Below are 257,171 nucleotides of genomic sequence, written 5' to 3'. Positions count from 1 at the left end.
CGCCCTGCCCTTGGTACGCTGCTGTATCTACCCTTCCGGAAAACACTAAAAACCCATCTATTTAAGCAAGCCTATCCAAATGACCCAGACTAATCTTATGAACCATCCACCCAACACATACCTAGAAGACGACTTTGCTCCAGACTATATCTCCCACCTTTCTCCCTTCCACATTAACTATCTCTACCTATTTATCTCTTTTTTTATTCTATTTATTATATTATATTGTTATATTGTACCTCCCATTACTATGTAAGCCGCATTGAGCCTGCTTTAAGTGGGAAAGCGTGGGATACAAATGTAATAATAATAATAACAGTTTGGGTCCTTATACCAAGCTGCGTTAAAAAAAAAGCCCTGTGGTAGCGATGGGGGCCCTTTTTACAACAGCTGGTAAAAAGGCCAAAAGATGGCATGGCCAAGCGGTGAGATATCACTTACCTCATTTAATGCCACCCACTCAGGTGGAATTAAGGGCTCCTGCGCTAACTTGGCGGTAACCGGGTAGCACGCGGTGCTGCTTGATTAGCGCCACACTGGAAAATAGCTCGCCAAGTGGCACGTGCCAGGGATGGAACTACCACAGGCACCACTCTGTAAAAGGGCCCCATAATTGGGGGAGCTGCTTGATGGACTAACGCAATTATACCGGTCAACACTGGCAATTAAGGAGGAGGGGTAGTGGTTAGAGCCAAGGAAGGTAGGGTTCAAATACTACATACAGTGGGGGAAATAAGTATTTGATCCCTTGCTGATTTTGTAAGTTTGCCCACTGACAAAGACATGAGCAGCCCATAATTGAAGGGTAGGTTATTGGTAACAGTGAGAGATAGCACATCACAAATTAAATCCGGAAAATCACATTGTGGAAAGTATATGAATTTATTTGCATTCTGCAGAGGGAAATAAGTATTTAATCCCTCTGGCAAACAAGACCTAATACTTGGTGGCAAAACCCTTGTTGGCAAGCACAGCGGTCAGACGTCTTCTGTAGTTGATGATGAGGTTTGCACACATGTCAGGAGGAATTTTGGTCCACTCCTCTTTGCAGATCATCTCTAAATCATTAAGAGTTCTGGGCTGTCGCTTGGCAACTCGCAGCTTCAGCTCCCTCCATAAGTTTTCAATGGGATTAAGGTCTGGTGACTGGCTAGGCCACTCCATGACCCTAATGTGCTTCTTCCTGAGCCACTCCTTTGTTGCCTTGGCTGTATGTTTTGGGTCATTGTCGTGCTGGAAGACCCAGCCACGACCCATTTTTAAGGCCCTGGCGGAGGGAAGGAGGTTGTCACTCAGAATTGTACGGTACATGGCCCCATCCATTCTCCCATTGATGCGATGAAGTAGTCCTGTGCCCTTAGCAGAGAAACACCCCCAAAACATAACATTTCCACCTCCATGCTTGACAGTGGGGACGGTGTTCTTTGGGTCATAGGCAGCATTTCTCTTCCTCCAAACACGGCGAGTTGAGTTCATGCCAAAGAGCTCAATTTTTGTCTCATCTGACCACAGCACCTTCTCCCAATCACTCTCGGCATCATCCAGGTGTTCACTGGCAAACTTCAGACGGGCCGTCACATGTGCCTTCCGGAGCAGGGGGACCTTGCGGGCACTGCAGGATTGCAATCCGTTATGTCGTAATGTGTTACCAATGGTTTTCGTGGTGACAGTGGTCCCAGCTGCCTTGAGATCATTGACAAGTTCCCCCCTTGTAGTTGTAGGCTGATTTCTAACCTTCCTCATGATCAAGGATACCCCACGAGGTGAGATTTTGCGTGGAGCCCCAGATCTTTGTCGATTGACAGTCATTTTGTACTTCTTCCATTTTCTTACTATGGCACCAACAGTTGTCTCCTTCTCGCCCAGCGTCTTACTGATGGTTTTGTAGCCCATTCCAGCCTTGTGCAGGTGTATGATCTTGTCCCTGACATCCTTAGACAGCTCCTTGCTCTTGGCCATTTTGTAGAGGTTAGAGTCTGACTGATTCACTGAGTCTGTGGACAGGTGTCTTTCATACAGGTGACCATTGCCGACAGCTGTCTGTCATGCAGGTAACGAGTTGATTTGGAGCATCTACCTGGTCTGTAGGGGCCAGATCTCTTACTGGTTGGTGGGGGATCAAATACTTATTTCCCTCTGCAGAATGCAAATAAATTCATATACTTTCCACAATGTGATTTTCCGGATTTAATTTGTGATGTGCTATCTCTCACTGTTACCAATAACCTACCCTTCAATTATGGGCTGCTCATGTCTTTGTCAGTGGGCAAACTTACAAAATCAGCAAGGGATCAAATACTTATTTCCCCCACTGTAAGTAAATAAGTATTGCCACACTGGGACAGACCAAAGGTCCATCAAGCCCAGCATCCTGTTGCCAACAGTGGCTAATCCAGGTCAAAAATACCTGGCAAGATCCCAAAAAAGTTCAATACATCTTATTTATTTATTTTATTTATTTGTTGCATTTGTATCCCACATTTTCCCACCTATTTGCACACTCAATGTGGCTTACATAGTACCGTTGGGCTTTTGCCCAGTTAGTTGATAACAAATACAAGGTTGTATAGTGGTCGAATGAGGTATACGTGGAGGGTCGGAAAGGATGAAGGTTGTGTGTTGTCCAGTGCGCTCATTAGGCATGCTATGCTTTGGGTGAAGGGTTTACGTAGGGTCGTTGGGGTAGGCCTTTTTGAAGAGGTTGGTTTTTAGTGATTTCCTGAAGTTCAGGTGGTCATGGATTGTTTTCACAGCTTTTGGGAGGCCATTCCATAGTTGTGCACTTACAGTATGTAGGAGAAGCCGGATGCGTAAGTTGTTTTGTATTTCAATCCTTTGCAATTTGGGTAGTATAGGTTTAGGTATGATCTAGCAGAACCGAATCTGTTTCTTGTTGGTAGATCTATGAGGTCTATCATGTATCCTGGGACTACACCATATATGATTTTGTGGACTAGAGTGCAGATTTTGAAGATGATCCGTTCTTTGATTATACAGCTTATCCCAGAAATAAGCAGTGGATTTTCCCCAAGTCCATTTTAATAATGGTCTACGAACTTTTCCTTTAGGAAGCTGTCCAAACCTTTTTAAAACCCTGCTAAGCTAACCTCAATTACCACATTCTCTGGCAACAAATTGCAGAGTTTAATTACACATTGAGTGAAGAAACATTTTCTCTGATTTGTTTTAAATTTACTACTTTGTAGCTTCATCTCATGCTGTACAAGTTACCTTATCCTCCATTGCCTCAAGTACAACTGTAAGTCCTCTGGGAAGAGGGATGAAAAAAGTGTGAGCTAAATCTCCATATATAAATACATTTCCAGATTTTATATATATTATTACGTTGTAGGGTCTTTCTGTGTCAACAGAGAAAGTTTTTTAAAATGCTGTTACGTAACAGCTTTATTGTTGTAGAAAGGATTAAAATACTGCAAATATGGTTTTCATTCTTTCTTTTGTGATAGCCTGAGTATATCTGTACCTTTTCAGTTCCATTTGGCCATTTTAATGACTTGGAAACTCACCTGAAAATAATTTCCTTTGAGCCACATTAGAGTCTAAGCACAGAGTGGGTTCCATCTGTGTGATGGGAGCTAGTAACTACACAATAATTATAAAAATGTGGCACATCGACCGCTCCTGCGGGCTCGGCTGTGAATGAGGACAACTGATAGTCACAGTGCCAGCTCTGTGATTGCTTGGGCTCCCACACGATTTAAGACTAGATTGGGTGCCTTTCCAAAGTAGAATTTAAAAGGCGAGAGAAATGCAACTATAGAGGGTTTATAATCTAGCACAGGGGTGGGCAACCCTCGGTCCTCAAGGCAGTAGCGTAGCTATGGGTGGGCCTGGGTGGGCACAGGCCCACCCAGCTGCAGCACCACACTGCTCTCTTCCCCCCTTTCCTTTGCGGCGTCCTGGCATCTGCACTCTGGTTTCTGAAACCCTTCCCTCCCCAGTGTTGGTACAGGTGTCCTCGGCGCCTGCTGCAATTCATTTTTGCTGCTTGCACCGGCCCTGCAGGCATCCATCTGCCATGTTCTGCCAGAGAGGAAACAGGCAATAATGTCAGCGAGGGCAGGACATGGCAGATGGAAGCCTGTGGAGCCGCATAGGCTCCGAGGATGCCTGTACTGACATTGGGGAGGGACGGAATTCAGAGACAGCAGCGCAGATGCTGGGGCGCCGCAGAGGAGAGGGAGAAGATGTTGGGTAGGGGGAAAAGAACCCCTCTTATGTTCTTAAAAATATCTCCAGGAAGTTATTTGTGGTGTGGGGGGGGGGGGGGGGGGGCATGCGCATGAAAGGACACATCCAATTTACCTCTGGGCCCATCCAAAATACTGAGTCTGGCAATGCCTCTGCCTCAAGGGCAGCAACCCAGTCAGGTTTTCAGGATCTCCCCAATGAAAAAATCTGAGATCTATTTTCACATAACGGAGGCAGTGCATACAAATAGATCTCATTCATATTCATTGGGAAAATCCTGAAAACCTGAATGGGTTGTAGCCCTTGAGGACCGAGGTTGCCCACCTTTGCTCTAGCAGGTCAGTATTCAGCCACCAAGGTCAGAGTTGTTTTAAATACCAGTCAGGGCAGCTAGATAAAACATGGATATTCAGCACCATTGTCTGGTTACTGAGTGGCACTGAATAGCCAGGTAGAGCAGCAAGTGCCAGATAGAAAAAAAAATTCCCAGTCCAATCCGCACCCAAAAGGAGCCCAAAAATAACCCAAGCTGTCTGAGGAGGAGCAGCAGGGGAAAGTTGCTCTTCTCTTGCTGAAATCCCACTCCCATGTGGTCACTGCTCTGCTCGCCGCTGCTGCTGCTGCCTCTCGCAGAGCTGATGATGAGTCATTGGCTGATGACCTCATCACCCACCTCACCCTCCTATTGGTTGAATTTGGAACCAGAATGAGGTTTGAGAATGCACCAAGCCTCATTCCAACACCAAATTCGACCAAAAGGAGAAGGAGACGGAAACAGCCCCCCAAAAATGCAACCAGTAACCACCCGCAGACAACTTATTAAAGGAGCCCAATTGTAGCGGAGTTGGTAACTTTGATCCAGAGAGTGGTGATATTAAAATTGCTATCCAGCTAAATTTAGCATAGCAAATTTTCTGGTCTAACTTTATCCAGGTGATTATCTGTATAGTGGTCTGAATACTGCTACCCAGCTCTGTTCCTGCCCTACTTATGCCCCACCCCAGCACTACCTGGATATCCACTGATTATCCATGATGAGCACCAGCTAAGCCGTTTATCCAGATAACATTAGTTATTGTGCAGATAAATGGCTTTCAACATTGACCTATAAGTTTTGTACCTGAAGCAATGGAGGGTTAAGTGGTTTACCCATGGTCTGTCAGTAGAAGAAGCAGGATTTGAACCCTGACATTCCTGGTTCTTAACTTGCTGCTCTAAGCAGTTCCATATTAATCACATTTCTTCACTGTGTCCAGGGGCGGGGGAGGGGGAGTGTAACAAATGGAATTTAGCACCCCAGGGGGTCTTTTACTAAGGCGTGCTCAGTTTTTAGTGTGTGCTAAAATTGGGCACACGCTAAACGTTAGAGATGCCCATAGGAATGCATTGGCATCTCCAACGTTTAGCGCGTGCTCAATTTTAGCATGTGCTAAAAAACGTGAGCACACCCAAGTAAAACCGAGCTTCTCTGGGTCCCTAACACAAGTGGATACATACCTGACATCAAAATCCCTTTTGGGAAGTATGAACTCCCCCTCAAATCACAAGTCAGGAACCTTGGAATACAGTTAGATTCAACATTTACTCTGATTCCCTAAATGTAAGCAACCTAAAAGAGCTGCTTCTACTATTTGCGACAGCTACGCTGACTCTCTCCTTACATCGAGAATGTAAATCTTATCCCAGTTGTGCACACCATGATAACATTAAGACTGGATTACTCCCCTCTGAAGGGACACCACCTTGCAAGTGGTGGAGGGGCTTCCGTGTTTCAATGACTCAGAGGGCTATGCTGTAGGGTTACCCATATCAGACAGGCTTCTGAGGAGAAACCAGACAAAGAGTGTCCCAATCTGGAGGATCCAAGATGGCGTTGGGGGAGGATGTACGCTAGTTGAGTTCCCGTTTTACACCAGAATGCCTGAAGAAGAAGGCGCGCTCCCCAGAGAATGGGGAAGAGAAAAGGCAAAGCCGTGGTGCTGTCCTCCTCGAACACGGTTGGGGTTCCCACCACTTCTCAGTCTATTTTGGAGAGATTCGGGGTCATAACGTCGGGGATATCGGTTCTTGCTTCGGGGAACAGCAAGGCTTTATTGCCGAATCTCAATGGAGGGAGTGACTTTGAGTCCCCCTGTTGGCACGACCCCTCCAAGACCCGGAAATAGTAATGCTTCCCTATGGAGGTCAATAATGGAAACGCCCGAAGTGGGTTAGGATTTTCATGTGACCCGAGGAGGTCCTGGTGCAGCATCGACTCCGGATAATAAACCAACTGGGGGATTGGAGAGTGAGCTCTTCCCCCCGAAGATATCTGGAGCAGTTTCTGTGGAGAAATTGGACTTGGTGAAGCCAATAATGTCATAAAGGACATACTATAGGAACTGCAGCAGAATGTGAATAACTGTTTTCTTCAGATGTTTAAAATTTTTCACTATGTGAGTTAAAGAATTTATATTAATACTTATCTAACAAAGTGGAAGTCCAAGATATAAAAAGAGACTTTGATTACGGAAATGGCTTCTCTATGAAAATTAGATAATTTGGTAATGAAGAATAGTTATTTTTCTTGTAAAAACTGGAATTTCTGGAGAACCAATTAAGGGAAAATAACTTGAGAATGATAAATTTACTTATAATATCCTATATATTAGTTACTGAATTTTTGAATAAATATTTCTCTGATACTTTGCTAATACCTTCTGATAGCCACCTTTTGGTGACTAAAATTATATTTCCTTTAAAATCTTCTTTCAGAGAAAAGAGATGTGTTTAACTGACATTTTGGAAAATTCAGAAGTTATAGATAGAGTTATATTATTAGTGACTTTCGTCTTTGATTAGATAGGAACGTTTTGAAATTGTATTTCCGATATATGGTTGATAGTTTTTTGGGTTCAAAGATGAATATATTTCCTGACACATCAAGGGAATCGCAGACTGGGAGGTGTGAAGTCTTGGCTTTTCAGCCAGGAATCATTGCCCCAGGTGGGACCTTCCTAGCACGATTCCCTTGTAAGTGTTTTATTTTCCTTATTACTTATTTGTTTGAACCTAAGAAATTATAGAGTTTGTGGAAACAGATGAAGAATCCTCTGCAGCAACTTCCTTCAGTTACCACTGTACCGGCTGCAATAACCGATTAACCTTCCTCCTGTTGCAGGAATTGATGCATTAATTTATGATACTTCAGGAGTCAGACAGCACACCAGAATGAGAGAGAAATCTTCTTTATTTGCCAGCAAACAAAGTAGAACATCAGCATTAAGTCTCTTCTTCTCTTTCTCAGCTCTCTTTGTCTCTCTCTCAGCTCTCTGTGTCTTTGTGGCTTCTGTCTCAGCTGCTTCTCTTCTTATGCTGTCTTCTCCTTCTTCTGTCTGTTCCTTCTGTCCTTCTCTTTCTTCTGAGCTCCTTCTGACGTAACCTGCTTCTTCTCCCACTTAAATACAGTTCTATCTAGCCTAGCCTAGCCCCCTTACTCTCCAATTGGTTAAGGAATAGATTGATTACCTTGCCTCAACCAATCAGTTCTATACAAATATCAGTTACATAGGTTCCAGACATCCTAAACTGACCTGTGACCTGGGGCCCCTTACACCAGACATTTGGGCTCCAGTCTCTTACATGTTATTATGATTGATTTCTCATATTCCTAGTACTAACTGCTAACTAAACTCTGGCATTCATTAAAGGGGTCAAGGGCCAATCTTACTTAATAGCATACATATCAGGTTATTACTTTCAAGACCATTTCTACATTTTACCTATAATTAATCAAGGAGAAGAGAGCTGACTAGTCCTGACCTTTTTCACCTATCAGCTTCCTTCACAGAACTAGCTAAGACCACAGAAAACTCAAAACACATGTTGGCCTCTTCACTGCAGACAAAGAGTAATACAGAATTTAACAGACATTCTACAAAGACACAAAACTTATTAATTTACACAGAATACAGCATATTCTAAAGTAAGCATCCTTATAAGACATATTCTACATACTTATAATGGTCTCTATCTATATCTAAGCTATCTCCTTATAACAAAATCTACATATCAAGAACTTCTGAAATTATTTCAGCTTTAAACTACAGTATGTCATATGTCTGGCTCATTCCTTTATTCATTCATAATAATTTACAGCTGTGCCAGCATTTAGCAATCCATCACTCACAAGGGTGAAAGAAATTCCTGTCTCTGACCTTTTTAACCTTTTGCTCGGCAAGCTAGACATTGAAATAATATGAACCATCTGGCATTTCTTCACTTTAGTTGCAAGGTAAAAAGTTAGAATTCAAACTTCAAGCTTTTAATATCATTTCTTATGTATATAATTTCTCAGAGTTAACACTTTCTTTGCCCATGGCTGCCTCACTCCCTCAGAAAATGTGAAGTGTAAGATTAACCATTTTGAGTTTTTCTTATTTTCTTTAAGAATGTTTTCCTGATCTTGGATCTTCCAATTGAGGACAATTATGTAAATATATATTGTTGAGAGAAAATGTTTTCCTTTTTATATTAATTTCTGTATTTCCTTACATTTATGTGATATATGTGAATGTAATTAAGTAAAATGATAAATAAAATTAAAAAAAAGAAAAAAAAAAGACTGGATTACTGCAATGCACTATACAATGGTGTGACTACAAAGGGCCTGCACCAGCTCCAGTTGATTCAGAATGCAGCAGCAAGACTCATAGAAGGTTGCAAGCGAGGTGACCACATCACACCATTTTTGCAAAAACTTCATTGGCTACCAGTACAATACAGGGCTAAATTTAAAACTCTATGCCTGATCTTCAAGGCCCTGAAAGGAAATGGCCCCGAGTATCTAAATAATAGGACGATCCTCCACACACCACCAAGGACACTAAAGGCTCTCCCAAGGACTTTCACTAACTACACCCTCTCCAAAAGACATTACACGATGTGATACCCGCAAGTGAACCTTCTCTGGAGTATCCCCCACACTCTGGAATGCATTGCCTGAATGGCTCCGCTTAACACAAGAGTACCTCTACTTCAGGAAGCAGGTGAAAGCTTTGCTCTTCAACCAAGCCTTTAATGGAAGAAGTAACTAACTTGTTAGTCTCACTCACACACACAAGGATTGACTTGGGCTGCACATACTGCAGCAGGACATGTTTATCCACTCCTACCCTAGCTGAGATAATATTTAACCATCTCTCTGACCTCACATCCAACTTTCTTCAAATCAATCACCTTACTTTCTAATTCTTCCTACTTTCTTACTCACCTATATGTTACTACTTTGCCTTACCCCTCACTACCATTTATAATGTTCTATTACGTATTGTGTTGACATTTCAAGTAGTATACCAACATACTTTGTATTGTTGCTCGAATATTTTTACTGCTCTAATTGCCTACTGCTCATGTTTGATCTATTCTTACTGTACACCGCCTTTAGTGAATTCCTTCAAAAAGGTGGTAAATAAATCCTAATAAATAAATAAAATAAATAATAGGGGGTCCCAATGATTTTGAGAAGTTGGTTCCTGTGCCAAAATCCCATTAACAGGTTCAGGGGTTGCAGTAGAGTCATGCACAGATGGCTGAGCGCAAGTTATACTGCAAAATTAAAACTGCTTGATGCAATAAGCTATTGAGATGTTATTAGAGCTTGCACACTATTCAGGGGAAGCCTGCCAGACACATACAATGGTTCTGTGAGGAAGACGGCTCACTGTTCACATGTCCAAAGAAAACAAAAGTGCTAGCACACCTACAGCCAGATGCTCAAAACTCCGGCTCTGTAAGAAACAGTGCCAGAGTTTTACCGCCACATCAGCTCCGAGGAATTATTTTCTCATGCTCAACGCTTATAGCATGCAAATGATATGCATGCTATTAGCTTTGAGGGAGGATGGTGCCTGGTGCATCGGGGTGGGGGGGGGGGGGGGAAGAGGAGGAAGAAGTGCAGACAGTGTTTACAGGAGTCCAGAGGTGGGCATGATACTATAAATGCCAATGGTGCTGAGTCATTACAAACCGCTCTTCTCTTGAGATTTCACAGAACTGAGGAGAGAGGTCCCCTTTTACCACAGCTGGCAAGTAAAGCACTAGCCACGTGGCCATTTCGGGAGGGGGGATGCCCTTACCACCACCCACTGAGGTGGTGGTAAGGGCTCCCGCTTTAACCCGGCAGTAACCGGGCAGTGCACGGCACTGCCCGATTACAGCCGGGTACACTCTGGTGCTACAAAAATACATTTTTATAGCGCTGGATATGACGGTGCACTAGGGTTCGGAAGTACCATCAGGCTGCTGTGGTACTTCCTGTATAGTAAGCCCACATAGAGTTTACTGCCGCTTAGTAAAAAGAGCCCTGGGTGATACTGTATTTTTAATGATGAGGTGATTTTTGTGAAATTCTTAGTTTTATCAAATTGTATTTTATTTATTTAGATTTTGCTCACACATTTTTCAGTAGTAGCTCAAGGTGAGTTACATTCACATACACTGGATATGTCTCTGTCCCAGGAGGGCTCACAGTAGAGAGCTGCACGGCTTCCGTCCCCGAGGGAATCCCGCGGAACCCGCGGGATTCCCGCAGGGACGGAGGCAGTTCCTGCGGGGTTCCCGCGGGGATGGAAGCTGTTCTGCGGGGTTCCCGCGGGGACGGAGTCAGTTCCTGCGGGGTTCCCGCGGGGATGGAACCAGTTCTGTGGGCTTCCCGTGGAATTGTAAGCTCCACCTGCACCAGCCTCTCATCTACCGAATGCCAATTTCTTTGAGTGCTGTCTCCTCCTCCTCCTCCTCTTCCTCCTTGCTTTAACAGCATAAATGTGGAAAGTCTTCCATTAAGGAGGTGGTAGAGTCACAAATGATGACGGAATTCAAAAAGGCATGGGATGAACACAGAGGATCTCTAATTAGAAAATGGAAGTTATAAAAACCTAACCTTAAATGGCTGCATGTGTGTGGATGTGTCAAGTGACGCTTAGATGGCGACTCTGGCTGTGATGAACTAGAGCTGATACCTGGCAGACTTGTATGGTCTGTGTCTCATACATGGCAATCTGGTGTAGGATGGGCTGGAAAGGGCTTAGACAGCAACTTCAGTGGCTGGAACATGAGGACAGTGCTGGACAGACTTTTATGGTCTGTGTCCCACAAATGAGAACATGAATAGGCTGGAATGGGCTTCGATGGCAACTCCAGCAGTTGGAACATAAGGATGGGGCCAGATAGACTTCTGTGGTCTTTGTTCCAGAAACACGAAAGAAAGACAATAATCAAGTATATAATATCACACTCGTTGATTTAATGATGAATTGATCATGAGTGTTACTATTGGGCAGAGTGGATGGACCGTTCAGGTCTATTTGCTGTCACTTACTATGTTACTATTAATCCTCTTTGCTCCCAGGCTGGTGCACAGACCTCAGCTCTGACACAGGCACGAGAATCAGATGTCACCTGACCTACTGGCGCGTGCATGTGGCGACCTTTCAGGACACACTGCCAGTGAATCAGAGACAAATCTTACATGTGCGCACCAGAGTGTTCCAAGTTCCAACTTCCGTTCCTTCCTTGCCTACAGTGCTGTGGCTCAAATCCAGAGAGAGACTGAGGGAGCTGACTGGAACTTTCTTTTATGTACTATTAAATTCTTACGGGGATGGGCGGGGATGGGTTAAATTCTTGCGGGGACGGGTGGGGACGGGTTGGGATGGTTTACATTTTTGCGGGGATGGGTGGGGATGGGTAAGATTCCAGTGGGGATGGGTGGGGACGGGTAAGATTCCAGCGGGGACGGGCGGGGATGGGTAAGATTTCTGTCCCCGTGCAACTCTCTAGCTCACAGTCTAAGTTTGTACCTGAGGCAATGGAGGGTTAAGTGACTTGCCCAAGATCACAAGGAGCAGCAGTGGGATTTGAACTAGCCACCTCTGGCTTGCAAGACCAGTGCTCTAACCATTAGGCCACTCCTCCACATTTTAATTTTCATTTCTAGAATCATATGTTCTGTATGAATTGTGTTTGTTTTTGTTTTGTGTTATGTATGGGTTTTTTTTTTTTTTGTAACCTGTTCTGAGCTCTGTTGGGAGGACAGGCTAATTATTGAAATAAATAAACACATCTGATTCCGTTGTTCAGCCTTGGAAAAATTTCTTGCACGTACAATTTTTGCAAGGCTGATATTTATGTACAGAACAGGTGCAGATGTGTGCTGGCACTTTCATCTTTGTTTGGACATGTGCACATGAGCTGCTGCCTCCTGTCTAACTGTTAATGTTCTTTAAGCATGATGCAAATTGTTTTTACCAAAGGAACAGCTAACACAGGAGTTTATTTCCCATACCGCGGCTGTCCTTTTCGACAGGATTGCTTGGCTCAGAAGTTTTTTTTCCTATTCATTCTCAGAGGCATTGGACATTTATACATCTTGTACAATTTACAACTAAACTCTGACCCCTGAGGCAGTGTCGGGTCATCTGTCAATAAAATACTCCTGTTGTCCCAGCCTTGAAGGCCCAGTGTTGCTGCTTTTTTTGTTTGTAATGTAATCATCTTAACCAACCCTTCTACACTGCCTTGGACTTGGTGTAAAATTTCACGCTTTCTTCATGTGGTAAAAGCTGCTGTTTCTTTCTGTGCATTGCATAGGAATACTTAATGGCTTCATTACCATGCATTTTAATGCAGTGTGCGCCCATGTGTACTGCGTGAGTTAACTCATGCACTTAACCCCTTTCTGCATTGTGCGGCCAGTAACATGTTTGTACCAGGGGCATAGCCAGATCTTGTGGTAGGAGGGGGCCAGAGCCCGAGGTGGGGTGGGGGGGGGCACATTTTGGTCTGCCACCGCCTCTCCACCATGCCGCTCCCCACCCACTGCTGCAGCAAATGCCTTGGCTGGCGGGGGTCCCCAAGCCCCGCCAGCTGAACCCTTGTCCAGCGCTGGTCTCTGGCACCGCCACGTTGCCTGCCCTGCTCTCTCTTCCCCTTACATCCTGCACGCGCCTCTTAGTGAAATTGAGCTAATCAAGAAATGTATTGTTTCGTCCAAAAGGTATCATCTTATTTTCTTTTCCATGTTTTATTTTGTTTTATTTCTATTGATTAGCTCATGGTAGAAATCATGGTGTCTTGGCTTTTACTGCCTGCTGATTTCTACCACAAGTTAAAAACGCTACTGGGGCTTAGTAAAAGACCCCCTAGGAGAGATGGGGGCCAAAATATCTGATGAAGAAAGTAGGCTGGTATAACCCATGTTTAGAGAATGAGAAGTTTTTGGAAATCTTTGGGTTGAAAGTAGCTTGTTCAGCAGCAGCAGGTGCGTAGACCTTCTCTGCTGGTATTCTTAGGTTATAGAATAAGCTTCCTCAAGCCCTGTGGCAATTATCAACACTGTTCACATTCTAGAAATAATTGGGGGGAAATGATGGAAGGGTGATGCAAAGAGGGAGAGTGCAGGGGTGCTGGAAGAGTGAGGGGAGGGGATAGATGAAAGTGCAACGGGGAGGACAGTAAGGAGAGTGTGAGCATGTGGGGGCCAGAGTGAAAAGCCGAATGCAAGCATGTAGAGAGTTCAAGGAGGGATGGAAGGGGAATGCAAGGGGGGGGGGGGGGGGGGGGGGGGGGGGAAAGGGTTGAGCATGTGGGAGACTGGCTTGGTGGGTTTTTAAAGGTATTTGAGTGGTATGTGAAGAAGGAGCTTGGGAGTTGCACATTTTCTCCCTGGTGACTGCATTGCGTCTAATTTCAGGCAATGTTGCTGATCTACTGTTTACATTCTGCCCATCCTAGGGAAATAAGCAAACATGTTCTGGCTGGAGCTGAAAGCAGCCTTTTGACACAGCAGAGCACAAGGTATCGATGAAGATTATAGTAGAGAGCAAAGATGAATCTTTTCTTTCTGAGTTGACAATAAAAAAAAAAGCACTTTGTTCCTGAAAGCAGTACTTCCAACAATTGGGATTTTTCTCTATGCAGAGTGATATTTCAAACGTCTTGCCTAATGGTTAAGTCCGCCCTGCTGATTACATGACAAGCCTCTGTGATCAAACGTTTCATTGTAATTACTGCAGGAATGTGTAAAATGAGCCCAACAATCTCATTTTTTAAAATTTTGGACGGAGCAGTTTTGTACTTCCAGCTCATGTTGGAACCTGGGCTGAGATGTGCCATCATTTATTTACTATGTTTTTAACAAATTTATAAACTGCAATCCCAATCAAAGATTGCTCAATGCGGTGGCCAAAAATAAAATAAAAAACAAGCTACATAAAACATAATGAAATAAAAGAAATAAAACATATGAATATGTAGACAATAAATCACATTGGGTCTCTTTTACTAAACTGCCCTAGTGATTCCCGGTGCGGCAGCCCATTGGAAAAAAAAGGGGGTTGGGACTTTCTGTGGTTACAATCAAAGCAGTTTACATATTATATACCAGGGCTGCCGAGAGGGGGGCAGGGGGGACAAAATTCCCTGGGCCTGGACCTCCAAAGGGGGCCCAGTGCCGCAGTCCCCGGTCTCACCTGCCCACCCTTGGCTCAGTCGACAGCCCCTCTTCATCTGCCACCGGGCCCCCTGCATTCAAATCGATTCGGCAGCACCTCACCTCCGTGTGAAAGCGCAGTGGCAGATTGCCTCCCTTCAGGCCTTCCCTCCCTGTGTTCCGCCCTCGTCTGATGCAACTTCCTGTTTCCATGAGGGTGGGACACAGGGAGGGAAGGCCTGAAGGGAGGTGATCTGCCACTGCACTTTCACATGGAGGTGAGGCGTTGCCGAAACAAATTGAATGCAGGGGGCCCGGTAGTGGATGGAGAGGGGCTGTCGACTGAGCTGAGGGCGGGCGGGTGAGACCGGGGACTGCGGCGCCGGACGGCCTGAGTAGCGATGGGGGGGGGGGGGGGGGGGCAGCGGTGGGGCCCCGGATCTGGCCCAGTCTCTCGGTGGCCCTGTTATATACAGGTACTTATTTTGTACCTGGGGCAATGGAGGGTTAAGTGACTTCCCCAGAGTCACAAGGAGCTGCAGTGGGAATTGAACCCAGTTCCCCAGGGTCTTATTAGGCTGCTGCACTAAGCACTAGGCTACTCCTCCACTCTAAAAGGGAAAGGGGTTGGGCTCCATCACATCTGCTGTGTGGGAATCGCTAGCGTGGTTTTAGTAAAAGAGGCCCATAATCAGCACTAAAACAACAGCAATGAAAATATCAGAAATCCTCACAAGGTATCAGGGAAAAACATCATGAGCCTCTGCAAGATCCCCAGTCTTAGCTAACCCAGCAGCAGAAAATATGATTTTGGGATCAAACTGGGGACCTTCTACAAGAACTAATGAGCCAGCTTGCCACACAAGGGTCCATGCAGAAATCAACTGTGGGCTTAGCCATGGGGTTACCGCGGGTTGTGAGCAATGCAGAGAGGTCTTGTGTGCGGGTGTTAATTCGCATGGAAGGCATAGCAACATGTTGTATTAAAATGTATACTGATGAGCAAGTTTAGATATTCCATGCAATGCAGAGAGTATGCTGCTCACTTTTGATGCTGGCACAATGTGAGAATTTTTTCACTAGGGTCTGGGGTGGTTTTGTGGAGAGGATTTCTTGTCAATCTCTCAAATGTAGTTGCTGGTTTTGTCTTGTTTTATTCATTTATTTGTTACATTTGTATCCCACATTTTCCCACCTATTTGCAGGCTCAATGTGGCTTACATAGTACCGTAAAGGTGTTCGCCAATTCCGGTATAAACAGTTACACAGTGATGTTGTGGTAGAATGAGGTTCATGTGGAACAGACATATTAGAGAATCGTATAGAGGAAGAGTTACGTTATGGCCATTACGTGCTTTGGTTTCATAGTGTTGCAGGGTTCAGGCATTTAAGTTGGGTCGGTAGGGTATGCCTTTTTGAACAGGTAAGTTTTTAGTGATTTCCGGAAGTTTAGGTGGTTATACATTGTTTTCACGGCTTTTGGTATTTCGTCCCATAGTTGTGTGCTTATGAAGGAAAAGCTGGATGCATGAGTTGATTTGTATTTGAGTCCTTTGCAGCTTGGGTAGTGGAGGTTTAGATATGTTCGTGTTGATCCGGTTGTATTTCTGATTGGTAGGTTGATGAGGTCTCTCATGTATCCCAGGGCCTCGCTGTAGATAAGTTTATGAACCAGTGTGCAGATTTTGAAAGCAATACGTTCTTTGATTGGGAGCCGGTGCAATTTTTCTCGGAGGGGTTTGGCGTTTTTGAATTGCGTTTTTCCAAATATAAGTCTGGCTGCCGTGTTTTGAGTGGTCTGAAGTTTCTTTATAATTTGTTCTTTGCATCCTGCATAAATTCCGTTGCAGTAGTCTATATGGCTTAGAACCATTGATTGTATCAGGTTGCGAAATGTTTCCCTCAGGAAGAATGGTTTCACGTGTTTGAGTTTCCACATTGAGTGGAACATTTTCTTTGTAAACTGAAGCCCCTATAAGTTTTAAAGGAAGATGGAAAAAAAAAACCCACGTGCATGTGTTGGAACAAAACCTAAAGGGAAAGCACACATTGGCGCTTGTCCTTCTGTGTCTAAATATGAGCCTTGCAAACATTTTGGCCAAAATTTTATATATGATGCTGAAAAATTGGCACTGAACAAAGTAAGCGCTAAGCACTATTCTATAAACGGTGCTCCAAGTTGGACGTCATTTATAGAATAGCGCCAAACACTGGGATCTGTGCTTAGAAGATTTACGCCAACTGAAATCTGGTGTAAATCAGTGGCGTAGCCACAGGTGGGCCAGGGCCCACCCACTTAGGGCGCAGGCCCATCCAACAGTAGCACACATTTAGTGGTAGTTGGTAGGGATCCCAAGCTTCACCAGCTGAAGGCTTCCCACTGATGGTAATGAAAAGGCTACTCTCCACGATACCGGCACCTGCACATTCTCAGTTTTCAGCGCATGCCTGTAGCAGACTGCCAAAGTGGAAAGAAGCGTTTTCCCGCCAGCTGAGATATATTTTTGGGTGTGGGGATGGGGGGAAACACTTGGTGCCCACACAAAATCTGTTTTCTGGCTACGCCCCTGGTGTAAATCCCCATGCCTAAATTAGGCGTAGATCAGGCGTATTCTGTAACATTGAGCACAAATTCTTGGAATGCCCTGACCTGCCAATGCCTCTCCCATGGCCACATCCCTTTGCAAATCCGTATACTAGAATTTATGTGCACATCATTAGAGAATATGCCTAGCAAGATGCGTGCATAAATTCTAATTGTTGCCAATTAACGTTGATAATTAACAGTTCGCATCCAATTATTGGCGCAAATTGGTTTGATATTCAATTAGAATGCATGCAGAAAGTGGGCACACGCCCAGCTTTCCATGTGCAATTTTGAGCGCCATATATAAAATCTGGAGGTTTATGTGAAAGCAGTTTTTGCAAGGCTCATATTTAGGTGCAGAAGAAGCGCCGATGGGTGATGACACTTTCAGTTTTTCTTTGGACAAGCACACAAGAAACTGCGCTTACTATGAAACCTTGTGCGCATGCATCCAGCATACTTCCCCCACATTTAGGGGCCCTTTTACAAAGCCATGGGAGGGCTAACACATGGGTAGCACACTCCAAATCAGCACTATCGCTGGGGTAGCACATGCACCCAGCAGTAATTTTGAGTTTGGCGTGTGCTGAACCCCATGGTAGAAAATATTTTTCTATTTTCTACTGGGGCGGGGAGGGGTGTTCCCTGCAGTGTTCAGCAGCATGGCCAGGTTGGCGCACACTTCATGGTTATCATGCGGGTAGCACATGAGCCCTTACCACTAGGTCAATGGCTGGCGGTAAGGGCTCAGTCATTTTTGTGAACGCCATTTCCTGGCCCATGGCCTTTTCCCCAGCCACGGTAAAAAGTGGCCCAGCACACACCCAAAAGACACGGCCACACTACCGCAGGCCACATTTTGTAAAAGGACCCCTTACTACAGGTTTTCTGCACATAAAATTTGCATGCAATTAGCTTCTTGCATGCAGTGGTATTACGCTCATGGTAGAAGCCATGTGCTTAGACATCCGTTCATGGCTTTTCCGCAAGCCTTTCTGCATCGGCCTCACAGTGTCTTATAGATATATTGAAGCATATACAGTGATACCTCGGTTTCGTCGATAATCCATCTGAAAACAATCAGTGAAAACCGAGACAACGAGAAACAACGCCACACTGAGCAGGAGAATGAGTGGGTCGCCCTTTGTTTTTGCAAAATTAGCAGCAAGGTCATGTGGGCACGCAGACGAAATCCAAGGCAACCGACAAAATCAGAGACAAATTTTTTGTGGAAAAAATCGACGAAAACCGAAACCAACGATAACCGAAGTCAACAATAACCGAAGTCAACGAAAACCGAAGTATAATCCTTTGAGCAAGGATGTTCTAGGTCCCCTCCCCCCTCAGGTGAAGGGAATGTGGTTTGAAGGAGCCAGTGCCTTAATGTCTTTCTGCAGGGGGGGGGGGGGGGGGGGAGATTACAGTACAATGAGGCACATTTTTGTTGTAAACAACAGGCCTGGGGGAGTGGAGGGAAGAGTTACTAACAGAATTGCAGTGATCTAACTGCTTAATACCAGGTTCTGGCCAAAATAGCTTTATAACTTGATTTTGACTGACATAAAAGTGTTTCTCCTAACTTTTATAGAGAGATGCTGCTTATACATTCCTGTTCTCAAACACATTTCAACACAGGATTAAAAGCAGGCACTACCCTCTGCTCCCGAGTGGATTTTATGTTTTAAGAGGAGAACTTACTGGGCTGTTTGGAAACACCACACTTTCTTCTGTGGACAACAAAGTCTCAGGGGTCCTTTTACTAAGGTGGACCAAAAAATGGCCTGCTCTGGTGTAGACGCATGTATTGGACTCACGCAGGTCCATTTTTCAGCGCACCTGTAAAAAAGGCCTCTTTTTTGGGGCCAAAAATGGGTGTGTGGCAAAATGAAAATTGGCGAGTATCCATTTTGGGCCTGAGACCTTACCGCCACCCATTGACTTAGCAGTAAGGTCTCACGCATTAACTGGGCAGTAACTGTCAGCATATTTACAATGCCGATTACTGCCCGGTTAGCACCACGCACCAGAAATTTTCCGGTGCACGTAAAAAATGAAATTATCTCCCGGGCCACGCGGTTGCCAGGTGGTAGTTCACAAATTGATGCACGTAGGACAGGCATGCATACCTATGCGACTTAGTAAAAAGGGCCCCTCAGTAACCCATGACCTCTACAGTTGGAGTCACCACCTAGAATAAAGATTTTGGAGTTACTGTGGAGAATAGGTTGAGAACTTCTGCTCAGTGTGCAGTAGTAATAAAAGCAAATAGAACATTAGGAATTATTTAAAAAGAAATGTAGCATAAAGAATAGAATATCATAATGTCTTTGGATAAGCATGACAGCATTGTGAACATTGTGTCACCCCCCTATCAGAAAAGGTGTATCAAAATTGGAAAAGGTACAGAGAAGAGTGACAGAAATGACAAAGGGGGTGAAATGAAGAAATGCTGAACTTGTTAGGACTCTTCAGCTTGGAGAAAAGAGATAAGGGATAGGACTGAGGTTTATAACATCATGAATGGAGTGGAATAGGTCAGTATGGACTAGGGAACACTCCAGGATTGAAAGTAGCAGATTGAAAACAGATCAGAGAAAGGATTTTGTTCACTCAATGAACAATCACACTGTGGAATTTGTTGCCTGAGGATGTGGTCAAGCTATGTAGCATAGCTGGTTTTAAAAGTGGTTCTCAGAGGAAAAATCCATAAACATTTAGAGGTAAATATTCAACCACCGGCAGTCAGCATTTTCTTGCCTATGGCTTTATGCTGGATATTCAATGCCAGGCACAGAGGTGGTAGGGCTACCGTGCGTGTAGCGTGTGCCAAATTGACACTACCACCTGATTAGCGTGCCCTCCCGTGGTAATTTTGAAGTTGGTGCATGCTATTTCCCGCAGTAGAAAATATTTTTATATTTTCTACCGCAGGTGGTGTTCCTGTCGGTAATTGGCAGCGTGGCCACATTGGCGTACGCTGCTTGAGTACCACGTGCGTAGCACGTAAGCCCTTACCACTAGGTCAGTGGGTGGTGGAAAGGGCTCAGACAGTAAATAGCCGCGCTCTACTTTTAATTTTAGTGCATGGCCATTTACTGCCCCATTAAAAAAAAATGCCTTTATTCCCAGCTGTGGTAAAAAATGACCCAGCATGTGCCAAAAGCACACATCCACATTACCGCAGGTCACTTTTTACTGCGGCTTAGTAAAAGGACCCCTGAATATCCGGACATACACAGCCAGCTAAAACGTAGCCAGTTAAGGGGCCCTTTTATCAAACGGTGGTAAAAGGGGCCCTGCAGAGGTGTCAGCACATGGGTTTGCTATGTGCCGAGGCCCCCTTTTACTGCCACTGTACAAAAAAAAAAAGGAAATGGCCAAGTGATAAGTTACAATACTCAATAACTGCGCCACCAGCTAATGTGGGAAAGATAACCAATCGATAATAGCACCAATCGTTTCCTACTCAAAATTTAACAGAACACTAAAAACCTCAGCGGTGCACCTTGCCAATGATTTTACATTAAAGCAAGGATTCTCTGCACCCACCTCGTCGTGGATGATCAAGTAGTTCAATAGCCAATTGGTTGCAGATTTCTCTTAACTTCAGCTCCGATGATCCATTTACTTAAATAGAGATTCTTAAGCATTTCAAAGTATATATATTTTTCAAAATCCACTTATCTCCAGCAGAGCATTTGTCAGACGGGGGATGTATCGTCCAACACGATCATGTTTCGCTCCTAGGGCTGTTTCAAAGACCACCCCCTCAGAAAATCAGTAGCGCCAGCTTAGCTCCTGCATATCAGGTCTTCCCTGCCAATTGGCAATTTAACTACTTGAGAACTGATGAAGAGGTGGTGCAGAGAAACCTTGCATCATTGGCAAGGTGCACGGCTGAGGTTTCTCTTAAATTTTGAGTGGGAAAAGATTGGTGCTATTACATGTGATAAGTTAAACACTTGCCACACGGTCATTTCCTGGGGCCTTACCACCTCCTTTGTAGGAGATGGGGAGTGGCTCCGGTACAGAAGCAGAGCCAGGTTGAAGGCGCGGGGGGAGCGAGAGCGGACATCTGCCGGCGCAAAATTTTAAATGCAACACGTTGAGTAAAAAATAGGTGCCGGTGCCAGCAGAAGTCCATTTGGGGGAGTGGCTGCTCCCCTGGCGCCCCCCCCAGCTACGCCACTGCTATGGTGGTAACCCGGTGGTAACTGGGCAGCATGCTAATTGCTACATGCCATTAGCCAGAACTACTGCCAGGCTCCTGAGCGAGCCCAGTGGTAGGGCCGATTTGGCGCATGTTGCTGCAGCGGTACGGCTACTGCCCCGCTATTGCCGCTTCATAAAAGGGCCCCAAAGTGTAATATTCAGCACCTAACCAAATAAGGTGGAACAACATATAGGGCCATGTTTTACGCGGTTCTATTTATGTGGTTATCTTAGCCGGTTAAATGCTGAATATCGACACTTAACTGGCTGACTCCATCCTTGGAATGTCCACAAAATAGCCAATTTTGGCTTGGGCACCAACCGGGCATTTTTAGCGGGTTAAATGTATGTCCTGTTATTCCCAGACAAGTGATATAAATGACCAGGAGCTGTTTCTGGCTGTTTAAATCACTTTGAATAGCGATCCCCTATTAGCCAAGTAGACCTTGGAAAGCTACTGCTAATCTAGGGGGGGGGGGGGGGCACAAGAAATCAATCTATTCTTTGGGATCTGCTGTGCATTTTATAGAGACACAGATTGGCTACTGCTGGAGATAGGATGCTGAACTCGATGGTCCTCTGGTTTGACTCAGCATAGCATGAGTAAGTAGTTTCTTGAGATAACATACACCAGACGTTTCTTGTTCTCCACTCCTTCTCCCCACCCTTGGTGGTTCTCTTACTTCAGCTGGGTCCCAGCAGAAGACATGGTGCTCCATGAAGGTATTGTATAGAGTAGTGTGGTAGCCATGTTAGTCCACTTTAAAGGTAATAAATCTTGTTGGTCATTAGATCCAAGTGAATGGAGAGGATCCTTCCTGTACCCCAGTGTGCCAGTAAGATCATTTCATAACCTGATACTACTTGTGACAGAGATGCCAAACAGAAGGCCTGTGAGCTGATTACAGCCTGACCAGCACCTTCATCTGGTCTTCAGTGGAGCTATTGGACTCAGCCCAAGTGTCCTGAAGGAGTCCAGCTGCAGGATAGATTTTCCAGTATCCCATAGGACGTGAGGGGGAGGACTATTAAGTATATCCTATCCCAAATACTGAGAAGTCCAGTTCTGTTAGTGAGAGATCAAACACTCCCCCCCCCCCCCCCCCCCACTATGCATTCCAAGTACCCAAGGGCTGACACAGAAAGCCTTGAAGTTAGGGCCGCCGAGAGACTGAGCCGGGCCCAGGGCATAATCGTCATCGCCGCTGCCGCTGCCGCTGCCCCCCTCCCTCCCTTCCACCCAAATTACCCTGGATGGCCCCACCAGCAGCAGGCAGCGTGGCTCCTTCCTCTGCCCAGCATTGCCTGCCCCTGCGGCTGTTTTCCTCAGGTCACACATGCTCAGTCTCAAAACTGAGCATGCGTGGCCTGAGGGCCCAGCAGCTGCTAGGCAGGCAATGCAAGGGAGGCCTGGCGCTGGAGTTCTCTCTCTCCTGTTCCTGTCAGGATGTGATCACCTGGGTCCCATCAGGAGCAGGAGAGAGAGAGAGAGACCCCTTCGCTGGGTCCCCCTAGAGGCCCGGGCCTGGGGAATTTTGCCCCCCCCTGCCCCCCTCTCTGTGGCTATGCTTGAAGTAGAGCCCTCTCTGTGCACAGTCTACTGTGAAATTAGTGACCAAACAATACCATGGCATGCTGTAAGCAATGAACATGCAAATTACTGGCATGTTAAAAATGGGGCAGTAATCTGTAGTTCATTGCAAAATATCCCTATTCTTGTCAGTGTGTGAGCAGTGACTGATTCATGCACTGACAGGTAGGGTGACATTAAAAAAAAAAAAGACATGGGCAAAAAAGCCAAACAAACCAAAAAACATTTAGCATTAGCTTCCCAACTGATGCCCTGAAACCCCCCCCCCCCAATCCTATCTGATCCCCTTCCCCCAATTTATAACACAATTCCTTGGTGTCTAGTGCACTCCATTCTCCTAATCCCTCCCTTAGCAGCCCCCCCCAGGCATATATTTAAAGAGGTAGGAGCCTCTCCTGCCCAGTTAAACCCTTTTCAATATCGACCCCCTTATTAAATAAATGTATTGTAAGATACCACAGCATCGGCTACACATTTATTATTTATTTATTTTAAAAACCTTAGATCTTGTGAGGTCCACAGTTCTCAGCAGGTTACAAAAAAAAAAGACAAATAAAATTAAAAACTCATGACAACACTCCAATTCACCTTACAATTGTTCAAATGCTTTCTGAAATATTTTCTACCCAACCACTTTGTGCCTTAAAAAATGTTGTCTTGCATCTGTAGTGCAGAGTTCTGAGCGCCCTTCTGTCCCCAGTGAAAACTGAAATTAGGTGGAGAAGAGGGCTCATATCTATTATTGGCCTAACATCAACATTATCTAGTGTTGATGTAGCCTAGCTGTTGAGACCACATACAGTAGATCTCAAGAAGGGGCCTTTGTGGTCTGAGAAGCTTATAATAATTCTTTGAATAATCCTTCACAAGATGTAAAGAATCCTGAATTGAAAGACAAAAGGGAAAGGTTGCAGGGCAGGGATGAGTCAGTCAGTTAAGCTCAGTGAAGTAGAAATCAGCCATGAATGCCTGCTAAAGGGAACAGCAGAACTTTCCTCACAAATACAATGGGCAGTCATTAACCCCCTCCTAAAAGAAATAATTGAACTGTTTTAGGCCCATGAACCCTCAGCAGATCCTTGTTTGTTCTCTGGGAGGGTCTTATACAGTTGATCATTTTGTCAAGTCCTTCTGGAATCAAAGCAAACTGACAAATAGGCTCTAAGAGGAATTTTTCCATGCCACCACAACCCCACCCTGAGGGGGATTTTCATGCCTGCAACTGAGCCAGGTCCTGCACACAGAAACCCACTTAAAGCATTGTTCAGAAGTTTGGGGCTCAGTGGTACTGACAGATGACCTGTTCTGATACATCACAATAAGAGGCTGATGCTCAAAACTCCGGAGAAATAGCGCTGGCACACCACGGCAGAACAAACCCCTAATGTTCAACGCTAATGGTATACAAATATAGGCGTGCTGTTAGCGTTGAGCATTATGGAGTTAAGAGGGGAGGATTGTGCCTGAGGCATGTGTAGAGGAGTTCTCTGTTGCCGGAACCTAGCTGCTGGGATAGCTCAGCCCTCTCCATACCTTTCCCAGGCCCTCAAGTGCAGAACTGCTCCATAAACCTTGGTTCTACAGTCCAACTCTGGACCTCCAGCAGACCTGGAGTGTCATGAGCACTTCTGGGTTCACGGCCTGCTTTGGCTCTGCTCCTCTTGCTGGTGAGTCACTGCCTCCTGAGCCTCATCCCGAGTCCCTGCCTGCGTCCTAAGTCCCTGCCTGAAGTCCCGAGCCTGTGGAGACACTTTAATGCCAGCTCCGAGCTGGCGCAGGGTGTCTCGTGGTCTGTGGCATTCCTTGGTTGGCTGCCACCTGGGGCGGATCACTGCTGCGCACCTCCCCCCCTGGGTACAGCATCGCCCATCCCCTCTGGGTATAGCACGACACCCCCCGGGTGCAGCGTCCCCTCCAACACATCAGCGCCCCCCCGGTGCATCACCTCCAAGCCCTCCCCCTGGGTTCATTCTTCTTACCTGCTGGGATGCTGGGAGCAGCTGCTCGGCTGTTGGCTCCGCTGGTTCCCTGCTCCCTCTGCCCCGGAACAGGAAGTAACAGCAGAGGCAGCAGGGATCCAGTGAAGCTGAGAGTCATGTGGCCGCTCCCTGCACCCCTCCTGCAGTGTGTACCCGGGGAAGACTGCCCCCACCGCCCCGCCCTCTGTACACCACTGCTCGTGGTAAGGGCGTCCTTGTTCTGCACACTGTTCTTTGATCATAGGAGAGGAATAGGAAATGAGCTCATCAGCATCCTTTTGACTAGATTAGCACACTCATTGCACTGTTCTTTGGTGCGCTCATTAGTTCCTGCACTCTGAGCCTTTGAACATTCCGCGGTAGTAAATGCGGGCGCTAGTCTGGCGCTAAAGGCCTCTAGTGCCTATGTTTACTTCCGCTTACATACCAAAACCAGTCCACAGAGCAACAGCATCTAACATATAGCTTACAAACAAAAACTGGCTTATAACAAGCTAATATTGACCAGTGAAAAGTTTTTATTATGCGTGCTCATATATTACCAAAGGACACAGACCAAAACAGTCTAAACTTAGTCCCAATGCTTTTAATCATTGCACACAATTTTCCAATATTTTTCAGTAGAACCTCATCAAACTTCCACCCATCATGATTAAATGCTTGTATAAAACAGAAGCACTTAGCTTTTACAATCCTCCTGGGTCTCGACATGGACCATGTTGAGCAATGGAGCTGTCTGAAGGGAACCCACTTAAACAAGGCTCTGGCGACATTTATTTTTCTCAGAAACATATTAGACTATACATCTCATTATTTTGTACTGGAATGACCCACATTTAAGCATCGGCCTCTAAGGGGCCCTTTACAAAGGCTGACCTGCGGTAGTGTAGATGCATGTTTTGGGCGTGCGCAGAATCATTTTCAGCGTACCTGTAAAAAATGCCTTTTTAAAATTTTTGCTGGAAAGGGATGTGCGGCAAAATGAAAATTGCCACGCTTCCATTTTGGGTCTGAGACCTAACTGCCAGCCATTGACCTAGCGGTAAAGACTCACGCGGTAATCAGGCGGTAATGACCTATGTGCATCAAATAGCACTTGGTGTGCGCCCAATATGCGCGTCCGAAAAATTTCAGATGCGCGTTTCGGATTCACCAAAAATGAAATTACCACAAGAGCCATGCGGTAGCCGAGCGGTAACTCCCTTTTGGCGCACATTGGGCGGCCCCCTAATGCCTTACCAATAGACAAGAAGGTAGCTAGTACTGCCACACATTTCCCCCCCAAAAAAATTTTAGTCTTAGTCTTAGCTTCTCCTACTCTTTTCAGAGCATTGGGCAGCTAGCAATTTTCAGTCCTGGTTTTGTGCAATGATTTGTGCTTCATCCCAGGTGATTCCCACTGTCTCTAGGTCCCGCTTGAAAGTGCTTCAGAATGTTGTTCGAGATCAACAAATCACAAGTCTAGGGGCCCGATGCTCAAAACGCAAGAACAGCGCTGAAAACTAGCCCCCCAATGCCCAAAGCAAATGGGATACAAATTTTATGCACCCTAGTAAAGCAAAAGCAAAGTAGAGGAACATGAGTGATGCATGTACACAAGAATTGCGCTTGCCGCGAAACTCCTGTGCGCATGCACCAGGCAAAACAGGAAGTGCAAGAGCACATTGGAACCCTTTCCCCTCTTCCAAATTTCTGCAGTTTAAATCCCCTAAAATGCTCACACTAAAACGCAGGAAAACTGGCACCAATGTTCGGCCTCATCTCCGGCTTTGCTCAGACTAGTACTACAGGCTGCTCCTTTCTCCTTTCATAAGAAGCCAAAAACTGGCAATTGAATGTGAAAAATGCAGAAGAAACCCTCTCCTCAAAACTCAAAAGTCATCCTTGAAATAATGGTGAGTTTTTTGGCGTTAAGGCCAGCGTTAGTTTTTGGGCTGTCTTCTGAGCATTGGAGTGAATGCATAATCACCCTGATCTGAAGCCATTTCAATACAATTAAATACAATTTGTGCTGATCTTCAGGGCACAGATTAGCATGCGCGCTTGGAGGGTTTTGTGCGTGCTGCACACGTTAACATGCATGCAGTTCCATCGCTAATTGCTCCTACCACCGGCATTTCATTTTGGGCATCTGGGCCTAGGTATAAGGTTGCGGCAGCCATTTTGAAATGGGAGCAGCGATGGGCAGGAGCAAGTGGGCAGCGCTGCTGCCCTTTCTCCATTAGACCACCAGGTATAAGAAAGGTAGGCCTGGGGAGGGGAGGGTATATGTGGTAGGGAGGGGGTCACCGTTGGGGCCCCATTCTCTTTTGGTAGGGAGAGGGGATCATAGGCAGGGTAATGCCTTGATGTTTTTCAGGGGAGAGGGGAGACAAGGGATGCTCCGATGCTCTTTCAGAGGGGGGAAAGGGAGGTAGAGGTCATTGGAAGCAGGGGGTGCTCCAATGCTCCTTGCTGGTGAGGGGAGTGAGGGGGAACCAGAATCAGGGGCAGGGAGGTTGGATCTGTCCAGATATACTTATGCAGGTCCTAGACAATATTCTGTGTGTCTTCTGTGGGTGCCCAGTTGAATATCGTCTGGAAGCCACATAAGTTCCAACGGTAATGATATGTCTGGTATTACCCAGATATTCAATACCTGTGCACAGATATGACTTGCCATTGAATATCTGGGCTTAATTCAGTCCGCAGCTGTAAATGGCTTAAAAACTGGTGACTCCTGTGGGCTGAATATTACCCTCATTGAATTCAAAAATGGACCAAATCAGATCAGGGGTTCCATAGATATAAGCTGCCCCATAAATGGCCCAATGCATTTCCATGGGAGGCAGAGTTCCAGCTTCTGTAAAATAGCATGCAGTGAAACATAACAATTAAGGAATTCATCCTTTCAAATTGCCTGTCCCTGTTCTCTACTTTTGATCAAGTTATATATAAAGAGAAATTAGCTCTAGGTAGATCAACCATATAATAACGGCATGAACTGGAAATATATAGATTGTATATCATCAATATTTAAAATCTTGGAGGAAAAGACCTCACAATGTCCAACAATTGTTGCACAGGGCTGTATAAACTTCAATCACTAGACAAAAGAACCTCTAATAATTTTATCATGCAAATCTCTTTATAAAATTCTTTTAAAATTTTAATCTGACAATTTTTCAGTTCAAAAAGACACCTTTGTGCCCACCGGAAAATGTTTTGTTATATTACTGCCTTGAATACAATTCTCGTCTTACATGTTGGACATACCATGTTTTAACATGTGCTCATTAATTGCACATTCTCAATACACATAAACGTGTTACTGCTTGGGGGTCAGGGGAGAGAAATGAAGCCCTCCCCCAAAATGCCCCAACTGGCACTGAATATGGTTGGTGCCTACATAACTGCTAGCTTCTCCCCCACTCCACCCACAGGCACAGACTGTCCCAGCACTAACCAGCTAGAACTGTGGAACAGAGGCGTAGCCAGACTCAGTATTTTAGATGGGCCCAGAGGTAACTTGGATGGGCCCTTCCACCCCCCTCGAAATATCTTCACGGAGATATTTTTTAAAATACAGATTTTTTTCACCTACCCCGCATCTCTTCTCCGCGGCATCTGTGTTTCTGTCTCTGAACCCCGTCTTTCCCCGATGTATCATACAGGCATCCTTGACACCTGCAGCGATTTATTCTTGCTGCTTGTGCTGGCCCTGCAGTCTTCCATCTCCTGCGTGCCCATATCCCACCTTCACCGATGTCGTTGCCTGTTTCCTGTCTATCGGGACATGGCAGATGGAAGTCTGTGGTGCTGGCACAAGCAGCGAGAATGAATTGCTGCAGGCGCTGAAGATGCCTGTGTGGTACACTGGGGAAGAAGGGGTTCAGAGACAGAAGCTCAGATGCTGGGATGCCGCAGAGGAAAGAGGGGAGAGAGCAGTGTGGTGCTGCTGCTGGGTGGGCCTCAGCCGCGAATGGGTGGGCCTGTGCCCACCCATAGCTACGCCACTGCTGTGGAAGTCAGATCCAATATCTGTGGCACTGCCCAGCTAAGTACTTATGAATAACGGTGGCCAGCCCACTCAGCATGACTTAAGCCTCCTTAAACCATGCTGAATATTGACCCCACTGGATTTGGGATTTATTACATTTTTTTTTTTTCAAATCTGAGCTAAGGTGAGCTACATATTCAGGTACACAAATTATTTCCCTGCCCAAATGGGCTCAAAATACACAATGGAATACAAAGTAATTTGTGGAAAGTCACAAAGTTTCAGAGGGGGAAGCAACATACAAAATAACTTGTGGAAAGTCACAAAGTTTCAAAGGGGGAAAAAGCATTTGAATCCTGGCTTCAGATTCACAGTCCTCTATTTATTTATTCCTCCACTCCCTAGTATTAGAGTTCTATTCCTTTTTGAATAACTTCATAGACTTCCTATCTAAAGATGCACTCGCTCGTATAACAATTCCCTTTTGAAATACACACCTTGATTCCAACATAGTTTAATGTTTTTCTTCTTTATATGTCCTTCCTTAGGCCTCTGCTGAAGTGTAACAATGGTAATTATGCTGTAAGCCTCTGCTGCCCTCTAGTGATCAAACAGAAACATTTCCAGAAGGATTTATCCTATCCAATAATATGTAATTTGGTTCCTCTCAGGAAGCAATCTCTAAATGGGTTAATTTTGTGCATAACCTTCTACCAATACTCAAACACAGCTTACAGGCAGTCCATAAGTTAATAATTAACCACTCAAATGCAAGTGACTACACACGGAAGCGAGTACAGCATACTCTGAAACACAGTCGGTTATTCCGCGGACCCTGAGGAAGAAGGCGAAACTTGGGCCGAAGTCGGGCCGTGGATGGGGTTTATAAGACTGTATACAAATATAAGACTGCTCAGGAATTTTCACGGCAGCAAGCTAAGTAACCCTTAAGACTTTGTATTTTGAATTTGGCAAAAGCCGTATGGGTCACTTAGTAGAGGTTTTTGAGCCTGTGATGAACGGGCAGTGCTCCCTAAAGTTGAATAACACAAGGAGTATTTGCTCAGTTTGAGGCTTTTCCTCTATTTAAGAATTATATCACAAAAGACACAACATTGGAAATAGGGGTCACTTGCATTTGAGTGGTTAATTTTGTGCATACCATGACAGTAATGAACATCACTGCTAAGTCAGGACATGTGTCTATACAAACAGTGTAGTGGCCTCTCCTCCTTGATAGATTTACATACCCTGCCTCAGGTTTCACCTCACTGCATGATGGCCAATTATTTATTTCCCCAGTCTCTCAAACTCAACTAGACTCAACTCGTCAAAATACATTTTTCTTTGTCACACCTTCACTCTGAAATATACTTCCCTTGGCCCTCTGTTTAGAGTCCTCTTTCACAAAATATAAAGCTGCACTTAAAACCTGTCATTTTAATCAGGCTATCCTAACCAGGAGTGTATTGTCTTGTCTCTGTTATTTGACACTTATCCTCCCCCTCCTCTTTCACCCTCCCTTCCTCTGCCTGATCTCACTTAGTGTAGTCCATATCTCTGCTCTCTAGCTTATTATTTGATGGTGTTCTTTTCCATGTTTTATTTTATTTCTATTGATTACCTGTTTTTGATTAATTTATTCTGTTGTAAACCACTGTGCTATATTTTCTAGGAAAAGCAATATATCAAATGCAATAAACCATAAACCATCAAACTGCTTTTAGTACTGACTCTACCTGCAACAGCATAGACTTTGTGGTAGACAGTGCTATATAGTAACTAAAGTAATTAGTTACTTTACTTAAGTACAGTAATAGTAGAGTTGCCTGTGTTTGTTGAATTGGTTACTGGTGTACAGCCAAACAGAACGGTGAAGAGCTTGGTGACTTTGAAGTGGCGATGAAGCTGAAGCTGGTTGCAATTCTTGGTGAACAGACATATGCCTCTACCACAACAGACTGCCAGACATCCAATGGAAAATTTTACATTATTGGGGTGATTGTCCATTGGATCAATAGTCTTTAGAAAGGAAGCTTGCTTGTCTGGTTTTAAGATTGAAGGGTTCCCACACATGACATTCTTGCATCAGTACTTGAAGATATTCAAGCAGAGTTTGCCATCAGATGAAAAATTCTTAGAACACGACAATGATTCCAACTTTGTAAAAGCTTTCTCTATAATTGGACAGCATGACAGTGATAACAAAGATGAAAGTGTTGGATTAGACAGTACTACTTCTAATGCAGATTAGCTTAATGAGTACATGGAATGGGAAGAATAACATAACATCAGTATAGTATTAAGAACAGAACTATTTTGAGATAGAGCATTTTTAATTGTAGAGTGAGCATAATTTACATGTATTAGTTTGTATTGTTATGGTATATTGTTTTTTATTTTGTTTACTTCTTTTATGTATGTTTGTTTGCCACCAAGCAGTTTCAGATTGCGCGGGTTATAAATATTTTAAATAAATAAATGACAATGATAAAGTATTCTTTGCTGTAAGGAAGTCAAGGGGCTCATTGTCAAAATAAAAAAAAACATCCAAAAAATGTCATAAAGTGGCAGAAGGATGTTTTTGTCTCAAAAATGTCGAAGTTGTGATTTTCAACACCCCGATTTTAGACATTTTGCTCCACCATTCAAATTTCAAGGGGGTATGTTTTAGGTGAGACACGAGTGGCACAAAAAGATAATTGTTTTTATGCAATAATGAAATAAAATGAAAACGTCTAGGGTCAAAATTAAGACTTCTTTTGGCTAGACCTGTTTCAGTCACAAGTGACCAAAAGGTGCCTAAAATGACTAGATGACCACTGGAAGGATTAAGGCATAAATCCCCTTACTCCACCAGTGGTCATCCTAAAGATGTGAAAGAAACAGTATATACCAGCCTCTATGACAGCTTTAGATGTTATGGCCAGTCCTATTCAGGGTCAGTTTTAGACATAGAGGGGCCCAGGACAGAAATTAAGGAGGGGGGCCCTGGGATTATACTACTCCGTACATCACCCAAATGCTGTAAAACACTTCGACATGACCTTACCCATTACCTTCTAATTAATTCCTCTTTTACTACAATTCACTACCAACTGTACCCAACTCTATGTAACGATCATACCAAATTCACATCCTGTAAGCCACATTGAGCCTGCAAAAAGGTGGGATGTGGGGTACAAATGCAATAAATAAATAAATAAATAAATAAAATCCCCCTCCCCCAATGTGCCCACCTGCATTGCTACTACATGGTCTGGGCATTTCTTCCCCTTCTCTCCACCACAGTTTGTCTCCTCCTCCCTTATGATCTTGTTTAAAATATTTATTTCCCTTCTCAGAGGGGCCCCAGCGCAGCAGCATCCTCACAAGCTGTCTCCAGCAGTCCCGAAGTTTTCCCTCTCTGCCGCCTGCAATCCGCCCAGGTGGAAACAGGAAATTGCGTCACAGGGGGTGGATCACAGCAGCTGCAGGCAGCTTGTGAGAACGGCTGCCACACTGGGTTCACTCAGAAGGGAAATCATTTTTTAAACAAGATCAGGATGGGAAGAGATGGACTATGATGCAGAGAAGGGGAAGAGATGTCTGTTTCACAGGGCCCCCAGGCAACTGCCCTGTTTGCCTCCTCCTAACGCTGGCCCTGGTCCTATTAGAGCAGCAAGCAGCCCTGGAGTAGCTTAGTGGTTGGTGCAGTGGACTGCAGAGAAGGGGACCCAGGCCTATATTCCACTCTTGTTACACTTGTGGTGGAATGTGTGAGCCCTCCAAAACCCACAAAAAACCTATTGTACCTAAATATAGACAACACCTGAAGGGATAAGGGCTACTGTAGTGGTGTACAGTGGGGTACAGTAGATTTCTGGTGGGTTTTGGAGGGCTCACCATACTATATAAGGGAACAACAGTGAGATGCTTATAGTTTATTAACATTTGCTATACTGCTTAAACTGAAATCAGAACAAAACGGTTTCTAAATCTAAAATACATCAGGAAAGGAACTCCATTAATCATAGGAAAGAAAACACACACTACCACAGAACAGACCAGAAGAAAAATAAAATTCAATGGGTCAGTGTCAGACAGTCCCCGAAGTTATTCAGGAACACCAAACACATCTTTAAATAGCCAAATTTTAAGATCCTCCTTGAAACTTTTAATTGATAAGTTTGCACGTAAAGTTAATGGTAAGTTGTTCCAAGTAAAAGGTGCCAAAATAAATAAATAAAATAAAAATGAAAAAAGCTGCACGTTAGGTAGATTCATACTTTGTGGATTTTGGATTTCGAACAACAAGTCAATGTGTACCTGGGACCTTTTATGTGAAGTCCACTGCAGTGCCCACTAGGGTGCCCCACTGCTCTGCTGGGATGTCTGTGTAGCCAGTCTACTAAGAATACTGCCCCCATCCATCACAATGGCTTATTTTTGTGCATATTTCCCTTGGATGTTTTTTCAAAAAATGTACAAAATTGGATTTACACACCACATTGAAAATGCCCCTCCATGTGATTCAACCAGATTCCCTTGATCAATACTTGCAGACCCAGTCAAAAGGCATCAGCAATATTGCAGCCCGGTCTGATTTGAAGGAACATTTTATCAGACTGAACAATCCACTTCCTGCTAGTGCAATTGTTGAACACCTTTCTACCTGTGCTGGGTTAATGACTTACAAGCACACTCACATGAGTGACAGTTATTTTCAAAATTTAGTTTTACTAAAAGCAAAGTGAATTGAATTATAGAGCAATAACTTGGGATAAAAATGTTAATAATAGTTACATTCATTGTAGTTGCAGTACTTTTACTTTTTACTCAAAACGCATTATCAGGCTTATTTTCGAAAGTGATCGCCGGTGATCTTCCGACATAAACGGGAGATGGCTGGCGATCTCGCAAAAGCGGCGAAATTGGTATAATCGAAAGCTGCTTTTTTGACACCATCGCTGCTTTCCCGTCGCCGTGCCAGTGAAAGTTCAAGAGGGCATGTCGGCGACGAAGCGAAGGCAGGACATGGGCGTGGCTACCAGATGGCCAGCTTTTGCGGATAATGGAAAAATAAAAAGGCGGCGTTAATCAGTATTTCGCCGCTTTTACTTGGTCCTTTTATTTTCACGACCAAGCCTCAAAAAGGTGCCCGAACTGACCAGATGACCACCGGAGGGAATGGGGGATGACCTCCCCGTACTCCCCCAGTGGTCACCAACCCCCTCCCACACTAAAACAATAAAAATAAAAACCTTTTTTGCCAGCCTCTATGCCAGCCTCAAATGTCATACCCAGCTCCCTGACAGCAGTATGCAGGTCCCTGGAACAGTTTATGTTGGTTGCAGTGGACTTCAGGCAGGTGGACCCACGCCACCCCCCCACCTGTTACACTTGTCGTGGTTAAGTGTTGAGCCCTCCAAACCCCCCCAAAACCCACTCTACCCACATGTAGGTGCCCCCTTCACCCATATGGACTATGGTAGTGGTGCAAAGTTGTGGGGAGTGGGTTTTGGGGGCTCAGCACCCAAGGGAAGGGAGCTATGCACCTGGGAGGTATTTGTATATATATTTTTTTATTTTTAGAAGTGCCCCCTAGGGTGCCCGGTTGGTGTCCTGCCATGTGAGGAAGACCAGTGCACTACAAATGCTGGCTCCTCTCACGACCAAATGCCTTGGATGTCGCCGGGTTGGAGATCGTTGGCATTTTTTTCCATTATCGCTGAAAAACAAAACCGGCCATCTCAAACTCGGCGAACTCTGGCATTTGGCCGGGCTAAACCGTATTATTGAAAAAAAAGATGGCCTGCCATCTTTTTCGATAATAAGGTTCCGGCCAGCAGTAGCGCCGCCGCCGGCGACGTTCGATTATGCCCCTCTATATTAGTCAATAACTTTTTCTACTTTCACTTAAGTAAATTTTTTAATGTGTTCTTCACTGTACTTCTACTTTTACTAAAGTATTAAATTATATATTTTTACTTTGAACAATACTGGTGGTAGCAGTTGTGTACTTCTGCTGGTTAAGTCCAGAAGATGGCTTGGGAAAGTGCTGCTGAAGCTCCTTCCAATTACAAAGAAATTAATGAGAAACTGTCTTTTACACAGCAACAGTGATAATACTCCATGGGGAAGGAGAGAGAAAATGAGTGTGTTTGATGAATTATATATCTTTTGTTATTACTAAATGAAAAGCATACCACAGATACTTAAAACAAGTTTAGTAGAAGCAAGTTTATAAAGTGCAGCATCACTGTACATGATTGGAATTTACCCAAAGTAAAAGAATTTATTTTTGTTACATTTGTACCCTGCGCTTTCCCACTCATGGCAGGCTCAATGCGGCGGGTAATGGAGGGTTAAGTGACTTGCCCAGAGTCACAAGGAGCTGCCTGTGCAGGGAATTGAACTCAGTTCCTCAGTTCCCCAGGACCAAAGTCCACCATCCTAACTACTAGGCCACTCCTCCACTCCATTGCAACTGAGTAGACTATATGGAATTTTTCTGCCGTCATTTACTATGTTACTAAATAACCTTCTTAAGAAGTCCTCATGTGCAGCCTAGAACCAAAGAGTATTATAAAAAGAATCCCCCAATCAGCACCGGCATTAGGGGGGGGGGGGGGTAAACAGGGTAGCTGCCCTGGGCCCCACAGTTCCAGGGGAATGCATTTCCCGCCTCTCCACCCCTGTCCGGCGTCTCACTCGCCTTCCCATTCTAGGCAGAGGGTTTCCGGCACGGGAGCGATTGAAACACGCTGCCTTCGGTAAAATTCAGCCTCCTCGGCACTCTTCCTCTGCCACTGCGGTCCGCCCAAGTGGAAACAGGAAGTAGTTGTGTCAGAGATGGGGCGGACCGTGGTGGCACAGAAAGAGTGCCGAGGAGGCCGAATTTTGATAAAGGCATGGTCTTTCAATCGCTCCCATGCTGGAAACCCTCTGCCTAGAAAAAAAAACATTTTTAAGTTAGACTGGGAAGGTGAGGGAGACGCCGGACCGGGGTGGAGAGAAAGGGAAGACATGTGGCCCACGGGGTCACCCTGGAGCAGCTGTTTTTAAAAGTAAACTGGAAGGGGAGGGTTCAAAGAGAGGGGAAGATGATGGAATAAGGGTGATGAGGAAAGGTGAAAGGGAAGAAATAATGGGCTTGGAAACAGAAGAGAGGGAGAGAGATGGACAGTAGCATGAAGGGAGGCACGAGAAAGGGTAGAGAAGTTGGACCTGAGGTGTAGAGGGAGGGGGATAGAGATAGTGGATGGGAGGGCAGTTGGGAAGAGGCCTGGGGGTGGTGTGGAGGGAGGGAGAGATACTAGATGGGAGGGTAGTTCTGGAGAAAGGGATAGTGTACCCGGGGTGGTGGGGAAGGAAGGAGAGATGCTGAATCGGAGGGCATTCCAGAAGAAAGAAAAAGAAGCTGGAACTGGGGATGGGAGTGAGGGAAGAGAGAGGGAGAAATGTTGAGTCTGGGGTTGAAAGGAGGGATAGATGCTGAACAACAGGATGGAGGGAGGAAAGAGGTGCTACATCAAGGGGAGAGGGGAAGAAGAACAGAAAAGAGTAGCATTTGCCAAATCGACACTACCATCGGGGTAGCACGTGTGCCCAGTGGTAATTCCGAGTTTGGCACGTGCTGAATCCTGTAGTAGAAAATATTTTTCCATTTTCTACCACGGGGGTGTGTGTGTGTGTGTTCCCGGCGGTAATCGGCCATGTTGGCACTCGCTGCATGGTTACCGCACGGGTAGCGCTTAAGCCCTTACCGCTAAGCCAATAGTAATGGGAAGGGCTTAGGCCATAAATAGGAGCTTGCTAGTTTTAATTTTTGTACACACCCATTTCCTGGGCCATTAAAAATTGGCCTTTTCCCCAGCCGTGGTAAAAAGAGGCCCAGTGCGTGCACAAAAGACGCGCCCATAGTACTGCAGATCACTTCTTACTGCGGCTTTGTAAAAGGACCCCTAGGTTAGCTTATACACCTACAGCAACAGGACCACCATATACAGTATATAGCTCATACAGAATTTTGGGAGTAACATAAAGAGAAAGCTTCCTCACAGTGTGTGACAGAAAAGTAAGAGATAGCAAGGCAGCTCCCTCCAAAATAGAATCCACGGATTGTAGGGAATGGACCGATCCCTCTTCCCAGCATGGGGCAGGTAGAATATAGGCTATATGGCAGGGGTGTAGCCAGACTTCGGCGGGAGGGGGAGAGGTCCAGAGCCCGAGGTGAGGGGGCACATTTTAGCCCCCCCTGGCGCCGCTGACCCCCCCTGCCATTGCCGACGCCCCTGCCACCACCAACTTTGCCCCCCCTGCCGACGACCCTCTCGACCCCCTCTCCCACCACCAACCTGCCGTCGCCTACCTTTGCTGGCAGGGGACCCCAACCCCCGCCAGCTGAGGTCCTCTTCTTCTCGCAAAAGGCTTTCTTCTGTTTCTGATGTCCTGCATGTTGTACGTGCACAACGTCAGACTCACAGAACGAAGCCTTGCAGATCAGCTGATCTGAAAGGCTTCATTCTGTGAGTCTGACGTCCTGCACGTTGTACGTGCAGGACATCAGAAATAGAAGGAAGCCTTTTGCGAGAAGAAGAGGACCTCAGCTGGCAGGGGTTGGGGTCCCCCGCCAGCAAAGGTAGGCGACAGTGGGTTGGCGGTGGGAGGGGGGGGTCGAGAGGGTCGTCGGCAGGGGGGTCCAGGGTCAAATCTACAGGGGCCCAGGCCCCCCTGACCCCACGTAGCTATGCCACTGCTATATGGAGAGTGCATACTAACTGCACTGTAGTGGAGTGTATGAGCACCTTTTGTAATTTGCACTTAGGAAAGAAAATACATAACACACAGAGCATAGGCATTACAACAACAACGATTCTCTATTGCAAGTTATGTCCTACAGAGACTGAACGGCTGGCTAGCTTCAGTAACACAGCAACAGGCCCTGCTGGGAGACTTAAGGGAGACTGATGATCCACCTTCTGCTCTGTAGCCATCGCTAGTTGCACTTGTGCTGCATCATTGCCTGCACCTACGGGAGGGAAAAGAAATGCTGCTTTAAGGGTATGGAACTATTGCAGGATGTGGTCAGGCCCAGCCCTCCAGTCCAGACCCCACTTAGCTCTTCTACAGCAGAAATCCCAAAAGTGCTTATTCAGTATGTCCCCATTTAAAGGCCAGATATACTTTTTAAGACTCTCCTTACAGTTTAAACCATTACAGTTCTTCCTGAGCTTCATTAGGCACCTGAGATGTTTATGGTGTCTTATTTGTCCAGATGTGGCTCATACTAACAGCTGATATGGCTTATGCTGCTATACTACTACTTAACATTTCTAAAGCGCTACTAGGGTTACGCAGCGCAGTACAATTTAACAAAGAAGGACAGTCCCTGCTCATAGGAGCTTACAATCTAAAGGACAAAATGTGTAGTCAATCAAGTTGGGGCAGCAGTCTAGATTTCTTAAATAGAGGTGACATGGTTAGGTGCCGAAGGCGACATTGAAGAGGTGGGCTTTGAGCAAGGATTTGAAGATGGGCAGGGAGGGGGCTTGACATATGGGCTCAGGAAGTTTATTCCAAGCATACGGTGAGGCGAGGCAGAAAGGGCGGAGCCTGGAGTTGGCGGTGGCGGAGAAGGGTACTGAGAGGACGGACTTGTCCTGTGAGCGGAGGTTTCGGGTAGGAGCGTAAGGGGAGATGAGGGCAGAGAGGTAATGAGGGGCTGCAGATCGAGTACATTTGTAGGTTAGCAGGAGAAGTTTGAATTGTATGTAGTACCTGATCGGAAGCCAGTGAAGTGACTTGAGGAGAGGGGTGATATGAGTATATCGGCCTAGGCGGAAGATAAGACGCGCAGCAGAGTTCTGAATGGATTGAAGGGGGTATAGATGGTTAAGTGGGAGGCCAGTGAGGAGTAGATTGCAGTAGTCAAGGTGGGAGGTGATGAGAGAGTGGATGAGAGTTCGGGTGGTGTGTTCAGAGAGGAAAGGGCGAATTTTGCTGATGTTATAGAGAAAGAAGCGACAGGTCTTGGCTGTCTGCTGGATATGCGCAGAAAAGGAGAGGGAGGAGTCGAAGATGACTCCGAGGTTGCGGGCAGATGAGACGGGGAGGATGAGGGTGTTATCGACTGAAATAGAGAGTGGAGGGAGAGAAGTGGGTTTGGGTGGAAAGATAATAAGCTCAGTCTTGGCCATGTTCAGGAGCCTTAAAATATTCCCTGTATCAGTCTCTTTGCTGGCATGAATGATGGAATTTTGAGTGAAGTACTTAGGACATAATTTTAAAATTAAGGGCAGCATTCTAATGATGAATAACTAAAGAGTTTAGATGCCTAGTGCACCCTCTTCTGCAGACAATCTGTATGTACATGCTTACTTTTAGGCAGCATGAATGCAAGGAAATGGCACTATTTCAGCATTTATGTGGGTAACTGACGTCTACAAAATCCTGAATAGTAGAAAAGTGCATGCTATGATTTGATGGAATGTACTTTGCCAGGGTTTGTGAATATGGTTGGTGCACAAATACATATGTAAATTATAACACTTTATAACTGATATGTTTTCTGGCTAATACCATAAGCCTTGTGTTAGTGATCGTGTCTTAAATGTAAGCATACTTTCTTCCACTTGAGCTAGTATTCTATCAATAAAAAGTAGGCACCTATTCTTTCTTTATAGAATAGGCTTGAAATAGGTGCCTGCTTACCCTCTTTTACTTCCCTAGGTGTCACATTATAGAATTGCCCACATTGTTCTTTAACATGTCAGAAACCTATGTGCAATCACAACTGGGAAGGGTAACTTAGCAGCAAACGTTTGGTATTTAGGGGCCGATTATCAAAAGTTGCCGTTAAAAACCATGTGAATCTAGATCCACGGTTGAAGTTAACAATTTTGAAATAATGGGCAATGCTCAAAGGAAATCGCATGCAAATGAGCTGCATGCAATTTCAGCAAGCAGCTCAGTAGGGAAAGCACCTAGTGCATGCGTAGAATAGTCATTCGCTAAACGTCGATGTTGTACGCATGCCTAAGAAAAAAAAAAGCTACAACCGTGTCATTGCTTTGCGTCATACGTGTCCACTGGAAAAGCGTCATAGAGTTCCATGACAACTTTCACGCCCCAGGGAGTTTACTGTTTATATGTACATGTATGAAAGCCATGTGAAGCTTTTTTTCCAGCTGCGGGTGTCGTGGTTCCATGACAATTTTCACAGTGCTGTTACGTGTGGGAAACACACACATTAACAATATATAGCCTTGTGATAATTTATTTTACCTTAAGTTCTTTTAAATTAGTTTTTCGGAAGACCTCAGTCATCAGAGTTATGGGGCACTATATTAGTTTTAGCCGCCACTCCTCCAATCCTCATTGGTCTCCTTGATTTTGTATTTTGTTAATTTTTAAATTTTTGTTAGTTCAAAAATTTAAAGATTAACAAAATACAACATCAAGGAGACCAATGAGGATTGGAAGAGTGGCGGCTAAAACTAATATAGTGCCCCATAACTCTGATGACTGAGGTCTTCCGAAAAATTAAAGAACTTAAGGTAAAATAAATTATCACAAGGCTATATATTATTAATGTTAAGTACCATTGGGTCTTGTGAGCCTGGGGAAAGTTGGAAACACACACATGGCATATTTAACACACACGTGCAAATACTATTAAAACATGATAGCAGACTTCTCCGCTGAGAAGTCGTCATCATGCTACAACAGCTCCAGACCTCCTAGAAAATTCTGCATGTTAAAAGTAGGTACTCCTTTCTGTGGATTGCTTAGAAATGGCTGTGCATCATTCAGAATGCTCATTTTAATACTAATCAGCTAGTTGTAATACATTTGCATAGGATTATTGTTGCATTACTCGCCGAATAATGTGAACACTACATCGGACGTTGCTAGTACGGTAAGCTTTGTGCATTGGCCCCTTAGTGTCTACACAGAAATAGGAAGACTACCTTTACTTTGATGGGTAGTGTGAGACACAGGGCAATACAGTAGCTTTCTCAGTGTCACAGAGAGGTGGTGCCAGAGAAGAGACTGGAACTCAGGTCCTAGGAATTCAATACTCTAACCACAAGACTCCTTTGGTGAACAAACAGAATGTGCTCATTTTACACCTTGCTAAGTCTCTCATATTTTTTGTTTTAAAGGCACCTTGGCACTTTTAAATCCTGTTGTGACTGTTGTTAAACTAAGCTATGACCCGACCAACATTGAGGAACTTATATTGGGGGGGGGGGGGGGGGGGGGGGTAGGGACAGGATTACTACAGTGTGTGGGGCAGTTGTTCTGATTCCCTTCCCTTCCCTTTTCAAAGGCCCAGCCTGTATAGAGAGTACTGAGAGCAAGCAGGGAAATTGCAGTGGCATAAGCCACAGGGTCACTAATGGCTGCAGTGCTCCTGGTTCTAATGGCCACCACTTCTTCCTTCTATCAGTGTGCTTCCTCTTCAGAAGATGCTGCCCTAGCAGTGGCAGAGGCAGAACTACAGCTATTAGAGACTCTGTGGTTTGGACTGGCACTACTCTCATGAGCCAAGAGAGTTTGGAAAGAATGGAGGGTATGGTTAGAAGAGCACGGAAGGAAAAATGCCCTCTGGTACTATGTAAGCCACACTGAGCCTACAAATAGGTGGGAAAATGTGGGATACAAATGTAACAAATAAATAAATAAAATGGGCGGAAGAGCTGAAAGCTAAGCGGATAAGAAACAGAGGTAAAGAGGGGGAGGGTTTGTCAGGGTGAGGGAAGGAGAGATGCTGGATCCAGGGTGGGGTGGGGGGGGGGGTAGGAGCAGCAAGGGGAAGGGATGAGAGAGAGGGGAGAAGCTGGACATGGGGAGGGACAGGGACACAAGGCAGCAACTAAATCAGCATGAAGGCATTGGAGGAAGTGGCAATGGTGGCGGCAGCAGATTGAGAAGAAGGTAGAGGAAGTGGGAGACTGTGAGAGGGGGAATGGAGAAAGCTGATGTTAGGCCTTGGGGAAGAAGCAAGCAAGCAGGAGTCAGGCCTGAAGATGTCTTGGCTGCTAGTGTTTTTACTTGTTTTATTATGTATTTATTTTTGTACTCCACCTTGGGTAAAGGTGGATTAGAAATAATAAATGTAAACCTAAATCATGTGGTCAGGCCTGGGAGGCTGCTGGAGTCAAGGAGTAGGGAGAGAGGCCAGTGCGGGGAAGAGAGACAGAAAAACAGAGCGGTCAAGAGGGCACAGTAGGGTAAAAGTTGATTCTGAGTAGTTGTCCAATGATTAGAACAGCAGGCTGAGAACCAGGGACGCTTGGTTCAAATCCCACTGCAGCTCCTTGTGATCTTGGGCAAGTCAGTTAGCTTTTCACTTCCTCAGGTACAACCTCAGATTGTAAGTCCTCTGGGGCAGAAAGAGAAATTAAATCTTATTTGCTAATCTTCTTTCCCACAATAGTCCAGTTGCATGGGTATATACTCTCCTGCCAGCAGATGGTTCAATGCCTTCTCCCAATATAGGGTCAGTCACGTACAGTCCACAACCAGTCAGTATTTCTTTAACAAAAGAATTAAGGAATTTATTCCTCATAAGAGGCAAGAAAGAAAGAACCAACAAAACCTGAACCCAGATAATTTTATCAATCTGTAGCCCAAGGGCGGGAGACTAACAAGATGACTTCCACCTCATTCCTTGCCCCCAGAACAAACTCTTACATAACTGACACTGATCAAACACAGGAGGGTTCTAAACTGGTCTGGAAGGATTGAAGGAAAAAGAAAATTAGAAGGTAAGTACTAACTTCTTCCTCATTGTCCTTCCAACCCCATACAGACACATATAACAAAGTAGTACCTAGTGAAAGAGGACCCTGGCGACGTCTGTTCTTAGAACTGTAACTTCAAAGGCCTTATTTTGATGTTCCTGGATGTCCAACCTATAATGACACACATAGGTATGCAGTGATGACCACATGGTCGCCGGTTAGCCGGTTATGTTATGCTCAGGATGCCAGCTGCACCTTTGTTGAATGTGCCTTCAGGATTGCAGGCATCAGATGACACTGGACAATGTACGCTGAAACTATGGCTTCTTTAATCCATTGCGCTATTGTTGCCATAGAGGCTGCTTCTCCCTTCTTGGCTCCTCTGACCAACACAGACAGTTAAAATGTTGAAAATATTCAGTTCTCTTCAAATAATATTACAAGGTTCTCCGAACATGTAAATGATGCAAGTGTCTCAAGTCTTCTGAATTTCCTGCTTCTCTGAACACTGGAATTGTAATTGTCCAGTTTATATTAAAAGGAGAAACCACCTTAGGTAAAAACAAAGGTGCTGGACGTAGTACCACCTTATTCCAAGACATTACTAGGAAGGGTTCCTGAGAAGAGAGGGCTTGCAACTCCGAAATTCTTCTAACTGAGCAAATGGCCACAAGAAACACCATCTTCAGTGTGAGATCTTTGATGGACGCCTGTCTGAAAGGCTCAAAGGGTATCTGCTCCAGCACTGACAACATGGTTCACGGATCAATTTATTTGATACTAGTAAAAAAGGCCCGTTTCTGACACAAATGAAACGGGCGCTAGCAAGGTTTTCCTTGGAGTGTGTATGTTTGAGAGAGTGTATGTGAGAGTGACTGTGTGTGAGAGAGAGAGTGAATGTGCAAGTGTGTGTGTGTGTGTGTGTGTGAGAGAGAGAGAGAGAGAGAGTCTGGGTGCGAGTGTGTCTGTGAGAGAGTGTGTGTGTGAGAATGAGTGTGTACAAGTGCGTATGTGAGACAGTGTGAGAGAAAGTGTGTTTCACACAGATACAGTGTGTGTGAGACACAGACTCTGTGAGACTGAGTGTATGAGACCAAGAGAGTGTGTGAGTGACTTTGTGACACATAGAGAGTGAATGTGATACAGTGTGAGACATAGAGTGTGTGAGCGACAGTGTGTGTGAGAGAGAGAAAGACACGGACTGTGTGAGAGAGAGAGTGTGTGTGTGTGTGTGACAGAGATACCTCCCCCCCCTCTCTGGTGTCAGGCCCCCCCCCCTCTCTCTCTGGTGTCTGAGTGTTACTGTGCAGGACACTGAGCTCTGGCTGTGCTTCAAGGAACTGACCAATCCTATTTAATAGAATGCACCTCCAACATTCTGAAGCCGAGAAACCTCGTGTGGTTGGTCACTTCTGCTTGTGACGAACCCGGAAGTATGTGATGTCAATTCAGGAGATGGATACAGAGAGCAGGAATGCCTCAGCCATGCAGTCAGCTTCAGAATGTTGGAGGTGCATTTTATTATATAGGATATCACTTATATAAGTAAAAGTCTAAGTGGTTTACAATGATAAAATCACTACATATTTTTAACAAAGGTGGATAAACTTTGGCCTGAGGGTTACATTAAGAGCCCTGACTGGGTGGGGGGATGGGAATCTTAAGTGTTCAGAACCCAGGGTGGAACCACCAATCTCCAGGGAGGTCTCAAATACTTTCCTTTCAAGAACCAAGACATACCTGGATGACCTACCAAGAGACGACTTTGAACCAGCCCTCTGTAATATGCCTCCTCAGGGAGGCCAAGATCAAACATTTGTCCTTCAAAGTCCATTCCATCTGTCTATTCACTCCTTAGAGTATCAGTCATATATCGACCCCCTGATAAGTCCCTTTCTTCCTTTCTCACTGACTTGGAAGCCTGGTTTTCCTTCTTTCTTGAACCTTCATCTCCTTCCCTCATTCTTGGGGATTTTAACATTCATGCTAATTATCCCTCTGACTCTTATGCTTCTCAGTTTCTCGCTTTAACATCCTCTTTCAGTCTTCAACTGTGCTCCACTGCCTCTACTCACCAGAATGGGAACTGTCTTGATCTTATCTTCTTGTCCAACTGCTCACTCTCCAGTTTCTGCACCTCAGCTCTTCCCCTCTCTGACCATCATCTGATAACTTTCACACTTAAACACCCTCCCCCCCAGTCCTGTCCAATCTCTAATATATTTAGGAAGCTTCAGACTATTGACCATCCTACTCTGTCCTCCAGTGTTTCAAATCTCTTCTTAACCACTATGTTATTCAAGTCTGTCAATGAGGCTGTCTCTTCCTATAATACTACTCTTTCCTCTGCTCTGGATACTCTCGTTACTCCCATTCTCTGTTCTGTAAGGCATACCAAACCCCAGCCCTGGCTGACCTCTAGAATCTGCTACCTATGAAGAGGGGACCCTGACTGGCCTCTTATCGTCTCATTTCACGCTGGCACCAGCACCACAGTGTTAAATAGCGGGCCACCACAACATCCATTTTGTAGGTTATTTTTCAGTGTGGTGGCGGTAGAGTGGCTAGTGTCATCGTACATTACTTAATAGTACAGGCTAAGGAGAGAGAGTAGCAGCTGCGGGCAGCACAGCAGTAGAGAGAGGACTGAGGACGGAGTCGGAAGTTGAGACTCGGCAGGAGGACCCAGCGAGAGGAGCGTGAGCCCAGAGAAACATGAGGTACACTCAGACATTGTGAAGACCAGGGTAAGTTGTCCCCGCAGCCCTGCCCCCCCCCCCCAACAGCCAGCTTGTGCAGCATATGGATGTACACAGAGGAAGTATTATTGGTTTCATTGGTTAGAACAGTAATTAGTTCATTTGGAGGGGCTGGTTATATGGACTCCCTGAGTCCCTGCAGAGGTGTTTTCACCTAGTAAAGGGCCACCAAAAAACAAAGACATCATATGAGTTCACGTCCTCAACAATCAGACTTACATTACTATTTATAATTTAAAAAAAAATTAATTAGGTTGAGACCTGGCCTGGGAACATTTAACATCTTCTTTTCCTATGCCTACATGAAAAGAAAAAGATGGCATGTGGGAACTTGCTCCTTTTGTTTTGTGGGAATGCAGTGGTATATTATAAAAATGCATTTGCCTTTTTTATTATTACTATTTCACGGACAGGTAATGAAGGAAGGGCTTCCTTCATGCAGAAGTTCAGAGAGTCAGTCTAAATATGGCAACATTGTCCAGTTTATAAGTTTTATTCTGGCACCTTTGTAAGTGGGGCAGGGAGGGAGTTTAGAGGGGAGGGGATGTTTGTGAAAGGGGAGGAGGGAGGGAAGATGGGAGGATGTATCTTCTATTTTTGATTTATAAATGACAGATCAGAATATTGTTCCTTTTTATACTGTAATAAAAAGATTTAAATATAAAATCAACTGGTTGAGGATTCTGTAGATGGGGACAGAGTTCGTGGGGATGAGGCCGTGGGAATGGGGCGGGGCCAGAGATAGCGTCCATGGGGCCAGGGCAGGGTCAGAGACGGTGTGTCTATGGGGAAGGGATGGGGACAAGTACGCGGGGACAGGGACAAACTTTGTCCCCGTGTCATTCTCTACCCTGCACTAATTTTCAGCTTTAGACACCTAGCTTATATGCTCCTAAATCTATTGCAGGCTTTAATTTAGGTTCCTGAGTTTTAGGTGCTTAAATTTAGGTACATTTGCAATTAAGAAATCAATAATCAGCATGGTTTAACCAAGAAGAAAAGGCTCCTACCTGGTTAAACTACAGTGGTGGAAATAAGTATTTGATCCCTTGCTGATTTTGTAAGTTTGCCCACTGACAAAGACATGAGCAGCCCATAATTGAAGGGTAGGTTATTGGTAACAGTGAGAGATAGCACATCACAAATTAAATCCGGAAAATCACATTGTGGAAAGTATATGAATTTATTTGCATTCTGCAGAGGGAAATAAGTATTTAATCCCTCTGGCAAACAAGACCTAATACTTGGTGGCAAAACCCTTGTTGGCAAGCACAGCGGTCAGACGTCTTCTGTAGTTGATGATGAGGTTTGCACACATGTCAGGAGGAATTTTGGTCCACTCCTCTTTGCAGATCATCTCTAAATCATTAAGAGTTCTGGGCTGTCGCTTGGCAACTCGCAGCTTCAGCTCCCTCCATAAGTTTTCAATGGGATTAAGGTCTGGTGACTGGCTAGGCCACTCCATGACCCTAATGTGCTTCTTCCTGAGCCACTCCTTTGTTGCCTTGGCTGTATGTTTTGGGTCATTGTCGTGCTGGAAGACCCAGCCACGACCCATTTTTAAGGCCCTGGCGGAGGGAAGGAGGTTGTCACTCAGAATTGTACGGTACATGGCCCCATCCATTCTCCCATTGATGCGGTGAAGTAGTCCTGTGCCCTTAGCAGAGAAACACCCCCAAAACATAACATTTCCACCTCCATGCTTGACAGTGGGGACGGTGTTCTTTGGGTCATAGGCAGCATTTCTCTTCCTCCAAACACGGCGAGTTGAGTTCATGCCAAAGAGCTCAATTTTTGTCTCATCTGACCACAGCACCTTCTCCCAATCACTCTCGGCATCATCCAGGTGTTCACTGGCAAACTTCAGACGGGCCGTCACATGTGCCTTCCGGAGCAGGGGGACCTTGCGGGCACTGCAGGATTGCAATCCGTTATGTCGTAATGTGTTACCAATGGTTTTCGTGGTGACAGTGGTCCCAGCTGCCTTGAGATCATTGACAAGTTCCCCCCTTGTAGTTGTAGGCTGATTTCTAACCTTCCTCATGATCAAGGATACCCCACGAGGTGAGATTTTGCGTGGAGCCCCAGATCTTTGTCGATTGACAGTCATTTTGTACTTCTTCCATTTTCTTACTATGGCACCAACAGTTGTCTCCTTCTCGCCCAGCGTCTTACTGATGGTTTTGTAGCCCATTCCAGCCTTGTGCAGGTGTATGATCTTGTCCCTGACATCCTTAGACAGCTCCTTGCTCTTGGCCATTTTGTAGAGGTTAGAGTCTGACTGATTCACTGAGTCTGTGGACAGGTGTCTTTCATACAGGTGACCATTGCCGACAGCTGTCTGTCATGCAGGTAACGAGTTGATTTGGAGCATCTACCTGGTCTGTAGGGGCCAGATCTCTTACTGGTTGGTGGGGGATCAAATACTTATTTCCCTCTGCAGAATGCAAATAAATTCATATACTTTCCACAATGTGATTTTCCGGATTTAATTTGTGATGTGCTATCTCTCACTGTTACCAATAACCTACCCTTCAATTATGGGCTGCTCATGTCTTTGTCAGTGGGCAAACTTACAAAATCAGCAAGGGACCAAATACTTATTTCCACCACTGTATGTTGACTGGGCCAGCAGCAAATATTCAGTAGCACTTACAGAGAGTACCAATGAATATTTGCTCTGCCACCATGGCACTCTCCAGCTGGTGAGAGTAATTGGGGCAGAGCCAGTAGTTTTCTGTGCACCACCAATATTTAGTGGCAGTACCCAAATAACTATCTGGTTAATTTAGAACAGACTTTTTGCTGCCCAGCTGAGTAGAGATCCAAATACCGCCAGGCAGTACCCGGGTAACTCCCGGTGGCCACCCCATACCCAAGTATTCAATACCGGTACCCGGATAGGGGCTAGCAATAAATATATGACTCTAATTCAGCTGGTGGCAGCCAATATTTAACAAAAGAAAGCTGATTGCTGCTGGCTAAATACTGCTCCCCAAATTTCTGAATTTGGCCGAAGTGGTGTAGTAGTCGTGCTTTAAAGGTAATAAATAGAAATAAAACAACACAAAGAAAATAAGATGATACCTGATTATTGGACTAACTTAAAACAAAGATTTGGGTTCCTATAACATTATAAACCATACAATTATACTGCTTTGTTACCCTCTGATCAGCAATTCATTTCTCCCTGTTTCTCACCCAACCGCCCCCCCTCCCACCTTTTCCCATGAAACCGTCATTGGAATGATTTTATGTTTCACTTATATATTCTGATATTTGTCAACATTTGCTCATTTCTGATTTGAAGAAGGCGGCACTGCCTTAGAAAGCTAATAAAAAATGTACTATGTTAGTCCAATAAAGCGAAGATACTTACCTTTATAGCAGGTATTCTCCGAAGACAGCAGACTTTATATTTTCACAAGTGGGTGATGCTGACCTGCGTCGCCCAGTCCGGGACTTAAAAGCATAAGCAGAGCTTTGTGGAGCACGAGACATGCCCCACTGCACATGTGTAAGTGCCTTCCCTCCTCGTATGAGAATGCAGTCTCATCAGTTTTATACTACAGCAAAAAAGTAAAAATAATAAAGCAGACAACTCCAAGGGGAGGTGGGAAGGACTGTGAGAATATAAAGCCTGCTGTCCTCAGAGAATACCTGCTACAGGTAAGTATTTTCACTTTCTCCGAGGACAAGCAGGCTTATGTATTCTCACAAGCGGGGAATCTCTAGCATCCAGGCTCACCAAAAACAACAAACAATGGTCAATAGGGCCTCGCAACGGCGAGGACATAACACAGATTAACCTGAAACTATATACAATCTGAATGAGAGTGCAGCCTGGAACAGAATAAAACGGGTCCAGGAGGGTGGAGTTGGATTCTAGACCCCAAACAGATTCTGCAACATTGTCTGCCCGAACTGACTGTCGAGTCAGGTATCCTGTTCAAGGCAGTAGTGTTATGTGAATGTGTGTACTGAAGACCACGTCGCAGCCTTGCAAATTTCTTCAATGGAGGCTGACCTCAAGTGGGATACTTACGCAGCCATGACTCTGACATTATGAGTCATGACATGACCCTCTAGGGCCAGCCCAGCCTGGGCATAAGTGAAGGAAATGCAATCTGCCAGCCAATTAGAAATGGTGTGTTTCCCAAGGCGACCCCCATCCTGTTGGGATCAAAAGAAACAAAAAGTTGCGTGGATTGTCTGTGGGGCTCGGTCCACTCCATGTAGTAGGCCAATGCTCTCTTGCAATCCAAGGTGTACAAGCTGCTTTCGCTAGGATGGGCATGAGGTCGGGGAGAAAATGTTGGCAAGATAATCGACTGGTTCAGATGAAATTCAGACACCACCTTCGGCAGGAACTTAGGGTGAGTGCAGAGGACTACTCTGCTATAATGAAACTTAGTATAAGGTGCATCCACCACTAAGGCCTGAAGTTCACTGACTCTACGAGATGAAATAACAGCCACCAAGAAAACGACCTTCCAGGTCAAGTACTTCAGATGGCAGTAGTGTTATGTGGGTGAGAACGATTTTGAGATCCCATGACACTGGTGGAGGTTTGACAGGGGGCTTTGACAAAAGCAAACCTCTCACAAAGCGAACAACTAGAGGCTGTCCAGAGATGGGCTTACCTTCTACACATTGATAAGCTCTAATTGCTCTACGGTGAACCCTTATGGAGTTGGTCTTGAGACCAGACTCTGATAGGTGTAAAAGGTAGTCAAGCAGGGTCTGTGTAGGGCAAATAAGGGGATCTAGGGAATTGCTCTCACATCACATTGCAAACCTCCTCCATTTGAAAGAATTACACCTATTAGTGGAGTCTTTCCTGCAAGCCAGCAAGACCTGGGAGACACCCTCCGAAAGACCCAAGGATGCGAATTCTAGGCTCTCAGCATCCAAGCTGTGAGAGCCAGAGACTGGATGTTGGGATGTAGAAGAGACCCCTCATTTTGCGTGATGAGGGCCGGAAAACACTCCAATCTTCACGGTTCTTTGAAGGATAACTTCAGAAGTAGAGGAAACAATATCTGTTGCAGCCATTATGGCGCAATCAGAATCATGGTTCCACGGTCTTGCTTGAGTTTTAACAAAGTCTTCCTCATTAGAGGTATGGGAGGATATGCATACAGAAGACCTGTCCTCCAATTGAGGAAAAAGGCATCTGACGCTAGTCTGTTGTAGGCCTGAAGCCTGGAATAGAACTGAGGGACCTTGTGGTTTACCTGAGTGGCAAAAAGATCCACTGAGGGGGTGCTCCACGCTTAGATCTTGCAGGCTATGCCCATTTTGAGAGACCACACATGTGGCTGCATTATCCTGCTCAGTCTGTCGGGCCAGGGTATTGTTTTTTTTCACTGCAAGATAAGTGGCTCGAAGGAACATGCCATGTTGGCGAGCCCAGTGCCACATCCGGATGGCCTCCTGACCGATGTCGAGGAAGTGCTGGCTTGGGTGGCAGTTGACACCAGAGCAGCTTGTGGTATTGGTGTCGGAGGCTGCACCGCAGGCTGAGGGCCAAGCGGGGCTGCAACAGTAAGCAGTGTAGGTGCAAGCACCCCCCATGCACATTGTTGCATTAGGCCATCCAGCAGCTCAGGGAGCAAGGCCTGGATGCACTCATCGAGGGCCGACATCGCAAAAAATTGGGGTGCCGGTTCAGGCACAGGTTGCAGAGCTGCCGGGGTCGCAACAGGAGCTGGGTCTTGGCTGCTGGGAGATTGACGCATCGGCACCTCCTGGATGGAGGGGGAGCGGACCTCCTGGCATTGATGTATCTTGGGTGCCAAATCCTTCGATGCCCCAGAGCTTCCGGCACCATGTGTTGAGGATAATCGATGGCGATGCTTCTTGACCTTCATCTGAAGCATGTCACTGAGGCTCCTCGATGCCAACATGGACGACATTGAATCCACACGCTGTCTCGGGGTCAGGTCCTATGATGAACAGTTCCGGGGGCCCTGCACAACAGGATGCCTCGAGGCAGGTGGAGACCCACTTGATGCTTCACTGCTCCCAGTGTCTAAAGGTCCAGCAGCAGCCATGTTTACCGATGCTCCTGATGCCAGTGCGATGCTCGCTGATGCCTCCAAACTCGATGCCGATGTCGAGGAACCGGCTCCAAAAATCCTCTCTCTCATTGGGCCACTCTGGAAACCTGGGTCCTCTTCTTCATGCAAAGACAGAGAACACAGTTAGTGGGGCTATGGTCGGGCCAAAGACACTGATGACATCAAGAATGGGTGTCCTTCCCAGAGATCGCCTGATTGCACCAGGTACAGCGCTTAAAGCCACTGGGAACCTTTGTGGACATGGAAGGAAAAACTTCCTTCGCTAAATTAAACCAAGTGACAGTGCCTGAAAAAGGGGCGAGGCACGGCAAAAAATGAAGGGAAAAATCCCATCCAAAGTCAAGGTCTACAAGCGGCCGAACAATGATGAAAAACAAAGGAAATTTAATCTGGGCAAAGGAAACTAAAAAATATAAGGGAAAGACAAAAAAGAGGGTTCCACAACTGGGAATACAATTTAAGGAAGAAAAAATTGCCAAAAGGCACAAAAAAGATCTTTAGGACCAAGCAATGTGAGGAGACGGTAAAAAAACACACCCTCTCCTTACCGTGGTAGTAAAAGAACTGAGGAGACCGTGTTCTCGTGGCAGGCAGGAAAGCACTTGCGCGTGCACGGTTCACGCTCCACAAAGCTCTGCTTATGCTTTTCTTAAGTCCCGGACCGGACAACACAGGTTGGCGTCACCTACTTGTAAGAATACATAAGCCTGCTTGTCCTCTAAGAAAAAGGTATCATCTTATTTTCCTTTTTTTGTTTTATTTCTATTTATTATCATTAAATTTGGTCAAAAATCTGTCTATAATTTGATTCCTATAATTTAGGAATCTACTTGAGACATTGCACATGTTTTGAAAACTCATCCCTCGTTCCCCTGAAGCTCAAATTGGTTCACCTCCTGTCTCATCAGTGCTTTTTTCAACTTAATTGACAAAGCTGAATGCTTTGAGAATGTCAGTTCTCCCCTAACTGACAAACCAACAGAATCTCTTCTTTACCTGCAGTAGCATGAACTCCAGAGGATCATCTGGCTTCTCAAATACGAGGTTCTCTGTGATTTCCTAACAGAGCCATAGCAAAAGAGAGAGATACAGAAAAATAAGGTTTTCTAACTACTTGGAATGATATTTTGGATACATTTTGTATGTTTCATAGCAAGAGCAGACTATGGTACCATTATAAAGCGAAGATACTTACCTGTAGCAGGTATTCTCTGAGAACAGCAGCCTGATCATTCTCACAAGTGAGTCGACAATCCGCTTCGGCCCGGGAACCAGCATTATGCATAGCAAAACAGAAAAAAGTTTTGCTAGAGCATTCTGGCGTGCATGCAGCGCTGCACCATTCATGCGCAGAGTGCCTTCCCGCCCGCCAGTTAATTCCAAAAGCATAAATGAAAGAAAAGAAACAACTCCAAGGAGAGGTGGGCGGGATTGTGAAAATGATCAGCCTGCTGTCCTCGGAGAATACCTGCTACAGGAAAGTATCTTCGCTTTCTCCAAGGACAAGCAGGCTGAATTATTCTCACAAGTGGGGTATCCCTAGCATCCAGGCTCACCCAACACAATAAACACTGGTCAACTGGGCCTCACAACGGCGAGGACATAGCATAGATTAACCTGAAACTATATACAAACTACCTGAGAGTGCAGCCTGGAACAGAACAAAACGGGCCTAGGAGGATGGAGTTGGATTCTAAACTCCAAAGAGATTCTGCAACCCTGATTGCCTGAACCGGCTGTCGTGCCGGGTATCCTGCTCAAGGCAGTAATGAGATGTGAATGTGTGGACTGAAGACCACGTCGCAGCTTTGCAAGTTTCTTCAACGGAGGCTGACTTCAAGTGAGCCACCGATGCAGCCATGGCTCTGACATTATGAGCCGTGACATGACCCGCTGGAGTCAGCCATGTGGCCCAACAATCTCAATATCTGCCGAGCTGTGACCTGCTGTGAGATCCGAACCTTGGACGTGAGGGACAGAAGATTATCTGCACGCGTCTCTGGAAGATAGACTCGAACTGTCTGTGTGTCGAGCAGGGATCCTATGAATTCCAATTGTTGGACGGGGAGGAGATGGGACTTGGGGTAGTTTATTACGAATCCTAGTAGCTCGAGCACCTGAATAGTTTTCTGCATGGACTCCCGAGTACCTTCCTCCGAGGTGCTCTTCACCAGTCAATCGTCAAGATAAGGGAACACATGCACTCCCAGTCTATGTAGTGACGCTGCAACTACCGCTAAACATGTGCTAAAAACCCTGGGAACTGACATGAGGCCAAAAGGCAGTACCCGGTACTGAAAATGATGTGTTCCCAGCTAAAATCGAAGATACTTCCTGTGAGCTGGAAGTATTGGAATGTGGGTTTATGCATCCTTCAAGTCCAGAAAGCATAGTCAATTGTTTCTCTGAATCGTGGGAATAAGGGTGCCCAGGAAACCATCCTGAACTTTTCTCGGACCTGAAATTTGTTCAGGGCCCCTCAGGTCTAGCATGGGACGCATCCCCCCTGTTTTTTTCTGCACAAGGAAGCACCTGGAATAGAATCCCTACCCTTCTTCCCCTGGTGGAATGGGTTCAACAGTATGGGCCTTTTGAAGGGCGGAAAGTTCCTCTGCAAGTGCCTGCTTGTGTTGAGAGCTGAAGAAATGAGCTCTCAGTGGGCAATTTGGAGGTTTGGATTCCAGATTGAGGGTGTATCCTAACCGGACTATTTCAGGAACCCACTGGTCGGAGGTTATGAGAGGCCACATTTGGTGAAAAAAATTTAACCTCCCTCCAATCGGTAAGTTGTCCGGCACGGACACTTTTATGGAGGCTATGATCTGCTGGAGACAGTCAAAAGCCCATCCCTTGCTTTTGCTGGGGAGCAGGAGGGCCTTAGGCGCACGCTGTTGATGAGAATGAGCGCGCTGGAAAGTAGCCTGAGAAGGCTGGCAAGTCACCGGGGCATACCTATGCCTAGAGAATACATAAGAAGTACTCCGGGACTCACTAAAATTCCTCCTAGATAAGGAAGTGGTCACAGGAAGGCATCCGGCGGGAGAGAGAAGACATCTTGATCTGGTCAATCAGTTCCTCAACCTTCTCTCCAAAAAGATTATCCTCCCACCATGGAGCATCTGCCATTCTCTGCTGGACTGAATGGTCTAGGTCAGAGACACATAGCCATGAGAGTCTGCACATCGCTATACCCTGGGCAGAGATTCTGGATGCCACGTCAAAAGTGTTGTAAGTGCCCCTGGCCAAGAACTTGCGACATGCCTTCTGCTGCTTGACCAGCTGGCGAAAAGGCTTGTCGTGCTCTGGAGGGAGTGCATCAACCAAGTCAGACAGCTACCTCACCAAGTTCGGCAAGTAGATGCTCATGAAGAGCTGGTATGATTGAATATGGGCGATGAGCATTGCAGCCTGATACATTTTCCTCCCAAAAGAGACCAAGATCCTAGCTTCTCTGCCCGCGGGAGCAGAAGCATAGTCCCTAGTACTCTTGGCTCTCTTGAAAGCCGCATCCACCACCATGGAGTTGTGGGATAACTGAAACCTCACCAACACAGGTTCCCCGTGGATCCGATACTGGGTGTCAATTTTCTTGTGGACCACAGCAGTGGCGATCCTTGGTCGGCTGCCACCTAGGGCGGATTGCCGCTGCGCACCCCCCACTCAACCGGGTGCAGCGGCATCCGTCCGTCCCTCGGGTGCATTCTTACCTGCTGGGAGCAGCCCGCGCGGCTGTCGGTTCCGCTGGTTCCCTGCTCCCTCGGCCCTGGAACAGGAAGTAACCTGTTCCGGGGCAGAGGGAGCAGGGAACCAGCGGAGCTGAAAGTCACACGGCTGTTTTCTGCACCACTCCAGCGGCGTACACCCGGGGCTGACCGTCCCCACCATCCCGCCCTCGATACGCCACTGGACCACAGGGACAGACAGAGGGGATGCCCAGTTCCGCATGAGTCCCAAAGGACTCATCGGAGGAAAAGTGCCTGGGATCCCTCAAGCACTCCTCCTTTGTGTCAGACAACAATTCCCTCAGAGATGTCCGAGACCATGCCCGCCTCGACTTCGAGAACCCATGGCTTTGAGAACAGAGTTGAGGAGTTGGTTCTTGCCTCGACTCCGACGAAGCTTCCTCCACTGACGTTGAAGGAGAACTAGCCTGGGTGGCAGTCGACACTGGAACCGCATGCGGCACTGGTGTCTGCACAGCGTGCTGGAGGCCAGGTGGGGCCGCACTGGAAGGCATGGTAGGCGCAGGCACCCCTGATGCCAATGCACATTGCTGCATAAAGGCCTCTAAAAGCTCTGGGAGCAAAGTCTGGAGTCGCTTGTTGAGAGCCGCCATTGGTAAAGGCTGCGGGGCTGGTGCAGGCTCAGGCTGCCGAATCGCCTGGGATGCAGGAGTAGGGTCTTGACTGCTGGGAGACAGGCGCGCTGGCACCTCTTGAATGGAGGGGGAGCGCTCTTCCAGGTGCTGATGCTTCTCGGGAGCTGGCTCCCCCGATGTCCTGGAGCTCCTGGCACCATGCGTCGAAGGAGATCGGTGTCGGTGCTTCTTGGCCTTCACTCGATGCACCTCACCAAGACTCTTTGGTGCCGAAGGACAACGTGGAATCCTTACAAAGCCTCGGAGTCGGGTCCAATGATAGTTGGTCCCAGGGGGCCTGCACAGTAGGAGGCCTCGAGACAGGTGGAGACCCACTTGATACCTCACTGCTCCCACTGAGTCATGGTCTCTGAGAAACCATCCCTACCTCCACTCCCGATGTCGATGCCTCCCTCAATGCCGACGTAGACTCCGCCGACCTTGATGCCGAAGGACCGGACCAGGCTCCAAAACGTTCTTCTCTCTCGGGCAATTTGTATCCTCTTCGTCATACGAAGGCAGAGGGCACGACTCTCCGGGCTATGGTCGGGCCCAAGGCACTGGATACACCAAGAATGGGTATCTGTGGCTGAGTACAGCGTTTGAAGCCACTGGGAGTCTTTGATGACATGGGAGGGAAGACCGCTCTAGCTAAATAAAAAAAATGCAATTGTACTTAGGAGAAAAGCACAAAAAAAGGAGAAGACCCGGCCGAGCAGGCCTAAGGACGGCTGCGACTAAAAAGAAAGGAAACTTAAATGCAGGTCTAAAACTAAGAAAATAAAGGGTTTAAAAAAAATTTTTTAAAACAAACTAAAGGAGAAGAAAAGGCGAAAATGCCAACAAAAAAGAACGAAAAAGGCACTAAAGGCTTTTTTCCCCGGTGAAAAAAGGAGCCAGAGAAACCACTGCCGCTCCTCATGTGGTGGTCGGGAAGGCACTCTGTGAATGCGCGGTGCAGCACTGCACGTGCGCCAGAAGGCTCTAGCAAAACTTTTTTCTTATTTATTTGTTATGCATAATGCTAGTTACCGGGCTGACGCGGATCGTCAACCCACTTGTGAGAATAACTCAGCCTGCTTGTCCTCAGAGAATGAAAATGAAACTGCTAAATATTTATTTCTGGTGTTGTGATGAATAATTTGAATCTGGAAAATCTCCATGGCTAGGAATCATGAATTACTGTATTAGGTTGCTCTGGATACCCCAGATCAGGGGTTTGACTCATTGAAGAGTGATTTGCCTTGATTTTCTCTGGATTCTGGGACTGTACTGACTATTGGAGAGCACTAGGTTCTGAAGAAAAATCCTGTAAACTTCTAACCTCACTCCAAAGAAAGAAAGTGCATTTGATTGAGGGTTCACCCCCTTCTCCACACACAGCAATACTGCAGAGTGAAAAAAGCTCATTCGGGGATATTTCTCTAAAATGCGTACCAACATTAGGAACTAAGGGGTCCTTTTACTAAGCCACGGCAAAAAGTGGCCTGTGGTAGTGTGGGCACATGTTTTTGGCGTGTGCCGGGCCAGTTTTTACCATGTCTGGGGAAAAGGGCTTTTTTTCAATGGGCCGGGAAGAGAGCCAGTGGGAAGACTGAAACCAGTGCGTGCCTATTTACTGCCTGAGCCCTTAACGCCACCTATTGATCTAGTGGTAAGGGCTCACGCACTACACATTCAGTGACCGGTCAGCATGTGCCAACTGCCAATTAATGCCAGAAACACAGTACATGGTAGGAAATAAAATAATTTGTCCCGGCGGTATGGGCACACGCCAAATCTGAAATTACCGCCAGGGGGGGCGCACAAGCCTGGCAGTAGTCTTGTTTTGCCATGCGCTGCACATGCATAGAACCTACCGCATCTTTGTAAAAGGGCCCCTAACAACACAATATTCAAAGGACTTTTGCTTCTAAATTGGCCTCTTTGAAAATTTACTGCGGCTGAGTGCATTATTTTATGTTCAAAATTCCACTAAACTCCTACATAAAAAGTTGGTGGCAACAGGGTTGGATTTATGGTGGAGAAAAAAGTTACGAGCTTAGCACTGATGTTCAGTTTATAAATTAGGCTAATAAATCTAGGCAAATGAATGGCAGGTCTGTATTTATAAACATAGGGCCCAATATTCTGCCAGCAGCGATCGCATTTTGCTGACTGCCGCTGGCGTTAAACACATAAATTCAATGCCAGGCCATGTCCGGGCTCTGACATTGAAGCTGGAAAACCATAGCCAGTTAAGCGCGATATTCAGCACTTACTATGTTTTACTGCATAAGGATAGGACCAGTGCTTTTTTTGTGCCGGTACGTGCCGGTACGGTGTACCGGCACCTTTTTCCTGAGGTCCTGCTCCCACGCTCCATTGAAATATGATTACCCGGTCACGATTCTCCTCTCTCCCCCTGCCCTCCCCTCCATGTCCAGCATGTCCCCTCTCTCCACTGCCCTCCCCTCTCCAAGTCGCGGCGAACCGGTCCGGAAGTGAAGGCAGCAGTGAGGCAGGCACGCAGCAGGCAGGTTCATCTCCTCTCGCGTCGCTTCCCTCTTAGCGCATCCTGCCTTTGAGGGTGGGACGCGCTGAGAGGGAAGCAACGTGAGAGGAGACGAACCTGCCTGCTGCGTGCCTGCCTCACTGCTGCCTTCACTTCTGGACCGATTTGCCGCGACTTGGAGAGGGGAGTGGCAGGGGGGAGAGAAGACATGCTGGACATGGGCAGGGGAAGGCAGGGGAGAGAGGAGAATTGCTAAGCATGGACGGCAGGGGAGGGGAGGGCAGAGAGAACAGCTGGACATGGAAGGGAGGGCAGGGGAAGGGAGAGAGAATCGCTGGACATGGAGGGAAGGGCAGGGGAGAGAGGAGAATCGCTGGACATGGAGGGGAGGGCAGGGGGAGAGGAGAGACATGCTGGACATGGGCAGGGGAGAGAGGACGGAGAATTGCTGGGCATGGATGAGGGGAGGGCAGGGGAGGGAGGCGACATGCTGGGCATGGAGGGCAGGGGAATGGGAGAGAGAATCGTTGGACATGGAGAGGAGGGCAGGGAAGAGAGGAGACTCGCTGGACATGGAGGGGAGGGCGGGGGAGAGGAGACATGCTGGACATGGGCAGGGGAGGGCGGAGAATCACTGGGCATGGGTGGATGGAGGAGAGGGCACGGAGAGAGAAGAAATTCTGGACATGGATGGAGGGGAGGGAAGAGTGAGGAAGAAGAGGAAAAGGAAGAGAGGAGAAAAACTGCACATGGATGAAGAAAATAGGCAGAAGCTGGATCCACTGGACAGTCAAGTCTGCGGAGTAGGACCCAGCTTTTACTTATGGATGTAGGTCAAGAAATGAAGAAGAAAGGCGGAAAGTAAAGAAATAAATGGAAAGGAAGCCCTGGAAACGGAGTTAAGAGGACAGATAACAGCAGAATCGGATACTGGGCCAGCATGATCAGAAAAACAGTCACCAGACAACAAAGGTAGAAAAATTCATTTTATTTTCATTTTAGTATCTGGAATATGTCCAATTTGAGAATTTGCATCTGCTGTTACAGGTCCAGTATTCCACTGGGGATACTGGACCTGTAACAGCTTACAGAAATGATTTATAATGAATAAAAATCACATTATTTTTTTCTCCTATACTAGTGTAATATTTTCAATGTTGTCTGTTATATGCGCAATGGCTGGTATAAGGGGTGTGGCTAATATGGGTGTGGCTATAAGAGGGGTGGGTCCATATGTGGTGACCCCGCCCACAAAAAAAGCACTGGATAGGACTGACTTTTATGCGGTCCTATTTATGCAGTTAACCTGGCCAGCCAAGTGCTGAATATAGGTACTTAACCAGCCAGGTGCCACTCCACTCGTGGAACGACCCCAAAATAGACAGTTTTCATTTTAGCGTTAACCAGTTACTTTCAGCGGCATTAACCAGTTAGCACCGAATAGCCGACTTAACCAGCCAGGACCAGTTTCTGGTTGGTTAAATCACTTTGATTATCATCCTCATAACTTTAAGCTCCTAAATTAAGCTAAATTTTCAGCTGAAAAGTTAGCATTCTAAGATTGGCTGAAAATAGGGCACAAATTTAGGAGCTTAACTTAGACATAAATTTAGGAGCTCAGCTTTTTTTTTTTTTTTTAATATTGATCTGTAAAGAGCAATTCTACAACAGGGTGCCTTATAGTTATATGCCATTTGCAAGTGTAAAATTATAGAATACTAGCATTTCGATTATGCCCCTGTTATTTTTAAAATATTACATGGCTATGCTCCTGAGTATTTGTTAGCTTTGATTACTATTCCTTGTCAGACTACTACTATACAACTACATAATTCTTTGCTTCTACATCTGCCATCTCCGAGGTTAATAAGGTATAAAAGAGTTTTTCAAACCTCACTTTCCTTTATAGGGGTTCAAATTTTGGAATGACCTCTGTTATTCTTAGACTATCTGTTAGCTTTCTGAAATTTAGAAAAGTACTTAAAAACTTGGTTGTTTGAGAAATTTCTGAAATTGCTAATAAGGCTTGGTTCTGCATTTTCTATTTTAAGGTTGGGTTTTGCTAATTTAATGTAATTACCATACACTTTAAATGTGACTTATGTCAGATATAGTTTCCAAGGTGTATTATTAAGATCTGTATCTTCCTTAGGTATGCCTGTGATGTTGTATTGATGTAAACTGCATAGAACTAATTTTGGTTACTGCGGTATAGAACGGTATAGTATGTGTACACGTATGTGTGAAAATGCCAAAATTCCAGCTACTCGCTGTTCTATAAAAGGTGCCTAAAAAATTTTTGCACACTTAGTAGATGAGTGTACACGTGGGTGGATTGCACAGGTATGAATACATAATGTATGTGTGTTTTTCAGCAATTTAGGCACATGCGCTTACATTAGTCTTACAGCATAAATTATATGCACATATCTAAGCTGATACACTAGTATTCCATAAAGGAAAGTAGGCACCTATTTCCCTTTTTAGAACAGGTGCCACATAGGCAATCTTTAGATACCTGAATATAGGCACACTGTTACAGAATTTCCCTAAAAAAAAAAAAGAAAAAATATAGTCCTCTCTATCTTCCGTGGAAAAACTAAGTTACTCACTTGTAGCAGGTGTTCTCCGAGGACAGCAGGTCAGGTATTCTCACAAGTGGGCGATGTCATCCGATGGAGACTGGTGCGGATGCAGGTCCCTCAGTCAGGTAATATAGCTAAATGAATACAACTCCTAGGGGAGGTGGGAGGGTATATGAGAATACCAGGCCTGCTGTCCTTGACATCTGCTACAGGTGAGTAACTTTGTTTTCTCCAAAGACAAGGAGGCACAGTAGTATTTTCACATGTGGGAATCCCTAGCTACCAGGCTCACTGAAAAACAACTATGCTAAGACAATATGAACTAAAAACATCGAGGCCTCAAAGTCAATTAACCTGAAACTATATACATACTAGTTGTGAAGGTGCAGCCTGGAACATAACAAAATTGTCCTAGGAGAGTGGAGTTGGATTCTAGACACCAAACAGACTCTGCAGGACTGTCTGACCAAATCAGCTGTCATGCATCCTGCTCAAGGCAGTAGAGAGATATAAATGTGTGGACTGATGACCATGTTGCAGCCTTGCAAATCTCCTCTATGGAAAATGATGTCAAGAGGCTACTGACATAGCCTTCAAGAGATGGGCTTACCTCCTACACGGAGATGGTAAGCATTAATTGCACTGAGATGAAACCTTACAGAGTTGTTTTTTTTTAAACCAGACTCAGAGAGGTGTAGGAGGTATTCAAGCAGTTGTTGTGTAAAACTAGTAAGAGGATCTAGGGCCTTGTCCTCACATCAGATGGCAAACCTCTTCCACTTAAAACGAATAACACCTCTTAGTGGAGTCTTTCCTTGCTGTGAGGGCCAGAGACTGGAGGTTGGGATGCAGAAGGGATCCATCGTTCTGCGTGATGAGGGTTGGAAAACACTCCAATCCTCATGGTTCTTCAGAGGACAACTCCAGAAGAGGAAACCAGATTTGCCTCGACCAATAGAGGTGATTAGAATCATGGTTACCCGATCTTGCTTGAGTTTCAGCAAAGTCTTCTCTATGAGAGGTATTGGAAGACACACATACAGAAAACCTGTCCCACAATGTAAGAGAAAGGCATCTGACACTAGTCTGCCATGTGACCTGAGCCTGAAACATAAATAGGGGCTTTGTTGTTGAGGTAAGTGGCAAAAAGATCCACTGAGGGGGTGCCCATATTGAGAGACCACTCATGAGGTTGTATTACCCTGCTTAGTCTGTCCCCTAAGCTGTTGTTCTTTCCCGCTAGGTATGTGGCTTGCAGGACCATCCTGTGAAGAAGGGCCCACTGCAACATTCCTATCACTTCTTGACACAAAGGGTAGGAGCCGTACCCCCATGCTTGTTCAAACAGTACACTGCAACCTGATTGCCCATTTGGATGAGGATAATTTGGTTCTGTAACCAATCTCTAAAAGCCTTTAAAGCATTCCAAATGGCCCTCAGCTCAAGGAGGTTGGATATGGAGAGCTGTTTCCTAAGCAGACCACATCCCTTGGGCATGAAGCCCATTGACATGAGCTCCCCATCCCAGTTTGCATGCATCTGTTGTCAACCCATTCTGAGGAGGCGGAATTTAGAATGGTGGTCCCACAGTCAAATTCAACTGAATTGTTCACCAGAGAAGGGAATGACCCTACTCTGGAGGGACCTGGATGCCATCCACTAGATTCCCAGCTGCCTGAGTCCACTGGGAAGTTGGGTCCACTGGGCCTCTCTCAAATGGAGAAGTGCCATGGGAGTGACATGCACTGTGTGACCAAGTGGCATAACAATCTCAACATCTGCTGCACTGTGATCTGCCTGCAGCTTCAGACTTGCGAGGTGATTGCTACCAAGGCATCTGCTTTCACTTGGGGAAAAGCCTGAGCTTGCACTGTATCAAACAGAGCTCCTATGTACTCCAATTGCTGAACTGGAAGAAGGTAGTACTTGGGATAGTTTGTGACAAATCATAGTAGCTCCAGCTCCCAAATAGTTCTCTGCATTGACTCTTGTGCTCCCTCTTGTGATGTGCTCTTGACAAGTTAATCATTCAGATAGTGAAACTCATAAACTCCCAGTCTGCATAGCAATGCTGCAACTACCGCTAGACATTTGGTGAATATCCTGGGAGCTGATGTGAGGCCAAAAAGCAGAAACACAATACTGATAGTGGTGTTTCCCTACTTGGAATTTGAGATACTTCCTGTGACTGGGAAGTATTCGTATGTGGGTATAGGCATCCTTCAAGTCCAGAGAGCACAGCCAATCTTTTTCCTGAATCAGGGGAAGGAAGGTGCCCAGGGATATCATCTTTAACTTTTCAATGACCAGGAATTTGTTCAGGGCCCTTAGGTCTAGGATGGGATAGAATTCTCCCGTTTTCTTGGGCACAAGGAAGTACTTGGAATAGAATCCCTTCCCTTCTTCCCTGGTGGCAAAGGTTTGATCACATTGGCCTGTAGAAGGGTGGAAATTTCTTCTACAAGTACCTGCTTGTGTGGAGAGCTGAGGTAAGATGATGTCGGGGGCAATTTTGTGGTTGATACCAATAAAGTGTGTAACTGAGACCATCTATTTGAAGAACCCACTGGTCGGAGGTTAGAAGGGGCCACCTTTGATGGAAAACACTGAGTCTCCTTCCTACCAATAGGTCATCTGGGATGGTTACTTTGACTGCAGTTATGCTCTCCTGGAGCTGGTCAAAAGCTCATCCCTTGCTCTGACAGGGGATCCGGCTGGGGCTTCTGAGGGCGGGACTGACAAGGGCAAGAATGCTGGGGGACTGGGGCTGCTGGGCAGAGCGAGAAGGTGGCAGAACCTATGCCTTTGAGAGCAGTAGGTCCGTCGTCTAGGTCCACTCAAAAATCCCATACTAGAGGATGATGCAGCTGGAACCTGCAGAAAGGGGTGACTGGATGGTGTCAGTGTGCTTCTTGATGAGGTAAGCAACCTCCTCTACTTGTCCCCCAAAAGATTATTTCCTCAGCAAGGTGCGTCCACTAATCTCTCCTGAACTGATGGTTCTAGGTCAGAGACATACAGCCATGAGAGTCTGAACATCTCCACACTCAAGGTGGAGAGTCTGAATGCAAAATCAAAAGTATTGTACGTGCCCTTGACCAGTTCCAGCTGCTTACCAGCCAATTGGCAAAGCTCAGCGGCATGCTCCTGAGGGAAAGAATCTGCGAGACTAAGAGTACTGTGTATGCAGCAAAGAATTCAAGTAGATGCTTGTATAGGGTTGGTAGGATGGATGCAGGCAATGAGGGGGAGGGGAATGGGACTTGGTATACTGCCTTTCTGTGGTTTTTGCAACTACATTCAAAGAGGGCAATGGAGGGTTAAGTGACTTGCCCAGAGTCACATGGAGATGCAGTGGGAATTGAACCCAGTTCCCCAGGATCAAAGTTCAGTGCACTAACCACTAGGCTACTACTCCTCTACTCCAAATAAGCATCAAGGCCTGATAAACCTTCCTCCCAAATGCGTCTAGTGTCCGAGTCTTTCTACCTGGGGGAGCCAAGGCATGAGTTCTGGAACTCCTGCTTCGTTTGAGGGTGGATTTGACTACCAGAGAGTGGTGAGGAAGCTGAGCCCTCTCAAATCTTGAAGCCTTTTGGTTACAGTACTGCATATCCACATTCTTAGCTGCGATCTGCACTGACAGGGAAGATTCCCAATTCTTCGTCAGTGCATCTTTAAGGATAGGGTGTAATGGAATCATGACCCCTTCCTTAGGAGGTGACTCATAATCCAGGACAGATAACATCTCTGCCCTGGGTTCAACCTCTGTCTTCAACTTAAATGGAATGGTCAGAAAGGACCCCATAAGATTCCTCCTCTGAGGGTCTTCTTCTGAGTCCAATGAGTGGTTCCAATCAGATTCCTTGCAGTACTCAGAATAGAATGAGCCTGTGCCTGCACCTGCTCAGTGGGACCACACCAATGCCCCAAAGGGTGCCGGGATACTACCCCACCCTCAGATTTCGGGGATGCTTCTTCCCCCAATGTTGAGAGCAGTACTGCATGGGTTGTCCATAGATGTTGACACCTGTCAGGGCGCCAGCATCGAAGACTGCTCCACAGGCAAGGAAGGAGCCTTAGAAGGAAGCAGGGGCTGAGCTGCATCTGGCGCAAGGGCCCTCAATGACTGAGTGGGGTGCAGCTGTTGCATCTTTGCCAGCGCCTCCCTGAGCATGGCTCAGTACCGCTCATCGAAGGTACGCATCGTCAAAGGCTGGGACAGCCTCAGAAGAAGCCAGTGCACCGGCACCTTCACTAAGAAGGGGGAGCGCTCCTCTTGGTGCCGGTGCTTTTCGGGTACTGACAATGGCAATGCCCCAGGCACCATGCGTCGGACAGATGCTTGGGCTTCTTGGACTTCCCCCGATGCTGAGCACTGTGGTCCTTTGGTGCCGATGAGAACGATGTTGAACCTGTACGCATCCTCGGTTCCGCGGCTGACTATCAGTGCACGATGTCGAGGGAGGTGGAGACTTCCTCAATGCCTGTGCACTCCCAGAGGTAGAGGATGTCTGGGCAGCCATCGACATTGATGCTTCTAGTGTCAATGTCAATGGATCGGCCTTTGAAGAGCCAAAAGGTCTCTCCTGCCAGACCTGATGTGCCCTCTGTGTCCTCAACAGCATTTATAAACAGATAGAACAAGAGTTAGGTCTAACTGCAGTGGACTTCATAAAATGCTCCCAAGGTACATAGCTCCCTTACCTTGTGTGCTGAGCCCCCCCAAAACCGACTCCCCACAATTGTACATCACTACCATAACCCTTACGGGTGAAGGGGGGCACCTATATGTGGGTACAGTGGGTTTCTGGTGAGTTTTGGAGGGCTCGCTGTTTCCTTCACAAATGTAACAGGTGGGGGGGGGGGGGGGTATGGGCCTGGGTCCACCTGTCTGAAGTGCACTGCACCCACTAAAACTGCTCCAGGGACCTGCATGCGCTGTCATGAACCTGAGCACATCTGAGGCTGGCATGAAATATTTTTAAAGATGTTTTTTGAGGGTGGGAGGGGGTTAATGACCACTGAGGGAGTAACGAGAGGTCATATCCGATTCCCTCCGGTGGTCATCTGGTCATTTCTGGCAACGTTTTGTGCCTTATTCATAAAAAAACAGGTCTGGGTGAAAACGTCCAAGTTTTACTTTAGGACGTTCTTGCTTATTTCGATTTTGGCTCAAGGATGTCCAAGTCTAAGGCATGCCCAAGTCCCGCCTTCGCCACGCCTCCGACACGCCCCCTTGAAATTTGGACGTCCTTGTGACAGACTGCAGTTGGAGACGTCCAAAATCGGGTTTTGATTATACCGATTTGGACGTCCATGTTCCGATTTATGTTGAAAGATGGATGTCCATCTCTTTCGAAAATGAGCCTGTTAGCCAGTTAAGAGCGATATTCAGCACTGAACCGGCTAAGGGTTACTGTATAAAGATAGGACTGACTTTTATGATGTCCTATTTTTGTGGTTAACCTGGTCGGCCAAGTGCTGACTCTATCTCCAGAACACTCCACAAATATGTGGTTTTCAGTCCGGCGCTATCCGGTTATTTTCAGCAACACTAACTAGTTGTGCTGCTGAAAATTGGCTGTTAGCCCCGAACAGGTGGTTTAACCCCCCTGGAGTCATTTCCGGCCAGTTAAATCGTTTTGAATATCGACCCCCATCACATCTGTCTTTGAAGAGGTCACTACAGAGGCTCAGGGTGTATCACCTGGAAAATCTGCAGAATGTTATGTTTTTCCATGTAATTGAGTGAGTGTTCAAATGGGTCCTCATGGCGCAGATCCACTTCACGTTGTGAAAGCAGTAGCTCATCCATTTCTGTGATCAGGACATTTCTGCGTGCCATCTGAATGGAAAATAAAGAAACAAGGAAATGAAAGAAAAGAGCCCAGCGTTATCTTCCTTTTCAAACCCAGAAGGGTCCTGTAAAACAGAAACACAGGGGATTCATATAACTGACCTATTTCATGGAAAGTGGCCACTGTTTATGAATTCACAATGTCATTGTTATTGTGAATTATTTGCTGCAAAGCCCAATCCACAAAATAGGCTTTGTGGCAATGGTGTTATCACGTGCTAAGTGTTAGTAAATAGGGCTCCTGACTCATTATTTGGAAAGGAAGGCTAAAAATTTAAACTTAGTATTCTTATGAGGCATTCTGTAAATTCATTACAACAGAAAATGCCTCTGAGTCCTTCAGAACTCATTTTTCAGCAACATCAGGAGCACCTAACCTCCCTTTTCATCACATCTGTGACTGACTGCCTCCCCCAACCAGCAATCTTTCATCTTTTGATAATTACCTTTTCACACAATCCACATTAAGGTGGGAAATATGTTTCCCTTCAAGGTCTATGCATATTCGCAAATCACAGCTAAAGGAAACAAAGTGTGCAGACAGCCTTACTTCAAAGCAGGACAGACAGCAAGCACATTAATAAAAGAACTGCAATACCCAGACTACAGTTTCTAATAATGATTCTAATAGTTAAATTTCAAATACAGCACTTAGTCTGAAGTCACTGAACCAGACTCTGATAACAAGATTCACAAATTAACATTAACAGTAGGGAGCGGTGAGTCCTGGAAGGCTGTATGTAAATGGAGAACAGTTCCTTTGCCTTCAGAAGGTCATATGGAGTACAGCATGCTTTACTCACAAGCTCATGTTCAGTCCAATAAAAATTTGCCAAGAAAACAATTTTTTTCCAGGACTAAAAGAGCTCTTTCTCCATGTTCCCTCTTAGTTGTTATTTTCCAAAACTATCCAGGGGACCCCTGGCCAATTGGGTTGTCAAGATTGATGTTCAAGAAGTCAAAATATGATAGAGCAACTCCACTACTCATAATACTACACTGGCTTACGATCAAGGCCAGACTATTTTTCAAAACCAGCACAATAACCTTCAAAATATTGTTTGGTATGTCACTGGACTACTACTACTACTTATCATTTCTATAGCGCTACTAGACGTACGCAGCGCTGTACACTTGAACATGAAGAGACAGTCCCTACTCGACAGAGCTTACAATCTAATTAGGACAGACAAACAGGACAAACAAGAGATAAGGGAATATTTAAGGTGAGGATGATAAAATAAGGGTTCTGAACAAGTGAATAAGGGTTAGGAGTTAAAAGCAGCATCAAAAAGGTGAGCTTTTAGCTTAGATTTGAAGACGGCCAGAGATGGAGCTTGACGTACCGGCTCAGGAAGTCTATTCCAAGCATATGGTGCAGCAAGATAAAAGGAACGGAGTCTGGAGTTAGCGGTGGAGGAGAAGGGTGCAGATAAGAGAGATTTACCCACTGAACGGAGTTCCCGGGGAGGAATGTAGGGAGAGTTGAGAGTGGAGAGGTACTGAGGAGCTGCAGAGTGAATGCACTTATAGGTCAATAAGAGGTGTTTGAACTGTATGCGGAAACGGATAGGAAGCCAGTGAAGTAACTTGAGCAGAGGGCTAATATGAGCATAACGACCCTGGCGGAATATTAGTCGTGCAGCAGAATTTTGAACAGATTGAAGAGGAGAGAGATGGCTAAGTGGGAGATCTGTGAGAAGCAAGTTGCAATAGTCTAAGCGAGAGGTGATAAGAGCGTGGATGAGGGTTCTGGTAGTGTGCTCAGAAAGGAAAGGGCGAATTTTGCTGATATTATAGAGAAAGAAATGACAGGTTTTAGCAGTCTGTTGAATATGTGCAGAGAAGGAGAGGGAGGAGTCGAAGATGACTCCAAGGTTACGAGCTGATGAGACAGGAAGGATGAGAGTGTTATCCACAGAAATAGAAAATGGGGGAGGAGGAGAGGTTGGTTTAGGGGGAAAGATAAGAAGCTCAGTCTTGATCATGTTAAGTTTGAGATGGCACTGAGACATTCAGGCAGCAATGTCAGACAGGCAGGCTGATACTTTGCTAGACATGATCAAATTATCACCAAGAAATGCAAACCCAAGAACCAGATGTCACCTATTACTTCACCTGCCTCACTGCAAAAATATACAAGTCCACTTATTTTTTTTTTGTTACATTTGTACCCCGCGCTTTCCCACTCATGGCAGGCTCAATCAATGCGGCCTACATGGGGCAATGGAGGGTTAAGTGACTTGCCCAGAATCACAAGGAGCTGCCTGTAGCTACCTGGGCTCAAAATGATGGAACTCAATTTCCATAGCCATAAGAAGCATCACAAACTACCTGCAGTTCAGAAAAGACCTAAAGACCTATCTCCTCAGGAAAGTCTATGAGTAAAATATGTACTAATCATTCTGGATCAACAATACACAACACAACCTCTAACTGTAACACATCTTTTCATTTAAGATATGAACTAAGATATATCTTTTCAAGAAACCCAATTACTATTCCATATGCACCAATAGTTATTTTGCCAACCACTGTAAAACACAGCATCATACAACCTTGTAAATGTAATTGAATCAATGTAATCTCTAACAACTGTTAAATGTAAGCCACATTGAACCAAAACTCGTTTTTGGATACTTGCGGGATACAAGTATGAAGAAATAAATAAATATACATGAACATGCATGAGATAGATTTACATACAGTGTCTCTGTTACATACAAATCTCATGAATATTCATTACAGGTAGCTCAAAAACCTGATTGGTTGGGAACAATACCCCCAAGCTACATTGGACCCACCAACTATCAACTGGGCATGCTCCAACCATCTTATAGTTTGAACTATGTGAGGCTGGTATATCCTTTGAGACTATAGAGCACCTTGTGGTTCAAATTGCAAAATGACGCGAGTGGGTCCTAAAATTAGGTGGGTGTTGGTGTAACCTTGCATATCTTAGACACAGGTCTGCTTTTATCTATGGGCAAAAGGGGCAGTTGCTCTAGGTCCAGCATAAGAAGGGACCCATAGGTAAATTCTGCTTGGAATACAAGACTGCCAGTGCTGAATTTCCCACTCTTAAAAAAAACTTTCCTCTGTGTCTTCTGATGCAGATTAGAGATTCAAATTTTGTATGTGCCCCATAGCTCTACTTCTGATTTAGTTCCAAAAGGAATATGGGCTGCCGGTCCAGTGTTCCTATTCAGGGCATTTTTTGAGCTGGAATGCGGCAATACATAGTACCGGCATCTTTTTCTTGGCTGCATTTTTGACTGCTTCACTTTCTCTTTATCCAGCATCTCTTCCTCACTCCCTTCACACCACCCATCTATCATTGTTTCTCTGTTCTTTTCTCTGCCCGTCCACTTCCCTTTTTCTTCAACGGCAGTGTTGAAGAAGTGAAACTAACAGGCAGCAGGGGACCTTTCACGGTCTGTACCCTTGCTCAGCTGCTAGTCCCGCCCCTGACACACACTTCCTATGTCGATAGGGGTGGGAATGATGCTGGATATAGAAGTGAGAGAATGATGGACAAAAGGAAGAGGAAGGGGGTTTATGAACATGCCATGAAAAAGAGATGGGAGATACTGTACATAAATGGTAGGGAGAGGACAGGAAGAGAGGAGGAAAAGCTGTACATGGATGGAGGGGAGGGGAAGAGAAGAGAGAGGGTAAAGGCTGCACATTGATGGAGTGAAGGGGAAGAGAGAGGGAAAATACAATATATGGATGAAGGTGAGGGGAAGGGGAGAGGGAAAATGCAGTATATGGATGAAGGTGAAGGGAAGAGAGAGGGGAAAAGTTGCACATTGACGGAGTGAAGGGGAAGAGAAGAAAGAGGGAAAATGCAGTATATGGATGAAGGTGAGGGGAAGGGAAGCGAGTGGGGGAAGGCTGCACATGGATGGAGGGGAAGGGAAAATGCTGTACATGGATGGAATGGAGGGGAAAAGAGAGGAAAAAATGCTGCACATGGATGGGGTGAAGAGAAGGAAAGATGGGAAAGGCTGCACATAAATGGAGTGGAGGGGAAGAGGAGGGAAAATACTGTATATGATGGAGGTGAAGAGGGAGGAAAAAAGGCTGCACATGGATGGATGTGAGGGGAAGGGAAGGGAGAGGGGGAATGCTGCACATGGATGGAGATGTGTGGAAGGGAAGAGAAACTACCTCAAGCCACAATACAGCAAGGCTTATGAATCAAGAAGATAAGTACACAGCTGGGAGTGGGGCAGGAGTATGCAGTTCAATGAGAAAATATAAAATAAAAAGAAATAAAAGTACTGTGATAAGTATGAGGCTGTCCTCCCGGGGTAGGCCACTAGAGGGCGCTAGTAGGAGGATAGGTGGAGATTGCTAGGACCGGGGAGAGCCCTGGGATGTCCACAGGTGTAGGAGGTTATGGGCTGGGTCCTGTGTAGCTAATTAACCCCTTTATACCCCACCTGAGTTGTGAAAGGAAGAGAGGAAGCTGGCAGCAGAAGAAGAGAGATCCCCCTGGAAGATACGGGCTAACCCTATGGACTTGTGGTGGACTGTATGTCCAAAGGAGATCAGCAGGCTGAAAATCCTGGGGTAAGAAGTCCCTAAAGCATTAGTGTTTGACTGTGTGTCCTCAGTACTTATAGGAACTGTGTGTTCAGTGAAAGGACTGTGTGTCCAAAGAAGAAAGGACTGGGTGTCCAGAACTGTGTATTCAAAGAAGGGGGGCTGTGTGTCCAGAACTGTGTGTTCAAAGAGGGGACTGTGTGTCCAAAGAAGAAAGGACTGTGTGTCCAAAGTACTGAGAGAAGCAGGCTGCAAAGCCTGGGGTTGAGAGTCCCCAAAGTATGGATGTAGTATTGAGCCCATGTATCTGTGTGGGGAGGCTCAGTGTGAAGATCTATGAAAGCATAAAGTATTAAGCTAGAAGAAGTGTGCCCTTGGGCTGGAATAAAGAGTTGCCTGAGAAATATGCAGTTGTTGAGACCTGTTTGATTTGCTTAGTGGGAACTAGGTCACCCTGAGCGGGAAGGGGTAGCACACTAATCTGCGTATAATCTGCATATTGAGAACCAGGTCACCCTGAGTGAAGAGGGTGATATCACAGTACAAAGAATTGGTATAAAATGTAATAGGTTAGATTTCTAGGTAACAATTTGGAAGATATTCCTCTCACATTGTGGGTGTTTTGAGCAGCGAGTTGTCTAATTAACCTTTGTTTTTTCTCCTTAAGGAGTTTTTTTACATTGGTTGGTAGTGCTCCCATTACAATAAAATAAAAGGAAAAAGGACCAATGATAGGTACATAGCTCCAACAACAAAGCGGTGGCGCTCTTAAAAGAAAAAGCAAGTATTCTATATTGAATAGCCACGCTTGGCAGTTTTGAGGTCCTGGGTTGATAATTAATGTTCAACATTCACACGCTGTGAGATGAATATTCTATTGTCATCTGGTATATGTATAGAAAGAGAGATAGTTAACCAGTGGTCCCCAACAGAATAAATTTGAATCAAAAGTATATTAAGGGGGAGAACGGCACAAGTATGGGACAGCGGGAAACGATTTACATCAGACGAAAGGACTCTGGAATTCATTACCGGAGAACGTGGTACGGGCGGTTAGCTTGACGGAGTTTAAAAAGGGGTTAGATAGATTCCTAAAGGACAAGTCCATAGACCGCTATTAAATGGACTTGGAAAAATTCCGCATTTTTAGGTATAACTTGTCTGGAATGTTTTTACGTTTGGGGAGCGTGCCAGGTGCCCTTGACCTGGATTGGCCACTGTCGGTGACAGGATGCTGGGCTAGATGGACCTTTGGTCTTTCCCAGTATGGCACTACTTATGTACTTATGTACTTATAAGCCCCAGCTCTGTCCCAATTAGGAGCAGACAGCATGTCTGATGCCACCTGGACACAACTACTGTCAGACTTTAAAGACCATGTATGATATGAACTGCATAGCGCGACATTAGTGGATTATTGTAAGCAAGAAATCATACCCAGGGGCTTGAGAATGACTAAAGCCCCCAAACTGTTCCCAGAAGATGAGCAGTTTGTAGAACAGTGGAACAGCATATTGAACCAATGTTCGCTGGACCTGATGCTATTGTTGATACAGACAGTGCAGAAAAAGTTGGCACAAGATAAACCACTTTTGGAAGAACATTGTCAGATTTTGAAACAGCAAAAGAGGAATTTGATACAAAACTGGATAAATTTACTAAAGAAATGAAAAGCAGTAAATGCAAGAAATTACAGAGGGATCAAAAAGACTACAATTGGCAACGCCCCAAACGCGAACCACAGGAGGCGAATAGACAAGCAAAAAAAGTAGGTTTCGCTTTATCAACAGAGTCTTCGAGTGGGAAAGAAGAAGAATTAGGTGGATCTAAAACAGAGGGGCGGACATATACAAGAAAGTACAGAACCAAAGGATCGAGAAGATCAAGAGGACACGGCCCTCAGACATACAGAGGCCCCAATACCCAGACCAGAAGGGAAGATTCACTATAGTGAATCTGTCAAACTACCAAGTTAACGCAGATCAAAAATCTGTACTTCAAAAAGGATTATCTTTTTTCCTACAAGGAACCAACCATCAGCCGCTTCAATTCTGGACGGATTTTGAAAAATTTATTAGGGTGCTACAATTAATTTTTTTTTTTTTTTTTCTATAGCATTTAAATCTTTATTAATAAATTCAATTTTCACTACAAAGTGTAAATATGCAATCGGCATTATTTTACAAATGAAATTCAAAATACAATTAAGTAATAGAAAGAAAAATTCTTAGCAGCCTATTTGTCCACAAACAAAGAAATTGGGTTCCAAGAATTCAAAAATTCTAAGAGAAATTAAAGAATATTTTAGCGGTTGCTACCTCGGGTTGTCGACCCTAGCCTGCTTTTTAGGGAGGGCATACAACATTCACATCGGCTCTAGCATCAAGAAATTCTTTAAACTGTTTTGGGTCTACAAACTGAAACTGTTTACCCTCAAGCAATACATTACAGATACAAGGAAATCGTAATACAAAGTTTACTCCCAGTGCCAACGCTCTAGGGCGCTGCTCCAAAAAAGCCCTGCGCCTTACTTGTGTGGGCCTCGAGAGATCTGGAAAAATTCGAACCTTTGAGCCCAAAAACAAGTTTTCTAAATGTCTTAAGGAAAGTCTTAAAACAGCATTGCGATCAGGCTCCAGTACAAAAGTGACCAGCATAGTTGACCTCTGTGTAATTATTTCCAGTGAACTTTCCAGGAAGGAAGTAAGATTCATTCCATCCCCCACTACTGGGGGGTTTTCCATCAGTCCCCTTCGGGTTCCAGATATAATAGGCTCGTGTAATGGGAGGTAGTGAGTCTTTATCCATTCCAAGAATGTCAACCATATATTTTTTCACCATTTCCATAGGAGAAATTAAAGGAGATTTGGGGAAATTTAGAAACCTAAGGTTAAGTTTCCTAACCTGGTTCTCCAGGTATTCCATTCGCTTGTGCATGAAATTATTATCTTTAACCAATGCAGTTTCCAAATTCCCCATTTCTTGAAGCTCAGTATTCACTTTATCTAATTTCAAGGATTGCTGTGCAGTCACTTGCGCTTGGAGCAACGCAGCTTCAGACAAAACTTTAATATCACCAGTGTTTTCTTTCAATGTGTTCTGCATAGAAACCTGAATGCCATAAACCATGTCCCACAGTGACTCAAGTGTCACTATTGCTGGTCTAACCACGCCACTAGAGACTGGGAGAGATTGAGGTTGAGCCTCTGCTCGAGATAATTTTGAAACAATGTCTTGAGGTAGTACCTGTAAAGCTGATTGAATTAGCTGCTCTCGTTCATGAGATCCACTCTCTGTAGCTGCAGACCTTCCCTCAAGCAGGTTCGGTTGAGCCACTTCGGCTTCCGTTGCTGTTCGGGCTGCAAACAACTCTCTCCCCGGCTGAGGCGGAGCAATACGATCCACAGGGCTCAGGGAAGCCCCGTTAGGACTCTCAATCGACGGCGATGCTTCGAGAGTTGCAGTGGGGGTCGAAGTTCCCCGAGGCCCCGGTTGTTGCTTTGAAAATTGCAAGGTCATCTGCTTCAACGTTGGGATGGTCTCAGGAACCGAGGGATGTTCCTTAACCTTTCCCCTCCGCTTCCCCATCCGGAAAAACGAGGCGGCAGAAGCACCAACGGAGTTGAAAACCTAAGCTACCTCAGGAGCAAACACAGGTGCGTCCGCTTACAGCGCCATCTTGGAACTCTACAATTAAAAATGTATTTTGCAAATCAACCAGACAAACTAAGGTCTTTTTCTAATTGTGGAAACAAAAGTACATGGATTCCACCAGGTCCGGTGGATCCAGCTATTAATATTTTCCGCCAACGGTTCTGAGAGAAATTGAGCAGATGGAACAAACTGGGGGACATCATAGGAAGAATTTGTCTAGGGAGCAGTATAAAGCACTACAACAGTTGGAACAGGAACTGTCCATTGTCATTCGTCACATGGGTAAAGGAGGTGCAATAGTGATCTTATCAAAAGAGTATTATATGGAAGAAATTTATAGTCAACTCCAAGATAAAGCAACGTATAGAGAATTAGAAGGTGACCTCTCGATAGACATATTTGATAGCTAGCTTTACAAACAGAAACTAACCAGGGTTTTTGATGTCAAGGAAGAGTGCATTTCTTTGTCATGTGCAAGCGACAATACCAATTCTATATACGGTTCCAAAGATACATAAGAATATGGAAAAACCTCCAGGGAGACCGATAGTATCAGCACGTTAATTCCATATCTGAACGGATCTGTCAATATGTGGATGTTTTCCTGCGCCCTTTGGTGGAATTGATCCCTTCCTATATAAAAGACTCCACACATTTCTTAAATCAGCTGGCAAGGCAGACCATCACTAACACAATGATTCTGGCAACGTTGGATATGTGTTCATTATACACCTCAATACCCCAGAAAGAAGCTCTGGAAGTGACACAGAATGCGCTGGACTCCAGAAAAAGACCGTGGCAGATCCCCACGGGGTTCCTCCAACAATTAATTGAGATAGCACTAACTAATAATTTTTTCCTGTTTGATGACCGTCTCTATTTGCAAACATCAGTCATAGCTATGGGGGCAACTTTTACCCCTCCATAGCGAATTTGTTTATAGCACATATAGAAAAGCAGCATGTGTATACGTCTTCCAAATTCCACAAAATAGCTTATTGGGGTCGCTACATCGATGACATATTTGTGCTATGGGATGGGCCGATAAAAGAATTGGATCAGTTTGTAGAAGAACTGAATCAGTGCCATCCCACAATGAAATTTGAGTACAAGGCACATTTGAATTGTGTGAATTTTTTGGATATATGGATCCATAAGGAGGGTCAATGGATCTACACAGAAATTTACACAAAACCGACTGACAGTAATTGATAGTATGCACCCCAAACATTTAGTTACCAGTCTTCCGTTTTCACAATTCTTAAGATATAGGATAATATGTGACTCCACTCAAACTAATTGTACAAAATCTGAAGATTTAAAGAGTAAATTTATTGAAAGGGGTTACCCCCCTAGAATGGTCAAACAGGCTCAAAAGGAGCATGGTTTAATGACAGAGACTGGCTATTGAGCCCAAGAAATAGAGAGAAAGAATCCAAGATCAACTACATTCTGAAATATACTAAACAATCAGAAAAAATATCAGCGATTATTAAAAAACATTGAAGGGTACTACAAACACATGAGGTGTTCAAAGAACAGAAGTTAATGGTATCATATACTAGGAATACCAGTACACAGGATACAATATGTAAATTAGACATATGGAGAAAGTGGGAGACGACTAAGAGATATCACAGCAAATGTGGAAAGTGTTGCATATCTCTCTATATAAAACGCACCTCCAACGTTCTAATGAAGCCTCACTTTCCCAACGTTCCAAAAGTGAGGTGGCTGAGACCGATTTTCCTCCATGAGTGTCTGCCCCGCCCACGCGTCAAACGTGATGACGTCGGGGCGGAGCACTGACACTCCTCCAACAGGGAGGAGTGACAGCAGGCACTGACAATCATCCAATAGGGAGGAGTAACAGCAGGTCACAAGGACGCATTCACAGCGCAAGCCGGCCCACTGACGAGGGGCGCTCCATCGCAACAGCCACAGAAACAGATGGCAGGCGCATGCCGGCAGTGCAGGACCCCTGTTCAGCCTGTTGTGTGTTCAGCAGTTCGCCATGTGACACGCCCCCCCCCACACACCCACCACCATCTTCTCAACTAAACAACTGCCCCCCGCACAACATGACACTCGTGATGCCACAATAAAACTGCCTACAACGGACACCTCCATCAGATGAAGCATCCACCCTCAGCCCCGCCCCCCTGCACAGAACGACACCCACAGTCCACCCTCAAGACAACCCGCATCTAATCCTGCGATCTGTTAAAGTAACACGCCCCCCCACACAACACCATCTTCTTGCCTGCAACGGATCCCTCCGGTTTCAAGATGAAACATCCGCCCTCAGCCCCGCCCCCGCACAGAACGACACCCACAGTCCACCCTCAAGACAACCCGCATCTAATCCTGCGATCCATTAAAGTAACACGCCACCCCCCCAACACAACACCATCTTCTTGTCTGCAACGGATCCCTCTGGTTTCATCAAAACTACAACTGCCTACAAAGAGCCCACCTCAGTGCCCTGCTGAATTCAGGTTGCTGTCTCCAACTGACACGCATACACTCACCCCCTACCGCCCCCCCCCCAAAAATAAACATCTAATATGGACACTCAGCATCACTCACTCACACCCATACACACAGCCAAACTCCCCCCCCCTCCCACATCAACATACACACACTGCCATGGACAGACAGCATCTCCCTTGCACACTCACAGACCACACTCCCTCCCCCAACCCCCAAGTGAAACATTACAAACAAACATCTCTCACTCACACACACCCACAGACCCCCCCCCCCAAAAAAAACAAGCAAACAAACAAACAAACAACCAAACAGAACAACCCTACCCTAACACACAAACACACTCCCCCAAAATGGCACACAAAACTGCTCATGCTACTCACACAGTACATAACAAAACAATTCGATCAGCCAACCCACAACCCTTCTTCCACTACAGGGCTCATGAAAGAGAACTAATTGTCCCCCATACAAACAGTCTCACACAAACACCCACTAACAACTGTGCCATGCTTCCCCCCCCCCCCCCAACATCTCTCTCTCTCACTCACACACAGACTGCCCTCCTCCAATACCTCAGAATACACAAACTGTAGGAAAGAGAGGGCCTGCCAGTGGACAGGAGGGAGGGAGGAAGGGACCCACAAAAACACTGCAACTGTACACAAGGGAGGATCATGCAGCTGCGAGGCAAGGAGGGAAGGGGAATCTGGATACTGGAAGGGACACCATGAAATAGCCGAACCTAGAAGGCATGGAGGAAGGGCGACACAGACACTCGGAGGGAGGGACATAGCTCGCAAAACTTTGCTGGGGGGACGTCCTGAATTCAGATTCCTGTCTCCCACTGACATGCACAGACTCACCCCCTACCACACAAAAAACAAAAAAAAAACCATCTAATATGGACACTCTGCTTCACTCACCCACACCCATACACACAGCCAAACTCCCCCCCCCCCACCAACATACACACACTGCCATGCACAGACAGCATCTCTCTTACACAGTCACAGACACACACTCCCTCCCCCACCCCCCAAGTGAAACACTACAAACCAACTACAAACCAACATCTCTCTCTCACACCCATCCACAACCCCTCCCCCCCCCAAAAAAAACACATACACTCATACAGAACAAACCTACCCTACCCCACAACGGTATCTCACACCCACACTGAATCACTCTCTCTCTCACACAGCCTCACTGTCTCTCTGTCTGTGACACACTCACAATCAATCGACATTCTGTCTTTTTCTCTCCCACACACTAACTTGGCCACCACACTACCCTACCCCACAACGGTATCTCACACCCACACTGAATCACTCTCTCTCTCACACAGCCTCGCTGTCTCTTTGTCTGTGACACACACACTCACACACAAACACACAATCGACATTCTGTCTTTCTCTCTCCCACACACTAACACGGCCACCACACACAGTCTCTCTCTCTCACACAGTCTCAGATACACTCTGTCACACACACACTCACACATCCACTCTCTCTCACACACAGTCACTATCAAACACACTATCAAACATACACACTCGAAGGAAAACCTTGCTAGCGCCCGTTTCATTTCTTACAGAAACGGGCCTTTTTACTAGTGTCCTAATATAACAGAAGGCACAACACTGACATGGCAGCATGGCCAGCAGCAAATAGAAATGAAGGGTAAAACAAATTGTGACTCTACAAATGTCATATATGCATGCAGATGTCCTTGTAGCAAAATCTATATAGGGCATACATCTCAAAAATTTAAAACGAGAGTAATAGAACATAAACATGGTATCACAAATAAGAAATCAGAAGCACCAATGGCCCAACATTGTGTAGACAAAGGACACACATTTGATCAATTGGGCTTTATGATAATAGACTAGTGAAAAAGGCCCATTTCTGACAGAAATGAAACGGGCGCTAGCAAGGTTTTCCTCGGAGTGTGTATGTTTGAGAGAGTGTGTGTGAGACTGACTGTGTGAGAGAGAGTGAATGTGCGAGTGTGTGTGTGTGACAGAGAGAGAGTGAGACTGGGTGTGAGTGTGTCCGTGAGAGAGAGAGAGTGTGTGTGTGAGAATCAGAGTGTGTGCCAGGGGCCCCTTCCTGCTCCGTCCCAGTTCCAGGGTCCCCCCTCCATCCCTCCCTCCGAGTTCCAGGGTCATCCCCCCCTCCGAGTTCCAGAGTCATCCCCCCTCCCTCCGAGTTCTAGGGTCCCTTCCAGTTTCAGGGTCCCCCCCACCCTCCCTCAGAGTTTCAGGGTCCCCACCCTCCCAGTTCCAGGGTCACCTTCCCTTCCTCCCTCCCAGTTCCATAGTTCCCCTACCAGTTCCAGGGTCCCCCCTACCAGTTCAAGGGTCGCTTCCCCTCCCTCCCAGTTCCATGGTCCTGTCCCCTACCTTCCTCCTTCCCTCTGAGGTGCTTGGTGGGGGGGGGGGGGGGGGGGTTGCTATTTGCTGTCAACCTAAGGAGACACTGCTTCTGGTGTCCAGCAGCTAAATCCTGTCATGACCCACAGGCAGCTGGAGGTCCCTCATACTGTTTCAGTGACACACATTGGCAGGCAACGGCGGGGCTGACGCAGCCACGGGCACCCTGGATAAACTTTGTATTGTTGACAAATGATGTGAAAATACAGATTTTAAAATTGCTGTTTCTACCAGGTAGAATCATTTTTAAAGCTGTTTTAGTGATATTTAATTTAGATTTCATGATATTCACATGTACAGATGGGTAGCTTTCAAATAAATTAAAAAGGTGTGCAGTAAGAAAACAAAAACAAAAACCTTTTGTCCTTTACCTGTTAAGGCGCAGTTTATCCAGTAGAAACCGCTTTAGACGTATTTCAGATTTAAGAAGAAAAAAAAAACCGACAATGTGGACACCCCGGAGGGAGTGGAAAACATGAAAAAGGATCTGAAACAGCTAGAAGAATGGTCTAAGGTTTGGCAATTAAAATTCAATGCGAAGAAATGCAAAGTGATGCACTTAGGGAGTAGAAATCCAAGAGAGGCGTATGTGTTAGGCGGTGAGAGTCTGCTAGGCACAGATGGGGACAGGGATCTTGGGGTGATAGTATCTGAGGATCTGAAGGCGATGAAACAGTGTGACAAGGCGGTGGCCGTAGCTAGAAGGTTGCTAGGCTGTATAGAGAGAGGTGTGACCAGCAGAAGAAAAGAGGTGTTGATGCCCCTGTACAATTCATTGGTGAGGCCCCACCTGGAGTATTGTGTTCAGTTTTGGAGGCCGTATCTTGCTAAGGATGTAAAAAGAATTGAAGCGGTGCAAAGAAAAGCTACGAGGATGGTAAGGGATTTGCGTTACAAGACGTATGAGGAGAGACTTGCGGACCTGAACATGTATACCCTGGAGGAAAGAAGAAACAGGGGTGATATGATACAGACGTTCAAATATTTGAAAGGTATTAATCCGCAAACAAACCTTTTCCGGAGATGGGAAGGCGGTAGAACGAGAGGGCATGAAATGAGATTGAAGGGGGGCAGACTCAAGAAGAATGTCAGGAAGTATTTTTTCACGGAGAGGGTGGTGGTTGCTTGGCATGCCCTCCGCGGGAGGTGGTGGAGATGAAAACAGTAACGGAATTCAAACATGCGTGGGATAAACATAAAGGAATCCTGTGCAGAAGGAAGGGATCCTCAGGAACTTAGCCTAGAATGGGTGGCAGAGCTGGTGGTTGGGAGGCGGGACTAGTGTTGGGCAGACTTATACGGTCTGTGCTGGGGCTGGTGGTTGGGAGGCGGGACTAGTGCTGGGCAGACTTATACGGTCTGTGCCAGAGCCGGTGGTGGGAGGCAAGGATAGTGCTGGGCAGACTTATACGGTCTGTGCCAGAGCTGGTGGTGGGAGGCGGGACTGGTAGTTGGGAGGCGGGGATAGTGCTGGGCAGACTTATAGGGTCTGTGCCAGAGCTGGTGGTTGGGAGGCGGGGTTGGTGGTTGGGAGGCGGGGATAGGGCTGGCCAGACTTATACGGTCTGTGCACTGAAGAGGACAGTACAAATAAAAAAGTAGCACATATGAATTTATCTTCTTGGGCAGACTGGATGGACCGTGCAGGTCTTTTTCTGCCGTCATCTACTATGTTTACTATATGTTTACTATGTTTAGCAGCTCCTAGGTGTGCTTGGTTTTGAGTGTATGGGAATGACGGCTGTGTTGGGGAGTGGAAACAGAGATTAACCAATGGCCTTCCTTGCTTACAGTGTAGTTGATTGGGTCACTTCCACTCGTGTGTAGCAATTGTCCTGCTGCATGGTCAGAGTCGGAGAGGAGAGGGGGTGCGGCGGAACGGTGAGTGAGCGGCTGCGGGAGGGTGGTTGAGGGGGACTGTGGGCAGGGGGACGGGGTGCATCGACAATTTTGTTTGGTTTTGAGTGTATGGGAATGACGGCTGCGTTAGGGAGTGGAAACAGAGATTAACCAATGGGCTCCGCCCTAACGTCATCATGTTTGATGTGAGGGCGGGGCAGACACTCATGGGATCTACACAACTACAAATTTAGAACGTTGAAATGTTGGAGGCTTCATTAGAACGTTGGGGTTGTGAATTATGTCTGGATGGGGCGTGGCTGAGGGCGGGTCTATGAGTGAGAGTGAGTGTTGCTGACAGCCTAGCCTACCAACAGTACAGGGCTTCAGTGTTTTCCTGCCACAGAGTGAGCTTCAGAACGTTGGAGGTGAGAATTATTTATATAGATAAGATACAACAGGGCAAGAGAGGAGGGGATATTAAAAAATATTTGTGGCAAAAAGAACAAAGACTTATTTTCCAACATAAAAGAACAATACCGAATGGCCTGAATAAAAATGTAGGGTGGAAGGCATTTTATTGAGGGATATTGGCCCTTTAAAAAACCCCACTGATGGGATTGGCCATTGATTTGGGCAGCGTCTGTTTAAATACTGCAGCCATCTTGGAGCGGGAAATCGCATTAGTAGAAACATTCTTCCTGAAGCAGCAATAATATTTGCGAAACAAGACGTTCTTGTAGAAGAAAAAGCAGAAGAAGGAGATTAGGAAGCAAGACGTTAAACAAGATTAGAGGAGTAAAGACTGAACAGCATCGTGAGAACGAACCAACTGGTTGGAAGGACTGAATAGTGGTGAGAAGAGAAAATACCTCAAGCCACAATACAGCAAGGCTTATGAGCCGAGAAGATAAGTACACAGCTGGGAGTGGGGCAGGAGTATGCAGTTCAATGAGAAAATATAAAATAAAAAGAAATAAAAGTACAAAGAATTGGTATAAAATGTAATAGGTTAGATTTCTAGGTAACAATTTGGAAGATATTCCTCTCACATTGTGGGTGTTTTGAGCAGCGAGTTGTCTAATTAACCTTTGTTTTTTCTCCTTAAGGAGTTTTTTTACATTGGTTGGTAGTGCTCCTGTTACAATAAAAATAAAAAGGACCGTTGATAGGTACATAGCTCCAATAACAAAGCAGTGGCACTCTTAAAAGAAAGAGCAAGTATTCTATATTGAATAGCCAGGCTTGGCAGTTTTGAGGTCCTGGGTTGATAATTAATGTTCAACATTCACACGCTGAGAGACGAATATTCTATTGCCATCTGGTATATGTATAGAAAGAGAGATAGTTAACCAGTGGTCCCCAACAGAATAAGTTTGAACAATCAATATTATAAAAGTGTGCAATGTAAAAAGTAGACACACCAACCCCCTCAACTTGGCACATATGTTATAGAATAATAGCACCAGAGGCACCAGTAATTGGCAGTTATCCCTAAGCATATTAGCCGCGCCTAGATTTAGGCGCAGTATACAGAATATGCTTAGTTGATATTCCAGCACCTAAAACTACGTGCGTCCATTTACACCAACAAAAATGTGGTGTAAATCCCTGCACGTAAATTTACGCACTCTAGGCAATATTCTATAATTACGTGTGTAAATTTTGGAACACCCATTTCCCTGTCCATAGAATTTAGGCACAGGGTATGATACATACCTGTAGCAGTTGTTCTCCGAGGACAGCAGGCTGATTGTTCTCACGACTGGGTTGACGTCCGCGGCAGCCCCCACCAACCGGAAGAAGCTTCGCGGGACGGTCGGCACGCAGGGCACGCCCACCGCGCATGCGCGGCCGTCTTCCCGCCCGTGCGCGACCGCTCCCGCCAGTTGAATGACTAGCAAAAGATGAAACACACAACTCCAAAGGGGAGGAGGGAGGGTAGGTGAGAACAATCAGCCTGCTGTCCTCGGAGAACAACTGCTACAGGTATGTATCATACCCTTTCTCCGAGGACAAGCAGGCTGCTTGTTCTCACGACTGGGGTATCCCTAGCTCTCAGGCTCACTCAAAACAAGAACCCAGGTCAATTGAACCTCGCAACGGCGAGGGAACAACAGAAATTGACCTACGAAGAACAACTAACTGAGAGTGCAGCCTGACCAGAATAAATTCGGGTCCTGGAGGGTGGAGTTGGATTTACACCCCAAACAGATTCTGCAGCACCGACTGCCCGAACCGACTGTCGCGTCGGGTATCCTGCTGGAGGCAGTAATGAGATGTGAATGTGTGGACAGATGACCACGTCGCAGCCTTGCAGATCTCTTCAATAGTGGCTGACTTCAAGTGGGCCACCGACGCTGCCATGGCTCTGACACTATGAGCCGTGACATGACCCTCAAGAGTCAGCCCAGCCTGGGCGTAAGTGAAGGAAATGCAGTCTGCTAGCCAATTGGAGATGGTGCGTTTCCCGACAGCGACCCCTAGCCTGTTAGGGTCGAAAGAAATAAACAATTGGGCGGACTGTCTGTTGGGCTGTGTCCGCTCCAAGTAGAAGGCCAATGCTCTCTTGCAGTCCAATGTGTGCAACTGACGTTCAGCAGGGCGGGTATGCGGCCTGGGGAAGAATGTTGGCAAGACAATTGACTGGTTAAGATGGAACTCCGACACCACCTTCGGCAGGAACTTTGGGTGGGTGCGGAGCACTACTCTGTTGTGATGAAATTTGGTATATGGAGCATGAGCTACCAGGGCTTGAAGCTCACTGACCCTACGAGCTGAAGTAACTGCCACCAAGAAAATGACCTTCCAGGTCAAGTACTTCAGATGGCAGGTATTCAGTGGCTCAAAAGGAGGTTTCATCAGCTGGGTGAGGACGACGTTGAGATCCCATGACACAGTAGGAGGCTTGATAGGGGGCTTTGACAAAAGCAAACCTCTCATGAATCGAACGACTAAAGGCTCTCCAGAGATGGCTTTACCTTCCACACGATAATGGTAAGCACTAATCGCACTAAGGTGATTCCTTACTGAGTTGGTCTTGAGGCCAGACTCTGATAAGTGCAGAAGGTATTCAAGCAGGTTCTGTGCAGGGCAAGAACGAGGTTCTAGGGCCTTGCTCTCACACCAAACGACAAACCTCCTCCACTTGAAAAAGTAACTCTTTTTAGTGGAATCCTTCCTAGAGGCAAGCAAGACCCGGGAGACACCCTCAGACAGACCCAACGCAGCGAAGTCTACGCCCTCAACATCCAGGCCGTGAGAGCCAGGGATTGAAGGTTGGGGTGCAGCAACGCTCCGTCGTTCTGCGAAATGAGAGTCGGAAAACACTCCAATCTCCACGGTTCTTCGGAGGACAACTCCAGAAGAAGAGGGAACCAGATCTGACGGGGCCAAAAGGGCGCTATCAGAATCATGGTGCCGCGGTCTTGCTTGAGCTTCAGTAAGGTCTTCCCCACCAAAGGTATGGGAGGATAAGCATACAGGAGGCCGGTCCCCCAATGAAGGAGAAAGGCATCTGACGCTAGCCTGCCGTGTGTCTGAAGCCTGGAACAGAACAGAGGCAGCTTGTGGTTGGTCTGAGAGGCGAAAAGATCCACCGAGGGGGTGCCCCACTCTCGGAAGATCTTGCGTACCACTCTGGAATGGAGCGACCACTCGTGCGGTTGCATGACTCTGCTCAGTCTGTCGGCCAGACTGTTGTTTACGCCTGCCAGGTACGTGGCTTGGAGAAGCATGCCGAAGCGACACGCCCAACGCCACATACCGACGGCTTCCTGACACAGGGGGCGAGATCCGGTGCCCCCCTGCTTGTTGACGTAATACATTGCAACCTGATTGTCTGTCCGAATTTGGATAATTTGGCAGGACAGCCGATCTCTGAAAGCCTTCAGTGCGTTCCAGATCACTCGGAGCTCCAGGAGGTTGATCTGCAGATCCTTTTCCTGGAGGGACCACAGACCCTGGGTGTGAAGCCCATCGACATGGGCTCCCCACCCCAGGCGGGATGCATCCGTCGTCAGCACTTTCGTGGGCTGCGGAATTTGGAATGGACGTCCCAGGGTCAAATTGGTCCGTATGGTCCACCAGAGCAGTGAAGTGCGGCAACTGGTGGAGAGGCGGATGACATCCTCTAGATTCCCGGTGGCTTGGAACCACTGGGAAGCTAGGGTCCATTGAGCAGATCTCATGTGAAGACGAGCCATGGGAGTCACATGAACTGTGGAGGCCATATGACCCAGAAGTCTCAACATCTGCCGAGCTGTGATCTGCTGAGACGCTCTGGTCTGCGAAGCCAGGGCCAAGAGATTGGTGGCCCTCGCTTCGGGAAGGTAGGCCTGAACCGTCTGGGAATTCAGCAGCGCTCCTATGAATTCCAGAGACTGAGTTGGCTGGAGATGGGACTTTGGGTAATTTATCACAAACCCCAGCAGCTCCAGAAGTTGAATAGTGCACTGCATGGACCGGAGGGCTCCTGCCTTCGAGGTGTTCTTGACCAGCCAATCGTCGAGATATGGGAACACGTGCACTCCCAGCTTGCGTAGGTAGGCCGCTACCACCACGAGGCACTTTGTAAACACTCGTGGGGCAGAGGCGAGCCCAAAGGGCAGCACACAATACTGAAAGTGCCGTGCGCCCAGGCGGAATCTGAGATACTGTCTGTGAGCTGGCAGTATCGGGATGTGAGTGTATGCGTCCTTCAAATCCAGGGAACATAGCCAATCGTTTTATCTGAATCATTGGCAGAAGGGTGCCCAAGGAAAGCATCCTGAACTTTTCTTTGACCAGGAATTTGTTCAGGCCTCTCAGGTCTAGGATGGGACGCATCCCCCCTGTTTTCTTTTCCACAAGGAAGTACCTGGAATAGAATCCCTGCCCTTCCTGCCCGGGTGGTACGGGCTCGACCGCATTGGCGCTGAGAAGGGCGGAGAGTTCCTCTGCAAGTACCTGCTTGTGATGGGAGCTGAAAGACTGAGCTCCCGGAGGACAATTTGGAGGCAGGGAGGTCAAATTCAGGGCGTATCCGCACCGCACTATTTGGAGAACCCACTGGTCGGAGGTTATGAGAGGCCACCTTTGGTGAAAGAATTTTAACCTCCCTCCGACCGGCAGGTCGTCCGGTACGGACACTTGTAGGGCGGCTATGTTCCCGTGGATCCAGTCAAAAGCCCGTCCCCGGCTTTTGCTGTGGAGGCGCAGGGGGCTGCTTAGGCGCACGCTGTTGACGGGAACGAGCGCGCTGGGGCTGTCCCTGTGCCTGACGAGGCCTTCGGGCCGGCTGGTTGTACCTACGCTTCGCAAAAGAATAGGGTGCAGCCTGCCGAGCCCGGGAAAAACGCCCCGCCCGCGGGGGCGGGTGCTGAAGGCGCCCGGTGGGAGAGCTTGTCGAGAGCGGTTTCCCGCTGATGCAGTTGGTCAACCATCTGCTCGACCTTCTCGCCAAAAATATTATCCCCCCGGCAAGGGACGTCAGCCAGTCTCTGCTGGGTGCGGTTGTCCAGGTCAGAGGCACGCAGCCATGAGAGCCTGCGCATCACTATACCTTGGGCCGCAGCACGAGATGCCACGTCACAGGTGTCAAAAATCCCCCTGGACAGGAACTTTCTGCACGCCTTCAGCTGCCTGACCACCTCCTGATATGGCCTGGACTGCTCCGGCGGGAGCTTATCGACCAGGTCCGCCAGCTGTTGCACATTGGTCCGCATGTGGATGCTCATATAGAGCAGGTAAGATTGGATGCGGGTCACGAGCATGGAGGATTGGTAGGCCTTCCTCCCAAATGAGTCCAGAGTGCGAGACTCCCGCCCCGGGGGCGCCGAGGCGGTATCCCCTCGAACTCCGTGCCCTCTTGAGAGCAGAATCCACGACCGCTGAGTCATGGGGCAACTGGGGCCGCATGAGCTCTGGGTCAGAGTGGATCCTGTACTGGGACTCTGCTTTCTTGGGAATGGTGGGGTTAGTTAGTGGTCGCACCCAGTTCCGAAGCAGCGTCTCCTTCAGGACATTGTGCAGCGGTACCGTGGAGGACTCTCTAGGTGGTGATGGATAGTCGAGGACCTCGAGCATCTCGGCCCTCGGCTCTTCCACAGAGACCACGGGAAAGGGAATGCTTATAGACATATCCCGCACAAAGGAGGCAAAGGAGAGACTCTCAGGAGGTGAGAGCTTCCTCTCCGGTGACGGCGTGGGGTCCGAGGGAAGGCCCGTAGACTCCTCTGAGGAGAAATATCTCGGGTCTTCCTCTTCCCCCCACGAGTCCTCATCCTCGGTATCGGACATTAGCTCATGTAGCTGAGTCCGGTACCGGGCCCGGCTCGACGTCGAGGCACCGAGGTCTCGGTGTCGTCGAGCGGTGGACTCCCGTGCCGGCGGGGACGGAGCTCCCTCCATCGACGTCGACGGGGACTCCACCTGCGTGGCGGTCGAGACCGGCACCGCAAGCGGCGGCGGTGTCGACAGCCCCGGCGCCGGGCTAGAGCTCGCCGGCGCCACAGTCATCGGCGCCGGGGGCGCAAGCACCCCCGACGCCGGCACAGCCTGGCGCATCAGCCCTTCCAGGATCCCCGGAAGGATGGCTCTGAGGCACTCGTCCAGGCCCGCTGCCGGGAAAGGCGGTGGGGCCGGTAAGGGTGTCGGTGCCAGAAGCTGCTGGGGGCCAGGAGACGGCACCGAGGTGCCGGAACCCCGACGCGTCGGTACCCTCCACCACCGACGGAGATCTCTCCTCTCTGCGATGACGCTTCGGCGTCGACTCCCCTTCAGGGTGCACCGAGGGCTCCCGGTGACGGCGCTTCTTATCTTTTTTCCGGTGCACGTCACCGGCGCCGGAGGGCATGGAGGAGGAGGAGGTCGATCCCCCTCGGTCTCGAGGTACCGGGTCCGACAGGGTTCGGTCCCGTGGCTCACGAGCTGAGGGAGTGACCGGGGCCGACAGCCCACGCGGCCTCTCAACCCCACTCTCACCGGCGGACCGGCGGGCCGACGGGACCTGTTCTCCTGGGGTCGCTGCCATCGGTGCCGATGTCTCGGGCATCGATACCGGTACCGAAGATCCGGCCTTCGATACCGATGCCGTCGAGGTCGACGTCGAGGGGCCGGCGCAAGTTCCAAAAAGACGGTCCCGCAGAACTTGCCTCGCAACCTGAGTCCGTTTCCGGAGACCGAGACACAGCGCGCACGACTTGAGATTGTGCTCCGGCCCGAGGCACTGGAGGCACCAAGCGTGGGTGTCGGTCTGCGAGATCGGCCGGCCGCAGCGACCACACTTTTTAAATCCACTCGGGACCTTCGAGGACATCGACGGAAAAATCGCGTCGGCGAAGTCAAAGTCGGCAATGGTGGCTAAAATCACACCACGAAAAAACTAGCCGACCGAGCGGCCACTAGGCCGCAACGAGGCGTCCCCGCTGGAAGCGAGGGAAAAGGGGAGCGCGTGCTCCACACGCGCGAGAATCTTTTTTTTTTTTTTTTTTTTTTTTTTTACAATACGAAGAAAGAAAGAAAGAAAGAGGAACCGAACGGGTCAAAGCAACGATCCGCGTAAACGCGGTCGAAAAATCCGGCGGCTGAACGGAGAGAGAGGCAATTGCACAACTCTCTCCAGTCGCGGAAAAAAAGTAACTGGCGGGAGCGGTCGCGCACGGGCGGGAAGACGGCCGCGCATGCGCGGTGGGCGTGCCCTGCGTGCCGACCGTCCCGCGAAGCTTCTTCCGGTTGGTGGGGGCTGCCGCGGACGTCAACCCAGTCGTGAGAACAAGCAGCCTGCTTGTCCTCGGAGAAAGTATGTTACAGAATATGCTTAGGGATGTGTGCACATAAATTCTAATTATTGCCAATTAGTGCTCATTATTGCTTGTTAAGTGCTGTTATGAACGCTGATTAGCTTAAGCCAATTAAGTTATGCACATTGTTATGGAATACGCTTAGATTTCAGCACGGATCTCTAGGCACGCTATATAGAATCCGTGGGTTTGTGCATAACTGTGAGGGGGCATACATGTGGGTGGAGCACGGGTCAGCCATGGGCATGTCGCCAAGTGATGCATGCAACTAATAGAATACTATTAGTTGTATGTGTTGCATGACACTTAGGTGCACCAACTTATACTAGCCATTGACCTGTCACAAGTGGGTGTGTCCACATTTTGACAGGTCAATACGGCTTTGTACTAGCATTCTATAACAGCTTAGACACACCTAAGTGCCATTATAGAATTGGTTCTGAGCGTGCACCACTGTGGTGCCCAATAGGTGCCAACATTTCAAAATTATTGGGGGTGCCAAACCAAATGCAAATTGCCCTTCCCTATCCATAATGAAGAAGTCTGCTCAATATTGGGGGTGCTCAGCACCCACAGAGTTAGCTCTTATGGTGGTGCCTACATCTTGGCACCAAGTTATAGAATTGTCCCCCAAAAGACTATGAGGCATATTTTCAAAGCACTTAGCATTCCAAAGTTCCAAGATGTAGGCACCACCATAAGAGATAACTCTGTGGGTGCTGAGCACCCCCAATATTGAGCAGACTTCTTCATTATGCCATTTTTCAGGCAATTAAAAAGTTGTGAATAAAAGTGGCCTAATGGTTAGTGCAGTGGGTTGCAGACCTAGGGAAGAGTTTTCCTTTGAAAATTGGAATTCACTCCATTTTAAAAACTGACCCTTGCTCTAATGCAAAGACACTCTAATAATTTAAGTATGGCCTATTAAGCACTTAGGGGGTCTTTTACAAAGGCACGGTAGCGTTTTTAGCGCACACTAATGATTAGCATGCGCTAAACGCTAGAGATGCCCATAGAAATATATGTCAAAATACTAGTGGCGGTACTCTACCACAAATATGTATATACACATCCAACCAAATGGTAGAAATGAAGTCAACTGGTCACCAAATAAATGTGATAAGGGGGAGTCTCATACAGTCACCATGGCAAGTAGGTTATCACCAATCTGATATGCCTGATCAACATTACAATTATAATCATAGACGGCCCCCTGCCATCCAATTTTTATATATTTTTAATTACTTATAGTGTCCTTTTTACTTCTTTTGTATCATTTACTGTAGTGGAGATATTAGACACTTATCTGTGTGCATGTCCTCAAGCCATTCCAGGAATCCTTACTATCCCGACAGGTGCCTGTTTTGCTCTTAAGCTTTGTCAAGGGACAGTCGGTCTCTCCTCCTACTACTGCTGATCGCCCACTGGAAGTGGAGGAGAGACCAACTGTCCCTTGACAAAGCATAAGAGCGAAACAGGCACCTGTCGGGATAGTAAGGATTCCTGGAATGGCTTGAGGACATGCACACAGATAAGTGTCTAATATCTCCACTACAGTAAATGAGAAAATTCCTACTGAGAGTACGTTGGTCACATTATTGAATAAGGTGAAATTTAAAGATTGATACAGAGACTGATTCAATATGGTGTCACGATAGGACTTGGGAAATGCACTCGGAGAAGAATTTTTCCTTAAAAAAAAGTTTTTCGGACATATAACAAAATTTAACTTGCTATGGGAGCGCTATCGCACATGGAGAGGACACAATGGGATAGATCTTGATGCGCCCCACTTGATTGTTCCTAGACTCTGAAAGCGAATAATTGACCACAATACGACTAACCTTCACTAATGAGTAAGAGTTTCTCATGTTAGGTAGAGGGGTAGGGAGGGAGGAGGGAATTTGTTCACTTTCCTGTTATTGGTTATGGAAGTTATATATATGTGTCATATGATTGTGCCATGACAAGTGTTATATATTGTTATTCAAAAATTTCAATAAATATAATTAAAAAAAAAAAAAAAAAGTTTTTCTTCCGTTAATATGCCTATGAGGAAAGGTAAAGTTAGATGGGGTTTCTCCCTACCCTCGACAGAACTTACCCGACGGCAACCTCCGATTACAGACTTCACGGTCCCAGTGACATCACAGGGCATTCCGTTGCCCGAAGCAGAGAGGAGCTCGGGCCTGGAGAGTGAAGTTTCACTCAGCCCCAGAGGTCCACGTTTGGTTCGCGAGGCAGGAGGCAGTGTCGACGGAAGTCCCGCCCAGTAGCGAGTGCGGAGCGGAGCAGCGTGGAGGGGAGAACTCCATCGGCGGTTTGGAAACGCCTCACCTTGAGAGAACTCCGGAAGAACCGAGCCAAACTTCCACTCCCAAGCGCAGCAGTGGAAATTTCTCTGAGCAAACTTCCGCTGTGCAACAAATGGCTGAAGCACAGCCAGTTCCAGAGCTCCAACTGCAGCCCTTGGAGAAACCAACGACGGTGACGTTAGATTTCCTTTGGGGTGCAATGGAATCTTTGCATAAGGTATGCCTGAGTTTTGTTAAGACTTCTAATGCAAACACGATAAAAATGGACTGCTTACAATCAGAATTAGCCTCCCAAGTGCCAAGTTTAAAACAAGTAGAACATTCTGTGACTCAAATAAACTACTCCAGAATGCTGATCTGGTACACAGAAAAATTGAAAACTTAGAGAATGGGGCAAGAAGTTTAAATTTAAGAATTTTGAATTTTCCTTTTCTTAAATTTACCCCTTTGAGAGACTCATTTAATAAGTTTCTTAAAGAAGTTTTTAAGTATTCTGAAGATAATTCACCCCCCCCCCATTCAAAAATTGTATATGTTGCTTAATCGTGGTTTAAAATCAAAGGAACCAGGTTCTAGAGACTCTAGATGTTTCTGCTCTATTGGAACAGTCACAAGAAGATATTGAATATAGATCTACTTTACTGGTGTCTTTTGTTTTCCTTATGGATAAAGAGGCTTTATTGAGACAATACTTAAGACAAACTTCTTCTGTTATATATATGGGCGAGAATATTCAGATTTTTCTGGATGTATTCAGAACCACGCAAGAAAGGAGGAAGAAATTTCTTCTTTTACGACAAGAGACAATACAATTGGGGGCTAAATTTCAGTTAAGATTTCCGTGTAAATGTGTTGTATTTTTTGAAAATAAGACATACCATTTTTTCGATCCAATGCAACTTAGATCCTTTTTAAATGCGAGAGTTCCAAAACCCCCTTAGGTATCTAACATAGGACTTGATGTATGAGATGTAACATTCTTGACGCCTTATTTTCCTAAAATATATGTTTCTTTGTGAGATATCCATCCTCTATATAAGGTATATGTATATTCAGTCTCCCACAATAGAGGACTATGTAATAAGGAAATTATTTTCTTTTTATGGATTTTCTTATATTTCTTGACAAAGTTCAGCTTTGGTTAAGTAAATTGGAAAAGATATAAATAAAGAATTAAAAAAAAGATTGATACAAAAGAAGTAAAAAGGACACTATATGATTATAATTGTCACGTTGATCAGGCATATCAGTTTGGTGATAACCTACTTGCCTTGGTGACTGTATGAGACTCTCCCTTATCACATTTATTTGGTGACCAGTTGACTTCATTTCTACCATTTGGCTGGTTGTGTATATACACAGGAATATATGGGCATCTCTAGTGTTTAGCGCACCCTTATTTTTAGCGTGCACTAAAAACACTAGCACACTTTTGTAGAAGGCCCACTAAGGCAGACAGATATTCAATAGTGACTATAGCTGTGTTTTCCATAAGATATCAAGATATACAATTTCCAGCTAATCAGAGAAGAAAGCAAGACTATTTCTGTGATTTATTTAAACTTACTATAATTATTCGCTTATATGCTGATAGTACTCTAAGCAAGGTCAACCAAAAATGAATGTATAGTAGACACCATAAACAAACATAGCATAAACTGCAGAGCAAATAAACAGCAGCATATCCTCCAAATAGGCAAAACCACATAAAAAAACAAATATAACCATGTACTGTACAGAACATCACTAAATCAATCTGCACTAATTTCTGAGTAATGTTGACTTTTCCAAAGAATATAATTTAAGGATGCAATTTAATCAAGAAGTGCATGATCCTTTCAATTTTACTCCTAATAAAAATGGCTTAATAAAACTGTGTTCAGAACCCAAAACTCTAGTCCCTCTAGCCAAGTGGTTCTTAAATTGTTTTCTTCACAACATACCTGAACAACAGTACTCACGTGATTAATATACTGCACACTACAATGACCATCTTAAGTATACAAAAATCTTTATCATTATTTTACAGTGAAAAGTGATGCAATAGAAAGATAAAATATTCTTAATAGAATTTATTTTACAAGCTGATATTGAAGTGGAAATGTTTTGCATAGGACAGCTAGGTAATTTTGGGTCTGCCGAACATGGAGCCTTTTGCAACATGGGCTAAGGATTCTAGGAAATACATGTGTATTTCCTGGTATGTTTCAGCAGCAATAGCCATTTCATAAAAAATACATTCAAAAATGGGGCAGCACCATTCAGGGCTTTACATGTGTAAGTAACAAGCTTGCAGTCTGCACACTTATTTGCTGCCATATATATGTGTAGGCACTGGACTCTTCAAAACTACACCTACAAGAGGAGCCAGTTAAGGAGACAAGAAATAACTGATTTATTTACTAGCCGATAAGCCCATTAAAACGGGCGCGATTTGTGTTTTGCAAAATGTAATAATTCTCACATCCATCCATCCATGTCCAGCAAACCTCTTCTCTCCCCTGCCCTCCCCTCCCCCAATCCGTCCAGCAACTCTGCTCTCTCCCCTGCCCTCCCCCCCATGTCCAGCAGCCCTCCTGTATCCCCTGGCCTCCCCCCGTCCACCAACCATCCTGACTCCCCTGCCCCCCCCATATCCAGCAAACCTCCTCTTTCCCTTGGCCTCCCCCCCCGTCCACCAACCCTGCTCTATCCCATGCCCTCCCCCTATGTCCAGCAACCCTCCTCGCTCCCCTGCCCAGCAACCCTCCTCTCTCCCCTGCCCTCCTCTTCCCTCCATTGATCCATGTCCAGCAACCCTGCTCTCTCCCCTGCCCTCCCCACCATGTCCAGCAGTCCTCCTGTCTCCCCTGGCCTCACCCCATCCACCGACCCTGCTCTCTCCCCTGCCCTCCCCCCATGACCAGCAACCCTCCTCTCTGACCTACTCTCTCCCCATGTCCAGCAACCCTCCTCTCCCCCCCTGCCCTCCCCCCATGCCCAGCTACCCTCCTCGCCGCCGCTCCCTCCCCCCTCCGTGCCAGGTCCCCTGCACTGACATGAGAGCACCTCTCACCTCCGTGTGAAAGCACTGCAGGCAGCAGCAGATCGCTCTGCTGCTGCATGCAGTGCTTCCACATGGAGGTGAGAGGCGCTGTCATGTCAGTGCAGGGGGCCCGATATGGAGGGGGGCGGGAGTGGCGGTGGCGACGACGTCAGGGATGGGGGGGGGGTGGAGGTTGGTGCGCCGGCGATGTTGCTTTGTCTCCAGGCTCCAGCGGCAGCGTCCGTTTCCCTCTCTGTTCCGCCCTCTGACATCATCATGTCTAGACGTGAGGGCGGGACAGAGAGGGAAGTCTCTACTGCGCATTTGCGGGTGAGTCGGTCACTTGTCATTCATATGTTTGATTTTGAGGTGGTGTTAAGACACCATCGAGTCAAGCACAATTGTTCCCTCAATCACTGGTGAAGACCCCAGGTCTAAACATGTAGATAGCTGCCATTTACGTGTGCCTTGGAACAGATGTAAATGCTAAGAGGAAAAGTTTTAAAAATATACGTGTAATTCCTTTTATAAAATGGGAAATACGTGGCTTTTTTTAATCACTTGGAACATGCTTTCTTTGAATCTGTGCATCCTATGTCAATTCTTTGGGTAAATAGTGGCATTCTAAAATCACCAGTTACATGTGTGTACAATCAACATATGTAAATGCTGGTAGTTACACAGAATTGTTATATAAGGCTTCTAAAATGACCTCCTTAATAACTTCAGGCCTCTCTTACTTCATCAGTGAGAAATCTGGGACTGATGTGTGGCATACCAGTTCTGACCTCACCTAATATAGATTTTATATACAGAAATCATAGGACGTTTCTCCTTACAACTCACCACATACACACAAAAAAGTTAAAATTCAGGAACGGTAATACAAAATCCTTCCTCTCCTGGACACTTTGGGGATAATTTTATAAAGTATTTTCCACCTGTAAAGCATGATTTACACACAGAAAATGGGTATTATAAAATTGCATGGGGGAAAATGGGTGTAAAAGGTAGCAGCAGAGCAACATTGTGCCTACTTTTACTCAATTATACACATAGGCATGGGTGTAGTTTGGGCACAGAACGCTCACAAATATTTGTTCCTACCTCAACATAGATATACATTTACACACTACAGGGGATAGTTCTGAAAGTCTATTTTATAAAGATATTGGCGCCCATGTTACCTTTCTAAAATATGCTTAAAGTAGGCATCATTTTGGAAATATTTAGAAGTGCACCGTTATAAAATTAACCGCTGCAAGGATAATTTTATAACCTGCCACATAAGTGGATGAACCAATGTATGAAAAAAAAACAGACAGCAATTTTATAACGGGGAACTATACACGTATTTTCTCTTGTAAAATCACTGTTTTTGTTGTATGTGCAACCTGCAGCAAAGGCATAACACACATTTGTGTCTGCTCCAAAACAGGTGTAAATATATATGTGCATATTTGCCACTTAGATGTGTAATGTATGCTTTTGTTTTTCTAAAGTACACATGTAAAACCAAACTTACGCCAAGTACGGCCCCTGGAACATCTACTTTAAATACGTAAAATGTATGTGTAATATCACTCCCTGCATATGCTTATAAAACTGTCCAAAGATAAACATGCATAAAAATAGGTATGTAGAACTCATAGGAGGCAATTCTACAATAGGTTGCCATAATTAGGTGCCAAATTTCCGCAGGCTAACCCCCCCATTCTATAAAGATCGCCAAAAATTGCATGCACTTTGTAGACACTTAGGAGTCCTTTTACTAAGCTGCGGGAAAAATGGCCCTGCGGTAGCGGCGGGGACCGTTTTTCCCATGAGCCAGGGCCCTTTTTATCGCAGATGGTAAAATGTAAAAAAAAAAAAAAAGGCCACACGGTAAGATAACTCATTGTGTTGGCGGTATGGGCTCCAGCGGTAACTTGGCGGTACATGGGCAGCGCATGACGAAGAAAAAGAATTTTCCGTAGCACAGGAAATGGCGCATGCTCCAGCCAGAACTACCGCTGGTGCCCGCGTTGGGCTGGCGGTAGTTCTGTTTTACTGCTCCTTTGTAAAAGACCCCTACAGAGACACTTAGTAGAGAGACCCTTCCAAAATAATAGTAGTGGTTACATGACTTCTAACCTTGACAAAGGAGAGGAGAAAAGAAAAAAAAAAGCCCTGAAAGAATTTACTTGTACTATATCTAATAGGAGTATCAAAGCTCCAAATGCAGAAAAGAAGTTGCACAAAAGACAAATGAAAGAAACCAATTACATGTCCTGAGTATACTAAAAACTTCACTCAGCTTTCAGAGTTAAAAAGACACCAAGGGACCCTTTTACTAAGCTGCGGTAAAAGGGGCCCTGCGAAAGTGGTTGCGGCCAAGGCCTCTCTTACTGCAGTGGGTAAAAAGGCCGAAAAAAAGAAATGGCTGTATGGTAAGTTTGCACTTGCTGTGTGGCCATTTTGTTGGGGAAGGGCTCCCACACTATCCTAGTGGCAACCATGCAGCGATTACTGCCAGGTAACCCTCTGCAGAAATATTTTTTAAATATTTCCACTAGTGAAGGAAATAGCATGAGCTGGGGGTGGAAGTACTGCCGGCACCCACATTGGGCCGGTGGAAACCCTTTAGTAAAAGGGCCCCCAAAATAAGCCACACTGGAGAGAAACCATTTACATGTACTGAGTGTAATAAAAGATTCTCTCAGCTTTCACATCTAAAAATTCACCAAACTATCCACACAGAAGAAAAACCATTTAGATGTATTACATGTAATAAAATCTTCACTCAACTGCCAAATTTAAAAAGACACAAAATGGTCCACACGGGAGTGAAACCATTTACAAGTCCTGAGTATCATAAAAGCTTTTCTTACCTATCAGAGCTAAAAAGACATGAAACGATCCATTAGCAAAATCCGTCCCTTCATCTCTGAGCACTCTATCAGAACCCTTATCCACACTCTTATCACCTCTCGCCTAGATTATTGCAACCTGCTTCTCACTGGCCTCCCACTTAGCCATCTCTCTTCTCTTCAATCAATCCAAAACTCTGCTGCACGACTCATTTCCCGCCAAAGTCGCTATGCCCACATTAGCCCTCTCCTCAAGTCACTTCACTGGCTCCCTATCCATTTCCGTATTCAATTCAAACTTCTCCTATTGACCTATAAGTGCATTCACTCTGCCGTTCCCCAGTACCTCTCCACTCATGACTCCCCCTACGTCCCCCCTCGAGTACTCCGTTCTGTAGATAAATCTCTCTTATCTGTCCCTTTCTCCTCTACTGCTAATTCAAGACTCAGTTTCTTTTATCTCGCTGCACCTCACGCCTGGAATAGACTTCCCAAGCCTGTACGCCTAGCCCTGTCTTTGGCTGTTTTCAAGTCCAGACTCAAAACCCACCTCTATACCACTGCTTTTGACTCCTAACTCATTTGCCCTGTCCTTTATCCTCACCTCTTTATTCCCTTACCCTTAATTGTTCTGTCTGTTTACCTGTCTTATCTAGATTGTAAGCTCTTTGAGCAGGGACTGTCTTTGTGTATGGTGTACAGCGCTGCATATGCCTTGTAGCGCTATAGAAATGATAAGTAGTAGTAGGTACAATATAGATTGTGAGCCCGTTAGAGACAGTGCAAAGTACCTGTAATAGAAATTGTAAACTGAATAGTCGCCTCAGGGATCATTTGCGGTATATCAAGTGCTGAAAATAAATAAAGGCACGTTCCCAATTTGTGAGTGCAATTTAATAGAATGAACAATTATTGGCACTAATTAGATTTAATTGGAGATTACGCATGTAAAGTTAGAAGCGGCATCTGAAACCTAAAATTTACATGCAGCCTAAAGTAGGGGATTGGAAATTGGAGGTTTATAGGCGTTTCAAGTCAGATTTTGAGTTACACTCGTAATTATAGAAAAATGGTGCCCTGCATGTAAATTCAGGTGTGGGCATTTGCACCACATTTTTGTTAGTGCAAATGGAAGTACATAAATTAATGCACAACCTGTCTGCTTAAGCATTTATTCTATAAACCACACCAAATTTTAGGCATGGCTTACAGAATAATGCTTACGCAAGTTTTTTTTCTGCGCCAATTTTTTAGGTACAAAAACCAAAGCAGAACAGTAGTCCAGGAAAATCTTTATTGAAATAGACCTGACGTGGCCACGGTTCACCAAATAGGCTGCATAAGGGGTTTTACAACACACTATTAAATTAAACATACATACAGAATCAATATAAAATTATAAAAAATTATAAGAAAAGAATTTTAAAAAAGGCAAATTGTAAATGCCTGGTCTGCTTTGGTTTTTGTCCCTTGCTGTGGACTTGAAGAACCTCTTTTGGTGTTACATATCCATTTTTTAGGTGCCATTTATAGAATTTAGCTGTAATGGCATTTATACCAAAAAACAATTCAATCACCATAACTGATGTAACAAACTACAGACCAGTAGCCTACATTCCTTTGATGATAAAGGCGATGGAAGGAATAGTAGCAGCACAAACTATGGACTACCTTTCACATTTCTCCTTACTACACAAATTGCAATCAGGTTTCAGACCATGCTATAGCACCAAGACTGTACTTACTACCCTAGTATCAAATCTCAGAAAAAAGTTACCATAGGGTCTAAGATCTTAATAATGCAGTTCGATATGTCTAGCACATACGATATAGTAGATCATAATATCCTACTAATGGATTCATTTTCGAAAGAGAAGGACACCCATCTTTCGACATAAATCGGAAAATTGACGTCCTTCTCACAGAAACGTCCAAATCGGTATAATCAAAAGCTGATTTTGGACATCCCCAACTGCACTCCGTCTCACAGATGGCCAAAGTTCAAGGGGGCATGTTGGAGGCGTAGCGAAGGCGGGACTTGGGCGTGCCTAACACCTGGACGTCCTTGACCCATAATTGAAAAAAAGAAGGACGTCCCTGACGAGCACTTGGATGTTTTCACCTGGACCTATTTTTCTTACGACTAAGGCACAAAAAGGTGCCCGAAATGACCAGATGACCACCGAAGAGAATCGGGGATGACCTCCCGTTAATCCCCTAGTGTTCATTAACCCCCTCCCACCCTCAAAAAATCTGTAAAAATATGTCGTGCAAGCCTCAGATGTCATGCTCAGGTCCGTGACAGCAGTATGCCGGTCCCTGGAGCAGTTTTAGTGGGTGAGTGCACTTCAGACAGACAGACCCAGTACCATCCCCCCCCCCATCGGTTACGTTTGTGGAGGAAACAGCAAGCCCTCCAAGACCCACCACAAACCCACTGTACCCACATCTAGGTGCCCCCTCTCACCCATAAGGGCTATGGTAGTGGTGTACAATTGGGGGTAGTGGGTTTTGGGGGGCTCAGCACACAAGGTAAGGGAGCTAGGTTCCTGGGAGCATTTTATGAAGTCCACTGCAGTGCCCTCTACGGTGCCCGGTTGGTGTCCTGGCATGTCAGGAGGACCAGTGCACTACAAATGCTGGCTCCTCCCATGACCAAATGACTTGCATTTGGTCGTTTCTGAAATGGACGTCTTTGATTTCGAAAATCGTTGAAAATCAGAAACGTCCATGTCTAGGGACGGCGAAATTTAAGGATTTGGATGTCCCTGACGGTATTTTTGAAATGAAAGATGGACGTCCATCTTGTTTCGAAAATATGGGTTTCTCCACCCCTGGATTGGGACGTTTTGCAAGGACGTCCAAATTGAAACATGGACGTCCCTTTCGAAAATGCCCCTCCACACATACTAGACAACTTTGGAATATGTTGGCACAGTCCACAAATAGTTTCAAGGATTCCTGAAATCAAGATCTTACAAAGTGAAAATGAAAGGAACCTTATCCTCTCCTTGGTCAGCGGACTGTGGAGTCCCTCAGGGCTCTTCACTATCGCCCATACTGTTTAATGTAATGATGGCACCCACTAGGTAACAGACTAGAAACAGCAGGATTCAAAACATTCATATATGCTGACAATGTTACCATATATATAACCTTCAAAAAGGACATTCAAGACATCTTACAAAGGCAAAACTTGGCTTAAATTTGATGGAAACCTGGGCCTCAGAATCGAAACTAAAGCTAAATAAAGAAAAAACTAAATTCATGGTCATTACCAATCTATTTGACCAAAACGACTACAACAGTTTAACAATTGACAACACTTCATTTCCCATTGACAATAATCTGAAACTTCTAGGTATAATTATAGACAAACATTTAACATTTGATACTCAAGTTTCCTCAGTAATCACAAAATATTTCAGGTCTCTTTTTAACCAAAAAGGAACAGACCCTATTTCTCATCAGAAACATTTACACTATTGGTACAATCATTAACATTATCCCAGTTCGAATATTGTCATGCCATATATGCTGGCTGTAAGGATTAGCTGTTAAAAAAAAACTCCAAACCGCTTAAAACACTGCAGCCAGGTTCATATACAAATTCTTTCATTTTGAAAGTGCCTCCTAATGAAATTATACTGGCTTCCCATCAAAGAAAGAATCATCTTCAAATTATGTACCTTTATCTTTCAAATCCTAATTGGCACAGCTCCAGACTATATGTTTCCATTAATAAACTTATCCCAAATTGCAAAAAAGTCTACAAAACTGTCCACTCAGCAGAATTCACTTACCTACGAACCAAATGGTGGAACGCTTTACCACCCAAAATAAGAAATATACAGGAATATACTAGAGTCCGCAAAATCCTCAAATCGTTCCTATTCAAACAAACCCTCATAAAGAACAATCATATCTCAAACAACTAATTATTACTTGAATTGGTTATTACTCTATTTACCATTAACCTTCTCTTTTATGTACAATTTCTCGTTCATAATATTATCAATAGAAATCAAACAAAATAAAACATGGAAAAGAAAATAAGATGATACCTTTTTTATTGGACATAACTTAATACATTCATAATACATAATTCATAATACGTTCATAATAGATTTTCTAAATGTTAAACATCCATAGCTATCCCAGTATGTTTATGATACTGTATTGTAAAATTGGATTCTTACAATAAATTACTTTCTTATGCATTATTCTTTGTTATGTATCCTATACTGTTTATTGTAAGCCACATTGAACTCAAACTTGTTTGGGATAATGTAGGATATACATGTCACAAATAAATAAATAAATGTTGGGCAGACTGGATGGACTGTTCAAGTCTTTATCTGCCGTCATTTCATTTACTAAATAAATTTATATGTGGTCACTTACAGTTTTCTATAGCCTGCCCATGTAAATGTCAGCCATGACTATGACACATCCATGCCCCTCCTCCATGAACACCTCCCTTACAATTACGCTCTAAGCCATTTTAGCATGTAGTTACATAATAGCAGTTAGGCGCAGTACCGCCATTTAGGATTTGATATACAACTGTTCTGTGGTGCAACCAAAGCGGTTTACATATTATATACAGGCACCTTCTCTGTCCCTAGTGGGTTCACAATCTAAGTTCTGTACCTGAGGTAATGGAGGGTTAGATGACGCAAATGCACAAAAGCTGAACCATGCAAATGGGGCTTAACTTTAGGTGACCTGTTATGGAATGATGGGAGATAGTGCTACTTTTACATGATGCATGGGCAGGAAAGGCAGCCAGGCACCTATGTGTCTATGCTAGCTAGGTGCGCCACTGTAAAATTATTGCAATAAAGCCAGTCAGGACTTATGAAGCCAATTTGCTATATCATAATAGCACCAACTGTCACAATTCAAACAACAACCAGGTCAATATTCAGCTGGGGTGGTCAGAATGTTTTTAAAATGCTGGATGCTGCGGTTATTTTATTTTATTTATATATATAACTTTATATACCGCCTTCCTGGAGAAGTCTATTTGCACAGTACCTGATACTCAATATCTGGATTCAGTGCTGACTGCCAGCGCTATCTAAATAGCGACAATATTCAGCTCACTATCTGGATAAAGTTAGGACAGCTTTTTTGCTATTCTAACATTATCTGGTGGAAGACTGAACATCTCCGCTAATCAGATAACCATGAACACTGCCTCAGCTCCGCCCAAGAAATACCCCAGTATTATCCAGATAGTGCTGAGATGGTCTGTAAAGATATTCAGTAGCCTGGATAGCACTGCTGAATATCTGCAGATAGGGCTGACAAAGACATCTATTCACATAACAGCAGCCGTTATCCAGATAAATGATTTTGAATATTGCCCCGGAAATTCTTACTACGAATGACAACCTTCAAAACACCTCCTATTGGAAAATCTGAATAGGCCAAACTGCTTCAGATCCCTACACATAAACTACATGCTAGGTAGCAGAATCCTTTTTATTTTTTTGATCACACACACAGAGCACAGACTGATCCACACTCAGTACAAAAATATGCAGACAACAACTGAAACAGAATCCCAGAGAAATTAAACTCTCTGTAAACTGTGTAATTCTAGAAAAGAGGACAAATGCTTTTCTGCCTATATTAATCAAAATACAAAGAAATTTAAAAATGTACATTCTCAAAGTTGACATATTCCAATTTCTGAAAACTGAAACTTAAGTCCCTTTTTACTAACTTGTCTTGTTTTGGGCATTTTATTTCCTAATCTGGGTGCTCTGGGTCAGGGCTATTGCAAAGGACGTGTAAACAGGATTACCATCCTAAGTGCCAAACCAAGGAAGCAGTGAGTTTATAAGCTTGAAAGCGAAGAGGGATCCCACCAGCTGAAGACATCCACAGTCCACCAAAACCCTTTCAGAAAACCGTGATAATCAGCAGCCCATTCTGAGCCACCAACGTTGGTATCCTGGGCATGCTCAGTTCTCGTATATACTCAGTTCATGCCTGGGATGCCTGTGAAAGGTGCTCAGAGTGCTGCCACTGCCACCATGGTTATCTGAGAGGGGTCCAGTTGGATGCAAAGGTCTTCGGCTGGCAGGGTTTGAAGATCCCCACCAGCTAAGGTATTTAATTTTTAAAACTAACAGAGGTGGGGGAGAGGCAGGGAAGATTGGGGGTGGGGATAAGGAAGGGGAGTGGGGGGTGGAGGGCAGGAGAGAAGGGGAACTTGTCCCTACCTATACCCTAAAATCATCTTCTGGCTATGCCACTGCTATATGTATAGATTATACATTTGACTCAGATGTGGAAAACCAGGTATATCTTGAGCTGCTTAAGCCAAACATACAAGCTCTCTAATACTGGCGCTATATTTTATATATAGAAGCCACGATATTCGGATATTCTATGTATATGTATAATTATATGTAATTCATACTTGCAAATTTGGCAGCGCTAACTATGCATATACTACCATGTCTAGATTAGATATTTCCAATTATTTTCAAGGGGCCCAATATTCAAAATGACTTAAACGGTTAGGAGAGGCTCCTGGACATTTAAATCATCTGTTCAGGGCTGACTGGGCATTTTCAACAGCTCTTAACTGGACAATACCACTGATGATGCCTGGTTAGCACCCAAGCCGAAAGTGGCTATTCTGAGGGCATTCATTCTGGGGGCAAAGTCTGCACTTAGCCAGTTTAAGTGCTGATTTTCAGCATTTAACTGCAAAAATAGGACCACATAAAATGCAGTCCCATCTTTATGTGATTCTTCATAACTGGTTAAATGCTGAATATCACACTTATCCAGCTATGTTTTTGCTGGCACTATATACCCGGAAATTCAATGCCGGAGCCCAGACATGGACCAACATTGACTTTCCAGGTATAATGCTGGCAGTGGTCAGCAAATGCTGATCACTGCTCGCTGAATATAGGGCCTAAGATGTTTTACTGAAAACTGATACAAAAGCTCCCATTCGCCTAGTAACTAACCAATCACAGAGTCCCCACACTCCTACTCAACTTCTGAATGTCCACTTAATCCCAAAGTCTCTGTTCTCCCCAAGCCCCCTCCTAATCCTATAAGAAATTTTTTAGGGGGGGCATGGGGGAGGGGCACTTGCCACTGTATCAGATTCATTCTCTTTCTCATACCACCCCTTCCCCCAGGATCAACCCCCCCCCCCCCAACTAGGTCACCATCCCATTCTTTTCTCCTTCACTTCTTCTCCTCCAACAATTCTCTCCATAGAACTCATTTTTTAAAAATCTAACGAACAGATCGGAGCTAGCAGAAAGAGGAGGATGCCTCAGGCCTTTTCTTCCTCCGCAGCTGGAAGCAATGGGAATCAAGGCTCCAGGGGAGGGAGCAGGACATCACATTTCTGGGCCAGGCTGTTAGCAGCAGCAGAAATTATGGTTGGGGGGAATAGTGGGAGCTAAGTGCATCATTTCTAACTTGGACATGCTGATTGATGGGGCTTGGTAGGGGAAGGGGAGGAAGCAGTAATGGGAATTTCAAGAACCCAGTTTCCTGTACTACACTCTTCTCAGTCAGTAGGCATATGTAGATATTATAGAGGCTGTGGGCTTACCATCTATGTCAAATTTTAGGTGATGCACCATGGCGTCACATCATCCCAGAGGAGAGCTAGCCCTAGCCCAACACCCTTAACTTTTTAAGGGATCACAAATGTCCACGCAAGCCTGCTAGCAGAAAGGTTCTATATTTTGTAACAGAGCAGTGCAGAATAAGATTACCCCTTTCCAGGGCTTTTTTGAGGCGGTACTTGGGGGTACTGAGTACCGGCACCTTTTCCGTTGTCTGCTAAAATTGACCCATGGACCCCAAATTTTAATGAAAGATCTTAGGCTCTACACACCAATTCTGCCTTGTCATAGAATCTGTGACTGGTTGCAGGGGGCCTGGCTATTGTGGGGTGGTTCCATTAGATCACCCCAACCCTGAAGGGTGGCCTGCATTTGAGTACCGGCACCTTTTTCACTAGAAAAAATGCACTGCCCCTTTCACAAGCCACAGCCAAGAATGGTAAATGTCACAGAAAGTGAAAGAGTTTGTAGATACCATACAAGCTAAATTGTCACCAGTGCAAAATGACACTTGAGCCTTCCGATGAAAGGCTCTCTATCCATTATTTCTGCATCTACATTTTATTCATATGTGAATATTTACCTCCTCTTCAGACTCCTCTGGGGAACCTGGAGAAAAAAGATCTTCATCTTCTGTTTCATCCGAAGAGGAAAATACCTGACAATAGAACAGAAAATTTACAGAGGCAAAAAAGGGAAAAAGCAGGGGATAGATAAGAGGCAGAACCAACCAATACACGGCATAGGCCCACCAAGCAAGAATTCCTAATTTCACCCATTCTCTCATTTAGAATGGCTTGTCCATTCTTTCTATACCTTGAAACATCCCACCTAAAGATGTCCGTGCAGCCGATACTCACCTCCTGTAACATGGATGTAGAACTGGAGCCTCTGTCAACTACCTTGTTCAAACATCTAACTACCTGAGAAAAGAAAAAAAAGTGGTAAAGTATATGCTAGTAGCATTGTAAATAGGAATGTTCCCCTGGGTGGATAGGAGGGTGTGTGTGTGTCTGGGATTGCATACGTGGTACTTAGTGAGGAACAATGTGTAAGTGGGGTATATGTATACATGTGATTTGGTTGTGCATAGGAGGGGTGCATATGTTCTTTATGTGTGTGTACGTAAGTGCAGGTGATCAGGATGGTACATGTGTAGATCATGTAGTGTTATATTTGAATTGTTTGTGTCAAATAGTCTCTAGTTCCCCTTTCCCCAGTCTCTTCGTAACACCCATTAACCCCCTCTTGCCTTTTATTCACCCCTCGCCCCTGAACTCACTCCCCCAAGCCCCCTATAGTCATTCCACCTCCTTCTGCACCCTTTTCCCTTGCAGTCATTCTCATTCACTCCACAGTAAGTCTTCTTCCCAACTCCACCTACACTCTCCTCTTACCCCTTGCAATCATTCCCCATTCCCTTCCCCTTCACTGTGATTCCCTCTCCCTAGTGTAGTCACTCTCCCTTACATTTACTCCTCGATAACCCTCCTCTCACCTTGGATCCTTATGCACAGTACTAAAGTGCAAACTGACTTTGCAAAAGTGCACTTCAAGTGAAAAGCAGCTGGGAAACATGCAAAAAATGCCACAGTTCATCCGTTGTAGGTTATTTTTTTTGCATGAAATGCACTTTTGCAAAATCACTTTGCAAAAGCATATTCACAGTAGTACACTTTCATGTGAAGTTCCCTTCGCGTGAAAGTCTATGTAAATCTTGCATTAATGAACTGTTGCAAAGCAAAATCATGCAAAAGCAGCTCATCAATGCACAAAAATTCAAAAATTTGCAGTGAAAGCTCTCAAATGCCCATTTTCAAAGAAAAATTAACTACAACTTAAGAGATGTAGTTATTTTTCTAAGAGCTGTCTAAAATTTAGTTTCTTTTGTGTGATGATAACATAAAGTTAAAGGGCCCCCCGCTTTTGGCTCAGGCCTCCTCCACAACTGGAGTACCCTTTTACTGGCTGGCCGGAACTGCCCCAGTGCTCTCTGCAGGGAAGATCAGTGGCCTCCCTTCCTGCCGCCAACATTGGCACTCATTGCACACGCTCAGTTCGTGCATTAACTGAGCATACACAATGAGTGCTGATGTTGACGACAGGAAGGGAAGTCGCCGACTTCTTCTTTGCAGAGACAGCGCTGGGGCAGTTCCGGCCATGGATCTCATTAGCTGGCAGGGATTGGGCATCCCCACCTGCAAAGGTAAGAAATGCAGCAGTGGCTGTGGGTGGGGGAGAGGAAATGTTTTGCCCTCCCCCAATCCACCCCTGGCCTTGCCCCAGAAATCCAATGCTGGCTATGCACTTGCTCTCCCCAAGCACAGTATCGGGCTAAAATATTTTAACCCTCCTCGAAGTTCTGTCCCTTACCTAAATAAAACTGAGGGTCAACTGAGGGTCAACAGATTTTCTCCCCCTCCATGGCACCCCAAATCATTAAAAGGGTCCAGAAGCTCTGCCTCTCCCCCCATGACCCCACATAGCTGAGCCAGCAGAAGCCTTCTTCCACCTGAAGCATGGCAGTTGGTGGCGTTTTTCCTAGGCTGCCCCTTGCATGCTCGGTTTCAATGAAACTGAGCATACACAAGAGAGGCACACCCTCACTCATGCTAGGTTTTTGCACATGCGCAGGGAGTGGACCTACCTCACACATGCTCAGTTTCACAAAAACTAAGCATAAGTGGAGGGTGCAGCCAACTGCCAGGCATTGGGTGGAGAAGGGCTTCTGCTGGTTGGCTTGGGGATCCCCTCCAAAGCAGCAGACAGCACAATTTTGGAGGGGGGGGGGGGAATGCGGGGGCAGATCCTGAGGCCATCCTGTGGCTATGCCACTGCTTTGGAAGTAATAAAAATATACTTGACAAAGATCTAGGCTTCCTAACACATTATGAAGCTCATTTTCAAAGCACATGCAACTTTGTAAGTCTATGTGCTTTGAAAATGAGCACCTTTATGTCATAAAATTTTACCGATTGTCACCTTCTGATCACTCATCAACCTCCACTTCCCATCCCACTTTCCCCTTCACAGCAGTATTGTCATCTTTTGTTCATTCTTTTCTGCTTTTATTTATTAATCTTTATTCAGTGTATTCAAGTAGAGTAACATGGCAACCACACTACTCTATTAAAGAATGTGAGGAGAGTCCATCATCGGACATCACCAAATTCAGAAATATTAGCCCATCTTTTTCTACTTTCTAGTTTTGACTATCTTCCCCTAGTATAGTTAACATCTACATGTCTGTTTATTCTGCACCTTCATTCCCCTCTCATCCCCTCCCCCCGCCCCAACACATGAGAATGCTGGTACTCACCTCCCTTAGTAGGGACTTTGTAGTAAAGTTGCATCCATCCACTATTTTTTCCATTGATCTAACTACCTGAGATGCAACAAGAAAAGAATGTTTATCTAGAAGAACTAAGTTCTATGCAAGGCTCCCCCTCCCCCAACCTTGTTTCCTGCAGCAGTTTTCTAACTTCAGTGGTGCCTCAACGTGTATGTACATATAAGGTGAAATCTATTCATACCAGTGGCGTAGCCACAGGTGGGCCTGAGTGGGCAGGGGCCTACCCACTTAGGGCTCAGGCCCACCCAATAGTAGCAGACATTTAGCAGTAGCTGGTGGGGTTCCCAAGCTCTGCCAGCTGAAGACTTCCCCCTGATGGTTACAAAAACGTTATTCTCCACAATACTGGCACCTGTGCATGCTCAGTTTTCAGCGTATGCGTGCTGCAGACTGCCAAGGTGGAAAGAAGCGTTTTTCCACCAGCTGTTTTGGGGGGGGGGGGGGGGGAAACACTTGGTGCCCACCCAATTCTTGCCTAGGCCCACCCAAAATCTGTTGTCTGGCTACGCCTCTGATTCATACCTGTTAAATTTCCTTTCTCTGAGGACAAGCAGGCCATTATATTCTCACATGTGGGTGATGTCATTTGATGGAGCCTGGTGCAGACACTGACTAGCAAGTTCAAGAATTCTAGCAGTATCTCACCACTCATGCGCTAGCGCCTTCTTGCCTGAAGCGCAAGCTCGGGTCCCTCAGTCTTAGTTTTTCTGTGAGCTGTGAGGACTTGTCACAGTGTTCTCCTCACAGCATATATTTTTTGTCCTTCACAGTGCCTTCCTGTGTGGCTCTTTTTGCCTTCCTCTAGTATTTTCTTAGTAATTTCTCTTTTCTTTAAATTTCCTTTTATTTTTAGTAGTTTTTTGGCACTTCACGTTTCCTTTTATTTTTGTAACCTGCTAGGCCCATTTTATACCGGAGCACTGAACTCAGTGTGGATACTGCCCCTTTCTCAGTTCAAAATTGAGGAGTTGAATATGGCTGTGATTCTTTTCTCAATGTCTCAGAAGACCCTCAGTGTCTTCAAAAGGTACGCCCCCAATGTAATTGGGTGATTTCTGTGATGGACCCATACTCTGGTTGAATCGGGTGCCTTGAGCCTAACCATGAGCTTGATTCTTGTTCTCTCTGTTTAAAAATACAGCCGAGGACACAGAGGGTGTGGCAGGATCAACAGGAGAAACTTCTTGGCTCCTCAAAGACCAGTGCATTGACATCATCACTGGAAGCATTGACCTTGATAGCTGCCAAGGCTTCAACATCTACTGGGAGTGCGCCAGCATCGAGAAGGTCTCCACCTCTCTCGACGTTGGGCGCTGAGAGGAGGCCCCAGGACCGGCCAGCATTGGACCCGACACCGAGGGTACATACGGGTTCAATGTTGTCTTCGTCAGTACCAAAGGACCACGATGCCGAGCACTGGGGGAAGCCCAAGAATCAGTCCTATTTGATGTACGGTGAGCATTGTGGCATTGGCATCACCAATACCCGAGAAGTGCCGGCACCGAGAAGAGTACTCCCCTCATTGGAAGAGGTGCTGGTGCCCGAGCCTCCGAGCAGCTATGTCCCCGCTACAGGTTCGACACCAATGCCTTCTAAGGTTGCCTATCTACCGGCTCCCCCGTCATTGTTGATGCCTACCTTTGATGAGCGGTTCCGAACTGCTCAGGGAGGAGCTTGGGCAGATGCTGCAGTAGCAGTCCACTCAGGCATTGAATGCACTTGCGTCAGTTGCGGATCAGCCCCAGCTTCTCCCTTAGGCTCTTTCTATGTCTGTGCAGACATGTTCGGTGCTGGTGCCTCGATGGGTGTTGAGGTAAACATCGATGCATATGGTGCTACTCTCAACGTTGGGAGAAGACGTTTCCTCAGAGTCGGAGGGTAGGGCTGTACCTCAGTGCTCTTCAGGGCATCAACATGGTTCCACTGAGCCGAGGCAGACACAGACTCTCTCAGCCCACTCTGAGTATGATGAAGAGTCTGACTGTTAGCGCTCATAGAGGAAGACCCACATTACTTCTCAGAGGAGGAGTCATAAGGCATTCCCTCTGATCCCTCCCTGCCTCAAAAGAGATGAAGATTCTCCACCTGAGGGTCTCTCTTTTACTGGTTTTTTGAGGGAGATGGCTTCTGCCATCTCATTTAAGTTAGAAATGGGGAAGATCCCAGGGCAGAAATGTTAACTGTGCTGGACTATGAGTCTCCCTAAGGAAGTGGTCATGGTATCATTGCACCCTATCCTTAAAGAGGCACTGATGAAGTACTGGGAACTTCCCCTCTCAGTGCAGGTGGCACCAAAGAAGATGGATACGCAGTATCAAATCCAAAAGGCTCTCAGATCAAGAAAGCTCAATTGCTATGCCATTCTTTGGTGGTCAAATCCACCCTCAAATGACCTAGGAGTTCCATGCCTCAGTGCTCCCAGGTAGGGAAGTTCAGACACTAGACTTGTTTGGGAAGATAACATTTCAGGCCTCAATGCTCACTGCCCGAATCCAGTTCTACCAACTCTACATGAGCCTGTACTTGCAGTACACTCAGTCTGGCAGAATCTTGTTCACAGGAGCAGGCTGCTGAGCTTTGCCAGTTGGTTAATAAGGAGCTGGAGTGTCAAAAATATCTGGCAAGAAGGGCTTATGACTGCTGATGTGGCATCCAGACTTTTTGTCATAGGTGTGGGCTTGCACAGACTCTCATGGCTGTGTGTTTCTGACCTGGAACTGGTAATTCAGGAGAGATTAGCTAATGTTCTGTGCCGAGGGGACAACTTGTTTGTAGATAAAGAGGGGCATAATCGAACAGGACACCCAACTTTTCCTGAGGGCGTCCTCGCGAAGGGGCGGGCAAACCCGTATTATCGAAACAAGATGAGCATCCATCTTTCGTTTCGATAATGCGGTCGGGGATGCCCAAATCTCAACATTTAGGTCGACCTTAGAGATGGTCGACATAAATGTTGAGATGGTCGTCCCCGGTTTTCGGCAATAATGGAAACCGAGGACGCCCATCTCAAAAACGACCAAAACCAACTCATTTGGTCGTGGGAGGAGCCAGCATTCGTAGTGCACTGGTCCCCCTGATATGCCAGGACACCAACCGGGCAACCTAGGGGGCACTGCAGTGGACTAACTGATGCACTACCTGAATGGAAAAAGCCCTTCCCTTACCGATCCCTTAGCGATTTGGAAAGGAACGGGCATGCATGAAACAAATTGCATGCAAATGAGCTGCTCGCTGTTAGCTCATTTGCACATGATTTCCTTCCTAAGGAGGGGAAGCCAGTGCAGAGCAGCTAAGAGTTATGCGTGGCTGCTCTGCGCCTGCCAAAGACGGCTTCATATATGCAGACCAAGCTGTGTGTATAATAGCCGCCTACAACCTTAAAAAAACACAAGTCCAGGTGAAAACATCCAAGTGCTCGGTCAGGGACGTCTTTTTTTTTTTTTTTTGAGTATGGGTGAAGGACATCCAAGTGTTAGGTGCCTGTGCTATGCCTCCGTCCCTGCAATGGGCAGTTGAGGACGTCCAAAATGTGGATGTTTCTGTGAGAAGGACGTCCATGCCTTTGCTAAGCCTCTGACACCCCCTTTATTTATTTATTTGGATCACAAGTAGCAGCAGTGGGATTTGAACTGGCCACCTCTGGATTGCAAGACCAGTGCTCTAACCACTAGGCCACTCCTCCACTCCACTCTCTTGAAATTTGGCCGTCCCTGTGTGGGGGGGGGGGGGGGCAGTTCAGGACGTCCAAAATGTTTGAAAGAAGGACGTCCACGCCTTCGCTATGCCTCCGCTGACACACACACACACCTCCTCCCCCAGGGACCTGCATACTGCTGTGATGGACCTGAGTATGATATTTGAGGCTGGCAAAAAAAGTTTTAAAAGTTTTTTTCAGGGTGGGAGGGGGGTTAGTCACCACTGGGGGAGTCAGGGGAGGTCATACCCGATTCCCTTCGGTGGTCATCTGGTCAGTTCGGGCACCTTTTTAAGGCTTGGTCGTAACAAAAAATGGACCAAGTAAAGTCAGCCAAGTGCTTGTCAGGGACGCCCTTCTTTTTTCCATTATCGCTCGAGGACGCCCATCTGTTAGGCACGCCCCAGTCCCGCCTTTGCTACGCCTCCAACACGCACCCAGAAACTTTGGTCATCCCTGCGATGGGAAGCAGTTGGGGACGCCCAAAATCGGCTTTCGATTATGCCGATTTGGGCGACCCTGAGAGAAGGACGCCAATCTCCCAATTTGTGTCAAAAGATGGGTGCCCTTCTCTTTTGAAAATAAGCCTGAATGTGGAAGAGGTTGCTGAACTCATAAAGAAACACACAGATACCATCCAAACTGTGTCTCTGTACCCTCCAGGTGCACTCTCCACCTCCTGGAGGTTTACCAGTGGGCGTAGGTTGCGATCCTAGAACTCTCAAAGGTGTAGGTTTCTGCTACTTTCCCGCTCTGCCCAGCAGTCCCAAGGCCAGCGTCCCCAGCCTTGCCAACCCCATACTCAGAAGTCCCAACCGGCACCGTAGTAAAAGCCAGGGGCGAGCTTTTCACTGGTTCCAGAGAACATAGCCACACTATAAGTAACCATCCTAGATGGCCTTCTGGTGGGGAGAGGCTGAACTGTTACCATCACAGGTGGCCCCATGTAACCTCCAACTTGTGGGTTCTTCAAATTGTTCATTTTGGTTACACTCTCCACTGATGGCACAAAACAGCAAATTGCCCAACGAGAGCATCATCACTTAGCTCTCAGCACAAGCAGGTACTTGTAGAGAAAATCACCACTCTTCTTCAGGCCAATGCGTTCGAGCCCATTCCACCAGAGGAAGAAGGAAAGGGATTTAACTCCAGGTACTTCCTTGTGCCCAAAAAACGGGGAGATTTCATCCCATCCTAGACCTAAGGGGCCTGAACAAACTCCTGGTCAAAGAAAAGTTCAGGATGATTTCCCTGGGCACTCTTCTCTGTATGATTCAGGCAAATGACTGGTTATGCTCTCTGGACCTAAAGGATGCCTACACACATATTTCGATACTTCCTAATCACAGGAAGTATCTCAGATTTTGCATAGGAAAATATCAGTACCACGTTCTGTTCTTTGGCCTTGTGTCAGTTCCTAAGGTATTCATCAAATGTCTAGCAGAAGTAGTGAAATTTCTGCACAGGCTGGAAGTCTATGTGTTTCCCTATCCTCACAATTAGCTAGGCAAGAGCACATTGTAGAAGGGGGCAACAGAGTCAATGCGCCTAACTATTCAGGTGGTGGAGTTACTAGGGTTCGTTATAACTACCCTAAATCCCACCTTCTCCCAGTATAGTGATTGGAGTACTTAGAAGCCCTGCTAGATACACTGCCCACTCAGTCGGACTTTTCTTCCAGAAGCCTGAGCAGAGACCTTATCAATGCTCGGCTCACACTTCTGAGCCAGCAAGCAAGTTACAGCTTGGCAAATGTTGAGATTGATGGGCCACATGGCCTCAACAGTGCATGCCATTCCCATGGCACGTCTCCACTTGCGAGCCCAGTGGACCCTAACTTCCCAGTGGTCTCAAGCGGCTGGAAACCTAGCAGATGTCATCCAGATCCCTCTAAGGTTGACTCATGCCTTTCTCTGGTGGACAAATTGGCCAAATTTGACTGTGGGACTACCATTCCAAATTCCATCTCCTCAGAAGGTGATAACAATGGATGCATCAAACCTGGGATGGGGAGATCATGTAGATGGGCTTCACATCCAAGGGACTTGATCTGCTCAGGAAACAGACCTTCATATCAATCTCCTTGAGCTGAGGGCCATTTGGAATGCTCTAAAGACTTTCAGAGATCAGCTGCAAAGCCAAATTCTTCTCGTCCAAATGGACAACCAGGTTGCAATGTTTTATGTAAACAAGCAGTACAGGATACTACCACTTGTGTCAGGAGGCAGTGGGGATGTGGCAGTGGGCCCTCCTTCATGGGATGGACCTCCGAGCCACATACTATCCAGGAAAAGACAACTGCCTGGCAGACAGACTGAGCAGGGTTTTGCAATCACAAGAGTGGTCTCTCAATATGAGCATAGCCCGCAAGATCTTCCAAGATGGGGCACCCTCTTGGTGAATCTTTTTGTCACTCATCTCAACAACAAAGTCCCCCAGTTCTGATCCAGGCTCAGATCACATAGCAGACTTCCACTGGATGCATTTCTCCAGTGTATCCGCCAATACCTCTTATGGAGAAGACTTTCAGAATCTTTATGCGTATCCTCCAATACCTGTTATGGAAAAGACTTTGAGAAACTCAAGCAGGACCGGGGAACTATGATTTCTATCGCATTCTACTGGCCGAGATAGATCTGGTTCCTTCTTCTTCTGGAGTTATCCTCCGAAGATCCAAGGAGATTGGGCAGTTTTATTTATTTATTTATTTGACAGATTTATATCCCGCTCCATCCACGGTTCTGGGCAGGTTACAGAGAACATACATAATTGATAAAATGACCATACAATTAACATTACAATTACACTAACAATAAAATTAAAAAATAACACAAAAAAACTAATCACCCTCCTCACGCAGAATGAGGGGTCTCTTCTGCATTCCAATCTCCAATCCCTGGCCCTCATGGCTTGGATGTTGAGAGCATAGAATTTGAAACCTTGGGCTTGCTGGAAGGTGTCCCTTGCATCTTGCTGGCTTCCAGAAAAAATTCCATTAGGAGATGTTACTCTTTTAAATGGAGGAGAGGTTTGTTGTCTGGTGTGAGGGCGAGGCCTTAGATCTCCTCATTTGTCCAACACAAAAACTGCTTAAATACAAAGTTGGTTTTCAAATGGTAAGGGTTCATCTCAGTACAATTACAGCTTATCATCACTGTGTGGGAGGTAATCCCATCTCTGTACAGCCTCGATTTTTCACTTCATGAGAGGTTTGCTATTGACATAGCCCCCAGCCAAACCTCCAACTATGTCATGGGATCTCAGCATTGTCCTCACCAAGCTGATGAAGAATCCTATTCCTGTCATCTGCAGAGTCTGACTTGGAAAGTTGTGGTGGTCACTTCAGCTCGCAATCAGTGAGCTTCAAACCATAGTAGCTGACCCACCTTACATTAAATTTCACCACAATAGAGTAGTTCTCCGCATGCACCCTAAGTTCCTTCCTAAGGTAGTGTTGGAGTCCTGTTTTAATCAGTCAATCATCTTGCCAACATTTTCCCCAAAACCACATGTCCATCCTGGCAAGAGTGTACTGCATATGTTAGACTGCAAGTGAGCCTTAACCTTCTATCTGGAGTGGATTAAAGCCTAGTCCACCCAGTTTTTTTTTTTTTAACCTAAACAGGATGGGGGTATCCACCGGCAAACACAATTTCATTTATACCTAGGCTGGGTTGACTCTGGAAGGTCATGTCAAGGCTCACAATGTCAGAGCCATGGCTGTGTTGGTAGCCCACTTGAGCTCAGCCTCCATAGAGAAGATTTGGTCAACTGCCCACACATTCACATCTCACTACTGCCTTGAGCACGATACCTGATGCGACAGCTGGTTCAGTAAGACATTCCTGCAGAATTTGTTCAGTGTCTAGAATCCAATTCCACCCCCCTAGGCCCAGTTTTGTTCTGTTTCAGGCTGTACTTCCACAACTAGCACACAAATTGTTTCAGGTAGATTGAGTATAGGCCTCAACATTTTGAGTCCTAGCATTTTGGTTTCGGTGAGCCTGGTAGCTAGGGATTTCCACATGTGAGAATACAATAGCCTATTTGTCCTTGGAGAAAGCAAAGTTATTCACCTGTAGCAGGTGTTCTCCAAGAACAGCAGGCCAAGTATTCTCACATACCCTTCCACCTCCCCTTGGAGTTGCATTCTTTAGCTTTTTAAAATGACTAAGGGACCCGAGCTTGTGCATCAGACAGGACGTAACCAGCGCATGCATGGTGCGACGCTGCTAGAAAATTCTTGAACTTGTTAGTCAGCATCCATACTGGGCTCCAATGCATGACGTCACCTATATGTGAGAATACTTGGCTTGCTTTCCTTAAGTCCTGCTAGACCAGTCTAGACAAACAGGTTATCACTCCTTCCCACTAGCAGATTGAGGCTGAGATGCTGAATTATTCAAATGCCATTACTAGAATAAGGTCTGGTGCAGCTTAGAATTCTCTAGTATGCCAATACCAAAGTAGAACCATTGCATCTTCTGACATAACATCAGATCTTAAATTAGCATAAACTATGTATACAAATAGGGAGGAAGCAGGCAAAGCACAAAAAAAAAATATCCTGTATGCTATAGTCTTCCAGGGTGGGTTCTGGACTGGTCTAGCAGGACTCAAAAAAGAGGAAATTAATAGGTATGAATAAATTTCACCTTCCTTGTCATCTCTGCTAGAACAGTCCAGACAAACGGGACATACAAAAGTAATACCTGGGAGAGAGAAGACAAGGCCCTCTGAACCTCTATTTTGCCAAAGGCTGCACTGCCTCTGCCCAGAATGTTGATATTATAATGTCTTACAAAAGAATGAAGTGACAACCACATCACTGCCTTACAGTTATCCTCCAGAGCGATTACTCCAGCCTCTGCACAAGAAGCTACCTGCATCTAAGTGGAATGAAACCTCAGGTTCTCCAGTTCCACCTTTCTGTGGATGATATAGGCCACCTTAATTCAGTGTGATATTGAGAACTTGAAGGTTGCATGCTCTTTGTCTTGTGCCTGAAAGAGAACAGCCTGTCAGAGAAGCGGAAGGAATTAGTTACCTCCAAATACTGGAGCAAGAGCAACTAGACATCCAGCTTATGAAGCTTCCTAGCTGAACCTGGCAGTCTGTAGTTTGGAAATGCCAGTAGGATAACTACCTGATTCATATGGAATGAAGAGATTACCTTGTGAAAGAATGATGGTACTGTTTGAGGCGAGACCACTTCATCTGAAAAGGATAAGGAAGAGTCCCTACAGGGCAAGGTCTGCAATTCAGTCATCCTCTTGGCTGAAGAAATAGCTACCAAAAACATGATTTTCAAGGTGTGATCCTTCAGTGATGTGGCACACAGCTGTTCAAATGGGGAACCTGCCAGGACTTTGAGGATCAAACTGAGTCCCCATTGCGGATGGGCAGGCTGCACAATGGTGTATATGTGTGACAATCTGTTTCACTTCTTGCAAGAACCACATGACATCAGGCTGTGAGGCCATGACCCCAGACTCCCTCCCCTAAAGGAGCCTGCCTTGAAAACATAGGCGTGCAGCTACTTTGACCTTGAGGGAGCTGAGAGCCAAACCCAATTCCACACCCTTCTGCAGAAAACCAACAATGTCAGAAATTTGCAATCTCCAGGGGCATAAGCCACTTTGCCTTCATCTGGGACCACTGCCCTTGTATAACCCTCCCTAGGCAGTGGGCTTCCCACCCTTGGAGACTCACACTGGTGGTCACTACTATCTATGTGTGTGGATCTAGTGGTACCCCCTTGAGAAGGTGATAAGGATTGTCCCACCAGGACAAGTTGCAGTGCAGGGTTCCCAAAAGAGGAAGCCATGTCTCAAAGTTCTGGGACCGAGGTGCCCAGCATAAGAGCAAGGCCCGTTGAAGAGTGTGCACACGTGTCCTCACCCAAGTTGCCTTCCAGGGTCACTGACATGGAACCAAAGAGCTGCAAATAATCCCAAGCTCAAGGAGTTCCCTGAGTACATATGGCCTGATTCTGGGGCTGCAGCTGGTGCATGTGTTCCTCCAGGAGAAATACCATTCCCAGAATGGTGTCAAAACACACACCGAGGTGCTCCAGTTCTTGGGTCAGCTGACTCTTGCAAATCACCTGCACCTCTGAGTCAGCCTGAATCAGCCAATCAACCAGGTATGAATGCATCCAGATTTCCCACTTGTGCAGGCGGGCTGCTACCACTACTATGGCCTTTGATAACGTCCATAGTGCTATTGCCAGACCAAAGGGCTTATACTGAAAGTGCTTGCCCAAAACACAGAAGCACAGATAATGCTTAAGGTGCTCCAGGAAGGTAATATGGAATAATCCTCTGCCAGATCCAGGGAGGCCAAGAACTCACCAGGTCTCACCAAAGCAATAACTAACTGCAATGTTCCCATTTGGAAATGCAGGACCATCAGGATGGATCTGAAGGAGCCCCCTTTCTTGGGCACCAGAAAATAGATGGAATAGTGTCCTTGGCCTTCTTCCTGCTGGAGAACTGGTTTTATTTATGCAAGTTTCGGTTCAAAGTGGCTTACAAATTACATTCTGGTTAACAGTTACAGTATTGGTTTACATTTTGGTTGAGAGTTGTAGAGGTGGTTTACCATTATGGTTTACATTTGTTTGGGTCTTATAGTCAATGGTTTATGATTAATAATCGGAGTGGACAGAGATAGTTAATTATTTGTTGTAGAATTTTTTAAAAGAGGTATGTTTTCAGTTCTTTTCTGAATTGAAGATAGTGATGCTTCTTGTGATCTTTGGTATTGAGTTCCACCATTTGGTGCCAAGGTAGTTAAATCCGGCCATGTAGGTGGATTTATAAGTTATGTTTCTGTAATTGGTTAGGTGTAGAAGTAGGTAGCTTCTGGTTTCCAGGCTTGCGTTTCTTGGGGATAGTTTTACCAAGTCTATCATATATTCTGGAGACATAGCAAATAGTATTTTGAATATGACGGTGCTCGCTATGAAGATCAGTCTTGCCTTAATTGGAAGCCAGTGTGGTGTTTCCAGTAGTGGGGTTGCTTTTTCATATTTCGACTTCTTGAAAATTAGCCTTGCTCCTGTGTTTTGGACAATTTGCAGCAATCCACTGTCTCCAGCTGCCAGAGCCTCTGGAAGGAGAGATGTACCACCTTTCATTTGGCCGTGGAGCAACAGAAGGATGCCATAAAGGCATCAGAAATGAATTCTGCGAATTCCACAGCATATCCCTGAATAACGGGTAAAAGTGAATCGATTTTTTTATTCTTTCAAAAAATACTAAGACTGGAGGACACTCAATGAAGTTACATGATAATACTTTAAAATGAATAGGAGGAAATATTTAAGCGCTAGAACTCATTGCCAGAGGATGTAGTTACAGAGGCGAGGACAATGTTCCTGGAGGAAACGTCCATAGACTATTACTGAGATAGGCATGGGGGAAGCCCTGGGATTGGTAGCATGGAATCTTGCTACTATTTGGGATTCTGCCAGGTACTTGTGACCTGGATTTGAAGCAGGATACTGGGCTAGATGGACCATCCATCTGACCAACTATGGCTATTCTTATGTTCACTATCTCCAAGACCCACTAGTCAGAGGTGTTGTGGACCCACTCATGGTGAAATAAGGATAGCCTGGTGCCCACCTGCACCAATGAAGGGCCAGCTGAATCTCACTGAGGGCCTTTACTGGGTATGAAGGCGGAAAAGGAGGAACCAGCATCCCTTGACGTCCTTGCATCATGAAAGGGCCCTTGCTTTCTGTACCTTGATCTCTGTAGGATCCCTCTGAAAAACACCTGCCAATGTGGAAGGGGCCGCCGTCCTTAGACCTATATCTGCCCCAGCAGGGGCATGACCATAGGGCAAGAATGGTTCTCTGTGAGGTGCTGTGGCCTTGCCTCCCCTGGATCCTTCACTAACTTCTCCAGGTCCTCTCCAAACAAAAAGTAGCTCCAGAAGGATAGTCTGCTCAATCATGATTTTGAGCTGGCATCAGCCTCCTTCACAGAAAAGTCAGTAGATGCCCGGAATGCCCTCACAGGGGAGATTATGAAGACAAAAACAGTGACAGAATTCATGGGATAAGACCTTGAAGGTTTTTTATTTTTAGATTAACTTTATTCCTCTGACAGAGGAATAAAGTGAAAGCTGATTAGAATTTATTTATTTATTCTTTATACTACAGGGGTGCTCAAGTAAGAAGGGGGGATGGGAAGCTTCAGAGCTTCCCATTGACTAGGGATCTCGTCAAATGTCTCACCAAGCTAAAACCCTTGGGCTATATAGTTTGGGGCTGCGGAAGATGAACGAGTTCCATACTTGACTGGAGGTAAGGACCATGGTCCGAACCCCAGGAGTTTCTGGCCCAAGGACTCAACCTCAGGGGTGCAGGCCATGGCCTGAGTCAGGCCACAGGAAGGGACCTCCTGCACCAGCTCAGATCTACACAATATTTGGAAGTAAATACTAGAGCATTCCAGGCTGCACCAGAACTTATACTGGTGATGTCACTGGCATAGTTCTGTATCTCTACCTCTATCTGCTGGTAAGAAGGGTGACAACCTGTTTGACTGAACTTGTCTAGCAGAGAAAATAAGGAATTTGCATTACATAATATACACCAAGCCTTACAGACATTTATATTAAAAATATTTTCCAGTCTTTTTTTAATGTCACTTGTGCTAATTTCTTTTTTGTTTTTAAATCAGGTTGCTTTGTCCATTCAGTTTGTTCTTCTTTTGATTTCTTAACTCATTTATTCCTTTTGCCCTTGTCTCATTTTTCCTTTCACCTCTGTATCAGTGTCCCTCCTTCCCTTCCACCTTCTTTTACTTTCCCCTATTTCTCACCAACACTCTTTTTCCTTCTCCTTACATGCTCTTTACAGTTTTAGAGTTCTATTCCCACTCTCAGGCTTTACTCCCTGCTTCGTGCTCTGGTGGTAATCCTGCACAGGCCAGGAGCAGAAATTTAAACTGTGGTTTACTGATCTGTTTCTTGCAATTCTGTGACAAGATCCAGAATCCATAACAAATGGCACACTCTGCAGCTATTGCCACCCCCAGGGGGGCCTTGGCTATAAAGAGAAGGATGGTGAAGAGGCTGAAGAAACCTGAAGAGAGAGGGAAAGGATAGAACTGGGAAGGGAAAGGGGAAATGGGACTTGATATGCTGCCTTTCTGAGGTTTTTGCAACTACATTCAAAGCGGCTTACATATATTCAGGTATTTATTTTGTACCAGGGGCAATGGAGGGTTAAGTGACTTGCCCAGAGTCACAAGGAGCTGCAGTGGGAATCGAACTCAGTTCCCCAGGATCAAAGTCCACTGCACTAACCACTAGGCTACTCCTAGTGGTTAGTGTATGAGGCAGATTCAACCCAGGGAAAAGAGGGCTGACACAAATCAGGCTTCAATAAATTACTATGGGCTGAGGCAAATCAGACTTCAAGAAACTACTATCTGCTTTAAATAATTCATCCTTTTCTAGACTGGACTAAAGAAAGTTCTCCTCACTTTAATTTAGAAAGCAATGTCTGTTCTTTCTACACTTTCACTGTTGTTATCACATTATTATATGTAATATCCAGTGTGTCTGTGCTGGTGTTGATTATACAAAGACACAGTGCTTTATGCCTTCCATCTGTCTTATAGTAATAGGCATAACTGTTGGAGTACTGTGGCTAGCACAAAGTCCCACAGACTCTCAGGTCAGTAGTAGTGATGAGCAGTATGGCCAGGAGACCTATGCTGAAAAATAACAGGTGGCAAGGTGGGATGCAGAATTAAGGAGGCAGGCAACTTTGAGACCAGTCACACATACAAACAGATACCTCAAACCATGCACACACCCACTCTTACACACTCCTCAAGCCACAATATATCCAGTCAAGCACATACTCCAGTTGCATATGCGCACATACCCCTACGCACACCTATGTACGCCTACACACAGTCATGAACACACATTCTGTTCTCCAGTTCACTATCTTCTAGGTAGGGATGTTCCAGTTGTGGGTCCTATATGTTATCACCTACTGGGGGGATGTGCATAGGTGAAAGGGAGGGGAGTGAATAAGCAATGACTGTACACTGTGTACCCCTCCACCTAGATTTTCTGTCATTCAAGACAGGTTTTTCTGCTAATCTGATATTAGGCAGCTGACACTCACCTCCCTCAACAAGGAGTGTGTAGACAAGGGACCCCTCTCCATTATCTTTTCAATAGAATTAACTACCTAAGATACAAAAAGGAAAGAATATTTACAGGAAAGACACATTGAGAGGCTGGTCTGATCTGAAGGACAAAAGATAGAGGTCTGATTTAGAGCCAGGCAGGCAAGATGACTGGCTCAGCAAAAAGACTACATTTCCTAGGCTGCTTTTACCTACTGATAACATTAGAGTTGATACTCACTTCCTGTAACAAGGAGTTTGTTGAAACAGACTGCTCCATCTTTGGTTTGTCCATTGTTTTAACTACCTAAATTACAGGAAGAAAGAACATTTATAGAGAAAAAAAATGAAAGGCAGATGAGCTGGGGAGACAACAAAAACAAATGGAGGAAGGTAGGGTGGGGTAGAAGGGTAGAAAGGTTGATAATGCTTATGAGTATGAATTTTCATATTTTAAACAAACTTACACAGAAAGGTAGAAGGCCAAAACGAAGAGCTAGCAAAGCCAACTTGCACTGAACTGCAGAAAGCAACTAGCATGGAGCAACAACAACAGGGCTAGGTATTAAGATAAAGTTGGCAGAAAGAGACTAGAGGACAGTTTGGCTACATTCTCCAGCTAATGGCAAAAGAAAAAAAAAGCATGACCACCAGCAGGTGGTCAAGTTTGTACAGCAGACAGTTGGGAGATATCTTAACAGAGGGTGAAGGGCAAGGAAAAGTATAAGAATATTGTAGGCAGGGAGAACGGCAGACTTTGTAGGCAAATTGTCCTAATCTGTAGAGATGTACTATTTTATAGCACAGGAAAGGGTAGAGATAGGAATAATCAAGAAGGGAAAAAGGCCACTAGATATTATTCAACTCATCAAAGCTGATTTAAGGGGTAATAATTAAAGGATTTGCATAGGTAAATGTATTGTTTTAAAAATTGCCTAGCTCTGGATAAGGATAACAATGTATGCACACACTTTTACCCAAATGAAACAGGCTGTTAAGGCTGTATTCTCCTTGGACAGTGATTCCCAAACCTGTCCTGGGGAATATTCATTGTGGATATCCTGAAAATCTAACTGGCTGGAGTTCTCTCCCAGGACAGGTTTGGGAATCACTGTCATAGGGTGTAAGAGATGGCATTTTTCTGCAAGCCATCCATGCTTCAGGTCATTTATTATAACTGATCCTACAGACTAGCTAGCAAAATGTGGCTAGTGTCATGGGCTATAACTTTGTTTGATCCAATTTCCAGCAAAGAGCTCTCTTGCCAGGTTACTTGGAGCTACAGTGTCTCCTTACATATTTTCTCTACCACAGCACTCTCTTGTATCAGCTACCCTGGTTTTGCAAGATACATGTGGTCGAGCATTAGTTCCAGGTCTCTGAGTGCTGTTGCTACTTTTCCTATTACAGTGCCCTCAGATGGTACACCCTGGATTATTCCACTGCAAAGAATGTGACAGACAAATGGACATGACCAGGACTCTCCACATACATTCACATGCATACTTTGTACCATCTCCTTTGCAGGTGCCAAGTATGCAAGTACTCCAAAGTTTCCCTTTGAAAATGAGCTTGCAGTCCTATGGGCAGTATTAAAATTGCACTTCAAGGGAGTAATTTTATAGAAAGGATGCCTGGGTCAAAGTTGAGAGAAGGCACCCATTTAAAGCCTATTTTATAATGTTTATTTTATAAAGGCAACACAGGTGTCTATGTGCCTTTATAAAATAGGATCCCAGATCCAGTCCCAATAGTAGAAAAATGCTCACACAAATTCACATCTGCTCTGAAGATGTAAATATATGAGTGTACTCCATGCATGTACAAGTATTTTACAAAATAAATATATGTACACTACAATTCCACTCAAAGACCCCAATAACGCCTAGGTATGGTGTGTGTACAGTAATGTGAAAAGGTTTTGTTCCCCTCCTGATCTCCCTTATTAATTAAATATATATCACACTGAATTGTTTCTGATCTTTAAACAAAATGTAATACTATATTTGACAAGGGTAACCTGAGTAAACACATAACATAGTTTTTAAATTACTACTTCATTTATTTAAGGAACACAAAGCCGCATGGCAATGCCGACATAGCTCATTCAAAGTGAATAGGCTGTGTTGGCATTACCGCACTGGCAGCCGCTAGTGCAGCTTTGTAAACGGGGAAAAATGATCTAACACCCATATCGCCAATGTGAAAAAGTAACTGCCCCAAAAATGTAATAACTGGTTGCATCACATTTAGGAGCAATAATTGCTGCCAAATGCTTCTTTTAATTTGATATCAGTCTTTCACATCGCTGTTGAGGAATCTTAGTCCACTCTGCAAAACTGTTTTAATTTCAGACACATTGGCAGGCTTTTGTGTATAAACTGCTCGTTTCACATCCTGTCACAGCATCTCTACTGGGTTCAAGTCAGGACTTTGACTAGACCAATCCAAAACTTTAATTTTGTTTCTTCTCGGCAATTCAGATGTAGACTTGCTTTTGTGTTTTGAATCATTGTCTTGCTGCATACCCAATTAAGCTTCAGCTTCAGCTCACAGACAAATGACCGAGCATTCTCCCTGAGAATTTTCTGGTACAGTGCAGTATTCATGGTTCCTTCAATGGCACATTTTCCAGGTCCTGAGCTACCAAAGCATCCTCACACCATTACACTACCACCACCATGTTTGATGTTGGTATCCTATATCCTATATAATAAAAAGCACCTCCAACATTTATTTATTTATTGCATTTATATCCCACATTATCCCACCTATTTGCAGGCTCAATGTGGCTTACATAGTTTTGTTATGACATTGTCATTCCAGAATATCAGATACAGTTAGTAGCGTGTAGAGATTAAGTAGGGAAGAAAAAAGGAAGTGATTGGGTGGGTGATAGTGGGAGTGGATTTTCATAGCTGGTTGGCTTGGGAATGTGAATTAGTGAAGCTGTTGGTTCTCATTATAGGCCTTGTCGAAGAAGTATGTCTTCAGGGATTTGCGAAAGTTATTTGTTTCGACAATTGATTTCAGGTCTGTGGGTAGAGCATTCCATATTTGTGTGCTCGTGTAGGAGAAGGTAGTGGCATGCATCATCTTGTATTTTAGTCCTCTACAGCTGGGGAAGTTCAAATTGAGAAATTTGCAGGATGTTCTTGTGGCGTTTCTGGGAGGTAGGTCCACTAGGTTCAGCATGTAGATCGGGGCATCTGCGTGGATAATTTTGTGTACAATCGTACATATCTTGAAGGCAATGCATTCTTTAAGTGGGAGCCAGTGCAGCTTCTCTCTTAGGGGTTTTGCAGTTTCATATTTAGTTTTTCCAAATATGAGTCTGGCGGCAGTATTCTGGGCTGTTTGGAGTTTTTTTGATAGTCTGTTTTTTGCAGCCCGCATATAGTGTGTTGCAGTAATCCAGATGGCTTATTACCATAGACTGTATCAGGGTGCGGAAGACGTATCTCAGGAAGAATGGTTTTACTCTTTTGAGTTTCCACATGGTGTGGAACATCTTTTTCGTTGTGTTCTTCACGTGGGTATCGAGAGTGAGGTTTCGATCAATAGTAACTCCAAGAATTTTCAGGTTTTGTGAGACTGGGAGAGAGCAGTATGGTGTGATTATGGTAGAGAAGTTTTTTGTGTTATGTTGGGAGGTGAGTACAATACATTGTGTTTTTTCTGCGTTAAGTTTTAGTTGGAATGCATCCGCCCAGGTGTGCATGATTTGGAGGCTTTGGTTGATCTCGTAGTGATTTCATTTAGGTCATGTTTGAACGGGATGTAGATTGTGACATCGTCTGCATATATGTAAGGATTTGATTAGCTAGCAGTTTGGCTAACGGTATCATCATTAGGTTGAATAAGGTTGGTGATAGGGGGGATCCTTAGGGTACTCCACATTCGGGTGTCCATTCGGGTGATCTGTCCGCGTTCGTTGTTACTTAGTATGATCTTGTGGTTAGGAATCCTTTAAACCATTTGATTACTGTGCCTCCTACTCTGAAGTATTCTAGTATGTGTAATAGTATTTCATGATTAACCATGTCGAAGGCACTGGACATGTCGAATTGTAGGACGAGTATGTTGTTACCAGTTGCGATTGCTTGTTTGAATGAGTTCATTGCGGCTACTAAAACAGTTTCTGTGCTGTGGTTTGTCCGAAATCCTGATTGAGATTTGTGCAGGATTGAGTGTTTATTTAGGTATTCAGTGAGCTGTTTCGTCACTATGCCTTCCATGAGTTTGGTTATGAATGGGATAGATGCTACTGGGCAGTAGTTGGTTAAATCCATTGTGTTTTTCTTAGCATCTTTCGGTAGCGGGGTTAGTAGGATGTTTCCTTTATCCATGGGAAAGAGCCCGTTTTGAAGCCTGTGGTTTACGTGATTCATGAGGTCTGTTTTGAATTGTTTGGGTGCGGATCTTATTAGGCTGTTAGGGCATATGTCTAATTTGCATTGTGATTTGGCATATTTTCCGAGCCAATGTGAGATTTCCTTTGGTGAGAGCTTGTCAAAGTTGGTCCATGATCGGTCTGCTGGGAATTCCCCGGGTTTCAGGTCTAGGCATTCAAGTATGTTTGTGTAGTCTGTTGTATTTGTAGGTATCATACGTCTGAGCTTTATGATTTTTTCCTTGAAGTAGTTTGCAAGATTGATTGCTGATGGGGTTTCTGTGTTGTTGGAGGTGGCTGTAGTGGTGTTTAGGAGATTGTTTACGAGTGAGAAGAGTTTGGTCCTATTTTGGTTTCGTAATATGTTTTTTTGGTTTGTCTGATAGCGTATTTGTATTTTCTTTGTAGTTGTTTCCAGTCTTTTGAGTATGTTTTCGTCTTTTTTCTTGTTCCATGCTCTTTCAAGTCTTCTGACCCGAGTTTTTAGTTCTTTCAATTCTTAGTTAAACCATGGTATTGAGTTTTTTCTGTGTGAGGTTCTGGTTTGAAGTGGTGCTATATTGTCTAGCATTGTTCTGCATCTGTTATCCCATTCTTGAAGAAATTGGGGTGAGTCTGTAGGTGTTATCCATTCCTCGGTGTAAAGTTGATGCCAGAAAATTAGTGGGTCTATTTTGCCTCTCGTAGTGTAGGTTTGTTGTTTTTGTTGTGTCTTTTTTGTTCTCCAGTGGAGGGAGAAGTTAACACTGTAGTAGTCAGACCATGGTCTGGCTGTCCATTTTGTATCTGTTATTCTGAAGCTGACTCTGTGGCACTGTAGGGTTCATAAGTCTGTAGTTCAGCGTTTCATTGGCTCTCACTGTCCCAGCCCTCACGTCGAGGAAACGGAATGCTGCATAGTTGCCAAGCAAACAAACACGACATCACAGGAACGAAGAACCAATCAGACAGAACAGAACTTGGAGGAGGGAAGTGGAGTGGATTGAATCTCTAACAAACAATCATATACAGGGAGGTACGAACATCAGTGGGGGCAAGTGCACAGAACGGAAGGGAAGACAAACATTTAATTACTTTGTCACTCACAGACATCACACACACACACACACACACTCAATCGCTCTGTGTATCTCTCTCTTACACTGTCTGTAAAACACACTGTCACTCTCAGTCTCTCACATGGGCAACTGTATGTTGCATTCTCACGAGTAAGGAGCACTTCTGATGTGATTGTTAAACTGATTGAAGGGCCTGAACAAGGAAAACTTTTACCACATTGTAACACAGTTTACACAAAAAATATTGTATATAAAGAAATCTTACACATGTAAACAACAATTATATTCAGAATACAACCGTGGAAACATTAATGGCAGGAACTCATTACATTGCTAGCTCCCGTTTCATTGCGTTAAGAAACGGGCCTTTTTTACTAGCATACTGGGTCAGACCAATGGTCCATCTAGCCCAGTATCCTGCTTCCAACAGTGGCCAATCCAGATCATAACTACCAGGCAGAAACCCAATTAGTAGCAACATTCCATACTACCAATCCCTGGGAAAGCAGTGGCTTCCCCCATGCCCATCTTAATAACAGAATACGGACTTTTCCTCCAGGAACTTGTCCAAATCTTTTTTTAAACCCAGATATGCTAACCACTGTTACCACATCCTCCAGCAACGAGTTCCAGATCTTAACATTTCCTCCTATTGTTTTAAAATTATTTCCATGTAACTTCATTGAGTGTCCCTTGGTCTTTGTACCTTTTTGAAAGAAAAAAATCGATTCACTTTCACCTGTTATACTCCACTCAGGATTTGGTAGACTTCAGTTATATCCCCCCCTTCAGTCATCTCTTTTCCAAGCTGAAGAGGCCTAACCTCTTTAGCCTTTCCTCATATAGGAGGAGTTCCATCCTCTTTATCATTTTGGTTGCTCTTTGAACCTAATTGCACTATATCTCTATAATTGCACTATAACTCTGTTGGAGTTCCCCAGGGATCTGTCCTTGGACCCCTTCTTTTTTCAATCTACACCTCTTCCCTGAGCTCACTGATCTCATCTCATGGTTTCCAGTATCATCTTTATGCTGATGACACCCAGCTATATCTCTCCACACCAGACATCACCGCGGACACCCAGGCAAAGGTATCGGCCTGCTTATCTGACATTGCTGCATGGATGTCCAACCGCCACCTGAAACTGAACATGTCCAAGACCGAGCTTATCGTCTTTCCACCAAAACCCACTTTTCCTCTTCCTCCACTCTCTATCTCAGTTGATGGCACCCTCATCCTCCCCGTTTTATCTGCCCGCAACCTCGGAGTCATCTTCGACTCCTCCCTCTCCTTCTCTGTGCATATCCAGCAGATAGCCAAGACCTGTAGCTTCTCTCTCTTTAACATCAGCAAAATTCGCCCTTTCCTCTCTGAGCACACCACCCGTACTCTCGTCCACGCTCTCATTACCTCTCGCCTTGACTACTGCAACCTACTCCTTACTGGCCTCCCACTTAGCCATCTATCCCCCCTTCAATCTGTTCAGAACTCTGCTGCACGTCTTATATTCCGCCTGAACCGATATACTCATATCACCCCTCTTCTCAGGTCACTTCACTGGCTTCTAATCAGATACCGCATACAGTTCAAGCTTCTCCTTCTTACCTACAAATGCACTCAGTCTGCAGCCCCTCATTACCTCTCTACCCTCATTTCCCCTTACGTTCCCGCCCGTAACCTCCGCTCACAGGACAAATCCCTCCTCTCAGTACCCTTCTCCACCACCGCCAACTCCAGGCTCTGCTCATTCTGCCTCGACTCACCTATGCTTGGAATAAACTTCCTGAGCCCTTACGCCAAGCCCCCTCCCTACCCATCTTCAAATCCTTGCTCAAAGCCCACCTCTTCAATGTTGCTTTCGGCACCTAACCTTTATACCTTTCAGGAAATCTAGACTGCCCCTATTTGACTGACTGTACATTTGTCCTTTAGATTGTAAGCTCCTTTGAGCAGGGACTGTCCTTCTATGCTAAATTGTACAGCGCTGCGTAACCCTAGTAGCGCTTTAGAAATGTCAAGTAGTAGTAATAGTAGTAGTAGTAGTAGATATGGCAACCAGAACTGAATGCAATACTCAAGGTGAGGTCGCACCGTGGAGCGACATAGAGGCATTATAATAATCTTGGTCTTATTTTGCATCCTTTTCCTAATAATTCCTAGCATCTTATTTGCTTTTTTGGCTGCCACCGCACATTGGGCAGAAGATTTCAGCATGACACCCAGATCTTTTTGAGTGCTGACTCCTAAGGTGGACCCTAGCATCAGGTAACTATGATTCTGATTATTATTCCCAATGTGCATTACTTTGCATTTGTCCACATTAACTTTCATCTGCCATCTGGATGTCCAGTCTTCCAGTTTCCTAAGGTCTTCCTGCAATTTTTCACAATCTGCATGTGTTTTGAAAACTTTGAATAGTTTTGTGTCATCTGCAAATTGAATCACCTCACTTGTCGCTCCGATTTCCAGATCATTTATAAATATGATAAATAGCACTGGTCCCAGTATAGATCCTTGCAGCAGTCCACTATTTATCCTCCTCCATTGAGAAAAATGGCCATTTAACCCTACCCTCTATTTTCGGTCCAATAACCAATTCCTAATCCACACCAGAACCTTGCCTCCTATCCCATGACTCTTTAATTTTCTCAGGAGTCTCTCATGAGGAACTTTCTCAAAAGCTTTCTGAAAATCTAGATACACTGTATCAACTGGCTCATCTTTACCCTCATGTTTATTTACGCCTTCAAAGAAATGAAGCAACTTTGTGAGGCAAGACTTCCCTTGGCTGAATCTATGGTGACTCTGTCCCATTAAACCATGTTTGTCTACGCGTTCCATAATTTTATTCTTCATAATAGTTTCCACTATTTTGCCTGGCACTGAAGTCAGTCTCACCGGTCTGTAATTTCCCGGATCACCCCTGGAACCCTTTAAAAAAAAATCAGCGTTACAATGGCCACCCTCCAATTTTCAAGTACTATGGACGATTTTAACAACAGGTTACAGCAATTTCAGCAAATCAGCAATTTCATGTTTGAGTTCTTTCAGTACCCTGGGGTGTATGCCATCCATTCCAGGTGATTTATTACTCTTTAACTTGTCGATTTGGCTCAGTACGTCTTCCAGGCTCACAGAGATTTTGTTCAGTTCTTCTGCATCATCACCCTTGAAAACCATTTCCGGTACAGGCAGATCTCTTACATCTTCTTTAGTAAAGACTGAAATAAAGAATTCATTCAGTCTTTCCACTATGGCCTTGTCCTCCCCGAGTGCCCCTTTTGCTCCTTCATGACCTTATGGTCCCAAGGATTCCCTCACAGCCTTTCTGCATCTGATGTACCTGAAAACAGTGTTACTATGAGTTTTTGTCTCTGCAGCAAGTTTTTCTTCATATTCTTCTAGAAAATGTGGGATACAAATGAACCATAAATAAATAAATAAATTCTTTATCAATGCTTTGCATTTAGCTTGACAGTGCCTATGTTGCTTCTTATTTTCTTCATTCGGATCCTTTTTTCATTCTTTGAAGGATGTTCTTTTGGCTCCAATAGCATCTTTCAGGTAACCTTTTTTAAATTTTTATTTATGAATTATTCAATTTACATTCATGTAATTACATAAACATATAGTAATCATGAAATATTAGTCACTTATTATATTAAATAAAGAAACCAATATCAATTGTTTGTCCACAATATTGGTCCAAGAACTAGGTAAATTTACATAGAATAGCAGTTAATGAAATCAGAAGGGCAACCCTCAATAAGCGCAGGCGATACATACCAGCTTATTTTCGAAAGAGACGGACGCCCATCTTCCGACACAAATCGGGAGATGGACGTCCGTCTCAAAAACAGGTATAATCAAAAGCTGAATTTGGACGGCCCCAACTGCTTTCCGTCACGGGGACGGGCGAAATTCTCAGGGGCTTGGCCGAACGGTAGCGAAGGCGGGACAGGGGCATTCCGGGGCGTGGTTAACAGATGGACCTCCACACCTGATAATGGAAAGAAGCAAGACGTCCCTGACGAGCATTTAGTCCACACAAAGTTGGTCCTGTTTTTTTCACGACCAAGCTTCCAAAAAGTGCCCAAACTGACCAGATGACCACCGGAGGGAATCGGGGATGATCTCCCCTGTCTCCCCCAGTGGTCACTAACCCCCTCCCACCCTAAAAAACAAACTGTTTAAATAGTTTTTCCAGCCTCTATGTCAGCCTCAAATACCATACCTAGCTCCATGACAGCAGTATGCAGGTCCCCCGAGCAATTTTAGTTTAGTTGGTGCTGCACGGGACCCATGCAGAGAGCAAAAATCGGAAGAAAAAAAAAACATGCAAGTGCAGTCAGGGACGTCCAAAAAAAAAAAAAAAACATGCAAGTGCAGTCAGGTACGTCCAAATTAAAACAATAGTAATAGGGGGATTCAAACCAGCCACCTTCTGATTACAAGACTTGTGCTCTAACCACTGCACCACTTATTCAGTTGCTTAGACATTCCTTCCCTTTCCATTAAGTCCCTCCAAGTTTCTGTCAGCCAATCACAGCTCATTTACCTGACATCGGTGGCTAGGTTCAAAAAATATATAATAATTCGAGGTATTTAAAGAGGCAGCACATTTGCAGGGATACGTAAGAAGAAAAGTTCCACCTATATTAAGTAATCTTGATTTTAATTGTAAAAATTCCTTCCTTCTTTTTTGCATATCCCTCGATAAGTCCGGAAACATCTGAATTCTTGATCCTAGGAAATTATCTTTGATGTGGCTGAAATACAATTTAAGTATATTGTTGCGATCAAGTTCAAGAGCAAACGTCACCAGCATAGTGGTCCTTTCCGTTACTATGTCCAATGAAGTTTCAAGGAATTCAGTTAGATTCAGATTAGACTGAGAAGAATTCTTCACATTTCTTATACCAGAAATATACTGAGTCCTTGTAATAGGTGGAATATTATCAAGAGGAATATACAAAACTTCTGTAAGATATTTCTTAAACATTTCTAATGCTGATATTAATGGTGATTTGGGAAAATTTAAAAGTCTTAAATTATTTCACCTAATCTGGTTTTCTAAGTACTCAATCTTTCAAATTTGAAAATTTTTATCTTTAGAAACAATTGAGGAAAAGTTTTTAAAGGATTGTATATCATTTTCAAGTACCTCTGTTTTAGTAGTGTGAGTCTCGAGCTTGGCTAAGAAATTTTCTTGAGTTTGCTTGATTTCAGCCACCTCTCCTTGGATGGAATTAGAAATCTGCTGTACAGTAGAATTGCGTCCCAAAGACTCTCTAACGTTACTACAGCTGGTCTATGGTATCCTCCGTAGACTCCAGGGACATTCTTCTGCGATTGAGAAGAGAGGGAATGTACATCCTGTCCTCGCAATTCTGCTATTCCCACAGGGGAGGAAGTTGCTACGGGGCCTCCCCCTGCAGCAGCTGGGGCTCTTCCACTTTTGGGTGCACCAATCTGCTGCTCCTCCGACGCAACTGTTACATCTCCGGGTCTTGGAGGGGCTGTAAACGAGGGAGGACTCAATGTGATTCCCTCGATACTATGCTCCCGTTGTTCTGTTGGGCTTACCGAAGCACTCATCGGGGGCCCCGGCGCTCGTGTCACCATTTCATCTAGGGTCGCCTGTCAAATGGTAGAGGACTCGGAATGGCTTGTGGAGGTGAGCACGTTGATTTTTCCTTTCCTTTTCCCCATAGTTAATCTAGGGGAAAGCCCAAGTTCAAGGATTCCTACTAGAGATCAGGAGCTGCTCTAGCGCACGTCTGTTTCAGACGCCATCTTGGGTGCTTTCAGGTCACCTTTTAACCATGCTGGCTGTCATTTGCTCTTTTTTCCATGTTTATTAATACATGAAATACATCTGGTCCGGGCTTCCACAATGGTATTTTTGAATAATGTCATGCCTGATTTAAAATCTTAACCTTTGTGGAATCCTGTATTTGTTTTATGCCAGACATAATGGGACCTGTGTTACATAACAACAGCCATACTGGGTCAGTGACTTCTAGCTCAGTATCCTATTTCCAACAGTGGGCAATGCAGATCACAAGTGCCTGGCAGAAACCCACTTTTGACACATCTGTCCACAGAACATCATCTCCAAAGGCTTGGGGATCATCCAGGTGTGTTTTTGCAAATGTAAGACCAGTACTGATGTTACTTTTGGATAGCAGCGGCTTCTGCATTGCTCGTCTCTCAGGAATCCCATTTTTACTCAGACTTTTTCTTATCTTGGTGTCATGAACACTGACCTTGTTTGAGTCTAGCGAGGCCGGAATTCTTTGGATGTTTTTCTGAGATGTTTTGTGAGTTTCCCAGATCAGTTGTCACTGCATCCTTGGAGTAAGTTTGGCAGGCCAGCCACTCATGAGAAGATTCACCACTGTTCTAAGTCTTCTCAGTTTAGAGATTATTTATTTGGATTTTGCTTGCACCTTTTCAGTGACTCTCACTGTGGTTTGGTGGAGTCCCAAAGCCTTAGAAATGGCATTGCAACCCTTCTGACGTTTTTTCCTAATCTCTTATGGAATTTGCTATGATCGTGGCATAGCATTCTTGTAGGAACTTAGTGGTGACTACTTCACTCTCATGGTAAGGTTCAATATATAGCGAGATCAGGCATCAGGAGGCCTGGCTGCAATCAACCCTGGTTATATTCAATCAGGTGAATCTGATTATCTATTAAATCTGGCCCATTGGTTGACTGAGTAACTCAGGGGGCAGCTACTTTTTTACACGGATGATATGGTGTTGGATAACTTTGTTCCTTAAATAAATGAAGTAATAATTTAAAAACCATATTATTTGTTTACTCAGGTTCCCTTTCTCTAATATTATATTTTGTTTAAAGATCAGAAACCATCTCATGCGACATATATGCAATCATAGGGGAAATCAGGAGGGAAAAACATTATCACATCACTGAAACATATGTGCAATCTTGCATAGTTGGCTGCACAATTTTATAAGAACACTGTCTATTTGTAAAGCATGCTATACACGTGGAAAATGCTTTATAAAAATACCTCCTCCCCCCCGCACCTGGATTTAGGCACTAGGAAAGTATTTGAAGTAGGCACCTACTTTTCACTGCAGAATACTAGCCTAAGCCACCTTACGCATGCATACTTTGCAGGCGTGGACAATTATACTGTCCAAACAGCTGGTGTAAAGGTTTGTAGTACATGCACAGATTATACGATTTTATAATGTGCATATGTGTTTGCACTTTCCACACTCCACCCATGTAAACCTGCAAAGTATGTGCTATCATATTTTGGCACGTACTTACAGAATACAGTGCACTTGGAAAATAGTCGCGGCAAATGTGTCCACATATGCATTCTTGCTGCCTTAAACTAGGCAGCTCCTTATAGAATTAATCCTAAGTGTCTAGGCTAGAGGTGAGATTGCTCTCCCAAACTTAGAATGCTGCCTATTCTTTCTTTGGGGAGCGGATACTCACCTCCTTTAGAAGCGAGTATGTAGAAATAAAGTCTCCCTCCTCTGTCACGTCCATAGATCTAGCTACCTATGTTACCAAAAAGAAAAGACATATAAAGGGACTGAATTAGCTAAAGTTTAAAATTTATGAGCAGCAGTACCAATGACTAAGGCTTCAACCGTGGCTTCTGTTCATTCTGTGTCTCCCATGCCCATTCATGACTTAAGAGTAAGTCCAGGAATTACTTTGTAGACAAAAAAGAGGAAGTGGAACTATAGAGCCAGAGGAGGGGGCAGGCAGGCCAGGTACAGTAGGAAGAGGAGAAGTAGGATGGATTAGGGAACAGAGTGACTTGTTCTCTGCTCCTCTCCAGCTTCACCCCCCCCCCCCCCCCCCCCCGAAGGCTGCCTAGCAGAGAGGGGCTGGAACAAACTCCTCTGCTGCTCTGAAACTTGAAAAGTGGAAAAACAGCATTCCAGGCCATTTCCTCAGAAATTAAGACCTGAGCATATCTAACATTTGCTTACCTCATGGTTGGCTACTGGGTATTTATGTTGCACTCTATATGGCGTTTCCTTGGAAAATGTAAATATCAATAGAGGAACTGGTAAATCCAAGATGGTGACAGCATGGTTCTAAGCACTAGCTCTATCTGTCTTTGCACCCTGATTTGCCTTGAATACTTTTACTTTTCCCTTACTGCTGATGGACAAAATGTAAGGGTGACTCCAATTACCCTGCTGTGCAGTCTGTTCTCAAGTCAGAGGCCTGATGGAACGATTCACTGTCGGTGGAGTGGTGTCTGTTGTTCCTGCATCACCGCTGGGGAGTTTGGGGGAAGGTGTGCCATTTCTCTTGCCAGATGCCGAGACATTTTTCAGCCCGGAACACAGGGAGCCACCAAAGGATCCGGTGGTGAGAGGGGTGGTGCACAAAGCCATGATACTTCCTGATAAGGTAGGTAGTACTCTAATGGGGTCTGCCTGCATTGAGTCACTGCTTGAACAGGGTACTTTGGCATCTGTGACACAGCTTCCTGTTTGGAACTGAAGCAGGGGAGTCAGGATGGAACGAAGCCCAGTGACATGGGGACTATACAGATGCTTGGTGAGCTGAGCAAAACTTCTTTACCTCTTAAACCTTCTTTGATAATGAAAGAGGCCATTTGGGATGCCCTGGCTAAACTGGATCTATTGCTCAAGTTTGAATTATAATCTGCTCAGTTTCAGTGCTATCATGGAGTCTTAACTCAATAGAGAGTTGATTCTATGGAAAAAGGACTTGAGACTCTTAGCACTGAAGTTAAACAAGTAACTGAACAACAATCTGTCTTAACTAAGGATAATACTTTGATACATCATAGGACTGAAGGTCTGGAGAATTCTCTACGGCGCCGGACTTTGCGTTTTGTGAATTTTCCAAAGTTACCCTCTGAGGTTCCTTTACTGACTCTTATGCTTAATTTTTTAGAAATTTTGAGGATTCTGCCTATAGTAAAGGCATATTATTTACCTCCTGTGGTTTTTGGGGCTAATATAACCTTTAATTTGCTATCAGTGACACAGATTATTTGGGAGGGGGGGGGGGGGGATGATCAAGAAATGGTCCCTGCAACACCAATTTTGTTCTTGAAACGGACAATGACTGATACCGAGTTTGTTTTTTTAAAACTCTTTTTTTATTTTAATTTCTTTGACTTCCATTACATTTCAGAATAACATGACATTAGTAAATATTTCATTACAAAACACTGTGGTCTGTAAAAGCATTTTAGTTAAAACAGTATACCATCTTTTCAAGGTTCATGTGCCATTGTATATTATTTTATTTTCAAATTCCGCAGTACAGATGTAAATTCTTGAATTGTTTGATAAGAATATATCTGGATGTTGCTTGTGCAACCCAGAAGTGGAGAAAACAGTTTTTGGAAATGAAAGTTCAGGTTCAGCAGTTAAGGTGTTTATTTTAGTTGAATTTTCCCTGTAAATGCGTTATCAAATTAGAATCTCAAAGATATATATTTTATGATTTTGTTCACTTGCAAGCGTTTTGGGTTCTTCAGGTACCTCTAAGGCTCCACATGTGACTTGTACACCCTGATCATGTCGAGGCTCTACTATACTGTTGATATTGTGCCTTGGATTCTCTTACTGCTTAATTGTTGACTGGAAAGTGTGGTTGAGGAGTTCCAAGATGGCCGCTGACTGAGACAGACTGTTTTAGAGCTCCTCCAGATTTTACTGCTACTCTCTAATTACCTTGTAATGCCGAAGAGAAGGGGCAGAGCTGCTGCTACTGCAGCCCAGCAGCAAAGACCTTTGATATCTTCTGGCTTGATTGAATCTTAGCTGCAACGAGCTCAGGTTTCAACAGCAGCGTCGGGTGAGCAGTTCGCTGGAACAGCCCAGGATAGGAGACCAGGAGCTGAACCTTGAACTGGAAGTTTCTTTGAGCCGGAGGCAAGGGCCCCTCCTCCCCAGCCTGTGAGAAGTAGTTCTCCTGTGGCGGGGTCCTTAGCCCTGAATACCGAAGTGTTACAGGGTGGAACTGGATGGGAGGCAGTGTTAGCCTTAACGGAGAATGTGGGAGATTTGTCAGCTTCTTCCCTGTTATTTCACACTGCCGGAAAAATACAGGAGGAGTTGCGAGGGACATTGGAAGGTGAGAAACATGTTTCACAGGAAGAGAGTGAGAGCATTGCATTTGCTAAACTTTTTCAGGAACCAGATGAAGTGACATTGGACAATCTATGGCAGTTGATTGCAGAAATGGGGAAGTTTTTGTGCCCCCAAATGAGGAAAATAAGAAATGAAGTTGTGATATTAGATGGGAAGGTAACAGAAATTGAGAATGAGGTGAAAATAGTTCTCCGAGGACAAGCAGGCTGCTTGTTCTCACTGATGGGTGACGTCCACGGCAGCCCTTCCAATCGGAATCTTCCTAGCAAAGTCCTTTGCTAGCCCTCGCGCGCCCGCGCGCACCGCGCATGCGCGGCCATCTTCCCGCCCGAAACCGGCTCGAGCCGGCCAGTCTTCTTTCGTCCGCACTCGGTACGGCTGTGTTTTTGTCGTGTCGAGCCCCGGAGAGTCGACCTCGCGCGTCCGTTTTAAAATAGACGTGTTTTTTCTTCGGAAAAGTTCTAACTTTGTTCGGGAAGTGCTCCGGAAACCCCCTTGGGTTTTGTTTGCCCCTTCCCGTGTTTCCAGTTTTCGCCCCGGTAAGTTTTCTTTCGTCGTCGGGGTAGGCCTCTTTTCGGCCTCGGTCGAGATTTTTCTCCCTTAAAGTTTTGGTGCTCCAAATTCGTCATTTCGGATTTTGATTTCGCCGGCGTGATTTTTCCGCCCATGACATCGAAGCCTTCCAGCGGCTTCAAGAAGTGCACCCAGTGCGCCCGGGTTATCTCGCTCACTGATAGGCACTCTTCGTGTCTTCAGTGTCTGGGGGCCGAGCACCGTCCTCAGAACTGTAGTCTGTGTTCCCTGTTACAAAGGCGGACTCAGGTAGCGAGATTGGCCCAGTGGAACGTTTTGTTCTCGGGCTCTTCGTCGGCATCGGCACCGGGGTCATCGTGTGCATCGACGTCATCAGCGTCCAGACCTTCATCCTTGGCCGCCAGTGCATCGAGTGCATCGAGGCATCGGCCCTCTGCATCGGCGCCGAGACATCGGATAGCTGCATCGACGTCGGTGGTACCGGGACTTCGTCTCCTGATGTCGTCGGACGGTGGTGCATCGGGTGGAGTGCAGGTGAGGGCTGTCCATTCCCCTGCTGGTGGCGGTGAGCCTTCGGGTGGGTCTCCCCCTACCCTGAGGGCTCCTGCGGTACAGCCCCCCCGGGATCGACCTGCTTCGACCTCGGCCCTGAGGAAGCGACGGATGGATTCTACGTCCTCCTCGTCGGTGCCGGGGAGCTCCGGTGACATGCTTCGGAAGAAGTCGAAGAAGCATCGACACCGGTCTCCTCCCCGCGTCGGCACCGAGAGCTCTGGGTCGCCGAGGGAGTCGGCACCCAGCAGGCATCGGCACCGAGAGGACCGCTCACCCTCTGTTCAGGAGGTGTCGATGCGCTCCACTCTGGACAGCCCGGACCAGCCTCCACGCCCGGAACAGGTTCTGACGTCGACGCCTGCATCGACCTCCCTGCCTTTCTCTGCAGCCGCTCTGAACGAGAGCCTCCGGGCCGTTCTCCCAGAGATTCTGGGAGAGCTGTTGCGCCCTACCCCTCCGGTACCGGCGGTGCTTGCGCCTCCGGTACCGTCAAGCGTGGCGCCGGCTGGCCCATCGCCCGGGTTGAGGTCCCCGACGTCGGTACCGTGTGCGGTGCCGACTGCGGCCACCTCCCAGGAGGGCTCCCCGACTACGTCGGTGGAGGGAGCTTCGCCGATGCGGGCGAGGGAGTCTACCTCTCGACGCCCCCATCGTGGACGTGGCTCCACGGAGTCGAGCCGGGTGAGGTTGCAGACACAGGTCCGTGAACTTGTGTCTGACACCGAGGGTGAGGCCTCGTGGGAAGAAGAAGAAGACCCCAGATATTTCTCTGACGAGGAGTCTGAGGGTCTTCCTTCCGATCCCACTCCCTCTCCTGAAAGACAGCTTTCTCCTCCCGAGAGTCTGTCTTTTGCTTCCTTTGTCCGGGAGATGTCTACGGCCATCCCCTTCCCGGTGGTTGTGGAGGACGAGCCCAGGGCTGAAATGTTTGAGCTCCTGGACTATCCTTCTCTACCTAAGGAAGCGTCCACTGTTCCCTTGCACCATGTCCTGAAAAAGACATTGCTTGCGAACTGGACCAAGCCATTAAGTAATCCCCACATCCCCAAGAAGATCGAGTCCCAGTACCGGATCCATGGGGACCCAGAGCTGATGCGCACTCAGTTGCCTCACGACTCTGAAGTTGTGGATCTGGCCCTAAAGAAGGCTAAGAGTTCTAGGGAGCATGCTTCGGCGCCCCCGGGCAAAGACTCTAGAACCTTAGACTCCTTTGGGAGGAAGGCCTACCATTCCTCTATGCTCGTGGCCAAAATCCAGTCTTACCAGCTCTACACGAGCATACACATGCGGAACAATGTGCGGCAGTTGGCGGGCTTGGTTGATGCTCTCCCCCCTGAGCAAGCCAAGCCTTTTCAGGAGGTGGTCAGGCAGCTGAAGGCGTGCAGAAAATTCCTGGCCAGAGGGGTGTATGACACCTTTGATGTTGCGTCCAGGGCCGCTGCTCAAGGTGTGGTGATGCGCAGGCTCTCATGGCTGCGTGCCTCCGACCTGGAAAATAGACTCCAGCAGCGGATTGCGGACTCGCCTTGCCGTGCGGACAATATTTTTGGAGAGAAAGTCGAGCAGGTGGTAGAGCATCTCCACCAGCGGGATACCGCATTCGACAAGTTCTCCCGCCGGCAGCCTTCAGCATCTACCTCTACAGGTAGAAGATTTTTTGGGGGAAGGAGGACTGTTCCCTACTCTTCTGGCAAGCGTAGGTACAACCCTCCTTCTCGACAGCCTGCGGCCCAGGCTAAGCCCCAGCGCGCTCGCTCTCGTCAGCAGCGTGCGCCTCAGCAAGGCCCCGCGGCTCCCCAGCAAAAGCAAGGGGCGAGCTTTTGACTGGCTCCAGCAGAGCATAGCCGACATCCAAGTGTCAGTGCCGGGCGACCTGCCGGTCGGGGGGAGGTTGAAAGCTTTTCACCAAAGGTGGCCTCTCATAACCTCCGATCAGTGGGTTCTGCAAATAGTCCGGCAAGGATACACCCTCAATTTGGCCTCAAAACCTCCAAATTGTCCACCGGGAGCTCAATCCTACAGCTTCCAGCACAAGCAGGTACTTGCAGAGGAACTCTCCGCCCTTCTCAGCGCCAATGCGGTCGAGCCCGTGCCATCCGGGCAAGAAGGGCTGGGATTCTATTCCAGGTACTTCCTTGTGGAAAAGAAAACAGGGGGGATGCGTCCCATCCTAGACCTAAGGGCCCTGAACAAATATCTCGTAAAAGAAAAGTTCAGGATGCTTTCCCTGGGCACCCTTCTCCCCATGATTCAGCAAAACGATTGGCTATGCTCTCTGGACTTGAAGGATGCCTACATACACATCCCGATACTGCCAGCTCACAGACAGTATCTGCGATTTCAGTTGGGCACACGCCACTTCCAGTACTGTGTACTACCCTTTGGGCTCGCCTCTGCGCCCAGGGTGTTTACAAAGTGCCTAGCTGTAGTAGCAGCGGCACTTCGCAGGCTGGGGGTGCATGTGTTCCCATATCTCGACGATTGGCTGGTGAAGAACACATCCGAGGCAGGAGCCCTGCAGTCCATGCAGATGACTATTCGCCTCCTGGAGCTACTGGGGTTTGTGATAAATTATCCAAAGTCCCATCTTCTCCCAGTGCAGAAACTCGAATTCATAGGAGCTCTGCTGGATTCTCGGACGGCTCGCGCCTATCTCCCAGAGACGAGGGCCAACAACTTGTTGTCCCTCGTCTCGCGGGTGCGAGCGTCCCAGCAGATCACAGCTCGGCAGATGTTGAGATTGCTGGGCCACATGGCCTCCACAGTTCATGTGACTCCCATGGCCCGTCTTCACATGAGATCTGCTCAATGGACCCTAGCCTCCCAGTGGTTTCAGGCTGCTGGGGGTCTAGAAGACGTGATCCACCTGTCCACGAGTTTTCTCGAATCCCTGTATTGGTGGACAATCTGGTCCAATTTGACTCTGGGACGTCCTTTCCAAATTCCTCAGCCACAAAAAGTGCTGACAACGGATGCGTCTCTCCTGGGATGGGGAGCTCATGTCGATGGGCTTCACACCCAAGGAAGCTGGTCCTTCCAGGAACGCGGTCTACAGATCAATCTCCTGGAGTTGCGAGCGATCTGGAACGCTCTGAAGGCTTTCAGAGATCGGCTGTCCCATCAAATTATCCAAATTCAGACAGACAACCAGGTTGCCATGTACTATGTCAACAAGCAGGGGGGCACCGGATCTCGCCCCCTGTGTCAGGAAGCCGTCAGCATGTGGCTCTGGGCTCGCCGTCTTGGCATGGTGCTCCAAGCCACATATCTGGCAGGCGTAAACAACAGTCTGGCCGACAGACTGAGCCGGATTATGCAACCTCACGAGTGGTCGCTCAACTCCAGAGTGGTGCGCCAGATCTTCCAAGCGTGGGGCACCCCCTTGGTGGATCTCTTCGCATCTCGAGTGAACCACAAAGTCCCTCAGTTCTGTTCCAGGCTTCAGGCCCCCGGCAGACTGGCATCGGATGCCTTCCTCCTGGATTGGGGGGAGGGCCTGCTGTATGCTTATCCTCCCATTCCTCTGGTGGGGAAGACTTTGTTGAAACTCAAGCAAGACCGAGGCACCATGATTCTGATTGCTCCTTTTTGGCCGCGTCAGATCTGGTTCCCTCTTCTTCTGGAGTTATCCTCCGAAGAACCGTGGAGATTGGAGTGTTTTCCGACCCTCATCACGCAGGACGAAGGGGCTCTTCTGCATCCCAGCCTCCGGTCCCTGGCTCTCACGGCCTGGATGTTGAGAGCGTAGACTTTGCCTCTTTGGGTCTGTCAGAGGGTGTCTCCCGCGTCTTGCTTGCTTCCAGGAAAGATTCCACTAAGAGGAGTTACTTCTTTCTGTGGAGGAGGTTTGCCGTCTGGTGTGACAGCAAGGCCCTAGCTCCTCGCTCTTGTCCTACACAGACCCTGCTTGAATACCTTCTGCACTTGTCTGAGTCTGGTCTCAAGACCAACTCTGTAAGAGTTCACCTTAGCGCAATCAGTGCATACCATTACCATGTGGAAGGTAAGCCGATCTCAGGACAGCCTTTAGTTGTTCGCTTCATGAGAGGTTTGCTTTTGTCAAAGCCCCCTGTCAAGCCTCCTACAGTGTCATGGGATCTCAATGTCGTTCTCACCCAGCTGATGAAACCTCCTTTTGAGCCACTGAATTCCTGCCATCTGAAGTACTTGACCTGGAAGGTCATTTTCTTGGTGGCAGTTACTTCAGCTCGTAGAGTCAGTGAGCTTCAGGCCCTGGTAGCCCAGGCCCCTTACACCAAATTTCATCATAACAGAGTAGTCCTCCGCACTCACCCTAAGTTCTTGCCAAAGGTCGTGTCGGAGTTCCATCTGAACCAGTCAATTGTCTTGCCAACATTCTTTCCCCGTCCTCATTCCTGCCCTGCTGAACGTCAGCTGCACACATTGGACTGCAAGAGAGCATTGGCCTTCTATCTGGAGCGGACACAGCCCCACAGACAGTCCGCCCAATTGTTTGTTTCTTTTGATCCCAATAGGAGGGGAGTGGCTGTAGGGAAACGCACCATATCCAATTGGCTAGCAGATTGCATTTCCTTCACTTACGCCCAGGCGGGGCTGGCTCTTGAGGGTCATGTCACGGCTCATAATGTTAGAGCCATGGCTGCGTCGGTAGCCCACTTGAAGTCAGCCTCCATTGAAGAAATTTGCAAAGCTGCGACGTGGTCATCTGTCCACACATTCACATCTCATTACTGCCTGCAGCAGGATACCCGACGCGACAGTCGGTTCGGGCAGTCAGTTCTTCAGAACCTGTTTGGGCTTTAGGATCCAACTCCACCCCCCGAGGGCCCTGTTTGTTCTGTTCCAGGCTGCACTCTCAGTTAGTTGGTAAATTTTTTAGGTCAATTTCAGTTATGTCCTCGCCGTTGCGAGGCCCAATTGACCATGGTTGTTGTTTTGAGTGAGCCTGGGGGCTAGGGATACCCCATCAGTGAGAACAAGCAGCCTGCTTGTCCTCGGAGAAAGCGAATGCTACATACCTGTAGAAGGTATTCTCCGAGGACAGCAGGCTGATTGTTCTCACAAACCCGCCCGCCTCCCCGTTGGAGTTGTGTCTTCCCTTGAAGTGTATTGTCTTGCTACATACTGGACTGGCCGGCTCGAGCCGGTTTCGGGCGGGAAGACGGCCGCGCATGCGTGGTGCGCGCGGGCGCGCGAGGGCTAGCAAAGGACTTTGCTAGGAAGATTCCGATTGGAGGGGCTGCCGTGGACGTCACCCATCAGTGAGAACAATCAGCCTGCTGTCCTCGGAGAATACCTTCTACAGGTATGTAGCATTCGCTTTAAAGCACATTTGGCTAAACAGGAAAAGGATGTTTTAGAGTTGAAATCACAGCAAACAACAATGCTTAAAGACTTGGTTAATTTAAGGAGAAAATCAGAAATGCTGGAAAATACTTCAAAATCTAATAATCTGCGTTTTATAAATTTTCCGCGACAACCACTTATCTCCCCTCGGGAGATGCTAAAAAATTACCTCAGAGAAATTCTATAGATAGAAGATAAAGATATGCCACCCTTTTCACAGGTTTTTTTTATATACCTGTGAAGGGTTTGGATCCTTTACAAAGGAATAATATTCAGAACGCGCAACCATTGGATGTTTCTGCCCTTCTTGAAATGTCGGATTCAGAACAGATAACACCAACTACTATGTTGGCCACAGTAGCGTTACCTTCGGACAAGATCTGGATTTTAAAGAAGTTTTTTCAGAATAAAGAAAAAACCTTTCGTGGTTTGCAAACTCGTGTTTCTCCAGATCTAGCGAGGGAAACGCAAAGGAGACGACAAAAGTTTTTACAGATGAGACAGGAGACACTTCAACTTGGCGCAACTTTTTACCTTAAATATCCTTGCAAATGTTTAATCTCCTATCAAGCCGTGAAATATGTTTATTTTGATCCTGACCAATTGTCATCTTTTTTAACATCTAAGAGAGCTCCTAGTTAAATAAAGTTGAATAGAAACTTGTCTGTATCTCAAAATTTGATTTATAAAGTTTATTACCTGTTTTCTCCTATTTAGGAATCTTGGACTCCTGTTGTGGACTTTAAATGAAGCTATAATATTTAATTTGTGTTATGAATAATATCTTTAGATTTAATTGTAATAGTGGATTTTTCTTTACAAGTTTATACTTGTTTACTATGTATAAAAACGATAAATAAAATATTTAAAAAAAAAAAAGAAAGTGTGGTTGAGTAGGTTTGTGAATCTGTGTAGTAATAATTATAACGAGAGAGAATGGTTAGATTTTTTCTGAATCTGCCCTATTTCTTTTGCAACATTAAGTTTTGGATTGTAATTTTGCAAATGTAAAAATAAACAGAGGAACAGGTTTGGGGGTGGATATAATTTTATAGTGAAGGGGATGAGAGAGAAGTACACTCTTGGGTAATTTAATAAGCTTTTTCTGCTTATAAAACCTGTTTTACATGAGGTGAAGTGCTTTTATAAAACTGTGTAACCATACACCCACATAAAAAGTACATGTGTGGAAAGTGTGCACTTGCTTTTATGAAATCTGTTCATAGAAGTTCCTAGGGACAGAGTTTGGACAGAAAGGAAGAGTTGTAATGTACACATGTATTTTGGGTAATGTATACACAAATATTTATACCTTTCTTCGGAGCAAGTGTAAATTATGGGCCCTGTTTACTAAGGTATGCTAACGTTTTTAGTGCGTGCTAAAAATTAGTATGCACTAACCGTGTAGATGCCCATAGGAATATTATGGGCATTTACACGATTAGCGTGTGCTAATGCTAACGGGCCTCTAGCATGGCTTAGTAAACAGCGCCCTATATGGGTCAGCATTTGTATATTATTGGGGCTGGTTCTGGAAGTCCCTTCTATAAAAGAATATCGGCACCTATATAGCCTTTATAAAATAACACAAAAACCTCTAAAACACTCCAGCCATAAAATAATTAAAAAAAAAACTTGTACTATTCAAAAGAGACCCATAATAATGACAATTCATATGAATATCTTTTTTCATTTTTTTACGTGCATATTTAAAACATACTTTAGTTATTTATCCTTTCAATTCTTATTATAAGACAAACTTTCCTTCCTTTAACCAAATTCACTTTGTATCCTCTACCTTAACTATGTATTTCTCTGCTCCGGAACTGGTATTCACCATTTACGGATCTATGTAAGCCACATTGAGCCTGCAAATAGGTGGGAAAATGTGGGATACAAATGTAAAAAATAAATAAATAAATATCCATCAACATTATTTTGTGTAAAAAATCTTTTTCAAAAATTATATATAAATAGGACTTATATGGCAATCACTGTTCCCTGAAAAGATTTTTTTGATTGAGGAGCACCCAAAAAGATACCTTATATGTATTTTCTCTTAAGATTCATAAGCACCTTCATAAGCCTCTGGGCAGACTGATTGTTTCTACAAGAGAGTTTGCCCTTGAACCTTTGTTGAAATATTTAGACTGTTTTTTTTTTTTAAATCTGTGACCAGAGAAGTGAAATCTTATATTAAAGATTCTGCCCATATTGTACAATTGCTTCGCCAAGCTGGAGAGATTTCAGATCGTGCTTGGTTTGTTATATTAGATGTTATTTTTTTCTGCATAATATATAGCTCAGCTGGTACTTTTCAAAAGTTGCTTTGTTTTGACAATTTTTCAACAAATTCAGTAGCCATGGGGGTGATTTTTGCACTGTCAGTGGCTACCCTTTATATGGGCATATTAAAAAAAGTAGCTTATATAAAAACCCCTGATTTTCAGTATGTGGGCTTTCTGGTATCGTTTTTTTTGCATGGCATATTTTTTTTTTGTGGCAAGATCCTATGATCAACTGGTGAACTTCTTATAATATTTGAATTCAGTTAAGCACAATCTGAAATTCACCATGCAATGTAGCAGGCAGTCTATTACATTTTTGGATTTATCAATCAATAAAAAAGAGGACTGAAAACTACCCTATATCACAAGGCAACTGATTGTAATTATTCACATTTTTCAAGTTAACATCCTCTTCATTTAAGGAAAAATCTCCCGATCAGCCAATTCCTCAGGATCAGTTCATCAACAGAGGATTTTCATGTTCAAGGGAGGGATTTACAGCAGCCATTCTTAAGACATAGGTTCCCTCATAAGGTTTTTAAAACAGCCTATAAAAGAGCTACACATGTACAAAGATTGGTACTTCTCAAGTGGTGAAAATACTGAAAATATTTTGGCCTATTTTGTCCTCTCAAAACCAATTTCGTGAATGTTTGGTGAAGAAAGTGCTTACTGAAAGTGAGTCAGGACTTAGAACAGGAGCAATTGCCATTTGTGCTTGGTGTGAATCCATGATTGAAAAGACCAGCTGGAGTTCTCCCTATAGTAATTTTTGAATTAAAGCAAGGCATGTGTCACGATTGTGGTCGTGACCCCTCTCGGACTCACCTTGTTTCTGGCGGTCGGCTTCTGAGCTGGCTTCTGTCTGTTTTTCCTGGGTTGGTTCTGTCTGTGTGCTGGCTGCTTCCAGCATGGCTCTGGTTGCTTCGCTGTGCTGCACCTGTGTGTGTTGGTCCTCTCTGTGCTTCGGTGTGCTTTCTGCCTGTGTCTTGGTTTGTGTTCCTTTTGCCCTCTGGTGGCTGGGGCCGGTGGCTGCCATGGACTTTCCGGGCTTTCTTTCTGGTCCGGTCCGGGTGTTCCAGCCCTCCAGACTTGGTTTGGGGTTTGGTGGCTGGCCTCGCCCGTGGCTGCCTCGTGATTCCTGCGGCTGAGTTTCAGCTGCTGATGGGTTTGTTGCCACCTGGAACCTTCTGGGTTGGCCTTTGCATCGTCTAAGGTCCCTGGTTTGTTGGTGCTTTGTTGCACTTCTGCCTAGTCTGGTTTTCTGTTTAGTTCCTTGTCTGTTTCTAGTTATCTGTGTGTAGTTTAGCTTAGGTTTATTTGCTTACTTCCCTAGTCTTGTTTCTGGTCTGTATTCCTTGTCTAGTTTCTGTTTGTCTGTGTCTCTTGCTTAGTGGCTGCTTTGCAGCTTTCAGTCCTGTCTCTTGTCTGTCAGTATTTGTACCCTGTTTTAGTGGCTGCTCTACAGCTTTCAGCCCTGTCTCTTGTCTGTCAGTATTTGTACCCTGTTTCAGTGGCTGCGTGGCAGCTTTCAGTTCATGTCATTTAGCTTGTCCACTTCCTACTTTGTGTAGTATTGTCTGTCTGTGAGTCCTAGTCCAGTTTCCTGCCTTGCTGCCCACGTGTATTCAGGTTCTGCTTTGAAAGCCTGACAGCATGTAACTTCTTGTGAATCTGCGGTTGTGATTTATGTAATTGTATTCCCCCTGTTCTAAAGTATATGTGGACAGAACTCAGCATTTGATTCGTTTACTTTTAAATTAACAAAAAAGTCACATTCATACAAAGAAGGAAACTGCTCCCTTAGTGTTTCTATAAAAGATATTAGATGGAGAGTGATTATGTACCTTCCTCCATCCATTGGGTGGCGATTGTGTAGAGAGGTTGGTCTACTGGGAACAATTCTGGATTTACAAATTGAATACTATTTCCTCTTCTAGGTTGAATGACAGTGGAATGGGCAGATACTGCTCTGATTGGAGGGGGTGGGGGTCACATGTTCTTTTTTTCTATTGGTTCTGTATAGTTAAATGGTGCCATTAGGTATATTAAAAGCAGGAAGCCGGCAAAAGAATCGGTTGGGCCGCTGGATGACCGAGGGGTAAAAGGGGCGATCAAGGAAGACAAAGACGTAGCGGAGAGACTGAATGAATTCTTTGCTTCGGTCTTCACCGAGGAAGATTTGGGTGGGATACCGGTGTCGGAAATGGTATTTCAAGCGGACGAGTCGGAGAAACTTACTGACTTCACGGTAAACCTGGAGGACGTAATGGGGCAGTTCGGCAAACTGAAGAGTAGCAAATCTCCTGGACCGGATGGTATTCATCCTAGAGTACTGATAGAACTGAAAAATGAGCTTGCGGAGCTAGTGCTAGTGATATGCAACTTATCCTTAAATTCAAGCGTGGTACCGGAAGATTGGAGGGTGGCCAATGTAACGCCCATTTTAAAAAAAGGCTCCAAGGGAGATCCGGGAAATTATAGACCAGTGAGTCTGACGTCGGTGCCGGGGAAAATGGTAGAGGCTATTATTAAAAACAAAATTACAGAGCACATCTGAGGACATGGATTACTGAGACCGAGTCAGCACGGCTTTTGTGGGGGGAAATCTTGCCTGACCAATTTACTTCAATTCTTTGAAGGAGTAAACAAACATGTGGACAAAGGGGAGCCGGTTGATATTGTGTATCTGGATTTTCAAAAGGCGTTTGACAAGGTACCTCATGAAAGGCTACAGAGGAAATTGGAGGGTCATGGGATAGGAGGAAATGTCCTATTGTGGATTAAAAACTGGTTGAAGGATAGGAAACAGAGAGTGGGGTTAAATGGTCAGTATTCACAAAGGAGAAGGGTAGTTAGTGGGGTTCCTCAGGGGTCTGTGCTAGGACCGCTGCTTTTTAATATATTTATAAATGATTTAGAGATGGGAGTAACTAGCGAGGTAATTAAATTTGCTGATGACACAAAGTTATTCAAAGTCGTTAACTCGCGACAGGATTGTGAAAAATTACAAGAGGACCTTACGAGACTGGGAGACTGGGCGGCTAAATGGCAGATGACGTTTAATGTGAGCAAGTGCAAGGTGATGCATGTGGGAAAAAAGAACCCAAATTATAGCTACGTCATGCAAGGTTCCACGTTAGGAGTTACGGACCAAGAAAGGGATCTGGGTGTCGTCGTCGATAATACACTGAAACCTTCTGCTCAGTGTGCTGCTGTGGCTAGGAAAGCGAATAGAATGTTGGGTATTATTAGGAAAGGTATGGAAAACAGGTGTGAGGATGTTATAATGCCGTTGTATCGCTCCATGGTGCGACCGCACCTTGAGTATTGTGTTCAATTCTGGTCGCCGCATCTCAAGAAAGATATAGTAGAATTGGAAAAGGTGCAGAGAAGGGCGACTAAAATGATAGCGGGGATGGGACGACTTCCCTATGAAGAAAGACTAAGGAGGCTAGGGCTATTCAGCTTGGAGAAGAGACGGCTGAGGGGAGACATGATAGAGGTATATAAAATAATGAGTGGAGTGGAACAGGTGGATGTAAAGCGTCTGTTCACGCTTTCCAAAAACTACTAGGACTAGGGGGCATGCGATTAAACTACAGTGTAGTAAATTTAAAACAAATCGGAGAAAATATTTCTTCACCCAACGTGTAATTAAACTCTGGAACTCATTGCCAGAAAATGTGGTGAAGGCGGTTAGCTTAGCAGAGTTTAAAAAGGGGTTGGACGGTTTTCTAAAGGACAAGTCCATAAACCGCTACTAAACGGACTTGGAAAAATCCAAAATCCCAGGAATAGCATGTATAGAATGTTTGTACGTTGGGAAGCTTGCCAGGTGCCCTTGGCCTGGATTGGCCGCTGTCATGGACAAGATGCTGGGCTCGATGGACCCTTGGTCTTTTCCCAGTATGGCATTACTTATGTACTTATTTTGTTTTTCTGGTTATGCTGTCCTGAAGTAATTAGGGATAACGCAGGTTTCTTAAAAAAGGGATTTTTGTAGTAAGCAAGGGACACATAAATAAACATATATACTTCTTTTATACATGGGTTATTTGGGGTGCATGTGCATATCAATTTTGCTAAAGTTGTTTTTTGTCTATTTTTAGATGCTTTGAAATTTTACAACCGTACATAGACATGTCCTGATGCAGAGCTTAGGCTCGAAACATGAATGTGCTGCTTTTCTGTGGAATTGTATGTGGTGTACCCTATTTTTAAGGAACAGTGATTGTCAGATATGTCCTATTTATATATAGTTTTTTGAAAAGATTTTTTTGCACAAAATAATGTTGATGAATAAATTACTAAAGACTGTTTTAAATATGCATGTATAGAGAAATTGGGACTTATAACAAGTTTAAAGCAGTGAGGGGCCCTTTTACAATGCGTCTGTAAGCCCAACGCGGGCTTACTGCATTCTAAAACTGAACTACCGCCAGCGGTAGTTTTGGGTTACCACCCAAGTTACTGCGAGAGCCCTTACTGCCACCTCAATAGGTGGCGGTAAGTTCTCCCTGCCGCATGGCCATGTGGTAAGGAGTTATCTTATCGCATGGCAATTTTCTTGGGTTTTTTACCAGCTGTGGTGAAAAGGGCCCTGGCGCACAGGAAAAATAGCCTCCGCCACTACTGCAGGACCCCTAAATGAGAGAGCTGTGTTCAGCACAAAGTTAAAAATATTTCTATGAATTATGATTATAATGTCTATTTTGAATAGTACAATTGTTTTGGAATTATTATATGGCTGGAATGTTATAGTGGTTTTTGTATTTAAGCCTTCACTTCCTTTAAGACAAGAGATATATATCTTATATGCCTTTATAAAATAGGCACCTATGTCTCACAGACATAGATATCCTCTTATAAAATCATGTCCTGTTTTTACGAAGCTGGGATGCTGTCCTGGGGTTTGAGACTGTGGCTACTTTTAAGATAATGTGCTTCTCATCAACACCCCTCTTTTCTCTCCCTATCCACTTCCTGGACAAATTTGTTGCCCTATTAATATTTAAAATTTCCCTAATGCCCTTTAGAGTTTGCAGCCAACATACTGTTCAGCTTTTCAGACTGAAATATAAGGTAAAAAAAAATGTGAGATACACTTTCCACTTTAGACAGATTCTTTCTTAAGATAATTCAAATATGAATGGATATGAAAGAAGCACAAAAAGACAGTAGCCAGGGTTAAAAGACTAATGACTGGAGCTACTGCTCACAAGTTTCAAACTTGTGCTACTTTAACCCCCTGTTTATGTCTATCATCAAGTGTCCAAAACCTGTGCACATATCCTCTGATATTCAAAGCTATTTAACCGCTGACCAGTTAAATAGCATATCTGTGCCTAACCGCTTAATATTCAGCGAGAGATAACTAGTTATCTCTGTTGAATATTGCTGGTTAGCACCTAGCGCATAACCAGCTATATCACACGACTTATCCAGTTAGGCCCTGATATTTAGCGCCTAACCCAATACATTTAGCAATCAAATAGGACTGCATAAATAGCTGTCCTATCTTTAACTCCTAAAAAGTTAACTGGTTAGCGCTGAATGGTGGTATAGCCACTTGATTTTTTAACAGTTTAAAAAAACTTGGATATTCAATGCCAGTCACCGGGATACCGGCAGTGGACAGCAAAAGCACTGCCTACTGCCAGCTGAATATCGAGCCCATAGTTTTCTGTGCAAAAATAATTGACAATTTTTGAAGAAAATAAAAATTACTAATCCAAAGAAGAGAAGAGAAACAGAATTGATCCAGGAAGATGAGAGAGATCTACACGACACAGGCCATACTAACATAAATGACTTCTTATTTTACAGGTTGAATGTTCAAGTGCTCTTCCTTGGTTTAGATTAGAACACAGTGGTGCTCATTTTCAAAGCACACAGAAATTACATAGTAATTTTTAAGTCTATGTGCTTTGAAAATGAACCTCCATATCTGTTCTTTCTATACTGTGACTCTTTCCTCTTAATAACCACAGAATGCTCATACTCACCGCCTTTAATAAGGAGTGTGTAGAAATGGAACCCTCATCCTCTATCTTGTCCATAGATCTAACTACCTGAGTTACAAAAACAAAAGGACATTTACACAGTAGAACTCACACAGCACTAGAGAGGGTAAAGAAGCCAAACTAGAGAGATGAGGGTTTGAACTGAGCCAACTAAGAGTGGCGCCTAAACACAACCTGCATGACTTACTGCTTCCTAAGCTGAATTTCTAAATGTCCTCCTTTGATGTCCATTATGATGCTATTTTTCCTATGACCTCTCTCTTACCAACTGATCACATCAAGGCCCAGATACTCACCGCCATTAAGAGGTTCTGTGTAGACATGGACTGCTGGTCTACCTTATCCAGAGATTTAACCGCCTGAGTTTGAAAAAGAAAAGGATGGAAAAGGAGGAAATTATACACTACAAGAGAGAGGTAAAGACAGACGGAGAACGGGTTGTGGTGGCAGTGGCAGAAATGCCAGAGTGGTAGGGCTGCGGCAAAGCCAGATAGTTCTAAGCCCATCAAAAAGGATTAATTTGATAAACTAGTGTGCTGGATGTGCCCCCACTTATTTAGAATGCCATTAATTCTTTGTAGACCTTCCCTTTTACCTCCTGATAAGTTCAGGGAGCCAATACTTACCTCCCTTAACAGAAAATGTGCTGAAGTGGAGCCGCCCTCCTCTTTCAAGTCCACAGATCTAACTTCCTGAGTTACAATAAGAAAAGAAAATTTACTAAGAAATAAGAATAATTTAGCACCGGAAAGAAGAAACGCAGACAAGACAAAGCGGGACTGGTGATAGTAGGAAGACTGGACCAAGGAGAGATATTTCTAGGTTGGATTTGAGACCCCACCCCCTCCCTCCATTTTACACTGGAATACTACCTGTTCTTTTTATACCTTCACTATTTCTTCCTAATAACATCACAAGTTGATACTCGCCCTTTTAATTGAATGTCCCTTCTTTATCTTGTCCACCCAAGTTACAATAAAGAAAACTACAGAGAAAAAATTACCATAAAATAAAGGATGGGGGAGAAAGGAGAGGCAGAGGAAAAAGGAAAGGGAATGGGACTTGATATACCGCCTTTCTGTGTTTTTTGGCAACTAAATTCAAAGTGGGTTACATAGTACATACAGGTACTTTGTACCTGGGGCAATGGAGGTTAACTGACTTGCCCAGAGTCACAAGGAGCTACTGTGGGAATTGAACCTAGTTCCACAGGATCAAGGTCCACAGCACTAACCACTAGGCTACTCCTCCACTCAAGAGCCAGTCCTAGAAGGATATAAGAGTGGGGAAAGACATGGCCCTACATATTACAGGTATACACATAAACCCTCAAATTCTATGAATGGTGCTTAAAATTGCATGCACAAATTTGGGCACGTGCGTAATTTCATTCAATAATATGCTAATTAGTGCCAATAATTCCGTTTTCTCTACCTCCACCTGCTGGTAGGAAGGGATAGCACACACTGGGGTTCAGATCAGTGGAGCTGATGCTAAGAAATAATCAATTATTGGTGCTAATTGGCATTAATTAAAATTTACAAGTGCAGTTTTTGTTGCGGGAATGTGCACGTAACACGCAATCCCAAAAAGGGGGTGTGGCCATGAGAGGGTCATGGGCAAATTGAGGACGTTCCTACAATTTATTTCTGCTGTAGAATACGGGGGATCTGCACCAGGGTTTACTTGGTGCAAATCTTCGCATCTAAAAGTTAGGCGCTGATCCCGGTGCTAAGTGCTGTTCTATAAACGGCGCCTAACTTTCAGCACCTCTTAAAGAATAGCACTGAGTGGTTTTTTTCAGTACTACTTAAATAATTTGTTCCAAAGTATTTTTTATTTCAAATTTTTTTGATTGTTTGACTTATAACCCAATTTAAAATCAAACTAAGAAGCAAAACTAAACTAATCATCAGAATTTGAAACCCTATCCTCTTGGGCTTGGTAACAGTTGCTTCAGCTTCCCAAGCTCCAGGGCTTCCCTCATCCTACAGACCCCCCCCCCCCCCCCCCCCTACAGCTCCAGAATTTTAAAAAGCTTCCCTGGTGCCATTCTCCTCTAGGCCTCTGCTTCCCATAGGTCCTCCCTCTGTAACTCCTTCTTTAGATTTTCAAGAGAAAGAAGCAAATCCCCAGTACCAGTGTGACAGAAGCACAGGGCCGTGCCAAGGGTCTCTGGCGCCCCCCTGCAGACTATCAGTTGGCGCCCCCCCCTGCAGACTATCAGTTGGTGGTGGCGGCCCTCCCTCCCCCCCACCCCCCCCCCGTGAAAATGATCGCTCACCACTTGCCACACTGACAGGAATTGTCAGCAATATTCTTAGAAACAAATTGCTATACATTGCAAAATAAGATAGCAGATGTAAATTCTCAAAGTGGACATATTCCAAACACTAAAATGAAAATAAAATGATTTTTTTTCTACCTTTGTTGTCTGGTGACTTTCTTTTTCTGATCATGCTGGCCCAGTATCTGATTCTGCTGCTATCTGTCCTCTTAACTCCGTTTCCAGGGCTTCCTTTCCATCTTTTTTCTTCATTTCTGGTCCTCAGCTTCTGCCTATTTTCTTCATCCATGTGCAGTTTTTCTCCTCTCTTCCTTTTCCCTCATTTCATCTCCTTCATCTCTCTTCCCTCCCCTCTATGTCCAGCAATTTCTCCTCTCTCCCTGCGCCCTGCCCTCTCATCCATGCTCCTCTGTCCCCTGCCCCCTCCATTCATCCCTATCCAGCAATTCCCCTCTCTCCCTGAGCCCTGCCCTCCCAATCCATGCCCATCCATGCTCCTCTGTCCCCTGCCCCCTCCATTCATCCCTTTCCAGCAATTCCCCTCTCTCCCTGAGCCCTGCCCTCCCAATCCATGCTCCTCTGTCCCCGCCCCCTCCATTCATCCTTTTCCAGCAATTCCCCTCGCTCCCTGAGCCCTGCCCCTCCCATCCATGCTCCTCTGTCACCCTCCATTAATTCCTATCCAGCAATTCCCCTCTCTCCCTTCCATGACCCCCCACTCGCATCCATGCTCCTCTCTCTCCTCTCGCTCCCATGTCCCATCATGTCCCAGTTGGCCTGACTTGGCCCGCCCTCTTCTCCCCTCCCCCTTCGCATCCATGCTCTCGTCTCTCCCCTGCCCTCCCGCTCCCATTGTTCAACTGCCCGCCCACTTCTCTCCCCCCCCCCCCAACATCCCTTTTCTTTTTTTTCTTTTTAAATTTACCTCCATGGCGGTCCAGCAGCGCAGCGTCAGTGAAGGAGGTGGCGCTCCCGACGTCTCTAGCCTTCCCTTCGCTGTGTTCAAGGAAATGACGTCAGAAGAAGGCGGAACACAGCGAAGGGAAGGCTAGAGACGTCGGGAGCGCCGCCTCCTTCACTGACGCTGCGCTGCTGGACCGCCACGGAGGTAAATTTAAAAAGAAAAAAAAAAGAAAAGGGATGTTGGGGGGGGGGGGGGAGAAGAGGGCGGGAAGTTGAACAATGGGAGCGGGAGGGCGAGCGAGGTGAGCATGGTGCAGCGGCGCCCCCCAGAGGGAAGCGCCTCCCTGTCATGCTTACCTCGCTTACCGTGTTGGCACGGCCCTGCAGAAGCAACTTGTGTTGCTTCTTCCCCTTAAATACCCACAGATGACTAAGAGTGGAGAAGTAGCTTAGTAGTTAGAGCAGTGGGCTAAAAGCCAGACAAGCAAGGGTCAAATCCTACTGATGCTCCTTTGGCCAATCAGTTTACTTCCCACTGCCTCAGGTACAAACTTGGATTTTAAATCCTCTGTGAACAGGGAAAGGCCTGGTGTACCTGAATATGACTTCTGAGCTGCTACTGAAAGGGTGTGAGTTACAGCTTGCCAGGTGCCCTTGACCTGGATTGGCCACTGTCGGGGACAGGATGCTGGGCTCGATGGACCTTTGGTCTTTTCCCAGTATGGCATTACTTATGTACTTCTGTACATCCAAATAGTTATAATAAAAAAGGTTGATGAGGGGACTAGGGAGATGTTGCCGAACTAGGTGATTTTTTTTAAAACAAATTGGCAGTACTGAGTTTTTCTTGGGGATGAAAACAAAAAACAAACTTATCATTTTTATATATGACCAGGCATTTACAAGGGAACTTAAGGAAAAAGAGACCCACCACTGCCAACCGCCCCCCCCCCCCAGGTTTCAGCTGAAAATGAAATACAATTTTTCATTCAGTTTTTTCATTTAATTTTGGAAATATAATGAACCAAAATAGGAAACTGAAACAACATTAACTATTTCATTTCAAATGAAAGCACATTCCTAGTAAATAGCAGCAGGCCCGCTGTCAGACCTACCAGCATCCTGTGGTAATTATAAAAGGCATTTATTGTGTTATCATGCACAAATGGCTTTTTCTAAAATGGCCTGAAGCATATGCACTTCAAACTTAAGAACATACACCTGATATGCACATAAATTTATCTGTCTTGATCAGATAATGAACTTAGGTGCACACTTTATAAAACAGGCAAATATGAATGTGAAATGAAGTAGGAAATTTGTGGATACCAAGTGGCAGATGGAAATGTGTGCATGTATTTCCTCAAGTAATTTTCAAAGGAAAAATACGTGAATACCTTCCCTTAGAAAACTATTGTAACTTAAGTGCATCCCTCCTATAAAAGCTATTTGTCAAAAGTAAATGCCAATTCCATTACTGAAGTACAAGTAAAAATGCTTATCCCAAATTTTACTTAAGTTAAAAAGCATTCTCCTAAATACTTTTAAGCTAAAAGTATGAAGGCTACAGTCATTATAATCTTTTCTTTATAACAAGGAACATCACTTATTACAGAATAATTTTAGATTCATCTACAATTTTTAGGCATTTCTTCCAACTACTATAGCATGTTTTTCTCAAAATGTTTATCAATCATTGAGTGTATGTGTTCAGACTGGACCACTGCACTAAACAGAGTCAGTGGGGTATTCAAGTCTGAATGTATATCAAAAATGGCATTCCAGAGTGGCGCCATAGTGCAAGTATGTATGTGTTACAAAATTATGCATATACTTTCATTACAAGATAAAATATATGAAAATGGCTAAAATTTTACTTTGTTAAAAGTTAACGTATTTCTGGTTCACATTACATCATGCAAACAAAGGGGAAAAACCAAACTCCACAAATGAACAAAGAGAAAAAAAAATAAAAAAAACCTAGGGGTAGCTTGGTTCTCAAAGGAATATGCCTTTAATTAAAACAAACACACAGTGAATAGGAACTGGACACAGGCCATGTTTTGGCACTACTGCCTGCATCAGGAGTTCATAAGTCTGAGGTACAATGACTGAAAATAAACAGTGATCTATGATATGTTGAATCTATTTCATAAAATGTACTTTTTGTATAATAAAAAACAGGATACCGCTACGTGGCAGATTTACAACAGAAACTGTCTCTTTTGCTTACTCGGGTGTCACAGAGATCTAGAAAGGTTGAATTTTTTCAGCAAAACAGTTTAGCCCCTTCTGGAGCATGGTAGCACTTACACCCTGATCATATTCTGGGGAAGTTCTCCTGTACATCTCCAGCCTCTTCTTAGTACTTAGAGACCAGTGTGCTTTAAGTCTTGATAAAATATGAGTACTGGAAAGCTCAACCTGAAGAGAAAATAGGCTGCTGTAGGAGAACACACACAGTCTAGGTCCTGGGTCCCTGGTATTTCTTGTAGTATTGCTATCTGGTCGTGATATTATCCAAGGACCACTATGAAACCTGGAGATGTGCCTGTTGAAGCTGTCCTCAGTTCAACAGATTTTGAGCCACCCTCTATATCTGACCTTCCAATCAATACCAGGATGGCACAAGCCCTTGCAGCTCTGCAAAGGGCTATTATGAAGTCTGGAGATGTCCCAGATGCTGTACTTGGACCAGCAGCAATTGATCCACCTTCCACAGTTGACTACCAAATTATCACAACAATGCAAGCAATTGCAGAATTGCAAAGGAATATGCCAGAGGTCCTAGCCCTGGTCATACCACAACTAACTGTACCATCTTCTGTATCAGCACAAGTAGCTTCAAGTCCTGTGCCTGTTCTGAATGCTAAGGGAACCTTTTTGGTTATTTTTTATTTTTTGAGATAAAAGTGCCTTTTGAATTCTAGTCGCCGAATCTCAAGAAAGATATAGTAGAATTGGAAAAGGTGCAGCGAAGGGCGACTAAAATGATAGCGGGGATGGGACGACTTCTCTATGAAGAAAGACTAAGGAGGCTAGGGCTTTTCAGCTTGGAGAAGAGACGGCTGAGGGGAGATATAAGTACATAAGTACTGCCATACTGGGAAAAGACCAAGGGTCCATCGAGCCCAGCATCCTGTCCACGACAGCGGCCAATCCAGGTCAAGGGCACCTGGCAAGCTTCCCAAATGTACAAACATTCTATACATGTTATTCCTGGAATTGTGGATTTTTCCCAAGTCCATTTAGTAGCGGTTTATGGACTTGTCCTTTAGGAAACCATCCAACCCCTTTTTAAACTCTGCTAAGCTAACCGCCTTCACCACTTTCTCCGGCAACGAATTCCAGAGTTTAATTATATGTTGGGTGAAGAAATATTTTCTCCGATTTGTTTTAAATTTACTACACTGTAGTTTCATCGCATGCCCCGTAGTCCTAGTATTTTTGGAAAGCGTGAACAGACGCTTCACATCCACCTGTTCCACTCCACTCATTATTTTATATACCTCTATCATGTCTCCCCTCAGCAGTCTCTTCTCCAAGCTGAATAGCCCTAGCCTCCTTAATCTTTCTTCATAAGGAAGTCGTCCCATCCCCGCTATTATTTTAGTCGCCCTTCTCAGCACCTTTTCCAATTCTACTATATCTTTCTTGAGATGCGGCGACCAGAATTGAACACAATACTCAAGGTGCGGTCGCACCATGGAGCGATACAACGGCATTATAACATCCTCACACCTGTTTTCCATACCTTTCCTATTAATACCCAACATTCTATTTGCTTTCCTAGCCGCAGCAGCACACTGAGCAGAAGGTTTCAGTGTATTATCGACGACGACACCCAGATCCCTTTCTTGGTCCGTAACTCCTAACGTGGAACCTTGCATGACGTAGCTATAATTCGGGTTCTTTTTTCCCACATGCATCACCTTGCACTTGCTCACATTAAACGTCATCTGCCATTTAGCCGCCCAGTCTCCCAGTCTCGTAAGGTCCTCTTGTAATTTTTCACAATCCTGTCGTGATTTAACAACTTTGAATAACTTTGTGTCATCAGCAAATTTAATTACCTCGCTAGTTACTCCCATCTCTAAATCATTTATAAATACATTAAAAAGCAGCGGTCCTAGCACAGACCCCTGAGGAACCCCACTAACTACCCTTCTCCTTTGTGAATACTGACCATTTAACCCCACTCTCTGTTTCCTATCCTTCAACCAGTTTTTAATCCACAATAGGACATTTCCTCCTATCCCATGACCCTCCAATTTCCTCTGTAGCCTTTCATGAGGTACCTTGTCAAACGCCTTTTGAAAATCCAGATACACAATATCAACCGGTTCCCCTTTGTCCACATGTTTGTTTACTCCTTCAAAGAATTGAAGTAAATTGGTCAGGCAAGATTTCCCCCCACAAAAGCCGTGCTGACTCGGTCTCAGTAATCCATGTCCTCGGATGTGCTCTGTAATTTTGTTTTTAATAATAGCCTCTACCATTTTCCCCGGCACTGACATCAGACTCACCGGTCTATAATTTCCCGGATCTCCCCTGGAGCCTTTTTTTAAAAATGGGCGTTACATTGGCCACCCTCCAATCTTCCGGTACCACGCTCGATTTTAAGGATAAGTTGCATATCACTAGCAGTAGCTCTGCAAGCTCATTTTTCAGTTCTATCAGTACTCTAGGATGAATACCATCCGGTCCAGGAGATTTGCTACTCTTCAGTTTGCTGAACTGCCCCATTACGTCCTCCAGGTTTACCGTGAAGTCAGTAAGTTTCTCCGACTCGTCCGCTTGAAATACCATTTCCAACACCGGTATCCCACCCAAATCTTCCTCGGTGAAGACCGAAGCAAAGAATTCGTTCAGTCTCTCCGCTACGTCTTTGTCTTCCTTGATCGCCCCTTTTACCCCTCGGTCATCCAGCGGCCCAACCGATTCTTTTGCTGGCTTCCTGCTTTTAATATGCCGAAAAAAAATTTTCCTATGTTTTTTTGCCTCTAATCCTATCTTTTTTTCGTAATCCCTCTTGGCCTTCTTTATCTGCACCTTGCATTTGCATTGACACTCCTTATGCTGCTTCTTGTTATTTTCAGATGGTTCCTTTTTCCATTTTCTGAAGGCGTTTCTTTTAGCCCTAATAGCTTCCTTCACCTCACTTTTCAACCAGGCCAGCTGTCTTTTGGACTTCCGTCTTTCTTTTCTAATTCGCAGAATATGTACGGCCTGGGCCTCCAGGATGGTATTTTTGAACAGCGTCCACGCCTGTTGTACAGTTTTTACTCTCTCAGTTGCCCCCCTAAGTTTTTTTTTTACTGTTCTTCTCATTTTATCATAGTCTCCTTTTTTAAAGTTAAACGCTAACATATTTGACTTTCTGTGTACAGTTACTTCAAGGTCGATATCAAAACTGATCATATTATGATCACTGTTATCAAGCGGCCCCAGTACCATAACGTCCCTCACCAGATCATGCGCTCCACTAAGGACCAAGTCTAGAATTTTTCCTTCTCTTGTCGGCTCCTGCACCAGCTGCTCCATAAAGCTGTCCTTGATTTCATCAAGGAATTGTACCTCTGTAGCGTGTCCCAATGTTAAATTTACCCAGTCTATATTTGGATAATTGAAGTCACCCATTATTATCACATTGCCCATTTTGTTCGCATCTCTGATTTCTTTTATCATTTCTGCGTCTACCTGCTCGTCCTGGCGAGGCGGACGGTAGTACACTCCTATCACCGTTTTTTTCCCTTTTATACATGGAATTTCAACCCACAATGATTCAAAGGTATATAAAATAATGAGTGGAGTGGAACAGATGGATGTGAAGCATCTGTTCACGCTTTCCAAAAATACTAGAACTAGAGGGCATGCGATGAAACTACAGTGTAGTAAATTTAAAACAAATCGGAGAAAATATTTCTTCACCCAAACGCATAATTAAACTCTGGATTTCGTTGCCGGAGAACATGGTGAAGGCGGTTAGCTTGGCGGAGTTTAAAAAGGGGTTAGACGGTTTCCTAAAGGACAAGTCAATAAACCACTACTAAATGGACTTGGGAAAAATCCACAATTCCAGGAATAACATGTATAGAATGTTTGTACGTTTGGGAAGCTTGCCAGGTGCCCTTGGCCTGGATTGGCCGCTGTCGTGGACAGGATGCTGGGCTCGATGGACCCTTGGTCTTTTCCCAGTGTGGCATTACATATGTACTTATGAATCTTCATGAATAACCGCAGACGTTATTTCTTGAACACCAAAAAAGAAGGAAACAGAAGAAGGCACAACATGTTGGTGTACAATTCAAACAAATCCACAAAACCACTATAGAAATACTATAAGGACTACGTGGTGATCTTGTGCACAGTCTTTTAAAGACAATTAGACATCAGTTATTGAAGTTGTTTAGTTCCAATTGCTGGACAAACAACTACAAGACTCCTGAGGCAGGCACGCAGTGCTGAAACACAGTGCTGTGTCAAGTCATTTATGTAACAGCAACATAGGAAGCGTTTCCTTATGCAACTTTTATATATCACATGAATTAAAATACTGTTTTTACTGAAGTCCCCTTGTTTGTCAAGCCTTTTTCTGTTTCCTGCTTTTTTGGTGTTGTGTATTTGTTCCATGGGATCTTTTTGTTCAGCTATCATGTGGTTTCTTGACTTTATTTCTTGATCAGACCACTCATACTCTACTGACCAGATTAAAGAGGGGTTTATAGTGTTCCTTTTGAAAAGGGATTCACAGGCCTAGGCCTTCAATTTATCTGAACAAGAAAAATTTGAAGTTTTAACCTTCAATTTATTTTTCCAGGCCATGGTGATAATATATGATGAGCCTGACAGGAGGGCCTATGCCGAAGGTATTATATGTTTCCTCCATTAGGTAAAATGGTCTGTAGAGGAGTAAACCACAGAATTTAGACGTGGGACTTCTCACATAAAATGAAACTCAGGGGCTTTGATGTAACAACATAAAGTAGGGATGCCGGAGATCGTTAGGGAAGGGTTATCCTATGTAGTTAATTCACTTTAGACAGTCAGCTCACTATTCATATTGTAGATTGCAGACTGCTGGGGTAGAAGGCAGAGAGAAGGCCAGGCCTTAGAGGTTTACCTGGCTAACCCTTATAGCTCCACCTCCTGTTAGGGCTTCAGTGGTCTCTACAACTGAAGAACCTGAGAAAGTGGTGGTTACCAGAGCAAGTTGTCCAATGAAAGGAGCAACCCGAGCAAGTTCTTCAATGAAAGGAGACTCTACTGCTGCCAGAACTTAAGGGTTTGTCTATGTGTCTGCCTATTAGATGGCATCTTCCCTCTGCTACAGTCTCAACACTGGCTTCAGGTCTTACTTCAGTTTACGGAGCACTGCATAAAGACATTCATCAATATTTTTCTTTCCTGTTAATACCCTATTCCTCCCATCCATTCTCTGGGATCTTCTCAAACCACTCCGTTCTTGCTCCCTCCTCCCTCACACCTTCACTTGGATATTTCATATGATTCCACTTTCTCTTATTTAAATCTGGTTCTCTGGAACTCCCTCCTATTCCTTCCTTCCCGAAGTTTAAAAAGGCCATTGAGTTTTGGCTGGTCAATTAGTATATGGTGTCAACCTCAGAGTCGAAGGATGATGTGCTCTCCTGCTACTCTGCCTTTTTCTGCCATCTTTGTTTTTTGATTATTGTAGTTTATTTTTCCTGCTTTGGAGTAGCTAGCTATTATAAAACACCTAGATGTTCACTGTTTCAAGAAGTGGTATAGTGAATTTTCACAAGTAAACAGAGTTAGGGAGATCCATCTAGGTGACTAGCTCCTTCCACAGATGTAAGTAGGGTCTCCCTTAATGTCACTGCCCAATGGCAAAGTCAGTCTACTCTACTGCATTAGCCTTTTTTGGATTCTGGGGTTGTGAGCAACTTCATGGACTTAGCACTCACTATATTACTGGGATTTCTTCTGACCCATGCCAGTATCTATTCAAGTCGTGGTAGTTGATGGTAGACCCTTAGTTGAAACTCCTGAGGTGGAACTTACAGCAGACTCTATGTAAAGAATCCATGTCATTCCATCATTTTAGGGTTACCATGGCTATGTACTGATAACCTATCAACTGGAGATTGGGAGATATAGTCTGGAGCCAGATGTGCAAAACCACTTGCATTGAACACCCAAGAGCAGCAGCTGTATGATTGAGGGCCTGCTGGATGCTTATGCAGAATTTGCTGACATATTTTGCAAAAAGGAAGCAGAGTAATTACCCTCATAGGCCTACTGATTGCCTCATTGATTTTTTACCTAGCACAATCCTACCCAGGGGCAAAAGCTATCCCCTGTCTGAACCCGAGTTTAAAACTATGAAGGGCAACACAGATGTAGAGGTATGACACCTGCCACTATAGTAGTGCAATACAAAGCTTTGTCTACAGCCTCTTGTGCTCCACAGTAAAAATGAGCAATGCTAATGCTTCAAGACAGCATGAACTTGCACTTCAGAAGGAAAATACCAGTGACCCACTTTTGGCTGATGCAAGAATAGGGCATCTAAGACAAGAGTCCTTGGTCTGGGAGACCCAGCTTCCCTAGTGCCAGAATTCAGAGAACATTTTCTAGAATGACATCATTAAACCATAACATACAGGACACAAACAATCATCTATCTTAGGAGACATATCAAAAATGATTTGAAAAGGGCAACTACGGACGAGGATTTCTCTTGTGAACTCTTCTGAACTTATCGCCACTCATCTTATTAGTTCATCTACTGGAACACTTCAGAGCATGCCCAAGCAGCTCAAGATCATCTTCTGATCTCGCTGTTCCTGGAAAGGGACTTACCTCACCGTCAGGTTGTACAAAATGAGCTCTGTATTTGCTATCAGGTAATAAAACGGGTGTCCTGATTGTCAGCTGTAGAGTGTGCGTTTACTCTCTGACAAGTGATCATTCTCAAGCATTTAAAGAACATTTATTTCTAACTTCATTCTAGACATATAGATATCTGGGTGGCTGGTGGACGTGAGGATTGCCTGATGACTTGCCTGCCAGGTGCGAAGGTGGCGGACCTCACGCGTCACCTAGATAGGATTTTAGATAGTGCTGGGGAGGAGCCAGCTGTCTTGGTACATGTGGGTACCAATGACATAGGAAAATGGGGAAGAGAGGTTGTGGAAGCCAAATTTAGGCTCATATGTAGAAGGCTCAAATCCAGAACCTTTAGGGTAGCATTTTCTGAAGTGCTACCCATTCCATGTGCAGGGTCCAAGAGACAGGCAGAGCTCTGGAGTCTCAATGCGTGGATGAGACGATGGTGCAGGGTGGAGGGGGTTTAGATTTGTTAGGAACTGGACAGCATTCTGGGGAAGGGGGAGCCTATTCCGAAGGATGGGCTCCACCTTAACCAGGGTGGGACCAGGCTGCTGGCATTGGAATTTAAAAAGGAGAAAGAGCAGCTTTTAAACTAGAAACTGGGGGAAGGCCGAGAGTCGCTCAAAAGCGCATGGTTCGGGATAAGATATCACCAAAACAGGGAAGATAGGGTATCCCGATACTGAGATTGCAAAAGAGACCGTAGTAGATAAAGAGGGGCATAATCGAACGCGAACGCCCATCTCCATGGGCGTCTATCTCTGAGGACAGGTATGTGAAGGGGCAGGCCAGACAGTATTTTCGAAAAAGATGGGTGTCCATCTTTTTTTTCGATAATACGGTTTATGCCAGGCAAATGCATCACATTTGGGCAGATTTGAGCTGGGCGTTATCGTTTTTCAGCGATAATGGAAACCGAAGGTGCCCAGCTCAAAAACGAACAAATCCAAGGCATTTGGTCATGGGAGGGGGCCAGGATTCGTAGTGCACTGGTCCCCCTTCACATGCCAGACAACCAGGCACCCTAGGGGGCGCTTGTAACAATTACAAAAAAAATTTAAAAATACCTCCCAAGTCCATAGCTCCCTTCCCTTGGGTGCTGAGCTCCCCAAATCCCCCCCAAAACGCACTGCCCACAACTCTACACCATTGCCATTGCACTTATGGCTGAAGGGGGGCACCTAGATGTGGGTACAGTGGGTTTTGGGGGCAGTTTGGAGGGCTCCCATTTACCAGGACAAGTGTAACAGGTAGGGGGGGATGGGCCTGGGTCCACCTGGCTGAAGTCCACTGCACCCACTAACAACTGCTCCAGGGATCTGCATATTGCTGTGATGAGTATGACATTTGAGGCTGGCATACAGGCTGGAAAAAAAAGTTTTTAAAGTTCTTTTTTTTTGGGTGGGAGGAGGTTAGTGACCACTGGGGGAGTCAGGGGAGGTCATCCCCAATTCCCTCCGGTGGCCATCTGGGCAGTTGGGGCACGTTTTGGGAACTTGTTCGTGAGAAAAAAGGGTCCAGAAAAAGTGACCCAAATTCTCGCTTCTGGAGTCCATCTTTTTTCGATTATCGGCCGAGGGCACCCATCTCTCCTCGGCCGATAAACATGCCCCAGTCCCGCCTTCACCACGCCTCCGACATGCCCCCGTCAACTTTGTCCGTTCCCGCGACAGACTGTAGTTGGAGATGCTCAAAATCGGCTTTCGATTATACCGATTTGGGCGCCCACGGGAGAAAGGCGCCGATCTCCCGATTTGGGTCGAAATATGGGCGTCTTTCTCTTTCGAAAATAAGCTGGACAGTGTCCTTAAATAAAAATCAGACAAAAGATTGCAAATTAGTACTGTCAAGAACTGAGCATGATGTAAATAGGAACAACAAACATAATTTGAAATGTCTATATGCGAATGCCAGAAGCCTAAGAAATAAGATGGGACAGTTAGAATATATTGCACTAAATGAACAATTAGATATAATAGGCATCTCTGAGACCTGGTGGAAGGAGAATAACCAGTGGGACACTGTCATACCGGGGTACAAATTATATCGTAGTGATAGGGTGGATCAAATTGGTGGAGGGTTGGCACTGTATGTTAAGGAGAGCCTTGAATCAAATAGATTGAAAATTCTGCAGGAAACAAAACTCACCTTGGAATCCCTGGATTGAAATTCCATGTGTAAAGGAGAAAAGGATAGTGATAGGAGTGTACTATCATCCACCTGGCCAGGATGAACAGACGGATGTGGAAATGTTAAAGAAAATTAGGGACACAAACTGGGCAACACAATAATAATGGGAGATTTCAATTACCCCGATATTGACTGGGTAAATTTATTTATTTATTTGTTACATTTGTATCCCACACTTTCCCACCTATTTGTAGGCTCAATGTGGCTTACATAGTACCGGAGAGGCCTTTGCAGGCTCCGGTGTGAACAAATACAGGGTGATGTTGTGGTAAGATCAAGTTCATGTGGCACAGCCACATTTGGGAATCGGAGAACGGAAGAGTTATGTCCATTACGTGCTTTAGTTTGGTTGTGTTGCAGAGATTTATTTTATTTTATTTATTTGCATTTATATCCCACATTTTCCCACCTATTTAGGCATTTAAGTTGGATTGGTAGGGTATGCCTTTTTAAACAGGTTGGTTTTTAGTGATTTCCGGAAGTTTAGGTGGTCGTACGTCGTTTTCAAGGCTTTTCGTAATGCGTTCCACAGTTGTGTGCTTATGTAGGAAAAACTAGATGCGTAAGTTGTTTTGTATTTAAGTCCTTTGCAGCTTGGGTAGTGCAGATTTAGATAAGATCGTGTTGATTACTACTACTACTACTATTTAGCATTTCTATAGTGCTACAAGGCGTACGCAGCGCTGCACAAACATAGAAGAAAGACAGTCCCTGCTCAAAGAGCTTACAATCTAATAGACAAAGATTCAGATGTATTTCTAATTGGTAAGTCGATCAAGTCTGTCATGTAACTCGGGGCTTCTCCGTAGATGATTTTGTGAACCATGGTGCAGATTTTGAAGGCAATGCGTTCTTTGATTGGGAGCCAGTGTAGTTTTTCACGGATGGGTTTTGCGCTTTCAAATCGCGTTTTACCAAATATAAGCCTAGCTGCCGTGTTTTGATCGGTCTGAAGTTTAAGGTTTGTTCTTTACATCCTGCATAAATTCCATTGCAGTAATCTAAGTGGCTTAGTACCATTGGTTGTATCAGGTTGCAAAATGTTGCTACATGGTTAACACGTGTGCTAATTGTAGATGCATTAAAAACGCTAACACGCCTTAGTAAACCAGGTCCTTAGCTAGTGATTTTTAAAAAAATGTTATTACGCATTTACAATTATTACCAAGGATAACTCTTGAAACAGAAAAGATGGAAACATGAAAAATATTGATGACACACACAAAACAATATTACAAAGAAGAAATAAACTACTTATGAGCCATCTTCAGTCCACCATTAACATCATGGGAGCAAGGCACAAATGTAGGAAATAAAGAAATATAACTCTAGGCAATAGAGGGCACTTAGGGCCAAATTCTATATAAGGCGCCTGAAAAATCACCGCTGATTAAAGACATGATTAGCAGGATTCTATAAAAAATGTGCACAACTTAACTGAACAAGCTAGTCAACACTGATAATTGGGTGATAACAATTATGAGCACTAATTGGCAATAAGATTTAAGCGCATATCTGATTCTATAATGGTTGGGCATAAATCCTATCGTGCATAACAATTTGGTGGTATGGTTAGGGGAGTTCCTGGATTTTATGCCTGTTGATACAGAATCATGCCTAAGTGCGCCTAACTTAGGCACCAGTATTTAGGCCCGAATTGCAGGCACCTGCAGATAGGTGCAGCTTATTTCTAAGAATGATTCTATAAAGGACACATTCTCTTTATAAGCGTGACACATTAGCGGCGCTGAATTTTCGGTGCTACTTATAGAATTTGTCCCTTAGGGCATATCTTCTTAGATTACAAAATAGATGTAACTGGTAATATAGATAGTGAGGGAGAAATTACCACTGTCTTACTATTCAAGAACATCTCAAAATGCCTAGGATCAAAGTAAATATATTTAACAGAATTTAATTATACACTTACAGGGAAAATTGAACAAGAAAAAACCTCCCAATTGAAAACTAGGACTTTTAGGAATTGTTGTCATCTACTACTACTACTTAACATTTCTAGAGCGCTACTAGGGTTACGCTGTCATCTCTTTAAGTCACTCTAGAAACATTAGGCTAAACTCCTATTTTACAATTTTGTAGTACTGTTAATATCAGTTTGCTACTAAACTTCGTCAAGCTCAGGAGTCACAACCCATTAATGCTCCTTACAATTGCCTTTATGTCCACAATACTCTGCATCAATTGGTCCTGCTGTTAGTAGTCACCCATTAGAAAGAGAGGCGTTCACAATTTTTGTGGCGCCTTCTATGAGGCCCCTGCTTGCCTGCTGCACTATAGCTCTGATGGGCAGGGGTCGAGGGAGCAGGTAATTGTTCAAAGGTCTCTTAGGATTTTGTCAAGGTTCTCCTCTGTTATTGGGTTAAAAGAGTCCCATATGTCTGTATCAGGAGGGGGTGAGTTTGGGTGGGCCTGCCTGTGAATCCTGGTGGAGACTTTTAATTTTGTTGGCAAAGTATGCAGCAAAGTCACTTTCATTTTCATGCCCAATTCTTTTTGCTACATCTGTCTGAGAGTATCCCATGTATCAGAGAAATACAAAGTATCATAGACAGGCAGGTGGATAGCAAGGGGGCAGGATTGGTTGGGAGAGTATAGGTTGGGAAGGGAGGGGGAAGGCAGAGATAAGGGAGGGGGTGTTGGGGCAGGGAGGGGGAGAGAGGGAGGAGGGGGGAGGGGGCAATTGCAGTCCTGGATCTGAACAATGATGAGGGAATTTGGAGAGCAAGCAAGTGGGAATGAGGGAAGCGTGACCCAATTGATTGAGCAGAAACCAGATGAGAATGATGCTGCGCTGGGAGTTTGGCTGGGAGGTTCCCAGTGCATTTCAAGGAGTTATGCAGTGATGGTTGCTGAGTACAGAGTGGCATGGCTAGTCTAAAAATAGTATCGTTGAATGTTGATGGAGTGCACTCCCCGGTAAAGCGTGCAAAAATCTTACAAACACTGAGGAAGCATAAAATTGATGTAGCTTTAATACAGGAAACACATCTCAGTAGAAATGAACATCTCAAATTAAAAAGGGATTGGGTAGGTGATATCTACTTTGCAGCATACAACAGGCGACAGTGAGGGGTAGCCATAATGATTCGGAAATCAGTGGCGTTCAATATGCATGCAATGTACCAAGATCCAGAGGGGAGATTCATTGTAGTGACGGGCTTATTGCAAGGCGTTAAACTGGGGCTCTGCAGTGGGGCTCTTCCCCAATGAATACACGCACAAATTGTTTACCACACTGGTGGCAAAATTGATGCCATTAGATGACTATCATCTTATCATAGGGGGAGACTTCAACATTACAAGTGATCCATCCATAGACTGCAAGCCCCCAAGGAGAGCAGGGAAGGCCCATGAGGAGGGAGGAGTGAATATGGTAATGAGGCATTTGGAGTTGGTGGACATTTGGCACATGCAACATTTAGAAGAACATGATTATACTTTTTTCTCACACCCACATGGAGTACATTCACGCTTGGACATTCTGCTTGTGTCCCACTCGGTGAGTTTAAGAACGACTCACACGGGAATTGGAGAGCCAGATATCTCTGACCATGCCCCAGTGTGGGTGGAATTGAAATGAGGAGGAGGGGGAAAGACGACCCGATGGCGGATGAATCCGGCAATGTATCAGAGTAGGGACTTTCGCGCGTTCTTGTAGCAGAGTTGGCTGGATTATGTCAGGGATAATGACGCGCAATCGGTGAATGCAAGGGTACACTGGGAGGCTGCAAAGGCGGTGATTTGGGGAAAAATTATTGCATATGCCACCTCTCAGAGGAAAAAACAGGAAGCGCAAATCGGGGCTCTTACTCTGAAATTGCGAGATGCCCGACGGAACCTTATTGGGTCCTCCTCTGAGAATAACAGGAAGGTGTATACCCAATGTAGGAAAGAGATGCAGGCGGTTCTGAATGCAGGGGCACTCTACAATATCCAATTATTTAAGTATAGGTTACATCAATGGGGCAATAAAACTGGTAAGTTATTGGCTGCTTTGGTGAAACAATCGGGGGGGGGGGGGAAGTTTATCAGCAAAATAAGGGACGGAGGGGGGAAGTTAATAACAGAGCATAAAGAGATTCAAAAGGAGTTTGTGAATTTTTACACGTCCCTTTATAAGGAGGGGTCCTTCTCTGAAGACAAGTGTAGGGAATTTTTCAAAAAGGTGGGCATCCCCTAGTTGACAGGAGACCAGCAAAGAATGTTGAATGCGCCTCTGCAGGGTAAAGAGGTCCAATGGGTAATCAATCTACCTTTTATAGCGATGTGTGAAGAAGTGAAGGAGGGGGTCAGTATGGGACAGGTAATGAATCATGCTTATATTACTGTGCTCCCAAAGCCGGGGAAGAATGAGGAATTGGTAGGCTCTTATAGACCAATTTCATTACTCAATCAAGATGTAAAAATATTGGCGGCGGTGTTAGCAGACCGACTGGGCCAAGTAGTCCCCAGCCTGATTCATTCAGACCAGGTGGGCTTTATTAAAGGAAGATTTGCGTCGGCCAACATTTTAACAGTGGGCCGAGCCTTGCTAGAGGGGAGGGGAAGATCTGGAGATGCAATTCTGGCTAGCCTGGATGCCGAAAAAGCCTTTGACAAGGTGGTGTGGGAGTATCTGTTTTGGGTCATGGGACGATTCGGCATCCAGGGTGATTTTTCGAGTTGGGTCCGGGCCCTGTATAGTACACCAACAGCACAAATCATTATTAACGACTCTCTCATGGATGTGTTTTCCTTAAAGGGTGGGACCCGGCAGGGCTGCCCACTGTTACCATTACTTTTCATTCTGTCCTTCGAACCGCTGGCAGCAAGAATAAAGGGGGAGGAAGAGCTCAAAGGGCTTAAAGTGGGGGGAGAGGAACACAGAATCAAATTATTTGCAGATGACATGTTGCTGATGATGGAGGAAGCGTCGCGCACTTTGCCGATAGTTATGTCCATCATCCAGAGTTTTGGAGAATTCTCGGGTCTTAGCATCAATTTCGAGAAATCTGAAGCATTACCCATTAGTGTGCCGTGTAATAGCAAGGAGCTGCAGAGTTTCCCTCTGAAATGGGCAGTGGGAGGTATCCGTTACTTGGGGGTCTATCTAAGTGCTAACCAGACATGGGTATACAAGAGGAATGTGCTATATAGATTAGAAGAGGTGAAACAGCTGTGCCGCAAGTGGAAAGGCCTACTGCTGAATTTTCTGGGATGAATAGCCTCGATAAAAATGGTGGTCTTACTTAAACTTTTATACCCATTACAAATGCTTCCATTGTGGGTGTGGACAGCAGAAGTCAGTCTGTACCGGAGTATGATAGGTACTTTTATATGGCATGCAAAGAAGTCGCGGATAGCTTATATTAAACTAACTTATGACCGGAGACAGGGAGGACTTAGGTTGCCAGACATATGCGCTTACAATGTGGTGGCACTGATGCGGTGGATCCATGAACTGATCTCAGGGAAGGGTTTCTACGCACGTGGAGGCTTCTGGGAGAGTTGGTGTAGACCGAACGACCCGTTCACTGTTCTAGTCCTGGGTGGTGGTAGGAGCTAGGAAATTAGTGGAGAATCCCTATGTGGCGGCCCTGCAGCGGGCATGGAGGTGGTGGAGAGGGCAGGGGGGAGTGGTTAAAGGGGCCAGCCCGTTTCTCCCATTGGTGGGGAATTTGGCCTTCCCAGCAGGAATTGGAGCATCGGTATTCCAAGGGTGGCGAGAGAAAGGATGCCACTTTATAGGCCAATTTAGGAGAACGGGAGAGGATGTGTTTCCAACGTTTGCAGAAGTACAAAAAGAACTGCAGATCCCTGGCTCCCAATTCTTTGCATATCTCCAGGTGAGAGACTATGTATTGAGTGTGGAATGCAGGAGCCGAGCGGTGGCCTGCTTTACACAACTGGATCACTTGTTTTTGCAGATGCCACCCCACTTTAACAAGTTGGCGCAATGGTGCCGAGTGCTCAAAGATAACCAAAAAGGGCAACACTTATCACACTTAGCGGATCTTTGGAGCAAGGATGTGGTAGAGGACATTTCAGCGGACCGTCTTCAGGGGGACTTTTGGGAATTTGAGCAAGTTGACCCCAAATGCCTCTCTACAAGATATACAGTACAGAATTCTTTACAGGGTGCACATCACTAAAGAAAGGGGAAAGACCCTAGGGATGTGGGAGGATGCAGTTTGCAATAAGTGTGGGAGTGGAGTGGGTACGTTTTTACACTCCTTCATGGAGTGCCCAACATTACATGCTTTACGGGCCGGTGCGCTGAGTGCTATTGGGATTATCTTACAGAGATCAGTGGAATGGAAATATTCAGTCACTATGCTGGGATGTGGGGACTCACTGAGAGAACAGGGACTGGGGGTTATGCAGTGCAAATTCGTATTGCTGGCAATGGTACTAATTAAGAAATGTATCTTGCAAGTTTGGATTGATGCAGAGCCTCCGGCACTGGATGCGTGGAAGAACTGTATGATTGAGATGGCTAACTGGGTAATCACAGCGCACAAATTTTCTGCCTCTTTGGGAAAGCGTCAGTATCGAGATTTGTGGGGGAGGGCGCTCTCCTTGTTCTCACGACACAGCCTTGACTTAGAGAATCCAGGATAAGCACGGTATAGACAACAGGAAGCATGGGGAAGGTGGGAGGGCAAAGGGAGGGAACAAGGGGGTAACTCTAAGGGGGCACGGGAGTTAATGAAAAAGACATGAAGGTCAGTGTTATGTTTTTTTGTTACCTTTAAAAGTGATTGTAGTGCTAATGCTAATATAGTGTTTTGCAAATACTGTATGAGATTGTGTTTGGCTTCATGCACCAATAAAGAGATTAAAAAAAAAATTGCTAAGGATTTGGGACATGCTCAACATTTCAGCTGGTTTATGGTGAGGGTGTCTTTGGCCATTTTTTTGGGAGGGGGGAATATTTTGTTTTCCCTAGGACATAAGAAGCGTTCTCATTGGTTTTTGTCACTAATGTATCAGCAAGATACATAGTGGAAAAATGGCAGCAAACCAAGATCTGTGCAAACTCACCTAGCATCCCTCTCCCTCAAAAAGCAAACCAAAAACCATGTAACTCAATCTGTGTTAGGGGTAACATAACATAGTAAATGACGGCAAATAAAAGACCTGTACAGTCCATCCAGTCTGCCCAACAAAATAAACTCATTTTACATGGTATCTTTATATGTATACCCGAGTTTGATTTGTCCTTGTCATTCTCAGTATATAATAAATTACAAGTCTGATTTTAGACTGCCTTTCCAAATAATGCACAGGTTGGCTTACAGCATCATAAGTAATTTAGGTGCAATAAGCTCTTGCCCAAAAGGATTTACAATATAAGAGGGATTTAATCCAAGTGATTTACGCAGGTAAACTTGCATTTACCCTTGTAAAAGCATGGGCTGGTTATTGCACACCAGAAGAACACATATACTTGGGGAAGGGAAATTAATATGTTCATGTTTATTAGTATCCATGATATATATTGCCTTTTCAAAAATGGTCAAGGCGGTTTACAATCAATACAAATATAGAAACCAGAGGAAAAGAACATCAATATATTCATAGAAAAGGTACTACAAACATCCATCAAGGTAAGAGAAAGGGGACTGAACAGGAGAGTAAGGAAAGGAAGCCACACAGATACTGAGCATTCATCTCCCAGGCTAGCTATTATGAACTGACAGGTCCAAACGTAAGTTTAAAACAGTGGGTCTTTAAATGAGATTTGAATTTAACAAAGGAACGTTCAGCTCTAATATAATGGGGTAAAGCATTCCATAATTTAGGTGCTAAATAGAAAAAGGCAGATGATCTCGTATATTTGTACCAGGCCACTTTAGGGGGTAGGCAGAGTGAAACGGTAACTATCAAGGTAACTCAACGATCTGGTTGTAAGTGTAGGGAGTAACAAACTTAAATAAATAAGAAGGAGCACCTAAGTGATAAGCCTTAAAAGTCAGGCACAACATTTTGAAAGAAAAATGTTAATCAAGAAGTAATCAACGGGCGATGAGAAAAGGTCAGCTGCATATCTATCATAAAATTTGGCAACCTTATGAGACGGTCAAGCAAAATCTTTCATAATTCCAATGCTGCAGGGGATGGGGGAGGGAAGGGGGGAAGATACAAGGGGGGGGGGGGTTCTATATGCAATGTGAAGTAATCTGTATCGATAGTCTTGGAAGTTCAAGTTTATTTTGTCATATGTTATTGACTGGTGCTCTGTTGAGATGATTATTTGAAAAGTTGTAAAATTTGGAAAATTTCAATAAAAACAGTATAAAAAAAAAAAGAAGTAATCAACGTAGGGAACGAAGTAACGAAATGACATAATCGTACGTTTTGGTTCCATGCAGAAATTGGGAGGCAGTATTTTGCAATGTCTATAAATGCCTTAACTGTTGGTTAGTAATACCTGCATAGACTGTATTACAACAGTCTAACCATGAAATTAGAAGAGCCTGTAATATGGCAATGGTATGATGAAATCTTTGTGGATAGTTTCCAGTGCACATTTTGCACCTGCTCCCTGTACTTTGTACCCAAGGCGTGTGCTCTGGCTATCTTTTCAAATAGAAATGACATCAAGAGTTTTCTTTTCAAAATAAGCTTGCAGCGTCATGGGTAATTTCATTACTCCCTTCCATGAGAGTACCTAAGAGGAGTAGCCTAGTGGTTAGTGCAGTGGACTTTGATCCTGGGGAACTGAGTTTGATTCCCACTGCAGCTCCTTGTGGCTCTGGGCAAGTCACTTAGCCCTCCATTGCCCTGGTACAAAATAAGTACCTGAATATATGTAAACCGCTTTGAATGTAGTTGCAAAAACCTCAGAAAGGCAGTATATCAAGCCCATTTCCCCTTCCCTTTCCCTAAGAGCCAGCAGGACACAGTAAGCAAGGCAAACATGGCAGGGGGCACCACACTTTCCTTGGTTACAGCAGTGCCAGGTTCATATTTCAGCACTGTGGGTCCCACCTCATGTCAGTGCTGAACAAGTAGTGTGGTGGTGGGAGGGGGAGACTGCTGGCCAGTTGCTGCAAGGCTGCAAGGAGACACCAGCAACCCTTGCTCTGTCCCTCCTCTACCTGAGGCAACAGGAGATAAAGCCCAATGCTCTAACCACTAGGCAAAACCAGAGAAAAGTGTAACCAAATAGTGTTTTTCCCAAACACGATTAAACACATACAACTAAATCAAGAAAAAAGGAACTAACTGGATTGAAATAAGAGCTGCAATTCAACCTCTTAATAGTTAGGGTTACCATTCGTCTGGATTTCCCCGGACATGTCCTCTTTTTGAGGGCATGTCCAGGGCGTCCGGCAGATTTTGCCAGCACGCACGTTTGTCCGGATTTCTGGACAAACGTGGGTGCGGGCGGGTGGGCGATTGGCGCCTTGGGTCTGGTGACGGTCTCGTCTCCCCTCCCCTTCCCTACCATGTTCCCTGGTGGTCTAGTGACGTCTTCGGGGCAAGAAAGAGTCCCCTCTTTCCTGGCCTGAGCGCTGCCTCCCTTGTCCATCATCCTTCTCGGTCGGCTGAGGATTCAAAATGGCCGCTGAGAGTTGAAGTCTCGCGAGGCCGCTTCAACTCTCGGCGGCCATTTTGAATCCCCAGCCGAGACCGAGGAGGATGCAGGCAAGGGCATGCAGTGCTCCGGGCAGGAAAGAGGGGGCTCTTTCCTGCCCCGAAGACGTCACTAGACCACCAGGGCTAGATAGTAAGTGGGAGGGGGGGAGGGGTCTATGTGACGGGGGGAGGGGAATAGGGGGTGGAACGAGGACCAAAAGGGGCATGACATGTGTCCTCTTTTTCAGAGGACACAAAATGATAACCCTATTAATAGTTAAACAAGGAACTGAAAATCATGAATATGGCAAACATTTTTCAGAGCTCTCAGTTGTGCCATAATAATAAAAACATTACATTTTTACCCATCTTTCCAACTTATGAAAGCTCACAGCATAATATTTAGGTACAGTAATTCCCTTCCCAAAAGAGATTTCAATCTACTGTATATACTCGTCTATAAGTCGATCTTATATATAAACCCAGGGCAGGCAGTTTTAGGACTAAAAATGGCCAAAAATGCTGTGACTCGTGTATAAGTTGAGGCTCAGTTCCAAATTGCTCTCTCTCTCTCTCCCTTCCTTCCATCTCCTGGCCCAACATAATTCTCGCTTTCTCTCTCCCTCCTCTCCAGCAGCTCCTCTGCCTTTCCCAAACCCAACCCCTCCCCTTTCCCATAGCCCACAGCTTCACAGATTTCAACAGGGTCAGAACAAAGCCATAAGAAAACAGCTAAATCATTAGATTTCAGTATGTGAAGATTATATATTTATCCCTCAGTGATGTCTCTCTAAACTTTGGCAAATTCACTGAAGTAAAATATATTTTCACAAATCACAAACCCTTCTTATCCAAGGAGAATGTTTTATTCAGGAATCAGTATTTCTCAGCACCACACACACTCCTGTTTTTAAATTTTTTTTTCAAAAGAACAAGAAAAAGCAATCAGAATTTCACTCGCCAACTCTTTCAAAACAGTCTCAGCTAAACTTCCTCTGAGCCCACTACTTGAGTCATCAGCCAATCAAATGTTTTTTTTGTTGTAGCAGTCTCTATATCACCTGATAATTATACACATGTCCCTGCAGGCATGCCCTCCTCTCAGTGTACAAGCTCAGTACAAACTTTCAACCAGCCTTAGAACATTTACATATTTTAAACAATCACTACTATTTATTTTATCACTCCCCAGTCTCACTTGCACACCTCTCTCCAAACCTCTTTTTAATTTAAACACTGTTCAAGCTCACCCTGAATTTTCCTTCCCACATCAGGGGTATACATAGCACTGGTTGTATCTTGTCAAGCAACTTTACCACTGCTAGTCTGTTCACTGTACTTCCCTGAAACTAGCAATAGCAAGAGTGCAATGGCATTGATGAGAATAGCCCATAGATAAGATGGCACTTTTTTACTGATGGGATTTTTAAGTCAAAAATTCTCAATTGTGAGTGGTTGCTTGAGGCCACTTTCAAATAGTTTCAGTAGGGAAGCCAAGAGACTTCAGCTGCTACAGCAATAAAGCTCTTATTTAGGGAATGAAAATTTGACCATGTGACAGCATTATTGAAGGAGGTGCACTGGTTGCAGGTGAGATTTTGCATTACTTTTTAAGATCTTAGTGTTGCTGTTTAAAACCCCTGGTTCCCTTCTTTCTTGGCTCATCTTACATTCCCACTTGAACCCTTTGGTTGGCCCATCAGGGCCAACTGGTGCTGCCCTCTTTCCAACAGGGCTCCTTAATTTAACAGCAAAATTCAATGTTCAATGTGGTAGGACCTCAGCTTTGGAATCAGTTATCAGCCTCATTAAGGTTGGAAACTGCCTTGCTGCCCTTTAAGAGGTTGCTTAAAGCACACCTATTTCAAGAGGCCTTCACATGAGACACTGTGGTTTATTCCTTCTCTCACCCTCTTTTGTTTGGCTGATCTGACTCTGCGGCTTCTCTGGACTGCCTTTTTCCTGCATTGATGCATCTGTTGCTTGTTTCCCTGTTATCCAAGCTCACTCTGGTGTTCCTGCATCCAAGCCTCACTCTAGTTTATCCAAGCCTTACTCTGGTGCTCCTGCATCCAAGCCTCACTTCAGAATCCATAGAAGCCTTGCTCTGGTGTTCCTGTGTTCAAGCCTTTCCAGGGCACCAGAGGTTCTGATGTCATCAGTGAGGACCTTTACAAGGAACTCTGGAACTTTCATGTTTTGCCTTTACTACTACTACTTATCATTTCTAAAGCACTACTAGACGTACGCAGTGCTGTACACTTGAAAATGAAGAGACAGTCCCTGCTCGACAGAGCTTACAACCTAATTAGGACAGACAAACAGGACAAACAATAGATAAGGGAATATTAAAGTGAGGATGATAAAATAAGGGTTCTGAACAAGTGAATAAGGGTTAGGAGTTAAAAGCAGCATCAAAAAGGTGGGCTTTTAGCTTAGATTTAAAGACGGCCAGAGATGGAGCTTGACGTACTGGCTCAGGGAAGTCTATTCCAGGCATATGGTGCAGCAAAATAAAAGGAATGGAGTCTGGAGTTAGCAGTGGAGGAGAAGGGTGCAGATAAGAGAGATTTACCCAGTGAACGGAGTTCCCGGGGAGGAATGTAGGGAGCGATGAGAGTGGAAAGGTACTCAGGAGCTGTAGAGTGAATGCACTTATAAGTCAATAAGAGGAGTTTGAACTGTATGCGGAAACGGATAGGAAGCCAGTGAAGTGACTTGAGGAGATGGCTAATATGAGCATAACGACACTGGTGGAATATTAGTTGTGCAGCAGAAGTTTGAACACATTGAAGAGGAGAGAGATGGCTAAGTGGGAGACCTGTGAGACGCAAGTTGCAATAGTCTAAGCAAGAGGTGATAAGAGTGTGGATGAGGGGTCTGGTCGTGTGCTCAGATAGGAAAGGGCGAATTTTGGTGATATTATAGAGGAAGAAACGGCAGGTTTTAGCAGTCTGCTGAATATGTGCAGAGAAGGAGAGGGAGGAGTCGACGATGACCCCAAGGTTACGAGCTGATGAGATAGGAAGGATGAGAGTGTTATCCACAGAAACAGAGAATGGGGGAGGAGGAGAAGTTGGTTTAGGGGGAAAGATAAGAAGCTCAGTCTTGGTCATGTTTAGTTTCAGATGGTGCTGAGACATTCAGGCAGCAATATCAGACAGGCAGGCTGATACTTTGGCCTGGATTTCGGCTGAGATTTCTGGTGTGGAGAGAGGTAGATCTGGGAGTCATCAGCGTAAAGATGATACCGAAAAACCAGAGTACCAAGGGAAGAAGTATAGATGGAGAAAAGAAGAGATCCCAGGACAGATCCCTGAGGTACACCAACTGACAGTGGGATAGAAGTAGAGGAGGATTGCCTTTGCAAGTGATCTCTTAGCCTTTTTTTTGTGTTCCCTGTTTGGATCCAATTCCTGCTTGGCTTTGTTCCTGTATGCTTTGTTTCCTGCCCATCTTTGTTCCTGTGTCTTGTCCCTGAATCCTTGTTCCTGTGTGTCTTGTTTCTGAACCCTGTTCCTGAAAGCCTTGCTTTTGCAAACCTTGTTCATGGATGTTCTATCCCTGTATGCCTTGATTCCTGCCTAGCTTTGATCCTGAGTTTTGTTCCTGAATCCTTGTTCCTGTAGGTCTTGTTTCTGAACCTTGTTCCTGAAAGCCTAGCTCCTGCTATAGCCAAACCCTGCCCCTGGTTTCTGTTACTGTTTGACCCCGCTCCACTCTTGCTTCAGTCTTACCCTGCTCCTGGCTCTTACAGTTAAACCTTGTTCTTGGCTTCTCCTACAGTCTAGATCTGTTCCTGTTTCTGCTATAGCTAAGCTCTGTTCCCGGTTTTTGCTACAGCCAAGCTCTGTTCCCGGTTCCTGCCACAGCCAAGCTCTGTTCCCAGGTCCTGCCACAGCCAAGCTCTGTTTCTGCTACAGTCAAGCTCCATTCCTGTTTCCTGCTACAGACAAGCTCTATTTCTGATTCAGCCAAGTTCTGTTCCTGGTTCCTGCTTCAGCCAAGCTCCGTTCCTGTCTTGTTTTTAGTCTGCTTCTGTTTGTCCCTGTTGCCCAGCCCTGCTTTGTCTGCTGTGTCTTGTGCCTTGTCTTGCTTTGCTCTTTCTCGTGCCTGGTTCCAGTTCTTGCCCTGCCTAGCCTTGCCTTGTCTGAACCCAGTTCTAGCCCTGTTCCTGTGTCTTGCTGTGTTCCTATATGGGTTCAGTTCTAGCCCTTTTGCCTTGCTCTCTTGCCTCATCTGGATCCAGCTTCTGTCTTGTCTGTCTACTTTGTCCAGTTGTGCTTAGCCTTGTCCAGTCCTGTCCAGATCCAGTTCTTACCTTGCCCTTGTCTTGCCTATCCTGGACCCAGTTTTAATTTGTATCTGTATCTTACCTTGTTATGCCTGGAGTGCTGTTCTGTCTTCCCTATTCTAAGCCCAGTTTTATCCTAGTTCCAAGCCTTGCCTTGTTTTGCCTGGGTTCCAGTTCCGCCCCTTTGCCTTGCTTTCCTTGCCTCATCTGGATCCGGTCCTTGTCTTGTTGTTGAATCCTGCCCTGAGCCAATCCAGAGGATTTGTCTGCCACAGCCCTGGCTGCAGTCGAAGGGCTCAACATCCCTGAATCTATGACAGATTGCAAAGGCCCCTGCGGCTGTGATAGACTGCAAAGACCCCTATGGCCATGACAGATTGTAAAGGGCATCCCTTAATCTGTGACAATTATAATGAAAGAGGATAGACTCAGAAGTAACCCAAGGAAATACTTCATGAAAAAGGTGGTGAGTTTGTGGAATGGCCTCCTGGTGGAAGCGGTGAAGATGAAAACAGTACCTGAACTCAAGAGAGATATGGACAAGTACATAGGATCTCTAAGGGAGTGATAGGGAAAGGAGATGGCATGGACGGGCAGACTAGATAGGCCATATGACCTAGCTGCCTACATTTCTACTATGTTTCAATAACGAACAACAAGAAAAATACTGAAGTTAAGTGGTTGCCTGAAATCAAATCATAAGGAAGTCCAGATTTTACAACTCCTGGTTCAACATTTTTGCAAAACTCCTAGAATACTTTTTCAAATTTTTTATTTGTTTATATGCTTTTCTGAAAATTTACAGTGTAACTTCATCCAGAAAAAATAGCTCCATATTCAAAACTGATTACCAAAAAATGTAAAGGTAATGAAAAATACACATCATAGTTCTATAATAAAAGGAAGTATAGGTCTAAACATGCATAACGCACTACAATTCAACACTGGCCTGAATCATGAACCTGACTTTTACAGATCTGACCATTTTCAGGCTTAAAAATAAAAAATAAAATAATGCAGAAGCTTGGTATTGTGTAAAGGCCTCGACGTGCATAAGGAGCCATCCAGTCTGATAAAGGCCACTTGGCACTAGAAAGACCCCTTCGTTGAAAGTGTTATCAGCTTAGCTGGTGAGCTCTTATCTCTTGGAACCCTGGTAACAGCTCTCAGCGAGCCCTGCCACCCGATGAAGCCTCGTTAATCTGTGGCATTGCTGCCTGAGATTGCCCAGCTGGGGAGTCCACCTACTGCCTGAGTCCTGACTCATCATGCACCAGTGTTCCTAATCCTGATCTACCATCATCAAGTGCCCGTGCTGCTTCCAGTCAGGTCTGAACTGTTGCTCCTTACTAGCTATGAGTGTCTGGGGTTGTTAGGTATCCTAATTTCAGGATTAGGTGAGTGTGCGCTATCTTGCCTAAACACAGATCTTTTGGGAGTAAAATATATATTTTTTGAACCGGAACATCTTAAAGCATTCTTAGCGATGAAAAAATTAGCCATTACACCTGCAGAATAATTGATGTTATCAGATTATCAATAGTAGTAAGGGTAAGATAGGCCAGGCCATAAACGATTATTTTCTTTTTCTTCTTTGAGATCTCCTATAATCTAATTCACGTTTCCCCTGGAAGTTATAGTTGTGGTCTAATTAATTGTATAACCTGTTCTTACTTGGTGAATTTGTGTACTTGCAAATTATTAGTAATATAATTGTTTAGATTATTGATCAAGGTATACAATGTATTACTATTTACATGTTTTACGTGTAAAAAAATTTTGAAATCTAATAAATAAAATAAAAAAAAAAAAATAAAAAAAACACAGATCTTTTGGGTTAGCACGATTCATTGTTTCTGATTACATCTATTATTATTTGCTGCTTATGGTACAATAAACAGCTTACCTGTTTATAGTAACATCTGAGTCTCATGTCTTACTCTCAGTATAAAGTATGTGTGCATAAAAATTTTGGACTGTGAATTAGGATCTAGAGTGGGAGATTGTTTCTAAGATTTTTCCAGAGTGCTATAAGATAAATTATTCCTCTCACTCATTTGCCAATTCTCTTTTGGATTTGGTAAAAATGTAGTTTAGTCCCTACAGGAGGAGAGAGAATAAGAGCAAATCAAGAAAATACAAAACCAGGCAAAACAAGCAATCATTTAAGGGAGGAAGTTATCAACATGGGTTACCATTAGGATGTGTCATTGGTCTCATTGCATAAAAAGGAATCTGTGGTAAAACAGCATGAGCTGGTGGTAAAACACCATGCCTTAATGGAAGCTCATAAAGATAACTATTCCCCCCCCCCCCCCCCCCCCCAATATTCAAAACCATTTAACCAGCCAGGATCAGCACCTGGCCGGTTAAGTACCCCATAACCAGCTATGACCAGCTGAAAATTCAGGGTTAGCTGCTAGCCAGTTATATCACATGATATAACCAGTTATCCATTGATTTTCAGCACAAGGTTGGTGGCCGTATTTGGCCTCATGAATACCAGGCCTATCTTTGGCTGGTTCAAACTTAACTGTCTAGTACTAAATAATGGCTTGTCCGATTAAGTTTGAACTGACAAAAATAAACTGGATATTCAATGCCTGTCACCGGAAAAACTGCCCAGCATTGAATATCCAGGCTCAGCGCCAAACTTGGGAGTTAGCCGGGCTATTTCCCATGGTCTGAATATCAGGCCCTATGCCTCTATGTTCCAAACCAGGAACCCCATATAACCTCTTGGGAGGAATCTAATGACTATCTCCAGATTTCTACTTGCAGACTTCTATGTACATATCAACTCAATTTCAAAGGATCAGAAAATAACATAAACCTGCAATTTAACTAGACATCTTCTAAGGCAATTTCAAAAGAAAAGACATTTCCAAAGCCAAAGCCCCGAGTATTAACTTAATAAATTCTCTATGAGCCTCACATGTCCTTAAGGACACATCTGGATAAACATACATTTTTATACTATGAAAGGGGGTTGGTTAATCTCTTCTGAAAAAAGAAACAGTTAACACAAAATCCCTATCCATGGTACCAGGAAAAGTGACTTTTAGAATGCTTAATGAAAAGCAAGGACTGACTCCTCTGCTTCATGAAGTGTGAAGTCAGATAGTCAGCTCAAGCTATTTACCTCAACAGACTCCTTGTCAGCCAACATGAGAGTAACAGTCTTTAACAATCCTCTCTTTCATAGTTGAAAGTTGGGTGTTTCATTTGAGATGATTCCAGTGGCTTTCAAAGCAGATTTTCTAGCCTCTGTTATAGTCAGCTCAGATCAGTTCTATCAGCACGAGAATACTGAACTGGTTTTCTGACCTTAAATGCATCAACTGTGCTTGGCAGGCCCCTGGATTCCAAACAATGAGGCCCAAATTGCCTAACCATGCCACGAATTCTGCGCATCTAATACCAACACACTGGCTTCTGTTTATTTTAAGCCAGTAAAAAATGAATAGAGGTACAGTAAGGCAAACAAAAGTGCTTTTTTCTAGAACAGGGCTACATTGATACCACAGAAAAACCTGGGTACAAATATGGGGCCTTGTAAAAATCTTCATACTCTTGTCACATTCTTCTGTCTAAAAAATAAAATTTGAAATGCAATAAAGTAGGAGTTTGTTCCATTTATCTTTTCAACATTAAGGAAAAATTGTACAAATATTCAAACGTAGGTTTGCTGTGCGCTGAAGATACATTTTACTGTCGTTGGTAAAAGGCCTTTTGTTTCAGGAAAATCGGTAAACCACCCATTTAGTGGGCAAGGGCTCTAGCGCTAACTCAGCGGTAACCACTGCCAGATTACCATCAGGCACACCCCATGGTGCTAGAAAATAAAAATGTACTTTATAGTGCTGGAAGTGACGTGTGGCAAAGGTGGGAATACTGCTGGGCTCCTGGGCAAGCCTGGCATGGCAGTACACCCGATTTGCTGCACGCCAAGCCCGTGCTACCCCTTCTGCCCTTTAGCAAAAGGGCCCCATAGATAGGTAAGATAGAGTAATTAGAGTAACTGGAGTTAGAAAATAAGGGGACCAATTTAAAGCTGCATCTGAAGTCAAAAAGGTGCTTGAATATTATTTCTGCTAGGGTAGGAGTAGATAAACAAGCCCTGTTACAGTATGTGCAGCTGGCGTCACTCCTTGTGTGTGTGTGATTAGAATGTTAGTTACTTCTTCCATTAAAGGCCTAGGTGAAAAGCCAAGCTTTTAACTGCTTCCTGAAGAAGAGATAGTCTTAGTCTTGTTCTTATAGGTGCCTCCCAGTACCTTTCAACAACTTTATCCTGGAGTTCTTTCAGCAGCTGTGTGTTTGGCATGTTTAGTCCTTTGCTTCAAATTCACTTCAAACAACAGAAGCAGCTTGATTCTTCTTTCAGAAGTACACAAATCAGCTCAGCTACTGTGACTGAGACAATCTGGGGTTGCTATGAAAAGGGTGTGAACATTTATGCAATCCAAACATTTTTCCTTATTCTTAATTATTTTATGAATACTTCTGTAAGTACTTTTCATATTAAGTGTAAAGTATGTTATGTAGATCAGTGAAACAAACTCCTATTTTAATGCATTTTGAATTGTATGTAGAACACTTTGGATTCCTTTGTTCCATTTTAATGTTATCCACGTTTGGAATCTATCCTTTCTAGATTTCTACTTCACCAATTCTTAGCATTAATAGATAGGTACTTACTTCTCTATCCACAGCATCTGGAGTAATGTCCTGTTCCGTTTCTTGTTTCACAGCTATAACTTCTCTAGACTTAAGAGAGATTTTACAGAAAAGGGTTAGGGAAAAGTGCTGGTTAAACAAAGCAAAACTTGGGGAAAAGAGAATCCCCACAAAGAAGTTACTGAGGCAAAGCACTTTATTCATGGTGATCAATTATAAATATTTCTATTCCACAGATCTACAAGGTATTCTTAATTCTACATAGATTGCAATAAAATAAGGCATAATATCCTACTATCCGTGTAATAGTTTTCTAGACACACTGATAGTACTTTACGGAAAGCAGGTGAAATAATTTAGTCCCAGGTCTCAAAGAAGTAGTCTGTAACATATTAGCTTCAAAGTATTTCAATTGTGCTATCACTTCTCCAATTTATCACTACTACTGTTCACACATGCCAGGGGTGTAGCCAGAACTTGATTTTGGTGGAGGGGGGGAGGGGGGGGCTAAGGGTTGGACCAAGCATTTCCTCTCAGTCCCCCCTCCCCCAGCTGCCTTTGCCAACTCACCATACCTGTATGCTCACGCCCCACCAGCCGAAGACATTCTCTGCCAGAACAGCACTCCAGTGCAATTCTCAGTTCATGTGCATGAACTGAGCATGTGCAGAAGTGCCAGCAACAGCAGTTGGATCACCCTGCCAACTTCCTGCTGATCAGAGCACAGGCAGGGGATCTGGTGGCGAATTGCTTTGGCTGGCGGGGCTCAAGCATCCCTGCTAGCTCCGTATTCACTGCTGTAACTTTGGGGGGGGGGGGGGGGGGCTGAGCCCAAAGTGGAGAGGGGGACACTAGGCCCCTGAGGCTCCCCCTTGGCTGTGCCACTGAAGCGGGCTTTATGTGGACAAGCAGAAAATAGCCATATGAACAGGACCAGCCCAAGGATATCCCTCTAGGCAAATCTTTAGCCATATGCCCATCCCTGCAATGTCCAGCTTCTCTCCTTTCCCCCTCTCTCCCCACTGCAATCAGCATCTCTCCTTCTCCATCTTCCCCTACTGCATCCAGCATTTCTCCTTCTCCCTCTCCCCCTACTGCGTCCAGCTCTCCTTTTCCCCCTCATCCCCACACAGCATCCAGCATATCTCCTTTCCCCTCCCCTACTGGATTCAGCCTATCTCCTCCCCCCTCCCCCTGCTGTGCCCAGCACCTTCTCCTTCCCCCTCCCCTCTGCCATGCCCAGCACCTTCTCCTTCCCCCTCCCCTCTGCCATGTCCAGCGCCCTTCTCCTTCCCCTCTTCCGTGCCCAGCATCATGTCCCCCTTCCACTGCCGTGTACAGAATTTCTTCTTCCCCCCCCATCACGTCCAGAATTTCTCCTTCTTCCCCTCCCCCTTGTCGTGTCTACAAGGATGGGCACTTTCGATATGATGTCTAAGTCCATCTTTGCTCGTTTTGCACAAAACATCCACAATCCAAACAGGAAATAAAGTAATTTTCAAAAAAGAAAAACGTCTATCTTTTTTTTTTTTTTTTAAAATACTGTTTTGAACAAGGTTTTGTGATTTGGACATTTTGTTTTTTGGCCCATTTTAAAAAAAAAAAACCCAACGAATAGGTGCAAAATGTAAAGATTCATGCCATTAGGATACAGGAGGAGCAAGCATTTTTAGTAGACTAGTCCTCAGACATCGCAGGAGAGCAATGGGGCACCCTAGAGGGCATTTCTGTGCACTTCATAAAAATGCTACCAGGTACACATCTTACCTTTGCTCCCTTATCTTGTCCCCAGAGCCCTCCAATGCCCACCCAAAACCCACTGTCCCCCACTACAATAGCCCTTATGGGTGAAGGGGGTACCTATATGTGGGTACAGGTGGGTTTTGGTGACCTTGGGACAGTGACGTAGCCAGACAACCAATTTTGGGTGGGCCTGAGCACAAAGTGGTTGGGCATACAATTTTCTCTCTCTCCCCCAGCACTTCCCAACTCAAAATATAAATACTTTAGCTGATGAGGATCCCCAATCTCTGTCAGCTGGGGACCTCCATCAGAGATGGCCAGAACTCCTCCCCGCCAAGCCCAGCAGGCAGTAGCAACTCCTCGAGCCACTGATGCCAGCACCGCATACATGCTTAGTTGTCAGTGGCTCCAGGATGCTGCCACCATCTGCCAAGCTCGACGGAAGGCAGCTCCAGCCAGCCCCGGAACAGATCCCCAGCTGAAAGGGCTTGGGGATCCCCACTAGCCACAGCAAGGGTCAGGGCTGCTGTTAACCATGCTGGTGACCAAGGCAGAAAATAAAGAAGCCCCTCCCCCAATTCCCTCTCCTCTCCAATCTCTTCATCTGCTGTTACAGTCACACTGACAGACCCTCACAAATTACAGAACAAGGGATCACAAATTAGAAATAAAAATATGTAGACAAAATTAAACTGGGAATCTCAGCATGCACTGCAACACTGGAGAAAAAAAAAACATAAAAGCGCATTTCCTTTTCTACTTAACACGATAAAAAGACATCCACTATGCACATTTCCCAAAGCTAACATATTCCATTTAAAACATTCAAAATAAAATGATTTTTCTACCTTTATTGTCTGGACATTCTATTTTCCATCATGTTGTTTCCAATTTCTCTTTCCTGTCTGTCTTCTGCTAATTCTTCAAGCGGCTGTCCATTTGTCTTTTTTCTCCTGTCATTTCATTTCCTTACTACACCTGCCTCTGAAATATTGATCTTTCCATTTTAGCTCTTTCCTTTCTTTCTTTTTTCTTTTCTGCCTCTGTACACTGAAATTTCATCCTCTTTCTAAATCTTTTCCTTCTTTTTACTTTTCAGATATCTATCATATTTCCATTTCCTTTCACCCACTAGCTCTCCTATTCCCCATCTCTCTCTCTTTCCTAGCCTATCATTCCTTTCCATCTTCAATCTACGCAGCATTACTATATTTTTACCCCTGTAATCAATGTTCTCTCATTTATTTCCTTGTCATCTCCACTCCCTGGGCCTCTCCCCCATGCTTTCCACCATTCCCAGTGTCTCCCTCCCTCCACCCTTCCAGCCCAGCATCTGTTCCCTCTTTCTCCCATCCTCACCCTCTAGCCTGATATCTCCCTATCCCTTTTACCTCCCACCACCAGCATCTTCCTGTCCCATCTCTCTCCCCTCCCCTATTGTTCAGCATTTTTCCCTTTCTCTTCCCTACCACCCATTGTTCATCTTCTCTCCCTGGATCCATCTTCCCTTTTTCTCCCCTCCCCTGCTTGTGCATCTCTCCTTTCCTCTCCTCCACCTTCATGTCCAACTTTTCTCCCTCTCCCTGCCTTGAGCCCCTGGTCTAACATCTCACTCCCCCCCCCCCGTCACGCCACGCCACGCCACACAGCATCTCTCCATCCTTCCTTCCTTCCCCTCACCTCAATGCCATGTTCAACATTTCCCCTCTCATCTCTCCCTCCTTTCCTTCCACTTCCATATCCAACACTTTTTTTCTCTCTGGTCCTTTACCAGTCCTATGCAGCCTTTCCCTCCCTCTCCCCACCCCACCCCACCCATATCCAACAATTCTCCCTTTCTTTCCCCTTGCAGCATCTCTCCATCCCTCCCCCCACATCAAACAATTATTCCTCCACCCCGGCCACCTAGCACTACCCTGTCTCACTCCCTCATCCCAACAGTGCCCTTGTCTCTCCCTCTCTCCCTGACCCCTCAAGCCACCTACCAGCATGCTGATTTTTTCTCCCTCCCCTCAGCCACCTGCTGACATGCTGCACCTATTTCCCCTCTCCCCCCCACCCTGCCAGCCACCCGCTGACAAGCTGCACCTTCCCACCAGCCAGCCACCCGCTGACATGCTGCACCTTTTTCCCCTCTACCACGCCGGCAGCCACCCGCTATGTTTTTTTTTTACCTCCCAGCCACCCGGTCCAGCTCTTCATGTCTGCAATGGCGCCGCATCCGTCAGCACGCTGCTGCTACACGACTGCTTCCTTCCGGGCTGGCCTCACTTTCTTCAATACTCTTTCTGAAGAGGCGGGGCCAGCGCAGAGGAAGCACTCATAGCAGCATGCGCGCCGGAGGGCGCTGCGCGGCTCGAGCTAGCACTGCTGCTGGATTCGGAAGGGGATGACAGGGGAGGGAACAAAACTTGCGGCGCTCCGGCTGGGACTGGAAGAGGGAAAGCTGAAATTGTGGTTTCGTTCTGTATGAGGTGCATTCTTTGCTGGGTGGGCCTGAGCCCAAAGTGGGTGGGCCCAGGCCCATCCAGGCCCACCCGTGGCTACGCCCCTGCCTTGGGAGAGGTCACAGTTTCCACCACAAGTGTGACAGGTAGAGGGAGACAGGGGCCTGGGTCCCCCCCACTGTGTACTGCACAGACCAATACGCTGCTCCAGGGACCTGCATGCTGCTTTAATAAACCTGACTTAACATCTGAAGCTGTCATAGAGGCTGGTAAGTCATATTTTTATTCACATTTTTGGGGGTGGGTGGGAGGGGATCAGTGACCACAGGGGGGTATTGGGGGGAGTCACCCCTGATTCCCTCCAGTGGTCATCTGGTCCTTTAGGGCACCTTTTTGTGCCTTATTCATTCTGAAAACAGGTCTAGACCAAAACATCTTAGTTTTAGTCCTGGACATTTTTGTTTTGTTCCATTATGGCTGTAAAATATCCAAGTGTTAGACACACCCTAATCCTGCCTTTGAAACACCCCCAACATGCCCCCTTGTGATTTGAATACACTTCTGATGGACTTCATAGAAAAACATCTAAAAATAGGTTTTGAAAATACTGATTTGGACATTTTTGTAAGAAAAACATCCAAATGCTGCTTTATGCTACTTTTTATATATTTTTCTCTTTCGAAAATGACCCCATAGTAACACAGTGTGACAGCAGATAAAGACCTGAATGGTCCATCCAGTCTGCCCAACAGTCACATTCATTCTCAATTCTAGATTAAATCAACAATGAACGTGATATTAATATACTTGATCATGGTCTTTGTTGTTTCTGGGACATAGACCATAGAAGTCCGCCCTTATGTTCCAACTACTGCAGTTGCTGTCAAAGTCTATCCAAATCCGTCTTGTCATTTGCGGGACACAGACCATAAAAGTCTGCCCAGCACTGTTCTCACATTCCAAATTACTGGAGTGTCTGTCGAAAATCTCTCCAACCCATCCTAAACCAGATTGCTATATGTGGCACTCAGACTGTAATAGCCAGCCAAGCAACAACCTTAATTGATACAGCCGAAGTTGCCATGTAAGCACCACTTGATATGCAAACACATATGCAACCCTTTACGTTTTGTTTTTTTTATACTATTCATTTTTTAATTAGATGATCCTCTGTGTTCATCCCACGCCATTTTGAATTCTGCAACAGTTTTTCTCTCCACTACCTCCCTCGGGAGGGCATTCCAGGCATCAACCAAAACCTTGACTAGTGTGGCTTTTTCCACAGCCTTCACAAGAAGGCTCGCAGTTCTGTCTCTAAACTGTAAGGGAGCACTGCAGCTTTCCCTAGGCTACAGACGAAGTGCTTTTTCAGAGAAAGTCTAGCATCTCTCTTTCCCCATCTCCAGCATTTCTCCTTTCCTCTTCCCCTCTCCCTCAACTGTGTCCAGCATCTCTCCCTCTTCCATTTCTCCTGCTGCAGCTGGTATCACCCTACCTTTGTCATCTGTGCCAAAACAGGAAGCAAGAACAATCAAAGGAGTAGTGTGGAGGGATGACACTTCCAAAAAACACGAGGGAATCAAAGGAGTTATACACAGAGTTTATTCCTAGAGAACAGCCTGTAGACTCGACATTGTGCCATGTTTCGGCGTTAGCCGTGCCTGCCTTAGAAGTCTGGATTGATCAGATGTGGAAAGATGTACACGCTGTGTATGGGCACAAATTTAACAATCTGTATGAAGATGTACCAAAACAATTTTCAGTTCTACTATTCTAAAAGCGCACAAAGAGTCTGCTCCTTTGGAAACACAATAAAGGAGCAGACTCTTGTGTACATCTTTCCACATCTGATTGATCCAGATTCCTGAGGCAGGCACGGCAAGCATCGAAACATGGCACCGTGTCAAAGCTACTGACTGTTCTCTAGGAATAAACTCTGTGTATGACTCCTTTGACTCCCTAGTGATTTTTGGAAGTGTCATCCCTCCACACTACTCTTTGATCGTTCCTGCCACAGTTGTAGTGTTCTTCGTTCCTCCACCTTGGTGGTTGATCCCTATGCTGGAACAAGAAGCACAATGTTCAGTAACCACATCATTCCAGGTCTGTACTGTACATCCCCTTCCAATACAAACTTCCTGTCACAGGGGGCAGGATGCAGATAGCTTTGAGCCCATGTGGTTATTCAAAAACATCACTGATGTCTTGGTGCTATGCTAATGTCCTACCCCTTGAACTCTGATGCCCTAGGCAGATATAAGTACATAAATATTGCCATACTGGGAAAGACCAAAGGTCCATTGAGCCCAGCATCCTGTTTCCAACAGTGGCCAATCCAAGTCACAAATACCTAGCAAGATCCCAAAAATATACAAAACATTTTACACTGCTTATCCCAGAAATAGTGGATTTTCCCCGTCCATTTAATAATGGTCTATGGACTTTTCCTTTAAGAAGCCGTCCAAACCATTTTTAAACTCCGCTAAGCTTTTACCACATTATCTGGCAACAAATTCCAGAGTTTAATTACACATTGAGTGAAGAAACATTTTCTCCGATTCGTTTTAAATTTACTACATTGTAGCTTCATCGCATGCCCCCTAGTCCTAGTATTTTTGGAAAGCATGAACAGACGCTTCACATCTATCCGTTCAACTCCACTCATTTTATAGACCTCTATCATATCTCCCCTCAGCCGCCTTTTCTCCAAGCTGAAGAGCCCTAGCCGCTTTAGCCTTTCCTCATAGGGAAGTCGTCCCATCCCATTTATCATTTTCGTCGCCCTTCTCTCCACCTTTTCTAATTCCACTATATCTTTTTTGAGATGCCGCGACCAGAATTGAACACAATATTCGAGGTGCAGTCAAACCATGGAACGATACAAAGGCATTATAACATCCTCATTTTTGTTTTCCATTCCTTTCCTAATAATACCTAACATTCTATTTGCTTTCTTAGCCGCGACAGCACACTGAGCAGAAGGTTTCAACTTATCATCAATGACGACACCTAGATCCCTTTCTTGGTCCGTGACTCCTAACGTGGAACCTTGTATGACATACTGTAAACGGGCCCGCTGCTCCGGTATGGGGGAGGAAGCCACCTCCCGCGAATAGCAAGATATTCACAAACTGCCACCAGTGGATACTTCAAAACATTCCTTTATTTTCCAGGTTAATGACCACTACTTCACTCCAGAGTCCTGGGTTTGGCTTCTTCAGCAGGGCTGTTCTGCTTTGCTTAGTACACCAGCCCACTAAACACAAAGTCTCTGCCCCCTTCCCTGAGGGGGATGCAATAGTCCTTTTGAAATCCCTCCTTTTTGTCAAAGTCAGTAGCAAACAAACAGTACTTGCCCCCAAGCAGGATTTCCCCTCTTCCCACCAGGCAGTCCTCCTTCATAAACAAGCCTTTCAAATTCAACAGAGTTTCTCAAAATAATCAGGTTTCAAAACAGGTTTGTAATTCTCCCAGCAAACTTTCCAACATTCAGGGTTTCCCCAAAGCAAACAGGTCCCACAAAAGAAAACAGGCTTCTCTATTTAAGCAGGGTTTAAATCAAAATAAACTCCAAAACAATGTAGGTTTGCAAACCTTCAGGCGCTGTGCTCCTCAGTGCTCTCAAGCTCCCATTCCATTGACGTTTCTTCCTCCTGCCCAGCCTGATTAACCCCCTCTTCCATACAATCCATCCAATCCTCCTCCTGCTTCTCACCCCACCCCTCTCTATTACAGGTGGGCTGCATGATATACTGATTGCGGGTCCAGGGGAACTGGGCTCCTTCATTTTCCCTCCCTCTTGTGGTCAGAGACGGTATATGGTCAGCTTGCCTATCCCCAGGGCTCCCCCTGCTGGGACTGGAAATCCATTCCCTTCTTTTATCATCACCCTCTACCTTCCCTCCTGCAATGACTTCTGGTAGCTGTAGTTTAGGGTTTTGCTGCTTCATTCTATCCATCTGGAATGTAGCCTTCTCACAGTAGCTATAATTCTGGTTCCTCTTTCCCACATGCATCCCTTTGCACTTATTCACATTAAGCCTCATCTGCCATTTAGACGCCCAGTCTCCCAGTCTCGTAAGGTCCTCTTGTAATTTTTCACAATCCTCCCGCGATTTAATGACTTTGAATAACTTTGTGTCATCAGAAATTTAATTACTTCACTAGTTACTCCCATTTCTAGGTCATTTATAATATGTTAAAAAGCAGCGGTCACAGCACAGAGCCCTGGGGAACCCCACTAACTACCCTTCTCCATTGAGAATACTGACCATTTAACATTACTCTCTGTTTTCTATCTTTTAACCAGTTTTTAATCCACTACCTCCTATCCCATGACTCTCCAATTTCCTCTGGTGTCTTTCATGAGGTACTTTGTCAAACGCCTTCTGAAAATCCAGATACACAATATCAACCGGCTCCCATTTATCCATATGTTTGTTCACCCATCCAAAAAAATGTAGTAGATTGGTGAGGCAAGATTTCCCTTCACTAAATCCATGTTGACTTTGTCTCATTAATCCATGACTTTGAATATGCTCTGTAATTTTGTTCTTATTTACTTCTCGGTTATCTAGTGGTCCAACTGATTCTTTTGCCGGCTTCCTGCTTTTAATATACCTAAAAAAATTTTACTATGTGTTTTTGCCTCCAACGCAATCTTTTTTTCGAAGTCCCTCTTAGCTTTCCTTATCAGCGCTTTGCATTTGACTTGACATTCCTTATGTCGTTTCTTATTATTTTCAGTCGGTTCCTTCTTCCATTTTCTGAAGGATTTTCTTTTAGCCCTAATAGCTTCCTTCACCTCACTATTTAACCACGCCGGCTGTCATTTGGTCTTCCGTCCTCCTTTTTTAATAAGTACATAAGTAATGCCATACTGGGAAAAGACCAAAGGTCCATCGAACCCAGCATCCTGTCCCTGACAGCAGCCAATCTAGGTCAAGGGCACCTGGCAAAATACCCAAACATACAAACATTTTATACATGTTATTCCCGAAATTGTGGATTTTTCCCAAGTCCATTTAATAGCGGTCTATGGACTTGTCCTTTAGGAAACCATCCAACCCCTTTTTAAACTCTGCCAAGCTAACCGCCTTCACTACGTTCTCCGGCAACGAATTCCAGAGTTTAATTATGCGTTGGGTGAGGAAAAGGTTTCTCCTATTTGTTTTAAATTTACTACACTGTAGTTTCATTGCATGCCCCCAAGTCCTAGTATTTTTGGAAAGTGTGAACAGACGCTTCACATCCACCTGTTCCACTCCACTCATTATTTTATATACCTCTATCATGTCTCCCCTCAGCTGTCTCTTCTCCAAGCTGAAAAGCCCTAGCCTCCTTAGTCTTTCCTCATAGGGAAGTCATCCCATCCCCGCTATCATTTTTGTTGCCCTTAGCTGCACCTTTTCCAGTTCTACTATATCTTTTTTGAGATGTGGTGACCAGAATTGAACACAATACTCAAGGTGCGGTCACACCATGGAGCGATACAACAGCATTATAATACGAGGAATATATTTGGCCTGGGCTTCCAGGATGGTGTTTTTGAACAGCATCCACGCCTGATGTAAATTTTTGACCCTCGCAGTCGCTCCTCTAAGTTTTGTTTTTCACCGTTCTTCTCATTTTATCATAGTCTCCTTTTTTAAAGTTAAACGTTAACGTATTTGATTTCCTATGTATACTTACTTCAAAGCTAATATCAAATCCGATCATATTATGATCACTGTTATCAAGCGGCCCCAGCACCATTACCTCCCGCTCCAGATCATGCGCTCCACTAAAGACTAGGTCTAGAATTTTTCCTTCTCTCGTCGGTTCCTGTACCAGCTGCTCCATAAAGCTATCCTTGATTTCATCAAGGAATTTTACCTCCCTAGCGTGTCTCGATGTTACATTTACCCAGTCAATATTAGGGTAATTGAAATCACCCATTATTATTGTGTTGCCTAGTTTGTTTGCGTCCCTAATTTCCTTTAACATTTCTGCATCCATCTGTTCATCCTGGCCAGGTGGACGGTAGTACACTCCTATCATTATCCTTTTCCCCTTTACACATGGAATTTCAATCTACAGTGATTCCAAGAAGTGTTTTGTTTCCTGCAGAATTTTCAATCTATTTGATTCAAGGCTATCATTAATATACAATGCTACCACTCCACCAATTCGATCCACCCTATCACTACGATATAATTGTACCCCGGTATGACAGTGTCCCACTGGATAGCCTCCTTCCACCAGGTCTCAGAGATGCCTATTATATCTAATTTTTTCATTTAGTGCAATATATTCTAACTCTCCCATCTTATTTCTTAGGCTCCTGGCATTCGCATATAGACATTTCAAACTGTGTTTGTTACTCCTATTTACATCATGCTTAGTACTTGACAGTACTAATTTGCAATCTTTTGTCTGATTTTTATTTTTATTTAGGGACACCTGATCTACTACAGTCTCTTTTGCAACCTCACTATCAGGATACCCTATCTTCCCTGTTTTGTTGATATCTTTGAAAGATACCTTATCCCGAACCATGCGCTTTTGAGCGACTGTCGGCCTTCCCCCCATTTCTAGTTTAAAAGCTGCTCTATCTCCTTTTTAAATGCCGATGCCAGCAGCCTGGTCCCACCCTGGTTAAGGTGGAGCCCATCCTTTCGGAATAGGCTCCCCCTTCCCCAGAATGTTGCCCAGTTCCTAACAAATCTAAAACCCTCCTCCCTGTACCATCGTCTCATCCACGCTTTGAGACTCCGGAGCTCTGCCTGTCTCTTGGGCCTTGCGCATGGAACAGGTAGCATTTCAGAAAATGCTACCCTAGAGGATCTGGATTTGAGCTTTCTACCTAAGAGCCTAAATTTGGCTTCCAGAACCTCTCTCCCACATTTTCCTATGTCATTGGTACCCACACGTACCAAGACAGCCGACTCCTCCCCAGCACTATCTAAAATCCTATCTAGGTGATGCGTAAGATCCGCCACCTTCGCACCTGGCAGGCAAGTCACCAGGCGATCCTCACGCCCACCAGCCACCCAGCTATCTATATGCCTAACAACAGCTGTCCTAACCTTTCCCTCCCAGGCAGCACTTGGAGACATATCCTTGGTGCGAGAGGATAGTACATCCCCTGGTGGGCAGGTCCTGGCTACAGGAGTACTTCCTACTTCACCAGGGTGATGCTCTCCTTCTAGGAGACCTCCCTCCTCCAAGGTAGCACAAGGGCTACCAGACTGGAGGTGGGACTTCTCTACAACATCCCTGTAGGTCTCCTCTATGTACCTCTCTGTCTCCCTCAGCTCCACCAAGTCTGCGACTCTAGGAGATAATCATACATGTGACACTCAATGCAAAAGACTGGATAGCACCCCTCTCGCTGCTGGACTGCTGACTCCATATTAGTGTTTTTGAGTTTTTCAATAATTTAAAACTTGCTACTGTATTAAGGATATTAGCCTAATATAAAAGTGTCTTTTAATTTATATAGTATATTGTATGATTTAGTTAGTGTTTCCTTCTTAGATGGTAATGAAATGTATTTAAAACTCTGTAAGAGCACTCCTTGCTTGTTATCCTAATTACAATAACTGACTATAAATGAAGAGTTGTCTTAGGGGTTGTCCGCCTTGTGGAAGCTGACCCTGTACATGAAAAGAGGCCAATTACTAGCCACTCATCCCCTGAGTCTTGATTTTTAACTAATCATTTCTTTAAAAGCTTCCAAGCATTGTTGGGAATTGGCTATCCTTACTCTACAGTTGATGTCTAAGCAGTGGCAGAAGTACAAATGAAAGGCCTCCTTGTAAAATATCTGAATTGTCTCCCAGAGCAGGGGTGATTCACCTCGATAGATATCAGAATGGCTATAAGTGGGCCTCATGCCTTCTCTGCTTCGCCCCCATACTGTAGGAGCTGCTCCGGGGGAATTCATGCTTCTATTACCACTGCTGTTGCAAGAGAGTTTTGTAGTATCACATAGTAAAGTCCATGAACTATTATATTGCTCAAGCAATCCCATCCCTCAGTTACTCTGTCTGATCGGAGATGGGGGAACAAAACCTACACAGCAGTGGAGTAAACTCTATTTAGGCAGCCTGCACAATGTATGGGGGTGGAAATCCAACAGCCAAGGATGCCAAAGTGCTGATCAGGCAACCTATGGCAGGGACAACAAGCAGCTAAAATTAGCATGGGGTCTGTGAACCAGCTGTTCACTCACAAGTACTGTGAAACTCCCATTCATCACCTGGGTTTCTTTTAATAGCAGGTAGCCTATTGGCAAAAGGAAGAAGGGACTGTGAGTAAAGGAAAAATTATATTCTTACCTGATAATTTTCTTTCCTTTAATCATACCAGACCAGTCCAGACTAATGGGTTATGACCATCTACCAGCAGAATGAGACAGAGAAAATCGTTCTAAGTAAACCGCCCCTTAAGGGTATCGTGCAACCTGGAATGTTCAGTATTTTGAATAGCCAAGCAATGGTGCTCTGAAGTCTAGGATAAGGGAAAATTAGGTTCTTACCTTGGTAATTTTCTTTCCTTTAGTCATAGCAGATGAAGCCATTACGTATGAGTTGTGTTCATCAACCATCAGGGGGAGATAGAGAGCACTCAACTTTTCACAGTGCCTCATGGCCAGCTAGCTCCACTGCCTCTTCAGTATTTGAAGCTTCCAAAGCAGTATGGCAAACCGCAATGGGAATAACATGAACTTTCCTCACAGCGAACGATGGCCCCTTAACAAGGGCATGAACTCAAAAGGAGGGAATGAACACATCCTCCTGGAGGGAATAAACTCGTCCTCCTTATTGTATAACTGGAGGGGATACACGCAACCTCCTGGAGGGAATAAACTCATCCTCCAAAACATAAACTGGAGGGAATGGACTCATCCTCCTATAAGTGAACATGAATCCTGAAGACTGTTTTCCAACTTTCTCCCAAGGAAGGAACTTCAGGAAACAAGAACAGAACCTGAAACAGATTCACAGCATACAGACAATCATACAGGAAGGGCTCATGGCTTCATCTGCTATGACTAAAGGAAAGAAAATTACCAAGGTAAGAACCTAATTTTCCCTTCCATGTCATCAAGCAGATGAAGCCATTATGCAAATCCCAATTCCAAATCCCAATTCCAAATCCCAATTCCAATTTTTTTTATGCAAATCCCAATTCCAAATCCCAATTCCAAATCCCAATTCCAATTTTTTTATTTAATTTTAAGTTGATGGTGTATGCCTAGAATAAAGACATGGAAAGATCCCCGTTTGTACACCATAAGTACGTCTTCAAGATCTATCCAGGTCCAAATGATGTTAGATCCCCCAAGGTTGTGGCAATGACCTTTACACCTTGCAAACTACTGGACCACAAGTCCTGGGTCCATGTGAAAGATATACGTGTTTACTCAGCCGCAAAACCAGATGTTACCAGCCTAACCATCTCAAGACCGACCACTTCCTTCAGCAGGCCAGCCTGAATATCCAGCCCTGTTAGATCTTCCAGAACTCCGTCCAGATTCTTCAACGCTTCCACCGCCTCAACCATGATCGATGAAAGAGAATTTAGAACTGATACTTAACTTGAGATTTACTGTTGCTGTTTATGGACATTATAGATTCATATTTTGTTTTATTTTCAGTTTAGCAACAATCCTGTCTAGATATTGAAAAGGTTTTATTTTTATTTTTATTTTCCTATTATTTTCCTATTATTTCCTTTATTGTTCTAATTGTTTTTCTAAGAGTTTCCCCGTTGTTTCTGTTTCTGTAATTTAAATTGAAATTGCTATTGCTCAGATACAAGGGTAACATCAAAACCCTAATACTGGTTATGATATCATAATGTAGATGTAAATTCTGTTAGTATCAACCAGTTATGCAATTGTTTAACTTTGGTGTAGGCTTACTTAAGCTGGATTGACCCTTTTTTTGCTGTATAAGACAACCTCATACCTGTTTAAGGATTCTGAATACCTACGACCTAAAACAGCCTGCAATCTGAGTACTAACCATATATTTGTTGAGCCACCATAACAAGGCTTAATCAAAACCACTATTCCTTCCGAGGACCACTGAGATACATACATTAGATTAGCTCCTCCTCCATTGTAATAGATACAATAGAAGTCATAGCAAGACCTGAAAGTGTTTATTAGTATGATTCACCTGAACTTGCTATTACCCACATACCTATACTTCATGAGATTTTGTAGATGAACTCATGGTTTTGTCCCATTCATAAAACCTCTCTCACTACAGGTTTCAGTACGCCTCAAGAGGGGTAACATCAGGATTAAGCCCAAGGGATTGGGTAATATAAAGGGAATTCCATATGCCCAAACATATACCACCTAAGAATGAAATTTCCTGTCTTGCACCATACCTTCTAACAATTTGTAAGACCAAAACTCCCCCTCTCGTTTGATAGCTTGCCACCTTCTGGAATGGATGATGACGAGCTTGACGAGCTTTGTGTCACCCCTCTCCAGAGGGGGTGACAAGTGGGGAATGTATAATTATACTACAGCAAGATGCCCACCGGAAGGGTGGAAGGCCAGATTTTAGGACTCAGGCTGTAAAAATACCAGCTAGGTTTAAAAATCTATGACTGGCTGAGCAAGGACTTGCTCTTCCTGCAAGTTCATAGAATCTGAAAAAAAAAAGCAGATGGAAAAAAATGAGACAGAGGTAATACAAAGTTCATGAGAAAGGTATGAGAGGTATTGCAGCCGGAAGATGTGAAACTGTTATCTCAACGCTTCCCAAAACATGTTGATAATTAGCAGTAGCTGAGAACGGAAGGAGGTGGGCACATCAGATCGCAGATCGCATGGGAAAGTATGATCTCAGGAAGTTGAGACATATAAGGAGCTAGGTTCCTCACCATTCACTTCTATGGAGAGGATAGAGTATAAAAGGTGTGAGAGTTTGGCTCAGTTTGAGAGTCTCTTCTCCAAGGCTTCAGTCAGACGGCGAAGCCCTGTGCGGTTGAAACCAGAATCTGATGTCTGTATTTGTACCAATTTGAAGACTTGTCTTTGGGTAAGAAATAAAATGTATCTATTTATCTAAACCTATCTCTGTCTCTATTTTTATAGATTCTGTCTTCTCTTTACCTTACATCTAGCCTACAAGGCAGATCACATACAAGTGACACTCAATCTTTGGAGAAACTTAGACAGATTTTTAATAGGCTTTATGTGGGAGCACAAATGGCCCAGAATATACCTAGATCCAGAGAAACAGAAAGCAGTAGTTATGGGAATTAGTTTTCAATTACAGCTCCTAATGCCACCCCAGAACAGACCCCCTTATGATTGGGTGACAATGGAGGTTAGAGAAACTATACAGAACCTGATATATGAAATAAGTACCTTTAGTCCCCCGTGTGAAGGAGTCAGAAAGAGGTCTATAAGGAGGGGCGATTAAAAACAGTATGGGATGTAACAAAGCAATCCCTATATAGGGTGGGAACAGCTCACACCACGCGCTAGCACTTGTGCTCCAAAATGCGCATCCCTCCTAGCAGCCACATCCAGCCTGTAATGTCAGGCAAAAGAGAGCTTAGAAGCCCATGTTGCTGCACTGCATATCTCTCGACGAGAGAGTGCTCCAGTTTCAACCCAAGAGGAAGAAATCACTCTGGTAGAATGCGCCTTAAAGGCTACAGGCGGAGACCGGCCGGCAAGCAAATAAGCTGAAAAGATAGTTTCTTTGAGCCAGCGGGCAACAGTGGCTTTAGACGCTGGAGACCCTCTGCGAGGACCTGATAGCAAAACAAACAGATGATCATAGATCCTGAAAGAGATAGTAACTTGCAGATACTGCAGCAGAGTCCTGCGCACATCCAACACGTGGAACTGCCCAAAAGATTCTGGAAACTCCTCCTTATCAAAGGAGGGCAAGAAAATAGGCTGGTTTAGGTGAAACGCTGAAACCACCTTAGGCATGAAGGAAGGCACGGTCCGAACTGTGACCACGGACTCTGAGAATTGCAGAAATGGGTCTCTACAAGACAGCGCCTGGAGCTCTGACACCTGTCTCGCCGAAGTAATGGCCACAAGAAAAAACGGCCTTTAGTGTCAAATCTTTCTCCGATGCTCGCCGAAGCGGCTCAAAAGGAGAAGCCTGCAGGGTCTTCATAACTAGCCCCAGGTTCCAAGCTGGACTGGGTGCTCGCACGGAAGGCTGGAGCCGAAGCACCCCACTAAGAAACTGTGTCACATCTGGATGAGCAGCTAAAGACACGCCTTCAACCTTACCACGAAGGGAGGCCAATGCTGCCACTTGCACCCGCAGGGAATTATAGGCCAAGCCTATTTGTACACCATCCTGCAAAAAGTCCAGAATTGGCGAGACAGGAGCCCGCATGGGTGTGATCGCTTTTGAAGCACACCAAGACTCAAACTGGCGCCAAATCCTGGCCTAAGCCACGGAAGTGGAACGCTTGCGGGCCTGCAGGAGAGTGGAAATGACTGTGTTTGAATAGCCTTTGTCCCTCAATTGCGCCCTCTCAATTGCCATGCCATAAGACCAAAGTGGCAGGCGTCCTCCATGGCTACAGGGCCCTGTGACAACAGGTTCGGTACCAGAGGTAAAGGAAGGGGAGCCTCCACTAGCATCTGTCGGAGGTCTGCATACCAAGGCCTCCTGGGCCAATCCGGGGCGATGAGGACCACTTCTCCTGGGTGCAGCCGAATCCGCAGGAGCACGCGCCCTATCAAGGGCCACGGAGGGAACACATATAATAGGCCCGGAGGCCAGGGCTCAGTCAAGGCATCCAACCCTGCCGAGCGAGGATCTCTCCGTCTGCTGAAGAAGCACGGGACTTTGAACTTGTCGCCATAAGATCCATCACGGGCTTGCCCCATTTGGCACATATCTGCAGGAATACTTCGTCTGCTAGTTGCCATTCTGCTGGATCGATCTGATGCCTGCTTAGATAATCGGCTTGCACGTTGCTCTGACCTGCAATGTGAGCTGCCGACAGAAACTGAAGATGCAGCTCGGCCCAGTGGCAAATCTGTTCGGCCTGCGCGGCCAGTATTCTGCACTGTGCCGCCTTGTCAATTTATGTAGGCCACTGCTGTCGTGTTGTCCGACATCACTCTGACAGCCAATCCTTCCAGGGTCACCTGAAAGGCCAGAAGCGCCTGAAACACCACTTTCAACTCCAGGCGGTTGATGGACCACTCGACTCCTCGGGTGTCCATAGACCCTGGGCATGCTTCCCCTTGCAATGTGCGCCCCAGCCCTTCAGGCTGGCATCTGTCACTACTAGACACCAATCGGGGAGCGCCAGCAGCATTCCTCGCCGCAGCATGCTGTCTGAGAGCCACCACTCCATGCTGAGTCGGGCTGCAGGGAGCCAAGAAAGTCTGCATTGATAATCCTGAGAAACTGGAGACCATCTTTGAAGTAGGGAATACTGTAGAGGTCTCAGGTGCGCTCTCGCCCAGGGCACCACTTCCAATGTGGCTGTCATCGATCCCAGCAGCTGGACAATGTCCCAAGCTCGCGGGCGGGGCATCCTCAGGAGCAGACGGACCTGATTCTGAAGCTTGCACCGCCTTAGCTTGGGTAGGTATACATAGCCCGAGTCTGTGTCGAACCTGGCCCCCAAATATTCTAGAGATTGCGAGGGGGTCAGGTGACTTTTGGCCATATTGACGACCCAGCCTAGAGGTTGAAGTACTGAGACCACTCTGGCTGTAGCTTGATAGCTCTCTGTTACAGAGTCTGCTCTGATGAGCCAGTCGTCTAGGTACGGGTGAACCCTGATACCTTCTCGCCTGAGCAAAGCAGCTACTACCACCATTACCTTCGAAAAGGTTCGGGGAGCTGTGGCGAGGCCAAAAGGCAAGACCCGGAACTGGAAATGTTTTCCCAACACCGCAAACCTCAAAAACTTCTGGTGCGGGGGCCAAATTGGTATGTGCAAGTAAGCTTCTTTCAGGTCTAGAGACGTGAGAAACTCTCCTGGCTGTACCGCAGCAATGACGGAGCGCAGGGTTTCCATGTGGAAATGCCGCACTCTCAGGGACTTGTTTAATTCTTTTAAGTCCAGAATAGGGCGAAAAGACCCACCTTTTCGCGGCACCACAAAGTAGATGGAGTATCGGCCGTAGCCGTGTTCGGCGGGAGGTACCGGGGACACGGCCCCTAACTGAATCAGACCTTGCAAAGTCTCCTCTACCGTCGCCCGTTTGGCGGCAGAACCGCATTGGGACTCCACAAACACGTCTCTTACTGGGGGGTTGAATTCTATTCTGTAGCCATCTCTGATCAGGTCCACGACCCACTGATCTGAAGAAATATTGGCCCACTCCTCGGCAAAGAGGGAAAGATGTCCTCCGATGACAGGAAGCGAGAAGGGGGCCGGCGCACCATCATTGAGAGGGTCGCCCCTGAACTCCAGGCCTTGAGCCGGTGGCTGCGGAACGCTTGTCCGAGCGAAAGGAGTTCCTCTGCTGAAAAACGGGCACGAGAAGAGAACCCAGCAGAATGCCCCGGGCGGTACCTTCTAGCTTCACGGAAGCGAGGTCTATAAGAGGAGTGGACCGCCTGGCCCTTGGAGGAAGGCCTCGGCCTATCTTTGGGCAAGCACTGGGGTTTAGGATCTCCCAGGCCTTTAACAATTCTTTTTTTTTTAACGCTGTGAGGAAAGCAGAGGTAATAAGAACTCCGGAGGCTCAGATGACTGGGAAAGGCAGGGAAAGGTGAACCAAAGTGCCTGCATCCACTGAGTGGAAAGGACAGGGAAAAACAAGCTAATATGTCCACATCCACGGGGGCATGGGTAAGGCAGGGAAAAGGCTAACCTATGTGCCTTCAAAGTGAAGCTGCTATAGCCTCTAACACCCCAGCTAACAACTGGCAAGCCAGGAGCCACCCCCAGGCAGATTTTTGATGAAGCTCGAAGAAGCTGCAGCCACCCTGCTTGGGGAGATAGAGAATACTGAAGAGGCAGTGGAGCTAGCTGGCCATGAGGCACTGAAAAGTTGAGTGCTCTCTATCTCCCCCTGCTGGTTGATGGACACAACCCATACGTAATGGCTTCATCTGCTTGATGACAAGGAAAACACAATTAATACCAAACAGGCAAACTCTTGGAGCCAATATGCAGAACCTCACTGTTCCTGCTTGGCCAAAGGCAACTGCAACCTCCCCTCACAGTAAAGTAAGCAGGAGGGAATAGTCCATACTGAGCTTCCTCAAGCACATAGAGATCTACCCCTGAATCCGGGGAAAGAACTCCGTGATGCCAAGTAACAGGAGTCATACAGAGCTGGCACAACAACAAATGGCAGGAGACTGAATAGAGAAGATGAAATAGGCAGTGCTGTAGGACATCCCACTGTACTGAAACGTCGTGGAATAGCCAGGGATACCTAAAGGAAACAACACTCTGACAGACTTTAGCCAGGGAGGGCATCTGGACTTGTCTGGTATGATTAAAGGAAAGAAAATTATCAGGTAAGAACATAATTTTTCCTTCCTTGCCATCTATACCAGACCAGTCCAGACTAATTGGATGTAGTAAAGCAGTTTCCCAAACAGTGGGGGGAGGGGGGGGGAAGAAAAGAAGAATGCAGAAGGTTGAAACATCAACAAAGCTATACACAGAGCAAAAAACTGATCAGCAGAAAAGTATTTGAATATCCGAACCACCAGGCTACCAAAATGGAACAGAGTTAGACACTAGAAAAGCAACTGAAGCCGTAGGATGTAAAAAAAATGTCCTTAGCAAAAGAAAAATTACATACCCCTGTCCTGAGAGTAGTAAAAGAAGTAGCAAAAGATACTCATGCTAAAGGACCACCCCTTGCAAGGAAGGCAACAGTCATATCCGAGCAACAAGGAGAAGAACTGTCTCTTCTAGACAAGGATCCACTTCTCCGAACCCTGGCAGGACAAAGAATAACTCCCAAACCTGCCGGTCTGCCTTGAGTGCAAGATGGTCGGATGAAGCGACCCTAACAAGTACTAGGAGTATGCAACCCCAAACAGTGCGCCACACTTCATAAAAGAAAGGAAGCAAGGCCCAGGAACCACCCAGACCCATGCCTAGTGAGAGAATCAAGCTCCACAGAACAAGAAGAGACTCCAGAGTCGAGAGAACCAACTAACTGGAGCGCTAGTCTCTCCAGAACCATGAAGAAAAAGGGCAGCAGAATACCAGGGTACAACCATAGAAAGAGTACTCTTCAACCAGCTCACTCTGGACTTAGGGATGAAAGAACAGAGCCAAGAGAACAAAAGGAGACATAAAAAAAAAGAGAGTCGAGAGCCACACTGTGGAGAAAAGACCCCCTAAAGTGCCAAGAGGCCACAAAAGGAGCACAGACTAATTCAAACTCCAGCAATGGAGAAGCTTCTCGCCAGCCACCAAGAGGCTATGGCAAGAAAAGGTGCCAGAGGAATGGTAGCTAACAGGAGACAAGACAGCCTTGTCTAGCAGTCTAAACTGCGGTATGCCACAGCTGCTGAGAAGTTACTGTATTCAGCCCGCAGAAAAAAGCTGGGGTTGACCGACATGGTGAAACAGTGCCCAATAGGCAAAGGTGAAAATATGCTCCACAGTCAGAGACTGAACTGTGCTCAAGGGACAGAAAAGAAGCTGCGCTCATCAGGCAGAGTAGGATCCGTGCTCAATGAGAACAAACGGATTTGCACTCAAAGCACACAAACTGAGCCACACACCATGGGCAGAGAAAGAGTTGCACACCTCTGGCAAAGATAGAAATGCACTGAACAATCAGAGTAACAGAGGATGAGCAGTGCCCCACTGAAAGAGCTGGATATTAGAGGTACCTGCAGAACTGAAGCTGCGGTAGCGATGGAACTGTGTATATAACGCAGACAAGGAGCTGCTTTCCAGAAGCAAACAAGGAGCTGCGCTCCTGACATCGGCAAGGAACTGCGCTCCAAACGCCAGCAAGGAGCAGTGCTCCACACGCCGACAAGCTATGCTTCCTACGCAGACATGAAGCTGTGTAGCACCTGCAATCACAGAGCTGTGCTCCACTTCACCCAATTTGCAGAGAAGAGTTGTGCTAAACATACAGAGATGGAGCTACACTCAACAGGGAGCTGCGTTCCATACGCAAAGAGAGAGCTACATGCCACACACAGACAAGGAGCTGCGTTCCACAGGCAGACATAGAGCTGTGTTCTACACGCAGACACAGGACTGTGCCCCAAGCTGAGACCTGCAGAGAAAGAACTACACTCAACATGTGAGAATGGAGCTGCGTTCAACATGCAGAGATGAAAGGTTGCAGAATAAGCAGCGAAGGAACTTCACTCAACATGCCATGATAGAGCTGTCCTCAACATACAGCAATGGAGCTAAAGCCAACCTGGAACCATGGAACTGTGCCCAGAATGCAGCGATGGAGCCGTGCCCAACATGGAACGGTGGAACTGCATGGAATAATGAAGCTGTGCTCAACATGCAGCGATGGAGCAGCGCTCAACATGCAGCGATGGAGCCATGCTCAACATGCAGCGATAGAGCCGTGCTCAACATGCAGCGATGAAGCTGTACTCAACAACCAAAATGCATAGATGGAGTCCCGGGGAACAGCCAGAGAAGGTGCTGCCAGGAGGCCAACAGGAAAGGAGCACAACTTCTGGAAATGCAGACCTGGCGCTGCACTCCCCTGTCCCAGAGGGACTAAAACTACAAGAAGAGAAAGCCCCCTGCCCCAGGAGACACTCTCGGCCCTCAAGTGGTCTCTGAGCCACAATGACCGCCCTCCTAGGCAACCGATATGGAGCAGCAGTCAACGTAGAGAAAGAACTTCCGCCAAGAGGGAGGTAAGCATCACGGAGCTGGAATCCTCAGACCATAGGGAGCAAAATGCAGCCATAAGGCAGTGAGAAAAACAGCTCTTGCCAGGCCAGGAACAAAGAGGAAGCTGGCCACTAACACCAAACTGAGGAAAAACCAGCTAAGGGAGAGTCAAACTCTAGACCTAGAACAGATCCACTTCCCTGCAGAAAAGTAGAGAAAAGCGCACAGCTAAGAGGCGATAATCCAGATGCACAGCAATAGATCTGCTAAGCAGGAAAGGACTGCGTCCCTTACAGAAAAAGGAGAAAGGCGCCTGAAACTAGAAAAGGCTAAATCCGCCTGTGCCAGGCTAAAACTCCCGCCTGAAAGCAAGGGAAGCAAGGAAGAGCTGTGGCAAAATAGTCCTTAAAAGGCACATGCCCATAACGAGACACTGAACTGAGTCCAAGCAAAAGACTGGCAAGAATGGCGCTCCCAAGGGTACTCAGAAGAGGGATTTTAGCTAGCAGTTGCACACCAAGGGCAACTCGGACCCCTACCAGAAGGAAAGTACCCTACAGACAAACCAGAGCAGACAGGAGGGATCCACCGGGCCGAGAGAACCAGAACCTCCCTACGGAAGGGAGGAAAAACTGCTGCCAAAACAAGAATCGAATAGCAGGGGCGTCTCAAGCAAGATGCCAGAAGCAGCAGAGACCAGATGGTCTGAAAAAGAACTGACCAATAGCCGCATAAGGCTGACAGGAATGAAAAAATAGCCCTGGACTAAAAAGACTGAGCCTGCAGCCAAACGTTGCCAGCAAGAGACTTCCCCCACTTTGGAAATGGCAGACTAAGACCTCCGAACCAAAAAGGTACAAGTTCCAGCAACGGGGCTGCCCTCTGAACCAGCCGCCATCTAGGACCGTGAAGAGGAGAGAAAAAACAACAACAACTGAGTTTCGTGATCCAGACACAAGCCGTGTTCCACAAAAAAAATCAAAGCAACTGGTACCAGCTCAGAAGGTTCCAAGATCAGAATCAGATGCCGGCCAGCAAAATTCAAAGAAACTTTGCAAGCGGCCCCCTAGAATACATTGCCAAAGGTGGGAAAATAAATCAGGGAACAGGCAAGAGAAAGAAGGAAAAACAAAGTTTCTTCTTCTTTTTTTTTTTTTTAAACAACCTTCCTCATTAGTGACATAAATTAATAAAGGTTTACCTCAGAGGCAGAAAAGGAGGGGGAAAAAAACCAAAGTTTCTCTTTTTATTTTTTTTTTTATAAACAACCTTCTTCACTAGTGACAGGAATAAATAAAGGCTTACCTCAGAGGCAGAAATTCAGATATACCTATCACCACAGAAGAGAAGAACCCCACAGGGGAGACAAGTTACTCCATGCCACAATCAACCATCACCCTGCTAGAAAGACAGCCAGGGGAGGTAGGGGAGGGGAGGGAACCAGGGTCACTGGATATCACCTTAGCTGCCAGATGAGGAACTCAGGACTACAGAGTATCATCTAAAACTAGCCCCAACACGGCTACCACCACACCCCTGGCTCCACTGTCACCAGAAGAATCTGGGACAAGAGCTACCAGCCAGCAATCCAGAGAAGCTGCACGATCCATCCACCATCCGCTAGGAGACAGAAAATACTGAACATTCCAGGCTGCACGATACCCTTAAGGGGCGGTTTACTTAGAACTATTTTCTCTGTCTCCTTCCGCTGGTAGATGGACATAACCCATTAGTCTGGTCTGGTATAGATGACAAGGAATGCTGATTTACAAACCCTGTGCTGATTTTTTCTGGAACAGTTGCATGTGTGGTTGCCATAAAAGATACTATGGGGCACAGCCAGATCAGGACTGCATGTCATTTTGCTTTGGCATCTGAAGGAGCCAGTGCTGAACTCCATGCTGAAATCAATGGAGTCTGGGGGCTACCTGTTGCGGCCCTAAACTGGCTTACAGATTCTTCTGATGGCCTAACTTCTAGCTGAGAGGCTGCCAGAGCCACAGGCATGGGAAGGAGAGGGTGCCAGCCTCTGCTAAACCCCCTATAACTTGGGCAGAATCCTCCTCTCCTCCAAGGGCCCCTACAAAATGTTTTACTTGAGGGCCCAAAATTTTAACTTAATGCCATTTATTAGTCATACTTAAAAAAATTAATTGCAGCTAGTAAAATTTTTCACACTTGAGTCTCCTTCGCAACCTCCCCACCCTTTCCCTCCAGCCCTCCTATTCAAGTTCCGGAATCTCTTCCTTCTGCCCCACCCACTGTTCCTTAGCTCTCCCTCTTTCTATTCCCTTCCTCCCCCTGGACGTACCTGCAATCAGGCCTTCTCTTTGATCCTAGCTGAAGTAGCGATACTGATTCGCTGCCTGTGGTCTGCTCCGGAGCTTTCCCTGTGATCCAATCCACCCCCTTCTGATACAACTTCCTGTTTCAGCAGGGGTGGGATGTGCCATAGAGAAAGCTCCATAGCAAGCTGCAGGCAGGGAATGAGTATCGCTGCCGTTGCCAGGGACTAAGAGAAGAACCAATTTCAGGTACACGAAGGGGGTGGGGGGGTGGGGAGAGAATTAAGAAGGGGGGGGAGATATATGCTGGACCATGCATGGGCGGGGGGGGGGGGGGGGGTCTGTGAGGGGCTTAAAATGGCCCAAAAGATGCTGGCAGATTGCATGGGGGGGGGGGAAGATGATGCCAGATGTGATGGACTGGACATGAGGGGGACAGAAATGCTGGTAGGTTGGATGGTGGTGGGGGAGGGGAATGAAAGATGCTGGACATGGGGAGTGAAAATAAAATGCTGGCAGGTGCAATGGGGATCTGAGATGCTGGACATAGGAGAGGGGAAGCCAGAAATAAAATGCTGGCAGGTTCGATGGGGGGAGGAGATGTGAGATGCTGACAGGCTGGACATGGGGTGGTGAAAAAGAATGCTTTTGATATTGGTCTTATAATTGCATGATTAATCATATTAACATTTTTAATTGAAATGCAACCCTATATATTTTGCTTCCTTAAGGTACATACCTTGACAAAAAGAACAGAATCTTTTTGGGCCAGCCTGTGGTTCAGTGGCAGTTCAGACTGTCATATGGAAGAGCTAGATTCCTGGTCTGGGCTTGTGCTCCCCAACCCAGGCCAGCTAGAGATACTGTAGTGGCAGCATCAAGGAGGTTGAAGAAAACTGGAGACAGGGTGAGCCTATCTAGTCCATTATATGGGCTGAAACCAGTAGGCAGAGCTTCCAAGCAGTAGGCGGAGCTTGATGCCGTTTTGGTTCACTCAAAACAATAGCAAACACTATTGAAAACAATAGCCAAAGAGTGACTCTGGACAAGTCACTTAACCCTCCATTGCCCCAGGTACAAAATAAGTACCTGTACATAATATGTAAACCGCTTTGTTTGTAATCACAGAAAGGTGGTATATCAAGTCCCAGTCCCATTCCATTAGAAATAAGGGACTGCCTATGCATGGTCCATCTGTAAAAAGTCAAAAGCTGTTCCAGTTGGATAGGAAGTGCCTTAAAAGGTGGAGGACAAAAGATTTTTTTAAACTTACTTGACAGCATTTTAATTTATTTGAAAGCTTCCCATATCTAGATATAAATATCATGAAATAAAAATTGAATATCACTAAAATAGTTTAAAAAAATATATTGTAGCTGGTAGAAACAGCACTTATAAACTCTGTATTTTGTGCTCATTTTTCTACACTATTCTATACAATACAGATGGCCAAATTTTAGTGAGGATATCCTGTTTCCTGATGGGTCCATCTTAACTATTGTTGTAATCTGCCTGCCTTGGGAAGCCTGGTGTTATAAAGATGGAATATATTGAAATTAAATGGAAGTAAAATTAAACTCTCCTCTCATTGGGGCATATGGAATCACATCTTCACCGTATCTCTTTTGTACAAATGGATTTTCTGTTTTGAGCATGTTTCAGGGACAAGTGGTTTTATAAGTCAAAATAATAAAAATATTTTGCTTCATACAGATCTCTCATTTGTTGAAACATAACTAAATGGGCTATAAGCCCCTATTGCAGTCCATTGGTTTTCTTATATTTTGTTCTTGTGATGATGGCTTATACTGTGCCAAAACTGGAAATACAGTACAACAGAATAATAGAATTCAGTAACATCTAAAATTTATTTTTTATGTTTTAATCATCTTTATTAAAAGCAAAACATGTTGGATGATAAGCTTTATACAAAACAAGAAAAAAAAAAACAGTGAGCCATCCAACATGGCAGAATATAAACTTTTACAGAGAACATACCCCAAGAACCCTTCCCCTCCCGTACTCCCCTTCCTACCTATAAGTCCACCTGACTGTTTCCACCCACCAAAATAACACAACAAATGTACAGATCAGTAGGAGCCAAAGCAGTACAAAACAAGTAAAGTCATAAACAACACAGTTTATACCAAATTGTTTAACCACCCTTAGGTTTTGCTTTTGGGTTTAACAAGCAATACCATGTGCATGTAAGGTCTAAATAAATGAATTTAAATGGTCTATGTTTAAGGCATATGCCTTAAATATGTAATACTTGGTAGCAATAATGGAACAGAGATGGAATATTCACATAGCAAACAGCCAACAGATTTATTTTCTACTGAAAATAATTAACTTTCTATGAACTTGGCAGCTAATACTGTGGACTGCGGCTATTATTGTATGAATGGGCTAGCAAAGTGAATCACAAACCTGGTCCTGGAGGCACCCCAGGCAGTCAGATTTTCAGGATATCCACAATGAATATCCATGAGAGATATTTGTATGCACTGCCTTCATTACATGCAAATCTCTCTCATGAATATTCATTGTGGCTATCCTAAAAACCTGACTAACGGGGGTGCCTCCAGGGCCAGGTTTGGGAACCACTGGGTTAGCTTAACAACCATCAGAGGCAGACACAGTTGTATAATTAACATTATAATTGTGTTTGTATTTGGGTAATAACTGAAAAAAAATGCTGTTATCAAATCATATTAGAAAGCTTGAAGTTGACTTGGTTAACTTCTGCTGAATATTAACCAGCTAATAGTTTTAAGGCTAGATTTTGTTACCTGAACTCATGCTGACTCATTTCCCTTCCACCAGATTTGTTCCTTCTTGATTTTAAACAAGAAGCTAAGAAATGATTTACTCTGGTCTTACAACAAGGACATCCCATCAAGCTATGTATCACCATTTGGAGAAACAAGATGGCCGCCAAGCTAACACGCTAACAGGCAGTGTTCCCGCAGTTCTCTAACTATACCTTTAGAGATGCCGAAGCGACGAGGCAAGTCTGCTTCCCAGGCCCCAGAGCGAGCGGTATCTTCCTCTCAAGATATTCGGTCTTTCTTACAGATGACTGCGGCACCATCATCCACAGCGTTTGGTTTGCCGGGAGTTAGCCCGCTGATACGCGCTAGTGCAGATGGAAGCACAGCAGCGTCTCCTGGGCTTGAGCTTACGCTCAGCCCCGACACACGGGAACCTCCCCCTCAGCCATTGGGCTACAGCACTCCATCGGAGACGACCCTGAATCGTTCCCCAGATAGTGGTGAGACCGACCAGAGTCGGGAGGCGGAACAACGACCGTTTGGAGGGCAGGGTGCCTTGATTGAGACATCGATATTAACAACGACTTCGGTGCGAAGTGTTGCTGGCTTGAATACGGACTTGCCTTTACAGAAAGAGGTAATACCACCACTTTTTTCTTTTCAAATGCTTAAACCAGCTGAAGTAACTATGGACTCTTTGTGGACTCTGATAGCAGATTTAGGGAAATCACTTACTCCCCAGATAAATACACTAAACCAGGAAATGAAAAACCATGAGGAAAAAATAAAGAATTTGGACTTAAAAGTAGGGGAATTGGAACAGATAAAGGAGAAAAACGATTCAGATATGAAAGTACTTCAAACACGCCAGGAGGTTATGATGAAGGATTTGACTTCATTAAGAAGAAAAACTGAACTCCTTGAAAATACTGTTAGAAGTAATAACCTACGGTTGTTAAATTTTCCTAAACAAATTACCAAACCACCTAGGGAAATGTGGAAGAAATACTTAATGGAGATTCTTGGGGTAAAAGAGGAGTTGATCCCTCCTTTTACATATGTTTATTATCTTCCAACTAAAGAAGACTCTGATAAAAAAAAAGAACAAGATCAATTGATGAATGTTACTGCTTTATTAGAATCTACAGATATTGAAGATACAATTCCCACTACGTTAATAGTGACTGTGGCGCTTGCATCAGACAAGCAATGGTTGATGTCTATGTTCTTCAAAAATAAGGATAAAACATTTCTTGGCCAGAAAGTTCAGATGTTCCCTGATATCTCCAGAGAAACACAAAAGCGCCGGAAATCATTTCTTTTAATGAAACCAGCAGTAACTCAGCTGGGAGCCACATTTTACTTGCGGTACCCATGTAAGTGTGTGGTAAGGTACCAGTCAAACAAGTTTATATTTTTTGATCCGGCTCAACTAACAACATTTCTTACCTCAAGGCAGAACAGGGGCACTTAAAACATCAAACCCATTGATTAAAAGGTAAAATTATGTATAATCATACCTGATAATTTTCTTTCCATTAATCATAGCTGATCAATCCATAGACTGGTGGGTTGTGTCCATCTACCAGCAGGTGGAGATAGAGAGCAAACTTTTGCCTCCCTATATGTGGTCATGTGCTGCCGGAAACTCCTCAGTATGTCGATATCAAAGCTCCATCCGCAGGACTCAGCACTTAGAGAATTACACCCACGAAGGGACACTCTGCCCAGCTCACCACCGCCGAAACGGGGGAGGGGAATTAACCCAGCTCATCCCCACACAAGTGGGGGAGGGGAATCCGTCCAGCTCATCCCCGCGGAGCGGGGGAGGGACACCACACCCGCCGATGCGGGGGGATCTGGCTTATCCTGCAACCGCAACCGCGGGAGGAGCTGACTGACCCTAACACCGCCGAAGCGGGAGGGGTACAAAGCTGCCCTACAGCCGCACGAAGCGGGAGGGAGTGCCGGCAGAATTTATGTCTCAATCCAGCCCCGTAAAACGGAGGGGAGAGGAATGCAGCAGCTCACTGTAACACAAACTCGTCTCAACTCTTGAAGAATCCAAGTGAAAGAAGAACTTGAACACGAAGTCCTCCTGAAGTAACTGAAGGCTAAACTTGAACCTAAAATTCAACCAGAATATAAACAGTACAGATATCTGGGAGGGGCTATGGATTGATCAGCTATGATTAATGGAAAGAAAATTATCAGGTATGATTATACATAATTTTACCTTCCATATCATCAAGCTGATCAATCCATAGACTGGTGGGATGTACCGAAGCAGTACTCACCCAGGGCGGGACATAGAAATCCCTGACCTCAACACTGAAGCTCCAAACCGGGCCTCCGCCCGTGCAGCCACAGTCAAACGGTAATGCTTGGGGAATGTATGAGCCGAAGCCCCGTTGCCGCCTTGCATATCTCTACCAAGGAGACGGATCCGGCCTCTGCCATCGAGGCCGCCAGAGCTCTCGTGGAGTGAGCCTTCAGCTGGATAGGCGGCACCTTCCCCGCGGCCACATAAGCCGCTGCAATGGCTTCCTTGAACCATCTTGCCACTGTAGGCTTAGCAGCCTGCAGACCCTTACGAGGACCTGCAAACAGGACAAACAGATGATCCGATTTCCGGAAATCATTGGTCACTTCCAAGTATCTGATGATGACTCGTCTCACATCCAGATATTCAAGAGCGGAGTACTCCTCTGGGTAGTCCTCCCTACGAAAGGAAGGGAGACAGAGCTGCTGATTCACATGGAAGCGAGAAACAATCTTGGGCAGGAAGGAAGGCACTGTGCGAATAGTCACTCCTGCCTCAGTGAACTGCAGAAAAGGCTCTCGACATGAGAGCGCCTGGAGCTCGGAAACTCTTCTGGCTGAAGTGATAGCCACCAAAAAGACTGCTTTCAACGTCAGGTCTTTCAGAGATGCCCTCGACAAGGGTTCAAAAGGCGGCTTCTGCAATGCTCTTAGCACCAGGTTGAGATTCCACGCAGGCACCACTGAGTGCAGAGGAGGGCGCAGGTGATTAACTCCCTTGAGAAAGCGCACCACATCTGGCTGCGAAGCCAGGGAAGCACCCTTCAGGCGGCCCCTGAAGCAAGCCAGAGCCGCTACCTGGACTTTAAGGGAACTGAGCGACAGGCCTTTCTCCAGACCTTCTTGCAGGAACGCCAACACTGAAGAAATTGGAGCAGTGAAGGGAGAAAGAGAGCCTGCTTCACACCATGCTGCAAAGATACGCCAAACCCTGGCGTAAGCAGTAGAAGTAGAGCGCTTCCTCGCTCTCAGCATAGTGGCGATGACCTTGTCTGAGAAGCCCTTCTTCCTCAGACGCTGCCGCTCAATAGCCAGGCCGTAAGACCAAAGGGAGAGGGATCCTCCATCACCACGGGACCCTGACGTAACAGGCCCTGCTCCACTGACAGCCGCAGAGGATCGTCGACTGAGAGCCTGATCAAGTCCGCATACCAGGGACGTCTGGGCCAATCCGGACCCACCAGGATTACCCTGTCGGGATGCTTTGCCACCCGGTCTAGCACCCTGCCCAACATGGGCCAGGGCGGGAACACATAGAGGAGCTCTTGTGTCGGCCACTGTTGGAGAAGAGCATCTACTCCCAGGGATCGAGGGTCCCGTCCTCTGCTGAAGAAGCGCGGCACTTGGCAATTGGCCGATGACGCCATCAGATCTAGGCTCGGCTGGCCCCAGCGCTTCGTGATGTCCAAGAACGCCTGAGCAGATAGTTGCCACTCTCCGGGCTCCAAGGTATGGCGACTGAGAAAGTCCGCCTTGACATTCATGACTCCGGCAATGTGGGCCGCTGAAAGCTGCTCCAGGTTCGCTTCCGCCCACTGGCAAAGACTCATAGCCTCCTTGGCTAGAGGGGCGCTCTTGGTACCTCCCTGGCGGTTGATATAGGCCACAGCCGTGGCATTGTCCGACAGGACCCGTACAGGCTACAACACCAGTACCGGGATGAACTCCAATAACACCAACCGAATGGCTCTGAGTTCCAGGAGGTTGATAGACCACTTGCCTCTGCAGGAGACTAGAGCCCCTGCGCTGTCCTTCCCAAGCAGTGGGCTCCCCAGCCCATCAAAGAGGCGTCTGTCGTGACGACAATCCACTCCGGGGTCACCAGAGGCAATCCTGCAGACAACTTGTCTGTCTGCGTCCACCAGCTCAGCGCCTTGCGCACTGCTGGGTCCACGGGAATGCGCACAGCATAATCCTCCGACATCGGAGTCCAGCGCAGCAGCAGAGATAGCTGTAGTGGTCTCATATGAGCCCTGGCCCAGGGCACTACTTCCATCGTGGCCGTCATAGAGCCCAACAGCTGCACGTAGTCCCAAGCCCGAATAGGAGAGGCTACTAGGAACTAGTCCACCTGAGCCTGAAGCTTGACAATCCGATTGTCTGGCAGGAACACTCTGCCCACTTGGGTGTCGAATCGAACTCCCAGATACTCCAGGGACTGAGTCGGGCGCAGCTGGCTCTTCTTCCAGTTGATGATCCATCCCAGGGAGCTCACCAGAGCAACTACCCGGTCCATAGCTTTGCCACACTCTGCATAAGAGGGGGCTCGGATCAACCAGTCGTCCAGATAAGGATGGACTTGTATTCCTTCCTTTAGCAGGAAGGCCGCTATGACCCCCATTACTTTGGAAAAGGTCCGCGGAGCAGTAGCCAACCCGAAAGGGAGGGCTCTGAACTGGAAGTGTCGTCTCAGGACTGTAAAACGCAGAAAGCGTTGGAGAGGAGGCCAGATGGGAATATGCAGGTACGCTTCCTTGATGTCCAAGAAAGCCAAGAACTCTCCTGCCTTCACTGCCGCTATAACAGAGCGGAGAGTCTCCATGCGAAAGTGCCTCACTTTCCAGGCCCGATTGACCCCTTTGAGGTCGAGGATAGGCCGGACAGAACCTCCTTTCTTTGGAACCACAAAGTAAATGGAGTAACGTCCCTTGCCAATCTGATTTTTTGGCACCGGAACGACCGCACCCAGGCGGATCAGGTTGTCCAAGGTCTGCTGCACTGCCACAGCTTGACCAGAGACTTGCAGGGAGAGAGTACAAACCCGTCTCTTAAGGGTTGGCAGAACTCTAGCTTGTAGCCGTCTCTGATGACTTCCAGCACCCACGCGTCTGAAGTTATAGTGGTCCACTCGTCCAGAAACGAGGACAGCCGTCCTCCAATCTGCACTGGGGCGTGGACCAAGGCCCCGTCATTGGGTACGAGACCCTGGGGGAGGACCGGAGGGAGCACCTCCGGGACGGCGGTCTCTGCGAAAGGAATGCTGCTTGGGGGAGAAATTCCTCTTGAAGGAAGAGGGGGCAGAGGAACCCGACTTGCCCGGGCGGTACCGACGGGCTTCCAGCAACCGTCCTCTGGCGGTACCGGGACGAGTACTAGCCCGAGCCCTGACCTCTGGTAATTTCTTGCCCTTAGACGTGCCGAGATCGGTCACGATTTTGTCCAGCTCGACCCCAAAGAGCAGCTTGCCTTTAAAAGGCAATCTAGCCAGGCGGGATTTAGAGGCGTGGTCAGCCGACCAATGTTTCAGCCCAAGCCACCGCCGCGCAGAGACTGTCTGAGCCATGCCCTTAGCTGAGGCTCTCAAGACATCATACAGCAAGTCTGCCAAATAGGCTAAGCCCGATTCCAGGGCCGGCCAATCAGCCCTCAAGGAAAGATCCGAGGGGGAAGCCCGCTGCACCATAGTCAGGCACGCCCTGGCCACATAGGAGCCGCAAACTGAGGCCTGCAAATTTAACGCAGCTGCCTCAAAGGACGACCTTAAGGCCGCCTCCAATCTTCTGTCTTGGGCGTCCTTTAGGGCCGTGCCACCTTCCACCGGCAACGCCGTTTTCTTAGTCACCGCAGTGATTAAAGAATCCACGGTAGGCCACAGATAGGCCTCACGTTCACTCACAGCCAAAGGATAGAGGCGGGACATAGCCCTAGCCACTTTAAGGCTCGTTTCCGGGACATCCCATTGAGCCGCAATTAAGGTGTGCATGGCATCATGCACGTGGAAGGATCTAGGCGGGCGCTTCGTCCCCAGCATAATGGCAGAGCCAACAGGGGCTGAGGGAGAGACGTCCTCTGGAGAGGAAATCTTCAAAGTGTCCATGGCCTGTAACAACAGGTTGGGCAAATCCTCTGGGCTAAAAAGCCGCGCTGCAGAGGGGTCATCCGCTCCATCCGAGCGGGGATCTATCTCCTCCAAGGAATCCGCAAAGGACCGTTGGGAGACCTCAGACACGCTGCCCTCATCTACATCGGAGGAGACAAAGTCCTCCAAGGCCTGGAAATCAACCCGAGGGCGTTTACCTCTGGGAACCTCAACCTCTTTATCAGAAGAGGGAGCAGGGGCAGCGTTTTGCATGAGGAAAGCCTGATGCAGCAGCAAAACAAACTCGGGGGAGAAACCCCCCAGACTGTGCACTTCCGCAGCCTGGGCAACAGCCCTAGACGCACTCTCAACCGGCGCTCGCAATAGCGGGGGAGAGACATGCTGTGCATCCAAAATGGCGTCCGGCGCGAAACTCCGTGAAGGAGCCGCGCGGGAAGAACGGCGCTTAACTTTAGCCGCTTTGTGCCGTCGCCCAAATTAAGGGCGTTCATGGCATTAATGTCTCCAACCTCAAGGGCGGCCCACGAAGAAGCCGTCCGAGCCGCGTGGCCGGCCAAGATGGCGGAGGCGAGGAGCGGGGGATGGGCGTTTATGGCGGGAAAAAACCGCCACGCCGGAGGAACGACCGGGACATTCATCGGTCACTAAACTGTCACCCATCAAGGGCGAATCAGGTTGTAAAACCCCCGCATCCCCTCTAGAAGCGCTCCAGCGATCCGGGGAGCGACCCTTTGCGCCCTCGCCCTCCGACGCCATATGCCACGAGGAGAAGAATCGGGGAACCCCCTGCCCGCTATAAAAAGGTAAAATTACCTGCTTGCCGCTCCGAGCTGTAACGAACTGGTGTCCCAGTGAGTAGCTGCAATGAACGTTTAAAGAAACGTCGAATTAAACGCCTTTAAAGACATTTAAAAATTTTTTTTTTTTTTTTTTTTTAAACGGAGCCAGCGGGAGGGGGGAGAAAAGGAGGGACCTGGCACCACCAGGTTTGCACTTGCTCAAAAGAGCCCTCAACCCCAGGCCTCAACAAAACCTAAGGATTAGGCTTGGAGGCCTAGCCAGAGCTGCTGCTGTGTGTGACCACCACCTGCTGAGATAGAGAACATACTGAGGAGTTTCCGGCAGCACATGACCACATATAGGGAGGCAAAAGTTTGCTCTCTATCTCCACCTGCTGGTAGATGGACACAACCCACCAGTCTATGGATTGATCAGCTTGATGATATGGAAAACACTGTTTAACACTAACCTGTTATCTTTATTAGCTCTATCTTTGACAGAATTACTTTAAATATATTCCATTTCTAAACATCTTGTTTCAAAATGTGGACTTGAGCATGTAATTTCATGTGTTTTTCTTGGAATTATTTTTTCTTTTACTAATGTTGAAATGTATTACATAAGTACATAAGTACATAAGTACATAAGTAGTGCCATACTGGGAAAGACCAAAGGTCCATCTAGCCCAGCATCCTGTCACCGACAGTGGCCAATCCAGGTCAAGGGCACCTGGCACGTTCTTGTTATAAAGTTGTAAAATCTTATAAATAAAATAAAAATATGTATCACCATTTGGAAAACATAAATGCCATTCAGCTCCAACTCTTCTACTGCTGCTTTCTCTTAGTCATCATTATTCCTAGGACACATCTATATACATTATTCAATATCTCTCTTATAAATAGTAGTAATAAACAATGTTAAGAGCATTTTTATAATATACCACTGCATTCCACAAAACAAAAGAAGCACATTCCCAAAAACCATCTTTCTCTTTTAATCTAGGCATAGGCAAAAAAAAAAAATCTAACTGCTCCCAGGTTTCAACCTAACTCATGATTAATATGGGAGATAAATGTCATAAATAAGTAAATAGATAGATTGCAGCTCACACATTTATTTGCTTTGTTTTGAGTGTACTTGAATGGTGTGTGTGTGTGTGTGTGTAGGGGGGAGGGGAGAGAGATCAACCTAAGTGGCTTCAACTTTTTGACATCATCCTGACTCCTGTTTTCTTCAACCTCCTTGGGCAGCATCTATAACTTGGGGGTGAAGATGATAGCAACATTTAATAGTCATACTTAAAATGCATTTTAGCTGAGCTCCACAGGGAGCCAATCACTATTACTGCAAGGTCTAGCTTGAGTTGGGAGGGGCAATTAAAAAAAAAAAAAAAACAAAGAAAAGAAAAATCCCTGGTAGCTGTAAAAGTTTCATTTATGACGGAAACCCAAAGGAGCAGGATGAAAACTTTGGACTGTAATAAAAAAAGAAAAAGAAAAGAACAGCTCTCCCCCACTTGAAAATATGAAGTACCTGTTTCTGTCTTTCAAACTGCTAAAATATCAGACAGCTACAGAAATTACTTTATACTGTCCAACTTTGTTTAGAACACATTTTCCATTCCTTGCACACTTCTGTTTCACATAAGAACAAAAGATGAATTGGTACTCACCCATCTCTGAAAGGGCTGTGGAGAGTCTGTGTCATCCTTCTTTGGGGGCTGTGTGGCACCAGCTTCACTCCCTGCTGAAGCCTGTGCAGTGCCAGAGTCTGATTTTTTTGCGGGCTGCATGGTACCAGAGTCTGCCTTTTGGGGAGGTTGCACAGTGCCAGAGTCTGCCTTTTTCGGAGCCTGTGCAGTGCCAGAGTCTGCCTTTTTCGGAGGCTGTGCAGTGCCAGAGTCTGCCTTTTTCGGAGGCTGTGCAGTGCCAGAGTCTGCCTTTTTCGGAGCCTGTGCAGTGCCAGAGTCTGCCTTTTTCGGAGCCTGTGCAGTTACAGACTCTGCCTTCTTCGGAGGCTGTGCAGTTACAGACTCTGCCTTTTTCGGTGGTTGTGCAGTGCCAGAATCTGCCTTTTTTGGAGGCTGTGCAGCATCAGAGTCTACCTCCTGTGCAGGGCTAGTGTCCACTACCATTATAGGCTCTGGGGTACCAGCATCTACCTCTTCTGGAGGATGTGTGGTGACAGTGTCTTCCTCCCCTGGAGGCTGTGTAGCTCCAGCATCCCCTTCTTCTGGGGGCTGTACGGCTCCAGCATCCCCTTCTTCTGGGGGCTGTACGGCTCCAGCATCCCCTTCTTCTGGGGGCTGTACGGCTCCAGCATCCCCTTCTTCTGGGGGCTGTACGGCTCCAGCATCCCCTTCTTCTGGGGGCTGTACGGCTCCAGTATCCCCTTCTTCTGGGGGCTGTGTGGCTCCAGCATCCCCTTCTTCTAGGGGCTGTGTGGCTCCAGCATCCCCTTCTTCTGGGGGCTGTGTGGCTTCAGCATCCCCTTCTTCTGGGGGCTGGTTGGCTCCAGCATCCCCTTCTTCTGGGGGCTGTGTGGCTTCAGCATCCCCTTCTGGGGGCTGTGTTTCCTCCTCTTTTGGGGGTTGTGTGGCGTCAGTATCTCCCTCTTCTGAGGGCTGTGTGGCATTGACATCCCCATCCTCTGTGGGCTGTGTGGCATTGGTGTCTTCTTCTATCGGAGGCTCTGTAACACTGGTACTTTCTTCTTCTTCAGGATTCGAAGGAACACTCTCTGTATCCCCTGGATCTTCCATCTCTGTCTGAGATTAAGAAAAGAAGACTATAAGAGCTGGTGTGGTGGGTGTCTTGCTGAGCATGGACACATTGGGACCATGCCCAGATTCCACTTGACACTACCTCAAGCTTAGGCAACAGCAGTAGACTGCTGGCCCTGATTTCAGTGGGAGCAGAACCAAAAGACATCTCTCTTTCCCCACAGTTGTTACTTTATCCCTACCCAATCCTTTAAAAGAGTTGCACCTTTTCCCCTTGCCCTCACCAGCAGGTGGTGCTTAATACTGCCTCAGATCCTTCTGTAGAATGGGGCCAGTCATGTAGTATAAGCTGCATAATTCACTGTAGATTCTGAGGCTCATATGGCAAGACTGGTCCCACACAGTCTTTACTGAATAAGTGATAGCTACATCCACCAGTGCTTAAGATAGTGTTTGCCAACCAGTGTGCCACAGTACACTGGTGGACTTTCAGACCACCATCGGGCATGCCCAGGGCTTAATTTATGAGGGAACAGCCTAGAATGCAGTTTTGCCACTTCTTTTTAGACACCTGGGAAGCAAGGTTATTTTGCTTCAGCCTTTACTTTCCAGGCAGCATGCAAAACAGAAGAGGGGATGGGGTATGACTGCAGCAGAGCAGAGAATAGTCACTCTGCTCATTAAGGTATCTCATCTTCTCCAGTTTTTCCTGCCCCTGGCCCATAACGTTGGGAGTAGGGATGGGGTAGAGGAGAAGAGAGAGAGGATATAAGAAAAGGGTGGGGAAACAGCGAGCTGAGACAGAGATACGATCAGGGAAGAGATCTGAGGGGAAGTGAAAGAAGGGGAGGCATGATACAGGCACATGTGAGGGTTGCCGCTTAGACCTCGAGGTCGCCATATGGTGGTGTTGCTGCTATAGCAAGGAAACGGCATCGTTCCCAGTGACAGCCCTTCTTACCGGCCGAACGACCTTACCGTCTCTCCGGACACCAATCTACCGACGCCCCGCCAACTCCCCGCTCCGGTCGTTCCTATATGCACACGCACGCCCAGCTCAGCCGCTCAGTCTCGTGGCTCTGGTCCTCAGAGGCCTCCGTACGGGACGCTGAAAACGGTCGCCACGGCAACCAAACGTGATTATGAGTTATACTGCCGTGGAAACGCAAATGCGTCGCGGAGTCTCTTGGCCCGAGGGAGGGGTTGGGCGGCCCTTTATCTTGAAAGGAGGACGGACAGTAAATGCGAATAAAATGAGTGATATTCGCCCATAATTAAACTACTACTAAGGTGCTTAAACGAAAAAAAAAACGTGTTTTCCGGTTATGGAGTTTCCCTTTCATATTCTCCTCTCATATATTTTTACTGAAAATTTTAAAATTTAGCAATACCACAAAAACAAAACAAGAAAATGAGCTGCAAAATATACAGTATCTTCTAGGTGTGGTTAAATGTTACTAGATAAATATGAATCTAAAGTTTTCTATTTCCTACCTATAAGGCATTTATTTGGTCAACAAGTTTCATACTTTTTGTATAGTAATACCCAAGTCCATCACATATAAACTGTCAATTGTGAATGATCTTTCCAGTTATTAATAATAAACTTCAAAGCTATGGTTATAAGAAAATTAATGCTTTGTCTTCATCAGGTAGTAAAGTTTTTAGTGATAAGGCTTTCCAAATGTTACTTGGGTCTCACCCATGCGCTAGCTGGCCACAAGTTCAGTTTAATTCAGTCACATTCAGGGCCACTCTCTCACCTCACTGATTTTTCTAGTTTGACCTCCCAAACGGACCATAGACCTACTTGCAAGCTTGACTGCAGGCAGACTCAGATTCTCTCACCAGTTCTGGGTTCCACTTTTTTGTATAAGTTCTTTGAACCCTTTTTCATTAATCAATCTTGCACTGAATTTCCAAGTTTTGCCCTTATTTTTGGTGCTTGACAATGTTAAATGCAAAGAAACAGAGAAGCAAGCATTATTAACTAGTTTCCATAGTGTACAACCCTTTTCCCATAGTTTTAAACTGAAACTTTTTCTAGAGGTAGAAACTTAACCGCCAAAGAACTTTAAAAAAGGATAGTAGCAAGGCTCAGATTCTCTGTCCTAAAAGACAGTTATTTTCTGTTCATTGGCTGCTGGAGAGGTAGCACTACTACTGACCTGATTAGGTGTTGATTAAGGTGTGAGGAAGTAGAATATTTGCAAAGGTTACTGAGGGAAATCTGATTAATGAGTTAACTTCAAAGGGTTTGTTTGAAGCAGTTGCTTAGAATCAAAACTATATAGAGAGGAAAGTCCCACTTAACTTTTTTCTGAGAAGTTCTGATAGAAGAGGACATTTCTCTGGTAAGAGAACATTATTTTGCTCTGTGCTTTGTGAACTTAATGACTGGGGTTTAAAGGAGGAATTGTAGTTTATTGATAGGCAGAATAAAGAAAAAGAAAACCTTATCAACCACTCTCTATACTCTTTCCCCCTAATTTTAAAACTTGAACTTTATACCACAGCATAAACAGATAGCCTCTAACAGGCACAGCAGGACTTAGTTCAGTCTTCATTCCCACCCACCCCTAGCACAACTCTTTATAGTCATAATTAGGATAACAAGAGGAGTGTTTTCATTAGAGTTTTAATTACATCATTATTAGTTTTAATTATATTTAATTAGTTTCTGGGAAGCAAACACTAAATAAATTACACATTAAACCATATAATCTTAAGGCTGTTTATATTAATCTAATATCCCTAGTACCTGAAGAAGTTTTAATTAAACAATTCTATAATACTAAGATGCAGTCCAGCAGTGAGAGGGGTGCTATCCAGTCTTTTGCACTGAGTGTCACATGTATGAGAGGTTATATGTGTGTACTCGATGCAAAGAGCTCCTAGCTCTCAGAGAACGAGTCCGTTCTTTTGAGGCCTGAGTAGCAGACTTGGAGAAGCTGAGGGAGACAGAGAGGTACATAGAGGAGGCCTACAGGGACATTGTAGAGAACTCCCACCTCCAGTCTGGCAGCCCCTGTGTTGCCTTGGAGGAGGGATGCCTCCGAAATGGAGAGCATCACCCTGATGAATTTGGAAATAATCCTGTAGTCAGACCAGCCCAACAAGGGTTGGAGTTTCCTCTCGTACCGAGGATGCATTTCCAGGACATTCTGCACAGGAGGGAAGGGTTAGGACAGCTGTTGTAGTTAGTGATTCAGTTATTAAGCATGTAGATAGCTGGGTGGCCGGTGGACGTGGGATCGCCTGATTACTTGCCTGCCTGGTGCGAAGGTGGCGGACATCACGCATCACCTAGATAGGATTTTAGATAGTGCTGAGGAGGAGCTGGCTGTCTTGGTATATGTAGGTATCAATGACATTGGAAAATGTGGGAGGGAGGTTCTGGAAGCCAAATTTAGGCTCCTAGGTAGAAAGCTGAAATCCAGATCTTCCAAGGTAACATTTTCAGAGATGCTCCCCATTCCACGTGCAGGGCTGAAGAGACGGGCAGAGCTCCTGAATCTCAATGCGAGGATGAGATGATGGAGCAGGGAAAAGGGTTTTAGATTTGTTAGGAACAGGACAACATTCTAAGGAAGGGGGAGCCTATTCTGAAAGGATGGGCTCCATCTTACCCCGAGTGGGACCAGGTTGGTGGCATCAGTATTTAAAAAGGAGATAGAGCAGCTTTTAAACTAGAAACTGGGGGAAGGCCAACAGTCACTCAAAAGCACATGGTTCGGAATAAGGTATCTTTCAAAGATATCACCAAAACAGGGAAGATCCCAATAGTGAGGTTGCAATAGAGAGCATAGAAGACCAGGAGTCTTTAAATAAAAAGCAGACAGATTATTAAGATTGCACATTATCACTGTCAACTGCGGAGAAAGATGTAAATAGGAACAACCAACAGTCTGAAATGTCTATATGTGAATACCAGAAGCCTAAGAAATAAAATGGGAGAGAATGTATTGTACTAAATAAAAAAATAGATATAATAGGCATTTCTGAGACCTGGTGGAAGGAGGATAATCAGTGGGACACTGTCATACCAGGATACAAATTATATCACAGTGATAGGATTGATCAAATTGGTGGAGGGATAACATTGTATGTTAAGGAGGGCCTTGAACCGAATAGACTAAAAATTCTACAAGACACAAAACATTTCTTAGAATCCCTATGGATTGAAATTCCATGTGTAAAGGGGAAAAAGATAGTGATAATAGTGTTCACCTGGCCAGGATGAAGAGACAGATGTAGAAATGTTATCAGAAATTAGGGAGGCTAACAAACTGGGGAACACGATAATAATGGGTGAATTCAATTACCCCGATATTGACTGGATAAATGTAACATCAGTGCATGCTAGAGAGGTGAAATTCCTTGATGGAATCAAGGACTGCTTTATGGAGCAGTTGGTTCAGGAGCCAACAAGAGGAGGAACAATTCTAGACCTAGTCCTTAGTACAGTAAATGATCTGGTGCTGGGACCTCTTGATAAAAGTGATCATAACATGATCAGAATTGATATAAGCTCTGGAGCAGTGGCGTACCAAGGGGGGGGGGTGTGGGGGCAGTCCGCCCCGGGTGCACTCTGCTGGGGGGGTGCCGTGGCGCGCACCTGTGGGCTCCGACTTCGCTAACTTCGCTCATTCGCTGCAGCTCCCTCTGCCCTGGAACAGGTTACTTCCTGGGGCAGAGGGAGCTGCAGTGAACGAGCGAAGTTAGCGAAGTCGGAGGCCACAGGCGCGCGCCGCGGCACCCCCCCCCCAGTGGCGTGCACCCGGGGGGGGTCATTTCGCCGGAGGGGGGGAAGGTGTCATTTCGCGGGGGGGGGGGGGGGGGGGGGGCGCATCGGCGATCTGTCCCGGGTGCAATCCAAGCTAGGAACGCCACTGCTCTGGAGTAAACACAGAAAATCCAATACGTTAGCATTTAACTTTCAAAAAGGAGACTATGATAAAATAAGAAAAACTATGAAACAAAAAACTTAGAGGAGCAGCTGTGAAGGTCAAAATTTTACATCAGGCATGGATGCTGTTCAGAAATATCATCCTGGAAGCCCAGGCCAAATATATTCCATCTATTAAAAAAGGAGGAAGGAAGACCAAATGACGAACGGCATGGTTAAAAAGTGAGGTGAAGGAAGCTATTCAAGCTAAAAGAAAATCCTTCAGAACAAGGAAGAAAAATCTGATTGAAAATAATAGGAAACTACATAAAGAATGGCAAATCAAATGCAAAGCACTGATAAGGAAGGCAAAGGGAGACTTTGAAAAGAAGATTACGTTGGAGGCAAAAGCATATAGTAAAAACATTTTTAAGTAAATTAAAAGCAAGAAGCAGCAAAAGAATTGGTTGGACCGCTAGATGACCAAAGGGTAAAAGGGGCACCCAGGGAAGACAAGGCCATAGGTGGAAAGATTAAATTAATTCTTTGCTTCAGTCTTCACCGAGGAAGATGTGAGAGAGATATCGGTGCCAGAAATGGTATTCAGTGCTGATGAGTCAGAGAAACTGAATCAATTCTCTGTAAACCTGGAAGATGTAATGGGGCAATTTGACAAATTGAAGAGTAGCAAATCGCCAGGACTGGATGGTATACATCCCAGAGTATTGATAGAATTGAAAAATGAACTTGCAGAACTATTGTTAGTAATACATAATTTATCTTTAAAATCAAGCAAAAGATTGGAGGGTGGCCAATGTAACACCAATTTTTTAAAAGGGCTCCAGAGATGATCTGGGAAATTACAGACCAGTGAGCCTGATGTCAGTGCCGGGCAAAATGGTAGAGACTATTATAAAGAACAAAATTATAGAGCATATTCAAAAGCATGGATTAATGAGACAAAGCCAACATGGATTTAGTGAAGGGAAATCTTGCTTTACCAATCTACTTCATTTCTTTGAAGGGGTGAACAAATGTGTGGATAAAGGTGAGCCGGTTGATATTGTGTAGCTGGATTTTCAAAAGGCATTTGACAAAATACCTCATGAAAGACTCCAGAAGAAATTGGAAAGTCATGGGATAGGAGTTAGTGTTCTATTGTGGATTTGATTAAAAGATAGAAAAGAGAGAGTAGGGTTAAATGGTCAGTATTCTCAATGGAGAAGGGTAGATAATGGGACCAATGCTTTTTAACATATTTATAAATGATCTAGATATGGGAATAACTAGTGGGGTAATTAAATTTGCTGACAACACAAACTTATTCAAAGTTGTTAAATCGCAAGAGGATTGTGAAAAATTGCAAGACAACCTTACAAGACTGGGCATCCAAATGGCAGATGATGTTTAATGTGAGCAAGTGCAAAGTGATGCATGTGGGAAAGAGGAACCTGAACTATAGCTACGTGATGCAAGTTTCCATGTTAGGAGTCACCGACCAGGAAAAGGATCTAAGAGTCATCGTTGATGATACATTGAAACCCTCTGCTCAGTGTGCTGTGGCAGCAAAGAAAGCAAATAGAATATTAGGTATTATTAGGAATGGAATGGAAAATAAAAACGAGGATGTTATAATGCCTTTGTATCATTCCATGGTGTGACCGCACCTTGAATACTGTGTGCAATTCTGGTCACCACATCTCAAAAAATATATAGTGGAATTAGGAAAGGTACAGAGAAGGGCGACAAAAATGAGAAAGGAAATGGGACAACTTCCCTATGAGAAAAGGCTGAAACGGCTTCAGCTTGGAGAAAAGACGGCTGAGGGGAGATATGATAGAGGTATATAAAATACTGAATGGAGTGGAACGGGTAGATGTGAATTGCTTTTTTACTCTTTCTAAAAATACTAGGACTAGGAGGCACGCAATGAAGCTACAAAGTAGTAAATTAAAACGAATCGGAGAAAATATTTCTTCACTCAACGTGTAATTAAACTCTGAAATTCGTTGCCAGAGAATGTGGTAAAAGCAGTTAGTTTAGCGGGGTTTTAAAAAAGTTTGGATAGCTTCCTAAAAGAAAAGTCCATAAGCCATTATTAAAATGGACTTGGGAAAATCCACTGCTTATTTCTGGGATAAGTAGCATATAATGTATTGTACTGTTTTGGGATCTTGCCAGGTACTTGTGACCTGGATTGGCAACTGTTGGAAACAGGATACAGGGCTTGATGGACCTTTGGTCTGTCCCGTTATGGCAACACTTATGTACTGATGTACTTATGATGTCTGTGTGGCCAGTCAAGAATGCTGGCTCCTCCTACATTCCAATGGTTTGATTTTATGCATTTTTCACGTGGACTTTTTTTTAATGGACCAAAAAGATAAATGCACAGATCACAAAAACACTGCATAGAATGGTAGATATTGCAGTATAAAAGTGTTGTAAATAAAATCTAGCAAGTGGCCATAAAAAAAGATACATTTTGCTGTTTCAAAAATCGCTATATTCGTCACTTGAATTCTGGATGTTTTGAACAAAACATCCAAAATCGGACTTAGACGTCATATAGAAAATGCCCCTTTGTACTAAATGGAAAAGATATCCCCCTGGAGGTAGCCTCATAAGAATATATGAAGGAATTGAGTAACTGAGCAGATTATAATTTTAAAAGAAAAGACACTTAGGAGGTTGAAACCTGCTCCACCCTAACCAGATGCCTCATATTTGCGCACTAAAAGTCTGGTAATCTTACCTTGACTGCTTCCCACTGCTTTCTGGATCAATAATATCTTAGTGATCACTAATCCTCTGTTTTATATCAGTGCCCTGCTCTGTATGGCAGGCCAACTCCTCTTTGTCCCTGACTTCACTTCACCATTTACACTTAAAACTCAGACATTCTCTAGTAGGGCGTTGTGAGTCCTCACATCCATTTATGTTTGTGTGTCTGTCTCTTCATCTGTGTATATCTGTGTCTCTGTTATTATCTCTATCTGTGTGTCTTTCCCTCCTCATTTATATCTGTGTTTGCATTTGTCTCTTTCCGTTTTCTGACTTTCCACTCTGCCTATAACTTTCTTCAAATATTTCTATCTGCATGACTCTCCCTCTCCACCTATATCTTTCCATTTGTGTGTTTCTCATTCTCTAGCTATCCCTGTCTGTGTGCATCTATTCTATCTCTGTCTCCATATGTGTGTCTCTCCTTCTCAACTGAGTCCTCTAGATACACCCCAGGCAGCCAGGTTTTCAAGATATCCATAATGAATATGCACGAGAGAAATTTGCATATAATGGAGGCAATGCATACAAATTTCTCTCATGGATATTCATTGGGCATCCAGAAACCCAACTGCTTGGATGTATCTCAAGGGCCAGGTTGAGAACCATTGTTCTAATCATCAAATGGAGGGCAGTTTTCAGTCTTAGGAATTTCTCTGTGCAACTGCTTAGTTACCTGGCCACATTTCTTTGAAAAAATGAAATTGTATTGTAAATATCTATCTTTTCAGAGGCATCAAAATAAAGCTAAATATCATTTTGCATTGCTTTTTTCATTTGCACAGCAAACAAGCACTTAAATCTTTTTAGCTTTAGACTCCAGACATAATACCTAAAAAACAGTTCTCTCTTTTGAGAGGTTCTACCCTCGGTGTCTCTTCTTCATGCAGTTCCAGTTATCATCATGGTTTCATACTTTAACAGTCTTCCTGCATATATTCACACCACTCCAACTCTGTCAGCACTTACATTTTCTCTTTCATGTTGCTCACTGAACATATCCAAATGAATGTTCAGAAGGAGATGCCCTAACAACTAGAAAGAACACAGAAATTCCACTTTATCAGATGATAAATATTCTCAAAATGAAAAAGAAGTGCTTAAAAACACAGCTTACTGTTGTGATAATGTCTCAGGCAGATCTGCCCACTACTATTGCATTGCACTGAACACAGAAGAATTACAATGATTAGTTAATGCAGCAAGCGGATTAGCTTTGTAGCCCAAGATCCTTTATCATTTTAACATTTGCAATTGTGATGTTTTCATGTGATTTAAAAGGAGGGCCGTAATTAATGTCCAACTCCTTTCAGTTCTGAATACACACAAATATCAGTTCAACATCAATCCCAGAATCCAATAAACTGTAATTTATTGGTATATAGTGCAGATTTAAGGCACAGAACAGATCTGTCACCCTGGAGTCAGGTGCTGTGAACTGGCATCAGATATCAAGAGCTGTAACCTTATGCAAAAGCTGTAATTAGTTGATCTGAAGGCAGTACCGCCTGCCTGGCTTGTTTAACAGAGGCTTTAATTAAAGACTCCCTTGTGATGCACAAGTTACATCAATTAATCATTCAAAAACATTTGCATTTATTCACCAGCTTCCGTCCTCCAATACATTTTCATTTTCTATTTCCATAATTTATCTAGATTACTAAAAATACTTCATTGTTTTGGTAATGCTTGCCGGCTTTTTGTTGAAAGAAGATGTCTTGCTGGTTTTAGAGGGAGAGGAAAAATGAACTGCAAAAATAGAACAGGTAGAAGGACACAAAGGAATGAGAGAATAATTTTTGGACATTTGAAAACATTTTTTAACAGTACCAGGAAAAGACATAAAAAATTACCTTCAATATGACTTCATTATGTAACAAGTAACCTATTTAGGATGTCCTAAGTAGGTACCTATTTGGAGTTTTTATATAAAGATATATAAGCGCATATGATGCTCATTTTCAAAAGAGAAAAATGTCTCAAAGTTGGCACAAAGTGGCAGATGGACGTTTTTCTCACAAAACACCTAAGTCATGATGTTTGAAACTCAGAATTGGAATGTTTTACTCAACAGTTCATCTGAATCGCAAGGGGGCATGTTGGAGGCATGTTTTAGGAGGACTTAAAATCTGGACATTTTTCAGTGATAATGGAACAGAAAAAAGAAGCAGGTTTTTATCTAGACCTGTTTCAGTCACTACTAAGTCAGAAAAGGTGCCCTAACTGACCACTAGAGCGATTAAGGCATGACCCACTCCTTAATCCCCTAGTGGTCACTGACCCCCTCCCACCTCCCAAAGATGTGAGTGACAGTAGATTCCAGACTCTATGACAGCTCCAGATATTATGGCCATTCCTAAGAAATCAGCAAGCAAGTGGATGGAGTAGTCTAATGGTCAGTGCAGTGGACAGTAAGCAATGGATCCCAGTTGAATTCCTACTTTAACTCTTTCATTTCAGTACAAATATGTGAGCCCTCCTGGAACATAGAAATACTTCCTGTACCTAAATATATAAGTGATCCGCAAGCCTGAGGGCTATTATAGTGGTGGATCTTTAGGTACAATAGGTTTTCTCTGTTCCTGGAGGGCTCACAATACAATATGAAGGGATTTAGGTGGGATTTGTACCCGGGTCTCTATGTGAAGTCCACTGCACTGACCAGTAGGCTGCTCCTCTGTTCTGCTGGGATGTCTGTGTGGCCAGTTTACTAGAAATGCTGCTAGACAGACATCCCTGTGGCATGTTTTCCTATGTTTTCCCCTGGGATGGGTTTGTTTTTTTCCCGAAAATGGTACTTACAGATGATCGTGTTTACCATAAAAATGTCTAGCCACCTCTACAACAATTGTAGGTAAAGCATATTTACATCTGCTTTGGAATTGATGTAAATATACATGCATGAAATATGCATGTTGTTTTATATTTCTTGCTAGCCAGGAAGTGACATACTCCCCACTGATCAGGAAATGACATCTGGGTTCCTCCAGGGATTTTCCACTCTATCCTAGATTGCCAGTTGGAGAACTGTCACCAGCTAATATTAGTTGCTTACCTGTAACACTAATTTTCCGTGGACAAAGGATCTTCTAGCCACACCTCTAAATTTACATCACGCTGATGTGACCGACCCAGCTATCCAATAGAATAAGCTCTGAAAATTTCAAAGTGAGCATGCTCAAGACTTCCCGCCCCAGCCCAAAGTATATATACCTGAAGTGACATATCACAAACCTCAGTTTAATGAAAATAGCTAAGACAACTTAGGAAGGGTGGGAGGGATTGTGTGGCTAGAAGATCCTTTGTCCACAGAAAACTAGTGTTACAGGTAAGCAACTAATATTTTTCCATAGACAAGATCTTCTAGCCACACCTCTGAAGACTTCCAAACATACACAGGTAACAGTATACCAACTATTGAAAAATTACATTTGATCAATTAATTGATAATATGAACTGTTACCTGTGATAGGAGAAGGAGGTTAGTTGTTGTTTATTTATTTATTTGTTACATTTGTACCCCACATTTTCCCACCTATTTGCAGGCTCAATGTGGCTTACATACAGTGGTGGAAATAAGTATTTGATCCCTTGCTGATTTTGTAAGTGTGCCCACTGACAAAGACATGAGCAGCCCATAATTGAAGGGTAGGTTATTGGTAACAGTGAGAGATAGCACATCACAAATTAAATCCGGAAAATCACATTGTGGAAAGTATATGAATTTATTTGCATTCTGCAGAGGGAAATAAGTATTTAATCCCTCTGGCAAGCAAGACCTAATACTTGGTGGCAAAACCCTTGTTGGCAAGCACAGCGGTCAGACGTCTTCTGTAGTTGATGATGAGGTTTGCACACATGTCAGGAGGAATTTTGGTCCACTCCTCTTTGCAGATCATCTCTAAATCATTAAGAGTTCTGGGCTGTCGCTTGGCAACTCGCAGCTTCAGCTCCCTCCATAAGTTTTCAATGGGATTAAGGTCTGGTGACTGGCTAGGCCACTCCATGACCCTAATGTGCTTCTTCCTGAGCCACTCCTTTGTTGCCTTGGCTGTATGTTTTGGGTCATTGTCGTGCTGGAAGACCCAGCCACGACCCATTTTTAAGGCCCTGGCGGAGGGAAGGAGGTTGTCACTCAGAATTGTACGGTACATGGCCCCATCCATTCTCCCATTGATGCGGTGAAGTAGTCCTGTGCCCTTAGCAGAGAAACACCCCCAAAACATAACATTTCCACCTCCATGCTTGACAGTGGGGACGGTGTTCTTTGGGTCATAGGCAGCATTTCTCTTCCTCCAAACACGGCGAGTTGAGTTCATGCCAAAGAGCTCAATTTTTGTCTCATCTGACCACAGCACCTTCTCCCAATCACTCTCGGCATCATCCAGGTATTCACTGGCAAACTTCAGACGGGCCGTCACATGTGCCTTCCGGAGCAGGGGGACCTTGCGGGCACTGCAGGATTGCAATCCGTTATGTCGTAATGTGTTACCAATGGTTTTCGTGGTGACAGTGGTCCCAGCTGCCTTGAGATCATTGACAAGTTCCCCCCTTGTAGTTGTAGGCTGATTTCTAACCTTCCTCATGATCAAGGATACCCCACGAGGTGAGATTTTGCGTGGAGCCCCAGATCTTTGTCGATTGACAGTCATTTTGTACTTCTTCCATTTTCTTACTATGGCACCAACAGTTGTCTCCTTCTCGCCCAGCGTCTTACTGATGGTTTTGTAGCCCATTCCAGCCTTGTGCAGGTGTATGATCTTGTCCCTGACATCCTTAGACAGCTCCTTGCTCTTGGCCATTTTGTAGAGGTTAGAGTCTGACTGATTCACTGAGTCTGTGGACAGGTGTCTTTCATACAGGTGACCATTGCCGACAGCTGTCTGTCATGCAGGTAACGAGTTGATTTGGAGCATCTACCTGGTCTGTAGGGGCCAGATCTCTTACTGGTTGGTTGGGGATCAAATACTTATTTCCCTCTGCAGAATGCAAATAAATTCATATACTTTCCACAATGTGATTTTCCGGATTTAATTTGTGATGTGCTATCTCTCACTGTTACCAATAACCTACCCTTCAATTATGGGCTGCTCATGTCTTTGTCAGTGGGCACACTTACAAAATCAGCAAGGGATCAAATACTTATTTCCACCACTGTAGTACCGTAATGGCGTTCGCCAAGTCGGTTGATAACAAATACAAGGTTATATTGTAGTCTAATGAGGTAGATGTGTAACAGGCACCATGAGGGTCGAAGGGAATGTAAATTTTTTATTGTCCCGTACGATCATTGGTTATGCTGTGTTGCAGGGTGTGTTTAAGTTGCCTCCTGAAGAATTGTCAGTCCAAAGTTAGAATCAGCCCGTGATGCAACATCTAGACAGTAGTGTTCTGAAAACGTATGCACTGATGACCAAGTTGCTGCTCTGCAAATATCCAGTAGAGGTGCTCTATGTAAATACACAGTTGAATTAGTCATGGCACGTAGTCTATGGACTGTGACATGAGGCGTAGATGCCTGCTGTTGAAGGGATAATCTTGAATAACAGAAGTGTATACAACTGGCAATATATGACGATAATGTTTGTTTAGAGACTGGTTGTTGATGCTTCGAATTGTACGAAAGGAATAACTGAGAAGGTCTATTATCCTGTGATGCTTTGGTACAATCTAGAGTATGAAGATGTTGACTATTGTGATGTGAAGGTGGATAAAATACTGGATTGATTAATATGAAAAGAGGGTACTTTCTTATGAAAAATTTGGGATGAGGTCGTAGTATGGCCTTGTCATGTAAAATCTGAGTATGAGGAGCATAATACACTAGCACTTGTAGCTCTCCAATTCTTCAAGCAGAAGTGATTGAAATGAGGAATAACATCTTCCATGCTAGAAATTTAAAGGGTGCGGAATGCAAAGGTTCAAATGAAGGTTCTATTAGAGTTTCTAGTACTAAATTCAAATCCCACGCTACAGGTGGAGATTGAATAGGAGGTTTCAAGTTTAGTAAGCCTCTCATAAAATGTTTGGTTATAGGATGTCTAATTATAGTTGTGTCATCAATAGGATCATGAAAAATTGATATAGATGCAACGTGTACTTTAACTGAAGAATTTGCTAGTCCAGAATTAGAGAGGTATAGAAAATAATCTAATAACGGGGAAATTGAACAAGAGTCTGGATATATATCACATGGAGGGACATAAATGAACGTCGCCGGCCAAATAGATCACCAGCGATCTATGTTGGCGGCGGCGCTACAGCTGGCCGGAACCGTATTATCGAAAAAGATGGCCGGCCATCTTTTTTTTTCGATAATACGGGTTAGCCCGGCCAAATGCCTTGGAGTTCGCCGGGTTTGAGATGGCCGGGTTTGTTTTTCAGTGATAATGGAAAGTTATGTCGGTCATCTCAAACCCCGGCCAAATTCAAGGCATTTGGCCGTGGGAGGCGCCAGCATTTTTAGTGCACTGGCCCCCCTGACATGCCAGGACACCAACCAGCCACCCTAGGGGTCACTGCAGTGGACTTCAGAAAAGCTCCCACGTGCATAGCTCCCTTTGGGAGCTGAGCCCACCAACCCCCCCCCCCCCCAAACCCACTACCCACAAATGTACTGCACCCACTAAAATTGCTCCAGGGACCTGCATACAGCCTCTAGGACTTATTGCTGCTGTATAACTTTGGCACACCAGTTCACACCTGAAGACTAATCTCTCTGAAAAAGTCCTTTCTTGAAATAACCACGTTTACTCACAGTTAACTGCAGATCAGAGGTTGTGCCCCACTGGCAAAGAATCCCTTGGTACTAAGATTAGCAGTAGGTCAGAGCTGGCACAATGGTGTACAATGCCCTCTTTCAGCACCATTCAAGGTAAGAACTATGTTCTCTAACGTGGGTAACACAGGAAAGGGAACTAAAACTGGCTTACAAAAATGGCCACTACCGCATGGACTACAACAGGAAACAAAACAGGGCACACTCTGACCCAGTTAGCAGGGGGGAAAAGCACCATGGGAGTAGAGCCCAGTACCCTACACCCACCACAATGCATTGCTAATGTGACTCTGCAGGGCACCTAACAGAAAAGGTGTCACACTCACCCGAGAGCCACATCGCAACCAGGGAAAGGCTGTTGGAGGATACAACACATTCTGCTGTCATGGAGGTGGGTACGGCATTTAAGGCTGGCATACAGGCTGGCAAAAAAGGTTTTTAGTTTTATTTTTTTAGTATGGAAGGGGGTTGGTGACCACTGGGGGAGTATGGGGAGGTCATCCCCCATTCCCTCCAGTGGTCATCTGGTCAGTTGGGGCACCTTTTTGAGGCTTGGTCGTGAAAATAAAAGGATCAAGTAAACCTGGCGAAATACTGCTTAACGCCGCTTTTTTTTTTTCATTATCGGTGAAAGCCGGCCATCTGGTAGCCACGCCCATGCCCGCCTTCGCTAATCTACCGACATGCCCCTTGAGCTTTCGCCGGCGAAGCAATGGGAAAGCAGCGATGCTGTCTAAAATGCCGCTTTCGATTATACCAATTTCGCCGCTTTTAAGAAATCGCCGGCCATCTCCCGATTTGTGCTGGAAGATAGCCGGTGATCACTTTCGATTATAAGCTGGATGGTCTGCGCCGTAACACAAATCGGGTCCACTTGGAAGAATGAGAAAGTCTAGTTGACTCCTTTCTGGAAGCTAGCAAAACATTAATTATTGGTTGTGAAAAAATTAATGAATCTATTGGATTGCTTGAAGATACCAAGCTGTGAGACAAAGCTTCTTCAGGTTTGTATGCAATAGTAGACCTCTGTTTTGAGATATGAGATCTGGAGGAAAGAGAGTTAATGTTCTGAGAATTGAAAACCAAGGCTACCTTGGCCAGTATGGTGCTATTAGAATTAGAGATGATCTGTCTTGAATAACTTTCTGTAATATCCTTGGAATCAGAGGGATCAGAGGAAATAACTAAAACAGGGTGTTTGTCCATGGGATAGCAAATGCGTCTGCAGCTATTCTTTTCTGACTAGACCACATGGAACAGTATCTGGGACACTTGTTCTGTGTGGGATGCAAAGAGATCTACATAAGTACATAAGTACATAAGTAGTGCCATACTGGGAAAGACCAAAGGTCCATCTAGCCCAGCATCCTGTCACCGACAGTGGCCAATCCAGGTCAAGGGCACCTGGCACGCTCCCCAAACGTAAAAACATTCCAGACAAGTTATACCTAAAAATGCGGAATTTTTCCAAGTCCATTTAATAGCGGTCTATGGACTTGTCCTTTAGGAATCTATCTAACCCCTTTTTAAACTCCGTCAAGCTAACCGCCCGTACCACGTTCTCCGGCAATGAATTCCAGAGTCTAATTACACGTTGGGTGAAGAAAAATTTTCTCCGATTCGTTTTAAATTTACCACACTGTAGCTTCAACTCATGCCCTCTAGTCCTAGTATTTTTGGATAGCGTGAACAGTCGCTTCACATCCACCCGATCCATTCCACTCATTATTTTATACACTTCTATCATATCTCCCCTCAGCCGTCTCTTCTCCAAGCTGAAAAGCCCTAGCCTTCTCAGCCTCTCTTCATAGGAAAGTCGTCCCATCCCCACTATCATTTTCGTCGCCCTTCGCTGTACCTTTTCCAATTCTACTATATCTTTTTTGAGATACGGAGACCAGTACTGAACACAATACTCCAGGTGCGGTCGCACCATGGAGCGATACAACGGCATTATAACATCCGCACACCTGGACTCCATACCCTTCCTAATAACACCCAACATTCTATTCGCTTTCCTAGCCGCAGCAGCACACTGAGCAGAAGGTTTCAGCGTATCATCGACGACGACACCCAGATCCCTTTCTTGATCCGTAACTCCTAACGCGGAACCTTGCAAGACGTAGCTATAATTCGGGTTCCTCTTACCCACATGCATCACTTTGCACTTGTCAATATTGAACTTCATCTGCCACTTGCACGCCCATTCTCCCAGTCTCGCAAGGTCCTCCTGTAATCGTTCACATTCCTCCTGCGACTTGACGACCCTGAATAATTTTGTGTCATCGGCGAATTTAATTACCTCACTAGTTATTCCCATCTCTAGGTCATTTATAAATACATTAAAAAGCAACGGACCCAGCACAGACCCCTGCGGGACCCCACTAACTACCCTCCTCCACTGAGAATACTGGCCACGCAATCCTACTCTCTGCTTCCTATCTTTCAACCAGTTCTTAATCCATAATAATACCCTACCTCCGATTCCATGACTCTGCAATTTCTTCAGGAGTCTTTCGTGCGGCACTTTGTCAAACGCCTTCTGAAAATCCAGATATACAATATCAACCGGCTCCCCATTGTCCACATGTTTGCTTACCCATGGTATGCCCCATAGACGAAATAGGTTTTGAATAACTGTGGTCTTGATAGACCAGTCGTGAGGTTGTAATTTCCTGCTTATGGAATCCGCTATTTGATTGTTGGAACCTGGTTTGTAAATCACTTGAATTGTGGAATGTAGAGACAGAATTAGAGTCCACAACTTGACAGCTTCACAGCAAAGGTTGTAAGAACCCATACCACCCTGTTTATTTGTATGGAACATCACTACTTGATTGTCCATTCAAACTTATATAACATGGGAATGAAAAACATGTTGAAAAGTTTGAACAGCTAATCTGATTGCTCTTAGTTCCAGAAGATTGATAGAATAAGTTTTCTCTTGTACTGTCCATTGCCCTTGTGTTGAGTAATCGTCCATATGTGCTCCCCAACCGATTTTGGAAGCATCTGTTATAATCGTGGTTGGGTGAGGTGTTTGAAATGGAACTCCCACAAGAAGATTTTCCTGTTGTGTCCACCATAGAATTTGGAGTTTGATGTGGCTGGTAATAAAATTTTTTTTAAATACTATTGTAGTGGATGTGTCTTCAGATGTGCTAAAGGAAGAACACTGACTGTGGAGGCCTTGTGTCCTAGGAGAGTTACAATAGTTCAAACAGTTGTTATTTGAATTGATCGTAGATGCTGTACTAACTGTATCAAAAGTTGGGCTCGAGATACTGGCAGTTTTGCTAGAGATTTATGAGAAATAAGGTCTGCTCCTATGAACGTTAATCTCTGAGTTGGGATCATATGTGATTTCTTGTAATTTATTAGAAAACCTAACCTTATGAGAAGATGAATCTTGAGCTGTAGAGCCAGTAGGTTTTGATATGGAGAAGGTGCTACTATTAACCAATCGTCTAGATATGGAAATAGCATGATCCCCTGTTGATGTAGATGAGGTACTAGTGATATACAGTAACACATTTTGTGAAAACTCTGGGAGCTGATGTTAAACCAAAAGGTAGAACTTTGTATTGGTAGTGTTGGCCTTGGAGTACAAATTGGAGGAATTTTCTGGAGGTGGGATGGATAGGAATATGTAAATAAGCATCCTGAAGATCTAGGGCTGTGGACCAGACATTTTGTTGTAATAGTGGTAGTATTGTAGTCAAGGTACTGATTTGGAATTTTTCTTTCAGAATAAAGTTGTTGAGCCTTCTTAGATCTAGTATTGCTATTGTCCCTCCATCTTTTTTTGGAATAAGGAAATATTTTGAATCATAACCCTTTTTTCTCTCTTGAACAGGAACAGTCTCTATGACTTGTTCCTGAAGTAGTCTGTGAACCTCGTGTTGTAACTGTGGAATTTGGGACTTTGGAATATGAATTTGTGTAGGTGATTTTAGTGGTGGGCGATGTGTAAAATCAAGGGAATAACCTTTTTGAACTATATTTAAAATCCATTTGTCTGATGTTATTGTATTCCAGGCACCTGCAAATCTTTGAATTCTGCCTCCCATGGGACTGTGAGATGGAGACATGGTGTCAAAAACTAGATGATAATTTTTGCTGTTGGGTAGCAACAGAATTCTGAGAACATCTCTCCCTACCTCCTCTGTTATGGAAATTGGAACGGCGATGATTAGTGTTAATATTGTAAGATGTACGCTGATTAGAATATGATTTACGTTGTTGAAATCTATTTCTAAAGGAATAGTAAGATAACCTTTTATAATTTGATTTGGGAACCTGATGTTTGTCCTGTTCTAAGGTATCAAGTGTATTACAGTCCTCCTTGAGACCTTCAATTAATTCCATAACCTTATTTCCAAATAAAGAATCACCTGAGCAAGGAGCATCTGTCACTTTTTCATGAATATCTTCTCCTAAGGCTGAAGCTTTTAACCAGGATAGATGTCTTGCTGCTATTGCAGTTGCTGCACCTCTTATTGATGTATCATAATTATCATATGTAGCCTGGATCATTTGTTTAGAACATTCCTCTAAATTTGACATAATAGATAAAAATAGAGGAATGTACTCCTTTGCAATGACAAACTGTAACTTTGATAAATCATCCACAATTGTATATAAATATTCCACTTGGTAAAAAGTGTGAATTGAAATACGAGCAGATAGCATAGTAGATTGAAAACTCCTTCTTGCCATTGTATCCATGCATTTTAAGTCTATCAGAGGAGGATGATTAGTTTTATCTTTCTGAGTCTTGTTCCGATGCAACGCTGATTTAACAACCAGGGTTGCACGAGGAAGTTGATTTTTTTCCATGACCTAAAACATCCTGTACCTTATATTTATTCTCTAATGCTCTCTGAGTAGATCTTGTGGACTAAGGTGTCGACCAAAGTAACTTTTGGTGGTCTTGAAGAACTTGGGCAACAAGAAGGGCAATAGACTCCTTAGAAATGTTTAGATATTTGGTAACTGACCTTTTTATCATCTGGTTGACAATTTTGAGAGGATGGAGGAATATTGAATGATTTAGACAATTTAAAAACTTTGAATAAGAATCACCCTGTAGAGATGGAAGCAAATCTTGTTTGGCTGAATGTAAATTAGAAGTACAAGGTACTTGTTGTTCAGACTGAACAGGTTGTAAAGAATGATTTGAAGAACCTTGAGATGGAACTGGTGAATTAACAGAAAAATCATCATCTCTAAAATGTGAAGGAGAAACAGACTACAACTCCTGTCTATGAGGAGATTTATGGTGGGAGGAGGTTTTAGTTGATTGTAAGGGAGATGTAATGATTGCTTGAGCTTTAGAAGGAGTTCAATAAGCATCTTTATTAGCTTGTTGATCCTGTAAAAATCATGTGAGTAAATGAATTAATTGTATTTGAGTATTAGAGGAAGAGGATTGTGATTTACTTCCTGTGCTCCTGTGGGATTTAGAGGAGGAACAAGAAATAGATTTCCTGGAATCTCAGTGCCGTGAGGTTTTATGGCGTCGATGCTGAAAGTGACCTCGGCTTCGTTTGTCTGGGGAGTGTCAGATGATGGGGAAGATGTCGAGGATGCACGACTTTGACTAGTAGTAGCGGTGTCTGAAAATGACCGAGGAATGTCGACATCGACGTCAAGGCAGAGAAGCCGAATGCTGAAAAAAGGTTGGTACTGCTTCAACAGCTGATTTATGATATTGTAATGCCGAGGTGGAAGCATCAGCATCGGGCTGTGGATCAGCAAAAATTATTTCAGTTAGATAATTTGAGATTGACAAACTTTGCAAAGTTTGTGATAGTAAGTCCTGATCCCCAGGCACTGAGACAAGGGGGAGAGCAGGGATTGAAGTGTTGAATTATGAAGCTGAAGTAGACGGTAAAGGCAAACACTGAGAAGTTGAGCTCCTTTTAGAAGACCTTGCTGTTGAAGTTCCTGAATGTGAAGTAGCTAAATATTCTTCTAATTTTAAAGCTATTTCGAGTGTCTTTTGCGACATGCTTCTGCAGCAAAAACAATTAACTGTATCATAGTGTTGCCCTAAACAATGGAGACACCATATGTGAGGGTCAGTAAGAGATAATTTGCGTGTTCAGGTAGCACAACATTTAAATCCTGTCTTGTGGTTAGACATTTTAAATAAAATATCCACTATTAAATTTGTGAATTTCGACTGATGGGAAAATAAAAGTAAACTTGGTCATTCTGTCTCTGTGGACAAAATAAAACTAAGGTTTGTGATATGTCACTTCAGGTATATATACTGCAGGCTGAGGCAGGAAGTCTTGAGCATGCTCACTTTGAAATTTTCAGAGCTTATTCTATTGGATAGCTGGGTTGGTCACATCAGTGTGAAGTAAATTCAGAGGTGTGGCTAGAAGATTTTGTCCATTGAAAACTTTTCCTTCTCTCTAGCAAAAAGCTGTCCAATTCCTTCTCTTTCCAATAGGAGATGCTAGAAACGTTTCCCCATAAAAAAAAAAAGAGTCCCTAAGGAAACTATTAACTATAAAGCCTTCTTTTCACTCCCACAGTCAAGCTAGAGAGTCCCTTTTCCTTTAGGGTGAGTGGTTCTCTAAACAATGCTTTGGTCCTCTTTTCTGGTCAGTGATAAAATGACTCTTATTAAAGATTGGGAAAAAACATATGCAAATTAGTTCGGGTTCCTGCATTCACTTCTCTCCTCTCCCACCAGGGTCAGTCTAACTTTCCACACCTGTTTCCTGGAAGGTTTTTTAGACAGTCATTCAACAGTTTTGTTTGAAACAAAAGAAAACTCTTCTTGTGTTTTCCCCAATGTATTTACAACAGTTCAGAGTCTTCCCCCCCCCCCCCCCCCCCAAAAAAAAAAAACCATTTGGTAGCAAGCCTTCTCAGTCTTTCTTAATTTTAGCAAACAATATTAATCACAAGAAAAGGAGTTTGAGCTCTCTCTCCTAGTAAGCCTAGGGCTCAAACATTGGCAGACTGTAAACCCTCTACTCCCAATCCAGTAGCATGCTGTATTGGGACCCGTCCCACTCTGCCAGCAAACAAAAACTTGAAAAAACAAAGGTGTAACTTATTTCTTCATAGGTTATTCGCTCAGTTCCTTTCTCTGAAGCGCTGCTTAAAACTTGTGACATTACCTTTATAGGAAGTTAAATATATTAAACTTCCATCTCCTCCTCTGGACTTTGGGCATGTGGTACACCTTCCTCATAGCCTTGAACCTCCTCTGTTCTGGGATACTCCTGGACTTCCATGGGCTCACTCATCCCCTTCTCCTCTTCTGTTTCAATGTGAGTCTTTATACGCTCCTTCTCTTCCCTACTGGGTGGAACCACTAGGGTTTTTATGGTTTATTCCACCACCTTCTGTCATCCCTCCCTCCTCCTGGCATAACCGAGTCCCATTGCCCTCTCCTGGGGGAATCTTTTATTTCATTGAATATTCTTCACTAACCTTTTTCCCTTGAAATAAGAGGGAAAGGGGGTGGGCCTAGGGAAGTTTCTCCTTTTGCTCCAGTTTCCTTTTTACAGTGTCTTCATGTCTTTGCTACTCTGCCTCAGCTCTGTTCAGACTCCTTCCCCAAACATGTCTACACTCAGGTCACGTAAATGTAGGTGTGAATATTCTTTGTGCCTACTTTACATGCAACTAGCAGTTAAGCCCGTTAAAATGGGCGAGTTTTTTATTTTCCTATGGCCTCCCCCCCCCGTCCACCAACGCTGCTCTTTCCCCTAGCCTCCCCCCTGTCCACCAACCCTCCTTTCTCCCCTGCCCTCCCCCCATATCCAGCAAACCTCCTCTCTCCCCTGCCCTCCCCCATGTTCAGCAACCCTTCTCTGTCCCCTGCCCTCCTCCCATGTCCAGCAACCCTCCTCTTTCCTATGGTGGCCTCTCCCCCCCACCCGGTCCAGCAACCCTGCTCTCTCCCTTGCCCTCCCCCCATGTCCAGCAACCCTCCTCTCTCCCTCCCCTGCCCTCCCACCTTCCAGTCACAGGTTCGCCCATGAGCAGAAAGCAAACGTATCGCACCCCTCCGTGGCCACAGGAACAACAAAAAATAATTATTATGACACCGCGGGCGGCGACGATCATACACGCCGCACCCAGATTGGCTGAATCACCAACGGCTGGAAACGACGCCTCTGACGTCACAGTCCTCTTTGTTTTCCTATTGGTCAAGCCACAAAGCCTACCAGTGAGTCACTTCTGTACGAAACTCCACGCCCGCACCGGCACTGTGTGTCAGTTGGGATGATCGCCGGAGCTGGACCAATCAGCAGGTGGTGCTTGGACGTGAACAGCGCTAGCATTGGATGAGGCAAGACAGCCTGAGTGGACCTTGCCAATCGGATGGCTCTTGCGACCACGCCCCGTCCTTCTCTCCACATACGTTCTGGCTGTTGTGTACTGTCCGCCCCTCGCCCCGCCTCTGACTCCTCCTCCTTTCTAGTTCTGGAGCTGGTGGAGGCGGCGCTTGGAGTTTTGCCGTCTCAACGTTCGGGCTGTACTGCGCATTTGCGGGTGAGTCGGTCACGTCTCATTTATATAGATTGATGTAACCTCTGGAGTAATTATATAAAAGTCCTTTTCTGCAGGTAAAACAGGATTTATCCATGAAAATAGTTTATAAAATTACTCCCATATTGTAGAAAGAAGTCATACATTGCTGTGCCATCAGTGCATATTGATCATGGACGTGTATTACTAATCAGTAGCCAAGTACATATGGAATTACTACTACTACTAATTATCCTTTCTATAGCACTACTAGGCATATGCAGTGCTGTACATTGGACATGAAGAGACAGTCCCTGCTCGACAGAGCTTACAATCTAATTAGAACAGACAAATAGGACAAATAAGGGATAAGGAAATTACTAAGGTAGGAATGAGAAAACATGGGTACTGAACAAGTGAGTAGGGGTCAGGAGCAGTGGAGTGCTGGTAAATTTTTAACAACAGGCTCTCTCCCCGGGTATAGCCAGCCCTGCAATTTGGAGGGGGGGAGGAAGCGCAGAGGTGGACTGGGTGCATCCCCCCCCCTAAATTACAGAACAAATAGGAGAAAGTTTTTCTTTACTCAGCGCGTAGTTAGACTCTGGAACTCGTTGCCGGAGAATGTAGTGACAGCAGTTGGCCTTGCTGAGTTTAAAGGGGGTTTGGACAGATTCCTGAAGGAAAAGTCCATTGAACATTATTAATTTAAATTTTTGTTTTGTTTTTGGGTTTTTGCCAGGTTCTTGAGGCCTGGATTGGCCACTGTCGGAGACAGGATGCTGTGCTTGATGGACCCTTGGTTTTTTCCCAGTATGGCGGTGCTTATGTACTTATGTACCCGGGGAGAGAGCCGGGGGGGGGGGGGGGGGGTGGCAATGCATTACGCTCTCCAAAAAACAAAAAGATTTTAAATGCTCCCAGGTTCCAATCTAATTCATGTTTAATGTGGGATAAAATGCCATAAATAAATAAATACATTGAAACTCTGAATGTTGAGCACCTGCTTCTCATAACATGATGTCTGTTTTAGAAATCCTTTACCAGGAGAAAAAAAAATCTCTGCACCAGTATAACAGGGTTAGGGTGTCCCTATAACCAGCCCCTCCAAATGACACACAATTTATAACAAATTGCTATTCTACCTATGAAAAGTTATTCCCTTATTAAACTTCCTCTGTGTACATCCATATGCACAAGCTGGCATATTTGAAAATATAACTTTTTTTTACTGTATCCTCCCCACGTTCCCTACCCTACCCCACCCCACCCCACCCCCCTATTCCAGACCTCCTCCCCTCTCTTCCGGTCCCCTGCATACCCGAAGGCAGCCACACTGGTGGTCTAGTGGATTCTTCAGGGCAGGAAATATCCCCAGTCTTTCCTGCCCGCTGCTGGCATTGACCCTCCCGCTGCCACATCCACATCAACCTTTAAAATGACTGCCGAGACTTACAATGGCGGCCTTGCAAGACTCCAGTGGAAGTCTCGCGAGGCCGTAGCTGGAAGTCTCGGCAGTCATTTTTAAAGAGCAATGCGGCAGCATGCCCTGAAGAATCCACTAGACCACCAAGGCGGCTGTCTTCCAGTGTGAGCCGGCTTCAGCACACCACTGGTTAGGAGTTAAAAGCAGCATCAAAAAGGTGGGCTTTTAGCCTAGATTTGAAGATGGCCAGAGATGGAGCTTGACTTACCGGCTCAGGAAGTCTATTCCAGGCATATGGTGCAGCAAGATAAAAAGAACAAAGTCTGGAGTTAGCAGTGGAGGAGATGGGTGCAGATAAGAGAGATTTACCCAGTGAACAGAATTCCTGGGGAGGAGTGTAGGGAGAGATAAGAGTGGAGAGGTACTGAGGAGCTGCAGAGTGAATGCACTTGTAAGTCAATAAGAGGAATTTGAACTGTATGCGGAAATGGATAGGGAGCCAATGAAGTGACTTGAGAAGAGGGCTAATATGAGCACAGTGACACTGGTGGAATATAAGTTGTGCAGCAGAATTTTGAACAGATTGAAGGGGAGAGAGATGGCTTAGTGGGAGACCTGTGATAAACAAAATTACAATAGTCTAAGCGAGAGGTGATAAGAGTGTGGATAAGTGTTCTGGTAGTGTGCTCAGAAACATAGGTGCCAACTCCGTGGGTGCTGTGGGTGCTCGAGCACCTCCAATATGTCACCCACTGGAAGTTCGTTCACCCACTGGAAGTTTGTTCCCTCCCTCCCTCCCTCCTCCCTTCGAGTTCCAGGCCCCCTCCCTCCGAATTTTAAAAGTAATCTATTTTACCTCATCGGGTTAGGGCGGCAGCAGCGGTAAAAAGCATGCAGGCTCAGCTCAGAGCTTAGTTGTTTTCCCTTCTCTCTCTCAGCTCTGGTACCACCTTCATTTCCTGTTTCCGCAAGGGTGGGACCAGAGCTGAGAGAGAGAGAAGGGAAAACAACTAAGCACCGAGCCGAGCCTGCATGCTTTTTACCGCTGCTTCTGCCCTAACCCCGATGAGGTAAGATAGATTACTTTTAAAATTCGGAGGGAGGGGGCCTAGAACTGGAAGGGAGGGAGGGGGGGACCCTGGAACTGGAAGGGAGGGACAGACCCTGGAACTGGGAGGGAGGGAGGAAGGACCTTGGAACTGGGAGGGAGGGAGGGGGACCCTGGAACTGGGAGGGGGGACCCTGGAACTCGGACTGAGGGAGGCTCTGGAACTCGGGGGGAGGGAAAGGAGAGAGAGAGAGAGGAGGGAGGTAGGGGGGCCTGGAACTGGGAGGGATTGGAACTGGGAGGGAAGGAGGGGGGCCTGGAACTCGGAGGGAGGTGGAGGGGGACGAGGGAGGGGGGACGGGGGAGGGGGACACTTCACTTTTCACATGAGCACGGACTGTCAGCTGAGGCTCTACTGAGAGCACACCTAACGATTCTAATATCCAGCCCCAAGCTAAGTGCCAGTTTTATAATTATCTACATGCTCATTGAACATAGAACTGTGCTGGTTTATAACATCAGACAATTAGCTTTAAATGAGGTGGTATGGAGGGCTGATGGTGCAATGATGTTGTAATTCTCATGTTGCCTCCCAGTAGTCCAGCCTCAGCAACATGAGTTGTACTGAGCACTCATATATCATAAGTTTAATGCTATTATGGTAGTTATACAAGTCACAGCATAATAAAAAGTGTAAAAAAATAACGTACAATCTGAATAACGGTTTCCAAAAATACTGTATGAGTTAAAATTTAATGCCAAGAAGTGTAGAGTGATGCACTTCGGGTGCAGAAACCCAAAAGAGATACCGGATAAGAGGGGAGAGATAAGTAAGCGCAACTCAGGAGACAGACCTTGGGGTGTTGGTGTCTGAGGATCTAAAGGTGAAGAAACAATGCGACAAGGCAATGGCTGTGGCCAGAAGGATGCTATGCTGCATAGAGAGGGGTATAACCAGCAGAAGAAAGGAGGTGTTCATGCCCCTCTACAAGTCGTTGGTGAGGCCCCACTTGGAGTATTGTGTTCAGTTTTGGAGGCCGTATCTTGCTAAAGATGTAAAAAGAGTGAAAGTGGTACAAAGAAAAGCTACAACAATGGTATGGGATTTGCATTGCAAACTGAGGAGAGACTTGCTGATCTGAACATGTATACCTTGGAGGAAAGGAGAAACAGGAGTGCAAATGAACCTTTTTTAGAGACAGGAAGGCAGTAGAACTAGAGGACATGAATTGAGGTTGATGGGGGGCAGACTCAGGAGTAATGTCAGGAAGTATTTTTTCATGGAGAGGGTGGTGGATATGTGGAATGCCCTCCCGCGGGAGATGGTGGAGATGAAAACAGTAATAGAATTCAAATATGCGTGGGATAAACACAAACGGAATCCTGTTTAGAAGGAATGGATCCATGGAATCTTAGCGGAGATTAGGTGGCGACACCGGTAATTGGGAAGCAAAACTGGTGCTGGGCGGACTTCTATGGTTTACGCCCTGATCATGACTGAATAGATATGGATGGGCTGGAGTGTAAATTTTAAGGGGTTTCGACGTTAGCTTCAGAACTTAGTACAAGAACAGTGCTGGGCAGACTTCTATTGTCTGTGCCCTGAGAATGGCAAGGACAAATCAAACTCGGGTATAAAGTATCACGTACCATGTAAAATGAGCTTATCTTGTTGGGCAGACTGGATGGACCGTACTGGTCTTTATCTGCCATCATTTACTATGTTACTATATTGCTGTTTTATGCTTGCGCATGGTGAATTTGACCACCAAGGAATTGTGAGGAAGTTGTTAAGTACCATGACTCAAAATATTCTGAACTCTCTATTTATTATCCAGATTTCGTTTGGTAGGATGGATTGAGTAGGGATTTGCCCAGACTTGTTTATACTGTTCCTGCAGAATTTCGTCAATGGGAAGGGCAATTGTTTCTTTAGTGAGCTTTAGATACCTTAACACAGAACATTTGGAGTCTTTATTCAAAGTATGCTTTGATGATAATGGTAAATCCAAGGCTTCAGCCAGTTGTAGCAGAAACTTTGGTTGTGAAGGATCATCTTGTGAGCTCTGCTCTTCTTTTTTATCTGAAGCAGCAGCATCCTTAGGATGATCTCGTGTTTTCTTAGCTGAAAATGTGTGAGAGCCAGGGGATGGCAATCTTGTATGGTGCGTAGAACTATGTCTAGATGGAAGGTCTTTTTCTTGAGACATAGAAGACGACATGGACCACGATCTTTTTCTAGACCTTGGTGTAGCCAGCTGGAAACAATAATTGTCTCTGAGGGTGGACACTGGGAGAGAATTAACCTGTTGGTTGATTAGTTGAGGCTGCGTAGAGATAGCTGTTGGACTTGCTGCATAGGCTGTGCACATTTTTTGAATACCCTCAGTGCTGAGCTGTGTTTGTCCAACACCATAGTTGGCATCACTGTGTCCAATGCCTGCACGTAGATTTCATCTGTGCGAGGCCCTGGTATGTCCTGGACACATCCCTGCACCCCAACGTTAGCGGAGGGATAACAGGTTTGGTCACATTAGTCTCTGGTGGTATAAGTATAGAAGAATCGCTCTGCTTCACAGGTTGAGACATAATATGAGAGCGCTTCTTTTCAGCTGAAGTTGAATGCTGTTCTAGAATCAATTTCGACTGTTCTTAATCTTTTATTTTTAATGCCCAAATTTCTATTGTCTTGGGAGACATGCAGGCTTATTTTCGAAAGAGAAGGGCACCCATCTTTCGACACAAATCGGGAGATGGGCGTCCTTCTCACAGGGTCGCCCAAATTGGCATAATTGAAAGCCGATTTTGGGCATCCTCAACTGCTTTCCATCGCGGGGATGACCAAAGTTCATGGGGGCGTGTCGGAGGCTTAGTGAAGGTGGGACTGGGGTGTGCCTAACACATGGGCATCCTCGACCGATAATGGAAAAAATAAGGGCGTCCCTGATAAACACTTGGACGACTTTACCTGGTCCTTTTTTTCTTACGACCAAGCCACAAAAATGTGCCCTAAATGACCAGATGACCACCGGAGGGAATTGGGGATCACCTCCCCTTACTCCCCCAGTGGTCACTAACTCCCTCCCACCCTAAAAAAAAATTAAAAAAATATTTTTCCAGCCTCTATGCCAGCCTCAAATATCATACCCAGCTCCATGACAGCAGTATGCAGGTCCCTGGAGCAGTTTTAGTGGGTGCAGTGCACTTCAGGCAGGCGGACCCAGGCCCATCCCCCCCCCTACCTGTTACACTTGTGGTTTAAAATGTGAGCCCTTAGAAGATGGCGGCCATGCATGTTGGTTAACAGTCAGAGTTTGTCTGCTGGCGTTACCTTTACTGATTTCCTCCAGATAATGCCGCACACTAAAAGAAAAGGGATGGTGAAAGCCCGACTGCTGTCGGACAGGACTTCGTCCCTGGTCCAGCAGATGCCAGACCGCTATACAACAGCTTGCTCTCTTACCGGAGTGGAGACTCCAGCTGAAGGTCCTGAGAAAGGAGAATCAGCCCTTCTGGGAAATGAAACATCTCTGTCACCCCCGGATCCTAACCCTCCACCACATCCCGCGTTCTTTAGGCAAGAGGCAGAAAGCACGGTGGCGTCGGAAGTCGATGTTAACCGAGCTTTCGCTGGCAGTGCCTCTTGCCCAGGCACAGAGGAGAAGAAAATGGAGGCAACAAATGCTCCCGTGGTGATAACCTTGGAATCCATCTGGGGAGCTGTACAACAACAATGGTTATCACTTCAGCCCAAGAAAGGAGTGGCCTAGTGGTTAGGGTGGTGGACTCTGGTCCTGGGGAACTGAGTTTGATTCCCACTTCAGGCACAGGCAGCTCCTTGTGACTCTGGGCAAGTCACTTAACCCTCCATTGCCCCAGGTACAAATAAGTACCTGTATATGTAAGCCGCATTGAGCCTGCCATGAGTGGGAAAGCGCGGGGTACAAATGTAACAAAAAAATAAATAAATAAAGTTGACTCTTTTACGCTATCGATTGAAGAAATTAAGCAAGAAACAATGCATCAATTTACACAACTACAATCGGAGGTAAAAACTTTAAAATCAGTTTCTAATACTATAATTATGGACGTGACTATGATGCATCGTAAATTGGAACAGATTGAGAATTATAATCGGCGTTTGAACTTAAGGATTTTAAATTTCCTGATGGCCACGGGTATAAACTCGACGGATTTTTTCAAGAAATATTTGTTGGAGATTCTACAATTTCCCCCTGAAGCTATTCCTCCTTTAAATAAAACTTATTATTTATCAATATCTAATCAAAGTCGAGTAGATCAAGTTGGTCTTGGGAAAGTGATACAAAATCATGAAACTCAACAAGGATTGCAAGATATTTCAGCTTTATTGGGGTTTGGGGTGGGTTGGGGGGCTCAGCACACAAGGTAAGGGAGCTATGTACCTAGGAGCAATTTGTGAAGTCCACTGCAGTGCCCCCTAAGGTGCCCGGTTTGTGTCTTGGCATGTCAGGGGGACCAGTGCACTACGAATGTTGGCTCCTCCCATGACCAAATGGCTTGGATTTAGTCGTTTCTGAGATGGGTGTCCTCGGTTTCCATTATCGGCGAAAATTGGGGATGACCATGTCTAAGGTCGACCATCTCTAAGGTCAACCTAAATTTCGCAATTTGGGCGTCCCTGACCGTATTATTGAAACAAAATATGGACGCCCATCTTGTTTCGATAATACGGGTTTCCCCGCCCCTTCGCCGGGACGTCCTGCGAGGACGTCCTCAGGAAAACTTGGATGCCCCTTTCCATTATGCCCCTCATGCTCTTACATTCCGGACATGCTTCGGTATTGTACTGTTGTCCAAGACAGCGAAGACATTGGCTGTGAAGGTCTGTAATGGACATCTTCCTAACACAGGAATTACAGTTCTTAAACTCTGGTTTTTGTGTATATATGGAAAATTAAATTTGACTAAATTAAACTCCAAATTTTATTGTGCTAAAATAATAAAAGAAGTGAAGAAAAATAAATAAATAAAGAATGAGTATGTGAAAGCTTTGTGGGTCTTGACGCTACTGCTGATAAACAAAATCTGAGACAGGAGGGGAGGTGTACAGTTACTTCAGTAAGGACAGTGTGGTGGGAATATAGGGACATGCATAGAAGGCTCTTCTAGAGTTTTCTTTGCTTTGTAAAGGCCCGGGTCAGCAACATCACAGTGATGTCACTTCACTTGTGTGGCTACATGATCTTACTGTCCATCGAGAATACGCTGTTTATATGCTGTTAAGGCATATGATGTGCAGGGCCTTAGGATGAAGATGGAAAGACTGTGAACATCTCATGGGACTGTGATAGGTGGAAATAATCCAAAACTGTTGGGCCAATCCCTTAGTCAAAAAACTGAAAGATTGGGTACCGCCTCCCTCCAAAAGAGTGAGGCAGTACACAACATGTTCCTTGTAATTCTAAGCTGTAGGAATGAGAATGTATACACATCATTATCCCTCAATAAATGTGTCAGTAGGAAAGCTTTTACACTGGTGTCACCTGTCTTGCCTTCCCAAATGCAGAACGTGCAGTGCACATACAACAATAATTGAGGAGATTGAAATACCACAAATAGGCCACCAATTAAAAGTGTGAGTCGTTAACAGCTGCTGGCTATGGCATGAGAAAGATCTCAATTTTTCTACACTGGTCGCCATGGGAACAGCAGCCGAGGCCTCTTTTTCCGAAAAGGGGCTGAAAGCTCTGTAGCATGGATCTACAGTTTCTGAATGGATGAAAGCATGGAATAGCAAGCCGATAGGAAAAGTTCCTTTCAAGGCATCTGAATAATATCTTTGTATAATAATTATTCTTTTTATTGTTTTATGTAAGAAATAGTCAACACAATTTTCAATCTATGACATATGCTTCAATGATATTTTATAGTAATAGTATAATAAAAAGCAAAAAAAATACACTATTGGATAAAACAGAAATATATGGACCAGTATTCAAAGGAATTAATACATTTACTTGGGAATTCTATATATCCTAGCATTATGCACTATTTCCTTGCTGAGTTTTTGGCATGCAAAAGCATTATAACGGAAACAAGGTGGAAAAAACGGCCCAAAAAAAGGCAGACCTGCACAGAACTACTACTACTACTACTACTACTACTACTACTTAGCATTTCTATAGCGCTGCCAGGGTTACGCAGCACTACACTTACACGCCCTGTTATAGCTTCTAAGTGTTTTCATGTGGATCTGAAAAGAGTGTGTAAAGATGGGAGAGGCATCGGTGGGTCAGGGTGTTCCCTTAAAATGCATGTAGTTTTATAGGATTTGGGGGATCCACGCCAAATTTGTGCATCGGGATTTACACCTGGTTTCAGTTGGTGTAAATGCTTGGGCGCGGATTCCGGCACTACGTGCCCAAGCATTTACACCATCCCAGAACACCCTTTACAGAATACCATTCAACACCGATTTTTGAGCGCTATTTACTGAATCTAGCAGCGGCCATTGAAAATCAATCTAACTTGTGTGGTACTACTCAGATAGGGGCCCTTTTACTAAGCGTTGGTAAGCCCACCATGGGCTTACTGCGAAATCAATCTGGCACTACCACAGGCCCTACACGGGCGCCAGTGGTAGTTCCATCCCCAGTGCGCAGCATTTCCAGTGCTAGCAGAAATATTCAAAAAATATTTCTGCAAAGGGTTACCCGGTGGTAATTGGGCAGCACCGCGTGCTACCCAGTTACCACCAGGTTAGCGCAGTAGCCCTTACCACCACCTCAGAGGGTGACAGTAAATGTTCTCCTCTGCGTGGCCACATGGTAAGAGCAATCTTACCGCATGGCCATGTCTTTTTACGGCCTTTTTACCCACTGCAGTTAAAAGGGCCTCAGCATGGGGAGGAAGTGATGCCATCTAGCTTGATGGCAGCCTAATTCTTTTCTTCCTGCCCACTCATGAGCTAATCCCTTCACATCAGTGCATTTTGGCATTATTTCACTTGATTGCAGAAGCTGCTAAAAGCGGGGGAACACAGTTTCAATAAGTAAAGCCCTAAATTGCTCCGGTTAGGCGGTGGATAAGACTCTAAGAAGACGCCAGCTAAACAGACGGGGACGCCATGCGGCCTCTGCCCCGCTGTCTGAATCAGATTCCGATTCAGCGCATTCGGTGACCGATTCTTTGCAAGATGCAGGGGATTTCGCTGGCTGTCCTCGGAAGCTGACGAGGGATCTTGCTGAAATAAAGGAAGAGATTAAAGCTTCTAGGGTGGATATAGTGGAACATATTGATCACTTGAGTGCCCAGCGCTGGGAACTGATCAGCACCTGAGTGCTCCTGGTCTTTTCACTTTTTGAAAGAGTGAAAAATAGATTCACTTTTACTCATTCTACACCATTCAGAATTTGTAGACCTCAATCATATTCCCCCTTAGTTGCCTCTTTCCAAGCTGAAGAGCCCTAACCTCTTTAGCCTTTTGTCATATGAGAGGAGTTCCATCCCCTTTATCATTTTGGTTGCTTTTCTTTGTTGTTGGACCAAATGCACAGAGATATATGCCATGAATATTCAGTGGCTTAGGTGGTCGGTGGCCCAACTGTTTGGGGAGGCTAAAGGGGGCGGGGTTGGGGGTGGAGCCAGGGGTGGAGCTTAAATCCATAATTGTCTGATAACACACAGAAAAAATAAATAAATAAAAATAAGTCACAATTAATACCTTTTATTAAATATAGATATTAGATATGTATCATATGTCAAAGAATAAAGTGGTTGCTCAAAGCATATACTAGCCACAATCGCTCAACTGCAAAACACTATGCACAACTTTGTGCAAAAACACACTCAGAACCTTACTGTACCATAAATATTACACTGGGCAGAACCTAATACACCAATATACCACCCATACGGAAAATGCAGATCGTCAACAATATGAAACAAGGGATCATAATATCACAATTCTCATGTAGAGCCACAAAACATCCTAATTCATGTTTAATGTGGGATAAAATGCCATACTTAAGTAAATAAATATAAACTTTTAATGTTGAGCACCCGATTCTCAAAGTGGACATATTCCAAACACTATAATGAAAATAAAATGATTTTTTTCTACCTTTGTTGTCTGGTGACTGTTTTTCTGATCATGCTGGCCCAGTATCCGATTCTGCTGCTATCTGTCCTCTTAATTCCGTTTCCAGGGCTTCCTTTCCATTTCTTTCTTTCCTTTCCTCCTTTCTTCTTCATTTCTGGTCCTCAGCTTCTACCTATTTTCTTCATCCATGTGCAGTTTTTCTCCTCTCATCTCCTTCCTCACTCTTCCCTCCCCTCTATCCATGTCCAGCATTTCTTCTCTCTCCCCTCCTCTCCTCTCCCCTGCCCTCCATCCACCCATGTCCAGTGACCCTTCTCTCCCCCTGCAAGCACCCATACACAGAAACCCTCCTCTCCCCTGCCCTGCATGCACCCATACCCGGTGACCCTCCTTCCCCTGCCCTCCATCCACCCATGTCCAGCAGTGACCCTCCTCTCCCCTGCCCTGCATGCACCCATACCCGGTGACCCTCCTTCCCCTGCCCTGCATCCACCCATGTCCAGCAGTAACCCTCCTCTCCCCTGCCCTGCATGAACCCATTATACCCAGCGACCTTTCTCTCCCCTCCATCCACAAATGCCCTGCGACTCCCTTCTCTCCCCTGCCACCCCCTCCCGAGTTCTACGGTGAATTCTCCCTCCCTCCCTCCCTCACACCGACCTGACTCTTCGAATTCTTCGGGGCAGGCAATCTTGCCTGCCCGCTGCCAGCGCTAACTCTCCCCCGCTGGCGCTGCCGGCATTCGTGCTTCAAAATGGCCACCGAGACTTTCAGGGCGGCCTCCAAGACTTCAGCAGAAGTCTTGTGAGGCGGCCTCTGGAAGTCTCGGTGGCCATTTTTAAAGCGCGAACGCCGGCAGCACCAGCGGGGGAGAGTTAGCGCTAACAGCTGAGCTCCGAAGAGTCAGGTCGGTAATGTGAGGGACGGGACCGGATCCGGAGGGAGGGGGAGGAGCCGGCTCGCTGCAAGCCTTCGATACCAGGCGCCTATGTTCAGTGGGGAAATGTTGAAAGCCTGATCTGTTTGTGGCATTTGAGGACCAAAAGTCACCATCACAGTGGTAGAATAGTTGGAACATACAACACTGACCCCTAGTGGTAGGCGCATACTCTGATGGGAAAGCTTGTTATAGTTACTGAGGGGCTCTTTTACTAAGCCACGTAAT

At 45.1% G+C, this 257,171-nt stretch overlaps 1 protein-coding gene across 8 annotated transcripts; it reads right to left on the bottom strand.

The window, feature by feature from the left end:
• Positions 1-37,729: 37,729 nt before the first annotated feature.
• TEX55 (testis expressed 55) lies at positions 37,730-223,578 on the bottom strand. Of its 8 annotated transcripts, none has more exons than XM_030205079.1 (15): positions 223,479-223,578; positions 221,451-222,545; positions 185,824-185,892; positions 153,616-153,681; positions 153,286-153,348; positions 152,972-153,037; positions 135,602-135,667; positions 122,908-122,973; positions 122,663-122,728; positions 108,777-108,842; positions 106,318-106,380; positions 106,041-106,115; positions 66,750-66,887; positions 52,600-52,662; positions 37,730-38,041 (listed from the first exon to the last, which is right to left on the bottom strand). In XM_030205079.1, exons 2-15 carry the CDS (start codon positions 222,537-222,539, stop codon positions 38,009-38,011), a joined length of 1,989 nt encoding a protein of 662 aa, XP_030060939.1. In that variant the 5' UTR covers positions 222,540-222,545; positions 223,479-223,578; the 3' UTR covers positions 37,730-38,008. The 8 variants fall into 8 exon arrangements, with proteins under 8 accessions (XP_030060939.1, XP_030060940.1, XP_030060945.1 ...); XM_030205080.1 differs by having other exon boundaries at positions 221,451-222,541; XM_030205085.1 differs by lacking the exon at positions 66,750-66,887.
• Between the last annotated feature and the right edge of the window lie 33,593 nt (positions 223,579-257,171).

This window comes from Microcaecilia unicolor, chromosome 5, assembly GCF_901765095.1.
Source record: "Microcaecilia unicolor chromosome 5, aMicUni1.1, whole genome shotgun sequence".
Classification (NCBI taxonomy): domain Eukaryota; kingdom Metazoa; phylum Chordata; class Amphibia; order Gymnophiona; family Siphonopidae; genus Microcaecilia; species Microcaecilia unicolor.
The sequence above is the reverse complement of the archived record's forward strand: the minus strand, read 5'-3'. Positions and strand labels throughout refer to the sequence as shown.

Bases quoted from the DNA above. Each gene is read 5' to 3' on its own strand.
- TEX55 (XM_030205079.1), bottom strand. From the start codon at position 222,539: ATGGAAGATCCAGGGGATACAGAGAGTGTTCCTTCGAATCCTGAAGAA. The intron at 135,668-152,971 runs GTGAGTATGAGC...TTGGTAACATAG, and splicing joins CACACTCCTTATTAAAGGCG to GTAGCTAGATCTATGGACGT. The intron at 52,663-66,749 runs GTGATACACCCT...TGGCTCTGTTAG, and splicing joins ACATTCTGCAGATTTTCCAG to GAAATCACAGAGAACCTCGT.